This window comes from Pan troglodytes, chromosome 14, assembly GCF_028858775.2.
Source record: "Pan troglodytes isolate AG18354 chromosome 14, NHGRI_mPanTro3-v2.0_pri, whole genome shotgun sequence".
NCBI classification, from domain to species: Eukaryota; Metazoa; Chordata; class Mammalia; order Primates; family Hominidae; genus Pan; species Pan troglodytes.
Window position 1 is genome coordinate 36,242,987 of NC_072412.2, and position 288,358 is coordinate 36,531,344.

Consider the following 288,358-nt stretch of genomic DNA (forward strand, 5'->3'; position numbering starts at 1 on the left):
TTCAGCCTATATGCTACTACTGAATGTTTTCTTTTCTTATTTTTTTCTTTTTTTCTTTTTGGTTCAGCAAAGATGAATTCCTTTAGGCCCTGTGACTAACTTCTCTAGATCCAGAGATTATCTAATGAGTTCCTTAGAAAACGTTGGGACAAAATTAGTTAAAGACTTACTGAGTGACTAATGTAATCGTATCTCTAGGGAAATAAGCTGGCTCTTAATTTACTGGTTGTTTGCAAAAAGTTCTGGCAATGAACAGAAACTAGGATAAACAGCTATTATTAAGAAAAAAATTCATCAGGCACCTTGGATGTCCATATAAGACATAGAGAGGCCATCTTTAAATGTTTCTTTTTTTTTTTTTTCCAAAAGACATGACATTGCATCCTTGGCCATCGGTTGATAAAGTTCACCATTCGTATGCATGAAAATCTAATTTATAAAGTTTAAGATGTAGTCTGGACCTTTGTCCTGTAAAAGCTTTTAATGGATTTTTTATGGAAGAGTAACTGAGAAAAGAAATCTCAGAATGTTTATTTATACCATGAGTTGTGGAAACATATATAACCAGGAAGGATATTATTGGAGGAAAAAAAACATAACATCAGCAGATTCATCTGTTTCAAATTTTGATGCATCAGGATAAATTTAATCTTTGCTCCAGAAGCATTTTAAATAGTCTTAGGATATTTTTTCCATCAGACATTTTTATATTTGTGCTGAGATAATGCTTCAAATGTTTCAACACAACAGAGAAATGCTGTGGAAAAAATGAACTGCGTCTTACTCTATTTCTAAACTCTAAAATGATTTGAACTAATAGCCTTGACCAGAATTTTGTTTTCTTAAAATTTATCCCTTGCACTCATGTTGATTATTTGATACAATATTTCCCAGTATCATGAATATATGTGTTCTGTGTGTGTGTGTGTGCATCTGTGACTTAAGTGTGTGAATCAGGTCTTTTGCACCTTATGAGGTTTTTTTGTTTGTTTTTGAGATAGGCTCTCTGTCACCCAGAGCTGGAGTGCAGTGGCACAATCATAGCTCACTGAAGCCTCAGACTCTTGGCCTCAAGTGATCCTCCTGCTTTGACCACCCAACATAGGATTACAGGCATGAGCCACCACATCTGGCCTGTGAGTTTAATTTGGAACACAATTCCCATGTCTATCTTCAAGGCCTAGAATAATGGACATTGTGAATGTACCCATAGTTTACCTCAAGTGCTGGGACAGATTTGAAGTAGGTGAAGTTTATCTTCATTGAACCTTGTCTCTCTTGGAAGAAGTTTTGTCACATGGAAGTTCTGCCTCTGGCTTGGGAAGGCACCTTGGGCCACACAGAAGAGGACTGTCCTGGGACATTTGTATTTTGGAGAGTGGTTTCTGAATCCACTTTTATCTTTCTGTACTTCTCTCTGCTATTCTGAATTTCTCAATCTGTCTCTCTCTTTCTCTCCCTCCCTCTTATTGTGTGTATTTATTTTTTAGAGCATGTGACTTTTAATGCAAATACATACACAGAAAGAATATAAAATTCTCCCTTCATTCCTCCTCACCCTCCAATTCCTATTCCCCTCCCAGCACCACTGTTTACATTTTAGTGTGTGTCTTTTTAGTCCTTAACACATACATTAAATAAAGTACTTTGACTTCCAATTTCACTATTTTTCTCATTTCATAAATATTGTACTGTCTTATCTTCCCCCCAAAATTACCACTGCCAATATAAATATATTAATTTAATAACTGGAGGAGATACAGACCTTGGTATACAGAAGCATATTTTGAGTTTCAAATGTCTTCACTTGCTAGACTACTCATGTAAAGCTCTCGCTACATTTCGTGTTCTAGGGAACATGTGAAACACTTATAGTGGATTGAATGGTGTCCCCCCAGAAGGTATATCTATGTTCTAATTTCCGGAATCTGTCAGTGGCATCTTTTATGGAAAAAGAATCTTTGTAGATGGAACTGAGTTAAAGGTCTTGAGATGAGGAAATCACCCTGGGCTACCTGGGTGGGCTGTAAATCCAGTGACAAGTATCTCTGTAAGATAGTCACTCAGAGAAGAATGCAAGGTGAAGACAGGCAGAGAATGGAGTGGTGTGGCCACAAGCCAAAAAAAAAAAATCAGAGAATACTGGTGGCCACTAGGGGATGGAAGAGGCAAGGAAGAATTTTCCCCTGGAGTCTCCAGAGGGAGTGTGGCTCAGCTGACCTTTTGATTTTGAACTTCTGGCCTCCAGAACTGTGAGAGAATAAATTTATTGCTTTAAGCCACCTAGTTCATGGTATTTTGTAACAGCAGCTACAGGAAACTAATACAAACACCAAAAAAGCCAAAACACTATATTTCCACTATTTAGAAATAGAATAAAATAAAACAAAATTTGATTTAAAAAATTAATTCATAAAATTCACTCTTAAATAAGCACTACATAAGTTTTCTTCTTATAAAAAAAGTCCCAAGAATTGTAAGTCTACCAAGCTTCTATTTAAATGTCATATAATTACTTGACTAAAGCAGTAAAATGAAAAGATATGTTTCTGGATTACTAAGAAGGATTTATTAAATAGTAACAAGAAAATGCTGAATTAAACTTATCTAGGCCTTAAAGATAAACATTTGGAACTGAATTCCAATAAAACTCATAAAATGGGAGCAATTTATTATTAATAATAATATTTATATTTATACAATGTACATTTATAAAACACCACCTTAAGAATGACAATTCTGTCAAGTTTCTATTTGAGTCATTGCGTATTTACTTAACTAACAGCTGTAAGACAAAAAGAACAAAATCGAAATTACTTTAGAAGAGATACAAAAGAACATCTTCCTGTGGTCCTGAATTTCAGAAGGCTGGGTCAGTTTTGGAGATGACTCATTACTATTTTCAGTGTTGGGACAGAAGATGGGGGATGAAAATTACTTGGTGGAGAGGATTCTTGGGAAGGTCCATACTGGCTTCCCAGGGGAGGAAGAGAGACAGAAGATCTTCTTCTTAGCAGTTATCCCCTGGCATCCTCTGCAGCATCTGACCTCTGAATGGAGAATGAAATGGAGGTCCTGTGTCTGGGCCAGCTGTGTTTTGTTCAGGTGGGAGCATTGAATCAAGCATGTGTAAATGACCTAGATTATCTGTGATGCCATTTTTATTGGATTCCATTTCAGAAGATGAACAAACTTTGTGATATCAAAGGAAAGCATAATAAAACTTACAAGTTCTGCTGGTCCTGAGACTGGCAGTACATGCAGCACCAGGGCAAGCTCTGTATTGCATTTGTAGGGGAATTGCTGGATCAAGATACAGTTGGCTGGATGGAGGAATTCTTTTCCTGTGATTCTGCTCCTATGAGGGTGGTGTCCTTGGGTCATTGAGCCATCCCTGTTGTATTAGTTTGCTAGGACTGCCATAACAAAGTACCAAAAACTACGTGGCTTCAACAACAGAAATTTATTTTCTTACAGTTCTGGAGGCTACAAGTCCAGGGTCAGGGTGACAGCAGGTTTGGTTTCCCCTGAGGCCTCTCTCCTCGGCTTGTAGATGGCCACTGTCTTGCTGTGTCCTCACGTGGTCTCTCTTCTGCATGCATGCATCCTGATGTCTCTCTGTTGCAATTTCTTCTTGTAAAGAAGAGATTGGATTAGGGCTCACTCTAATGGCCTCCTTTTAACTTAATCCCCTCTTTAAGTTAAAGGCCCTGTCTCCAAATTTCGCCACATTCTGAAGTACTGGGGATTAGGGCTTCAACATACGGATTTTAGGGAAATAGAATTCAGGCTATAACACCAGCCTAATGCTCCATTTAATACTCCCTCTTCTTGAGAGATCTGGTAATCCAGAGAATTCCCTAGATTTAGATTCATAGAGAGATGATTATTCATTTCTGTTCAGCACTGAGGCTCAAGATAAACAATTTTCTTCCTGCTCTCAGAGATGGCAAGTGTAGTAGATGCTGTAGTGCCTGCCCAGATTCCTTAGGCCCTTTCACTTCTGTGTTTTCTGGTTGACTTCAACTACCGGTATTGGATGAGGGCTCTCCACACTGAAGAAGACTTTTTTCTTTTTTTTTTTTAAGATGAATATTTATTTCTTTTTTTTTTTTGTAATACTTTAAGTTCTAGGGTACATGTGCACAATGTGCAGGTTTGTTACATATGTATACATGTGCCATGTTGGTGTGCTGCACCCATTAACTCGTCATTTACATTAGGTATACCTCCTAATGCTATCCCTCCCTCCTTCCCCCACCCCACGACAGGCCCTGGTGTGTGATGTTCCTCACCCTGTGTCCAAGTGTTCTCATTGTTCAAGTCCCACCTCTGAGTGAGAACATGCAGTGTTTGGTTTTTTGTCCTTGCGATAGTTTGCTGAGAATGATGGTTTCCAGCTTCATCCATGTCCCTACAAAAGACATGAACTCATCATTTTTTATGGCTGCATAGTATTCCATGGTGTATATGTGCCACATTTTCTTAATCCAGTCTATCATTGATGGACATTTGGGTTGGTTCCAAGTCTTTGCTATTGTGAATAGTGCAGCAATGAACATACGTGTGCATGTGTCTTTATAGCAGCATGATTTATAATCCTTTTGTTTTATACCCAGTAATGGGATGGCTGGGTCAAATGGTATTTCTAGTTCTAGATCCTTGAGGAATCACTACACTGTCTTCCACAATAGTTGAACTAGTTTACAGTTCCACCAACAGTGCAAAAGTGTTCCTATTTCTCCACATCCTCTCCGGCACCTGTTGTTTCCTGACTTTTTAATGATCGCCATTCTAACTGGTGTGAGATGGTATCTCATTGTGGTTTTGATTTGCATTTCTCTGATGGCCAGTGATGATGAGCATTTTTTCATGTGTCTGTTGGCTGCATAAATGTCTGAAGAAGACTTTTTTCCTTGTGAGTATGGCAGGTTGGCCACGCTGGGGATTAATGACTCTTGGGAGTGTCTTTCAACCAATGACTGAGAGAAATTGGTGTCTAACTATCCCAGTTTCTTTGGCTTTCAGACAAGATGATTCTGAGTCATATACTTTATATCATTTCCCAGATATTCTCCAAGGGATTAAGCTCCAGTTATCCAACATGCTATTTTGTTTGATAATGTACCCTTCATTGACTATCTTCCCTCTTCTGCCTCAGATTCTCCCTCCTCTCCATTGTTTATTGTACCTCCCAAATAAATGTTTTTCATTTGAATTATTTTCTCTGGGTCTGCTTGTTTTAGGGAGGAGGATAATCTAAACTAAGGCAATTAATATTAGAAGTTGTTCTAGGAAGCAGATCTTCAAGATGGATTCTAGAATAGAAGCACTTGACATTCAGATTGCAACAAAGACCCATTGTTAGCACTAAGAGGGGTGGTGATTGGCTCTGGCGTATTGTAGCATTATAATCATTAAGAGTCTTATTGTGGTGAATTAGGTTGGGCTGAGGTGAAAGGGTGTGCACTATCTCATGCAATATCTCTAGAATCTGAGAGATGGGGTGATATGGTTAGGCTTTGTGCTGCCACCCAAATCTCATCTCCAATTGTAGTTCCCATAATTCCCACATATCATGGGGAAGGACCAGGTATGAGGTAATTGAATCATGGAGGCAGTTACCCGCTGTGCTGTTCTCGTGATAATGAGTGAGTTCTCATGAGATCTGATGGTTTTATAAGGGAGTTTTCCCTTCTTTGCTCTTCACTTCTCTCTCCTGTTGCCATGTGAAGAAGGACATGTTTGCTTCCCCTTCCACCATGATTGTAAGTTTCCTGAGGCTTCCCCAGCCATGCAAAACTGTGAGCCAATTAAATCTCTTTCCTTTATAAATTACCCAGTCTCAGGTATTTCTTCACAGCAGTGTGAGAACAGACTAATACATAGGATATTGGTAATTACAAAGACTATAGATTTGGTCAGTTGCTATTAAATGACATTGATGTGTTGAAGAAAGGAAACCACTCAAACTAACCAGCCAAGAACCCAGGAAATTATGTAAAAGTCACAAAATCTTTTTGGCAATATTTAAGGAAGCTCCTATCTTCTAAAGCTGGAGAATGGATTGCACTAAAATCAAGCCTGGCATCAGATTGTGAGAGTAGTAGAATTACCAAGAAGCCTAAGAGATAGTCCTGGCAAGTCTCTTTCTAAAATTACAGACCTGATAGGAAAAGAATGGGACTCTGATATCTAGAATGAATTGATTTGAGAATCTTAAAATCTTTCCAGATCTCCATGAACTTTTGGACTTGCATAAATGGCCTACTGAATTTCCCTGATTTCCTTGAACTCCTGGGCCTGCAGAAGTTACCAATCCCTCTTACCAGAGGATAGCAGTCACTTTCACTCCCAACCCTGCCTTGCCTGGATATGATGTAGAGGACTCACCTAAGGCAGATATTTTGCAAGATAATGTGCTTGCAGATATACTTACTTCAAGATTTGCTTCAACCTCCCCTCTTAGTATCTAGGCTTAATGTGAGCATGGCCCAACTGGGGAAGCTGATAGGTGCACTTGTGATTGGGAATGGGACACTTACATCTATTAGAGCATCTCCCTCACACAATACTCAGTAATTACATATTAGTTAACACAACATCCTGGCCCAACTAGGGAAGCACTGTCTCTGATTTGGGAGGAAAGAGACTATTCAGCAGATGAGTTGCAGGACCCGGCTAAAATACATATCAGGAAAACATGCTTAGAAATTGATCTTGAGAGTAACACACAAAGAGTCACAAAATAAGGCTGAATAAAGGAAAATTTATTGATATGAGTCTCTCATATGGATTTAATATCCTCGCAAGGACACCAGGAGTCAGCCATAATCTTGTGCTTGTATGATGGACATGCCAGAGCTGCCTTGACCAATTATTGAAGTAGGTGTCAAATGACTCAGAGAGTTCACTACATTAGAATAGATTTATTGTTTTTGCTTTGATTTTCTGATACCCATTTTCTGATATGAATTTCAGTTACTAAGTTTAGTTAACTAATACCAGTGTCCCAAGAGCACTGTCTACATTTCAGTTATGAAGATATATTAACTGTGAGTAATTGCATAAAATACAAACTTTGCTCTCTCTTCAGTGGATAAAGCACTATATAAATGACAGATGCACATCCTAACCAGTGACCAATTGTGTCACTTTTTAAAAAATCTTTAGGTAATTAGCCAATGCATATCTGTTATTAAGTTCACACACAGATGGCAAATGTATAGTTGTGTCATCTCCTTGTCTCCCAGTGATAAAGCCATATGACATTTTACAAAAATGGATACTTGAAAGAGGGAACTGCCTGCCAAATATGAAAGTACAGCAAGGAAACAAAAAGCATAATGTTTGAAGTGAAATTCTAATCAAATGTAAATGGGCTTATAGAATAAATAGTTGACTGTGGGAATGTTGACACCTCTGCTATTTATGAGAGTCCAGACGTGCAGTCAGAGAAACTTAGCAAAGGCAACTGTATCAGTCTAAATGAGAAAAGTGGTCATGATGGAAAGGTTAAAGAGCAAACGATGCCAGTGAGAAATTTCACATTTAAGAGAACTCTCAGAGATAATTCAATGCATTAAAAGTAGAAAGGATAAAATGCTGGAATCTGATTCAAACTTAGAAAGTACTATGAAAATGTGCCAAGGCATACAAAAGATGCTCACTTTATATTGTATGTGATAGGAGAGGAAGAAGGCCAGCACTGTTCAAACTACTCTTGATAAGTTTTTTTTCTTAACAAAGAAATAAAAAACTTCAATCATCAATGCTTTTACTAGATAGGCACTTAGTGAGAGTATTATTTTATCTGTTTAAGCAAAATAATCAAGAGCAGGTGATCCAAACGTTGATGTCAGCTGCCAACAACAACAAACAGATGAAGTCATGATCCTTTATTCACTTTCCAGAAATGAGGCAGTTCTCAGACTCAGCATTGATTGAAGAGAAAGATGGGCAGTCTTGAGGAAGCAGTTTGCAGTGCCTCAGCAAGCACAGACAGTAGTAATTTCCCCATTTTTTCCCAGAGCCACTTACCAGAGTAATAATACAGTGGTGAAAGGGGAATACTATGTATTTCCAGGGCTGTTGGATAAGGGTCTGAAATGCCATTGGTATGTTTTGAGAGAGGGAGTTTCTGGTGTTTGGTTCTGTTATAGGTTGAATTGTGTCTCCTATAAAAAGAAATGTTGGTGTCTTAACCCTAAATACCTTAGTGTGTGACCTTATTTGGAGACAGGGTCTCTACAGAGGTAATCAAGTTAAAATACAGTCATTTGTGGGGGCTTTAATCCTATATGACTTGTGTCGTTATAAAAAGGGGAAATTTGGACACAGAGACAGATACTTATAGAGGAAAAATGATGTAAAGAGACCCAGAAAGAAGATGCCATCTGCAAGCCAAGAAGAGAGGCCTGGAACAAATCCCTCATAGTCCTGGGAAGGAACCAACCCTGTCAATGCCTTGATTTCAGACTTCTAACTTCCAGAACCATGGGACAATGAGTTTGTAGTGTCATAGCCACCCAGTGTGTGGTGCTGTGTTATGGCAGCCATATCAAACTGATACAAAGCCATAAATGGAGTCCTGGCCTAAGTCCATCTCACAGTGAGTTCAAAGGCTGCTGTGGTCATGTACTCATTCCCTGAGTCCCTACTCATGATGAACATATTTAGCAGAGTCAGAACCTTCAGACTGGTTAATTGATCTGGAGAGTCAGAGCTGCTACTGGAGGAAAGACTGCATGGAAGCCCTTGAAATATCCTGCTGCCTTTCCAACAAAACAGAAAATCAGAAGCAAGACTGCATCTCAGGTGGAATGGCAGCAATAAGAGATACCCTCAAAGAAGGATTCAGGGGTGGTTGTCACTATCGTCATTACTCTTACTTCTGGAAAAAAGCTAGATGGATTGGAACAGAAAATGTAAACTTCTGAAAACTTAGCCAAGTTTCCAGCTGCTCTTTTGGATGTACATTTACCAGAACAGATCAACACAGTCTCTTGCACTTGGCATACAGAAAATGATCTGGAGAAAGTGTTCTTTTCATTCTTTGCCAGAAAAATTTATCAGAAGCAATCTTCATTCATTCAGAAGAGACAAAAGTATGCTGAGTTATATTAACTCTCTTGCCCTTCATCACTATATAGTAAAAAGGTAACTTGAATATCTAAACATTCTGCAGAAAATCCATACTGGTCTACCATTTAGATGACATCCACATTAAATGGACCAGGAGAAGGAAGTCTTGAGTCCTCTGGATGCCTTGGTAAGACACATACACCAAAGGGTGAGAGAGAAATGCTACAGAGATTCAGAGGCCTCCCACACTGGTGAAAGTTTTAGAAGTATTGTGGTCTTGGTCCCCACCAAGCTAGAAAAGCTATTGTGCCTTCTGTTTTCTACCACTGAGGAAAATGCAAGGTACTGGAAAGGCTGGTTGATTAGAGATCTGGAAGAAGTAAGATGAGAAGATCAATTACAAGAAATCTGTGAAAGAAAAATGTGGGTTGACTATTAGGAATGGACACAAAGTATGTGAGTCTTTGCATCCCACATCAGTACTTACGGTGATCATCCACATCAGAGAAGGAGTAGAAGACAAGACGGGTAGGATGATTTGTCCAGTGGAGTTTAGCAAGCTTTTCTTCTTGGCCATCCCAGTGTTTGCACAGTGGGCCCATGAGTGGAGTAGCCTTGTGCAAGGAGTGAAGGTGATGCATGAGCCTGGCAGCGGAGGCTCCCTCTCACCAGGGCTGATCTAGGCACTGCTACTGCAGAATGGTCAAACTGTCAGTGGTAAAAACTGATGCTGAGCCCTTGATAGGATGCTGTCCTCTGAAGACACCAACCTGGAGGTGACAGTCATTTGTCCTTACTGGATTGATACATATTTTGGTTATAAGTCTACCTTCCCTGGTTGAGTGTTGTGGCTCATGCCCGTAATCCCAACACTTTTGGGAGGCCAATTTGTGAGGATTGCTTGAGGCAAGGAATTCTAGAACAGTCTGGGAAACATAGTAAGACCCTGTCTCTACAAACAAACAAACAAACTGGGTGTGGTGGTGAGTAACTGCAGTCCCACTTGGGAGGCTGAGGTGGGAGGACTGCTTGGAGCCATGGCACTCTAGCCTGGGTGACAGAGCAAGACCCAGTCTTAAAAAAAAAAAAGAAACAAGAAAGTCTACCTTCCTTGCCATAGCACCTTGTTCTGTGCCATTATCTGAGGGATCAGCCCATGTCTGATTTGTGGTTGTATCTCACATAGCTTCACCTTGGATCAAGGGACCACATTTGTGCCAAGGAGTAAGCACATGTCCATGAAATCCTCTTGTCTTACTATATCACCCAGAAATTGCTGGCTTGAATGTTTAAAAGGCCACTGAGAGGTCAAGCAAAGGCATCAGCCTGGAGTTGCTGGGTGCTATCTTTAAAGATGTGGTATATACCTTGAATTAACATATACTGCTATGTCTTCCTTAGGTAGAACAAATGCATGTAGGATCCAACGCATGGTAGTGTAAGTTGCCTTTACATCATTACTCTGTAACCCACTCTGGGGGAAGGTGTGCTTTCCATTCCCACAACTTTAAGCTTTGGTCTCGAGGTCTAGGTTCCCAAGGGACAAATTAATTGTTTCTGTAAATATAAGATTATAGCAGTAGCCTGGTCATTTTGGACTTCTTACACTAATAGACTAGAAGGTAAAGAAGGATTAGTATATTGAAAAGAATAATTGGCTTTGATGATCATAAAGAGAAAGATTGCTGCTACATAATAATGACAGGAATAAGTATGTTTGAAACTCAGGAGATTCACTGGGTACCTCTTAATAACTTCAAGTCCAATGATTACCATAAGCGGAAACTGCTGGAACAACATCCTGACAAAGTTAAGGTAACTGGAGGGGCAGACCTCTTAGGCACGAAGGTCTGTGCTATCTTGTTGAACGACAGACCTGCACGAGCAGAAGTGCTATCCAAGAGGGAGAAGAATCTAGAATGTGTGTTAGATGTGGGAGAGGGTGAATATCAGTTGTGCGCTTGGGATCAACTGCAACAGCTAATAGAAACTGTAGCTTGTACCAGTATAAACCTCGTTGTAAGTTTTTCTTTTCTTAAATAAAAATTGTGTCTGCCTACCACTTTGAAGAAACAGTAACAAGATGCAGTGAAATTAACGTGGGGACAGGGAGCATCTGATTGGCACAAGGGATAGACAGTAGCAGATGGGGTCAGTTCCCCATCCACATCTCTGGAGAATTCACCTCATTTCCAATGGCAGCTATCTGCATTTGTGACTAAGGCTCTCTTTGCCTGCAGTGGTGGAGAGCTGCCTGTACTTATGACAATCTAGAAGCACCAGTGAATCAACAGTCCCTATGGGACAGCCTCCAGCCAGCAACCCTCCTATGCAGGTGTATGAAAACCTGAGCTTCCTTGCTGCCAGGCTTGGACAATTCTGAGGTGTATGTTTTGCATGCATTTCTCAGAGCTTCCTTGTGGGATTAAGCTTTAATTGCTCACTGTGGAATACTATGCAGCTATAAAAAGAACAAGGTAATGTCTTTTGCAGGAACATGGATGGAGACGGAGGCCGTTATCCTTAACAAACTAATGCAGGAACAGAAAACTAAATACTACATGTTCTCACTTAGAAGTGGGAGCTAAATAATGTTAACACATGGATACGTGGAGGGGATCAACACACACTGGGGCCTATTGGAGGGTGGAGAAGGGAGAGAATCAGGAAAAGTAACTAATGGGTATTAGGCTTAATACCTGGGTTGATGAAATAATCTGTATAACAAACCCCCATGACACAAGTTTACTTCCTATATAACAAACCTGCTCAAGTATGCCTGATCTTAAAATAAGAGTTAATTGAAAAAATGCTTTAATTTCTCACTATGATAACTAGTTTAATGGCACAGCCCTTATAGGCTACTTTCCCTTTCTTGTCTTACTGTCCCATTTTCTTACTAGTGTTACCTGCACTTCCCAACTAAACTATGCACATGATTCCTTGTTTAAGGGCCTGTTTCTGGGGGAACGCTAAATAAGACAGATCCTAACATTTTTACATATTATCGCTTTATCATTCAATGTACATTGTTACCAATAGTAATGCCAGTATTAATGCTAGCAGTAAACCTAATGTGAATGGTTTAAGATTTCTTTAATCTATTTTTATTCTTAAACCATATCACATGTATGATGTGTAATCAGAATATTATATTTAAAAAGTTACATGTAGTTTGAATTAAAACATTGTCTCAGTATTTCTAACTGCTGGAGATGACGATGACAGGGGGATTGTCTGTGTCCGTTTAGGCTACCATTTTGCCTGGAGGTTCAATGACATGATTTTTTGATCATCTGCAATGTTGTTTTCTAGTTGAGAGGATTACCAGAGGTCAAATAAGGATAGAGAGGGTGGGGAGGCAGGGAAACATGGATCACAGCACACTGAGTTGGGACTTATCAGCATTGCTGTGAGTCACATCAATCTTTTTAATGTCAAAAATTTAGAGTTAAGGAAATAAGCATACTTGGTTAGCAGAAAACCCAAATCAAAGCCTCTCTACTTTTTTTTTGTTTTCAGTAAATGGCTAACCACATTCAAGGATGAAAGATAATATAAAAAAGAACCAGCATAAAGACTTTCATAAAAAGGGAAAGGAACAAAAACAAAATGGAGATTTGTAAGAGGAATTATCTAGGGAAATAGAATAATTCACTCAGAAATAAGAATTCATTTCAGCTCATAAAAGTCAATAGATTCTTTCTATACCATCAAAAGCCAGAAAGAAAATACAACATAATATAAGAAGTCATTTGCAAAAGGAAAATAGCTCTATCTTTTCTAGGAATTAACCTAACGATGAACAAAAGAAAAATATTCAAACTCGATTGAAGGACATAAAAAAATCTGAATAAATGAAGACATATGATATACATGTCACACACACACACACACACACACACACACACACACACACACAGAAATAGAGTCTATAAATTTAGTGTTTCTCCAACAAATTGCCATGGGCCCTTCTGAAAGTGCAAGTCGAGGCAGCCGTTTGTATTGTGTGACTCCTGGTAAATAAGACACCCCCTTTCCTAAAGCCACTGTTAGAATAATTCTGAAAAAAAAAAAAGGGAATGTGAATCTTATCCAATCAACTTCTAATAGCATATTGTTTGTAATTAAGAATGAATCTTCACAGGGACAAAGCTATAATGACCTTGTGTGGTGCTGATTCCATACTCCCCTTGCCAGGAATGTCACCTCTAGTGCTAAGTGGGGTATGGCTGTATTCAAATGAGGCAATGTTGAGGGCACAAGACAGTTAGCAGTGGGAACTTAAGCTGCAAGGTTGCATATGAAGAGGCTAGAGCCTGAAAGCCAGAGGAGAGAGACAAACGTGCAACATGGAGAGAGTAATTGGTTCCTAGGGATTCATTAGTTTCTGACTGCTTACTAGTTAACAGTTTTAATTCTAGACCTTACGTATATCTTTATGATAAGCTCAATATTATTCTTAAGGTGGTCTGAGTGACTCTTAGTCCTTTCAAGACATAATTTTTTCTAGTATCTTGCTATCCTTGCACATTATTATTATTGATCCATGAAAGATATTTAAACATATCATTCTTTTGCACTCTTTTATTTATTTTTTCTTCATCTTTTTTTTTCTTTTTTTTATTATTATACTTTAAGTTTTAGGGTACATGTGCACATTGTGCAGGTTAGTTACATATGTATACATGTGCCATGCTGGTGCGCTGCACCCACTAATTCGTCATCTAGCATTAGGTATATCTCCCAATGCTATTCCCTCCCCACTCCCCCCACCCCACTACAGTCCCCAGAGTGTGATATTCCCCTTCCTGTGTCCATGTGATCTCATTGTTCAATTCCCACCTATGAGTGAGAATATGCAGTGTTTGTTTTTTTGTTCTTGAGATTGTTTACTGAGAATGATGATTTCCAATTTCATCCATGTCCCTACAAAGGACATGAACTCATCATTTTTTATGGCTGCATAGTATTCCATGGTGTATATGTGCCACATTTTCTTAATCCAGTCTATCATTGTTGGACATTTGGGTTGGTTGCAAGTCTTTGCTATTGTGAATAATGCCACAATAAACATACGTGTGCATGTGTCTTTATAGCAGCATGATTTATAGTCCTTTGGGTATATACCCAGTAATGGGATGGCTGGGTCAAATGGTATTTCTAGTTCTAGATCCCTGAGGAATCGCCACACTGACTTCCACAATGGTTGAACTAGTTTACAGTCCCACCAACAGTGTAAAAGTGTTCCTATTTCTCCACATCCTCTCCAGCACCTGTTGTTTCCTGACTTTCTAATGACTGCCATTCTAACTGGTGTGAGATGGTATCTCATTGTGGTTTTGATTTGCATTTCTCTGATGGCCAGTGATGATGAGCATTTTTTCATGTGTTTTTTGGCTGCATAAATGTCTTCTTTTGAGAAGTGTCTGTTCATGTCCTTCGCCCACTTTTTGATGGGGTTGTTTGTTTTTTTCTTGTAAATTTGTTTGAGTTCATTGTAGATTGTGGATATTAGCCCTTTGTCAGATGAGTAGGTTGCGAAAATTTTCTCCCATGTTGTAGGTTGCCTGTTCACTCTGATGGTAGTTTCTTTTGCTGTGCAGAAGCTCTTTAGTTTAATGAGATCCCATTTGTCAATTTTGTCTTTTGTTGCCATTGCTTTTGGTGTTTTGGACATGAAGTCCTTGCCCATGCCTATGTCCTGAATGGTAATGCCTAGGTTTTCTTCTAGGGTTTTTATGGTTTTAGGTCTAACGTTTAAGTCTTTAATCCATCTTGAATTGATTTTTGTATAAGGTGTAAGGAAGGGATCCAGTTTCAGCTTTCTACATATGGCTAGCCAGTTTTCCCAGCACCATTTATTAAATAGGGAATCCTTTCCCCATTGCTTGTTTTTCTCAGGTTTGTCAAAGATCAGATAGTTGTAGATATGTGGCGTTATTTCTGAGGGCTCTGTTCTGTTCCATTGATCTATATCTCTGTTTTGGTACCAGTACCATGCTGTTTTGGTTACTGTAGCCTTGTAGTATAGTTTGAAGTCAGGTAGTGTGATCCCTCCAGCTTTGTTCTTTTGCCTTGGCAATGTGGGCTCTTTTTTGGTTCCATATGAACTTTAAAGTAGTTTTTTCCAATTCTGTGAAGAAAGTCATTGGTAGCTTTATGGGGATGGCATTGAATCTGTAAATTACCTTGGGCACTATGGCCATTTTCATGATATTGATTCTTCCTACCCATGAGCATGGAATGTTCTTCCATTTGTTTGTATCCTCTTTTATTTCCTTGAGCAGTGGTTTGTAGTTCTCCTTGAAGAGGTCCTTCACATCCCTTGTAAGTTGGATTCCTAGGTATTTTATTCTCTTTGAAGCAATTGTGAATGGGAGTTCACTCATGATTTGGCTCTCTGTTTGTCTGTTGTTGGTGTATAAGAATGCTTGTGATTTTTGTACATTGATTTTGTATCCTGAGACTTTGCTGAAGTTGCTTATCAGCTTAAGGAGATTTTGGGCTGAGACAATGGGGTTTTCTAGATAAACAATCATGTCGTCTGCAAAGAGGGACAATTTGACTTCCTCTTTTCCTAATTGAATACCCTTTATTTCCTTCTCCTGCCTAATTGCCCTGGCCAGAACTTCCAACACTATGTTGAATAGGAGTGGTGAGAGACGGCACCCCTGTCTTGTGCCAGTTTTCAAAGGGAATGCTTCCAGTTTTTGCCCATTTAGTATGATATTGGCTGTGGGTTTGTCATAGATAGCTCTTATTATTTTGAAATACATCCCATCAATACCTAATTTATTGAGAGTTTTTAGCATGAAGGGTTGTTGAATTTTGTCAAAGGCCTTTTCTGCATCTATTGAGATAATCATGTGGTTTTTGTCTTTGGCTCTGTTTATATGCTGGATTACATTTATTGATTTGCGTATATTGAACCAGCCTTGCATCCCATGGATGAAGCCCACTTGATCATGGTGGATAAGCTTTTTGATGTGCTGCTGGATTCGTTTTGCCAGTATTTTATTGAGGATTTTTGCATCAATGTTCATCAAGGATATTGGTCTAAAATTCTCTTTTTTGGTTGTGTTTCTGCCCAGCTTTGGTATCAGAATGATGCTGGCCTCATAAAATGAGTTAGGGAGGATTCCCTCTTTTTCTATTGATTGGAATAGTTTCAGAAGGAATGGTACCAGTTCCTCCTTGTACCTCTGGTAGAATTCGGCTGTGAATCCATCTGGTCCTGGACTCTTTTTTGTTGGTAAACTATTGATTATTGCCACAATTTCAGCTCCTGTTATTGGTCTATTCAGAGATTCAACTTCTTCCTGGTTTAGTCTTGGGAGAGTGTATGTGTCGAGGAATTTATCCATTTCTTCTAGATTTTCTAGTTTATTTGCGTAGAGGTGTTTGTAGTATTCTCTGATAGTAGTTTGTATTTCTGTGGGATCGGTGGTGATATCCCCTTTATCATTTTTATTGTGTCTATTTGATTCTTCTCTCTTTTTTTCTTTATTAGTCTTGCTAGCGGTGTATCAATTTTGTTGATCCTTTCAAAAAACCAGCTCCTGGATTCATTAATTTTTTGAAGGGTTTTTTGTGTCTCTATTTCCTTGAGTTCTGCTCTGATTTTAGTTATTTCTTGCCTTCTGCTAGCTTTTGAATGTGTTTGCTCTTGCTTTTCTAGTTATTTTAATTGTGACGTTAGGGTGTCAATTTTGGATCTTTCCTGCTTTCTCTTGTGGGCATTTAGTGCTATAAATTTCCCTCTACACACTGCTTTGAATGCGTCCCAGAGATTCTGGTATGTTGTGTCTTTGTTCTCGTTGGTTTCAAAGAACATCTTTATTTCTGCCTTCATTTCCTTATGTATCCAGTAGTCATTCAGGAGCAGGTTGTTCAGTTTCCATGTGGTTGAGTGGTTTTGAGCGAGATTCTTAATTCTGAGTTCTAGTTTGATTTCACTGTGGTCTGAGAGATAGTTTGTTATAATTTCTGTTCTTTTACATTTGCTGAGGAGAGCTTTACCTCCAAGTATATGGTCAATTTTGGAATAGGTGTGGTGTGGTGCTGAAAAAAATGTATATTCTGTTGATTTGGGGTGGAGAGTTCTGTAGATGTCTATTAGGTCCGCTTGGTGCAGAGCTGAGTTCAATTCCTGGGTATCCTTGTTGACTTTCTGTCTCGTTGATCTGTCTAATGTTGACAGTGGGGTGTTAAAGTCTCCCATTATTAATGTGTGGGAGTCTAAGTCTCTTTGTAGGTCACTCAGGACTTGCTTTATGAATCTGGGTGCTCCTGTATTGGGTGCATATATATTTAGGATAGTTAGCTCTTCTTGTTGAATTGATCCCTTTACCATTATGTAATGGCCTTCTTTGTCTCTTTTGATCTTTGTTGGTTTAAAGTCTGTTTTATCAGAGACTAGCATTGCAACCCCTGTCTTTTTTTGTTTTCCATTTGCTTGGTAGATCTTCCTCCATCCTTTTATTTTGAGCCTATGTGTGTCTCTGCACGTGAGATGGGTTTCCTGAATACAGCACACTGATGGGTCTTGAATCTTTATCCAATTTGCCAGTCTGTGTCTTTTAATTGGAGCATTTAGTCCATTTACATTTAAAGTTAATATTGTTATGTGTGAATGTGATCCTGTCATTATGATGTTAGCTGGTGATTTTGCTAGTTAGTTGATGCAGTTTCTTCCTAATCTCGATGGTCTTTACATTTTGGCATGATTTTGCAGCGGCTGGTACCGGTTGTTCCTTTCCATGTTTAGCGTTTCCTTCAGGAGCTCTGTTAGGGGAGGCCTGGTGGTGATAAAATCTCTCAGCATTTGCTTGTCTGTGAAGTATTTTATTTCTCCTTCACTTATGAAGCTTTGGCTGGATGTGAAATTCTGGGTTGAAAATTCTTTTCTTTCAGAATGTTGAATATTGGCCCCCACTCTCTTCTGGCTTGTAGGGTTTCTGCCCAGAGATCCACTGTTAGTCTGATGGGCTTCCCTTTGAGGGTAACCCAACCTTTCTCTCTGGCTGCCCTTAACATTTTTTCCTTCATTTCAACTTTGGTGAATCTGACAATTATGTGTCTTGGAGTTGCTCTTCTCGAGGAGTATCTTTGTGGCGTTCTCTGTATTTCCTGAATCTGAACGTTGGCCTGCCTTGCTAGATTGGGGAAGTTCTCCTGGATAATATCCTGCAGAGTGTTTTCCAACTTGGTTCCATTCTCCCCATCACTTTCAGGTACACCAATCAGACGTAGATTTGGTCTTTTCACATAGTCCCATATTTCTTGGAGGCTTTGCTCATTTCTTTTGATTCTTTTTTCTCTAAACTTCCCTTCTCGCTTCATTTCATTCGTTTCATCTTCCATCGCTGATACCCTTTCTTCCAGTTGATCGCATCGGCTCCTGAGGCTTCTGCATTCTTTACGTAGTTCTCCAGCCTTGGTTTTCAGCTCCATCAGCTCCTTTAAGCACTTCTCTGTATTGGTTATTCTAGTTATACATTCTTCTAAATTTTTTTCAAACTTTTCAACTTCTTTGCCTTTGGTTTGAATGTCCTCCCGTAGCTCAGAGTAATTTGATCGTCTGAAGCCTTCTTCTCTCAGCTCCTCAAAGTCATTCTCCATCCAGCTTTGTTCCGTTGCTGGTGAGGAACTGCGTTCCTTTGGAGGAGGAGAGGCGCTCTGCGTTTTAGAGTTTCCCGTTTTTCTGTTCTGTTTTTTCCCCATCTTTGTGGTTTTATCTATTTTTGGTCTTTGATGATGGTGATGTACAGATGGGTTTTTGGTGTGGATGTCCTTTCTGTTTGTTAGTTTTCCTTCTAACAGACAGGACCCTCAGCTGCAAGTCTGTTGGAATACGCTGCCGTGTGAGGTGTCAGTGTGCCCCTGCTGGGGGGTGCCTCCCAGTTAGGCTGCTCGGGGGTCAGGGGTCAGGGACCCACTTGAGGAGGCATTCTGCCCGTTCTCAGATCTCCAGCTGCATACTGGGAGAACCACTGCTCTCTTCAAAGCTGTCAGACAGGGACATTTAAGTCTGCAGAGGTTACTGCTGTCTTTTTGTTTGTCTGTGCCCTGCCCCCAGAGGTGGAGCCTACAGAGGCAGGCAGGCCTCCTTGAGCTGTGGTGGGCTCCACCCAGTTGGAGCTTCCTGGCTGCTTTGTTTACCTAAGCAAGCCTGGGCAATGGCGGGCGCCCCTCCCCCAGCCTCGCTGCCGCCTTGCAGTTTGATCTCAGACTGCTGTGCTAGCAATCAGGGAGACTCCGTGGGCGTAGGACCCTCCGAGCCAGGTGCAGGATATAATCTCGTGGTGCACTGTTTTTTAAGCCGGTCCGAGAAGCGCAATATTCAGTGGGAGTGACCCGATTTTCCAGGTGAGTTCGTCACCCCTTTCTTTGACTCGGAAAGGGAACTCCCTGACCCCTTGCGCTTCCCAAGTGAGGCAATGCCTCCCCCTGCTTTGGCTCGCGCGCGGTGCGCACACCCACTGACCTGCGCCCACTGTCTGGCACTCCCTAGTGAGATGAACCCGGTACCTCAGATGGAAATGCAGAAATCACCCGTCTTGTGCGTCGCTCACGCTGGGAGCTGTAGACCGGAGCTGTTCCTATTCGGCCATCTTGGCTCCTCCCTTCATCTTTTTTTTGCTTTGCAAGTATCATTTGTTCTCTTCTCTTGTCTTTCCTTTCATTCTCTTCCTTTCTCTCAGATCTTCAATTCTATTTCATCCCTAAATGCACCCACTCTGAGACATTTTTTACATGTACTTAAGCTTCTTGTAAAGTATATGGTGTTATACATGTATGTGTTTTTATTTTTCTTAAATAGCATGGAGCTATGAATCTCATTCTACCTATATTTTTCCCCAATCAACATTATGTTTTAAAGATCTATTCACATTGTTGTATATATGTTCATTTTGTTGCTTCTGAGTATTATTTCATAGTATGCATTTATCATACTTATCCACCCACAAAATGGGTAAACAATGATTTGATAAACATTCTGTATTGTGCTCCTATACTGACTTTTTCTTATTTCTCTGGATATGTATATCACAAAATAAGATCAGTGGGTCTAGGGCCTATCCCTATACAATTTCATTGAGTAATTTTACAACATTCTGCCAGATTGTTCTTAAGAATGGCTGTGGAATATGAGTTTTAATTTCCTTTTGTTCTCAGTTGGTACCATCAATATTTTTTAACTTTAGCTATTCTAACAGAATAAAGTGCTGTCTCATAACTGAGTCACATGTAGCTGATTACTAAATTAGGGCATTCATTCATTAACTTTAGGTATTTAGCATTAAAGCTTCATATTCTGTAAATTGCTAATTCATATCCTCATTTTCTATTGGGCTTTCTTTTTCTTTTTGATTTGCAAAAATTTTTGTATGCTTTAAATATTAATCCCTTGTGGGTTTTAAAAATTGCATTTCTTTTCTTAGTTTGTCATGACCTTTCAGCTTTGTTTAAGCTGGTCACCATTGAACTGAAATCTTTAATTTTGATATAGACTGTTCTATGAAGTTTAAAAAGTATTTCAATTTTATATTATCATTTAAAGTTTTTTTTAGAGATGGGGTCTCAATCTCCCACCCAGGCTGGAGTATAGCCTTTCATATTTTTATAATAAGCTCCTTTTTTCTTAAGGTGGTCTGAGTGACTCTTAACACTTTTCTTTTTAAAGAATTAATTTTCCCCAGTATCTCTAACAATGGTGCTATGTGGTGCCATCATGGCTCATGGCAGTCTTGAACTACTGGGCAAAAGTGATCCTCCTGCCTCAGCTGCCTGAGTAGCTGGGATTATAGGCAATTTTGTTTTTAATTGTGGTTACTATCACATTACATAAAATTTACCAGCTTAAACATTTTTGAGTATACAGTTCACTAGTTGTAAGTATATTCATTGTTGTGTAACAGATTCCTACACTTTTTTATTTTGTAAAACTGAAACTCTGTGCCCATTAAACACCAATTTCTCCTCTCTAAGCCCTTGGCAGCCACCTTTCTACTTTCTGTTTCTTTGATATTGACTATTTAATTTATTTATTAAATTTTTAATAATTTCAACTTTAGATATAGGTGGTACATGTGCAGGTTTGTTATCTGGGTATATTGCATGATGCTGAAGTTCAGGGTATGGTTGATTCTGCCACCCAGGTACAGAGCACAGTACCGATAGTTAATTTTTCAACCCTTGTGCCCCTCCTTCCCCTCTCTAGTAGTCTGCAATGTCTAATGTTGTCATCTTTATGTCCATGAGTACCCAGTGTTTAGATCCCGCTTATAAGTGAGACCATGCAGTGTTTGGTTTCCTTTCCTGCGTTAATGGACTCCAGCTGCATTCATGTTTCTGCAGAGGACATGATTTCATTCTTTTTTATGAGTGCATGGTATTCCATACCATATACATATCACATTTTCTTTATCCAATCCGCTGTTGGACAACAAGGTTTATTCCATGTCTTTGCTATTATGAATAGTGCTGCAATGAACATTTGAGTGCATGTGTCTTTTGGGAAGAATGGTTTATTTTCTTTTGGATATATATACCCAGTAATGGGGTTGCTGGGTCAAATGGTAGTCCTAAGTTTTTTGCTTAGGATTGCTTCATCTATTTGGGCTCTTTTTTGGTTCCATGTGAATTTTAGAATAGTTTTTTTTTTTTCTAGTTCTGTGAAAAAGGACATTGATAGTTTGATAGGAATAGCATCAAATCTATAGATTGCTTAGGGCAGTATGGCCATTTTAATGATAGTGATTGTTGCAACATGTAAGCATGAAATATTTTACCATTTGTTTGAGTCATCTATGACATCTTTCAGCAGTGTTTCCTTGTAGAGATCTTTCATCTCCTTGATTAGATGTATTCCTAGGTAGTTTTTTTGTGTGTGTGGCTACTGTAAATAGGATTGCATTTTTAATTTGGTTCTCAGCTTGAATGTTGTTGGTGTATAGAACTGCTACTGATTTTTGTACATTTATTTTGTATCCTGAAACTATTGAAGTCATTTTTGAGTTCTAGGAGCCTTTTGGCAAAGTCTTTAGGGGTTTTTAGGTATAGAATTATATTGTCAGCAAAGAGAGATAGTTTGATTTCTTCTTTTCCTATCTGGATGCCTTTTATTTCTTTCTCAAGAAAAAGAAATAAAAGGCATCCAGATAGGAAAAGAAGAAATATACTATGTTGGTAGTACCTAGTATGTCTACCGCTATGTTGGTTGACATAGTACTATGTCCAGTAGTATGTTGAATAGGAGTGGTGAGACTGGGCATCCTTGTCTTGTTCCAGTTCTCAAGGGAAATGGTTTTAGTTTTTGCCCATTCAGTATGATGTTTGCTGTGGGTTTTTCACAGATGGTTCTTATTATTTTGAGATATGTTCCTTCAATGCCTAGTTTCTTGAGGGTTTTATAATGAAGGGATGTTGGATTTTAGCAGAAGCTTTGTCTGTGTCCTTTGAAATGATCACTTTTTTTGTTTTTAATTCCGTCTATGTGAAGAATCATATTTATTGATTTGCATATGTTGAACCAATCTTGAATCCCAGGGATAAAGACTGCTCGATTGTGGTGAGTTAACTTTTTTATGTGCTGATGGATTTAGTTTGCTAGCATTTTGTTGAGGATTTTTGCATCTATGTTCATCAGGGCTCTTGGCCTGTAGCTTTCTTTTTTTTATTGTGTCTTTGCCAGGTTTTGGTACCAGGATGATAAGGGTTTTGGTATCAAGATGATGAGGGCTTTGGTATCACAATGAGTGAGGGAGGCATCTCTCCTCCATGATTTTTTGGAATAGTTTCAGTAGAATTGGTGCTGGCTCTAGGTTGAACATCTGGTAGAATTTGGCTGTGAATACATCTGATCCAGGTTTTTTTTTAGGTGATTATGTTTTTTATTACTGATTTGGTTTTGGAACTCTATATTGGTCTGCTCAGGGTTTCAATTTTTTCCTGATTCAGTCTTGGAGATTGTGTGTTTACAGGAATTAATCAATTTCCTCTAGATTTTCTAGTTTTTGTGCATAGGGGTGTTCATAATAGTCTATGAGTGTCTCTTGTATTTTTGTGGAATCAGTTGTAATGTTGCCTTTGTTGTTTGTGATTGTGCTTATTTGAATCTTCTTTTTCTGTTAATCTAGCAAGTAGTCTATTGATCATGTTTAGCCTTTCAAATAACTTTTGGCTTCATTGATCCTTTGTATGAATTTTTGGGGCTCAGTTTTGTTCACTTCTACTCAGATTTCAGTTATTTCTTTTTTTCCTGTTAGTTTTGGACTTTGTTTCTTTTATTCCTAGTTCCTCTAGGTGTAATTTCAGATTGCTAATTTGAGATCATTCTAAATTTTGAGTTAGGAATTTAGTGCTATGAACTTCCCTCTTAATACTGCTTTTGCTGCATTCCATAGATGTTTGTATTTTGTAGTTCTGTTTTCATTTATTTCAAATAATTTTCCTGGTGTCTGCCTTAATTTCATTATTTACCCAAATGTTATTCAGGAGTAAGTTGTTTAATTTCCATATATTTGTGTGGTGTGAGAGATATTCTTGGTATTGATTTCTGTTTTTACTCCACTGTATTCTGAGAGTATGGTTGGTATGCTTTCAGTTTTTTGAATTTGTTGATACTTGCTTTATGGCTGAGCATGTGGTCAATCTTAGAGTATATTCTGTGTGCAAATGAGAAGAATGTATATTCTGTGTTTGTTGGATTGGATATTCTGTAGATGTCTATTAGGTCTAATTTGTCAGGTATTGAATTTAAGTCCAGAATTTCTTTGTTAGTTTTCTCCCTTAATGATTTATCTAATGCTGTGAGTAGGGTGTTAAAGTCCCCCACTGTTTTGTGTGGCTGTCTTTTCGAAGGCCTAGAAATACTTGTTTTATGAATCTGGGCACTCCAATGTTTGTTATGTTGGGCGTATATATATTTAGAATAGTTAAGTCCTTTTGTTGAATTGTACCCTTTATCATGTAATGCCCTTCTTTGTCTCTTTTTACTGTTGTTCATCTAAAGTCTGTTTTGTCTGATGTGAGAATAGTGACCCCTGTTCTTTTTTGTTTTCTGTTATTGTGGTAGGTCTTTCTTCCACCCTTTACCTTGAACCTATGTGTGTGATTACACATGATATGAGTCTCTTGAAGAAGGCAGATGGATGGGTCTTGTCTTTTTTTTAAATTGAACTTCCTACTCTGAGTTTTTTAGTAGAGTATTTAGAACATTTATGTTCAAGGTTAATATTGATATATAAGGTTTTGATTCTATCATGAAGTTGTTAGCTGGTTCCTTTTTTGTTTCTATCATGTAGTGGCCTCATAGGGTCTGTGAGCTATGTAGTTAAGTGTGTTTTTGTGGTGGCAGGCACTGTTATTTTGTTTTCATGTTTAAGGCTCTCTTAAGGATCTCTGGTAATATTGGCCTAGTGGTAATAAATTCCTTTAGTGTTTGCTTGTCTGGAAAATATTTTCTTTCTTCTTTGCTTACGAAACTTAGTTTGAAATTTTTGGTTCGAATTTCTTTCTTTAACAATGCTGAAAATAGGCCCCCAAGCTCTCGTGACTTGTAAGGTTTCTGCTGAGAAGTCTTCTGTTTGCCTGATGGGGTTCCCTTTGTATAGATCTGATCTTTTTTTCTAGCTGCCGTTAAGATTATTTCTTTAGAATTGATTTTGGACAGTTGACTATTTTAGATATCTCACGCAAGTGGAATCATACAGTATTTGTGCTCTTGTGACTGGCTTATTTCACTTAGTCTGTCCTTAAAGTTCAAACATACTGTAGCATTTGACAGTATCTCCTTTTTTAAGGCTGAATAATATTCCATTGTATGTATACTCAATATTTTCTTTATCCATTCATCTGTCACTTGAGCATTTGGATTGTTTCCACTTCTTTGCTCTTGTGAATAATGTTGCAGTGAACATAGACATGCAAAATATATTTTTAAGTTTCTGTTTTCAGTTCTTTTGGGCGTATACCAAAGGAACTGCTGGATCATATGGTAGTTCTAGTTTTAGTTTTTTGAAGAACTTCCATACTGTTTTCTGTAGTGGTTATACCATTTTACATTCCTACCTACAGTGCACAAGGGTTTCAATTTCTTCATATCCTCACACACATTTGCTATTTTTCTGTTTTTTTGATGATTTGAAAATTTTATTTTTATTCTTCTAGTAATTATGCCTAATATATTAAGATACATTTTAATTATATTTTTTTCTTATCAATGACTTAAGATTATCAATATCTATATAGCTGTCTTCCCATATAGATGAGTACTTTAGCATACCTGCATTTCCCAGTGTTTTTCCTCTGTACTTTATCCCATTCCACTCTTCTGTTAGTAGTATCGAGAATTTTTGTAGTAAATTGTTTTAGGTATACTTTTGTATACTTCTGTCACTTAAACAACCCTCTAAACTTGACTAAATTACTTACTTATCTATTTTTCATATATTTTATATATCTCATCCCTCATGATTTTTTTCTTTCCTTTTTTTTTTGGAGTACTTTTTCCAAGACAGGATCCAGAAGGTTTTGTGTAAAAAACCTCTTGAGGCCTTGTATGCATCAGAACATCATCATTGTAATCTTACATTAAAATGATAGTTTTACTAGATATAAAATTTTAGGTTCAACATTATTTTCTTTCAACACTTTGAAAAATCTACTCCATTATTATTATTCCCACAATGTAGCTGGTGAAAAGTCTGATGTCAAGTTGATTTCCTTTGTTGGTAATCTGATTTATTTCTCCAGATGGCCTGGGTTACTACTTTTTATAGGGAGTTTTTCTCCTTTGACTTCCATCACTATTCCTTAGAGTATGTAGTGGGAGAGGCAGAGGAGAGAATTTCATGTGGCTTTTAGTTCAACTGCAACTGTTGTTATCTGTTATTCTTCTTATCTGGTTTCAGAAAATTGTTTTAATGTTGCCCTTGTAGTGTTGGTCTGATGCTGTGGTTTTTCTGCCCCACTGTGACAATATGCAGATTAATGTGGCAGTGAGTAAAGAACAAAATAAAAAAAAATTTTTCTTAAACTTACCCATACATTGTGTTCCAGGCCTTCTGTGACAAGCAGCTGTCTGCCTCTACACCCCATTAAATTCTCAACTTCCTTCATCTTTGTATGGGTTTCTCATAGTCTTTGCTTTAGTTCTTCAGATTAACATACTTTCTTGAGCTGGTTCGGAAAAGCAGGCAACAGAAGTTTGTCATCTTGTAAGAAACAGAATTTCTTTTTTATAATTGAGATGGTCTGCTTAGGAAATACATGACAAAGGACTAAATCCAGTCTATTTAAATATTAAAGGCAAAGGTGACCTCAGAATTCTGAAGGTTTAGTGTTATATTTCTTTGGGAAAGTCATCCCTTTCAGTTATATGACTTTGGAGAAAAATAGTACATCGAACTATGTAGGAGGAAGGGGCACAAATCTCGTTAGCCTGAACAGGCAAATCAAGCACTGCAGTTGATCAACAGAGTGATAAATGTTGCAACCAAATTGCTCTCACGTTTCATACTTGGTGATCAGTTTAATGAACAAGATGAAGAGGAAGGTAAAAAAAAAAGATTTTTAATACAGAAAGAGGAGCTGATGATATATATGCAATCTACAAAAAAGGAAAAAGAGTGTTAATGTTGACTGCAGAATTCTCTAAGGCAAGCTTGTCCAACCTGTGGCCCATGGGCAGCATGTGGCCCAGGACGGCTTTAATGTGGCCCAACACAAATTTGTAAACTTTCTTAAAACATTGAGTATTTTTTTGATTTTTTTTTTCACTCATCAGCTATTGTTAATGTTAGTGTGTTTTATACGTGGCCCAAGACAGTTCTTCCAATGTGGCCCAGGGAAGCCAAAAGGCAACCTGTTCCAGAGCATTAAAAAAAAAATTAAGAAACACCGCATGTTCTCACTCATAAGTGAGAGTTGAACAATGAGAACACATGGACATAGGGAGGGGAACATCACACACCAGGGCCTGTCAGTGAGTGAGGGGCTAGGGGAGGAATAAGATTAGGAGAAATACCTGATGTAGGTGACGGGTTGATGGGTGCAGCAAACCACCATGGCACGTGTATACCTACGTAACAAAACTGCACGTTCTGCACATGGACCCCAGAACTTAAAGTATAATAAAAAAAATTAAGAGTGATATAGTAGAGACGCTTTTGTGCTAGTAAAATGGAACAATAAAAAAATTCAAGTAAAACTAATGACTGTCATGCCGAACTGTCTAATATACAATAGAAAACAATTTAGAAAATCTGGTACGTTTTGATTGACATTGCTATGCCTTTAGCTTAGATTTGTTGGTTTTAAAGGAAACTATAAACTCAGTTTCAGGGATTCATGTTAAGCAACTTCAGATTTAAACTGTTTACAACTGCTAGCTTTTGTGTATGGTTTTCATTTGACATTATAAATTTCCACTCTGCATGGGAATCACCTGGAATTCATTCCAGATGGGTGATTCTCAAAGACACTTTCAGTTAGTTAGAAGTCTAAAACTGTCTGACTTCTAGTCTCTGCTAGAGTGTTTTCTATTTTTTTAAGTTCTAGTAAGCATTTTCCTGAAGTAATAGTAGCCAACTCTTTATTTCTAGTGACTGAGAATTTCATTCAGAGGCGATGGGTGATTTAATTTTTAGGAATGGAAAGCTTTGCTAATGAATTAAGTTAAAATATTTTCACACAGTGGTCCAATTAAAATGTAAATATAATACACATAATATGTAACATTCTGTTCATGTCCCTAATAGCTGACACATGCTTTAGCTGGAAATAAATGAAAACATATGGGCATGAACATGTTGTCATCATGTCAAAACAATGCGTTCATTTCAAAATGTTTTATGAAACTATATTTGTTTCAAACATGGTATGTGCTGTATTGCCATAATGAGAAAAGTTTTCCTGTCAAAATGCTTTTTATGGAGTTTATCTGAAGGGCAGCTATGGAGGGCAGTTTCTAGACAAATCTGTATCAATATCCTTAGTCCATCCTTGGAGTGTTGCATATCTCTTGGTGTTCTTTCCTTCTTTTCTCCCACTTTTCTGTTGTCGACTTAAATTGTGATATAGCAAAAAAAATTGATTTCATGATTTTGTGAAAATATTACTAAACTATAGTCCAGGGATTCTTCTTTCTTTGCATCTATGATTTTTTTCTTTTCTTTTAAAAATTATTTATTATTTAAACATTTTATATATATTTAGAGGGTACAAGGGCAGATTTCTTACATGCGTCTGTTGCATTGTGATGATGTAACTGTCTGAGGGGTTCTTCCTACCCACTGCATAAAGAAAGACCATGGCCTTAGAGTAGAGAAAGAATTTAATAGACACTGAGCCAGCCATGCCACAGGGGAGCTGGAATTTGTACTCAGATGATCTAGGTTGAAGCTCATGGGTTAGGGGTTTTTCAAAGGCAGTTTGAGGGAACAGGTGGGTGTGGCCAGGTAACAGGTGCTTGTTGCTGATTGGTTGTGCTGGAGATGAAATCATAGGGGGTCAAAGCTGTCCTCCTGAGGGCTGAATCACTTCTGGTTAGGGCCACAGGAGCAGCGTTGGTGGTCTAGGTAGAGACATCAGGTTTAGTTGGAGCCATCAGTGTCAAACATGCAAAAAACCTGGAAAGATAACTAAAAAGGTCAATCTACAATAGTGGTGTTATTTGCAGGAGTAATTGGGGAAGTTGCTTGTCTTATAACCTCTGGAATAACGGCTGACAATCCTTTATGTCTGCACCTTAGCAGGACTCAGCTGCCTCTCCTCCCTGCAGCCTGGTGGCCTCCCATTAGCTTTTAAAAGTAGTTGAATTTTGGGCATTTACACTGTAGCCTAAATATCTTCCAAAGTTAGCTCAGCCCAACAGCCCACAATTAATTTAGGGAAACGCAAGATGGGGGGTTAGCTTAGCTTTCTGTTGTAATTTTTCTCACTGATATAATTTTTGCAAAGGTGGTTTCAGTGAAGTCTGGGTGATATTGTACCCAACAGGTAATTTTTCATCCCTCACTTCCCCCTCACCCTCTCATCTTTTGTAGTCTCCAGCATCTGTTATTTCACTCTGTATGTCCACGTGTACCCATGATTTGGCTCCCACCTATAAGCATGAACCTGTGGTATTTGACTTTCCATTTCTGCGTTATTTCACTTAGTATAATGGCCTCCAGCTCCATCTGCTTTAATACATCTATGATTATTCAAACTCATAGTCCTCAATGCCTAGGTCTAGTTGGTCCATTTTATTTTTCACTCGTATTCTATGCACATTTCTGCTGTGTGCCTTCATCATATCTACTACCTGCAATGCCAGCCTCCTTTCTCTTGATTAATTTACAGCTGATTAGTTCTATTCTAGGTGCCCCATTTTGTTTTTTTACAAAGATCCTCAGTAAATCCAGATAGCTTTGTTTCTCTTCATGTTCTGTTTGTTCATTTATAATGTGCTTTTGGCATTGTATTGTATAGAAACTTGTATGATTGAATTAATTATATGACCTGGAAGCCCCCACTTTGAGTTGTCCCACCTTTCCGAACTGAAGGAATATATACCTTACATGTAGTGATTGGTGTCTCAGGTCTCCCTGAAACATATAAAACCAAGCTGTTTTTGTAGGTTTTTACAGGTCATGTAGCCTGACCACCTTGGGCATATGTTCTCAGGATCTCCTGGGGCTGTGTCACGGATTGTGGTCCTCATATTTGTCTCATGATAAATCTCTTCAAATATTTTACAGAGCTTAACTGATTTTTGTCAACCAGATATATCTTTTTGACTGGAAGAGTATAAATTCCTTGAGGGCAAAAATATGTTTTATACATTTTTATTAATATGTGTTTTTCTTTTAACATTGTGAGGCACATAAGTAGTGCCACATCCATTGGCATTTTATTGGCCTGTTTGAATTTTATTAGTCTAATTTCAACTCTACCACCAACTGTGTTTTCTGAATGAAACTTTAAATTTATTTCCTATATTAATAGTCATTAATTAACTTATATATGGGTTTTGATTGAATTAATCTTTTCCAATTTTTATCTCTATGAATTCTAATTGATTTTTATGGGTGATGTGGTATGAATCTTGTGGTTTTTTATTTATTTATTTATTAATTTTTATGATGGACTCTTGCTCTGTCACCCAGGCTGGAGTGCAATGGCACATCTTGGCTCACTGCAACCTCCGCCTCCTGGGTTCAAGTGATTTTCCTGCCTCAGCCTCCCGAGTAGCTGGGATTACAGGTGTGTGCCACCACGCACAGCTAATTTTTGTATTTTTAGTAGAGACAGGGTTTCACCACGCTGCCCAGGCTGGTCTTGAACTCCTGATCTCAGGTGATCCACCTGCCTTGGCCTCCCAAAGTGCTGGGATTACAGGCATGAACCACCACGCCTGGCCTGAATCCTATCTGTTAAGATTCTCCTCAAACTTCCCCTTCCTGAGTCTTATGCATTCCTAACCCACCGTTCTAAGCTCCCTCTTCTGTGCTCCTTTTCCTTTGATTTACCCCCATTACTTCATTTATAGAAAATACTACATCACCTTATAGATTTTTGGTGGCTATTTCCCCTGCAAGACTGAATTCATGAGGACAATGACCAATGTTTAATTTTCTATTTTCAGTATTTATATAGTCAGTCCTTAGTATATAGTAGACTTTCAATAAGAGTTTGCTGCATAAAAACTATTCTTACAACAATCTTGTAGGATAGGTACTATTTTTATAGAAACTGAGACTCAGAGAGTCCAAGTGAGTTACGAAATTCACACAGCAGCGATTGCATGCATGCCGAAGGATTCTATTCATAGTTATGACTCCAAGTTCAAGGATTTCTTCTAAAGGCAGCCAATGCTAGAAATGTGCTTCCCGCTGAGACTCAGTGTTGTTTATAGTTTTTAATTGATTTGTGACTTTGAAATTAATGGAAATATTATTTATATTTTTCCCATTTGAGGTATAATTTTTTGACAGTTTTATTGAGATGTAATTCACATACTATGCATTTCACTCATTTATTACTTTTTAATATATTCACAGATATGTGCAACATCACCATACTCAATTTCAGGCCATTTGTATCAACTCAAAAAGAAACTTAGTATCCATTAACTAACGCCCACCCCCAGCTACTACTCCCCAGGTAAATTCTTAAGGCGTAAGGGTAATTCAAATATTTGTGTGCTGTAAGTTTAATGTCCCTTTCACAGCCTTTACTAGTAACTGTTTAAGTGTTGTCAGCAGGTTAATTATTCCTAGTTAAAAAACATTTAAAGGTAACTTTCCAATTAAATAATTTAGAAGGTGAAACTTCAAGACTGAGTTGAGTGTTGTCAATGTGTGTATAATGGTTATAATATTTTCATGCCACTTACTCAGGCATAAAGAAGTAATATTTTTTATGTTTGAAATAACTCATCTGAATTTCTATTTCAGTTCCTCATGGCAGAACACATAGTCTTGGTGCATTCTGGGTAAACACAGTAATTTTGCAATTAAACCCAGTAACATTAGTTGTAACTCTACAGGATAGCATTGGGAAGCAGTGACTGCTGGTTGTTGCCATCTGTCCAGTTTGTCATCTGTTTAGGTGCAACTTGCTCCATCTGTCAGCTGGGCATGCTTCTTCTCTACATCTGCACCCCCTGAATAGTAAGCCTTCTGATTAGGATTTGGTTTATGTTCTGCACTGTTCCTGTCTAAAGAGAAAGCCCTTAAGGCTTCTTGTTCCTAGTTAGAGGGAGGTAGGAAAATAAGGTTGCTTTCTTAAGTCACTTCAGACCTGTGGGGGACTGGGTGAGGTGGCAGCAGACACTCTCTGCCTCTATCCCACATGCTTCCAGCCAGCTTCTCATCTGCTGTAGGAAACTTTTAGGACTTGGCTTATTCCTCCAGGCCTCCGCCAAGAAGAGAGCCTCTCCTTTCTACCATCACACCCCCAAACTTCTCTGGAGCTTTGCATTTACTCGCTTGCTTTTGAAGCTTACTCTTGTTTTAGATGGTGGAAAGGTGGAAGAAGTGCAGGCCACTGAGATCATTTTCATAAGTGTCTGTTTTGCTTTTCCTTCAATTCTTTTTGAGAACATGAATAGCAATATTATGTGATGTGTAGGAATACATACGTCACAGTCATATTATAAAAACATGTCTGGAAAAGGCAAACCCAAATTCAAATGAAAGTAACCTCCTACAAGGGTTAAGGAAAAAGAGTTTATGAGATATTTGAATTTATTAAAATTTTAGTTCATAAAATCATTGTTACATCTTTATTTTGTTAAGAATAAAGAATCATTTCTAAATATTTGGACTCTCTGTGTGCTTAATCAGAGAGGATGAGACAGTTAGCAGGATATGCCATTTCAGCAATACCCACGTCAAAAACAGCCAAAACATCTTGATTAGCATTAGAAAGGTCTGATGACTATAAAGACATGGCATAATGTGACAAATCCAAGAATGGTTTCAGAGCATAATGATAAAGGTTCCCTAAATTTTCTTTCAGAAATAAAGTAATTATAATCATGTAATACATTCCAAGCCTGAGTATACGTGAAATTGCTGTCAAAATCTGCCTCAGGATATTTAAACTTTCAGTAATTGTAAGTTTAATTTCTAGTGAAGAGTACATGTATTCAGTTGGAAATAATTTTGCCTCCCATAAAATAGACCAAATTAAACCAAATTAGTATACTTCAAGAGAAACCGAATGCAATAATGTGATTTTTTTCAGTAAATTCTTCTGAAGTACAATGTTGTGTCACTGCTTAATTTCTTAAATGTCCAGAGTTGTCAGATAGGTTTTAACTTATATGGTACCTCCTGGCGAGCTGTGAGGAAAATGATTTTCAGGTTGGTTCCTGGCTTTAAGGAAACAGTACAGGAACTGAATGATTAATGCCCATTTTGTGTTGGGGGATGCCTTGTCTGGCCTCATTCCTAACAGTGGTGCCATATAGATTATATTGTACACACCACTTTGGATAACATATAAATTTTGATATGAATTTAATGTTTTTTGAGATGGGGGTCTCACTGTGTTGTCTAGGCTGCTCTTGAAGTCCTGGGCTCAAGCAATCCTCCCATTTCAGCCTCTCCAGTAGCTGGGACTACAGGCACACACCACCACGCCTCACTATTAATTCTAATACGATCTTGTAGATGAACTGTAACGAAACAATGAGAGCTAGGAGAATGATTTGAGGAATGAATAACTTCAATATTTTGCTAAATGAAATCATAAACAAAATATTGATCATTTTCTTTATTCATTACAGAACCCTTGTTAACCCACTGCTCTGGGCAGGGCACAAATCCTGTTTGCTTCATGGCATTCCTTCATGCTCTCACTGAACTGTGGTCTTTTGTGCAATAGACCACCATGGCAATGTGTTTGTATCTTTCACTGACACTTTTCACATTATATCTTTTATTACTTACTTATCCTTGTTCCTCATTATTTTGTTTTCTTATATTAATTAATTTTTAAGTTCATAAAAGTTGTATATATTTATGGCATATAACATGATGCTTTGAAATATGTATACATTATGGAATGGCTAAATTGAGCTAACTAACATAAGTATTACTTCATATATCATTTATTTGTGGTGAGAACACTTAAAATCTATTGTCTTACCAATTTCCAAGTATACATTACATTGTTATTAGCAATAGTTACCATGTTGTACAATAGATGTCTTGAACTTTTTACTCCTGTCTTCCTCATAACTTTGTGATAGTAACACTTTCTAGCATTTGCATTTTTGACAGCTTTAAAAATTATTAAAAGTTCATTTACATTGTCTTATTCAGATCTCACACAGACCATGTGATTCAGGTTAATTACTCCCATGTCAGTGAATCAAGGGATGTGAGATAGTGCAATGAGGCAGCTTCAGAAGACTTGGGTTGTAGTTTTCACTGTGTAACATATGAGTTTTGCAATTGTGAAGAGGCAATTTACACACTTGAAACTTCAGCTTTCCCTCCTGGAAAATATGTAAGGGGGACATAGTGCTGTGGGGTTCATTGCTATGAGGCATTAATCAGATATTTAATAACTTTCAAACACCATTAAAGTGGCATTAACATACTACTATTAAGAGAATGTAGTATCCCGGAGGGTAGTAATTATGTCCCTTTTTTATCTGTTTATTTTCCAGACACTTAGTGCAGCACCTAATGATGGTGCTCAGTGAATATTGGTTAAATGGATGAATGGGACAGAGGTTGCCAAACTTTTTCTGTAAAAGTCAAGATAGTAAATATTTTAGGCTTTGTGGGCCATACGATCTCTGTCACAACTACTCAGAGCTGCTTTTGTAATGCAAAAGCAGCCATAGACAATATATAAGTAATGAGCATGGATGTGTTTCAATTAAATTATTTATGGCCACTGAAATTTGAATTTTATATAATTTTCATATGTCATGAAATACTATCCTTTTGATTTTTTCCCAACTATTTAAAAACGTAAAAACAGTTCTTGGCTCATAGTGTTACAGGGGGTGGGGGGAGGGGGTCCTTGCTCCCAGAGCTCCCAAGATGGTGGGGGGCCACCTCCAAGATGGTGGCAAACCTTGTGTTCTCTGACCTGGGGTTCTTGGCGTCACGGATTCCAAAGAATGGAATCTTGAGCCATGCAGTGAGTGTTATAGCTCTATTAGAAGCCGTGGGTCACGGAAGACAACCGTGGAACCCAGTGACTAGTGTTCAGCTTGATTAGGACCAACCTGGGCACATAGCTATGCAGGAACAACGGTGAACCTTTAGCTCCAACGGGAGCAGCAATGGGCACCTCACTGGATCAGGAGCACAGCAGACACCCTGCCGGATCCGGAGGGATGGAAGTCAGCAGCGGGTCTGCCACAGCAGCAATCTGCGACAGCAGCAAACAGCAGTGGCGGAGGGCCAGCGAAAACTTAGCTCAAGTAACAAACACGGACCAGAAGAGTGTGCAGCTGCAAGATTTAATAGAGTGAAAACAGAGCTCCCATACAAAGGGAGGGGACCCAAAGAGGGTAGCCTTTGCCGGCTCCAATGCCTGGGTTTATATCCCTATCGTTGTCCCTCCTGCTGTGCTCTCAGGCAATAGATGATTGGCTATTTCTTTACCTCCTGTTTTTGCCTAATTAGCATTTTAGTGAGCTCTCTTTACTACCTGATTGGTTGGGTGTGAGTTAAGTTGCAAGCCCCGTGTTTAAAGGTGGATGCGGTCATCTTCCCAGCTAGGCTTAGGGATTCTTAGTCGGCCTAGGATATCCAGCTAGTCCTGTCTCTCAACAGGATGTACAAAAACGGAGGGGCCAGATTTATTTTGTCAATCCCTGGAATAAAATATGAATATCAGTTAAATTAAGCATGTATCTGAAATCTCAGCATCACACAACATACCCATGTAATAAACCTGCACATATAACCCTGAATTTAAAATTAAAGTTGAAACTTTTTTTAAAAAATAAAACTTATTATGGTCATTTTATGAGCACTTTTTTTATAATCTTATTTGAATAGACTAGAAAATTTGGTCATTCACTAATATGATATTGTGAGTATAAGAATCACAGAGGGAAAAATCAAACTTACTGTACTAGGTTAAATACAATTTTATCTTTCTTGTATTATGATATGCAGACTTTTATCAAATATTGCAGGCTTTTAATTCATTTCTGGATTCATTTAAATAGATTGAAAAAAGTTGAAAAGGAAAGTATGCATTGAGGAACACTTGATGAGGCGATAAGATGATGTAACCTGCTTGGTCTTATGGAAAGTCATGAAACTGCAGACTTGGTCCATTGCAAATTCATGCTATCTCACCTCATTTGGGTTCTTAATGCTACTTGTCAATTCTTTTCTTATTCATTGCTTGTTAAATTCTTATTGCATTCCTCATAGCAGCTGTTTTAGATTTTCTATGCTTTCAACTTCCACTCTCATGGTCTCTCACTCACTCTAAGCAGATGACTCTCCTCCTTCTGGACTTGCCGGCCGTTGCAAGCTCTTGCAGTTTTTCTCCCCTCATACTCAGACATATCTGCTGCCACTCATTCTCCATAACCTCATATTCCTCTTGATCTTTACTTGTTTGTTTTCTTTCATTGCAGGGGGATAATGTGTCACTTACACTTGTGCTCTTTCCACCACCATTTTTTTTTTTTTCTGCCCTGAGCTGGGGGTTTTGCTATGTTTCCCAGGCTAGACTTGAACTCTTGGGCTCAAGCTATCCTCCAAGCTCAGCCTTTTGAGTAGCTGGGATTACAGGTGCGATTCACTGTGCCCTGCATCTACCACTATTTTTAAACTTCTTCCATAAAATTATTCAATTGATGATTTTCCTTATCTCTTCTGTTAGCATCTCTCTGCCTTTTTACTGGCTCTTTCTCTTCTTTTTATAAACATTGTTAGATCTCCTAGTCTTTTAAAACAGGGCTTATTCAGCTTTTCTTCACTAATGTCTCCCACAAGCCAACCTCTGTTCTGTTTGGGCTTGCCTGCACTTCTGTTCTCACTGGTAAGTGCCTACACACATTACCCCTTCGCCCTTGCCTTAACAAAAACAGTGACGAAAATCCATATCAAACTTAATCATCTCTTAGACCTTCTGCTTATGTAAGACAATTGTTCAGTCTCCTTTAGGTTAATCATTTTATGTCCCCAAAATACAGTCTATATGTGTTGTCTTTGTCTCCCATTATGACTTATTCCTTTAGTCCTTGCAATCTGCATTCTCTTTTCACTGTTCTTTTGAACGCTATTCTCAAGAATCACCAATGACTTTCCAGGGTATAAACACAACACATTATTATTAATAATGATCTTCTTTTAATTCCCTAGCATTTATCCTTTGATAACTAATGCATACTTCTTAGAAACATTCATTCTTTGGCCTCTGGAAGAGTGCTCCCTTCTTATCCCAGATTGTTTTCTCTCTGAAAATGTTGATGACTCTTTTTTGTCCCTGCCCCAATGGTTGGTGTTCTCCAAAATCATCCTAGTCTCTCCCTTTTCATTCTCTCTCTATCTAAAACTAACCATTTATTTTCTATTTTACCACCTTCAAGGTGATGATGGTTCACGCACCCTTTCCAGGCTTCTCCTTCCTGGGCTCCAGTTCTGCATTATTAAGAGTCTGGTGAATGTCTCCCCTGAACGTCATAGGCACCTCAAACTCACCATGCTTAAAACTGAACTAATGACTTTTCACTTACACTGTCTCTTACTCTACTAATTTCATTCCTGGTTTTTCTAAAAGAAGCTCCATTTCCTTGGTAATGAAATCTTGGAGCCATCCTTGACTCACTGCTTTTTATTGTCTCCCTTAGACAATCAGTTCTCCAGTCCTAACAGTTTACCTTTGAAATATTTTTGGCATCTTTATCTTTCTGTATATTCCTCCTGCTGTGACCTTAGTTTAGTCTTTAATTACCACATACTTAATAAATTAGTAGTATTTTCTTTATTAGTCTCATTTCTTCTACAGTCACCCCTCTCTAACACATTTTAACACCTTCTCTAAATATTTTTAAAATACTTCACTTTGGTTTTAAATTACTTCACTTTGGTTATATTATTTCATTGCTCAATAATAACAGCTAGCAATTATGGAGGGCTTACAGTGTATCAGGCAAGGCTCTAAGCAGTCCTGAGTTCTAAATGGATAGACTTAATTAATCCTCACAATAATCCTATAAGGTAGCTAGTATTATCATTTAACTATGAAGAACACTGAGCCTGCTGGAGTTCAGCAGCTCATCCAAGATCACACAGCTTATGAGCTGTAAGTTCAGGAATCCAAGGTTGCTCTCTCCCACTCCTCAATGCAGGATGTGGGGTTGAGTGTGTGTGGGGAGTTGGGGGGCAGCACCTAGGCTCTTAACCGCTAAACTGCAATGTCTTTTGTGAGTGACTGAGTAACGTTCAGACTCACTAAGTTGGCTTTCAACTCCCTGGCCTCCAAATGGCTTTTAATTTTCAGAAATATCAAACACAAAACCAGTGTAATGGCTTATGCCCTATTCATAATTCTCATAAATACGCACTGGGTCTTTGGTCTGCGTAGTTCTGTTTATATTGTTCCCTTGACTCCCATCATGCTTTCCTTCTTCTTCAACCATGCTTTCCTTCTTCAACCAAGCCGAAAGTCTTCCGTATAAAACGCTTTCATCACCTCTCAACACTTACTTAAGCACTAGAGAGTCTATCTCACCCAAGGGTGACCCTTATCTCCTGGCTACCAATTGCATTTACCTTGTTTCACTTATATTTTACTTATTATATATTGGGTGATATTTAAAACATTGATGTTTATGTGTTATCTCTCCTACTAGGTTGTAATTTCTGCATGCATTAAAGCTGTAATAAACAGCAGTAAAATGATTGAAATGACTTCAAAATATTTTCTGTTTATCATTTTTAAAAATGTAAAAACTCAATTGAAGAAAGAGAAAGGAACAGTAACTTTCTCCCCAGACACCAGATAGTCTCAGATTATGCCACAGTTTCTGGGTTTTAATTACTATTCAAAGTTCAAGTACAGTTATCACAAGAATGGAGATTTTCCCAGTAGCTCTGACTCCGAATAAACAGGAAGTATAGTATCAGAAATCTGGCATGAGAACCTGGTCTTGTGAAACTTCTCATCCTAAGTACTTGAAACTTTTCATGCTTCTTGCTAAATCTTCACAAGTGTGCCCATAATTCTGTATTACCTAACTAGTTTGAACTCTAGAATATGAGTTCCAAAACCATATACAGAACAGATGAAAGCTAGATATTACAAGACTAAAAGCTGTTGCAACAAAATCTTCCTGACAAATGGAGCTGTCAGTTTGTGTGACTACAGGGAGAAACAGAGTGGGACTATGAAGTGCTAAAGTATTGTAGGACTGCATTTGCCTCTTTTAGTTACTCCAAATGCAAATCACTCTTGCCCTGGGAAAAGTGGTATAGTTGGAGGACATAGTTACAGTAAAACAAATTTGGACTCATTTTTTTCTATGAACCTCAAGTTTAACCACACTAAACCCCCTTTATCAGAGATTCCATGAAAGGTCATATTGTTTTATTTCTTTATTATGGCCATCAACTTCCTAATTAAATTCAGAATCATAGCAAGAGCTCCCTAGCTTGTGAAAGTCTAAATTTGCTGACATCTTAATGTCTTAAGTACCCAGCCAACTGTTAGTCTTGCATCCTATGAATGGTTTCGTGAGTTGGAGCTTCTTAGTCCTTCCCCTACTTCTGACTTTGAATCAGCAAAATGGGCAACTTTTACATTTTATGTTTTGGATGGCAATCCAGGCACATTGTAGGGGTCAGTAATTCTTGCTGGCTATGCCATTTTAGAAGTATACTGTCTAAAACTAGTAGTTTTAGTAGAAGAACATATTGTCAAGGGGAATAGGTGCACTCCCTCTTCCTTTACATGGGATTCAAGGGCTCCTGTTCTGACATTAGATGATTCAGGTGTTGTGCCCCATGCTAGTTGCTTTAATCTGTGATCAGAATTTTTCTGTGTGCTTGTGTTCCTGTTTTGATATTCTTCTAACCTAGAATTCTAAGTTAAAAGACATAAAGTGAAAGGAATGAAAAGGTACAAATAAAGGGCTTGGAAGGTTTCCGAGGAGGGAAAGATGAACTTGGGTGAAGATGGAAGTTAGAGAAGGATTTATAAAAGAATTAAGGTCAAGACCAAGAAAGACGTGAGCGGATAGTGTACTCTGAAGACACAAGCCAGTGTTTGATTTAATTTTAGGTATTTAGCGAACTGAAAGGATAATCAGCATAATACCTTCCAGGAAGATATTTCAGGCCAACTTTAAGCACACATAAATTCACACACCTCATAAAACTGCTTTAGGTATTAGCTATTAGCCAACAGAACATTTTCTTTGTCATCCACCAACATAAAAATAGCACTCATCTTTGGGGCGCACTCTGAACAGCATTGAAATTTTTTAAGCAAAACTTCCCCCAAACAACAACAACAACAACAACAACAACAAAAAACTGAAAAAACCCTCTACAAATCCTCCAGAACGATAATATAAGTGAACATTACATTACCTAAGAAAAATTTGCAAAGCACCTACATTTTTGCTACATCTTTCATTAACATTGATTTTTTTCTTAGACAGTTCAAAAGATTATAAAATACAGTCTATACTTAAAATTTTTAAACTATAATTGAACTCAGCTGAAATAAATGCCTTCTAAGTGAGATGTGTGTAGAACTTCCTTTGTATACTTAAAGACTCAACAGTTTACTAGATAGAATATAATGACCAATGAAAATAAAAACTCTGTTTCCAGTGATTTACATCATCAAATGTAGAAGGTTTTCTAGCTACAGTCACCTAGATGTCTAAACCTCCTTCAAGGTTATTGGATGCAGATCTTTTGGGGAAAGTGTTGACCAGAGGACACTGGAGTGACCTTGAGCTCTGACTGCTAGGAGTAAGAGAAGACAAAGTTTGAGGATGAACCTTGTTTGGGAGAGATGATTAACCACCTACATTCCTGATTAAAATAAAGAGACAGAACAGAAGACTGAACAAAAGGTTGAGAGTCTAGGAGAAATGGTATAGAAGGCAGAGTCAAGTTGAATTGTGCCATATAGGTTTGTGGACTGAGCCAGCGTGTCTGAAGATATTGCTGTTGGATACCTACGACATGGCTTTTTCTGGGTTTGGGCACATGGGGTAAAAAACCAGAGAAATCACTAATGGTAAGAAAAGCTGAGCAACTGACCCTGTCATCTCCAGGCCGTCTCTGGTCAGACCAATTCCTTTAAAAACGTCACCTTAATTAATTAATTTAAAACTCTCCATTATCTGACATTGACAGTCCTCATTGCTGCCACCTTGTGTCTTTTAATATACATTCACTTAACTATTTATACAGTTCTTACATTTTTTAGAATTTAACCCCCGTCTTTGCCATATTCCTTCTTCTTTAATCAGAACAAGCAGCTCTTCCTTTGAACTGGCCATCCTAGGTGGGCTTTGGTAATCCCTGGTGCTACCATAAAATCTTATGTCGTGGGTCTCAAGTTTTAGTGTCCATGAGAATCAGCTGGAAAATATTGAATATAGAATCCTCAGATTCCCACCCAGTCTGCACAAATCAGAATTTCTGAATGCAGAACAGAGAATTTCATTGTAGCGATTGCCTTGGTGATTCTAATGCACATAAATGACTGAAAACACGCCTCTGTGGTTATCATATTTATTGTAATTATCTTTGTCTCAAACACTCTTTTACAGAACAGTCAGTGTTTTGGTCAAATTTTTGTGTGTCTTTGGTATCTAATCCAAAGTCTGAAACATATCACACACTACCATGTGTTTATTTAACTAGCTCATGAATACTTCATGTAGTAACAGTGAACCAGAGTGGGGAAAAAGAATACCCAACTGGTTTAGGATTTGAGTTGCTACTCTCTAACGGAGTAGGCATCATTTTATTTTTGTTTTCTACAGATAGGATATTTTAAAAGGGTAGTTATTCTTGGTTATACTTCATCAATAACTAACAGGTGAATAATTTAAACATAGTCAATATTGGCATTAGACTACTTATTTGAAGGAAACTATTCAAAATGTATGAACTTAGGCCAAAAGGCAGAGGATTAAAGGGCAGAGAAAAGTGAGTTGCTTATACTACCACATGACTTTTACATTTATTTCTGCCATTCAGAGCCCCTGAGAATTAAGAAGCCTTTGTAAATCATACTACTTCTACCTCGTCTTTATGTACTTTCCTTCTATTTCTCCTCACAGATTATTTCATTTTCTCTTCTCCCCTATCCTCTAGTTCTTTCTTTATTCCTAATTCTCTCTTACAGAACTACAATCATAGCCAAAAATATTTTTTAATAAACTTGGAGGTATAATTTACATAAAGTTAAATGTATCCATTTAAAGTGTACAGTTCAATGAGTTTTGACAATTATCTGTGCCCATGTAACCATCACTGCAACCAAGGTACAGGACATTTCCATAACCCCCATCATTCTCTCATGATCCTTTGCAACATTCTTCTCCCTGACCCCGTCTGCCCCTGGCAAACACTGGTCTACTTTCCGTTGTCATAGATTAGTTTTGTCTTTTTTAGAATTTCATATAAATGGAATCACACAGTTTATACTTTTTTATATTTGCTGCTATCATTCAGCATCATGGTTTTAAGATTCATTTATGTTGTTCTACATTATTGGTAGTCCATTTTTATTTTTAAATTCCATTGTATGAATATATCACAAATTGTTTATTCATGCACCTATTGTTCGCATTTGGGTCGTTTCCAGTTTTTGGCTGTGACAAATAAAGCTGCTATGAACTTTTGTGTCTGAGTCTTTGTGTGGACATATGTTTTAATTTTTCTGAGGTAATCACCCAGGAGTTGATTTGCTGGGTAGATGATAAGTACTTGTTTAACTTTATAAGAAACTGGCAATTCATTTCCAAAGTAGTTGTGTCATTTGTACATTTCAATTAGTAAAGTAGGAGAGTTGTAGTTTTTCCACATTCCTGTCAATACTTGGTATTGTCAGTCTTTATAATTTTAGTCATTCTAGTGGATGTGCAGTGATATTTCATGGTGATTTTATTCTGCATTTCTTTGATGTCTAATGATATTGAGCATCTTTTCATGTGCTTGTTGGACAGTTGTATAACTTTTTAAGTGGTCTGTTTCAATCTTGTCCATTTAAATTATATTTAATTTAGTAATCTTATTATGAGGTACAAGAATTATTTATATATCAACAACATATAATTTGTTTCTAATTTAAAAGTGTTATTTTTCTGTTCAATTAAAGTAGACGAGTCCTTGATTTAATTCAACAGTTCCTGTATTTTGGCTTACATCTAACTCAAGCACAGTCACTAGCCAGCTGGAAAATCCATCATGAAGCCAGAAATTGCTATAAACTGCTACATGATAATTATCTAATACTTTTGTAAAAGACCTAAGCCTAGGGTAAATATTATATAGTAATATGATCAAGAGAAAAACAGCAGTCAATGGGTAGCTGAGTGATTCCATAAACAATCTCCTATAGCGAATAGAAATGGAATTTGATCAACTATAAAAGCTAGATTAATTTCTGCAGTTAAATTGGCAAACCATATGATAACATTGAAGCATATGTCAAAATAAGCACATATACACCTAGGGTGAGAATGATCTCCCTCAGTCTTCTCAGAGCGCAAAACTGAAGCCACTAAGATGTCTCAGATTCTCACCATCAATGTCGAGATACAGTAGATTCTTGATATTCATGGTAGTTATGTTCTATAAAGTTGCTGAAAACATTGAAATAGTGCAAACAGTGAATTAACTCTTAGAGAAAATATATATAAATCAAATTTCATATTTAATCTTAAAAACTCATCCTGGTGGATTCTATTCTCTTTATTTTACAAAAGAGATAAGGAGATTGAGAAGTGCCAAGTGACATGCCTGTGTTGCCACACTAACAGGTGCCAGAGTTGGGATTCAAACCCCATCCACCTGGCCCCAGGGCTGGAGCTTCTCGCACTACCCAGCACTGCCCTGACTGCCTTGTGTTTTCTGGTCATCTCTGTGTGGGAGCAGAAACATGAAGGCAGCACATTGCCTTGTTCTACCTCAGCTGCAAACCAGCGCTTTGGACAACTCAAATTTTTCACTGCTCTGTGCATGTCCACAAATTAACACAAAATCTCTGGGAATATTGATTTGGGGGCTACAAATAAAATTTAACAAGTAGGTGAATTCATGGTTACTGAATTTGTGAACAAGAATTGATTTTACATATGAGAACATAAAAGCACACATTCACACATATTCACTCACACAAGCACATGCAGTTTCTGCATGGGTGGAAGAGGAGCGGGCAGGATGGTAACGAGCAATGGCCTCTGATCTGTTTTCACTCTGATTCTGAATTGGAAACCAATGAGATTCTTTGATTATTTTCAGGTCTCTGATTTATGTCATGGTTGTGTCTATATGGCTAGTTGACTTTTTATGGTCAAAATGAAGTAACCTATTGGTTAACAGAGCTACAAAATCTGGGTCATGTAAATATCTAATCATTTTTACTCATTCATAATATAGCCTCACATCTCAAATTAAACAAATGTTGGTAGATTTTGTCAGTAATATTTATAAAGTCTGAATCACAAAACATAGAAGAGTTCCATCAGCTATTATATCTTTGCTTTTGCCATTTCTTCATTTGAGCTCATCAAAGTTCTGTGTAAGATGATTCCAGCTATTTCCAGGGCTCAGTTTGAGAGGTGAAGTAATGACATTTGGCAGAAACATTAAAGCTATGCTAACTTCATACAACTGTTAACAACCAGAATATTACTCCAGACAACTTAGACCTAGGAAGCAATTGGAAGGAGTCAGTAAATCACAAAATAGGAGCAGGTGGAAAATTTTTAAGGTGGAAAATCATTTAGGTACAAAGTCTATCATCTTAGGTTGTTCCCCTCAGCCTTAATACTTTTGGAACAGAGAATTATTTGGAGCAAACTTTTTTTCACCAAGTTTCAATTCTTTCTAGAATATGCTGGCTAATTCGTTTTACAATATAAATACTTTCATGTTTAGACCATAACTTAATAGCAAAAAACTTTTATGATTAATTTTTCTTTATCTTATTATAGTGTTTATGTTTTGAATAAGAATTAATTTTACTAATTGTATCTGCTAATGAACATGTATCTTAAAATACATTTATATTTGCAGTTTGTTCTGTATTAAGCTTACATATTTTTGGATTTGAGATGTGTAAAATATTTAATTTCAGGTTTGTTTATGAAATCTTTGGTAATTTAAAATAAGCTGTAAATATTTTAAAAACACCAGAGTTACCATTCCTACTGAAACTATTCCAAAAAATTGAAAAGGAGGGACTCCTCCCCCAACTCATACTATGAGGCCAGCATCATCTTGATACCAAAACCTGGCAGAGATATAACAAAAAAAAGAAACTTCAGGCCAATATCTTTGTTGAGCATTCATGCAAAAATCCTCAACAAAATACTGGCAAACCGAATCCAGCAGCACATCAAAAAGCTTGTCCACTACGATCAAGTAGGCTTCATCCCTGGGATGCAAGGTTGGTTTAACATATGCAAATCAATAAATGTGATTCATCACATAAGCAGAACTAAAGAAAAAAACTACTTGATTATCTCATTAGATACAAAAAAAGGCTTTTGATAAAATTCCACATCACTTCATGTTAAACACTCTCAGTAAACTAGGTATTGAAAGAACATACCTCAAAATAATAAGAGCCATAAATAACAAACCTATAACCAGTATACCAAATGGGCAAAAGCTGGAAGAATTCCTCTTGAAAACCAGCACAAGACAAGTTTGTACTCTCCCACTACTCCTACTTAACACAGTATGGGAAGGTCTGGCCAGGGAAATCAGGCAAGAGAAAGAAATAAAGTATATTAAAATAGGAAGAGAGGAAGTGAAACTATCTTTGTTTGCAGATGACATGATTTTATATCTAGAAAATCCCATTGTCTCAGCTCAAAAGTTTCTTAAGCTGATAAGCAACTTCAGCTAAGTCTCAGGATACAAAATCAATGCGCAAAAATCACTAGTATTCCTATACACCAACAGTCAAGCTGAGAGCCAAATCATGAATGAACTCCTATTCACAATTGCTACAAAGAAAATAAAAGACCTAGGAATACAGCTAACAAGGGAAGTGAAGGACCTCTTCTAGGAGAACTACAAACCACTGCTAAAAGAAATCAGAAATGACACACAAAAAATTGAAAAACATTCCATGCTCATGGATAGGAAGAATCAATTTTGGTAAAATGGCAATTCGGCCCAAAGCAGTTTATAGATTCAGTGCTATTCCCATTAAACTACCATTGACATCCTTCTCAGCACTAGAAAAAAACTACTTAAAAATTCATATGGAACAAAAAAAGAGCCTGAATAGCCAAGGCAATCCTAAGCAAAAAGAACAAAGCGAGAGGTATCACCCTACCCAACTTCAAACTACAGTACAGGGATACAGTTATCAAAACAGCATGGTACTGGTACAAGAACAGACATATAGACTAATGGAACAGAACAGGGAACCCAGAAATAAGATCACACACCTACAGCTAGGGAATCATTCACTATTTGATTGAAGGAATTGAGACTTTGCTGAAATTGCTTATCAGCTTAAGCTTTTGATCTTCCACAAACCTGACAAAAACAAGCACTGGGGAAATGATTACCTATTTAATAAATGGTGCTGGGAGACTTGGTTAGCCATATGCAGAAAATTGAAACTGGACCACTTCCTTACACTATATACAAAAATCAACTCAAGATGGATTAAAGACTTAAATGTAAAACCCCAAACTATAAAAACCCTAGAAGAAAACCTAGGCCATACCATTCAGGACATAGGCACAGGAAAATATTTCATGATGAAGATGCCAAAAGCATTTGCAACAAAAGCAAAAATTGACAAATGGAATCTAATTAAATTAAAATGTTTCCACACAACAAAAGAAACTATCAACAGAGTAAACAGACAACATACAGAATGGGAAAAAATTTTGCAAACTATGGATGTGACAAAGGTCTAATATCTAGCATCTATCAGGAACTTAAACAGATTTACAAAGGTCTAATATCCAGCATCTACAAGGAACTTAAACAGATTTACAAGAAAAAATCAAACAACCCCATTAACAAGTGGGCAAAGGACACAAACAAGCACTTCTCAAAAGGAGCCATGCATGCAGCCAGCAAACATATGAAAAAAGGCTCAACATCACTGATCATTAGATAAATGCAAATCAAAACCACAATGAGATACCACCTCACACCAGTCAGAATGGCTATTATTAAAAAGTAAAAAAATAATAGATGCTGGCAAGGTTGAGGAGAAAAAGAACACTTTTACACTGTTGGCGGGAGTGTAAATTACTTCAACCATTGCGGAAGACAGTGTGGCAATTCCTCAAAGACCTAGAACCAGAAATGCCATTTGACCCAGCAATTCCATTACTGGGTATATACCCAAAGGAATATAAATCATTCTATTACAAAGATAACGTGCATGTCTATGTTCATTGTAGCAATATTCACAGTAGCAAAGACATGGAATCAACCCAGATGCCCATCAATGATACACTGGACAAAGAAAATGTGGTGTGGTACAAAGAAAATATGTATCACACTATGGAATACCATGCAGCTATAAAAAAGAATGAGATCATGTCCTTTGCAGGGACATGGATGGAGCTGGAGGCCATTATCCTTAACAAACTAACACAGGAACAGAAAGCAAATACCGCATGTTCTCACTTATAAGTGGAAGCTAAGTGATGGGAACACAGGGACACATAGACCAGGAAAAATAACTGATGGTCACTAGGCTCAATACCTGCATGATGAAATAATCTGTGCAACATACCCCATGACACACAGCTGTGTATGTAACAAACCTGCACATCCTGCACATGTACCCCTGAACTTAAAATAAAAGTTAAAATAAAATAAAATATCAAATCAAAAAAATATCAGAGTTGTTATTTTATTTGGGTATTGCAGTCTCCGTTTGAGTGAAAATAATTAGCTGGGACTATTGACTACTGCCAACCCTGGAACTTTTGTTCACTATTTAAATAAAAATTATTATATTAAGGACTTTGAAACTACTGCTGCACAATTGACTTACGAAATAATATATGTTAGAAGAATAAAATGAACAATTATTAAAAGTAAGCGACGGTTGGCTTGTTGTTTTAAAAATAAAAACATTTCTATGTCAATGTATAAATCATAGGGAATAGAAATGCCATTTTAACCTGCAAGTTGACTAATAATTTAATTTAAATGAGTAAATATTTATTTAGTATTTTAAGGAACATCTCTAGGTGTTAAAGAGATAAACAATAATGTGTTTTTTTGGGCTTCCAGAGGTTTACACTTCAGCAGGAATATTTTGTAAACCATGCTATATAGTGTGGTGAATGCTCTATTAGCACAAGCAAATATATCTGTTACAAGCAATATCAGCAGCTAAAAATACAAGTAAAATTTCACAGAGAGGAATTATTAAAAATTCGTGAGACAGAATGGAGGGATGGTATGTATGGGGGAAAAGCATTTTAGGCAAAGGGAACAACAGAAAAAGCATAAAAACATAAAAAGTGGTGTGTTTGGGAATATGTCATTGTAATGTAGGGTATATGTCTTAGTCAGCTCAGGCTGTTATAACAAGAATACCATATACTGGGCGGCTTAAACAACAAACATTTATTTTTCACAATTCTGGAGGCTGGGAAGTCCAAGATGAAGACATTGGCAGGTCTGGCGTCTGGTGAGGGTTTGTTTCATGGCTTGCAGACAGTTGCTATATCCTCACATGGTTGAGACACAGACAGAAAGACAGACAGACAGAAAGACACACACACACACACACACACACACACACACACACACACACACACACAGAGAAAGAGAGAGAGAGACAGAGAGAGAACCTAAGCTTTCTTGTGTCTCCTCTTATAATAAGGGCACTTATCCCAACATGAGGGCTCCACTCATGACCTAGTTACCTCTTAGACCATCTCCAAATACCATCATGCTGGGGATTAAGGTTTCAACATACAAAGTTTGGAGAGACACAAACATTCAGTCCATAGCAGTGTAATACATAAGGATAGGTTTAAAATTCAAAAAAGTAAGTTGGGGGTAAGATTTAAGGTAGTATTGACAGCGAAATTATAGATTTTGTCTAAAGCAACATGAAGACTTACTTATGACAGTGAACCCAGTCATATTTATGTTTTAGAAAGATAGTTTTGGTAATATTATGCAGAATGGATTAGAAAGAGGAAAGGTTAGGACAGGGAGACCAGTTAGAAGACTATTTCACAGGTCTCAGTAAGAGAGGATGAGGGCCTGAGGTAGGGCTTGAGGAGGAAATATAGAGGAGGGAATAGATTGGAAAGGTATTATTTAGGTAGAATTATCTGGGGACAATGTCACGTGGTAATGAGAGAGACTGAGGAGCCAGGAAATGCTCATAAAAGCTGGATAGGAGGAAGACAATCATTTAACCAAGTAAGGGCAAGAGTGCAATTTATGTTCATTCAAGTTGTTTGGTTGAGAAAGGAGAAAATAAGATTTTTTTTTTTTTTTTAGAAAATTAAGTTTTTGCTTATTTGTTTTTTTAAAGATTGGGGCTAAACCACATACAGAGAGAATGTTTATAAGATACAGAGGAGAGAAATATAAAAAGTTCCTACTTGATCGTTGTTGCTGTAGGTTAGCCCAGGCCACACAGAAGGATTGTAACAGTGTATGAGTGACAGTCTGGAGTCCTTGGCACATATATTTCGACTTTACTTTGTCATGGGCGACCTTGCTATTGACCCCCATTTGTTACATTCTTCTACTGGTTCCCCTACCTAGTTCTTCTACTTTACTTCTCCCCTGTGACTGCTCTCCTTAAACTCTGATGAGCATCCTCTGATTATAGCTGAAAGAGAAAAAGGGAATTTATTAGGAAGGCACATGGGTGCCTTGCAGAAGTCAAGGGCAGGCAGGTACTGGACCCAGGCACTAAAAAGTCAGAAGGATCCTCACTTACTAGAACATGTGCATTTCTGACATTTTTCTTTCTTTGTCTTTGCAGAATGGATTCCTCTGCTTTGCTGGAGGAAGTATGGTAGGTGGAAGATGCCAAACCACAGTACCCAAGCTTCACATGTATCTAATAGGTCCAATTATATCAAAAAGACTAACTTACCTCAGGCCTAATCTTAACTAATTGTCTCAGCCTGGATCTAGTGCCCAAGTCTGTTCCAACCAACAGCGGTCAATGGAATGGGTCTCATTGTACAAGCATGACTCATCAGAGCTCAGTATGGGGACATGTTCATGGGGCAGAGGGAGAAGGAGTGCTATGTTTTGTGCATAGATGCTGGGCTGGCAACACAATGGCTTATGGTTATCATACACTGGTATACTCCTGATCTCCTATACCTAACTGTCAATTCTCATTTAGATGGGTTGCCAACCATTAAAACCTTACTAGTTATTTATCTGAGCATTTATGATATAATATATTTTTATTAGGAGAATTATATATTGTATAACATATAATAGGAGTATTATATATAACAAAGCAGAAATATTTTTAGTAATAAGAAAAAGGATACTTAGACTTTAACAACTGAGACAACATCTTAGTCTTCCCACTCCAGACTGTACAGGAAATTCCTCATCAAATTTCTGAAAACCATTCTCAGACATTATCCATTTTTTATAGTCCTGTCATCTCTTAGTCTTCAAACAGCAGGGATGTTCTTTTCTATAAAACCATATGCTTTTGTTGGAGTAATGAGCTAGAAATAGAAATTAATTCCAACTGGTGATTCTATGCTTTCCTGTAACTAAAACATTGAAAATAAGACTTATCTGACCACACAATCCTAAAGTAATATAGAAATTTCTTAGAGTTACTAGTGCACTATAGCTTGGCCATGCTGCAAAGTTCAGTAGAAATGACTGATGTATTGTTTTGTCACCTCAGAGTCAACAATTGCTGACATTTATAAAGTATCTTTTATTGCAAAATATGGCAACATACCAGAATCTCTGGGACACAGCTAAGGCAGTGTTTAGAGGGAAGTTTATAGCACTAAATGCCCACATCAAAAAGTTAGAAAGATCTAAAATTGACAACCTAAAGTCTCAACTAAAAGAACTACAGAAGCAAGAGCAAACCAACCCCAAAACCAGTAGAAGACAGGAAATAACCAAAATTAGAGCTCAACTGAAGGAGTTGAGCTCTAAAACACCATACAAAAGATCAACAAATTCAGGAGTTGATTATTTGAAAAAGATTAATAAGATAGATGGACTTCTAGCTAGAATATTGAAGAAAACAGAGAAAATCCAAATAAACGCAATTAGAAATGACAAAAGGGGACATTACAACTGACCCCACAGAAATACAAATACTCATCAGAGACTACTATGAACACCTCTATGCACACAAACTAGAACATCTAGAGGAAATTAATAAATTCCTGGACACATACATCCTCCCAAGATTGAACCAGGAAAAAGTGAATCCTTGAACAGACCAATAACAAGCTCTGAAATTGAATCAGTAATAAATAGCCTAGAAACCAAAAAGAAGCCTAGGACAAGACAAATTAACAGCTGAATTTTACCAGCTGTACAAAGAGAGCTGGTAGTATTCCTACAGATACAATTATAAAAAAATTGAGGAGAAGGGACACCTCCCAAACTCATTCTATGAGTTCTGCATCATTCTAATACCAAACCTGGCAGAGACACCACAACAACAAAAACAATAGCAACGAAAACTTCAGGCCAATAACCTTGATGAACATAGATGCAAAAATCCTCAACAAAATACTGGCAAACTGAATCCAGCAGCACATCAAAAAGCTAATCCACCATGATCAAGTAAGCTTTATCCTTTGGATGCAAGGTTGGTTCAACATATACAAATCAACAAATGTGATTCATCACATAAACAAAAGTAAAGACAAAAATCTCATGAGGGCTGGGTGCGGTGGCTCATGCCTACAATCCTAGCATTTTGGGAGGCCAAGGCTGGCAGATTACCTGAAGTCAGGAGTTCAAGACTAGCCTGGCCAACATGGAGAAACCCTGTCTCTACTAAAAAATACAAAAATTAGGTGGGTGTAGTGGGGCACACCTGTAATCCCAGCTACTTGGGAAGCTGAGGCACAAGAGTCGCTTGAACCTGGGAGGTAGAAGCTGCAGTGAGCTGAGATTGAGCCACTGCACTCCAGCCTGGGTGACAGAATGAGACTCTGTCTCAAAATAAAACAAAATAAAATAAAATAAAATAAAATCACACAATTATCTCAATAGATGCAGAAAAATTTTTCAATAAAATACAACATCCTTTCAGGTTAAAAACCCCCAATAAACTAAGCATTGAAAAAACACACTTCAAAATAATAAGAGCCATCTATGACAAACCCACAGCCAGCATCATACTGGATGAGCAAAACCTAGAAGCATTCCCCTTGAAAATCTGCTGCCTCTTTCACCACTCCTATTCAACATAGTATTGGAAGCTATGGCCAGATCAATCAGGAAAGAGGAATAAATAAATGACATCCAAATAGAAAGAGAGGAAGTCAAACTATTCCTGTTTGCAGATGACATGATTTTATATCTAGAAAACCTCATAGTCTCTGCTCCAAAGCTCCCTGAGCTGATAAACAACTTCAGCAAAGTTGTAGGATACAAAATAAATGTACAAAAACCAGTAGCATCCCTATACCCCAACAACATGCAAGCTGGGAGCCAAATCAGGAATTCAATCCCATTCACAATTGCCATGAAGAAATACCTAGGAATACAACTAACTGGGGGGATAAAACATCTCTTCAATGAAAATTACAAAACACTGCTGGAAGAAATCAGAGATACACAAACAAATGGAAAGACATAACTTGCTCGTAGATAGGAAGAATTAATACTGTGAAAATTGCCATACAGATTCAATGCTATTCTTATCATACTAACAATGACATTCTTCACAGGATTAGGAAAAAAAAAGATTCTCAAAGGAATATAAATCATTCTACCATAAAGACACACACACGTGAATGTTCATTGCAGCACTATTCACAATAGCAAAGACATAGAATCAACCTAAATGCCCATCAATTACAGATTGAATAAAGCAAATGTGATACATATACACCATGGAATACTATGCAGCCATGAAAAAGAATGATATCATGTCCTTTGCAGGAACATGGATGGAGCTAGAGTCCATTATCCTTAGCAAACTAGCACAAGAACAGAAAATGAAATACCTCATTTATAAGTGGGAGCTAAATAATGTGAACCAATGGGCACAAAGAGGGGAACAACAGACACTGCAGCATTTTTGAGGTAGGAGGTAGGGAGGAGGGTGAGGGTCAGGAAATATAACTACCAGGTACTATGCTTAGTACCGGGGAAACAAAATGGTCTTTACACCAAACCCCCATGACATGAGTTTGCCTATATTAACAGACCTGCACATGTACCCCTGAATCTAAAATAAAAATTTTAAAGAAATAATTAGTGGAGTATCACATTTAAGGCAGGGAGCATCAAACTATCATTCCCCAAAGGATTTTGAGAACAGAGAATGAAAGAAAAAAATATGTAGGTCAGGGGAGTGCAAAGAGGATGGGGTAAGTAGGTCTTATTGCTCTTATTCAGGCTAATATGTAAGATAGCCATTTCTTCTCTGCTGAAAGTAGCTACTAATTGGTAAGAAAAAAAGTCAACTTGTTTTTGCAGAAAATTTTGGGAGAAGACAAAAATGGCAATTTATTTTACTTCCTGACTTAGTCTAGTAATGAGTATTAATATCTTTCTTCTTTCCTTCTAGTTTCTCTCTCCAGGGAAACGACTTTATCAGGTGGCATCATTATAAACGATATCATTAGAAACCAGATATTTAAAATCTTTAATACATTTCTAAAGCATTGCTGTGGTATTGCCTCTGGCTTTGTTTGAGTCTGTGCCATTAGTCTTTCATTACACCTCAGGTAGGAGAAGGTTGTGTTGGAGAGAAATAATTATGCTTATTCCCAAGCCCAGGGGATGGGACATTTGGTGGTAGGAATAAAAACAGGTCACAAAACTAAGAAAGATGTCTAGGTAGAGTAGAGATTATTGTCCTACTTATTTCTTATTTCTGTTCATAAAAAAGAAATCAAGGGCCAAGTATGTCTTTGACTGAAGAAGGACTTCATCTTTGGAGAGCTGAAGAACTCCAGGTTGACTACCATGGGCAAAGGTTTAAGATGGGCCTGACATCCAATAGAGAATCTTCTACTTGGAAAATACTCCACAGATATTTGCTGTGTTGGATAAATATGTCTACTAGAGACCGGCTTTGGTGCAGGTTGAAAGAGAGTACAGAAGAGTTAGACATCAGACTACCACACAGTCCAGGCTATCTCACCAGAGTAGAAAGGCAGAGATTGGTAACTAGACACTGTACATTGAAATAAAGATTGCCTATTTGATTGGTTTGAACCCTGGTATCTCATAAAGATGTCAATATCATACTAGAGATTTGGCTAAGATACATTTCTAGTACAGTCAAGGGAGAAACTCTAACAGGATGTCTGATGCCAGCTCTCTGGTTTAGAATGAAACGCTTTAGTAATATACTAAATTGCTCCTAGGTTGAAAGAGCTAGTTTAACTTATTCACCTATTCTGAAACCATCTATTGTGTATTTACTATATGCTAAGCCTTGACAGTACTAAGATAAATAATATCTATTTCCTATCTTTTAAAGAATCATAGCATAGAAAGAGACAAAATCAGAGGTAGCCAGCCTCACTGGGATGTGATCAGTACCATAATGGAGACAAAAACCTGTGAGAACCTACATGAAGAAGGGAATAATATTGCATGGGGAGAAGAGGGAGCTGGGAAAGGTGAATTGATGCATATACTTAACTTTCTGCCAGCCTGTAAATAATGGACAAGACTAAAATAGATCTGTCTTTTATTGTACTCTTCTTTACTTAAGTTGGGTCTATTGCTAGATGTTTTGGGGTTAGTAGGGCAGGAGCAGAGTGTAAGTAAGGGCAGATACCTTTGGAATCTGATCACCTGACGCCTCCTAGGCCTGAACAGGAACCTTGAATTAATATTGAGACCCAAAGCTCAGGACTTACTATGGATTTTTTCTCCCAGTTTTGGCACACATATCAGATGGTTTTTGGGTATGATGTACTCCAGACTCTCATGTCTCTCACATATCGTCTCTCTCAACTCATAACAAGCAAAAAGACTGGGAGTGGGAGGATACTCCAGGGACAACTCAATCGGAGAAGGAGGCTCTGCTGCTTCACCAAGTTAGGGACACACTAGAAGATTGTCATAGGTCATTATGTCAATTATTACAGTTAACTTGTATTGATATGAAATATAAGTAAATAGTAGTATGATTTGATGTTTGGGAAATAACTTCACAGTCTCCCTAAAAACAGTTTGGTTGATATACTCTGCCTTTGTAGTGGGGAATTGGTGTTTATAGTTCTTCCTCCCTCTGAGACAAGTCAAGACTCATAATATAGAAAAAAGACAATATTATAAAATTAAAAGTCCATACATAAGTCAACAGACACTATCTAATGAAAGCACAGAAGAAAAATCTAGCCTCAGACATAGTTTATAGTTCTTTATATCTGATTTATTTATATCTTGTTATATTGACAGTATGATGTACTTCAGACTCTCATATCTGCCTCTTCCACCCTCCCATCTCAACACAAGGGTAGAGAGATACAAAAGGTGAAATAGTTGGGAGGAAGTGTGATCTGATTCATCAGCAGAATCACAGATGCTTTAGTCTTGAAAAGCCCTTTCAACATGGCAGAAATTTCTGTGCTGTGATTCTGTCTTTGCTTTTTTGTAAAATGTCAGAATGGATGTCTAGTGGTGCAGTTGATAATGTGTTAGAACTAACTTCATGTCCTGCAGAGGCAGGCTCCCTGTTGGGAACACAAATCATTTGGGAAGACCTCCCTTCCACCAGAAACCCTAGGGGATGACTGATTCTTACAGGCATGGAGACACGAATCTCACTGCTCTTGCCAACTTTTTTTTCCTCAAAGCAAAACACCCAATTTCTGAGGAACTGAGTGAAGATGAGAACCAGGCAGTGGAAATCTGGTTCTGCAGCTATGTGCTGTCCTCTGCATGTTTGGAGGCGTGAGTGAAGTTTCCCTTTGGCCATTTACAGAAAGACTTGAATTTAGGAGATAAAAGCATACTTCAAATCTTACATTTGGCTCAGCTGTATCAGTAACTTAAAAGCAGATGCCCTTGCATACTTTCCTTGATTTTCAAGAATACAACAACAAATCAGAACAATCAGAGCTGGAATTATGCAGCATTCATTCACTTAACTATTTATTCAACAAACATTAAAAGTTCTCTGTGTACCAAGCTGTGCTATTTCCTGGAGATATAGTAAGAGAAAATAGAATGAGGGACCCTGGCTTAGACAGAAATTGTCAGGGGACCCAGGCATGTGGTGGCTGAGAATTACCTAAAAAAGAGGTGAAGGACAGCAAAGGCAAAGAACCCCAGGCAGAGGACCTGGTGAGGGGTCCAAGATGGAAAAGGGCATGGGGGATGGAAGAATGAAAGACCAGGATTCACTGGGGGTGGCAAAAGCAAAAGCAAAAATGAGGCCATAGAGGGAGCTTAGCACACGACACTTCTATATACCTGGTTGATCATTTCAGTAGAAGAAAGTCATCTCCTCTAATCCACCTCTTTCACATCAGCTCTATCACTTGTATACACTTTTCCCCATACCCATTGACACTGCTCTGGTTTACCACTCCACTGTCTGCAGTGCAGTGAATTCTTGTTCTTTTCTTTTCTTTTTTTGGTTTTTAAAAATTTATTTATTTATTTACCAATACATAATGTTTGTATATATTGATGGGATACATGTGATATTTTGTTCTATGCATAGAATGTGTAATGATCAATCGGGATATTTAGGTTATCCATTACTTTTATCATTTGTTGTTTCTATGTGTTGGGAATGTCTCCAGTAGCTATTTTGAAATACACAATATATGGTTGTTAATTATAGTCACCCTACCCTGCTATTGAACATTAGAACTTACTCCTTTGATGGTTTTTAAAATTCTTTATTGAGATACAATTCACATCCCATTAAATTCACCCATTCAAAGTGCACAATTCAGTGGGTTTCAATATATTCACATCATTGTGCGACCATCACCAAGATCTAAGTTTAGAATATTTTCATCACCTTGAGAAGAAGCTCCTTATGCATTAACAGTCAATCCCCTCTTTCCATAGCTACATCCTCTCCCAGCTCTAGGCAACTTCTAATCTACTTTCTATTTTGTCTGTGTAGATTTGCCTATCCCGCTCATTCCATATAAATGGAATCATATAAAGTGCGGTCTTTCGTGACTGGCTTCTTTCACTTGGGATAACATTGTCAAGGGTCATCATGTTGTAGCTTGTATCAGTAATTCACTACTTTATATAGCTAAATAATATTCCATTGTAAGAATATAACACATTCTTTTTATCTGTGAATCACTTGGACATTTGGGATTGCTTCCACTTTTGAATCATGCTGCTATGAACATTTGTGACACATTATTGTGTACACATATTTTTATTTATCTTGGATATATACCAAGGAAGAAAATTGGTGGGTAATATGGTAATCTTTTTATGTTTAACCTTTCTGACAAGCTGCCAAACTCTGTTCAAAAGAGTCTTCACTGGCTTTCTCTTCCCAACAACAATGAATGAGCGTTCCAATTTCTTTACCTCTTTACTGGCACTTGTTGTTGTCTGTCTTTTTGAGTATATATCATTGAAGGGTAATGAAGATAAATCATGAAGATAAATTGTAAAACCTCTTATGGTTTGATTTGCACTTCCGTAATAACTAGTGATGTTGAACATCTTTTCATGTGCTTGTTTTATGTGCATTTGTGTATCTTCTTTGGAGAAGTGTCTGTTCAAATCCTTTGCTCATTTTAAATTGGATTATTAGTCTTATTATTTTAATAATTTCAACTTTTATTTTAGACTCAGGGGTATATGTACAGGTTTGTTACATGGGTATATTGTGTGATGCTGAGGTTTGAGGTATGAATGGTCCTGTCACCCAGGTAGTGAGCAAAGTACCTTATAGATAGGTTTTTAGCCCTTCCTCCCTTCGAACTCCATCCCCTCCAGGAATCCCCAACGTCTATTGTTGCCATCTTTATGTCCACATGTACCCAATGTTTGGATCCCACTTATAAATGAGAACATACAGTATTTGGTTTTCTGTTCCTGCATTAATTCACTCAGGATAATGGCCTCTAGGTGGATCCATGTTATTGCAATGGACATGATTTTGTTCCTTTTTGTGGCTCTGTAGTATTTCATGGTGTATATGTACCACGTTTTCTTTATCCAATCCACCATTGATGGGCACCTAGGTTGATTCCATGTCTTTGCCATTGTGTATAGTGTTGTGGTTACCATATGAGTATCTGTGTCTTTTTGGTAGAATGAATTATTTTTCTTTGGATATATGCTTAGTAATGGGATTTCTAGGTTGAATAGCAGTGCTGTTTTAAGTTCCTTGAGAAATCTTCAAACTGCTTTCTACAGTGGCCAAAATAATCTATTAATATATTCCCATCAACAATGTCTAAGCTTTCCCAGTCTCGTCAGCATATGTTATTTTTCGACTTTTTAGTAATCGCCATTCTGACTGGTGTGAGATGGTATGTAATTGTGGTTTTGATTTGCATTTCTCTGATGATTAGTGATGTAGAGTGTTTTTCATATGTTGGCTGCATGTATGTCTTCTTTTCTGAAGTGTCTGTTCATGTCCTTTGCCTCCTTTTTTTTTTTTTTTTTTTTTTGAGACAGAGTTTCACTCTTGTTGCCCAGGCTGGGGTGCAATGGCGCGATCTCGGCTCACCTCAACCTCCGCCTCCTGGGTTCAAGAGATTCTCCTACCTCAGCTCCTGAGTAGCTGGGATTACAGGCATGTGCCATCACACCCAGCTAATTTTTTGTATTTTTAGTAGAGACAGGGTTTCTCCATGTTGGTCAGGCTGGTCTTGAACTCCTGATCTCAGGTGATCCGCCTGCTTTGGCCTCCCAAAATGCTAGGATTACAGGTGTGAGCCACCACACCTGGCTGTCTTTTGCCTACTTTTCAATGAAGTTATTTGTTTTCTTTGCTTGTTGAATTGTTTGAATTCCCTATAGACTCTGGATATTAGACCTTTGTCAGATACATATTTTGCAAATACATTCTCCCATTCTGTAGGTTGTCTTTTTACTCTGTGTATAGTTTCTTTTTCTGTGTAGAAGCTCTTTAGTTTATTTAGGTCCTACTTACCTATTTTTATTTTTGTTGCAATTGCTTTTGAGGACTTAGTCATAAATCCTTTTCCAAGTTTGATGTTCAGAATGGCATTTCCTAGGTTTTCTAGGATTCTTATAGATTGAGGTCTTACATTTAAATTATTAATCCGCTTTGAGTTAATTTTTGTATATGGTGAAAGGTAGGAGTCCAGTTTCATTCTTTTTTTCTTTAAGAATGCTGAAAAATAGGCCCCCAGTCTCTCCTGGCTTATAAGGTTTCTGTTGAGAAGTCTGCTGTTAGCCTGATAAGGTTCCCTTTGTACATGAGCTGACCTTTTTCTCTAGCTGCCTTAAAAATTTTTTCTTTAGTTTTGACCTTGGAAAGTGTCATGACTATATGCCCTGATGATGTCTGTTTTGTATAGTATCTCACAGGTATTTTTTGGATTTCTTGTATCTGAATTTCTATATCTGTAGCAAGATTAGGAAAATTTTTGTGAATTATTCCTCAAATATATTTCCAAGTTGTTTACTTTTTCTTCTGTCTCAGGAATGCCAATAATTCATAGGTTTGGCCACTCTATATAATCACATATTTCTTGAAGACTTTGTTCATTTAAAAAAAAATTCTTTAAAAAAATTTTTGTCTGACTGCCTTAGTTTGAAAGATTGATCTTCACGCTCTGAAAATCTTCTTTCTGCTCTGTCTTGTCTATTGATAAAGATTTCAATTGTATTTTGAAATTCCTTAAGTGAAAATTTCAATTCTAGAAGCTCAGATTTGTTTTTAAGATGTTTATCTCTTCCTTCACTTCCTGGATTGCTTTGGAAGTTTCTTTGTTTTGATTTTAATCCTTGTCACAAATCTCATTGAGCTTCTTTGCAATCCATGTTTTGAATTTTTTATCTATCATTTCTGAGTTTCCATTTTGGTTAGGGACCATGTTGGAGAGCTACTGTGATCCTTTGGCGGTATCAACAATAGTCATATATATATATATATATATATATATATATATATATATATATTTTTTTTTTTAATGATGCCAGAATTCTTGCAGTGGCTCCCTCTCATCTGGAGATATGCCTCACACTTTGAATATTTGTAATTATTTTCTTGTATATAGGATATTTTTTCCTTCCTTTCTTTCTCTATAATATTATTATCATCATTTTTTCTTTCTCTTTTTCCCCCTCTAGAGGGTGTGATTGTAGAGAATGCCGGATAGGATCTTTTGACTTTGCTTCTATAGCCCTATGCACTTCTTTTGGCAGGTTTTGTATTGGGGTCCATGGTTTGACCTATAATCCAGTAGACGGCACCAGTAAGAGCCAGCTGTGGCAAATATGGCTGGGTATATACTTGATCCTTGTTTACTAGGGGAAGCTCTCTGTCCTCAGGCAATGGGCTGTTCTAAGGAGTGCACAGTGGTCTAAGCTACCTGCTCAGCCCCAGTGTAGGGTACCAAGATGGGTGGGGCCAGACGGGCCAAGCCTACCTACAGGACCCTCAATGGCAGGCAGAAGCACCAGTGCTGAGGAAAGTCCACATGGCCACCAAGTGCCCAGGGGTGTGCCTAGGCATGGAGTGGGGTAAACCTTTGCTGCAAGTTCTATGCATGGAAGTGGGGAGTGGCCTAAACTAATCCAAGAGAGTGGGCGCTCTGGATGACTGGAGACCTGCCTGGGCATGGAGTGTGGAGACTGCACTAGATCTCTGCATAGAAAGGGTGGGACATCTCAGGATAACAAGTGCTCCAAATGCCTGAAGATATGCCTGGGGGTGGAGTGGAGAGGGCCCTATTACACCAAGGTCTCTGCTCAGGAAAGGAGGACTCAGGCTGTTAATCCAGGTGAGTGGATGCTATGAAATTACTGGAGATATGCCTGGGGGTGAGCAAAGAGGGCCCCCTGCACCACTATCTCGGGAAAGCAGGCTGGGCATCCAGCTATGACACACAAAGATCCATTCCAGATTGACAAACTGGCCCTGGCTGCAAGTCTTATCACCCAGTAGAAACTGTAGCTGCAGTAGCTCTCCTCCCACTGCAGACCTATGACTGGGGAGAGCACAATTTCAGCACATACTTCTGGGGATGTTTTCCACACTCACTACTCAATTCTCACTGTGGAGACCCCTATCCCACTCCAAAGGAAATGCCCCAAATTTTGGCCCAAGACTAAAATGCCTGTGTGGCTAGGCTGCCAGGTCACCAAAGAATGACTTTGTAAGAACCTGGATTAAAAATGGCATCCTGCCCTTGGTCCTGGGTCTGAAAAAATGCCAGCAGCTTTTCCTGTCTTTCCCTCTCAGTGTCACCAAGCCTCTCCTCAAGTTAGCTCCAGGGATTGGGGGAAACAAAGTGCTCCTCCTTGGCCTGGGTTACAAGGATCCCCAGTGGAAAGGTGAGTCACAGAGACTCTGCACCTCCTGGGGTTTCATTCACTTTTATCAGCGGGATGTCGTCCCAAGGGCTGTTTGCTTGCATTCTCCTCCCTGGGATCTGGGGTGTCCTTTGTTCTTCTGATGGATTCCTGTTTTCTTTCTTCAATTGAAGCTCACAGAGCTGATGGTTTATGCACTATTTGGGTATTTCCAAGTAGCTGAGGCATGCTAAAAGCCTCTGATTCACTATCTTAGAAAAACAACAACAACAACAAACTCATCTTTTTATTACTGAGTTGTAAGAGTTCTTTGTAAATTCTGGATATAAGTCCCTTATTAGATATATAACTTGCAAATATTTTCTCCCATTCTGTTAGTTCTCTTTTTGCTCTCTTGATGGTTTTGTTTATTGTACAAAACTTTTAAAATTGTAATGTAGTTCAATTTATCTAATTTTTTTTTTGGTCATTTTGGCTCTTGGTGTCATGTCTAAAAATCATTGCCTAACCCAATGTCATGAATATATATTCTTATATTTTCCTGGAAAAGCTTTATTTTAGTGCTTACATTTAGGCTTATAATCAATTTTCAGTTAATTTTTGTTTTAATATAAAACTGGGTTTAACTTCCTTCTTCTGAATATGTACATTTGTCCCAGTACCATTTGTTGAATAGAGAGTTCTTTCTCCATTGCTTAATTTTTCCCTTGCTGAAATTGTAATGACACACTTTATTCCTGAACTTTGAATTTTTGTTTGGAACAAGAATATAAATTTCTGCAAAAAAAGCCAATTAAACCTCTTTTCTTTATAAATTACCCAGTTTTAGGTATTTCTTTATAGCAGTGCGAGAACAGACTAATACAATTAGTGATGCTGAGCATTTTTTTCATATGCTTGTTGGCTCCATGTATGTCTTCTTTTGAAAAGTGTCTGTGCATGTACTTTGCCCACTTTTTAATGGAATTGCTTGTTTTTTGCTTATAAATATGTTTAAGTTCCTTATAGATTCTGGATATTTGACCTTTGTCAGAGGCATAGTTTGTAAATATATTCTCCCATTCCGTAGGTTGTCTATTTACTCTGTTGATAGTTTCTTTTGCTGTGCAGAAGCTCTTTAGTTTAATCAGGTCCCATTTGTCAATTTTTGTTTTTGTTGCAATTGCTTTTGGAGTCTTCAACATAAAATATTTGCCAGGGCCTAGGTCCAGGATCATATTTCCTAGGTTATCTTCCAGGGGTTTTATAGTTTTAGGTTTTATATTTAAGTCTTTAATTCATCTTGATTTTTGTGTAAGGAAGGGATTCAGTTTCAGTCTTCTGTATATAGCTAGCCAGTTATCCCAGCACCATTTATGGAATAGAGAGTTCTTTCCCCATTGCTTATTTTTGTTGGTTTTGTCAATGATCTGATGGTTGTAGGTATGTGGCATTATTTCTGGGCTCTCTATTCTGTTCCATTGGTCCATGTGTCTATCTTGGTACCAGTACCATGCTGTTCTGGTTACTGAAGCCTTGTAGTATAGTTCGAAGTTGGGTAATGTGAGGCCTCCAGCTTTGTTCCTTTTGCTTACTATTGCTTTAGCTATTTGGGCTCTTTTTCAGTTCCATATGAATTTTAAAATATTTTTTTCTAATTCCTTGAAGAATGTCTTTGGTGGTTTGACAGGAATGGCATTGAATGTACAAATTGCTTTGCACAGTATGGTTATTTTAACAATATTGACTATTCTTATCCATGGGCATGGAATTTTTTAAAAATTTGTTTGTGTCATTTTTAATATTTTTGTGCAGTGTTTTGTAATTCTCTTTCACCTCCTTGGTTAACTGTATTCCGAGGTATTTTACTCTTTTGTAGCTATTGTGAATGGGGTTGTGTTCCTGATTTGGCTCTCAGCTTGGATGTTGTTGGTGTATAGGAATGCTACTGATTTTTGTACATTGATTTTGTATCCTGAAACTTTGCTGAAGTTATCAGTTAATTTTTCTTTAAATGGTAGAATTTAATAGTGAAGCCATTTGGATCTAGGCTTTACTTTGTTGGAAACTTTTAAATTATTAATTAACCTCTTTACTTGTTATAGCTTTATTCAGATTTGCTATTTCTTCTTGAGTTAGTTTTGGTAGTTTATGTTTTTCTAGAATTTATTCACTTCATTTAAGTTACTAATTTGTTAGAATATAATTCTTCATAGTATTCCCATATATTTTTAAATTCCTGTTAGATTTGTTGTAATGGCTCCTCTTTTATTTCTGAATTTAGGAATTTGAGTCTTCTCTTTTTTCTTGCAGTAGCATATTTACTTGTCTCTCAGTTTCTACTTTTATTGCTTTCCACCTATTCTTCATGCAGCACACAGAATGTTTTAAAAATGCAAATCAGATCATGCCATTTCCTGCTCACAAACTTTAATGATCATATATTTAATTAGGATAAAATAAAAGCTTCCTGTCTCAGCTTACAAGGTCATAGAAAATCTGACCCTTGATTTGCTTTCAAACTTTATCTTGTGCCAACTTTGTAACTGTAATAGGTCTGTTGCTCAATGCACATGGCAAGTCAGTACGTTGAGACACTGGGTTGCAGTACAGAAAGAGATGTAATCGTAGGGCTGTTCAGTGAGGAGATGGGAAGAAACCTGAAATCTATCTCCCTAAAAAGTTTGGGGAAAGGTTTTTAAGAGTTTTGAAATGGGCTGAAGTGTGGAGATCATTGATTGGCTAAAGAATGCAGGGTAGAGTCATGAGGCAGGGAGATGAACAGTCTGTGTTCTCATGTTAATTCTGTTCCTATGTGAGAGTCTTCAAGCTGGTTGGTGCCAGCTGTTTCACTGGAAAGCATTTTAAGTAATCTTAAACAGAAGTCATATAATTCTAAGGTGGAAATCCTATCTATAGAACAATGGGGATGCACATGGTCAGTATCTGGTACTATGTTTGGTTAAAAGCAAGTGGGTCGAAGTGCAGCCTGATTAATGCTTAATTATAACTACATTTCTGTCTGGAATTCTTGTGAGCCCTGTGAGGGTGGCTTCAATTTCGGTACATTCAATATGCTTCTGCCAATACTAGCTGCTTTTCTGGTTCTTAAATATGCTGAATTCTTTCTTCTCCTTGGGCCCTTGCATATATTGTTATTTCTATGTGAAATTCCCCCCATCCCTCAAACTGGGTAAATTATGCTAACAATTTTGGTCTAGTTTAACTATTACTTCACAAAGAGACTACCAAACCCTTTATGTTACTCTATTGCAATTCACTCACAACTTCTAATTATATATTGTGGGGTTATTTTGTTTAATATTTACTGAAATTATGAGAATATGGCTCATGCTATTATTATATAGCCAATTTCAGGATATTATCTATGTTAGGGAAATTTCAATGTATGAAAAATATTTGCTGATAGGTTTTTAATAATACAGATAATTTAATTGATCTTGTAAAATAACACCCTATTTCTGGTGCTTTAAGAAAATACCTGGATATGACCTATATCGCCCAATACATGTCTAAAAGAGAGAGTGTTAGAAACCAAGACAATTGTTCAGGTCCTTTAACTACTGCCCCTTGTTTCCTCGCTAGTGTAATTTACAAATGATATACCAGTACAAATAAAGGATGTGGCAAGTTTAGGAACTTTGGAATTTTGTTTACATACTTTCTTACTTTTGTTTTTTGAAAAATTCCTTTCCATTTTCCACTGACCAAGTGATTCATAATGTTATCCCAGAAAAAATACACTGTACTCTTGCTTCCTGATGCTTAAACTGAAAATTAGAGATAGTATTTTGGCATCTGAGTAAACATAATATAGTTATTTAAATTGATATGCCAATTTTCACACTTATGCTCCCATTTACAAATAATGACTTGCAGATGAAAGTCAATTCTTAAATATTTTGAGTTTTCTGCATATTTTAATCTCATAGCTGAGATTCAAGTATAACAGTCTTCAGTTGGAAGTACTTGGTGGAGTGGGCATATATATGGAAGCTGATTTTATATTTAAAATACTTACTCTTAAGTAGCCCACTTTTCTCCAAGAAAATATGGTTATGAGAGTAGATCCTGATGATTCTAGAACAGAGGTGAATAAATATTTGAAATAAAGCCCAAATATGTTTTATATGTTTATTTATGAGACTGAAAGAAATATTTAAAAAGTTCTAGTCTTTCTTATCTATCTATAAGAGATCAAGAAAGTCATTTATTTTCTTGTCTTAGTTTCTCTACCTAAAAACGGAATCCACAAGATTGTCACTTGGTTCCATATTGTCTGTGAAAACACTGAAAGCAGAGAATCCTCCCTATTTGTGTTTATTCCTAGGCCTCTTAATTCCATGGCAAAATTTATTAACCTTCTGTATTTTCCTGTATTCCCTAAGGAAAAAAATGTAGATTTCCAAACTTCACTGAAAATATTTCATCTCCCTAATGTTGACTACATTTAAAAAGTATTCTTACATAATAGGCATTTTAATATACGCAATCTTGAATCTTTAGAACAACATGCAAAATAAGTATTTATATTCCTATTTTAATATGAAAAACTGAAGACTGGAGAGATTAAGGAATTTTTCCAAGTTTAAAGCCAATAAAAATTAAAGCAAAAGTTAAATGTAGGTTTATATTTAACCAAAGCCTTTAAAAAAAAAAAAAAAAGATATTCTATTTTCTTTATTGGACTTTGTGAGTCTGAAAGGCAAAAATATGATTAGCAGGTGGTGAATTCTAAGAAGGAATCTATTAATGTGTTTTATTTGTAGAAAGGATGGGAACTATGTGCTTTGTTTTGTTCTCAGTGTACTTTGAGAAATTTACTTTGGTTATAAATTCATGAATAATCTGTAACTCATTTTGGTGGACTATGAAAGCTAACCTTATGTCTTTTCTTTGGAAGGTTCATTGTAACCGTAGATAAATTATTTCATTTACCTTTGTCTTAATTAAAGGAAAAATGATTCTAGGTCAAAAGGTACAAGAAAGCAGGGCTAGAAAGTTTATTTTTATTTTTATTTTTTGAGATGGAGTCTCCCTGTCATCCAGGCTGGAATGCAGTGGCATGATCTCTGCTCCCTGCAACCTCTGCTACCCAGGTTCAAGCGATTCTTGTGCCTCAGCCTCCCAAGTAGCTGGGATTAAAGGTGCACCTGCTACCATGCCCATCTAATTTTTATATTATTAGCAGAGATGGGGTTTCACCAGGTTGGCCAGGCTGGTCTTGAACTCCTGACCTCAAGTGATCCACCCACCTCGGCCTCCCAAAGTGCTGGGATTATACGCATGAGCCACCACGCCCGGCTTTAGAAACAGTTTTAAATTGCTTATGGATGCTTTTGAGTATTAATGCCAGTAAAGCAATGAGGAAGACATTTGTCATTTAGTCTACACAGCATTTGAACTATTTTCCGCTTGAAAGAGGTTTCTCTTTTTGAATGGTATAGAGACTATCTCTCTAATAAAAGCTGAGATTGTTAAACACTCACTTTCCCTTGTAGCTCTACTATCACAACCACTTGTGAAAGACTTTGAGATGAAAAGCCAAAAGAAGCAATAATGAATTCTTTCTCATCACAGTGACAGTAGAAGTGTTTGCAATGTCAAGTTCACAATACAGAATGGGCATCAAGTCTGGTGGCATTCACAGCTGGAATAAAATTGTATTCCTGGTAGAGAATTTGCCGCACTGAAAGTTGTAGTATTCAGTGTTTGGTGGTGAAGGTAAAGGTATCCTTACCAGTCCAGGCCTGGTAAGGATATCAAATTAAATAAATAATATGCTTTACCAGGGAGAAGATTTTTACAATACAGTTCTGACTTATGATGGTTTGACTCAAAAGTTCTCAACTTTATAATAAGTTTATCTTGACGTCGCCCCATTGTAAGTGGAGAAACATCTGTATAAATAAAAAACAATTGCTTTCTGGACTACATAAATAATTTCTACATATCGAGAGGAAAAAGACTAATAGTCCAACAGAAAAATGGGCAAAGAATGTATATCTGTAATTTTCAGAAGATAAAACCCAAATAACAAATAAACCTATTAAAATTATAACAATAATGAGAGTATCTTTCATATCCTTCATATTGGCAAATATATAGTGTCACGTATCTCTAAATTTTGTAACATCGTAGGAAATGAGTTCAGTGAAACATTACCATTGAGAGTATAAATTGTCACAACACAGTTGGAGAGCCATTAATGAATATCTAATAAAACTGAAGGTGGACACTTCCTACATTCATCGAGTGCATCTACCCCAATTATGTCTATCCTAGAGTGTCTTGGACATTGCAGAAGGAGACATGCACAAGAATGTTCATTGTAGGTGCTTTTGTAATAGTAATAAATGGAAAACATCTAACTATCCATTAGTCTATGAACTGATAAACTATGGTTCATCTTCACAATGGAAAACTTTATATAAAATAAAACAAATTCAATCAGTCTACATGCATTCAGCATGGATAAATACCCCAAAATATTGTTTTATTTTTAAGCAAGTTGCAAAAGGTTTGGTACAACACATTTTATACATATACATATATATATATGACATTTAAAAACATCCTAAAACCATAAAAACCCTAGAAGAAAACCTAGGCAATACCATTCAGGACATAGGCATGGGCAAGGACTTCATGTCTAAAACACCAAAAGCAATGGCAACAAAAACCAAAATTGACAAATGAGATCTAATTAAACTAAAGAGCTTCTGCACAGCAAAAGAAACTACCATCAGAGTGAACAGGCAACCTACAGAATTGGAGAAAATTTTTGCAATCTACTCATCTGACAAAGGGCTAATATCTAGAATCTACAAAGAACTCAAACAAATTTCCAAAAAAAACCCAAACAATCCCATCAAAAAGTGGGCAAAGGATATGAACAGACACTTCTCAAAAGAAGACATTTATGCAGCCAACAGACACATGAAAAAATGCTCATCATCACCGGCCATCAGAGAAATGCAAATCAAAACCACAATGAGATACCATCTCACACCAGTTAGAATGGCAATCATTAAAAAGTCAGGAAACAACAGGTGCTGGAGAGGATGTGGAGAAATAGGAACACTTTTACACTGTTGGTGGGACTGTAAACTGGTTCAACCATTGTGGAAGACAGTGTGGCGATTCCTCAAGGATCTAGAACTAGAAATACCATTTGATCCAGCCATCCCATTACGGGGTATATACCCAAAGGATTATAAATCATGCTGCTATAAAGACACATGCACACATATGTTTATTGCAGCACTATTCACAATAGCAAAGACTTGGAACCAACCCAAATGTCCATCAATGATAGACTGGATTAAGAAAATGTGGCACATATACACCATGGAATACTATGCAGTCTCAAAAAAGGATGAGTTCGTGTCCTTTGCAGGGACATGGATGAAGCTGGAAACCATCGTTCTCAGCAAACTATCTCAAGGGCTGAAAACCAAACACTGCATGTTCTCACTCATAGGTGGGAATTGAACAATGAGAACATTTGGACACTGGGAGGGGAACATCACACACCGGGACCTATCGTGGGGTAGGGGGAGTGGGGAGGGATAGCATTAGGAGATATACCTAATGTAAATGAGGAGTTAATGGGTGCAGCACACCAACATGGCACGTGTATACATATGTAACAAACCTGCCCGTTGTGCACATGTACCCTAGAACTTAAAGTATAATTAAAAAAAATTCGGAAGCAATAGTATAAGTTGTTCATAGATACATTTATATCCAGTTAGTTAACACTCGGATTTCAGAATAGTGGCTACTTTAGGGGAGGGAAGGAGGGGAATCATGCAGGAAATATGTATTTGTTTATTTATTTATTTTCGAGACGGAGTCTTGCTCTGTTGCCCAGGCTGGAGTGCAGTGGTACAATCTCGGCTCACTGCAAGCTCCGCCTCCCGGGTTCATGCCATTCTCCTGCCTCAGCCTCCGGAGTAGCTGGGACTACAGGCGCCCGCCACCATGCCCGGCTAATTTTTTGTACTTTTAGTAGAGACGGGGTTTCGCTGTGTTAGCCAGGATGGTCTCGATCTCCTGACCTTGTGATCCGCCCACCTCTGCCTCCCAAAGTGCTGTGATTACAGGCGTGAGCCACCGCGCCCGGCCGTATTTATTCTTTAAAAATAAACGGAGAATAAATTGAAGAAATACGAAAAATGTTCATATCTGCTTAAACTTGATTGTGGGAGCACAGATGTCTGTTACAGTACTTTTCATGTTGAAAACATTTCAAAGTTGAAAATTAAGGAAAAACTGTTTTAGGTACTTTAGCTAAAATGAATCTGTGATGTTAAGCTCATTATTAACATAACTCTAAAGGCCTTATATTACTAGACAGTTAGAAACTAATTCTGATGGTTTTATTTTTATCATTACTCTACTTGAAAGAGTACACTTATTAAGTATGTGGTGATTAAAATATATTTAAATTTATTATGTATAAAAATAAATATGTAGAGATAACATACATATGACATACACATACATATATATTTGTTATTTCTGATGTTTGCTTGTTTTAGATAGTAGACAGAGTTGAGAATTTTTTTTAAAGAAATCTGGGTTTGGATTTTGGTGCTTAATCTCTTTGAGACTTAGCTTTACTTTATTCCTCCCAAAATTTTCTCCAACCTGATTTAAGATACACTTCTTAACTCAATATGTTGCTTAAGTCACTGGAGACTCAGTGTTTTTATATATAAAATTTTAATACTATTAACAATTTATTTAGATGTTTATAAGCATTAAATAATATCGTGTATGTAAAAATTATTTGTAAACTCCAAAAAGCTGTATTTAAGATAGATATTGACATTTCTTTAATTTCTGCTTTCAACGCCCCAGACTAAAAACCAAGAGATTAATACATACTTCTGTATTATTCATTGAGTGCCTAATGCACAAAGTACAAAATTCATTGCGGTCATTTTATCAAAATGAAAAAGTAGACATTACTCAATATTTTTGTCTGTGGAAAGTCATGCCTGTGATCCCAAATGGGGAACTGGCTTGTGTGATTCTTTTTGTTTTTCTGCCCTCTAGAAAGAACCCATGGACTTTTTGAGAGCAAAATCAACCTCAGATCCTGCTTTGGTAACATACATTCCAAAAACGGAATGATTTCCTAGCAAACTCCAGGATTGAGAAAAAAAAAGTTCTTTGACCTTTCTGAGTCCCATAGTAATATCATAATAGTATTTCTTTTAGTGTGGGTCTTTTGGTGACATATTCTCTTAGCTTTATTTTGCTTTCATTTTTGAAGGATCATTCTGCTAAATAATAAGTTCTAGGTTAGCATGTTTTTCTTTCAGCATTAATGATGCCATTTCATTATCTTCGAGATTCATTAGTGGCATTGAAAAGTTAGCTGCTAGTCTTACTGTTGCTCTTCTGGAGATAGGGTGTCTTTTTTTTTTCTCTGATTGCTTTGTTTATCTGTCTTAGGTTTTCAGCAATTTGGCTATCATTGGCTTGGTTTGTTTTTCTTTGTACTTATAGTGCCAGAGGCTTGCTGAGCTTCTTGAATTTCTGTGTTGCTGTTATTTATTGGCTTTGGAAAAAGTCTTGGCTATTATCTCTTCAAATATAGCTTCCGCTTTCCACTCCTTCTTGTCTTTAGTTTACACGTATATTAGCTTTTGACCATGTTTCACGTGTCTTATGCTCTCTCTCTCTGTTTCTCTCCCTGTGTACCCCGTCATGCTTCAGGTTGCATATTTTCTATTAACCTGTCTGAATTTATTAATCCTTTTTCTGTGTTTAATTTTCTGTTACGCACTTCTGCTCAGTTCTTAACTTCAGATGGTATGTTTTTCAAATCCAGAAAGTCCATTTGATGATATTATTCTGCCGGAGATGGTTCTTCCTTCACTTTGTTAGGTGGATAATGAGAGGAACTGATTATCTCAATCCAATCCACTATTCATCTGGGTTGGTTTTGGGTTGCAATTTTAGGAAGACTCAGCCAACATGTGGTTTGACTGTGTTCCTTGGGATGTTTCCCTCCCAGGTTTGTGATTGATAGCCTGTGAAGTCTCCATCTTTTCGATCCTGAATACCTGGGAGATTCAGTTCTACCTTTCAGGTTTCCTGGGTGTAATTGATTCCTAATCGCTTCCAAATCAGGCAAAGGTATTGAGGGGAAAACCAATGGAGTGTTGGAAGCAGGCTCCTTCTTTCTAGTGGACTTGTCTTCTTGGTACCATGAGACTGTGGGAAGCTTTTTTCCAGCCTAGAACACCAGGCTCTTGTGCTACTCCAGAACTAAAAAATATCCCTTAGGGAAAATCATATCACGAGTTCTGAGTTATTCTAGTTTCTAACACATCATTCCAGTCCATGTGAACTTCAAAGGTTCCACTGATGTCCTTTCCTCAGTAGAATCCCTCTACCTAATTGAAACTGGATTCTCAGCCTGCTCTGATTGTCAGCAGACTCCTACCTGCTGCAGTGGGACCTACTGCAGTGGGACTGGTACCACCTACTCCATTCTCCTCAGAAGTGGACATCCTATGGCATAGTTTTGGATTATGTTTCTGGAAGCTTAGACTCAAGTCTGGTTCCACAGCCTTCTTGTTGTTTCTTCAAGCCACACACAAAATCTTGTTATAATTCTCAAACCCACCACCCCCACCTTATTTAGGTAGAATGAGCTTCTATCGCTTATAACAAAGAAACTTGACTATGCAGTAGAGGTTGAGGATGGGGAAAAAAACTGCTGAGAGAATCATTGGTTCATAAGAAGACTGAGCTTGGTATAAAGAGGCCATAGTGTGTGGAGGCATTTCAGGACTAGAGGCAAAGCATATTTCCATGATTATCAGCAGCACATATGAGCCTAACTCTAAACAGACCAAGTAGGAGAAGTCACATCTCTGTGGACACTACGTTAGGTTATGCAGTGACCAGGCAGATGTATCTGCTAAAGCATCAGCATCTGCAGATACAGTGAGAAAAGAGGTCAGTGCTCTAACCAAATGGGATGAGTCACCACAACCATAGGAAATAATTAGGGCCAGACACTTCCTGCCATTTGCTAATTGGAAATTTAGGTTTATCTTGTACCCAGAGCCCATGTTGGGAAGAAGGAGTTGGAGAGAAAGTGAAAATCTGGAAATGAGCGATTACTCTAAGTAGACTATTTCCAAATAAAGCCACTAGGATACATTTAGCTGGCGAACTTGAGAGCCAAGATGAGGTAAGTAATTTAAAACACAGAAAATCATATTTCTGCATGTCTGAGTATATAGACAGTAGATTTCAACCCCTTGACAATACATGGTGAGACATAGTCCAATGTTAATGTAGAAAATAATTTTTTCCTTTGGCTGTGGTAGATAAAAACTAAAAATTCAGTTCAAAGTTATAAAAAATATATGTAATCTTATTATACATAAATTTTATTGACACATTTTTTTTTGGTGGAGTTGCGTTTTCTTCTGGATAATAGTGAAAACAAAATATTTGTTTACTGTGAATTAAAGGATTATAAAAGACATTCTAAGGCCAATAGTTTGAATACTTGCTGCTTTCTGTTATTAAAAAAATGAGCTTGGAATTTCTTTTTCTGTCCCACCTCCAAATATAGCTGATGTAGAAGGGAGCAGATAATCTCAGTGCTTTAGACTTGAATTTGTATTTAAAAACAGAGAAGACAGATAAGAGAAAGCTATAACAAGATATTACTTACCTATTTATCTAAAAAGATATCTACATAATAGACTAAGTAAAAATATCAAAGATCTTTGATTTGCGCTCTTGAAGTTCCAGAGATGAGAGAAACTTAGTTTCCCTCAGTGAATGCAGGTTTATTCTAAATGTAACCTGTTTATTGAATGGCCTGGACCCAGTGTTGTACAGTAGGAAAGGACTCCCTCACTTCCCTCACCCTCTTCACCCTCAACTGACATCAAAAATGGTCTACCACTCTCTCTTCCTTCCCCTAGGATGGCAGCTTGGGAAGATCCCAGAACCTTTTGGTATCTTTCAGTTATAAGAATTTTATTTTCAGGTAATATACTGGAAGTCCAGCAGACTACAAGGAGCTTTTAATGTCATACCTAATTGAAAGATGCTTCTTCTCTGCACAAGGCTCCAGCTCCCACTCTTGCCCAGTCAGATCTGTGGCTCAAGAACAGGCAGTAAATGGTTTATTCATGTGCCTCTTCTTCCTCCCACTCCATCATCTGGTTTGTCCAGGGTGTAAGAAAAGAGAATGGAGATTAGGGGGAAAAGGATAACACCTGTTATTTTGCTGGAGCTCTTTCTTCTTTGGTTTGCACTGGCTGAACATCAAGCCTTTCTTTGTGGCAGTGAAATGGCGTAGCTGTCTGGCATAATACCTGAGGTTCATTGCCTCATGCCAAGGAAATCAAGGACAGTGACACATGTGGAGTGAGATTAAGACCGGAGGTTTAGGCAGGGCACGGTGGCTCAGGACGCCTGTAATCCCAGCTCTTTGGGAGGCCGTGGAGGATGGATCACGAAGTCAGGAGATTGAGACCATCTTGGCCAACATGGTAAAACCCTGTCTCTACTGAAAAAAAAAAAAAATTGCTGGGTGTGGGGGCACCTACCTGTAGTCCCAGCTCCTCGGGAGGCTGAGCAGGGGAATCACTTGAACCCGGGAGGTGGAAGTTGCAGTGAGCCGAGATTGCACCACTGCACTCCACCCTGACGACAGAGTGAGACTCCGTCACAAACAAACAAACAAACAAACAAACAAACAAACACAAAAAGAGCGGAGGTTTAATAGGCAAAAGAAAGAGAAAGGAGAACAGCTGCCTTTCCTGTGAGAGAGAGGGGCCTCCCAGTGGGACTTCCAGCCAGCGGTGGAGTGCACAGGGTTTTATAGACAGGCTTGAGGAGGCGGTGTCTGATTTACATAGGGCCCAAAGAAAGGTGTGACGTTTACATAGCAGGTGGGGAAGCTGACCACCCCACCCTCGTCTTATTATGAAATAGAGTCTTTGCCTGGCTGGAGGGCATGTTGTCTGCTCCCCACTGGAAACGTGGTTGGCAAGAAAAAGGGAATATGAAGCTGCCATTTTGAACATGCCTAGTCCCCAAGTAGCCCCTTTTCCTCTTGTCACAGATGCTGGCATTCACCTGTGCAAGCTTCCAGCTTGCTTATCTATGTTTGCAGCTCGATTTTGCAGGCAGTTTTTTGCTAGAAAAGAAATTATTTTGGGCTGCTTTTATTAAAAGGGAAACCTTACCAAGGACTTCCTTACTCTCACTCTCTGCCTAAATAATTTCTTTTTAACTCCTGTATCAGCAGGAGTCCAAACACTGTCTCCTTAGTGTGATACATTAGTAGGTTCTTCTTAGGCACCCGTTTCCACTCTGACCTCCACACTCTACCAAGTCCTTGGCATAGACAATGCCACTTATGACTAACATAATGTAATGTCTTTTCAGAACCTGTCACATTTGATATTTCTTCAGTCTGTTACAGTGGAATTCTGTCTGGACAGTTCACGTTTCTTCAACAAAGTCCTTCATCAAGACTCTTGGGCTACCTTAGGAGGTATCCACTTGCCCTTTAGTTTTGAGGAAGACGGAGCTACTTAGAAATCCGAGGAGGCACTTTAGCATAATAGGGTTTCTTGAAGTAGATTTAAATAAGGAGACACCAAGATTCCACATTAATTTTTGAGGGACTGAGAAACAAGCCCCCTTTAGGGCTTCCCACTTACTTTTCAGTTCTAAGATGAAATGATTTCTGTCATTTTATGCCTTTAGTTCACAAACGTATATAATCCTAAAGGGATACAGGAGAATAACACAAAATTTCTCTAAAATCTAAAAGTATGGCAGGTAGCCTGCATTTTTTTGGAGGTGTGGAAGGAGTAAGTTTCCTCAAATCTCAACGTAAGAAATTTTTGACATGTGTACATAAATTTAAAGTATTCCCTCTTAATAGTTTTCTTTCCCTGTTCACTTTTAGACACTGAAAAATGATAAGTAATAAGTAACACACGGGTTTTAAGTAAAGTCAAATTTACCAGACAGAGGGTTTCACTCCAGTCACTTTTGTTTCCTTTGGAGAATGTTTTCTTTTTACCATTTTTTTCCTTCATTCCATATATTTTGCCACAAAGCACTTTTGCACATTTCTTCCCTGAGAAAATGATGCTGTATAGGATAAATCGGAAAGAGTAGAGTCTATTATTCTCAGCTTTGAACAAATTCCATGCATCAGACTTTCCTGTGGTAAAGCCAGATACAAGTACAGAGCGATTAAATGACAGAAACGAGAAACACAGAACTTGACTGTGTGCATGGTGTTTCTTCTTCCTTGTAGGAATTTGTTTAAGTGGTTGATAACTGGGTTTTTGGAAAGAAAATCTTCTGCAGTATAAAATGGATTTATCATTCATATCTCATGGGGCATATTTACTGGGGCGAAAAATTCTTTTGGGAAAGTCTGACTTTCTAGACTGAAACAATTAAAAATGAAAATAAATCCATTTAAATCTCTCTTGACTTTAAAAACCTATGCTCAGTTTTGCAGGTCGTGGAAGCGTGTGTGTGTGTGTGTGTGTTTACAGATATATTTACATATGCACACACAAGGCATATTTTTATATATGCTATACTTCATCATTCAGTATTTTTGCATGTGAACACTTATGTTTGTAATAAACTCAAACTAGAAGGATATTTTGGTATCTGTGAAAAGAAATAGTAATTTACAATATTTTATAGCCTTATTTTCTTTAAATTAAATCTTTCTTTTTACTAAACCTAGTATATCCCCAACTTTGAATACCTAATCCAATGCTATAATGAAAATATTAATTATAACTCAGATTATTGAATGCTTTCTATATGCTAGGAATTGTTCATAGCAATTTATGTATATATTTAGTAATTTAATCGTGACAGTAACATTATAAAATAGATACTCATATTATCTGTTTTCTCAGTTGAGGAAAATGAGGCATAGAGAAAATTTCACAGTGTCACAGAGTTAATATGTGACTGAGCCTGGATTGGAACCAGGCCACTGGTCTCCTAAATCTATGTCCTTAACTACTACAATACACTGAAGTTGTAAAATGGGAAATGGGCAGCAAAAACATCTTGATCAATCAGAGTCAATAAAAATCGACAGAATCACATTAGGTTTCTACTTATTTTCATCGGAATTGGCATTTTGATTGCTTGTTATGGTGACTTTGAAAGAAGGCACAGAACATAAAATGAAAAACTGAAAGATCACTGTCTAGAGCAGGGATTGATGAAGGCTTGTTCTGGGACTACTAGCACCCTAGCACCACTTATCACTTATTAGAAACACTATTTTTTTTTTTTTTTTGAGATGGAGTCTCGCTGTGTTGCCCAGGCTGGAGTACAGTGATGTGATCTCAGCTCACTGCAACCTTCGCCTCCCAGGTTCAAGCGATTTTCCTGCCTCACCCTCCCTAGTAGCTGGGATTACAGGCATGTGGCACCATGCCCAGCTACTTTTTGTATTTTTAGTAGAGACAGGGCTTTAATATGTTGGCCAGGCTGGTCTCAAACTCCTGACCTCAAGTGATCCACCCGCCTTGGCCTCCCAAAGTGCTGGGATTATAGGCTTGAGCCACTGCGACTGGCCTAAAACTTACACTTCTTATCTGTACCCATAAAGGTTCTGTTTCAGTGGGTTTGCAATGGGATTTAGGAATCTATGTTTAAAATCTCCTTTGGAGGTCTGGGTGTGATTTAGATAGGAGGATTCCAATCCAACTCTTTTTAGAGGTGTTACGTTGTTATTGTTTTAGTTTACTGTACTCTATGTTATTACTTAAATTGTAATCTAAAATCTTTAATTTTAACCCACCTATTTACATGGATTTTAAAAGTTTAATTAAAGAGATTAATGCTTGAATATTTTCTATGAAGGGACCAATATAGGGTTGCCCTGGCCAAATCGATAGTTTAATGTGGGTGTACTACTGTATTTCCTTCATTCAATGCTGCCTTTGTTTTCTTTGCATTCTTATGTTTCTGAAAGTACATAGCTGAGGGAGTTGAAGGTTATACATAAATCTCCCTTGGTTTTCATTATTATTAGATTGATGGTGCTTTTGACCTGAGGAAAGGGAATGCTTCTACCTCCTTGAACCCTGCACTTTCTCCAGTGAAATATAGGAACTCTGCATGAGACTTGGGCTGTGGGGCAGAGTCACAGGAATTGCGGCTGGTGTGGTTACAGGGACTACGGGGACTCTTGAAGCAAGAACCATGGTCCAAGAGGCTGAATCTGCCAGGCGTGGTGGCTCATGCCTGTAATCCCAGCACTTTGGGAGACTGAGGTGGGTGGATCACCTGAGGTCAGGAGTTTGAGACCAGCCTGACCAATATGGTGAAACCCAGTCTCTACTAAAAATACAAAAATTAGGCTGGGCATAGTGGCTCATGCCTGTAATCCCAGCACTTTGGGAGGCTGAGGTGGGTGGATCACTTGAGGTCAGGAGTTCGAGACCAGCCCGGCCAAGATGGTGAAACCCCGTTTCCAATAGAAACACAAAAATTAGCTGGGTGTGGTGGCGGGTGCCTCTAATCCCAGCTACTCAGGTGTCTGAGGCAGGAAAATCACTTGAACCCGGGAGGAGGAGGTTGCAGTGAGCTGAGATAGTGGCACTGCACTCCAGCCCGGCCCACAGAGCAAGTCTCTGTCTCAAAAAAAAAAAAAAAAAAAAAATTAGTCTGGCATGGTGGCGTGGCCTGTAGTCCCAGCTACTGTGGAGGCTGAGACATAATTGCTTGAACCCAGGAGGTGGAGGTTGCAGTGTGCCGAGATTGCGCCACTGCACTCCAGCGTGGGTGACAGAGTAAGACTCTGTCTCAAAAAAAAAAAAAAAAAAAAAAAAAAGGAAGCTGAATCTAGGGGGCAGGAGTGAATCCCAAGCCAGGTCGATAACCAACTAAGTCATCACTCCAAATGGAAAATCTAGGTAAGAGGGAATAGGAAGGAAACAGGGGCAGGGAGTACCAAGTGCAGAGAAGGGGCTGAGATTACAGTGATTTAATAATTTGCTGAGTAGTTTACGATTGTTGAAGGTGTATTTTATCTGGTACCCACAACCTTGGCTCTGGATGAAAAGCGTCCTGATGTGCTTCAGTCCTCCATCTAGAAGGTTGTATTTACATAGATGGAAGATATGAATTGAGATGAACTGTACTGATAAGAATTACTCAACTCCTCTTTATTTGCTGTATGTAGAAATCACTTACTGCCCGGGCGTGGTGGCTCAAACCTGTAATCCCAGCACTTTGGGAGGCCTTGGTGGGTGGATCACGAGGTCAGGAGATCAAGACCATCCTGGCTAATGCGGTGAAACCCTGTCTCTGCTAAAAATACAAAACCAAAATTAGGGCGCCTGTAGTCCCAGCTACTGGGGAGGCTGAGGCAGGAGAATGGCGTGAACCCGGGAGGCGGAACTTGCAGTGAGCCGAGATTGCGCGCCACTGCACTCCAGCCTGGGCGACAGAGCGAGACTCTGTCTCAAAAAAAAAAAAAAAGAAATCACTTACTGTTAAAAGTGTAATTGAACATGATAGTGCTCAGCTTCAGGCATGCATACATATTTGTACATTGCTCCCGCCTCTCAGCAATAGAGGAGTCAAAAAGTAGATGATAATAAGTGAATTCTGAGCCACAGAAATGTGTTTTCTCTGTCTACTATTATTCTGTTGTTGCAAGTAATTTTCAAATTGCAAGTTGCTGGGCATGGCCCCTAGAATCCACAATAACTAGTGTTTCCAAGTTGAGAGAGGGGACAAATTCTCTCTCCATCATCTCATTTTCTATCTTTTTTTTGTAGAACTTGGCTACCCACATCAGTGCTGCCTGACCTTTTATAGAATATTTAGTAGATTACATAACATTTGAGAATTGTGCTTACTCTGAGAGAATAAAAGTGTTCTGGAACTAAGTCATTGATCTAAAATGAACACACATGGAGGAGGACCCAGCTGACATTTATGCCTGCAGTGGGAGAAACACATGATTTTTAAAAGCCTGGATAAAGAAATTGTAACAAGATTTTGATTTTTACAACAGGAGACTTAAGAAATAGGATAGACCTATTCTATTGAATCCTATATCAGGATTAAATTTTAGTGGTCTTTGACTGTAATTGACTAGTATTTTAGGGAAAAATACGAGAATGAAAAAAGTGATTAAAAGTCTTGAATTTCCTTAAGACTCTGTTAAAGAAAAATTAGTATTTTTTGTCCAATTTTTGTATTTTGTGTGTATGTGTGCTGATTCCTTATTCAGTACAGAAGGAAACGACACATTTTTGATCAGTTATGGTTATTGAAAGACCTGACATCTCTATGTACCATTTCAGTTATAATAATTGTCAGTTGACGTGACTCATGAACTTGAATATGATTTTTAAAACAACCACTTAAACCATGTGTATGTTTAGAAGTTTCCCAGACATATAAAACACATAGGAATGCATTGCTTTTTGTATCAACTTTTCGTAAATTTTGTTAACTCTATTGCTTTAGAATCTAAAGTGGCTCACTAAATGCATTTAAAATCAAATTTGTTATCACCTGGTGTGAACAGAGTAGACAAAGAGAGTTGCCAAATTTATTAACTATGTTAATCAATAAGACATTTGACTTTAACATACATGGGATTACAGAATACATTCTTTAGTGAAGTTATTCACATTCCAATAACTTACTTACCTGTTTTCTATGAAGAATATTTAAATATTGAGTAAAGGCTGTAACTGGTAGCTATAGCTCCTTAAAAACTAGGTATACTTACTTCTCTTTATTAGATTTATTGATTTTATTTTTAATAGACTTTTAAAAATGACTGTTTTTTAAAGAGTGGTTTTAGGTCCACAGCAAAACTGAGAGGAAGGCGCAAAGATTTTCCATGTACTCCCTTCCCCGATACGTGAAAAGCCTTCCCCATCATCATCATCCCCCACCAGACTGGCACGTTGTTACAACTAATGAACCTCTATTGAGGCATCATCACCCACAGTGCATAGCTTACATTAGGGTTCATTCTTAGTATTGTACTTTCTATGGATTTGGATAAATGTATAATGACATGTATCCACCATTATAGTATCACATAGAGTAGTTTCATTGCCCTAAAACTCCTCTGTGCTCTGCCTATTCATCTCTCTCTCTCTCCTAATCACTGGCTACCACTGATTTTTCACTGTTTTCATAGTTTTGCCTTTTCCATAATGTTATATATTTGGAATCACACAGTATATAGCCTTTTCAGATTGGCTTCTTTCACTTAGTAATATGCATTTAAGGTTCCCCCATGTTTTTTCATGGCTTGATAGCTAATTTCTTTTTAGTGCTCAGTACTATTCCATTGTCTAGATGTACCACAGTTTATTTATCCATTCACCTACTGAAAAATATCTCGGTTGCTTATAAGTTTTTGCAGTTATTAATAATGCTACTATAAACATCCATGTTCTGGTTTTTGTGCGGGTAAAAGTGTTTAACTTTTTTGGATAAACACCAAGAGGTTCAATTGCTGTTTTGTATAATTAAGAGTATGTTTAGTTTTATAAGAAAACACTGGCCAGGTGCGGTGGCTCACGCCTGTAATCCTAGCACTTTGAGAGGCTGAGGTAGGCGGATTGCCTGAGCTCAGGAGTTTGAGACCAGCCTGGGCAACACAGTGAAACCCTGTCTCTGCTAAAATACAAAAAAATTAGCTGGGCATGGCGGTGTGCCCCTGTAGTCCCAGCTACTTGGGAGGCTGAGGCAGGAGAATTGCTTAAACCCGGGAGGCAGAGGTTGCAGTGAGCCGAGATCGCGCTGCACTGTAGCCTGGGCGACAGAGTGAGACTCCGTCTCCAAAAAATTAAAAAGAAAGAAAGAAAGAAAGAAAACACCAAACTATCTTTCAAAGTGGCTGTATCATTTTGCATTCCCACTAGCAATGGATGAGATTTCCTGCTGATCCTCATCCTTGTCAGCATTTGATGTTGTCAGTATTCTGGATTTTGGTTATTCTAATAGGTGTGTATTGATATCCCACAGTTGTTTTAATTTGCATTTCCCTGATAGTATGGAGCATCTTTTTTTTAATATGCTGATTTGCCATCTGTATATCTTTTTTTTTTGGTGAGGTGTCAAAATATTTGGCCAATTTTTAAATTAGGTTTGTTTTCTAATTGTTAAGCTTTAAGAATTCTTTGCGTATTTTGGATAACAGTCCTTTATCAGATGCATCTTTTGCAAATATTTTCTCCCAATCTGTGGCTTGTCTTCTCATTCTGTTGACATTATCTTTTACAAAGCAGAAAATTTTAATTTTAATGAAGTCTAGTTTATCAATTCTTTCTTTCATGACCATGCCTTTGGTGTTGTATCTAGACCCAAGGTCATATAGACTTCTCCTGTTATTTTCTAGAAGTTTTATAGTTTTGTAATTTACAGTTAGGTCTATAATTGATTTTGAGTTAATTTTTGAAGGATGTAATATCTGTGCCTTTATTTATTTATTTATTTATTTATTTATTTTTTGCATGTGGCTATCCAGCTGTTTCAACATCATTTGTGGAAAAGACTATCTTTGTTGCATTTTATTGTCTTTGCTCCTTTGTAAAAGATCAGTCAACTGTATTTATGAGGTTCTATTTCTGGGCTATTGATTCTGTTCCATTGATTTATTTGTCTATTCTTCTGCCATTACCACACCATTTTGATTACTGTCGCTTTACAGTGAATCTTGAAGTTGGGTAGTGTCAGACCTTCAACTTTGTTCTTCTCCTTCAATAATGTGTTAGCTATTTGGGTCTTTACTTCTTCATATAGACTTTAGAATCATGTTGTCAATATCCACAAAATAACTTGCTGAGATTTTGATTGGGATTACCTGACATCTTGACAACAGTGAGTCTTCCTATCCATGAGCATGGAATATCTCTCTATTTCTTTGAATTTTTTCATCAGTTTTGTAGTTTTCCTCATATCGATCTTATACATATTTTGTTATATTTATGCATAAATATTTCATTTTTGGGATGCTAATATAAATGATATTGTGCTTTTAATTTCAAATTCCACTTGCTCATTGCTGGTATATAGAAAAGCAACGGACTCTTGTATATTAATTTTGTATCCTGCAAGTTTGTTATAATATGATATTAGTTCCAGGAGATTTTCATTGATTCATTCAGATTTTCTACATAGATCATATGTCATTTGTGAACAAAGACAGTTTTTTTCTTCCTTTTCCATCTGTATTCCTTTTATTTCCCTTTTATGTTTTATTGCATTAGCCAGGACTTCCAATACAATGTTGAGTAGCAGTGATGGGAAGGTACATTTTTGCCTTGTTCCTGATCTTTTGTGGAAAAGATTTTAATTTCTCACCATTAAGCATCATATTAGCTGTAGATTTTTGTAGATGTTCTTTATCAAGTTGAGAAAGTTTCCCTCTATACCTAGTTTACTGAAAATGCATATCGCGAATGGATGTTGGAGTTTTTTCAGATACTTCTTTTTGCATCTATTGATATAGGTATGTGATTTTTATTCTTTAGCTTGTGAAGTGAGGGATTACATTAATTTATTTTTGATTGTTGAACCAGCCTTGCATACCTGGGATAAATTCCACTTGGTTATAGTATATAATTATTTGTATGCATTGTTGGATACTATTTGCTAAAATTCTGCTGAGGACTTTTGCACCTAAGTTCATGTGAGATATTGGTCTATAGTTTTCTTTTCTTGTAATGTCTTTGGTTTTGGTATTATGATAATGCTGATCACATAGAATGAGTTAGGAAGAAATTCCTCTGCTTCTATCTTCTGAAAAGAGATTATATTTTCCTTAAATGTTTGGTAGATTTTAGCAGTGAGCCCATCTAGTCCTACTAGTTTCTGTTTAGAGAGGTTATTAATTATTGTTTCAATTTCTTTAATAGATATAGACTTATTCAGATTATCTATTTCTTTTTGTGTGAGTTTTGGAAGATCGTGTTTTTCAAGGAATTGCTGCATTTTATCTAAGTTATAAATTTTGTGGGCATAGAATTTTTCATAATATTTTTGTTAACTGTGAGCTAAAGCTTTCTTTGTTCATTTCTTGTATCTAAAGTACTCTTCAATGTCATCCTTGGCCTGAGCTTCTTTGCCATAGTCCTTAACTACTACAGAACTGCAACCAATCACTTTAAAAGGTTTTCTCTCTTTGTCAGTTATGCAGAGGACAACCCATATTCTTAGTTTCTTGTCGTCAACTTTAATTATGTTGATTTTGTGTTTAGCAGAAAGGACATCCACCAACTTGACATACATAGGCTCACTGCAGTTGGATGCAAGCACACAAAGACGGGCTTAGTGCTTGTTTAAGGCTTGGCAGCTCTGTGAATTCCATGTACTGGGCTCCTGTGGATGAGGATAGTCTTCAGCACTTTTTGTAAAGCAGTATTAATGTCCATTATACCTTTAGCAGCAATGCCTTCCTCGACCATGGTGGTGGGTTATGGATGAAGCCAAATATTGAATGCACCTGAGCCTCCACCTCTGCACAATTTAGCTGTGGCAGGTAAAGATCTATAGTATTTCTTGATCATCCTTTTAATGTCCATGGAATATGTAGTGATGTTCCTTCGTTCACTTAGGATATTAGTAATCTATCCTTTCTTTTTTCTTAGTTATGGTGGCTAGAACTTTATTGATTTTATTGATAATTTTAAAGAATCAGCTTTAGATTTTGTTGATTTTTTCTATTGATTTCTTGTTCTAAATTTCATTGATTTCTACTCGAATTTTTATTTCTTTTCTTGTGCATGATGTTTTAATTTAAATTTTCTAGTTTCCTAGGGTGAAAGCTTAGATGACTGCTTTTAGATTTTTCTTCTTTTCTAATATATGGATTCAGTGATACACATTTCTCTCTAAGCTCTGCTTTTGCAGCTTCTCACAAATTTTGACAAGTTGTTTTTTCATCTAGTGCCAAATATTTTAAAATTTGTTTTGAGATTTCTTTTTTGACTTATGTGTTATTTAGAAGTGTGTTGTTTAATCTACACATAATCTGGGACTTTTCAGCTATCTTACTGTTATTGATTTCTAGTTTAATTCCATTGTGGTCTGAGAGCAGACATTGTATTATTTATATTCTTTTAAATTTGCTAAAGCGTGTTTTGTGGACCAAAATTTGGTCTATCTTTGTGAATGTTTTATGTGAGCTTGAGAAGAATATATATTCTGCTGTTGCTTGAAGTAGTCTCTAAAAGTCCATTTTTATCCAGTTGATTGATGGTGGTGTTGAGTTCAACTATGACCTTACTAATATTCTGCCTGCTGGATCTGTCCATTTCTAAAATAAGGGTATTGAAGTCTCAACTATAATAGATTTATTAATTTTTCTTTTCAGCTCTATCAGTTTTTGACTCATTTATTTTGACACTTTATTGTTAGATGCACACATATTGAAGATTGCTATGTCTTCTTGGATAATTGACACCTTTACATTATGCAATGCCCCTCTTTAACCCTGATAACTTTCCTTGCTCTGCAGTTCTGTCTAAAATTAACAGAAGTACTCCTGCTTTCTTTTGATTAGTGTTTGCATGGTATACCTTTCCCCATCCATTTACTTTCAGTCTATATTTGTCTTTATATTTAAGGCAGTTTCTTGTAGACAACATATATTTTGGTCTTGTTTTTTGATCCACACTGACAATCTCCATCTTTTAATATGTACATTTAGAACAATGACATTCAAAGTGATTACTGATATAATTAGATTAATATCTACTATATCTGTTACTGTTTCTATTTATTGCTCTTGTTCTTTGTTCCTATTTTTGTCTTCCATTCTTTTTCTGCATCTTCAAGTTTTAATTGAGTATGTCATATGATCCTTTTTCTCTCCTTTTTTTAGTATATGAGTTTTACTACTTTAAAAAAAATATTTTTGGCCAGGTGCGGTGGCTCACACCTGTAATCCCAGCACTTTAAGATGCCGAGGTGGACAGATCTCCTGAGATCGGGAGTTTGAGACCAGCCTGACCAACATGGAGAAACCCTGTCTCTACTAAAAACACAAAATTAGCCGGGCATGGTGGCACATGCCTGTAATCCCAGCTACTCGAGAGACTGAGGCAGGAGAATTGCTTGAACCCGGGAGGCAGAGGTTGTGGTGAGCCAAGATCATGCCGTTGCACTCCAGCCTGGGCAACAAGAATGAAACTCCATCTCAAAAAAAAAAGAAAAAAAAAAAATATGTATATATATATATACATATATATATGTATTTGTATTGGTTCCCCTAGATTTTGCAATATAAATTTACAACTAATCGAAGTCTACTTTCAAATAACACTATACTATGAGCATATGAGTATTATACCTTATAATAGTGGTACTCAACATTCTCACAGGTAGTGCAAGTACCTAATAATAACAAAATAATTCTAATTCCTCTCTGTCTTTTTTCGTATTATTGTTGTTACTTGCTTTGCTTATATGTAAGCATATTAAAGCATATGTTGCACATAAGGGTTGTAGGAGTCATGGGAGAGCTTTCCCCTTAGCCCACTGAAAAATATACTCACAAAAGGCAGATAAATTGGAGAAAAGGCATATAAATTTATTTAACATGTATGCATGGGGAGAATGACAGAATGATTGCTTACCCCTCAACAAGACGAAAGAAGCATATATATCACCCTGGCAAAACAGGGGGGAGAACTGTCTGTTGAGGGACAATATTGTCTGTTGACGGAAAATAAAGGAATACTAGAGAGAATGAATGGATCCAGGAACAGATATTAACTTGTAAAGGGTCTATTCAGATGTGGCTACATTTTTGGTATTACAGGGAGGGGAAGAAGAAACAATTTTTTTGAGGTGGGTCTGGATCTCAGGCAGATAAAGGTTTTGGGAGAGACGGTACTAGGGAGAAGGTTAGAGAGACCTTGAGGCTTCTTCCGTTTTAGCATGTCAATGTGCCATATTTAGGAGTATCAGCTTCTGAGCCCCAGCAACATATATAAATGAATACATTGTTGCTATTGTTGTTTTGAACAAATTGTTATCTGTTAGACCAATTGAGTAAGAAAAAAGAGGAATTTTAATTTTACCTTCATTTATGTTTTTCTCTCCAATGCTCTTCTTTTCTTTACATAGGTTCAAGTTTCTGACCTATGTTATTTTCCTTCTCTCTGAAAGACTTCTTTTAGCATTTCTTGCAAGGCAAGTCTACTGGTGACAAATTTCCTCAATTTTTTGTTTGAGAAAGTTTTTGTTTCTCTTCCACTTTTGAAGGATATTTTTACAGGGTACAGAATTCTAGTTTGGTGTTCTATTTCTCTCAACACTGTAAACATGTCACTCCACTCTTTTCTTGCATGAGTACTAAGGGAGAAGTCAGATATAATTTTTTGTTCTTTGCTAGGAAAGATATATATATTTTTCTTCTGGATTCTTTCAAGGTTTTTTTTCTTTATCTTTGATTTTCTGTAGTTTAAAAATAATATTCCTAGGTGTACATTTTTTGCGGAGGTGGAGGTCATTTACTCTGCTTGGTGTTCTCTCAACTTCCTTGATCTGTGTTTTGATGTCTGACATTAATTTGGCAGGAATTCCCAGTCATTATTACTTCAAATATTTCTTGGGTCTCTTTCTGTATTTATTCTCCCTCTGATATTCCCATTACACATATGTTATGCCTTTTTTAGTTGTCCCAGCATCCTTGTATAGTCCATTGCTTTTCCCCTGTATTTAAAAAGATTTATTTTCTTTTCAGTTTTAAGATTTCTATTGATTTATCCTCAAGCTCAGAGATTCTCAACAATCACTAGTTTACTAATAAGCCCACCAAAAGCACTCTTCATTTCCTTTACAGTATTTTTTACTTCTAGCATTTTTGTACATTATTAGAACTTATATCTCTCTGCATACATTGCCCATCTTTTCTTGCATGCTGTGTACTTTATCCATTAGAGCTCTTAGCATACTAATAATAGTTGTTTCAAATTCTCCATTTGATAATTTCCACCATATCTGAGTTCTGATGCTTTTTCTGTTTCTTCATGCTGTGGTTTTTGCCTTTTAGTATGTCCCGTAATTTTTTTCTTCATAGCAGGACCTGGTATACTGGGTAAAAGTAACTGCTGTGAGTATGTCTTTAGTAATGTGGCAGTGAGGTGTTTGCGAGTTGGTGGACTGGAAGCATTCTATGGCTCTATGATTATGTCTCTGTCTTTCAGAGAGCATGTGCCTTTGGACTATGAAGTTCACATGTGCCTCTCAGTTACCCCTTCCCCCTTAGGTGGGACAGGATGGCTAAAATGAGCTGGAGTTGGCTATTTCCCTATGCCCAGGTCAGTCAGGCTCTGATAAAACCCCAGGAGGTTAGACTCTGGTTAAAAAGTTTCTCTTGAGGGTATACCTTGTTAGGAATAGCAGAATGCTGATGTTAAATGACGAGTTAATGGGTGCAGCACACCAACATGGCACACGTATACATATGTAACAAACCTGCACGTTGTGCACATGTACCCTAAAACTTAAAGTATATAAAAAAAAAAGAATAGCAGAATGCTCTGGTATATTTCAAAATGGTTTCTTTCCCTTCCTCTGGCTAGAAGCATGAAGGAACTTTTCTCCAATATTCACTGTGAGAACCAAGTGAAGCTCCTGGAGGTAAAAAGTCACAAAAATGTGGGGCCTCCCTCTCATTGGATCTCCTGGAGCTTTTTAACTCTCAGACTTGTCCATACTGTGCCTTTAACAATTTGTCAGTAACAGTTCAGATATTCCTACCCTGGGATCATTTCCCATGAAGGTTTCATCTTGTGGGTTTCTGTTCTGGCAAGTTGTGATTCGCTGAATTAAGTCTGTTGGTTTCTCCAGTTGAAGGGAAGCAGTTTGTTCTGTGACCTCAGTTGTCTTGTGGATCTAAGAAGAGTTGTTTTTCAGTTTATTCATCTTTTTGCTTGTTGAAAGAATGGAGTGGTGACATTCAAGCTTCTTACAAGCCTGACCAGAAGCTGGAAGTGAATTTATTTTCAAAATTTAGTCATCTTGCTGAAGTTTTCATTCTAATGTTTGGCATTTCAAATAATACTCTCTTAGTTTCTATAAATGTGGAGAGATAGTAGCCTATGACTCAGAGGTCTGTGAGAATTTGGAAGGAAAAAGCCAGTAAAGTTTTTTTTGGAATGGATTAACTGTGTCCACAGAAGTAGTGGCAGCTCTCTTAGCAGGCTAATTTTGTGATGTGATTCTGGGAGTTATTTCTAAGATGCAGGGCTGTAATGATTCTGCTTCTTGCATCATGGAAGAAGAGATCAAAAAGGCATTAGGATGTTGACTGTAGTGATTTATCCCGATTATCAGTATAAGACTGCTGCTTCTTAATGTGGATTGCTAGGGATGTGCCTAAAACCCAGAAGATCTGTAGAGTTACTAGTGTGTGCTGCTATGTCCAGTTATAAAAGCAAATGAGCAATTATTAGGCAGGATTACCAAAAATTAATAGCTCTCAGAAAAAAAAGTTCGCATCACCTCGTAAGTAAGGAATACTGGCTGACTACAGTTCCTCAGGTTTTAGAATGGCTTTTTATAATTAGATTTTTAAAAATATCGTGTGAGAGGGTATTCATATTAATAAATGGATCTAGTACATTAAATATTAATTATATTACATGACTTATTTGGTTTTGCTTTTTTGACCTTATTTCATTTTATAATCAATAACCTTATTTCATTTTCTTGTTCCTATTGTATTTTCCTTTCTTTTTCTCCTTTCGAAACGTCTATTTGCTTCATTAAGTGTTCTTTATTTTCCCTATATCTTTACTAAGTTTTGAAATTGCTAATTCCATTTCTTTTTTAAAGTGGTTGCCTAGAACATTTTAGTGTATGTAGTTGACTTTACATATTTTTATGGTTTTACCTAATAGGACAAGGACTTTAGCATGCCCTTAGTTTTTCCAGGCTTCACATTTTGTGGTATTTTTGTATAGTATTTTAGTTCCAAAATGTTAAAAGAAGTATCAGTTTTCTTGGGTTTTAATTTTAAAATCCAGTTTGTGATTCTTTTTTTTTTTTTTTTTTTTGAGACAGTCTTGCTCTGTGCCCAGACTGGAGTGCAGTGGCGTGATCTCAGTTCACTGCAACCTCCGCCTCCCAGGTTCAAGCAATTCTCCTGCCTTAGCCTCCTGAGTAGCTGGGATTACAGGTGTGTGCCACCGTACCCTGCTAATTTTTTGTATTTTTAGTAGAGACAGGGTTTACCATGTTGGCCAGGCTGGTCTCAAACTTCTGACCTCAGGTGATCCACCCACCTTGGCCTCCCAAAGTGCTGAGATTACACGCCTGAGCCACGGCACCCAGCCCAGTTTGTGATTCTTTACATTCCTCTTCTCTCTGTCATGGTGATCATAGAACTATATATTGAGATGAATTCTGCATCAGCCTGGGTTCCTATAAGATTATTATGAGCAGTTTCCCTTACTGACTCATACTGAAAGGATAATGTTGGTAAGAGACAAATTTTTATTTGGTTACCTCTTGAGATTTGGGGGCTGTTTATTATTGCGTATAACCTTGTCTGTCCATCTGATACTGAAATTAATTACAGAGAGTGTGCTGTTACTGAATCAAAAACTTAAATAAGGCGACATTGTCATAGTAGTTATTGGGTGGCAAAGAAACTGTTATTGGAGGCTGGAAAGACAGTAATCCATATTTTGATGATGTGGAACATTTGACAAAACTGTACTTTGGTAATTGTAGCTCTAGGAAAAGAGGGAGAAAAATGGAGTGTTGGTTCTTTGTGTTGATTGATATTGGCTGCTTTTTCAAGAAATGAGATGTGTTGAAAAATGAATCAGCTAATATATGAGCAGAAGTGAAGGGGGATTGAGAGTCCATACATTCATGGATTGTTTTTGAATTTTATATAAATGAAATTATACAATGTGTATTTTGTGTCTGGCTTCCTTTATTCAACATTATGTTTGAGATTCATTCATCTTGTTCTGTGTAACTGCATTTATTTAGTTTTACTAAAATACATTATTTAATTATATGAATATATCTCAATGTTTTATCCACTCTACTGTCAATGGACATTTATGTTGTTTTTTAGTTTTGACTACTGTAAATAATGTCATTAAGAACCTTTTTGTACATGTCCCATCTATGGGACAGTTATCTAGGAATAGAATTACTGGGTCATAGAATGTGTGCATTGTCAATGCCAATCTATTTTCCAAAATGTTTGTATCAGTTCATACTTCCATTAGCATTGTATGTAAGTTCTTCTTACTTCACATCTTTGTCAACATTTACCCTTATCAGCCTTTTAAATATTTTTCCATTTAGTGGATGTGTGATGGCTTAGTTTGAATTTTCTTGATTAATAATAAAGTTGAATACCTCTTCCCATGTTTATTGGCCTTGAATTATGTCTGCTGTGAAGTACCTGCTCAAGACTTTTGTTTTCTAGAGTCTTCTTGCATTCCTTGGCTTGTGGTCTCACATTATTTTGGCCTCTGCTTCTGTCATCGTATCTCTGAAACTGACCTTCCTATGTCCGTCTTATAAAGCCCCTTGTAATAACAACATTGGCCCACCTGGATAATTCAGGATAATCTACCCATCTCAAGATGTTTAACTTAATTACATTGGTGAAGTTTCTTTTGCTATAGAAGGTAGAATAGTCACAGATTCTGGGGATATGAACTCTTTGGGGGGCACTATTCAGCTATATCCTTTGTGGCTTATTCACCTTGCTATCTGCTCAAGAAAGCTAGACTCCTGCCAATAACAGTGAATAAAATTAAAAGTCCATTGTCAATAATTAAAAATTTTTTTTTCTGTATTATTGTTAAAACTAACATTTGCTTAAATTGTAGTGCCAAAATATTTTTAATATCTCTCTGAACAATGATGAGTGAGTGATCTTAATTTCTGGACCATCTAGGTCAATAATATTTAAATGGTAATAGAAATTTTAGTCTGTTTGGAATAATGTGTACTTTTATAGGCTTCTGTTCATTGTTCAAAATGTTCTTGGTGTGGTGCCATTATAATAGTCATTATAATTATTTCCTGGGACCTTTAGTACTTTTGTGTCTAAATGTAAAAGAAAGTGATTGATTGCAAATAAATGAGGCTCCACAGTATTATCAATCAATTTTGTCCTTTCATTCGAGCTTCAAAACACTACTGCATTTCACATGCTTCCTAATGGCAAAAAAGAGAACTCTCACCTTTTTGGATTAGGAGTATGTCTAATTCATTCGGGCTGCTGTAATAAAATACCTTGGATTGGGTAAATAAAAATGGAAATTTACTTCTCACAGTTCTTAAGGGTGTAAAGTCCAAGATGAAGATGCCAGCAGATTTGGTGTCTGGTGAAGGCTTGCTCTTTGCTTCAAAATGGCACCTTGTTGCTATGTCTTGACATGGCAGAAGGGAGGAACAGTCTCCCTCAAGCCTTTTTATTAGGGTACTAATGGGAACTCATGAATGTGGAACTTTCAGGATCTGATCACTTCCTAAAGCCCTCAGCTCTTAATACCATCCCTTTAGGGGTTAGATTTTAACATATGAATTTTGAAGGAACACAAACATTCAGACCATAGTAGGGGACAGTGATATTATACAGAACTATTTATAATTTATATTACTAACTTATGACCTTTCGCTTAGATATTTGAATATAATTGAAGCTCTAGGAGGATAAACTGCACGTAAATTATCTTTTTGTACCACTTGACATGCCACTGAGCCCCTCATGGTCCTTTTACTTGAGATTTGAAGAGGAGACCTGGAAAAAGCATGGGATTTGAATTCAGAAGACCTGAATGCTACTAAATACCAGCTGTATAATCTTGGGCAAGCCATTTAACCTCATCTGTTAAGTGGGAATGTAGTAACACTTACTTCACAGAGTTCTAGACAATGGATATGAAGAAGCTACTCTGTAACTGCAGTGGCTCTAGGTTTTGTTTACTCAATTTTGTTCCTGAGATTGGAGTCTGATTATGAAGAACCTTTCTAGAATCAATAGATAGATTGGCTTAACATAAAAGGGGAGTTTATTGGCTCATATGGCGTCACTAAAAATTCCAGAAGAGCATCTGCTTCAGGAACAGTTTGATCAAGGAGCTGACATGTTATCAGCAGCTGTCTATCTCTTCAGTCTATTTTTCTGCATAGTGTTTTCATTCTACCTTCAAATGGTGTCAGTATGACTTTCAGCAGCTTTAGACCTGTAGTCACCTATGTTTACTCCAAAGAAAAAGAGAGTATCTCTTTCAGGTAGTTTCTGTACACACCCTAGGATTTACTCTAAATTGGACCAATTTGGATGACATGTCCATGCCTGTCTTTGACATGTCCTGACCTGATCATGAGGCTAAAGGGTCTGCCCCAACTTGAATCACATGATTCATCCCCAGAGCCTGGGTGAGACCCTTGAACCACAAGTACCAGAAGTGGCAAAGGATTTGGGATATTATAAGCTAAAGAAGTGGGCTGGGCTCTGGATGATACATACTGTCCATTCTAGGGTCACTTATGTTTTTGAGAAGATGTCATTTTATCCTTAGTTTCCCCTACTCAATAGAGATAGCTTTTATGGAAGAAACTTTGTCCTTTTGTTTTAAAATATTCTTCTCCCTCCCTTTGTTTATCTGAAGCTCATAATTATAACATGATGTATGTCTTTCCTTTCTTTCTGGCAAATTTTTTTTCTCCATCTGTTTTTTATTGAATGATGTATGGGAAAGCCACATTTTCCTAGCTAGGAAAGCTTGGTAAGCTATTCTCAATGTCTCTATGCATTCTGTTTAACACATTCTTATTTTTAGCTTTCTGGGAAGATTTATACATGTGATTGTAGCCAGTATTAGCTTTTTAAACTCTTTCTTAGAAAATTTAAGGCTGCATTTATCCCTGAATACTTTTCCATGGCTACTTAGGATATTGTTCTAAATATGTAAAATTTTAGCTCATGTAGATGTGGTTTTAAACATTTTATGGACATTAACATGGGTGCATATGTATTTTTCTCTAGCTAAATTCATTTATATTTACTTATTTTGATACTAATATTAAATGCAGATAAAGAAAACTTAAATAACATGTTTTCTTTCCTGAATAAGGCTGAAAACCTATCACAGATAACCTCTTAGGTTTTGAAGTATCAGTACTACCAGAGAAAAAGAATAAACATTCACTTTTAAAGCTTGTACTTTAAAAGTATTATATGGCATACCATTATACTCTACAGTTTCAAGTGATAAAGCTGAATAATTCAATTTTAGAAGGAAGCACTGGAATCTTTAATCTTTATCACAGTTCATTGTTACTCTTTGTAAACTTCACTGGAAGAGAATAAGATAATCAGATTGTCACTGGTGTACAGTTTTTCTGTTACATTTTAAAATCCTTATAGAAGAAAGTTTTGGCATTTTGTTTTTGGATAGCTTTGTATTTTGATTTGGTAGTCTCAGTAATTAATGCTTTTGTGATTACATTAAGTATTTGTGAATAAATGCATGAATAGCTCAACTGACCAAAATCATTTCCTTTTTAATAAAAATGTAATCTTTTTTTCTTTTTTACTTTATTGAGTTGCTTTCACTCAGTTGTCTTTTCAAGATCCAAAGTTAATAAAGAAGATCCTTTGGTTCACTTTGCTTTTGCTACCCTATGCTTGAAAACAGTAATAATTGGGTGGCGTCTTCCTGGATAATTTATTATGTGGATGGGAGCTAACACCCCAGATAAAAACCCTCCTCAGTCCCTGCTTCCACTACTCTGTGAGATCCTTTGGCAGTTTGGTAGGAGAAAACAATTGGAAAGCTTCTCATGAATCCTCCTTACCTAAACCCACTATGTACAAAAATCAGGTGTTGAAAGGTACTTCTGTACTACTAGATTTTATATATTTTCTTTAAAGCCCAGATCCACCAATTACTATCATGTAGCCTTGTAGAATTATGTAATTTTTCTGTCCTAATTTTTCTTATCTCCAAAATTGAGATTAAAATAAAACTTTTAGGGCTATGATTGGGATTAAAGGAGTTACATGTATGATATTTAGAAGAGTCTTTGGTAGATAGTAAGCACTCTGTAAATGTTAATCATTATTGTGGAATGGAGTATACCTTGGCAGCTAAGAGCTAAGGCTCTGGAGTCAAACTTGCTTTATTTCATACTATTTCTGCCCTTAAGCAAGCTACTTAATTTCCCTAAGCCATAATTCTCTCAATTGTAAAATTGGTATAAAAATGGTATCAAAGTTGAAAGGTCGTTGTGAATTTAAATAAGGTAATATGCACAAGGCTCTTAGAATAATACCTGGCACATGCAATCACTGCACAAATATAACCTATTATTATCGTTAACAGCATCTGTGTTGTATTATAAACTCCAGAAGAGCACATAGAAGACATTTACTTAATTGAATTGGTGTAGATTCTAAAAGAGGAACTCCTGTGAATAAATACCTCCAAATAATTAGATTTAAAATTTGGATTAGTTATGCTTTTCTTTTTTACTTCACCACCCAGTATTATGGTAAGTGGTTGAATACCACTAACAAATATAAGTAAACACACATATACTAAATATGAAACAGTTACGTAACAAAGCCCTGTGTTAGACAGAAGTCTCAACTCCTAGAGAAAAGGGATCCAGAGACAGTAAATATTTGTTTCAAGAGATAGGAAATAACCATAAAAGAATGGAGGAAAGTGTCAGAGGATTCCCTCAGCACAGACAAGAGTTTATTCACTTAAGAATTACTCCTTCTGCAGTAGCATACCCCAGAAGATGTTCACAAACATTCAAAGAGTTTCTATTGGGCAGCCCCAACTACTATAGTTTCTGGGTTGTGCATATTGGTGCAAAAGTATCTAGAAAGAGAAAAATAAATGTTACTCTAAAAGTGGTAGAAATACATTGATAAACCATGTATAGATGAGGCACTAAACCCATACTCTGTTCATTAAACCTTGAGCAACTGCAGACAATAATATTTATTACATATTACTATTATTTTTTGCAATTGTTGTATCAGCACTGGCATCAGGAAAATGACCTGCATGGTGGGAATTAGCTTGAAGAAAACAAAACCCCCAAACACCAAAAAGTTAATGCAGGCTGGAACCTGCTGGAATTACCTAAGGAGAACAAGATCAGGACCAGGGGAGTAATACGACTCAAGTCATTCATGACCAAAAGCTTCATAATCTCTAGTGGGTACTTACTACATCCCAGGTACTGTGCCAAGTGCTTTAGATATATTATTTCATTTAATCTTCCCTGCAACCTTTTAGGCACTATTGCTGGCAGTCCCATTTTGTAGTTGAATAATTTTTTCAAGGCTAGGAATGGTAGAGCTGGGGTGGAAATCCAGGCATTCTGAATCCAGGGTCCATTTTATAACATTTGCTACATATTCCATATCATTCCATTATAGAACAGAACTTTACATTATTTTTTTAAAAAACATTCTGTAGTTATAGTCTTGTGCGATGGTTTGAATATTTGTCCCTTCCAAAACACATGCTGAAACTTAATCCCCAATGTGGCAGTATGGAAAAGCGGGGTCTTTAAGAGACTCGGAGTTCATGAAAAAATTAGTCTATTCATTAATTTAAGTATTAATGGATTAATGAACTAATGGATTAATGAGTTATTATGGGAGTGGGACTGGTGGCTTTATAAGAAGAGAAAGAGAGACCTGAGACAGCACACTCAGCCTCCTCACCATGTGATACCTTGCACCACCTTGGGACTACAGAGTCTCTACCATCAAGAAGGCCCTACAAGAAGTGACCTCTCAACCTTTGACTTCTCAGCCTCCATAACTGTAAGAAATAAATTCCTTTCTTTATAAATTACACAGTTTCAAATATTACATAATAAGCAACAGGCAACACACTAAGACACTTTGCTTAAGTTGTTAATGAACTACTTCGAATTAACTTTACAATGTAGGTTAAGTTCCCAGATAAATTCTTCTGTGGTTGTTATAAAGTCCTGAGTTAAAAACATTGATACCCAAGTGAAGGGGGAGGACCAGCAGCACTGTCAGCTTGAGGTTGTGGTCCTGTTTAGGGTAAACAATGGACTGATGAACTAGCTGGGGATTTAACAACGATTTGCCAGGAGTGAAACAGTCATAGGGTATGAGAAGCTCTCCATATATCCCAGATTGACTAAAGGCTCTGTGCATGTGCAGCAGAGACAGAAATGGGCTCAAGCCCCCCTCCCCACATTCCTGGATGACAGGCCTTAAGCACGTACATAGAGAGGACTCAAAAGATTTTGGTGGGAAGTAAAAGCTGAGGAAGTCTTGAAAATGGCATGCACTTTGAATCTGTTCTTCAGGCGACACACAGATCCATCAGCAGAGTGGAAGCCTTGCTGGCCTGAGGTTTCTGAGCACAACCTGTGAAAAATCTTTGCATGAACACTAAGCTATGTAAATATATCAGTGATTTCTGGAAAACCAGGCTTGGCCATAAAAGCAAGAAAAAAAAAAAAAAAAGAATGAGCAGAGACGTTATGACTGAGACACATTTTACAGATTTAGTCTAGACTAGTAATTAAACAATCAGCAACACAATAAGCCTCAGAGAGTAAATAAAAATCCAGAGTTTCTGCAGTATATTATCTAAAATGTCCATTATTCAACAAAAAATTACAAGATATGCAAGAAAACAAGTGCGACCTATGCCCAGGAAAAAAACAGTTAATTGAAAATCTCTGGATTTCTCCAGATTTTGCATTTAGCTGAGAAAGACTTTAAAGCAAGTATGATGACAATATTCAACTATGTAAACAAAATCATGCTTATAGAATGAAATTAATGTATGATGATAATGACTCAATAAACAAAAAATACGAGGACATAGAAATTATGTTAAAAAACAGAAATCCTGGAGATGAAAAGTACAATAAGTGAAATGAAAATTTTACTAAAGGCATTTAATAGGAGACTTAACAAGTCAGAAGGGAGTTAATTAAAGTTATCCAATCTGAAAAACAGAGACAGAAGTAATTGAAGAAAGTGAACAGAGCCTAAGAAAACAATGGAACAATATAAAGTATACATACAATGAGAATCCCAGAAAGAGAGGTGATAAAGAGACAGAAATAATATTTCAAAAAACAATAGCTGAAAAAGAAAATGAAAAATAAAAAAGGTGGAGAGAATTAATTGTCCACAGAAATGTCTTATAAAAAATACTAAAAAATTTTTTTTGATTTTTATTTTACTTTTCAGCTCCACAATTTCCTTTATGTAATTAAAGAAAATCTTTTAGTCTGAAAGAAAGTGGCACCAGAGAGTAACCACCAGAGAAATCCACCAGGGAAATGAGAAGTGAATGGTAATTATATGGATAAATATAAAAGCTTCTAATAATATTGTATTAATATTTTTACTCATTTCTTTTTTGAACTCCTTCAAAATACATAAGGTTGCACAAAACACTAATTATAACACTGTATTGTGGAGTTTACAACATATATAGAGATAATATATATAACAATATTAGCACAAAGGAGTGGAGAGGAAAAGGAGATATATTGGAGCAAAGATTCTATATTTTACCAGAATTAAGTCAGTATTATTTTGAAGGAAATTATGATAAGTTAAAATGCATTTTGTAATTGCTGGAGTCACCACTAAGAAAATAGCTAAAATATAGTAAAAAAAAAAAAAAAGCAGAGGAATTAAAATGGTTATACATACACAAGCACACACATATACATGTATATACATGTGTATATACATCTAGTGCCTAATTTTGTGAAAGTGTGTGTGTGTTTATATATATATGTATAGTGCCTATAAGCTAGGCACTAAATGAACAATGTTGAAAAAAGACACAAGACATATAGAAATCAAATCGAAAAATGTAGGCACAAATCCAAACACAGTAATAATTATATTAAATGTGAATGGACCAAACACATTACTTAAGAAACAAAGATTGTCAGATTGGATAAAAATACAAGAAACATGCTGTATGTAAGAGACATATCTTGGATTCAAGGACATGAATATGTTGGAAGTAAAAGGAGGAAAAAGATATATCATCCATAAAGTAACCATAAGAGAGATGGTTATATTAATGTCAGATAAAACAGAAGTTACAATAAGAAATTTTACTAAAGGCAAGGAAGGACATTGTGTAGTTATGAAAGGCAAAATACAATCATGAAGGTATAATAATTATAGATGTATATGTAACTAATAACACAGCCATACTTGAAAGAAAATGTGATAAAATTAAGATGAGGAAAAGGTAATTTAAGAATAATAATTGGAGATTTAATTGCTGTATTCTCAAAAACTAATGGACCAACTAGACAGAAAATCAGCAAGGTTAAAAAAAGCTAGAACAACATTATCAAACAGCTCAATCTGACTAATATACACACTGAGTAACTACAGAATACACATTCTTTTCAGGTGCACATATAAATTCTTCAGGATAGGCCGTATTCTGGGCCACAAAACAAGGCTCAATTTAAAAACTATTGAAATCATAAGTAGGTTCTCTGACCACTGCGGAATTTGATTACACCTCCGCAACAACAAAAATCAGAGAAACTTGTACACATATCTCAAAATTAAACTTCTATTTAACCCACGGGCGAAAGAAGAAATAAAAATGGAAATTTAAAAGTATTTTGAACTGAATGGAAACGAAAATACAACATATCAAAATTTAGTTAAAGCAATGTTTAGACCAAGAGGGCTTAGCAAGGTTTATAAAATCTGCAGTTGAAATCTGAAAGCTTGCAGCTTGTTCGTGAAGTGTGTGTGGTTTAAACATCAATGACAGGATTTTCTGTTTAAGTCATGACTTTATAATGCTATGAGTGGGTGCCTGCATTAGGTGTCGTAACATTTAAATAGATTGTCTATGCTAATATCATCCTTTAAAGATAAAAATTTAAGAAACATTTGTGCTTTCCCCAAAATATCCTTAAACTTCAGTGTTTAATCACAAGTTTCAACAGGCAAAGATTTTAAAAACTATGAGGTACTGAAATAAAACCAGAAATTCTGCAGTATTGATGAGTTATGATGAATGTAAGTTTGGCTGGTATATAAGAATTTATAAAATTTTATGTTTTGACAGTTCAATCTGAAGGTAACACACACTTGCAGATGTTGTTTTCAGAAAAAAATAAATAGAAGAGACTCCTGAATGTTTATTTGATATATTTATTTGGAATCTTTCATAATTCAAATGTTAAGTGCTTAGAAAAAAAATTTATAAATTAGGAAGTTATCTACAAATTAGACATTGGTCTTGGCCAAATGCCTAGCTTCTGCTTAAATATATTTCTTTTCAGTCAATTTCTTCTTCTATGCATAATTTCTTCTTTATATAATTGTAATCATGTTACATAAGTGTTAAATAGCTTTCTTCAATTAATTATGATTTTTTTAATGTTATTACATAGACTTCTTAAGCCGTTGTGTGGAATAGTGGGATAATTATTGAGAGCAGTTTCCATAGTTTACTTAACTATTCCTGTACTGCTGATCATTTAGACAATTTTCAGACTTCTACAGATATATAGATTAGCCTTTGCTGGTATTAACATTATTTCATCAAGTTAAACTTTAGTTAGTGGATACTTTATCATTTTGATACATATTGCCAAACTGTCCACAAGATACTATTTTACATTTTACATCAGCTTATTTTGTTGTTTGTTGTTTATGTCCTGTGACTGTTGAATGTTTCTTGTCTTTGCATTTCTCTCATTAATTTGTAGGTCACTTACATGAATAAACTGTGAAACACTTGGTACAAAAGTGTTTGACAGCCATTGTGTGGAATAGTGAGATAATTATTATCTCATCATTTCATAATCTGTTCTTTAACAGATAACTTGATTTTGCCAGATACATTTTCACTCTTTTATCAAGTCAAATCTTAAAATTATTTTTATTTTTCTAGGTTTTTTTTTTTTTTTTTTTTTTTTTGAGACGGAGTGTCACTCTGTCACCCAGGCTGGAGTGCAGTGGCCTAATCTCAGCTCACTGCAAACTTCGCCTCCTGAGTTTAAGTGATTCTCCTGCCTCAGCCTCCCGAGTATCTGAGACTACAGGCACCTGCCACCATGCCTGGCTAATTTTTGTATTTTTAGTAGAGATGGGTTTCACCATATTGGCCAGGCTGGTCTCCAACTCCTGACCCTGTGATCTGCCCACCTCAGCCTCCCAAAGTGCTGGGATTACAGGCATGAGCCCCACGCCGGGCCTTCTGGGTCTTTTTTTTTTTTTTTAATATATATTTTTAATCAACTTGGTGAAAACTCCTTATAAAGGGTTGATAACTATTGTATCCTCTTTTAAGTTTTCTATGTTTTGTTTTGGAGTTTACTCTATTTTACTGCATGGTGTTGAGTTGAAGAAATAACATTTTTTTCATAAAATTACTCATAAATTATTCCAAGGCCATTTGCTTCATAATTTTTTCATCTCTGTGAATTTCTGATAACGCTCTTATCATTTGCAAAATTTTTACATGTAATAAAATCTGTTTCTGAGCTATTTATAATTTTTTATTAACATGTTTGTCTATTCTTGCTCTAGTACAAAAATATTTCTGAAGTCCATTTGAGAAAACAAATGGGTAAAAACAGCAGGGGGACAAAAACCCCTAGGAATTGTGTTTACTTGACTTTCCACTGATTTTCAGTCTATGCCTAGAACAGTGCTCTGCACCTGATAGACACTGAGTAAAGATTAGTTGCTAATTGAATGAATAATAAATAAGTTCAGTAGCTGAGACCAACTTAGCATGCTTTTGAAACTTTTAGACTGAGTATTATTCTTCAGTGATACTTTCTTAATATTTCTCTCAGTTGATTTCTCAATAACCTATAACTAGAGATTGCATTTTGATGAGGACCTGGATGACGGCTGTATAAATCCATATTCATGCTGCTATAAAGAACTACCTGAGACTGGATAATTTATGAAGAAAAGAGGTTTAATTGACTCACAGTTCTGCAGGCTTAACAGGAAGCATGACTGGGAGGCCTCAGGAAACTTACAATCGTGGTAGAAGGCAAAGAGGAAGCAAGCACGTCTTACCATGGCAGAGGAGAAGAGAGAGAAAGAGAAGGGGGAGGTGCCACACAGTTTCAAATGGTGAGATCTTGTGAGAACTCACTCACTATTATGAGAACAGCAAGGGGAAAATCTGTTACCATGATCCAGTCACCTTCCACCACGCCCCTCCTCCAATTCTACAGGAGATTTGTGTGGGGACACAAATCCAAACCATATCAATGGCAATGGGATTACTGGCTGACAGTGGATTTCTGGTGGACAGGGATAAATTTGTCACCTTGTTGCATGACTTGAATTTAACCTGGATTCTCACCTAATGGAAGGCCTTTTGGTGAAACGCCATTTTAGCTTTACAAAGAGGTATAGGTGGTAGGAATAGCAGAAATCGTGGTATATTCATCTGCAAAAGTTTTTATGAATTTTCCCAAATAATGTTTTATAGAACACTGTAAGTGGTATATATTCCATTTTCCAGTAGCATTTGGGATATCTAAACATGGGACAAATGCATAGTTATATTAAGAAATTTAAGCAGCAGAAAATATGGGTCAAGGCCAGGCATGGTGGCTCACACCTGTAATCCCAGCACTTTGGGAGGCTCAGGAGGACGGATCACCTGAGGTCAAGAGTTCAAGACCAGCCTGGCTAACATGGGAAACCCTGTCTCTACTAAAAACATACAAAAATTAACCGGGCCTGGTGGCACGTGCCTGTAATCCCAGCTACTTGGGAGGGGGAAGCATGAGAATCACTTGATCCTGGGAGGCAGAGGTTGTAGGAAGCCGAGACTGCACCACTGCACTCCAGTCTGGGCAATAAAGCAAGACTCAGTCACCAAAAAAAAAAAAAAAAAAAAAAAAAAGAAAAAAAAAGAAAATATGGGTCAAATATAAATCTACGCTAAGAACCTTAGTTAAACGAAAATCACATATTACATAATTACCACACATTAAGTATATAGGCGAATTTATGGAGAGCCATTGGCAGCCATAAATAAATAATAGCAATTCCTTTTAGCAATATATAAAATTTGTAATTGTTTTTGGTTGTCACCATGACCTCACATTTTTCATTTTTGGGAATTTCTTTGTCTTTGTCTGTTTGTGTTGCTGTAAAAGAATGCTAGAGGCTGGGTAATTTATAAAGAAAAGAAGTTTATTTGGATCATGGTTTTGCAGGTTGTACAAGAAGCATGGTACTGGCATCTGTATCTCGTGAGGGCCCAGGAAGCTTCCACTCATGGCAGAAGCTGAAGGGGAGCCCGTGTATGCAGATCACATGGAGGGAGGGGAGGCATGAGAGAGAGAGGAGGAAGCACCAGGCTCTTTTCAGCAATCAGTTCTCAGGGGAGCTAAGAGTGAGAACTCACTCACTCCCTGGAGAATGGCACCAAGCCATTTATCAGGGACTTACTCCCATGATCCAAACACCTCTCACCAGGCCCCACCTCTAATGCTAGGGATCAAATTATAACATGTGACTTGGTAGGATCAAACAAACCTTATCCAAACCATAGCAGTACTCATTATGTTACTCCTCATAAAACTGGTAATTGTTTGCTTCTGCTGGTCTATCTAGAGCTTACACTGAAATCTACATTTCCTATCTTCTAAAGAAACTTCATATTATAGTAAGGTCATGAGATACCCATCTGGTGAAGCATTATGTCTTTAGGATCTGCTGCCAGCTGTACATACATTTGAAATGGGTAAAGGAAGGCCAGTGAGCAATAATACCATTGTGGATATAGGAACTGGCAAAGATTTTATGACAAAGACATCAAAAGGAATTGCAACAAAAGCAAAAATTGACAAATGATATCTAATTACACTTAAGAGCTTCTGCACAGCAAAGAAACTATTAACAGAGCAAACAGACAACGTATGGAAGGGGAGTAAATATTTACAAACTATGCATCTGACAAAGGTCTAATATCCAGCATCTTTAAGGAACTGAAACAAATTTACAAGAAAATAACCAAACAACCCCATTAAAAAGTGGGCAAAAGACATGAACAGACACTTCTCAAAAGAAGACATACATGCAGCCAACAAGCACATGAAAAAATGTTCAACATTACTGATCATTAGAGAAATGCAAATCAAAACTGCAAGAAGATACCATCTCAAACCAGTCAGAAAGGCTATTATTAGAAAGCCAATAATAATAATAATAATAATAACATGCTAGTGAGGTTGTGGAGAAAAGGGAACACTGTTGGTGGGAGTATAAATTAATTTAGCCATTATGAAAAGCAGTGTGATTATTTCTAAAAGAGCCAAAAACAGGCTACCATTTGACCCAGCAATCCCAGTACTGGCTGTATACCCAAAAGAATATAAATCATTCTACCATAAGGACGCATGCATGCATATGTTCACTGCAGCACTATTTACAATAGCCAAGACATTTAATCAACCTAAATGTCCATCAGTGGTAGACTGGGTAAAGAAAATGTGGTACATATACACCATGGCATACTATGCAGCCATAAAAAAGAACGAGATTATGTTCTTTGCAGGAATGGGACTGGAGGCCATTAACCTTAGCAAACTAATGCAGGAACAGAAAACCAAATACTACATGTTTTCACTTGTAAGTGGGAGCTAAAAGATGAGAACATATGGACACAAAGGGGAACAACAGACATTGGGGTCTGCCTGTGGATGGAAGGTGGGGTGAAGGAGACTGTCAGAAAAAATAACTAATTAGTACTAGGCTTAATATCTGGATGATGTAATAATCTGTACAACAACTCCCTGTGGCACAATTTACCTTATAACAAACCTGCAGATGTACCCGAACCTAAAATAAAAGTGTATAAAGAAAAGAAGGCCAATGAGTTTGAAGTTAAAGGTGTTGACTTTAGTAACTATAAAGAAGTCTCTTATAAGAAACTTATTTTAGTTTTAGAAGGTAATCATTTAGAAGGTAATTATTGTTCCTGTTATCTAATATCTATATTAGGAGATGAAGCAGTAACGTCCCAACTTGAAATGAACACAGAAGGGTAAATTAGAATAAATAGAGGAGGTTTTATTTATCAAGAGACTATTTCCAAAGGTTTGGGCAGAGCGTAGGGAAACCACATAGATAATAACCACATCGAGTGTAGGGAAACCACATAGATAATGAATAATTAGTCATGTCCAGCAAAGACTCCTGATTTCCAGGAGTAGAAATGGTAAAGGAGTTTTATCACTTTTCATGTGGAAGGAATTAGGGGAGGAATCCAGCAGGAGACTTATGTAGAGACGGCAGTCTTGAGCCATATTGTAACCTTGAGGGGCTACAGCCAGGGCAATAAGTAACCAGACTTACCATCTTCCCTCCTCCCCATTGGCTGAATTCAACAAGAAGCCAGAGGACATGGAAACCTGTTGACTTTGTCCATACCAGTCAGCCTCTTGGGGCCAGAGAGCTGTATGGAGAAGGATTTAAAGGAGGAAATGGAAGATATTCAGCACAGTGGAGGGGTGCGGTGGGAGTAAGGTGTAGAATTACCTGACTTGCATCATGTTATGCTGCCTGTTCCACTAAAAGGAACCTCAATTGTGATAATATTATAGCCTGAGAGATTCTTACAAGCTATGACCACCATTCTGTAAACAATTCCCATTATACATATGAATATTATAAATTACTTCATTTGAGAAATTTGTCATGAGCATCATGTTTCAGAAGGATCTGGACCAGTTTTTACATGGGTTTGGTTTTCCATTGATGGAAAAAAGAAGATACAAGGAGATACAAAGAAAAATGAGACAACACTGCTCATATTTTGCCTTTACGCTTCAGAAAAAAAAGCATGAAAAGAAAATAAGGCCACAAATATGTGTAGTGTGATAAAACAACTTTTCCTTGATTTTTTTAATAATTAAAAAATCTATGTTTTCTATAAAAAGAGGCAATTCAATAAAGAAGAGAAGCAAATTGATGATAGCTATTTGAAAAAGTTAACCTCACTAATAAATGCAAATTACAGACACGGTGAAATTTACATTTTGAACATTGGATAAAGATCAGTTTTCCCAGTGTTGATGAGTTTGTGGTGGAACAGGCCTTTACAGGGTCTGATGGGAATTTATATTGATACCATCTTTCTGGAAATAATTTTGGCAATACAAATTAGTAACATTGAAGCAGTTCATACACATAGACTGATTTCATTTAGTTTCACCAGAGAGAACCTAAATGTTTAACGTTATAGATATGCTTGAGGGTATTATATATTAACCATAAGATGGACTATTATGAAACATTTATTATGGTTTTTGAAAGTTCTTAATGCATGAAAAATATTTATAATATAATGGTAGTTTTAAAAAGGATATAAATAGATAAAAATGTCAGTGGTGACCATCTAGTAGTAATGAAAGAATGGGTGACTTCTATTATTTCTCTCTACTTTTATGTTTTATATATATATATATATATGTATTGCAGTGAGCATGTTTAACCTTTAAAACACAAAACTAATAATAAACATATTTTTAAAAAGTTGTTTCTGTTGCTGGTTCTCTGAGCAACTATAAAATGTTTGACAATCAGCTGGAGACATTGGTTTGCTTAATGCTCTGTAAAGAATAAAAAGAGTAAGTTTAAACTTCTTTGGGAGTCATGTGGAATTTGAAAGCTTCAGAAATATTTGTATTTATGCTCTGTTTATATACATACGGTTTGAAAAAAGTGATTTTAATGTTTTGTTTTTTGTGCTTTAATGTGTTTTCCAAAATGACTATAATGACATAGTTACTTAAAACTTTTTTAAAGAGTAGTTTTAGGTTCACAGCATATTACTTTTTACAATAAAAAAACTACTTTTATATACAAATTGGTCACGGTGGGAATTAAGCAATTAGGTACATGAAAGTTTATTTCTTTTGTGTAATTTGAAAGTAATTTTAAAATATAATTATACTTATTGTGCTTGGTTGTTTTAATAATAAAGCATTGTATGGAAGCAAACCCATGATTAGCTAACCTCAAGTTGGTGTATCACTCAGGCGAACACCACATGATTGAGATTTTCTTTTGCTTCCTGAAGGCCTAATGCAGGGAAGAGAGATGGAAAGTGATAGAAAAAGGCTTTTTTCCCTCGGCTGTTACTATCTTAACACAGAGCTCATATCACTATGTAGAGTAAATAGTCAACGCGTGCTTCAGAGAATTAAAATGGAGCAGAAGACCTTAGATGCATTAATAAAGTTTGTTAAGAAAACAAGTATTACCCATTTCTACTGAGAGGCATGAGAAGAGAAAAAGGGGAGAGGACAGCTGTTACTCCTTGTTTCCTCTGCTGATTGCTTCAAAGAGCTTCTGATAATGCCTAATGAACTCCTGATCCTCATTCCTTTTTCTTCCCTCTTCCCAATTCATTTCCATCTTCTTTGTTCTTTATCTAACACTGTGTCTCAATCTCTCTCTCTTTCTCATCTGTTTACCTCTAGTTCTATCTTCTCTGTTTCTGGAACTTTTCTTAATATAGGAGCTTTAGTTTCCTAGTGCTGCTGTAACAGATTACTACAAACTGGGTGGTTATAAAACAACAGAAATACATCCTCTCAGAGTTCTGGAGGTCAGAAGTTTGAAATTAAGGTATCTGCAGGGTTGGTTCCCTCTGGAGGCTCTGAAGGAGAATCCGTTCTGTGTTTCTCTCTTGGCTTCCGGTGGCTGCCAGCAATCCTTGGTGTTGCCTGGCTTATAAATGCATCCCTTCAATCTCCACCTCTGTCTTCAGGCTACCCTCTCCTCTATGAATTCTACCTTTCTCTTTTCTTATAAGGACACTTGTTATTGGATGTAGGGCCCACACTAATCTCGAATGACCTCATCTTGAGATCCTTAACTGAATCACATCCTGCAAAGACTCTGATTTCCAAGTAAGGTCACACTCGTAAGTTCTGGGTAGACATATTGTTGGAGAGGTTACCATACAGCCCACTACACTAGGACACTTTTCCTGGTAACGTTTCTCTCTACTTTATAACTATTTCCTTTCCCTAATTCCTATCTTCCTTCTTGCTGTCCTTCATTCTGGTGTATAGAACTTGGAATTTAGATTCTCTGCTGCAGAGTTTCCCAGAATGCTGTTCTGCTAGATGTACTGTCTAGTGGGTTCTGAGGCCCAACCAGTGTGGGATGTACTGTATTCTGTATCTTCCTATTGGATATTTATAACACATGTTACCATATTAATGGCCTGAGAAATCCTTCTGTCTCATTTCCTAAACCATTAAACCCTTTTCAGAAAAATGTCCAATATAATTTTGTGAAACTCTGCTTTGTGGCACTTCTTTAGGAACTACCATGGAACAGATTTTTTTTTCCCACTAACTGCAATGCTATGTTGGTAGTTTGTTTGTTTTTAAAAATTCATTTTCTGCCTATCTCTCAACAGGTCTCACTTTTTGTTTTTCAACTCCTTCTTTGCAAAAATTGTTATATTATCTTCAAAATTTCTACGCCATGTTTATGTAGGTAACTGCTAAATTCATTTCTTTAATTTTGACCTGTAATCAGCTTAAATTCTCAACATTTTCTATCTAGTATTAGTTGAGAATGAGCAATTTCTATATTTTCAGGTTTTTCTTGTGATGTTTAAAACTCCTGTTTTTTAAAAATTATATTTCAAAATAACAGCCTTGAAGCATATTAAAAGACTTTTTACTTCAAATGGGAGAGACAGTAGAAAGTAATTAGTGTAGAAACTTTAATATCTATTTACAAACCCATAACTCTTCACAATGTTTTAAAAAATGGCTCCAAGAACAAATTATACTATATCAGGTAAGCTGCAGAAAGAAAATGGGCTTATATTTTAATACTGGTTCAGGCATTTAGGCTACCCCCATTACTCAAGGGATTTTCTGCACATTTTGAGTTGATGTTGGAATTTTAAAAGGTATGAGGCAACAGCCACACTGATATTTCTAAGTCTCATTCATCTTTATAAATTTCATGTTTTATTGTTAGTTTTACATATAACTACGATAACTTTCCTATCTACAAGGCTACAGCAAATGGAAGTTTAACTTTTTGGAGTACTTTAAAATGAGATTTAAAATAAACTTTTAAAAACATAAACATATTTCTCTTTATGAAGTAATATGCTTCAGTTTGTCCTGAACTATTAACACTCAAGAACTACTTGGTGGCTGTCACTATTCTCTAGATAGTCTTAAAACTTTTAATATGGTGAAACCCTGACATGTTAATTAGAGTACCATATAACTCTCCACTCTTCAAGAGTTTCCATATTCATAGATGACACATATATTTGGTTTTCTTTACATAGACCATTACTCCATTTATTCCATTGTACTCGAATCTATCTAATGAGCTTCTGATTCTACCCATGAGCAGTGCTTTGAGTGGCTTGCCAAATTTTTACTGAAGGTTTAGGTGTTTGTTGAGCCCAGTCTGACAGCTGCTATTTTCATTTAATGATTTTGCAAGGAATTCAGCAACTTACTTGGCCACTGGCTTGAGTTTGCCAGTATTCTCACTTCTTACATTTGTAAGTATGGAAAAAAGGCCCTCTTCTCCCTGGTTAAACCAAATGAGGAGAAACTTTACCCTAGGGAAGTAAGAAAATAATGAACATAGAATTTTGCCAAAACTGTTGGTATGTCTGTGAAATATAAGGATCTTTAGAGATGGGAGTTAATAACAAAAAAAAAATTATCAAAATGGTATTTGAGTAGTGATAAAGCTTAGCTTGAATTTAATTTCCTTTTCTCTCTCATAATTTGATTATTTTACGGAAGTTGATTGAAAGATAGGTGGCTGGATCCCAAGACATTTCTTTATGGAGATAAGGCCTCTAAATTTTTCTTCTAAACAACCTGGGGATAGACTGAGTAGATTGTTCTGGACCCCTCCAAAGTAGGTATGGTAGACAATGAAATAATTATTTGCTTTTAAGACTGCTAAGAGATAGTTCCCTAAGGGTGTCTCTGGCATCTGCACCTGTCATGAGCAGAGGCATTAACTATACTTTTGTTCCACACTATATTTCAAAAGTGTTTGGATAGATAATATCTTTGGAAGATAGAGTAGTGCCCCCCCCTGCAACAGACAGAAGATTTACTTACTTTTCAGCATAATAAAGACAATTTCTTTCAGAGCAGAGATCAAGCAGATTTGATTAGTGTCCATTATAAAATATTTTGGTTACCTAAGCTGAAGTTTCCTCATCTGTGACACTAACCCACTGTGTGTGATGCATCCACCTGGCTCACTCCACATTGCCCTCGTGGGACCTGGGGGACAAGAGGAAGATACGCAACTTGCAAGCCTAGAAAGCTCAATTGCTGTGAGTAATTATGCTCATGTTTCTGATCCAGGGGTCTTTACTCAGATTTATTAAGTGTTAATTCTTTAGTATAATTTTCAGAGGCTATTTTATTTCTCCTATTTTCAAGGTTTTGGGGGCTGTTCATAATAGCCCTCTTGACTGTTTTATAGGACTTAATGCAGATGACTAATAGGGCTTTAAAATTGAAAGGTACCAATTTTTTTTTTCATTTTACTAGTCAGAATAGGCTATGTATGCTGCAATAACAAATTAAACCCCAAATCTTAGTAGATGAAAACAACCAAGGTTTATTTGGGGCTTACACAGTGTTCATTGAGAATTAGGTGACTCTATAGGGCAGTTTTATCTTTCATCCTCCTCATAATGATTGATTCAGGCTGTTCTTATTGTGGGTGTTGCCATCTGAATCTGTGTACCCTTAACGGTAGAGTGAGGGAAGAGAGTAAGTGCACAACTCACGCTCACCCTTGTATGCCTTGACTCTCATCACTTGGTAACATGGCCCTAGCAAGTTGCAAGGTGGCTGAGAGTTGTAGGGGAAACCACAGACATTAAGTAAACAATGAATGTCTGTCACTTTCATGGATATCTTTGCAAATATTTTTAAAAAGTACATTGACTTGCCGAAATATTCTCATGCTAGCAATGCATTTAAAAATATTTTAGTCTCATAATGAATTTAAGTAACTGCTATGTGCAAATTCCTCTCTCCTTTAAAAAAAAGTGTCTTTGCTATTTTTGTCTGATTATTCTTCCAGATAAAACTCAAAATCCTTTTTGGGTATTTAAAGTTATTTCAAAAAATTTTTTTGACATTCTTATTGGAATCAAATTAAAGCTATAAAGTAATGTAGGAAGAATTGATATTTTTATATTAGTGTTTCAATGCAGAAACAGGGCTAATTATAATTTCTATAGTAATAAAGATTTACATTTCCTTCATAAGATACAAATGCGTTTGTAAAATAATAATTCATAAGCATTTTAGATTTTGGATTGCTTTTTGTGAATGGAATTTCTTTTATCTAATTACCCCTTACATTTGATTATGAGAACTAACATGTTTCTTTGAAAAAAATTGATAAGATAGATAAACCTGTAGAAAAGCCTGAGAAAATGTAGAAGAAAGAAAAACAAAATGTGAAAAATGAAATGTAAGTAACTATACACATATATAAAAAGGATTTTAAAAATCATAAGCAAATACGAATAATCACATACTAATTTGAAAATCAAAATGACATGGTTACATTTCTGGAAAAAATTAAAATGCTGCAATTGGTTCTTAATGAAATAGAAATAGAAAAGAAACAAAATACTTGAAAAGATAATGAGCATGAAATAATTTGAAATAGCAATAAAACTATCCCTTCTGTAAATGTACTAGTTTAGATGATTTTTCAGGCTAGTTCTACTTTCAAGTGTGAAAGTTGATTATACAAATTGGGTCATTCTTGTCATACCCCACTAAATCAGAATCAAGGGGCCAAAGGAAAATGTTACATAGTACCTGCTCCAATAACTGAATTTTCTGCAAGCCCAGTGGCTGAAATGGCCTGCTGTAAACCTCAAATCAGTTTTACCTAGTAGCTGCTGAAACAACCTGCTGTGATGCCAGCATCACTCACCTATCAGAGCTTGCCAGCTCCCAAAAACCTCTCTAGTGTCAATGAGCCTGTTTTCAAAATAGTATGTAGCATTTTTCTAACAAAACCCCAACCTTTCCTTTCTTCTTTGGACACACTGAAGATCACCCTGCTCTGTGTGTATGCCCCTAATTGCAACTCAGCAATTCTCAAATAAAACTTTAAATTTAGAGATTTGTCTCTGTATTTTATTTTTATTTCAATGCTAATACTACCCTAAATTAGATTGTCCATGAAAAGAGTAAAAGAGGCCAAAAAACCTGATCAATTCCTGTGAGGTTTTTTTTTTTTTTTTTGAGACAATGTTTCACTGTCACCCAGGCTGGAGTGCAGTGGTGCAATCATAGGTCACTGAAGCCTTGAACTCCAGGGCTCAAACTATTCTCCTGCCTTAGCCTCCTGAGTAACTAGGACTACAGGTGCACACCACCATGCTGGGCTAAATTTTAAATTTTTGGTAGAGATGGGGTCTTGCTATGTTGCCCAGGCTGGTCTTGAACTCCTGGTTTTAGACTTCAGTCTCAGCATGCCAAAGTGCTGGGATTACAGGGATGAGCCACCATGCTAGGCCAAACTCAATTCTTTTTGAGGCTAGTATAATGTAGATATCAAAAATTCAAAGACAGAAAGAGAAAAGAAAGTTATAGACAAATTACATTTATGATTAGAGGTGAAAAATCTATAATAAAAACATGTAACAGTAATTAAAAGGCTAAACCTGCAGATTTGGTGTTTTGATAAATTATTTAAAGAATATATTACGGTTGTTAAAATAAGAAAAGTGCATTGGAATTCGTATTATCTTGATTCCTTAACTCTTTTTGCATATGTAGAGTTAAATAGGTGCTTCTAAATGAAAGAACAATGGGTATAACTAATATTAATGTGGCAGGTAATTTGCCAGGATTAACTTGACAAAGATATTTTGATATACCTCTCATAAAATGAGAATATGAATGACTCTATTAATTAATTGAGTTAATTGTGTAGCAAATTCTTTGCAATCAGTTGGTTTCCAATGCTTTGTTTTCAACAGTACTGGGGAAAGACCTAATTGAATTTTCAGCTGGTTGATCAGAAAAAGTAATTTTTGATTTTAAGTCACTGTAATTTTGGTGAAGAAGTACAGAAAACTGCATGACATTTGCTAAACAAACAAAATTTCTCCCATTATCGTCTGTCTTTTTATGTGACTAAGGTTTCTTTGTACTTAGGCCTATAAAAACGAAAAAATACAAGGAAAATCAGTGCTGTGCAGTATTTCATGCTAGCCATAGGTCATATTCTACTGTGGATACATTACTTAATGGAAAAACTAAAAAATACCTTTAATCAATGGATGCATTTCTAATAAGATTTACTTTTGTGTTTTAAAGTTACTTATGAAAATTTATAATGTTGTTTTGATGAACTGTGTGTTAATAATATTAACAAATCTATTCCAAAGAATGTTTTTAACCCAGCTTAGTTCCCCAGTAAGCTCCCACTTGATGACAATGCTGTTGGTCTAGGACCATGTTTTGAGAAGTGAGGTTCTAATACATGCTTGAGAAGCTTGTTAACTGTTCTGAAAACACCAACTCACTGACGGAAAGCAAAAAAGGTACCATGGCCTCTGTGTTCCAACTAGGTGAGGCACCAGAGAGCCATTCAGAAGAAGGTGAAACTGTGAAAACTAACAAAAGGCTAAGCCGGCCCCTGTTGTGCAGTTTGGATGACTTAAAGTTGACACGATCAGAAACAGAAGTCAGTGCTCTGGAATCAATAATACCTCATGAATGAAACCATGAAATGAGGGAAATTTTGCTACAGTTTGAACAGCCAAATAACTCTTCTTTTCTAAAGAAGTACAGTCTTACTGTCTGCTCTTAAGGGTGGATCAGAAACTTGCCTTATGCAATGATGCTCTTAATATAAGATTATTAAGTGGTTTGGCTCAAAATAATCAGTCTTTTCATGAGTGTAAAATTGAGGCAGAATGTGAGTATACCTGTACTACTTTGATTTGAGTCTGAATTGAGGGCTTTTAACTATGATGAGAGTCCGAGTACACATTTAATAACCTAATTACTCAGTAAAAAAATTCACTACATGCATGTCATATTGAATTATTAGGCTTATGATATTGAATTAGGGAAAAATTCATTTAAAAATGAACTAGTACTGTGGTTATTAAGAAGTAAAACATAATTGCTAAATTGTGTCAGTGATATTCTCCAGCTGCATGGGTATTTTGAGAATATTAAGTTGTGATGTCCCTAGACTTGAAGGCTATTCTTGCCTTTAGGCAATGGTATACTTTAACTAGCTCCCATGGGATATTTAGTATTTGTCAATTTCCCTGTGGGGCAATTTAAACTTTTGCTTTTTACTCCTGTGCTGGAACTGTGGCTAAATTACTATATCTTGCAGAAATTTGTTTTACCTGCTTTATGAAGATAGTCTCATCCTGAATTGTGCAATACCAATTTGAAAACTAATGACATTCATGATGTGGTTAAGAGAGCAGTTTTCAAGGTCAGACTGATTGTGTTTAAATCCTAACTCTATTATTAAATAGTTGCTTAATCTTAGTTAATTTTTAACTTCTCACAGCTTCTGTTTTTTTCCTCTGTAAATGGAAAATAATAATTAGATTAAATAAAATAACACATGAAAACACTTAGCATGGAGGGTGGCACAGAGAAATTATCAATAAATGTTAGCTATTATGGTTATTAAATTTAGTCATCTATTCATTTGTTCATTCAACTTATTTTATATTGCATGCCCACAGGTTAGGTGCGTGGAAATCAGAGATAGACTCTGCTCCAGTCATTGATGCACTAATGAACTCATTGTCCAGTTGGAGATAGAGACAAGTAAAGAAATGAATACTATTCAGTGTTATAAGTGGTAAGACAGAGGATCTAATGAGCCATCTATCATGAGTGGGAGTGGACGTCATAGAAGATTAGCTGGAGGAGGTGATATCTGGATTGAGGCTTAAAGGATGAGTGGGATTTTCGAGGGCAGTACGTAACAGTGTTCCAGGCAGAAGGAATAGGATTTAGGACTGATATTATATCTGAGTGTGACTCATCCATGTAATATCATCTTTTAAAGTTTATGATAGCAATTGTAAGATTGTTTGGTTTTTGATTCGTCAATTTTTATTTCTCACTCTCTATTTTTAATTTGAATCCTACTCAATCATGAGCTGGATCCTGCCGGATCATGGCACCTCGGTGACTAATAGAATGGCTGGCACACAGCAGGAGATAAAAAATGTTCATTGAATTGAATAAAATGAAATTAAATGTCAGGAGGACAAGTCTTTTAGGGTTAAACATATAAACCAGGATATCTACTCCAAGGAAGGTCTAGCAATGAAGAGATTGATTACAAATATATCATGGGTTGCAGTGGGGAGGTAAATCAAATTCAGGTTGAATGGGCCAGAAACTCTATTACTCTTTTTGAGGCAAGTCAATCAAAATACATTTTTGTAATATCAGATAACTTTAAATACAAGCATGAAGAGAATTCTAAAAATAATTCAAAATATTTTCATTATTTCACTTGCTCCTGTTTAGTAGTATAAACAATTGAGAAATATGTATAGTCTAATATATTTGAGATTAAAAATAAATATAAGATGAAAACATAGTTTAAAACATATAAAAGGATGTCTAATTTATTGAGCATTAAAAAGATGTTTAGGAATGACAACCTGAGAAGACTTGCAAACCCTTCGCTATAGAACAAAACTATTTTATCACTGAGGAACAATTTTCAATTGTTTGCATATTTTCTGAGCAGCATGTAGTCTAGACAGGTAGATCTCAAGTGAGAAAATGGGGACATTTGGCTGTATTGAAATAATGATCTGAAGCAGTAAATTGATTTTCAAAGGACATTTTTGGACTTTGGTGTTCTTGCTTCAGATAATTTGTTCTTATCATTCTCCCCAGCCTTTGGTGTTATCTACAAATGCTGTATAATTGTACCAACAACTGAAATTATTTTGTGACTACTTTATTATTTTCATGCCTTGAAGATTATTCAGTTGTGTATCAAATCATACAAATCAAACTAAGGAAGGAGAACAGGATAGGCAATTGGGGACTTGCATTTAATATACTTTTATAGTTAACACCAAATTAGATAATCATGTCAGCCTTAATATTCCCTTCAGATTGACTAGATTTTAGACAGGCTAATTCCCGAGTCTGGACTCCTGACACCCCTTTTCTTAAAGCATTTACTTAACTTGTAACTGTAAATTTTTTCTCCACTCCTTTGAGATGTATATAAATATTTTATAACACATCTTGCTAGTTTTACAACCCAGGAATGTCTTTCTTACGAACCTGGGATCCATCATCTATGGCCTGTTAAGATCAGAATAAATGACTTCTTATTTAAGATAGTAAAGAAGAGCCAGATTTTAAAATTCCCCCCAAATCTAAAAATATAAGTAAAAATTATTAGGAAAAAAGAGAATCTGGCAAAAAAAAAAAAAAAAAAATGCCAGCACACATTAAACAACCCAAAGGAAGAGCTTGTGGTCTATAAAAGAATAAGTGGGGTTTCCAAGAGTTAGCAAGGCATTGCTTGGGGCCACTCAGGGCATCTCCTAAGTTTTTCACAGAGAGACAATTTGGCATACAGGTCAGGGTGGAGATGGAAGTGTGGGGAGAGGGCTGCGAATAAACACAACTCTGAAACATCTAACTCCTCAGGAGGCAGATGGAGAGACAGAAGAGGAGGGCAGGCATGGGAGAAGTGAAAATTTGCTTGAAAGATAAAAATTATTTTTTGCCTTTTCCTTTACCCTTCAGTGTCAGAGAAAATAAGAGTTTTCCATATGATAGCCCTCTGGTTGGAATGAAAGAGGAGGAAAAAAAGACATGATGATCCCAAAAATAACAAATACTCATTAATACAGGAATAACCAGAAATCAGGTGAAACAAAAGGCAAAAGAGGGGATCTTAGATGAGATCTTCTGAGGGAGACAGAAAAGGAGGTGAGTGGGAGATTCTGGTAAAGTTTCCTCCAACGAGCTGTGGCCTCAACAAAGGGGTAAAACAAAACAAAAAACAAAACAAAAAGAAACAAAAAAACCACAAAGGCAAAATTTTTAACTTCTTTTGTAGAATAGAAGTGGCTGGTGAGAAAGGAAAGGTAAAATGTGATTAGGAAAAATCCAGGCTGACCTTCATAGAACTCTCTGTAGGGACTTATGTTTAATTGAGGAATTATTTAAATTTCAAATTATCTTGCACTGGATTAAGACAAACTCAAGATTAAGTAGAGAGAACTGGGAGACAGGCTATTTAACAAAATCCCTGAAGACAGAGAAGAGCTCAGTTTTGCTAATCAAGACTGCTCACAACCTCAACTGAAACTTACTTTTCTCCAAACCTAAGTAATAAGGCCTGAGGCTATTAAAATAGAACTATAAAACCACAGTGTGGAAAGGGAGTAAAGGGAAGTCTGTTCAGAGTCCATCAGATCAAATAGCAGATCCTGGCTCAGTCACTCAATCAGCCCCTTTGCATGAACAATATACAAATTAAACAAAAAACAGTACATAAGCCTGGAGTCTATGTAGCTAAATTGTAGTAAATATATTAGGGAAGAAGTAACAGGCAGGGGAAGAAAGAAAAAAATTGCTGCAGGAAAAATACAGATTTAAAAACTTTTTAGAAGTCAACTTGACCCAAGAAATAGAAGAAGCATCTCTGTAAAAGCATTTCATTATTTAAGAATTTACAAAAAGTATGAATTAAAAAGCCCCTCAAAGATAAAAACAGAAAAATCAGACTGAGAATGAAAAAGTAAAAGACTGCATGGAACTGGAAACAAATTGAAGACAAAGAATTACAATTGGAGAACTAATAAAAAATTACAAACAGAATAGATATAGCTGATGGTTTATTGTCATAATGAAAGACTTAAAGTAATTAAAGTAAAAGTAGAAAAGAAATACATGAAGATTAAAACAATTAAGGAGAGTTTAATAGAGACATAGAAGAGCTAAAGATGGTCCAACAAAAGGATAAATGATGTCCCTGGTGCAGAGAATTCAAGTTTTAGGAAAAAGTGAAACATTAGGAGATGTATGGACTCTAAATGAATAACCCCTTATAATGGTTAAATCTTATTTTGAACATGTATCTTCGTTCCTGCCATTTGATTGCTGATACATTGAACTTAAAACATAACAAAACAAGATCCCCCAAAACATGTTTATAATTGATATTTTAGGCTAGCTTTTTTTTTCTCAAAATGTTAGAATTTGAGCTTGTTAATTACTGAGGGAAGAAATGTTAAATGATCAGCTAATATTTAGTGACTATTTTCTGGACTCAAACTTGAGATGCATGGTCTGACAAATGTGTTTACTTTTTAAAAACTGTTCTTGCTGGTCTTTAAGCATTGTTAACAAAGCTTTTTATCTAGAAGTTGAGAAACCATGGGATTTGGAAAAGCAAAGACAGGTAAATTATTACAGACCCACTCATTCAAACATCCTTTGCTTGATGCTTACTACATACAAGAGTCTTCATCAGAATCTCTTCCACTAGGTATCTTATAATTCAATATAGGAGGCAAATCAGCAGAGGCAGCTACATTGCTGTGTGATTGGGTAGCATGGTGTGCTATGACAGCATAGCTATCAAGGACCAAGGTATGCTTTCTCCTAGAGAAGCTGTCTGCTAAGGAGGAACTTATTCAGGAGGCTCTTTCCATTATGCCATATAGACTCTTTTTAAAACTGGTTTTAAGAGGATATCTACTTGGTTGGAATTTAACTGAGGGGTTGACTTTTTAGAACCTTCTGTATACAGTATATAAAAAATAACAGAATTCAAGTTGTTTCACAAATAATCTTTAATTTAGACTTCTCTATATGTAAGGCAAGCCTTTCTTCTCCTTCATCCCAAGGGAGCATATTGTTGAATATAATGCAGTTATGGGGAGATTACTGAAGACCATCCCTACTAATCCCTGAGAATGAATTCCTCCTTCCTCAGTGCTCCTACAGCAAATGGTTGATTCTCCTGTAGCACTTAGAGATTGAACTTAATTATTTATGTACACACTTTGACACATCCTTCCAGTACCTTCATCTTCCAAAGACTGAGTAAAATTTTGTAAAATTTCGAGAAAAGGAAGGTACCATGTTTAATTTGATATCACTTAGTAGAGAGCTGGGCATATAGTTAGTTCTCAATAAATATTTGTTAAATTGACTATTGAAGATTGAATTAACATGTAACAGCATGTTAAAACAAGTTTCAGCTGAGGCAGACACCAAAGTGAATGTAAGTCGTATGACTGCAAAGGAATCTTCAAAGCCGATTATTGAAGAACTACGTTTGTGATGCTTAAATCCCTTTCTCACTTTGAAAATATAAAAGAGCAGAGTGAGAGGGTGGATCTAACTACACTACTACCAATGGCAGGGCAAAAAGACAGGCAGCCTACCCTAGATGATCGTTCCACGCTTGAGCATTGATGGGGCAAGTGGCCAGTGGAGGCGCAGCACAGCTCACGTCAGGGGAGCTGTGGTCAGAAGAACCCACAGAAAGGCCCACAAGAGTCCAAAGCAGAGCTTATGGTAGAGAGAGTAAATTTTTGACACATGATGGGGCCAAAGAGACCAGAGTTAATCCCAGGACCGCCCATTCACTAACTAAAACTTTTTCCATCTGGTTTCCCTGCCTTTCCTCCATCGCCTTGACTGGGTGGAAATGAATGCTACAGAATCAGGAGGAGGTGAGAGGAGAAGACAATCACATCATCCCCATCCCCCAATTCAGACACTCTGCCAATGCAAGCCTTAGGCAGCCAGGAGGTTGTCCTACATTTCAATAAACATTAAAGTGTCAGTTAATACCTTCGACTGAACAGATTACGTTTCTGTGATACATCCAAGGGACTGTAGAATTATTTTATATGCAAAGTGAAAAGAAAATCAGGAGTGATTTCTGGTGAGATTTTATCCAGTGACAGGGACATGCTTCTCCCATTGAAATGGAAGACCAAAAGAGCTGCGTTTTCATGATGCTTCTAGTTGTTCTTGTTCAAGGTAATATAATGATTGTCACGTGTCTCTTAGTACATTTTCTGTCTTTCAAATCTGGAAAATATCTCAGTGAATAGACTGTGTGGATCTGATCTTGTTTCTGTTGAGAAGGAAAATTATAACTTGTGTTCAGTTGTGTTGCTTTGAGTGTGTCGGAAACCCAGTGGGATATCTGGGTGATTACATTTGGTAATAGGAGGCCAACTCCCCTTCATGCAGGACAGGGGAAGGAGGCAGAGACTACTATGCACCTAGTGTCTATCTCTTAGAGCTCTCTGAGCCCTGGACAGACTCCCCAGCAAACACCCCATCTCAGGTTTGGAGCACAGCTTCAGCAATACTTTTGAAATTAAGATTAAAGACTAGGTGTGTGGGGTGCTGGCCAATCATGTTTTCCCTCAGGCCATTTTTTGCATGTTTAATTTGTAGACAAACTGCCTGTTCCAAAATTGAAATAGCAAAATCTCTGTGGAAAAGGCATGTATGTGCAAGCCCATGGGAAGGCAGAGCACGTGTTGCCCTGGGGAATGCCAGCAGTGTTATCTTGATGATTTTATCTCATGCCAACTTCTTCTGACTTTTATCTTTTGGAATTAGAAATATGATTTTGGCAGTGCCAAGATCAGATCCATTTCATGGGAGGAGATTCTCAGAAACCAGGTTAAAAATACTCATATATAAAACTAAAATGACAACATAATAATTCAATTATTAAAAGGGAAAAGGCCAGGCGCGGTGGCTCACGCCTGTAATCCCAGCACTTTGGGAGGCTGAAGCAGGCAGATCACTTGAGGTCAGGAGTTCAAGACCAACCTGGCCAACATGGCGAAACCCCATCTCTACTTAAAATACAAAAGTTAGCTTGGCATCGTGGTGCATGCCTGTAATCCCAGCTACTTGGGAGGCTGAGTTAGGGGAATCGTTTGAACCTGGAAGAGGTGAAGGTTGTAGTGAGCTGAGATCGTGCCACTGCACTCCAGGCCTGGATGACAGAGTGAGACTCCATCTCAAAAAAAAAAAAAGAGAGAAGAGAAAAAGAATCTTATGAAGGATGGAATACTTGTTCCAACATCAATGCTCTTTTCTTCTTGTGGTCAAGCAACCTAGGCAATAAAATGCCAAGCCAGAGTTGCTCTGTATGAGAGCCTCAACATGAAGGAATACTGACTGTGTGTGGGCTCCTGCAGCCCAGCAGTGCTTCAACAGAGTGGTGGTTGTGAGGGCTTTCCTTTTTATGTGTTAGCTGCAGTTGTTTTATGCAATCTTCTGTATGTCCAATAGACCATAAAAGCAGAGGTTTAAAAAAAGAAAAGAATATACAGTATCTCAAATTGTAAAAGATACTGCTTAGGTATTTTTTAAAAAGTAAAGACATATATTAACTTAGCAACACCAATTATCTCTACTGATATAACTTTATATTTATAAATTTATATATATATTTATATATAAATATAATTATATATATTTATATATATAATTATATATATATAATTATATATATATTTATATATATAATTATATATAAAATTATATATATAAATATATATATAAAATTATATATATAAATATATATAATTATATATATATAAAATTATATATATATAAATATATAATTTTATAAATATAAAATTATATTTTTATTATATATAATATATAAATATAAATTTATATTTTATATGTATAAAATTATAAAATATAAATTTATATTTTATAAATATAAAATATATTTATATATCTTTATAATTTTTGACAGTGTATTTAAAATTATTGGATGTGTGTTTTGTTACCTAGTTGAGCTCTGTTCAGTTCATTTGTTTCTATTTATAAAGTCCTTTTGAAAAGTTTTGAGGAAAGAAAGGGAATTTTATGTACGTTTATGTACATAAACGTACATAAAACATAAATAAGTGTACATATATATGTACATAATGTACATACATAAATGTACATAAACTTTACAGAACTCTCCCAAATGTGTAGAAGTTTCAATGGGAGTAGGAAGAAAGGAAAAGAATGTATGAAAGCTTTAGGCTATCCCTCATTGCATATCAACAGTGTGCCGGTGTTTACTGAAATCATTTGTTTACATTCATTAAATTTCTTATTAAAGGCTCACACTAGGTCCCAAATCATGAAACTATAATTAAATGAAAGAATATAATGGAATACAATGTAGCCTTGTAACATCCTTTAAAATGACAAGGCTTTTATTTTCAGCTGTTGCAAATTTCCTTAATATCTCAGCTCTAAGCGTGGAAGTGGAATTCACAAATGAAAACAAATGAAGCCTCCCAACTGGGAGCCAACCTCTTTGCCTGGTGTGCTTTCCATTTCTTCCTGGCTTATAGAACACCAATTTATGTACACTCATCCCTTCAAATAGCACAACACCAAACCTGCAGCTCTAAAAGTGGAAAGCACAAACAAAAGCTAGGAAAGAGATTCTTCCAAGCAGCCTTTGTGTTGGGTTGTGCTCCTGCCTCCTAGTTAACCTGTCACTCAGAGGTTGAAATGTTAAGAGTGTTTCTGAGCCCTGTGGGAACCTGCTTCTTTGTATCTCAGGTTATGCAGAAAGCAGACCCCCACCTGCTGTGACTACCCTGGACTGAGACAAGCAGTAGTGCCTGAAACTAACTCCAAATACAAAGAGTCTGGCCGTTTGGAGAAGCTTTTTCCTCCTCCTCAACTCAGTTTTCTCCACAGTGCCCTTGGTTCTGAGCAACCAGATCAGGACCAGTCCAGAGCAAAGAAAGGGGTGGGAAGTACAAAGGATGTAAGGGTGACAGGGAGAAGAAGAGAGGAGAAAGAAAAAGCGGGGACTTATGGGTGGTTTATCTCAGCCCTGGCTCTCTTTTGTTAAGCAATGATTCTTTCAATTATTTTGATTTTGGGGGACTGACAACCATCTTACATGAGCCAAAGATATGAATGCTAGCCACAGATACAGATTTTGCTCTTGAAAACAAGACTTCAATGACCTTTCAACAAAAATAGCCTAGCACATTGAATGACAAACATGATGGCATTAAATTGTACGATAATTTGAAATAAGTGACAAGTAATTCATACAAGTGACTATAATTTCTGTTAATTTTATAAGACCATAGTATTTTTATCCTATGTCTTTTTACTTTGTGACTTCTCTAGCCTCTGTTACCATTATCAATATTCAGTCTTCCCTGAATACTCTGTGCCATTTAATTGTCTTGTGTGCATGCACACACGCACTCACTCCACACCACATACCGCACACCACACGCAAGTATTCCTGGCCTCTACTTTGAATCCCACCACATTTCAGGGCATCATCCTTTATCCATGCATCCATAGCCTGTACTGGGGCCTCTGCTCCAGTGTTGGTAACCCTGGAGATGGCCAATGGTTTGCGGGAGCAGAAACACAGGTCATGAGACTGTGAACTCCCTGGCTGTAAAAGCATGATCACCTTACTTCAAGAATGGGGAGGGAAGACTCATGTGAATTGGTGGCACAGAAAAGGCACAGTTGAGGAGGACAGGCAGGGAAGATGGGCATTCAGGTCAGGAAAACAGCATGAATCATGACCAGCGGATTTAAGCGTTTGGCCTGTTAGGATGATGCCATGGGCTAAACTGGGTCTGCCTCCTTCCTCCCAAAAGCTACATTGGAGCTCTAACTCCCATTACATCAGAATGGGACCCGATATGGATTGGATTTGTGACCCTACCCAAATCTCATGTTGAATTGTAATCATCAGTGTTACATCTGGGGCCTGGTTGGAGGTGATTGGATCATGGGGGCAGATTCCCCCCTTGTTTTCGTAATAGTGAGTGAGTTCTCACGAGATCTGGTTGTTTAAAAGTGTGTCGCACCCCCTCCCCTTCCTTCTCTTCCTCCTGCTCCAGCTATGTAAGACGTGCCTGCTTCCCCTTTCCCTTCTGCTGTGATTGAAAGTTTCCCCAGCCATGCTCCCTCCACAGCCTGTGGAACTGTGAGCCAATGGAACCTCTTTTCTTTATAAATTACCCAGTTTTAGGTATTTCTTTATAACAGTGCAAGAATGGGCTAAGACAAGACCTTATTTAGATATAGGTTCTAATATGGCTTGGATGTATGTTCCTGGCCAAATCTTATGTCAGGATGTAATCCCTGGCGTTGGGGGCGGGGCCCTGTGGGAGGTGATTGGCTCATGTGGGCAGTTTCTCATGAATGATTTAGCACCATCCCTTTGCTGTTCTCACAAGATCTGGTCTTTTGAAAGTGTGCAGCACTGCCCCTCCCCCTTCTTGTTGCTCTGGTCACGTGAACTGCTTGCTCCCCCATTGCCTTCCGCCATGATTGTAAATTTTTCTGAAGCCTGCCCAGAATCCAAGAAGAAGCCACTATGCTTCCTGTATAGTCTGCAGAACCATGAGCCAATTAAACCTCTTGTCTTTATAAATTACTCAGTCTCAGGTATTACTTTATAGCAAAGTGAGAACTGACTAATACAGGTTCTTACAGAGGTAATCAAGTTAAAATGCAGTCATTAGGGTGGGCCCTAATCCAATAGGACTGATGTCCTTATAAAAAGGAGAAATTTGGACACAGAGACAAACAAGTTTAGTGGAAAAATGTTGTAAAGAGACAGGGAGAATATCATGTGAAGATAGAGACAGAGATTGGAATTATGCTACCACAGGCCAAGGAACATCTGGGGCTACCGGAAGCGAGAAGAAGCAAGAAAGGATCCTTCCCAAGCACCTTCACAGGGAACACGTCCTTGCTGACACTTCGGTTTTAGACTTCAGGTCTCCAAGACTGTGAGACAATACATGTCAGTTGCTTTAATGTGCCCAGTTTGGTGTACTGCAGCCCTGGAAAATGAATACAGATGGCTACAGGTAGTTTTCTGATACTGGAGGACAAGAAATGCAGGATCAAAGTCAGTCTTGATCCTTGAATACCATACTAAGGAAATTATATTTTATTCTCCAGGCAAAAAGTGGATGGAGAAAAAGCTAAAGCAAATATTGATCTATCAAATGTATTAAAGAGAGGATTAGCATGATCAGAAGTGTCCAGAGAGTGCTGGGCACGGTGGCTCATGCCTGTAATCCCAGCACTTTGGGAGGCCAAGGGGGGCAGATAATCTGAGGTCGGGAGTTTGAGACCAGCCTGACCAACATGGAGAGATCTCATCTCAACTAAAAATACAAAATTAGGTGGGCATGGTGGTGCGCGCCTGTAATCCTAGCTACTCGGGAGGCTGAGGCAGGAGAATTGCTTGAACCTGGAAGCCGAGATTGCACCATTGTACTCCAGCCTGGGCAACAAGAGCAAAACTCTGTCTCAGAAGAAAAAAAAAAAAAAAAAAAAAAAGAAGTGTCCAGAGAAGTATATCTAAAGATGCTCTGGAAACAGTAAGCTTCTATAAAATCAAAGTTATCATTAGTACAGACATTCTGAGTTCTGCAAACAGAGGGTGAGTTAGAAAAGGTTTATAATTGTGTAATAGAGCCTAGTTAGGAAGCTTTCATAGTAATCCAGGCAGTGAGGAAGTGGCTTTATACTAAGGCAGTGTTCCTTTGGGTGAGTAGAAAAATGCAGTTTTCAGAGACTTCAGATAGGATGATCTAGAGAATTTTGAGACTGATGGATGGTTGGTTTTGAAAGAGATCTGAGTTGAAAGTGCCTCAGTGATTCAAAATTTTTGGTTACGGGATTGTCGTTAGCCAGAAAAATGGTTACAGAAGAAAGAGTGTGTTTGGAGAGAAGAAGATGAATTCTATCTCAGCTGTGTTTCAGTTTGAGGTGCCTTTAGACATAGTGATATTTAGTCTGCCATTAAAAACCTGAATTTTGAAGAGACTGGTATCCAGACATTTTTGTTACTAGTCTAGGGCACTTTCAGTTGATCGCAGTAGCTGTGAGAGGAGCCACGGAAGTGACTGGACTTCTACTGTACGATGGCAAGCAGGGACGACTGGTGTCTAAAAGCAATTATGAAATAATAGGGGAATTTATTACACTGAAAATTTAAAAAACAACCTTTTCTATCCAACAAACATTTTCTTTTAGGCTCCAATATTATGATGATAGCATTAGTATATTTTGTAATCCTGTGGCTATTTAAAACACATGAAAGTTATCTGTCATGAGATTAGAGTAAAAGGAAAAAATTGCTCTTAAACATGAGTTGCTTTTGGATGTACATTGTGGGCTATATATGAGCATTTTAAAGTTCTTCATTAATTTTTTTTTCTATCGAATGTATCCCAGATATGTGATAAATAAGGGTGAGGAACTAGAAGTAACTGTTTTTGTGAAACCAGAACTAAAGCAAATAATAGGCCAAATAGAGGGGTTTTGAGGTAAAAGAAATTTTTGAAGATCTATGTAAGAACAAGAAAAAATATTTCTAGGCAAATTCCCAAGGACATTTAATTTATAGAACTTTTGGAATCACAAGAGGGCACCTATTGATATTGGATGCTTTGCTTAAATTCTCATCTATAAAATTATTTCATGTCATTTAACCTCGGTTATTCAGTTATAAACTAAATTATCAAGGCAGTTTAGCAAGTTGAAGTTGTCTGGGATGTAATATAGATTAATGGCATTCCTTAGAAAACTAGTAAAAGAATGATAATATTTTACTCTTCCTATAAATATAAATAAATAAGCAGGCTGGGCGCGATGGCTCACGCCTGTAATCCCAGCACTTAGGGAGGCCGAGGCAGGCAGATCACTTGAGGTCAGGAGTTTGAGACCACCCTGGCCAATATGGTGAAACCCCGTCTCTACTAAAAATACAAAAAATCAGCCAGGCATGGTGGTGCATGCTTGTAATTCCAGCTACTAGGGAGGCTGAGGCAGGAGAATCGCTTGAACCCAGAGGCAGAGATTGCAGTGAGCTGAGAGCACCACTGCACTCACTCCAGCCTGGGTGACAAGAGCAGAAACTCTGTCTCAAAAAAAAAAAAAAGCAAATAATATGATACAATTTATAACAACAACTTGTAACATGGTTTTCTCTCTTGCTTTTGTCCTTGTTGGCCTGAGGTACCCTTCTACCTGAAGGATGACTGGGGGAATAGGCAGCCTCTGACGTCCAAAACAGGACATTTCAATGAACATCCACCTTGCAAACCAGATTACTCTCTTTAGGCAGGTTTTAAAAAATTATATCTTCTGTCCCTTTAGATGGTTAGTAACAAGCCTGGAGAATTAGGCTCCCAGAGTTCCACTTGCATACAGAGATGATATCCCTTTGCCTATGACAGTAAGTTCATGAAGCCTCCTTTCAGGGAGGATGTGACCCAGGGGAAGTGAAACCAAAGGCAAACTTCTTTCCACCATGCGGGAACTGTGGGGTGGAGAAAGAGGGGGCACAAGGCAGGTATGTGTGTGTGTTCTGATTTTCTACTCCCCAAACTTTGGCCCCAAGTAACGTGCATTAGTTAAGTGGGGGTAACATGGAGAGTGTAGGGAGGTCTCCTCACCCTCCACTCTTTGACCCTTTCCTCTTCCCCTACCTTTCTCTACCCCTGCCATAATGTCTGTTTATTATTTTGGAAAGTGATCACCTTGCCATAGAGCCAAGCTGACTTGTTGGTACTGTAGGGAAGCAGAGGGAATCCCTGAGGTTGAGCTTTGCTCATCTGCCTGTGGTTCCCTTAAGGCGTGGATGGGTCTGGCTGCTGAGCTTGCTAGAGAGGGCCACCCTAGCTGGGGCAAGGTGTATGGCCACGCCAGAGAGAGTGGACTGCCTGGACAGGGACAGGAGAGAGTCCTAGGTGACTTTAGAAGGGTTGTTAGCATCCATGGGAGCTGATGTGAGGCTGAGTCAGCCAGGAAGTGGCCACAGACCTTACTAAGCAGATGAAGAGAAGATCAAGAGCAGCCCCACGAATGGACCTCTGACATGAATGTCAGCAAGGTAAGTGACACCAGGTCAAAAAGCACATTGCCCTGAGACCAGGGGTGCCAGAAGACCACTGTAGGTGACAGAAGCCACAGCCTTCCCTCATGCATCCCCACAGTATCTTAGAGAACCAAGCCGGGGGGAAGGAAAGCTGTCTGAGAGGCCAACTTGGCATTCATGAGATAGTGAGAGGAACAGTTTAAATGATCAGATTGGACTGAGGTTTAAACTACACTGAACACCATTATTTTTCCATCATTATTCCATCCTCCTGTGCCCCTTCTTTTCCCCTGTCTTTAACTTAAGGGTTCAAAGTAATCATGTGGGAGACCAGGTGATTAAAGGACAAATTTAAGAAGTTAAACTTTCTCTGCATATATGAGCTGCCCTTGGTAATACGTAATATACTAATTTTGCAAGTTGAGTTTGCATTTCCTCAGTTGCTAGTGAGGCTGATTATCTCTCTTGGGTGATTTTGTTTTCCCTTCTAGGAATTGCCTAGTTGTGTACTTTTTCCTTTTCTTCGTTAACTTTCCTGACATTTTCTTTTTGGATTGAAAAATTCCTCTATATTTTGGATACTGATCCCTTGTCAGTTTTATATGTCACAAATATTTTTTCCCAAGTGGTCTATTGAATTTTCTTTGATGACTTTTATTTAAAAGAACATTTTACGGTTGTCAAAATGATGTAATTTATATATATTGTTCTGTTGTTTAAGAAACCCCTTTACATCTTAAGATTGCAAAGGCATTCCTCTGTATTTATTTATTTATTTTTAATTGATCATTCTTGGGTGTTTCTCACAGAGGGGGATTTGGCAGGGTCATAGGACAATAGTGGAGGGAGGGTCAGCAGATAAACAAGTGAACAAAGGTCCCTGGTTTTCCTATGCAGAGGACCCTGCGGCCTTCCGCAGTGTTTGTGTCCCCGGGTACTTGAGATTAGGGAGTGGTGATGACTCTTCAAGCATCTGTTTAACAAAGCACATCTTGCACCACCCTTAATCCATTTAACCCTGAGTGGACACAGCACATGTTTCAGAGAGCACAGGGTTGGGGGTAGGGTCACCGATCAACAGGATCACAAGGCAGAAGAATTTCTCTTAGTACAGAACAAAATGAAAAGTCTCCCGTGTCTACCTCTTTCTACACAGACATGGCAACCTTCTGATTTCTCAATCCTTTCCCCGCCTTTCCCCCCTTTCTATTCCACAAAACCGCCATTGTCATCATGGCCCATTCTCAATGAGCTGTTGGGTACACCTCCCAGACGGGGTGGTGGCTGGGCAGAGGGGCTCCTCACTTCCCAGTAGGGGCGGCCGGGCAGAGGCGCCCCTCACCTCCCAGATGGGGCGGCTGGCCGGGCGGGGGGCTGACCCCCCCACCTCCCTCCCGGACGGGGCGGCTGGCCGGGCGTGGGGCTGAGCCCCCCACCTCCCTCCCGGACGGGGCGGCTGGCCGGGCAGAGGGCTGACCCCCCCACCTCCCTCCCAGACGGGGCGGCTGGCCGGGCAGAGGGGCTCCTCACTTCCCAGTAGGGGCGGCCGGGCAGAGGCGCCCCTCACCTCCCGGACGGGGCGGCTGGCCTGGCGGGGGGCTGACCCCCCCACCTCCCTCCCGGACGGGGCGGCTGGCCGGGCAGAGGGGCTCCTCACTTCCCAGTAGGGGCGGCTGGGCAGAGGCGCCCCTCACCTCCCGGACGGGGCGGCTGGCCGGGCAGGGGGCTGACCCCCCCACCTCCCTCTCGGACGGGGCGGCTGGCCGGGCGGGGGGCTGACCCCCCCCACCTCCCTCCCGGACGGGGCGGCTGGCCAGGCGGGGGGCTGACCCCCTCCACCTCCCTCCCGGACGGTGCGGCTGGCCAGGCGGGGGGCTGACCCCCCCACCTCCCTCCTGGACGGGGTGGCTGGCCGGGCGGGGGGCTGACCCCCCCACCTCTCTCCCGGATGGGGTGGCTGGCCGGGCGGGGGGCTGACCCCCCCACCTCCCTCCCGGACGGGGCGGCTGGCCTGGCGGGGGCTGACTCCCACCTCCCTCCCGGATGGGGTGGCTGCCGGGCAGAGATGCTCCTCACTTCCCAGATGGAGTGGCTGCTGGGCGGAGGGGCTCCTCACTTCTCATATGGGGCGGTTGCCAGGCGGAGGGTCTCCTCACTTCTCAGACGGGGCAGCTGGGCAGAGACGCTCCTCACCTCCCAGACGGGGTCGCGGCCGGGTAGAGGTGCTCCTCACATCCCCGACGGGGCGGCGGGGCAGAGGCGCTCCCCACATCTTAGACGATGGGCGGCCGGGCAGAGACGCTCCTCACTTCCTAGATGGGATGGCGGCCGGGAAGAGGCGCTCCTCACTTCCTAGATGGGATGGCGGCCGGGCAGAGACGCTCCTCACTTTCCAGACTGGGTAGCCAGGCAGAGGGGCTCCTCACGTCCCAGACGATGGGCGGCCAGGCAGAGATGCTCCTCACTTCCCAGACGGGGTGGCGGCCGGGCAGAGGCTGCAATCTTGGCACTTTGGGAGGCCAAGGCAGGCAGCTGGGAGGTGGAGGTTGTAGCGAGCCGAGATCACGCCACTGCACTCCAGCCTGGGCACCATTGAGCCCTGAGTGAACCAGACTCCGTCTGCAATCCCGGCACCTCGGGAGGCCGAGGCTGGCGGATCACTCGCAGTTAGGAGCTGGAGACCAGCCCGGCCAACACAGCGAAACCCCGTCTCCACCAAAAAAATACGAAAACCAGTCAGGCGTGGTGGCGCGCGCCTGCAATCGCAGGCACTCGGCAGGCTGAGGCAGGAGAATCAGGCAGGGAGGCTGCAGTGAGCCGAGATGGCAGCAGTACAGTCCAGCTTCGGCTCGGCATCAGTGGGAGACCGTGGAAAGAGAGGGAGAGGGAGACCGTGGGGAGAGGGAGAGGGGGGAGAGGGAGAGGGAGAGGGAGAGGGAGAGGGAGAGGGCCTCTGTATTTTCTTCTATTAGCTTTATAGCTTATATTTCACTTTTGGACCTGTGAGCATTACTGTGGGGAGGGCTCCCTTAAAGCCTGCTTTTTGCAATTTTCTTCCTTCTGTTCATTAACTTATGAATTATGCAGGGAACCACAGTCTGCTATAAATATGCTTATTTTACAGATGAGGAAACCAGCTAGTCATAAAATGATGAAGCATCTTCTCAAATACTTGCCAAGAGAATTCTTTTGCCCACAAACAGCTGTTTCGGCTCATGCAGATGTTTAAAATATAGACATGAGGTTGGGTTTTTCAAGACATTGCAGGTGTATATACTAATATGCTAGAAAAATTGGCAAGGATACAAGTAATTTATGAAGGGTAAACAAAAGAAAACACACTGAGGAGCTGTTAAAAATAAAAAGGTGCCTGAGAAAGCCCACGTACCTTTGGTCAGAGCAAATGAGTTTCCCATAGTGTATACATACTAAATGTATACATACTATACACACACTTCCCACAGGATATACATACTAAGCATATACATACATATGCTTCCCACAGCGTATACATACTTTAGACTTTGGACTAAAGCAGTGGTCCTCAAGTGGGGGGATTTTTTTCTCTTCCTCCACACTGCCACCCACTGGGGACATTTGATAATGTTTGAAGACATTTACGGTTGTCATAAATGTGGGGGAAAGGTGTGGGGAGTGTTGCTACTGGCATACAGTAGGTAGAGATGACTGATGCTGCTAAACATCCTAGAATGCGAGGACAGCCCCCCATAACAAAGGATTATCTGGCCCCAGTGTCAATAGTGCTGTGGCTAAGAAATTCTGAATTAGAGACCACTCAGAGCCTGAGGAAACAGTGACTCCAAGTAGATGAGGTCAAGTGGTGTGATGGGTAATTTTATGTGTCAACTTGATTGGGGTAAGGAGTGCCTAAGTAGCTGGTAAAATATGGTTTCTGGATGTGTCCCAGAAGGTGTTTCCAGTCCAGTTAGCATTTGAATCAGTACTGAGTAAAGAAGATCTGCCCTCACCAATGTAGATGGGCCACATCCCTGGAGGGCTTGAATAGAACAAAAAGGCAGAGGAAGGACAATTTCACCCTCTCTGCTTGACCTGGGACATCTGTCTTCTCCTGCTCTCCTTCTCTTGACATTGATGCTCCTAATTCTTGGACATTCAGACATAAACAATTGTCCCCTCTACACTCCCAGTTATTGGGCTTTTGGACTGAGACTTTCATCGTTGGTTCTTCTGGTCCTCAGGTCTGTGGGCTTGGACTGGAATTACTGCACTGGCTCTTCTTGGCCTTCAGTTTACAGATGGCAGATGGTGAGGCTTCTCTGCCTTTATAATCATGTGAGCCAATCTTTCATAATAAATCCATTTCTTTCTATCTCTGTATATCCTATTGGTTCTGTTTCTCTGGAGAACTCCCACTAATCTAAATGGTAATTGCAAGGATGAGGAAAATTGATTTGGAAATGTCCCGAAGTTGGAGGTTATGTAAGGTAATGGGGTGCCCTTTGTGCAGAGCATATCCTTATGAAGAGCAGAAATTTTAAGACTGAAAAGGCCTTATCCCACCAAAGCAGAAGCATGTATATATTTATTTATGTTAAATACATGCTTTTGGATGGTTAGAATGATCTGCAGTCATGCTGCCTCCTTCTGAGAGGCCTCCAAGTGCTTTTCATGCCCACAGACTCTTTCTGAGAGGTTCTTTGTGCACCTGGTAGCTCTATTCTTTTCCCTGAGATCTCCTCTATTCATCCTGCCAACACTGGCCACTGCTAATTTCCACCAGACATGGATATTGAATCCAATAAGGCTTTCATCTATAAGGTTTCCAAGAGCCAAATCATGATCTTTAGCTCTTGGTAAATGGCAGCTTCATCAAAACCATCACTGGGAGAGTTTGAATTCTGTACCTGCAGAGAGAGACTTGTTCAGTATCTAAGCAGGAAGAGGAAGCAGCATTCCTTCTTTCATGTCAAATTAAATGGAAGCAATTAGAAAATGGGTCAAAATCTAAGGTCATTCAGAGTCAGATCCCAAAGGCTCAGATCTGTAGGAGAGTAGAGGTAGGACTCTTGGGACAGCATCCCAAGAGCCAGGTTAGTAGGACTAAGATGGGGAGAAGCTCAGGATGGGAAGCACTGTATTTGGCTTCTCTTTAGGCCTTCTTCTTGGCATGGGTAGGTAAAAACAGGCTTAGTCCATAGATGGCAGCTGGCTCCCAGGCTGAGGCAGGATTCTACCCATGACAGTGACTTTGGCAAAAGATAGGCTGCTGGATCCTCTGGGTTGTCTGCCTGGCTCCAAGGGCTATGCGCTGTCTCCTGGACCACATTGTGGAAACATATTTCAGAAAGGAACTGTAATAATAGATGCTGAAGTTTCACAGACAACTGGTCCCTTACTCAATAGGTAAGATCAGTTCTTTTGTTTTTCCAAATATTATTGGACTTATTAGGTTATGGAATAGTGCTAACAATTCTGGAATACTGGTGATGATTCTCAACTTTAATCCAGATACTAGATGGCAGCAATATCATTTACTGAGTGTTTCTTATGTGTCAGGCATGGCTTTAAGTTCTTTATATATATTAACTTTTGAAATCCTGATATTGATCCTGTGGAGTTGGCATTGTTTTTTTATCCCCATTGTACAGGTTTAGAAACTGAGATATGAAGGGATTGTGCAACTGCTCATGGTCACACAGCTAGCAAGTGGCTGAGGTGGATAAGCACCCAGGCAAGTCTATTTTTAGAGCCTGGGCTCAAACTCTCAGCTCTGTTGCCTGCCTGACTGTAGCATCTTAGTATTCATGCCCATTTGGGCCCTCAGGTACTAGGGGTGTTAGTTTCATCTCATGGGGTGCCTAGGCATACTCATTTTGGCTTTCAAGTTCGGAGGACAGAACCTCTCTTCACCAATCCATTAGGTATTCATGGGTTGTCCTCAATGGGTTGCTGAAGCTTAGCTTGTGTGTGGTTCTCATTCCCACAATAATGGGGTAAGGTACTCTTTGAAGGTAAAGGGAAGTTCGTTTACTCAGATGCAGACAGTGTAGCAAGCTGGCTAAGACTGTTCAACAACAGAGCTTCTAGACTTGAGCAGAGGCCACAGCAGCAGTTCTTGCCTGGGTCACTTGCCAGAACCTCCCGAAGCAACACTCCACTTTTGTAACTCTCTTAGTTTGGTGGCCCATGGCAATTAGGTTCCTTTCTCCATCTGTCTTCCTTCCATTCCTTCCCAAGCTCCCCACTGTCTACTCTTCCCTGGTTTTATTTCCCTATGCAAGAAACTTATTCTTTTTCTTTTCTCTCATAACATTGACCTTGATATCTGATCTGGAAGGTCTGCAATCTCTCGTTTAAAATTGCTTCCAAAAACAAATGTAGAAAAACAGAAAACTCACCTTCCTCTCCCTTTAGGTAGAAAGGCTTCCTCTTTAGAAACACAGTATCTGGTTCTTATTCCTCACATCTGAGAGCAAAGATTCAAATTCCATTGAGGGGAAGGTTGTCCTCCTTCTTAGCCAAAACAATAAATTCGTGGAATACAATTGAGATTTCATATTAAAAATAGGTTAAATATTTGTGTCTTGTTACAACTGGTTGAGAGCTGGAAGGAATCTTAAAATCCCTTATGGCTCTTTGGAACAGTTCAAACAGTTTCATTCTATAATACTTTAAGAAAAAGATGAAACAATCCTGGGCAGTAGAAAAAAGTTTGGAGTCAGGTGGTTTGGATTTCAAATCTTGATTCTACCACTTGATATTTAAAGGTCTTGAATAAGTAACTTAAAAGTTTTTTGAGCCTTGCCTCAGGGAGCTAATTATGATCAAGTGGTGGTAAGTTTTGAAGGAGTTGGGGAGGACAGCACGTATTCCTTGCCCTGTAGATTCTTCCCAGTGAAAGAGGCTTTAGTTTCACTAGCAGATGGCCTCATTCTGCCATCAGCATCTCTCCAGGGAAGATGTGGCTTATTGATGGTAGATTAGGGAGAGAAACTAAGCATGCTTAGCTCAAGCCTTTATTCTCTCTTCTTTTTCTTGGACCCACTCCTGTCCTGTCTATACTTTGTGCTATGGTATGAGATTGTACAGATAAGGATCCTGGACTGATCACTGGTCCAGTTGGGGTAACCTGCCTAATTCCAGGACTCAACACACCTGGCCATGTTCTCTCCCATGACTTCATCAGTGATGAAGGTGATATTTCCATCTCTTTCTGGATAAACTGTTTTGCTTTTTAATTGGTTCTGATCTTTGGCTAGGAAAAGGGAAACTATTTATGGAGTCTCTTAAATTTTAAAGGAGAATCCGTATGTTTAGAGGTGATCAGCTCTTAAAAGTGCTTTACAAATTTAGTTCTCTTTCTCTCTTTGGTTCTCTCTCCCTTTCAGTTGACTGTTCTTCTCTTTAACAGGTCTTACTATCAGAGAGTCTAAACCAATCTTTTCTACCACAGCCTGTTTCTTTTTGTTCGCTTTTCAGAGAAAATAAATTGATGGTGGAAGAAGAACAGCTGGTTGCAATTTCTTTGGGTTTTTTAATCAGAAAATTCCCCAGTTTATTTCATTTGGCTGCTTTTTAGAGTACTATTGTTTAGATTGAACATTTAAATAGCTTTCTTGAAACTTCCACCAAAGATTTGGAACCCAAGGGGAATAAATGTATAAACTAGAAATGTTAGTGAAGATGAAAGGTAAAGCTTAAAAATAACTAAATTAAAGATCTTATTAAATATTTAGACTCAGCCTTTCTTTATATAGACTTAGAAAACTTTATATATTTGTCCTTGGGGACTACTGTACTGAAGATATATGCCTGCATTCCAATTCGTTACTCTGAATGGGGAAAGAAAGTGAACGACAATTATTACTGTATCGCTGGGGCCATTGTTTCTTGAGTCATTCCAATGCCATAGTTGAAAGTTTCTTTATTACTCACACTGCTGTGTTTCAAATTTCTGTCTTAGTTTTAATGTTTCTCACCTTTATAGTTTAATGCATGCACAGTCTGACTGTCTCTGTTTAGGTCAAGTGAAATAAAGAAGAGATGGGAAAAGCCCTATGATTGACAACAAAACAGATTTCTCATCTGGATTTATTGAGGTTATGCAATTGCTCACATTTATGCTGTAACTGCTAGTACTCAGTTGGCTTCCCACAGATACAAACTCAGTAAGAAAAGAGCAGAAAAAATAACATCACACAGGGACACCAGGCATTAAAATTCCTCTATTCTAGTGTTCTCTCCTTCTACCTATTTTTAGCCCCTCCAACCCAGTCTCTATATAGTTTGTAAAGTGATTTTTCTGAGGGTCCAGTTGTAGTTTGTTAGCTTTGTACAAAAACCTCTGCAAGCACTGACTGGCTGACATCACCACATCTTCCCACAAACTTTAGACTGCAACAATGTCAAAGGATTTGTGGTTCCCTATGTTAGTTGTAAGGAAGACAAACATCCTTGGTTTCTTTAGTTTGTAGGATTTTATGGTAAGAAGATGTGGGGAGGTATGTGAAACCATGGCAGTCCCTTAGACAGCCATGTGGGGAGCAGGAACTGTGTCATTCTAGATCAGCCCCATTCATTCAATGGCCACCCAAAATTGATCTCCTCGGACAAGGGCAACTGTGGCCCCTCTTCTAGGGTCTGCAGTCTGTTCTCAGCTTCCTGTTTTTGTTTTTATTTCTAGCTACTTCTTCCTGCTCTCTTCATGAGTCCTTTTCCATGGTCTCTGTCTTCCATGCAGGAGAAGGAGTACTGTAAGAGTAGTAACAGGGCATCCTCTCCTGCGTGACTTGGGGAAGGGCCTTCTCAAAAATATCTCTGATCTGGTCACTTGATAATGGGACTTAATGGAGAAGATTGAGTTTCCTACCGAGGAACTCAGGACCAGCTACTGGGCTGTTGTGGGTTCTGATGGTCAGCTTTGCTAGGTTCTGTGTGAAGACAGCCCCTGTGACAAGAGCTATCCTTTCCTTTCTTCCCAGTGAGTTGGAGGAACCAGAGACCACATCAATCCTTACCCAGACCTCTAAACTTTCAAAAAGAAAGAGGACTAGGGGGTCAAGCTGAGATTTCCCCATCCCTGGGGGGAGCAGAGTTTCCATGCCAAGGTCAGGGGTCAATGGGTGAGGGCCCATTGCACTTCTTGGACCTTTCAGATACCGGTGCACAGGTGACTGTGATCTCCACAACCCTTGGTACTACAGTGTGGGTGAAGCAGATGATGCTGTCTGGTTTTAGGTTCTGTTTAGGTTTTAGATGCTAAGGCTAGCATCACTGAGACTCTTGCTTGGGTACTTTCAGGCTCCTGCAACCCTCCATTGTTATGGCCTCCACTACCAAAAGTATTAATGGTATCGATGTATTGTCTGTGTGCATTCATGACTAAGTTTCTCCTCAAACTCTGATTGGAATTTCTGTAATTAAGATTGTGTTAATAGGGTATGTAGAAGACCATGAGCTACTTGACTACAGGTGCCTAGTACCATTGTCTTTCCCAAACGACATTGACAGCTTGGGGAAACAAAAGAAAGAACTGCCCTCACACTGCCAAGCTTAAGGAAGCCAAAATCCCCTGGAAACTATTTCTCCACTCAGTAGTTCCAGCTGGCCTGCGTGTAAGGGAAGGCACTGGGTAGCTGAAAAATCACCATGGAGGTGGCTCAACACAGTGCTGGCTTTGGCACTGGCAGAACCTAATGTGACTATCACAGATGCTGTTGCCCAATCTGAGAGAACTTGGTGTACAGCAATTGACATCTCAAATGGCTTCTTCAGCATAACTGATGAATTGATCCTAGTCATCCATCTAGGTGATCAGGATCAATTTGCCTTTATTTGGAAGTGGGAGCAACATGCCTCTAATGTCCATTCACAAAGGTACCTACCCTCCTTGTCTACCTGCTATCGGTGGGTATGCCATGCCCTAGTAAAAGTCCTGCTTCCCAGTGGAGCACTGGCCTTTCACTCTGTTGATCTCTTGGTTAGCCCAGACAAGGGAACTGCCTGGTAAAAAGTGCATATCCTGTTGACCCATGTGCAGTAACAGAGCTAGGCCATTAACACAGACAATGTAGAAGGACTTAGTACCCAAGTGAAATTGCTGGGCCTAATCTGGAAAGGGGAAGAATGTCTCATTCCAGAGATGATTGCCAAGTTTTGGCCTTGTCTGCCCCAACAGATTTTAAAAAAAACCTAGTGATTGGAGGACCTATGTGGCTACTGGCATTCTTCCAGTTTATTGAAGGTATGTGAGAATCTTGATAGTACCTTTCTATTGAATTACCAGACAGGCTGCTATCTTTGAGTGAGGCCATGACCCATAGGATGTTCTGGAAGTCCTCCAATGAGACATTCAGGCTGCCCTCCCCCTGGGCCCCACATATCCAAATTGCCCTTTGAGTTACAGGTTTTAGCAATCTCTGTTTGCCGACTAGAATCTGTGGCAGAAGGGCACCACCATAGGCCAGTAATTCTCACTGGACTTTTAGACCCATGAGCTCCCGGAATCACCTAAAAGCTATACACCCTTTGAGAGACAATTATTGGCTTCTTGTTGGGCCTTAGTGGATTTTGAATGCATGGCTCATGGCTTTGAAATACTCTCATTATCAGAAATCCCAATCAAGTTGAGGAGCCAAGCAGAAGCCTCAAGTGTAAGATAGGGGTGGCTCAGGAATTCTCTTTAGTGAAATGAAAATGACTCATCCAGGAGTGAGAAAAACTCTGGATGAGATTTCCCAATTCTATGAAAAGGTCTCAGGAATGTCCCTCTGTCTGCCAAAAGCTGCTACTTCCACTGACCCAATGGGGGAACATGAATGGCCCTAGTTGTATGATGGCTTCTTCTGGTTAACTTTATTTATTTATTTGACACATTTTAATCATACATATTTATGGGGTACAATTTGATATTTTGATACATATCTATGTTACATAATGATCAAATCAGTGTAGTTAGTATATCCATAATTTCATGCATTTACCATTTTTTTGTGGTGAGAATTTTCAAAGCCTCTCTTCTAGCTATTTTATAATATGCAATATTTTACTATTAACAATAGTCACCCTATTGTGCAAAAGAACACCAGAATTTATTCCTTATATCTAATTGGTAACTTTGTACCCGTTGACCAACCTCTCCCCATCATCCCCTCTTCCATCCCCTCCCAAGCAGTCTCTGGTAACCGCTATTCAACTCTCTGCTTCTATAACTTTTTTCTTTTTTAGATTCCACATAAAAATGAGATCATGCAGTATTTTTCTTTTCCTCTCTGGCTCATTTCACTTAACATGGTGTACTACAGATTCATCCATGCTGTCACAAATGATGTTATTCTTTTTCATGGCTGAATAGAATTCCCTTGTGTATATTTATCACACTTTATTTATCTATTCATCTGTTGTTGGACACTTAGGTTAATTTAATATCCTGGCTGCTGTAAATAGTGTGGCAATAAACATGGGAGTGCAGATATCTCTTCAAAACACTGATTTTATTTTCTTTTGGTATATACACAGGAGGGTAATTGCTGAATCATATGATAGTTTTATTTTTAATTTTTTGAGGAATCTCCATACTGTTTTTTTTAATAATGGCAGTATTAGTTTATAATCCTATCAACAGTATGTGTTTCCTTTTCTCCACATCCTTACTAACACTTGTTTTCTTTTGTCTTTTTCATAATGGCCATTATAATGAAGTAATATCTCACTGTACTTTTGATTTGCATTTTCCTGATGATTATTAATGAGCATTTTTAAATATACCTGTTGGCCACGTGTACGTCTTCTTTTGAGAAATGTCTATTAAGGTCTTTCACCCTTTTTTTTAAGTTGGTTACTTATTTTTTTGCTGTTAAGTTTCCTGTAAAGTTTGGATATTTACATCTTGTCAGATGTGTAGTTTGCAACTATTTTCTCCCATTTTGTAGGTTGTCTCTTTACACGCAGAAGCTTTTTACATTAATGTAATTCTATTTGTCTGTTTTTACTTTTGTTGCCTGTGCTTTTGAGGTCTTATTTTAAAAAATCTTTGCCCAGCCTGATGTTGTGAAGAGTTCCCCAACATTTTCTTTTAGTAGTTTCATAGTTTCAAGTTTTACATTTAAGTATTTGGTTTATTTTAAGTTGATTTTTGTATATGTTGAGAGGTAGGGATCTAGTCGCATTCTTCTGCATGTACATATCTAATTTTCCCAGCATCATTTACTACAGAGGCTGCCTTTCCCACAATGTGTGTTTTTGGTACCTTTCTCAAAAAATCAATTGGCTGTAAGGTGCATGAATTTATTTCTGGGCTCTATTCTATTCCATCAGCCTATGTGTCTGTTTTTATGTCAGTATCAAGCTGTTTTGGTTACTACTGCTTTGTAGTATACTTTGAAGTCAGGTAGTGAAATGCCTCTAGTTTGTTCTTTTTGTTTAGGATTGCTTTATATATTTAGGCCCTTTTGGAGTCTCATATGAATTTTAGGATTTTTTTTCTATTTCTGCAAAATATGCCTTTGGTATTTTGATAGAAATTGCATTAAAACTGTAGATCGCTTTGGGTGGTATGGGTATTTTAACAATAGTAATTCTTCCAATCCATGAGCATGAGATACCTTTTCATTTATATGTGCCAGTTCCTTTCATCAAAGTTTTATAGTTTTCAGTGTAGAGATTTTTTTAACCTAGTTGGTTACATTTATTTCTAGGTATATTATTACCTTTTATAACTATTGTAATTGAAATTGTTTTATTGATTTTTTCCAGATAGTTCACTATTAGCATATCGAAATGCTGCTGATTTTTTGTATGTTGACTTTGTATCCTGCAACTTTACTGAATTTGTTTGTTAGTTGTAACAGTATTTTCACGGGGTCTTTAGGGTTTTCTATATAATGTGATCATGTTTTCTGCAAAAAAGGACAATTTGGCTTTCTCTTTCCACTTTGGATGCCTATCATTTCTCTCTCTTACCTAGCTGCTCTGGCTAGGACTTCCAATACTATGTTGAATAGAAATGGTAAAAGTGGGCATCTTTGGCTTGTTCCTGATCTTAGAGGGAAAGTTTTCAGCTTTTACCTATTCAGTATGATGTTAGCTGTGGATTTGTCATATATGGCCTTTATTGTTTTGAGGTACATACCTCTATACCTAATTCATTTAGAGTTTTTATTATGAAGGGATGTTAAAGATTGTTAAATGCATTTTCTGTGTTTATTAAAATGATCGCATGATTTTTGTCTTTCTGTTAACATGGTGTATCACATTTATTGATTTGTGTATGTTAAATTATACTTGCATCCCTGGGATGAATTCCATTTGATAATAGTGAATGATATTTCTAATGTGCTATTGGATCCAGTTTGCTTGTATCTTGCTAAGAATTTTTGCATCTATATTCATCTAGGATATTGGCCTGTAGTTTTCTTTTTTTGTAGTGTCCTTGTATGATTTTGGAATCAGTGTAATGCTGCCTTCATAAAATGAGTTCAGAAGTATTCCTCTCTCTTTAATTTTCTAAAATAGTTTGAGGAGAATTAGCATTATTTCTTCTTTAAATGTTTGGTAGAATTCAACGATCAAGCCATTGAGTCTTGGGCTTTCCTTTAATGGAAGACTTCTTATTACTGATTTAATTTCCTTACTTGTTATTGGTCTGCTTAGATTTTCTATTACTTCATAATTCAATCTTGGTAGATTGTATGTATCCAATAATTTGTCATTTCTTCTATGTTATCAATTCATTGGCATAGCTGATCAGAGTAGTACATTATGACCCTTTGTATTTCTGTGATGTCAGTTGTAATGTCTTTTTTTCATTTCTGATTTTATTTATTTGAGTCTTTTTTTCCTTAGGCTAGCTAAATGTTTGTAGATTTTACCTTTTCACAAAATAATCTCTTCATTTTGTTAATCTTTTGAATTGCTTTTTCAGTCTCTGTGGTTTGTTTCTGCTCTGATCTTTATTATTTCTTTTCTTTTACCAAATTTTGGGTCAGTTTTTTCTTGTTTTTCTAGTTCCTTGAGATGCATCATTAGGTTATCCCATCTCTACTAAAAATACAAAAAATTAGCCCAGCATAGTGATGTATGCCTGTAATCCCAGCTACTCGGGAGGCTGAAGCAGGAGAATCATTTGAACCCGGGAGGTGGAGGTTGTGGTGAGCCGAGATCATGCCATTGTACTCTAGCCTGGACAACAAGAGCGAAACTCCATCTTAAAAAAAACAAAAAAAAACAAAAAAAAAACAAAACTTTCTTGTTTTTTCCATGCAGGTGTTTATTGCTATAAACTTTCCTCTTAAAACTACTTTTGCTGTGTCCCATAGGTTTTGATTTGATGTGTTTTTATTCTTATTTATCTAAAGGAAATTTTTTATGTTTCTTTTAATTTTTTGAGAGAGTCATTGCTAATTTAAGAGCACATTGTTTCATTTCCATGTATTTGTAAAGTTTCCAGAGTTTTCTTGTAGTGGGTTTCTAGTTTTATACCATGTAGTCAGAAAAGAGACTTGATACAATCTCTGTCTTCTTAAGTTTGTTAAGACTTGTTTTGTCACCTACCATCTAATTTAAACTGGAGGCTGTTCTATGTGCAGTTACAAAGAGTATTTATTCTGCAGTTATTTGATAGAATGTTATGTAAATTGTTTTGAATTATAATGTAATTGTTTTGAATTGTTCCTGAACTAAATGTCTGTTAGGTTGAGTTGGTCTATGGTGCAATTTAAGTCTATGATGTTTCTTTGTTAATTTTTGGTCTAGATGATCTGGCCATTGTTGAAAGTAGGGTTTTGGAGTCTTCTACTTTTATTTATTGTATTGCAGGCTATCTATTCTCTTAGGTCCAGTAATGTTTGTTTTATTTATTTGGGTGCTCTGGTGTTGGGTGCTTATATATTTACAATTGTTATATTTTCTTGTAAAATTGGTCCCTTTATCATTGTATAATGACTTTCTTTGTCTCTTTTCTTACAATTTTTAATGTTTATTTTATCTGGTTTCTGTTTGCATGAGATATCTTTCTCCATTTCTTCACTTTTATTCTGTTTGTTTTTAGCAGCGAGGTGAGTCTCTTCTTGGCAGCACATATTTGGGTCTTGAAAAAAATCCATTTGGCTACTATACATTTTTTAGTTGAAGAATTTAATCAATTTATGTTCAAGGTTATTACTGATAGATAAAGACTTGCTCTTGCCATTTTGTTAATTATTTCTAGTTTCTTTGCACAGGCTTTGATTTTTTCTTCCTATCTTATTGTTTACCTCTGTAGTTTGGTGGTTTTCTGTGGTGCTAAACTTTGTTTTCTTTCTCCTTCTTATTTGTGTATCTGCTGCAATTTCTTTCTTTGTGGTTACCATGGGGCTAGGATTAAAAGTGCTATAGTTTAATAGACTATTTTAAACTGATAGCAACTTAATTTTGATTGCATAAAAATACTCTAGACTTTTCCCCTCCACTCATAATTCATATTTTGTGGCTGTAATTTGCTTCTTTATCTATTATGTCTTCCTTAGCCACTAATTGTAGCTGTTGTTATTTTTGACTATTTTGATTTTAAACCCTTCATGCCAGAAAATTAAGTAATGCTCTGATTGCTGTGCCACAAATGGATGTTTCCCTAACCATAGACTTTTCTGATACCTCAAGTACCTAACTTTATTAATCTAGACTTGATGCATTTCTGCAATTGGACTCTGACACTGCAGGAGCAAAATGTCTTCCTAAATGCAAACTCCTCCTGTCAAAACTGGAACATCTGTAGGATAGGGTGCAGGATCCACCACTGGGGCTATTTAGGTTATAATGATAGTGGCCTTCTCCTCCTATACATGCACTCTTGATATTAATCAGAGAAGTTGCCAGATGGTATTACTGATGTTTTACTCACGTGTATATTCTGGGTGGTCATTCCTGCTATTGGGGCTATCCAATTAGAAAAGGTTATGCACAACTTGTATTTGGTTTCTCTGATTTTCTCTATTATTTTCTATTTTCTATTTAATTTATTTCTGTTGTTATTTAATTATTTTCTTCCTAGGCTTAGTTTGCCCTTTTGTTTCTACATTCTTTTTTTTTTTTTTTTATTATACTTTAAGTTTTAGGGTACATGTGCATATTGTGCAGGTTAGTTACATATGTATACATGTGCCATGCTGGTGCGCTGCACCCACTAACTCGTCATCTAGCATTAGGTATATCTCCCAATGCTACCCCTCCCCCCTCCCCCTACCCCACCACAGTCCCCAGAGTGTGATATTCCCCTTCCTGTGTCCATGTGATCTCATTGTTCAATTCCCACCTATGAGTGAGAATATGCGGTGTTTGGTTTTTTGTTCTTGCGATAGTTTACTGAGAATGATGGTTTCCAATTTCATCCATGTCCCTACAAAGGACATGAACTCATCATTTTTTATGGCTGCATAGTATTCCATGGTGTATATGTGCCACATTTTCTTAATCCAGTCTATCATTGTTGGACATTTGGGTTGGTTCCAAGTCTTTGCTATTGTGAATAATGCCGCAATAAACATACGTGTGCATGTGTCTTTATAGCAGCATGATTTATAGTCATTTGGGTATATACCCAGTAATGGGATGGCTGGGTCAAATGGTATTTCCAGTTCTAGATCCCTGAGGAATTGCCACACTGACTTCCACAATGGTTGAACTAGTTTACAGTCCCACCAACAGTGTAAAAGTGTTCCTATTTCTCCACATCCTCTCCAGCACCTGTTGTTTCCTGACTTTTTAATGATTGCCATTCTAACTGGTGTGAGATGATATCTCATTGTGGTTTTGATTTGTATTTCTCTGATGGCCAGTGATGATGAGCATTTTTTCATGTATTTTTTGGCTGCATAAATGTCTTCTTTTGAGAAGTGTCTGTTCATGTCCTTCGCCCACTTTTTGATGGGGTTGTTTGTTTTTTTCTTGTAAATTTGTTTGAGTTCATTGTAGATTCTGGATATTAGCCCTTTGTCAGATGAGTAGGTTGCGAAAATTTTCTCCCATGTTGTAGGTTGCCTGTTCACTCTGATGGTAGTTTCTTTTGCTGTGCAGAAGCTCTTTAGTTTAATGAGATCCCATTTGTCAATTTTGTCTTTTGTTGCCATTGCTTTTGGTGTTTTGGACATGAAGTCCTTGCCCACGCCTATGTCCTGAATGCTAATGCCTAGGTTTTCTTCTAGGGTTTTTATGGTTTTAGGTCTAACGTTTAAATCTTTAATCCATCTTGAATTGATTTTTGGATAAGGTGTAAGGAAGGGATCCAGTTTCAGCTTTCTACATATGGCTAGCCAGTTTTCCCAGCACCATTTATTAAGTAGGGAATCCTTTCCCCATTGCTTGTTTTTCTCAGGTTTGTCAAAGATCAGATAGTTGTAGGTATGCGGCGTTATTTCTGAGGGCTCTGTTCTGTTCCATTGATCTATATCTCTGTTTTGGTACCCGTACCATGCTGTTTTGGTTACTGTAGCCTTGTAGTATAGTTTGAAGTCAGGTAGTGTGATGCCTCCAGCTTTGTTCTTTTGGCTTAGGATTGATTTGGCGATGCGGGCTCTTTTTTGGTTCCATATGAACTTTAAAGTAGTTTTTTCCAATTCTGTGAAGAACGTCATTGGTAGCTTGATGGGGATGGCATTGAATCTGTAAATTACCTTGGGCAGTATGGCCATTTTCACGATATTGATTCTTCCTACCCATGAGCATGGAATGTTCTTCCATTTGTTTGTATCCTCTTTTATTTCCTTGAGCAGTGGTTTGTAGTTCTCCTTGAAGAGGTCCTTCACATCCCTTGTAAGTTGGATTCCTAGGTATTTTATTCTCTTTGAAGCAATTGTGAATGGGAGTTCACTCATGATTTGGCTCTCTGTTTGTCTGTTGTTGGTGTATAAGAATGCTTGTGATTTTTGTACATTGATTTTGTATCCTGAGACTTTGCTGAAGTTGCTTATCAGCTTAAGGAGATTTTGGGCTGAGACAATGGGGTTTTCTAGATAAACAATCATGTCGTCTGCAAAAAGGGACAATTTGACTTCCTCTTTTCCTAATTGAATACCCTTTATTTCCTTCTCCTGCCTGATTGCCCTGGCCAGAACTTCCAACACTATGTTGAATAGGAGCGGTGAGAGAGGGCTTCCCTGTCTTGTGCCAGTTTTCAAAGGGAATGCTTCCAGTTTTTGCCCATTCAGTATGATATTGGCTGTGTGTTTGTCATAGATAGCTCTTATTATTTTGAAATACGTCCCATCAATACCTAATTTATTGAGAGTTTTTAGCATGAAGGGTTGTTGAATTTTGTCAAAGGCTTTTTCTGCATCTATTGAGATAATCATGTGGTTTTTGTCTTTGGCTCTGTTTATATGCTGGATTACATTTATTGATTTGCGTATATTGAACCAGCCTTGCATCCCAGGGATGAAGCCCACTTGATGATGGTGGATAAGCTTTTTGATGTGCTGCTGGATTCGTTTTGCCAGTATTTTATTGAGGATTTTTGCATCAATGTTCATCAAGGATATTGGTCTAAAATTCTCTTTTTTGGTTGTGTCTCTGCCCGGCTTTGGTATCAGAATGATGCTGGCCTCATAAAATGAGTTAGGGAGGATTCCCTCTTTTTCTATTGATTGGAATAGTTTCAGAAGGAATGGTACCAGTTCCTCCTTGTACCTCTGGTAGAATTCGGCTGTGAATCCATCTGGTCCTGGACTCTTTTTTGTTGGTAAACTATTGATTATTGCCACATTTCAGATCCTGTTATTGGCCTATTCAGAGATTCAACTTCTTCCTGGTTTAGTCTTGGGAGAGTGTATGTGTCGAGGAATGTATCCATTTCTTCTAGATTTTCTAGTTTATTTGCGTAGAGGTGTTTGTAGTATTCTCTGATGGTAGTTTGTATTTCTGTGGGATCGGTGGTGATATCCCCTTTATCATTTTTTATTGTGTCTATTTGATTCTTCTGTCTTTTTTTCTTTATTAGTCTTGCTAGCGGTCTATCAATTTTGTTGATCCTTTCAAAAAACCAGCTCCTGGATTCATTGATTTTTTGAAGGGTTTTTTGTGTCTCTATTTCCTTGAGTTCTGCTCTGATTTTAGTTATTTCTTGCCTTCTGCTAGCTTTTGAATGTGTTTGCTCTTGCTTTTCTAGTTCTTTTAATTGTGATGTTAGGGTGTCAATTTTGGATCGTTCCTGCTTTCTCTTGTGGGCATTTAGTGCTATAAATTTCCCTCTACACACTGCTTTGAATGCGTCCCAGAGATTCTGGTATGTTGTGTCTTTATTCTCGTTGGTTTCAAAGAACATCTTTATTTCTGCCTTCATTTCGTTATGTACCCAGTAGTCATTCAGGAGCAGGTTGTTCAGTTTCCATGTAGTTGAGCGGCTTTGAGTGAGATTCTTAATCCTGAGTTCTAGTTTGATTGCACTGTGGTCTGAGAGATAGTTTGTTATAATTTCTGTTCTTTTACATTTGCTGAGGAGAGCTTTACTTCCAACTATGTGGTCAATTTTGGAATAGGTGTGGTGTGGTGCTGAAAAAAATGTATATGCTGTTGATTTGGGGTGGAGAGTTCTGTAGATGTCTATTAGGTCCACTTGGTGCAGAGCTGAGTTCAATTCCTGGGTATCCTTGTTGACTTTCTGTCTCGTTGATCTGTCTAATGTTGACAGTGGGGTGTTAAAGTCTCCCATTATTAATGTGTGGGAGTCTAAGTCTCTTTGTAGGTCACTCAGGACTTGCTTTATGAATCTGGGTGCTCCTGTATTGGGTGCATATATATTTAGGATAGTTAGCTCCTCTTGTTGAATTGATCCCTTTACCATTATGTAATGGCCTTCTTTGTCTCTTTTGATCTTTGTTGGTTTAAAGTCTGTTTTGTCAGAGACTAGGATTGCAACCCCTGCCTTTTTTTGTTTTCCATTTGCTTGGTAGATCTTCCTCCATCCTTTTATTTTGAGCCTATGTGTGTCTCTGCACGTGAGATGGGTTTCCTGAATACAGCACACTGATGGGTCTTGACTCTTTATCCAACTTGCCAGTCTGTGTCTTTTAATTGGAGAATTTAGTCCATTTACATTTAAAGTTAATATTGTTATGTGTGAATGTGATCCTGTCATTATGATGTTAGCTGGTGATTTTGCTCGTTAGTTGATGCAGTTTCTTCCTAGTCTCGATGGTCTTTACATTTTGGCATGATTTTGCAGCGGCTGGTACTGGTTGTTCCTTTCCATGTTTAGGGCTTCCTTCAGGAGCTCTTTTAGGGCAGGCCTGGTGGTGACAAAATCTCTCAGCATTTGCTTGTCTGTAAAGTATTTAATTTCTCCTTCACTTATGAAGCTTAGTTTGGCTGGATATGAAATTCTGGGTTGAAAATTCTTTTCTTTAAGAATGTTAAATATTGGCCCCCACTCTCTTCTGGCTTGTAGGGTTTCTGCCGAGAGATCCGCTGTTAGTCTGATGGGCTTCCCTTTGAGGGTAACCCAACCTTTCTCTCTGGCTGCCCTTAACATTTTTTCCTTCATTTCAACTTTGGTGAATCTGACAATTATGTGTCTTGGAGTTGCTCTTCTCGAGGAGTATCTTTGTGGCATTCTCTGTATTTCCTGAATCTGAACATTGGCCTGCCTTGCTAGATTGGGGAAGTTCTCCTGGATAATATACTGCAGAGTGTTTTCCAACTTGGTTCCATTCTCCCCATCACTTTCAGGTACACCAATCAGACGTAGATTTGGTCGTTTCACATAGTCCCATACTTCTTGGAGGCTTTGCTCATTTCTTTTGATTCTTTTTTCTCTAAACTTCCCTTCTCGCTTCATTTCATTCATTTCATCTTCCATCGCTGATACCCTTTCTTCCAGTTGATCGCATTGGCTCCTGAGGCTTCTGCATTCTTCACGTAGTTCTCCAGCCTTGGTTTTCAGCTCCATCAGCTCCTTTAAGCACTTCTCTGTCTTGGTTATTCTAGTTATACATTCTTCTAAATTTTTTTCAAAGTTTTCAACTTCTTTGCCTTTGTTTTGAATGTCCTCCCGTAGCTCAGAGTAATTTGATCGTCTGAAACCTTCTCTCAGCTCGTCAAAGTCATTCTCCATCCGGCTTTGTTCCGTTGCTGGTGAGGAACTGCGTTCCTTTGGAGGAGGAGAGGCGCTCTGCGTTTTAGAGTTTCCAGTTTTTCTGTTCTGTTTTTTTCCCATCTTTGTGGTTTTATCTACTTTTGGTCTTTGATGATGGTGATGTACAGATGGGTTTTCGGTGTGGATGTCCTTTCTGTTTGTTAGTTTTCCTTCTAACAGACAGGACCCTCAGCTGCAGGTCTGTTGGAATACCCTGCCATGTGAGGTGTCAGTGTGCCCCTGCTGGGGGATGCCTCCCAGTTAGGCTGCTCGGGGGTCAGGGGTCAGGGACCCACTTGAGGAGGCAGTGTGCCCGTTCTCAGATCTCCAGCTGCGTGCTGGGAGAACCACTGCTCTCTTCAAAGCTGTCAGACAGGGACATTTAAGTCTGCAGAGGTTACTGCTGTCTTTTTGTTTGTCTGTGCCCTGCCCCCAGAGGTGGAGCCTACAGAGGCAGGCAGGCCTCCTTGAGCTGTGGTGGGCTCCACCCAGTTCGAGCTTCCCGGCTGCTTTGTTTACCTAAGCAAGCCTGGGCAATGGCGGGCGCCCCTCCCCCAGCCTCGCTGCCGCCTTGCAGTTTGATCTCAGACTGCTGTGCTAGCAATCAGCTAGACTCCGTGGGCGTAGGACCCTCCGAGCCAGGTGTGGGATATAGTCTCATGGTGCGCCGTTTTTTAAGCCGGTCTGAAAAGCGCAATATTTGGGTGGGAGTGACCCGATTTTCCAGGTGCTTCCGTCACCCGTTTCTTTGACTCGGAAAGGGAACTCCCTGACCCCTTGCGCTTCCCAGGTGAGGCAATGCCTCGCCCTGCTTTGGCTCGCGCGCGGTGCGCACACCCACTGGCCTGCGCCCACTGTCTGGCACTCCCTAGTGAGATGAACCCGGTACCTCAGATGGAAATGCAGAAATCACCCGTCTTCTGCATCCCTCACGCTGGGAGCTGTAGACCGGAGCTGTTCCTATTCGGCCATCTTCTGTTTCTACGTTCTTAAGGTGAAAAGTTGGGTTATTTATCTTTTTTTTAATAATTAGATTTTTACTTTTAAAATAGCATAATATTCTTAAAGCTGTAATTTGTCTGTAATCAATGCTTTAGATGCATTCTATAGGTTTGGTATGTTTTATTTTCATTTATCTTAAAAAGTATTTTCTAATTTCAGACCAGATTTTTTATTTCCTCTTTGTGATTCATTTCCTGGCAATTTCTTCTTTAACTCCTTATTTATTTAGCAGTGTATTGTTTAATTTTTACATATTTGTGAATTTTCTAAAGTTATATTATTGATTTATAATTTAATTCTATTGTGGTTGGAAAACATACTTTGTGTAATTTAAATTATTTAAAATTAATCCTTTTAAATTATTTTAAATTTATTAAAGGTGTTCTATAGCCTAAAATAAGGCATATCCTGGGTAATGTTTTATGTGCACTTGAGAAAAATGTGTATTCTGGTGTTTTTGTGGAGTGTCCTGCAGATATCTGTTAGATCTAGACATACTTATTTTTACGGAATTTTCCTAGGGGTGACAATTAACAGTTTATTTATATCAATCTAGTTCAAAAATAACACCAACTAGTTTTAATAGTATACACAACTTTGTTCCCGTATAGAGCTCCATGTCCTCCCCACTTGTGCTATTGTCATAAAATACATCTTTAAACATTACAAGTCCATTCACACCGTTTTATAAATATTGCTTTATGCAATTTTCTTTTAAATTACTCAGAAAAAGAAAATAGTTGCAAAGGAAAAAGATATCTATACTGTATTTTATGTTTACCTACATAGTTAACATTACTGATGTTTTTTATTTCTTTGTATGGATTCAAGTTTCTGTCCAGTGTCCAGGGCTCCCTAGGAGCCCCTGGGAACAATCATTTCATTTCAGCCTGCGGGCTTCCTTATTGTTTCTTAGAGGGCTGCAAGTGCTCTCAGTGTTTTGTTTACCTGGAAATGTCTTAATTTAGTCTTTGTTTTTGAAGGGTTATTTTCCTGGATTCTTGGTTAGCTGTCTTTTTCTTTCATGACTTTGAATATGCAATTCCACTGCCATCTGGCCTCCATTGTTTCTGATGAACTGTTGCCTATACATCTTATTGATGATTATTTTTAAATGTTGAATCGCCTCTTTTACTGCTTTAAAGGTTCTCTGTCTGCCTTTTGACAGTTTGATTATTTTGTATCTAGGTAATCTCTTTCAGTTTATCCTACTTGTAGTTTGTTGAGCTATTTATATGTATGGGTTGATGTTTGTTATCCAAGTTGGGATGTTTTCAGTTATTATTTCCCTCAAATATTCTTTCTGTCAGTTTTCTCTTTTCTTTTCCCTTGAGACTCTTATTATGTGTTTGTTGCTATGTTTGATAGTGTACCATTGGTCTCTGGGGGCTTTCTTCATGCTTCTTGTTCTTTTTTTTTTTCTGCTACTCATGCAGGATAATCTCAATTTGCCTATATTCAAGTTCATTGATTATTTCTTCTGCCAGCTCAGATCTGCTGTTGAGCCCCTCTAGTGAATTTATAAATTAAATTATTATTCTTTTCAACTCTAGAATTTCTATTTGGCTCATTTAAAAATAATTTATATATTTTAATTTATGTTCTCTATTTGGTAAAATATCATTCTTATGCTTTCCTTTAGTTCTTTAGACATGGTTTCTGTTATTTCTTTATCATAAGGAGTTAAAAATCTTTGTCTAGTAAGTCTACAACATGGACTGCCTAAGAGACTGGTTTTCCCCTGCATATGAGTTGTACTTTCCTGTCTTTTGCATGTCTCATATTTTTGTTGTTGTTGTTGTTGAAAACTGAACATTTAAGATAATATAATGAGGCAACTCTGGAACTCATATCTCCTCTCTAAGGTGTTTTATTGCTGTTTTTATATTGTAGTTGTTGCTGTTGATTTTGTTTGTTTAGTGACTTTCCTGAACTAATTTTCTAAAGTCTCTATTCTTTCTCATGTGTGACCACTGAAGTCTCTACTTCGTTAAGCTTGTGGTAAGCCAAAGCTTGGACAGAGATGTTCTTATTACCTTACCCAACTTGTCTCTCAACCTTTTTTGAGTGTCTCTGTGTAAAAATTGGGACATACCTTCACTGTCCTGGTAGTTTACAACTCTGTTTAGTTTTTATTTTGCTTATACAGAGACTCATGGTCAGCATAAGCAGGAAGTTAGGAATTTCTCAAGTCATTCCCTGCTATGTCCATAGTCCTCCTGTTTTTTTTTTTTTTTTTTTTTTTTGTGATTATCACTAAGGTGTTTCCACAAGAGGGGACATAGGACAGATTCAAAATAACAAAGTTTAATGTACTCACAGGTCTTAGAAACAAGAGACATGATGTAACTACCACAACTATGTGAAAAACTTCTTTGGCAAACTTAACAAAGTAATAGGCTCGGATGTTTTCTCTAATTCGGTGCACTCTACATATGTTCTCCTCGATCTCTGCTCCTAAAGATGAAATATTTGTAGCCACATAAAGAAATTTACCATGATTTCTCAATGCAATATGGAATCTTCTTGTGTATAATCTTTCTCTATTTATTTCTTTCTATATAATGTGTGTTTTAATAGCTTTCAGAGGTAATTTGTTTTATTTTTCCAACTCAAATGAGAGACTCTAGCAATGAATATATATAAGATAAAGTGGATAAAAAGGGTGAGAAATGTCAAGGCAAAAAAAAATTTAGATAATTTAGACTTCCGTGGATGTCTCTCAAATAATACTCTTCAGATTATGGCTTATTCCATTTATGTTTAAGGCCAGCACAATGTAAAACCTCTGTCTCTTAACCCAAAGTATAACTTGCTCTTTCTAAATAGGAAACTAGAAATAATTTTGAAAACGAATCGATAAAAATTTCAAATTATTGCATGAATAGAACTCAAATTAAAATCTGTCTAGTAAGCTACATTATGCAGTTGCCAATGAAAGCAGCAGGAAGTGTCAACTGTTTGGGAGGATCTGCAGTGTACTTGGACTTGCCTGGCATTGTTATTTGCTTCTAATCACTCTGGGAAGTGTTGTGGTGGAAAATAAGGCTAAGAGGAAATGTGCAGAACAGCCAAGGGAGCTCCTGGGAACAATTAAAGCAGGCTATGCCGAAAGGTTCCTGATATTCCTTCTAGACGCTCTGTACTGCTTCTCTGCACTATCACTTCACAAAAGAGGGGCTCTGCTTTCTTCCACTTCAGATTTTATGTTGGTTTGCATCCGTAGATTATCTCCACCTGTGTTTAAAATGTCTCATGTGAAATGCCTGCAAGAGAGTGGGATCACTGGGTTATCCTGTATCTGAGCAGTGTAAAGGAAAATTTCTCTAATTTTGGTAACTATCCAAGGTTTGGGTTTGAAGAAGAACATATACAGCATGATTTAAAGAGAAACAAAGACTATTTATTGATATATTGGCCATATAGCTCTTGGTCTTTTAAACTGTTTTTTTAAAAACATGCATTGAGGATTTAAAAATCCTTTAAAACTAGTTTTAGAAGAACTGGTATAATATTAAGTAGATTATTTTAACTTACCTAATAGTATGATTCAAAGTAGCACAAGTTTTTTTGTTTTTGTTTTTTTTTTTTTGCTTTTCCCACAAAATCCATTTTAAAAAAGCTATAATTGTCTTTATATCTATATGCTGAAGTTGTGTGCAATATAGTGGAATGAAATGAGTCTGGGTCATACTTAATTCAAAATATTATTCTACCTCTTCTTTTTTATGACTCCTTGAATAAGTTACTTAACACTCTTGCATCTCAATTTTTCTTCCTGTGATGTGGTTAAGTATTTAATTGTAAAAAAATGCAATCATTTATGAAAGTATTAGCTTAGTTCTTGACACAGTGGGCACTTGATAAAAGTTACTTTGAATCTGAATATGGTCTCCATTGCTCCTCTGTCCTTACCTCCATGGATCATCCAACTGGGAGGTAGAAATCTTTTTCACATCACCTTTGTAATTGTAGAGTTGCTAAATAGCCTTATTTACTACGAATTGTTACTTTTAAGAAGCATATTTCTTCTAACCCTTTGAAAAAGGAGGAAGAGTAGAATTCAGCAAATATCCAGTATATACTGTGTTCTGGGAGTAAGGAAGACAAATATTTCTTGGTATCCAACTCCTGTTGTTAGCAAGTAAGTGCCTGGAGCACGGTAGGTTGTTTTGTAGTCTGTTACATGATAGGCCCTGTGCCAGGCTCTTTGCACATTGCTGGCGGTTTAGAAAGGTCCTATCCACAGAGTTTGTCTTTCCATGTGGAAGGAATTCCACAAGTATAAGACTCTTGGTGGCTTATCCAACTCTCTCCTTCAGTGCTCCCAAGATGACTCGTGAGTTTGGAAAGAGGAATTTTGCATAGGTAGCCTAATTCTTTTTATCTCAACAGGGTCAGCCTGCAGAGAGAGCGTATTCATCTATGACCTTCCTTCTATTCCAGTGGAGAGATCTACAGCCTTCAATATTGCCTGTGACTGGAGTAACTCTGTTTAATTTGAGGATCCAGTATTAGAAAGCTCGTGATTACTGAACACTGAAGCCACATTCATGAATACATCAGTAATAAAAGCTATCTTTGTTTTCCTTCTGCCTAACCCTGCTTTAATCTTGCAAACATTTCTAAAGTTAGGAGGGAAAAGGATGTTTTCACTTATTAGCTTTAAAAAATCCTATTATACATTTAACCCACATATCTGCTGACTTGTTAGCCTCTATCTGCATAACAGCAGGATCTCAATACCTCCCAGTTATTTCCATATATTTCCAGAATGATGTCTCAAAATGTCCACACTCTAGATGTGGTTGTCCTTTGGGCCCAGATTTTTTCTTCTTATGTTTTAGCTCCCAAGTGTATAGAACTGCTACCTGAGAAGGTTCATTATTGTCATTGCACATCATGGTTTACTAATTTACTTTAAGATAAATGTCTCCCCCCAAAATACTTTGCATCAAGCTATAGCCCTTGAGTTGCCAAAATGTTGTAGGGTTTCATGGATGGCCTTTTCCCAATACTATCCCTCAACTTAAAATAAAGTTAAAGGCCCAGAGAACCTCTTCTTGGGCTCAATGTCTTACAGAATCTTTCATGGAGAAGAGTTTAGTAATTTTTGACCTCATCCCACTAATTATACGGGCTGAAACATAGAACTGTAGTTCTGTTTGGAACAGACATGATAGCATCCCTACCATTTGTCTCTTCTCAGAGTATAAAACTCCAGTCACAAATTCCCTTTTCTTATTCTTTTTGCAAAACACAAGCTCCTATGTATATCACTTGCTGCGAATGGTTATCTTGGATATAGGTGTCAGAATGAGGGTTGATGGATGGTGGCCTGGTGATGAGCCCTGACTTAATCTGCCTTAGACCATAGATTGTGTACCTTTTGTTTTACTTCTTTTCAGTGTTACTCTAAACACCCTTGGGTGTTTACTACTATTATAGAAGACAGGTTGTATATGTATCTCCATAATCTGATATATATTTATCTTCATGAATAGAGAGGCATGGTATGTGAATAATTGGACTTTATGTATTCACCATTGCTTAGCCAAGTGCATTTCCATGAAAATTATCCTGTGGAAATGACAATATTCATTTCATTAAGAGGTGGTTGGTTAGAGAGTCACAAAACATATTTTTGTTCTCCTAGTTATGTGCAGGTGTTTGGAGGCAACTCAAACCTCAGACTTTGTGGACCAAAATGAATCAGAGACCTGAAATTGACTCCTCTTTTCCACTTTGGCTGACTTCCTTTAGTTCATGAAATTAATCTCTGAGTCTGAGAACTCATTTTAAGGTCGACTATGTGTACAGATGAGGATAAGAATAAGAGATGTAAGTAGAGCAATGAAGAGGTAACACGACATAAGCATTTAGAAAGCAGTGTTTAATCCTTGACTTTCCACTAAAATGGCCATTAAAAATTAATCCTACCCCAACTCCGGCTACATACAAATAAAGTAATTTTCAAGGAAAATAAAAAACACAGGAGAAAAATCTCATCCTAAAGTATGTTTACATTTTCCAAGAGATTTCAAAATGGCAACAATAATTCATTTTCAATTGTTTCCACATTTTGCATTGAAAATATGTTGGCTATGAAAATTACTAGAAAACAAATACAGAAATGTGTTCTTTACTATTGATATAGATGCATCGTCATGAATCTAATATCTATTTAGCCTGCTTTCTTTCATTTTGGCGGGGGCTGAAATTTCAGCAGGGACAGTGAAAAGCCCATGGAAATAAAAATTAGAATGTCTCCAGAAAGAAAGAGGAAGTAAAAGGCAAGTACTACCTGGTAAATATCATTCGAGGTGATTTCAGATAAGGCCATAACCCAGGTTAAAAATATATCAAAACACAATTGTCATTATTATAACATAAACTAATAAATATTAATTAGATCCCTATTTTGGGGGAAGTACTGTGTTGAGCACTATGGTAGATACAAAGATGTTAAAATGGACTCAATGTGTGTAAGAGGATTACAGTCTAGAACAGGTAGTTGTATATATGCTATTGAATACAGCTATGCATGTAAGATGTAGTCTATTATAGTACAGATGTATAAGTTATTTCAAAGTAGCACATTAATAATTGACAAATAAATAGTAAAACTAGTAAGTGCTTAAGAGGAGAAGTAAGGCAGAAAGACACCACTGCCTTCTGGGATGAGTTTAATTCTAGCATCAGCCAACATTTATTCAACCCTTACTATGGGCCAGGCAATGTTCTATGGACTTCACATGTATTAACTAATTTTATCCATATGATAACCCTACGAGGTAGAAACAATTATTATCATTCCATGTTGCGTATATGTATTTGTTTTCTAGTAATTTTGATAGCCAAGATATTTTCAATGTAAATGTGGAAACAATTGAAAATGAATACTTCTTGTTGCCATTTTGAAATCTCTTGGAAAATGTGAACATACTTTAGGATGAGATTTTTCTCTTGTGTTTTTTATTTTCCTTGAAAATTACTTTATTTGTATGTAGCTGGAGTTGAGGTAGGATTAATTTTTAATGGCCATTTTAGCTATATATGGAATGATATTATTATCATTCCATGTTGCAGAGAGGTTGAGTAACTTGCCTAAGAATTCTGGAGAGTCAGAATTTGCACCTCAGCTGTCATGCTTCGGATGCTGTGTTCTTAATTAGGGCTCAAGACTCTGCATGAGGAACTTTGGTTGCTGGTCCTTCAAATTGTTGTGATCCAGATATGTCCAAGCAATTTGCTTCTAAAACAACTATGAATACTAAATGCATAACACAAATCATACATTATCTAAATTAATTGTTAAATGTATGTTTTTTGGAAATTAATGGCCAGCCAGGGTCATTTGGTCATTTAAGACTCTGCCCCATTTCTTTTTCCCTTTACTATTGTTAAGAGCTATTGTTGGAGAAAAATGCTTGGGAAAGCTCATGGGTTGGATGGTGAGACCTTGTGAACATTTCAACAATGAAAAACAGTCACCAAATTGTTAAGCCATAGAGAAGAAAAAAACTTTCATTTCCTAAGATGGAGGGGGAAGAAAATAAGAAAAAAGGTCAGTGGGAAGTAAGAGCAGTTAGGAAGATGTGAGGTTGGGAGACCAGATGAGGTACAAGCTGGAGAAGGGGTAAAGAAAGAAATTCCAAAACCCATGTTTGTCAGGGAAATTTTGAGAAAAAAGGGTGTCTGAAAGATGGAATTTAAAATTTGAGCTATGCCACATCCTTCTCTTCTGAAATCTTGAATACAATCTCCATTGCTCATAAAGGTCGGTGTGAGTATAATTTTTTTTTTTGATATGTCTTCCAGGCTTTTTATTTTTTTTCTTTTTAATAGAAATGAAACCTTCACACACCCATCTCCCAGCGTCAACTATTAACGACATTTTGCTAATCCTATTTCATCTATTCACTCCACTTTTGTTTTTGCTGGAATATTTTAAAGAAAATCCCAGACATCATGTGATATAACCAGTAAATAAATGAGGCTGCTTCTCTAACTGATAAGGACACTTTAAAATTTTATTCTAAAAATAACAAAAAACTTTTCTATAAGCCACACTGATATATTCACACTGAAAAGTTACTACTTTTGTTAATATTTAGTACCTAGTCTATATTCAAACTTCCATGATTATCTCAAAATTTTTTTTGATTACCATTGGTTGCTTTAATTCTGGGTCTAAATGAGGTTTATTCATTGTATTTGACTGTTATGTCTCTTAAATCCCTTTTAATCTCTACCAGTCACTACCTCTCACCCCCTTTTTTTCATGCCATGTATTTGTTGAGGAAATTAGGCCATTTGCCTAGTAGATTGCCCCACATGCTGGATTTAGTTTTTTTTTTTTTTAATTGGTATAGGTGGATGTAGACTTTTGTTTAGATTCAGGTTCTTTTTTTTTGTCAAGCATAATTGATGCAGTATATATTTCCTATTGCATTGCATCATAAGGTATATTATGTCTGGTTATCTCACTTTTAGTTATGTTAGGATTAATTTTTAGGCTTGAGTTTCAGGTGTTAACCTGATCCCTCCATTATCAAGTTCCCCATCAAACTCTCTCCTGATGGTTTTAGCGGCTCTTGATGGCCACAACTGGATCTGTTATTAGGTTGGTGCCAATGTAATTGTGCTTTTTGCCTTTTAAAGTAACGGCAAAGACCGCAGTTACTTTTGCACCAAACCTAATACTACATTAGGAGTTACAAATGTTGATTTATCCAATTCTGTCATTTCTTCTGCATTTATTAGCTGGAATCCTATAAAGGAAAGCACTTCCTCATCCATCACTTACCTGGTTACTCTGAGATACATTATATACAATAATGGCAGGGGAAAATGTTTAATTCATTCCTTTCTCAATCTTCAGAGTAATGAACTGGTGACCTAGCAACCTCCAACGATGATTAAGTATCATGAAACCAAAAATTTTTACATATCTGTTTCAATACATGCATTTCAATTAATTGTCCATCTTAGTCCTGTGGATACCCACTAAGTTCCATTGAAAGTTTCCTTTCTTTTTTTTAAAAAAAGTACCAACAAATTATTAAATTATTTGAAATAATTTAAAATATTATCAAATATACAGAAAAGTTGTTAAAACTCTTGTATACTTTTTCCAAGATTAACCAATTTTGAGCATTTGGCTTCATTTGTTTTTATAATGTTTTCTCTTTTTTTCTTTTTTTTATTTTTTTATTTTTTTATTTCTTTATTTTATTTTATTTTTATTATTATACTTTAAGTTTTAGGGTACATGTGCACATTGTGCAGGTTAGTTACATATGTATACATGTGCCATGCTGGTGCACTGCACCCACTAACTCGTCATCTAGCATTAGGTATATCTCCCAGTGCTATCCCTCCCCCCTCCCCCCACCCAACCACAGTCCCCAGAGTTTGATATTCCCCTTCCTGTGTCCATGTGATCTCATTGTTCAATTCCCACCTATGAGTGAGAATATGTGGTGTTTGGTTTTTTGTTCTTGAGATAGTTTACTGAGAATGATGATTTCCAATTTCATCCATGTCCCTACAAAGGACATGAACTCATCATTTTTTATGGCTGCATAGTATTCCATGGTGTATATGTGCCACATTTTCTTAATCCAGTCTATCATTGTTGGACATTTGGGTTGGTTCCAAGTCTTTGCTATTGTGAATAATGCCACAATAAACATACGTGTGCATGTGTCTTTATAGCAGCATGATTTATAGTCATTTGGGTATATACCCAGTAATGGGATGGCTGGGTCAAATGGTATTTCCAGTTCTAGATCCCTGAGGAATCGCCACACTGACTTCCACAATGGTTGAACTAGTTTACAGTCCCACCAACAGTGTAAAAGTGTTCCTATTTCTCCACATCCTCTCCAGCACCTGTTGTTTCCTGACTTTTTAATGATCGCCATTCTAACTGGTGTGAGATGGTATCTCATTGTGGTTTTGATTTGCATTTCTCTGATGGCCAGTGATGATGAGCATTTTTTCATGTGTTTTTTGGCTGCATAAATGTCTTCTTTTGAGAAGTGTCTGTTCATGTCCTTTGCCCACTTTTTGATGGGGTTGTTTGTTTTTTTCTTGTAAATTTGTTTGAGTTCATTGTAGATTCTGGATATTAGCCCTTTGTCAGATGAGTAGGTTGTGAAAATTTTCTCCCATTTTGTAGGTTGCCTGTTCACTCTAATGGTAGTTTCTTTTGCTGTGCAGAAGCTCTTTAGTTTAATTAGATCCCATTTGTCAATTTTGTCTTTTGTTGCCATTGCTTTTGGTGTTTTGGACATGAAGTCCTTGCCCATGCCCATGTCCTGAATGGTAATGCCTAGGTTTTCTTCTAGGGTTTTTATGGTTTTAGGTCTAACGTTTAAATCTTTAATCCATCTTGAATTGATTTTTGTATAAGGTGTAAGGAAGGGATCCAGTTTCAGCTTTCTACATATGGCTAGCCAGTTTTCCCAGCACCATTTATTAAATAGGGAATCCTTTCCCCATTGCTTGTTTTTCTCAGGTTTGTCAAAGATCAGATAGTTGTAGATATGCAGCGTTATTTCTGAGGGCTCTGTTCTGTTCCATTGATCTATATCTCTGTTTTGGTACCCGTACCATGCTGTTTTGGTTACTGTAGCCTTGTAGTATAGTTTGAAGTCAGGTAGTGTGATGCCTCCAGCTTTGTTCTTTTGGCTTAGGATTGACTTGGCGATGCGGGCTCTTTTTTGGTTCCATATGAACTTTAAAGTAGTTTTTTCCAATTCTGTGAAGAACGTCATTGGTAGCTTGATGGGGACGGCATTGAATCTGTAAATTACCTTGGGCAGTATGGCCATTTTCACGATATTGATTCTTCCTACCCATGAGCATGGAATGTTCTTCCATTTGTTTGTATCCTCTTTTATTTCCTTGAGCAGTGGTTTGTAGTTCTCCTTGAAGAGGTCCTTCACACCCCTTGCAAGTTGGATTCCTAGGTATTTTATTTTCTTTGAAGCAATTGTGAATGGGAGTTCACTCATGATTTGGCTCTCTGTTTGTCTGTTGTTGGTGTATAAGAATGCTTGTGATTTTTGTACATTGATTTTGTATCCTGAGACTTTGCTGAAGTTGCTTATCAGCTTAAGGAGATTTTGGGCTGAGACAATGGGGTTTTCTAGATACACAATCATGTCGTCTGCAAAGAGGGACAATTTGACTTCCTCTTTTCCTAATTGAATACTCTTTATTTCCTTCTCCTGCCTAATTGCCCTGGCCAGAACTTCCAACACTATGTTGAATAGGAGTGGTGAGAGAGGGCATCCCTGTCTTGTGCCAGTTTTCAAAGGGAATGCTTCCAGTTTTTGCCCATTCAGTATGATATTGGCTGTGTGTTTGTCATAGATAGCTCTTATTATTTTGAAATACGTCCCATCAATACCTAATTTATTGAGAGTTTTTAGCATGAAGGGTTGTTGAATTTTGTCAAAGGCTTTTTCTGCATCTATTGAGATAATCATGTGGTTTTTGTCTTTGGCTCTGTTTATATGCTGGATTACATTTATTGATTTGCGTATATTGAACCAGCCTTGCATCCCAGGGATGAAGCCCACTTGATGATGGTGGATAAGCTTTTTGATGTGCTGCTGGATTCGTTTTGCCAGTATTTTATTGAGGATTTTTGCATCAATGTTCATCAAGGATATTGGTCTAAAATTCTCTTTTTTGGTTGTGTCTCTGCCCGGCTTTGGTATCAGAATGATGCTGGCCTCATAAAATGAGTTAGGGAGGATTCCCTCTTTTTCTATTGATTGGAATAGTTTCAGAAGGAATGGTACCAGTTCCTCCTTGTACCTCTGGTAGAATTCGGCTGTGAATCCATCTGGTCCTGGACTCTTTTTGGTTGGTAAGCTATTGATTATTGCCACAATTTCAGCTCCTGTTATTGGTCTATTCAGAGATTCAACTTCTTCCTGGTTTAGTCTTGGGAGAGTGTATGTGTCGAGGAATTTATCCATTTCTTCAAGATTTTCTAGTTTATTTGCATAGAGGTGTTTGTAGTATTCTCTGATGGTAGTTTGTATTTCTGTGGGATCGGTGGTGATATCCCCTTTATCATTTTTTATTGTGTCTATTTGATTCTTCTGTCTTTTTTTCTTTATTAGTCTTGCTAGTGGTCTATCAATTTTGTTGATCCTTTCAAAAAACCAGCTCCTGGATTCATTGATTTTTTGAAGGGTTTTTTGTGTCTCTATTTCCTTCAGTTCTGCTCTGATTTTAGTTATTTTTTGCCTTTTGCTAGCTTTTGAATGTGTTTGCTCTTGCTTTTCTAGTTCTTTTAATTGTGATGTTAGGGTGTCAATTTTGGATCTTTCCTGCTTTCTCTTGTGGGCATTTAGTGCTATAAATTTCCCTCTACACACTGCTTTGAATGCGTCCCAGAGATTCTGGTATGTTGTGTCTTTGTTCTCATTGGTTTCAAAGAACATCTTTATTTCTGCCTTCATTTCGTTATGTACCCAGTAGTCATTCAGGAGCAGGTTGTTCAGTTTCCATGTAGTTGAGCAGCTTTGAGTGAGATTCTTAATCCTGAGTTCTAGTTTGATTGCACTGTGGTCTGAGAGATAGTTTGTTATAATTTCTGTTCTTTTACATTTGCTGAGGAGAGCTTTACTTCCAACTATGTGGTCAATTTTGGAATAGGTGTGGTGTGGTGCTGAAAAAAATGTATATGCTGTTGATTTGGGGTGGAGAGTTCTGTAGATGTCTATTAGGTCCACTTGGTGCAGAGCTGAGTTCAATTCCTGGGTATCCTTGTTGACTTTCTGTCTCATTGATCTGTCTAATGTTGACAGTGGGGTGTTAAAGTCTCCCATTATTAATGTGTGGGAGTCTAAGTCTCTTTGTAGGTCACTCAGGACTTGCTTTATGAATCTGGGTGCTCCTGTATTGGGTGCATATATATTTAGGATAGTTAGCTCTTCTTGTTGAATTGATCCCTTTACCATTATGTAATGGCCTTCTTTGTCTCTTTCGATCTTTGTTGGTTTAAAGTCTGTTTTATCAGAGACTAGGATTGCAACCCCTGCCTTTTTTTGTTTTCCATTTGCTTGGTAGATCTTCCTCCATCCTTTTATTTTGAGCCTATGTGTGTCTCTGCACGTGAGATGGGTTTCCTGAATACAGCGCACTGATGGGTCTTGACTCTTTATCCAATTTGCCAGTCTGTGTCTTTTAATTGGATAATTTAGTCCATTTACATTTAAAGTTAATATTGTTATGTGTGAATTTGATCCCGTCATTATGATGTTAGCTGGTGATTTTGCTAGTTAGTTGATGCAGTTTCTTCCTAGTCTCGATGGTCTTTACATTTTGGCACGATTTTGCAGCGGCTGGTACCGGTTGCTCCTTTCCATGTTTAGCGCTTCCTTCAGGAGCTCTTTTAGGGCAGGCCTGGTGGTGACAAAATCTCTCAGCATTTACTTGTCTGTGTAGTATTTTATTTCTCCTTCACTTATGAAGCTTAGTTTGGCTGGATATGAAATTCTGGGTTGAAAATTCTTTTCTTTCAGAATGTTGAATATTGGCCCCCACTCTCTTCTGGCTTGTAGGGTTTCTGCCGAGAGATCCGCTGTTAGTCTGATGGGCTTCCCTTTGAGGGTAACCCAACCTTTCTCTCTGGCTGCCCTTAACATTTTTTCCTTCATTTCAACTTTGGTGAATCTGACAATTATGTGTCTTGGAGTTGCTCTTCTCGAGGAGTATCTTTGTGGCGTTCTCTGTATTTCCTGAATCTGAACGTTGGCCTGCCTTGCTAGATTGGGGAAGTTCTCCTGGATAATATACTGCAGAGTGTTTTCCAACTTGGTTTCATTCTCCCCATCACTTTCAGGTACACCAATCAGACGTAGATTTGGTCGTTTCACATAGTCCCATATTTCTTGGAGGCTTTGCTCATTTCTTTTGATTCTTTTTTCTCTAGACTTCCCTTCTCGCTTCATTTCATTCATTTCATCTTCCATCGTTGATACCCTTTCTTCCAGTTGATCGCATCGGCTCCTGAGGCTTCTGCATTCTTCACGTAGTTCTCCAGCCTTGGTTTTCAGCTCCATCAGCTCCTTTAAGCACTTCTCTGTATTGGTTATTCTAGTTATACATTCTTCTAAATTTTTTTCAAAGTTTTCAACTTCTTTGCCTTTGGTTTGAATGTCCTCCCGTAGCTCAGAGTAATTTGATTGTCTGAAGCCTTCTTCTCTCAGCTCCTCAAAGTCATTCTCCATCCAGCTTTGTTCCGTTGCTGGTGAGGAACTGCATTCCTTTGGAGGAGGAGAGGCGCTCTTCGTTTTAGAGTTTCCAGTTTTTCTGTTCTGTTTTTTCCCCATCTTTGTGGTTTTATCTACTTTTGGTCTTTGATGATGGTGATGTACAGATGGGTTTTCGGTGTGGATGTCCTTTCTGTTTGTTAGTTTTCCTTCTAACAGACAGGACCCTCAGCTGCAGGTCTGTTGGAATACCCTGCCATGTGAGGTGTCAGTGTGCCCCTGCTGGGGGATGCCTCCCAGTTAGGCTGCTCGGGGGTCAGGGGTCAGGGACCCACTTGAGGAGGCAGTGTGCCCGTTCTCAGATCTCCAGCTGCGTGCTGGGAGAACCACTGCTCTCTTCAAAGCTGTCAGACAGGGACATTTAAGTCTGCAGAGGTTACTGCTGTCTTTTTGTTTGTCTGTGCCCTGCCCCCAGCGGTGGAGCCTACAGAGGCAGGCAGGCCTCCTTGAGCTGTGGTGGGCTCCACCCAGTTCGAGCTTCCGGGCTGCTTTGTTTACCTAAGCAAGCCTGGGCAATGGCGGGCGCCCCTCCCCCAGCCTCGCTGCCGCCTTGCAGTTTGATCTCAGATGGCTGTGCTAGCAATCAGCGAGACTCCGTGGGCGTAGGACCCTCCGAGCCAGGTGCGTGATATAATCTCGTGGTGCGACGTTTTTTAAGCCGGTCTGAAAAGCGCAATATTCGGGTGGGAGTGACCCGATTTTCCAGGTGTGTCTGTCACCCCTTTCTTTGACTCGGAAAGGGAACTCCCTGACCCCTTGCGCGTCCCAAGTGAGGCAATGCCTCGCCCTGCTTTGGCTCGCGCGCGGTGCGCACACCCACTGGCCTGCGCCCACTGTCTGGCACTCCCTAGTGAGATGAACCCGGTACCTCAGATGGAAATGCAGAAATCACCTGTCTTCTGCGTCCCTCACGCTGGGAGCTGTAGACTGGAACTGTTCCTATTCGGCCGTCTTGGCTCCTTCTTCGAGTATAATTTTTTAAATAAGGTAATGTTTGTTTTAAGTTTTTGAAATCAGTGAAAGGTATGTTTTCACAATTCAGTTGCCACCATGAAACACTGAGACGGACCGTCCATGGGGAAGGAGAGGATGAGGCAGAAGGAGATCATGGGAAGGCTTAACACACTCCCACAGCTGTGGAATTGTGGGCTGAAGTCTCATTCAGATTTAGTGGGACGGGATATCCACCAGTAACTTCCACTGACACAGCTGGCATAGTTACAAGACCTGATCAGTTGAAGGTGGTTAACGATTTTCTTTTCAGTTACAATCAACTTCCAGACTGTGAGTTTTCCCTTTGCCTGATAATACTGTAATTTTCCTCACAAGCCTTTTTCAAATTGTCATGTCTTTTGGGAGTCTTACGATTACACTCAAATTCTATTAAACTCTTTTTACTTGACTATGGTGGAGATATTAATTACCGGTTACAAGCAACTTTCACCCACAGCTATCCTGCTATGGCTGAAATCATGGTGTTCTAATCCCAGATTCTTCTTCTTTTTTTTATAGCACCTGTCAGGACTTCTGCATTAGTGTCAGTCATACTAATGCTAAAGCTGTTCTCATTTTTTAGTGAATTCCTTAGAGGTTGAAATTATTACTTTTGATTTCAGTTCTCCTTCCTTTATTAAAAATTTTCTGTCAGAGACCTAGTCAGAATTGCTAAGGATCTTTTGAGGCTCCATTAGTCTCTCTTCCTTTTAGATCATATGTTTTCTTTTTGCATTTCACCCAATAGAAGGGAATTCTAAGCGGCCTCATCCCTTTCACATTTTCGGAGCAGTTGCAGAAAATGCTTTGTGCTGAGGGTCAGGGGCTTAGAATTAGGTTCTGGCTTTTATTTCTGCATCTACAAAACAGTGGTCAGAACATATGATTCTTAGTGTTCTGGTTGTGGGGCAGCACTTTGTAAACTATAAATGGCTGTAAACATTTTTGGATATTACTATAAAAGAAAAAGATATAAAAATGTCAGTCAAACTATTTTCTGGGTTGAAGAAAATAACCTGTTTTTCCTCTGAAACTCTTTGACGTTAGAAAATGGGTGCAGAGGAAATCTTAGCTGCTTTGGCAAGGGAACTCACCCAGGGTGAAGTCTTTCACTCTTGGTTGCCACTTGGGAGAAGAATCATAATTCTGAGTTTTTACTGAGACAATAATGAAAAATAGAGTTGCAAAGCACAGTGATGTGGACCCAGGAAGGCATGAAGAAACACAGCAGAAGGCGGAACTGACCTTTTTGTTAAAATTAACAGCTTATGATAATTTTCGGCTCTCCCTTATTCTTTGCATGATAAGACATAGATCAGATAGGATTTTATTTTATTTAATGTATTGTATAGAACCTCAATACATTTATTTGGAAAGAATATGTTGTTTCAGTAACAAGATTTTTTGTGTCAGAAAATATGTATCTTTTTGTAAATTGAATGTAAATAGCCATTGTAAGACAGAAATGTTAGTATGTGTGACATGAGTAATCGTATTTATATAGCTTCCCAAATCTTTGAAGTTCACAGAATTTTAATAATTAACCTTTCTTTCCACTTATAGGATCTTTTGGCATGCTCAGGTGCTCCATGAAGTCTACTGTAATATGCTATATGTAAAGTGATTTCCCGTCTGTTTTGGGAGAATATCTTGCTCTGCATTTGCCACGTACAGGCATGCTCATGTTTTCCAGTTTTAGACATAATGAGTAAATGCCACATAGTAGCATTTGAAATAAATTAACCAAAGAAGACTTAAAGATTGTGTGAATAAATATTCAATAATTGGCTATGAATCATGTACTTGTCACTATGCAAGGTGTATAGAAACTCGGTTTCTAACTACTGAATTTGCAATTGAAGAACAAAGGCAAGAATAGATGGTGGATCTGGTAGGGTACATTTTGTGAGTTAAGTTTTCTCTTTTTATTTTTTCTCCACTTTGTAGAGATGTGAAGACAAGGTGCCTTCTCTTCTGGCCTAAAAGGGAAAATATTTAGACATATGGGTCACAAAAGCCATTTATGCTTAAAATATTTCCTTAAAGCCATGATTAAATATCTCTGGCATTACGAGTTCCTGGAAAAACTCAGAGTGTACTCTTCTGATTAGGCCTGGGATGTTGTCCCAGCCGTCTTGTCTCCTTGCCTCCACCTGGCTGAGGCACATCCTCTGTACAGTATGTGCAGTACTGTTAGACTGCTGTTTCACTACTAATCAGAGTAGGTTGCACACGTGGGCTGGCCACAGGGGGCCTGCGCCCATGGTACACTGTTTGAGTGGAGTTTTCCACTCAGTGTTTGGTTTGGCCTGATCCACGTGATGTCTTGCCAAACCTGCAACTCCTGTCAGAAGTCAGTCATCCCTGGATGGGAAATATTCCTCACGCTGTTGTCAGCAAACTCTGATCTTTCACTATAAACCTGGCAGGATGTCTTTTTGGCCAGACAAAAGTATCGAGAAGACAGATTTTTACTCTGTGAAGAACGTGTCTGCAGTGGATAGTACTTGTACTAGTAAAAGTATTTAGGGCTGTGGTGTGGGTCAGCTTTATCCACTTAAAAAAACAAGAAACTCATAAATGTAGCACTGAGAAGCCCCCCAATTAAAAATAAGAGAGGCAATGACTATTCCAGTTCAGTTGCCAAAGTAAAGCATAAGGTATGGTACAGGATGTTATCTTAGAAACAGAATTTTGTGTTTGGGCCTGCAGCCTCAGAGAGCAATGTTTTCTTCTGCAAAGTGATTGTGAGTTCTTCTACAAAGTGGCACATGGGCATACACATAGCTGTGCCAAGGGTGTAGTGATTTTGGCACAGACGTTTGGGTCTGACTTTACACAGGTGTGAGAACAATGTTCTGGTTTTTATATTTTGTTCCTGTGCCCAGATCTCCCATTCTTTTGATACACTGTGGGTATGACAAGTGAAGTCCACAAATTAAATCAATAGATAAATGTTTCCTTTTATCTAGTATTGTACTAGGCATGCAACTTATTATTTTTTAAAAGTTAAGTACACAGATCGTATGTGTACTGCTCCATAAATGTTCACAGAGTAAACACCCTCATATTCCTACTACCCATGTCAAGAAATGGGACATATATCAGCACCCCAGGATTCTTTCTGTGCCCCTCATTGTCACTACCTGATGCTCCTTTTCCTGAACAATCTCCATGCATACTTTTGAAGTATATATAAATGAAATTATACAGTCTGTACTTTTTCAGGGTTTGGTTTTGTTCAAAGTTAAGGTTCTGAGATGCATCCATTTTATTGTAGGTAGCCATAACTTGTTATTTTTTGTCATAGTGTTCTGTTGCATGAGTATGGCAAAATTGTTGATCCGTTCTGTTGTGAATGGATAGCTGGGTTGTTTTCAGTTTTGAACTATTGTAACTCAGGCATCTGTGATCATGTGTGTATAGTTTTTGATGAAAATTTATATGTGCATTTTTGTTAGCTATAAAAGTAAAAGTAGAATTTTTGGGTCATGAGGTATGTTTATTTTAGCTATAGAAGATATTGCTGAAAGGTTTTCCAAAGCAATCATAACACATGCTCCAATCAGCAATATATGAGAGTTCCAGTTTCTCTAGATGCTTACCAACAGTTAGTATTGCTGATAGTTTCAGTTTTACCATTCATAATTGTAAAGTGCTTTTTCCTAATGACTAATGAAGTTGTACACTTTTTCGTATGTTTAATGGTCATTTATTTGCATATGAACCAATTCTTTTAAATAATTTGTCAAGTTTTTTGCCTAGCTTTGTATTGGGATTATCTATTTCTTATTGACTTATAGTTGTCCTTTGACTATATAGAATCAAATTCTTTGTTGATTCTCCCATTCTGTGTCTTTCTAATGTCATAATGGGGTCTTTTGATGAACAGGTGATTAGTCGTGTGTGTGTGTGTGTGTGTGTTTCCTGTTTAAGAGACCTTTTCCTATACCAAAGTTACAAATATACTTCTCTATATTATCTTCTAGAAGCTTTACTCTTTTATCTTTTATATTTATATCTACGGTCCACGTAGAATTGATTTTTGAGTATGAGATGAGGTAGGTAATAAGTTTCATTTTTTTCATATACAAATGAATTGATTCAAAACCTTATGTTGAGATGACCATTCTTCCCCTGTTGCTCTTCAGCATCACCTGGTCATAAGTCAAGCGTCAATCTGTGTGTTTCTGAACACTCTATTCTATTCCATTGTTCTATTTAGCCATCTTTTTGCCACTGCCACATTCTTTTCATGGCTGTGGTTCTATAAGTTACGATTTCCTATATTAAGTAGATTCCCCAAATTTGTTCTTCTTCAATTGAGGGAGGAGGTATTTACTTTCCATATAAATGTTAAAATCAGCATGATTTTTTTTTTTTTTTTTTTTTTTTTTTTTTTTTTTTCTGAGACGGAGTCTTGCTCTGTAGCCCAGATCTGGAGTGCAATGGTGCGATCTCAGCTCATTGCAACCTCCGCCTCCTGGGTTCAAGCAATTCTCCTGTCTCAGCCTCCCAAGTAGCTGGGATTACAGATGCGCAATATCATGCCTGGCTAATTTTTGTATTTTTAGTGGGGACGGGGTTTCACCATGTTGGCCAGGCTGGTCTCAAACTCCCGACCTCATGATCCACCCGCCTTGGCCTCCCAAAGTGCTGGGATTACAAATGCGCAATATCATGCCTGGCTAATTTTTGTATTTTTAGTGGGGACGGGGTTTCACCATGTTGGCCAGGCTGGTCTCAAACTCCCGACCTCATGATCCACCCGCCTTGGCCTCCCAAAGTGCTGGGATTACAGGTGTGAGCCAGTGCACCCAGCGAAATTTTTTTTCAAATAGAACTTGCTGAGGTATTTGTTGGGATTACATTTCATTTGTAGGTCAATTTGGGGAGAATACGAATCTGTGCAATATTGACTTTCAGTCCATGAACATGAATTATCCCTTCATTTACTTTATCTTCCTTAATTTTTCTTAATACAATTTTGCATTTTTTGAGACCTCATGCATCTTTTGTTAGATTTGTTCTTGGATATTTGGGGATTTTTTTTTTTTTTTTTGAGACAGGGTCTCGCTCTGTCGCCCAGGCTGGAGTGCAGTGGCACGATCTCAGCTCACTGAAACCTCTGCCTCCTGGGATCAAGCGATTCTCCTGCCTCTGCCTCCTGAGTAGCTGGGATTACAGGTGCCTCCCACCACACCCAGCTAATTTTTGTATTTTTAGTAGAAATGGGTTTTCACCATGCTGGCCAGGCTGTTCTCAAACTCCTGACCTCACGTGAACTGCCTGCCTTGGCCTCCCAAAGTGCTGAGGCGTGAGCCATCATGCCTGGCCATTCAGTGTTTTTCGATGATCATCATAGGTAGAGTACTTCAGAAGCCGCTAAGAAAAGGTTTGGTGAACAGGCTATTTATAAGGGGTCAACACCTGCGGAAGGAAGGAAAAGGAGGCAGGATTGGGAAGATGAAGAAGTCAAACTGCAATGTAAATGTGACAAAGACTCAGCCAACCCAATGAGGTGTTCTAGAGCAAATATAGCTCTTCAGAGAAGACCCTTGATGGGCTGAAATGGTCAGACCTTTATGCTCCTGCAGCAATCAGTCATTGGGCATGGACTGCCTTGGAAAAGTACACACTCGTGTGAGGTGGCTCTTTGCAGCTGACATCTTTAAGGAGCTCCCGGAGCTCCCAGCCCCTAGGACAATAAGACCTTCTTTGGAGTGGAATCTAGGTGGTGCATCTCTATGTCCACTATAGTCTACCCCCTGTGGTGTATCCATCACACAAGACCTTTTATGCTGCTCAAATCCACTTCTTCATGTAATTCAAGCAGTAGCTCCTTCAGGACTCTGGTGGACCTGAACTTAGAAGAGGAAGTTTAGTAGGAAGAACTGTATCCCCCAACAGTGCAGATGGTGTTGGGCTGGAATTGGTATTCATTGTCTGTGTTAGTCCATTTTTGCATTGCTGTAAAGAAATATCTGAGGGTGGGTAACTTATGAAGAAAAGAGGTTTAATTTGCTCACAGTTCTGCAGGTTAGACAGGATGTGTGGTACTGGCATCTGCTTCTGATGAGGCCTCATGAAGCTTACAATCATGGCAGAAGGCAAAGGGGGAGCAGGTGCATCAAATGGCAAGAGCAGAAGCAAGAGAAAGAGATGGGGGAGGTGTCACTTTTTTTAAACAACCAGATCTCACATGAACTATCAGAGTGAGAACTCACTCGTTACTGTAGGGGCAGCACCAAGACATTCACAAGGGATCCACCACCATGACCCAAACACCTCCTACTGAGCCTTATCTCCAGCACTGGGAATTACACTTCAACATGAGATTTGGAGGGGACACACATCCAAACCATATCATTGTCTCTTCAACCTCCACTTCCTACCCCTACTCTCTATTCCAGATTTCCTTCAGTCTCAGCTTATCTTTATAGCTAATCCTGATGGGTCTGAGATCCTAAATTCCTTGCTGTTTTCAAGCCCAGGTTTCCATGCCTGTCACAATGTGGTCACAAAACGTTGGTCAACCCCAGGGAAACTTCTAAGCAAATAAGTCTTGTCAGAGTTGCTGCAGTCAACTGATCAGAGTTGCTGCAGTCACTCTGAGGCACTGCTCAGAGCCGATTTACTGAGACAGAACAGCAGAACTGCAATAGTAAAAGAGTTTAATAAATGCAGGGCCAGCTGAAAAGAAGACCACAGTTTGTTATTCAAATCAATTCCCCCAGATTTGGAGATTGGGGCTTTTAAAGGATAATTTGGTGGGTGGGGACCTACAGAATGGAGAATGCTGATTGATTGGGTCAGGGATAAATCACAGGGGGTCAAAGTGGAATCTTCCTTCTGTCTTCAGTTCCTGGGTGGCATTACAGGACTGGTGGAGCCAGTTTATTGGTCTGGGTGGCACTGGCTGGTCCAACAGAATGCAGGGTCTTAAGAATGTCTTGAACACCAACCTTAGGTTTTATCATAGTGATGTTATCCACAGGAGCAATTGCGGAGGTTACAAATCTTGTGGCCTCTGGCTGGATGACTCCTGAGCCATAATTTCTAGTCTTGTGGTCAATTTATTGGTTTTACAAAGGCAGTTTTGGTCCCCAAACAAAGATGGGATTTGTTTTAGGAAGGGGCTGTTATTATCTTTGTTTAAAAGTTAAACTCTTAATTCTTCCTATAGTTAGTTCGGCCTATGCCTAGGAATGAGTAAGGGCCACTTGGAGGTTAGAAGCAAGATGAAATTGATTAGGTCAGATTTGTTTCACTGTCATAATTTTCCTATGTCAGATTTTTCTTACTGTCATAATTTTTGCAAAGGCAGTTTCATTGCCTTCCAGGATGATCAGTTATTGTATGTGAACTGCCTCAGGAAGGGCGTGCTCTTGAGCAAGATGGCTCTTTGATATTGAGGAAAATCACAAAGGGACTGAGAGAGAGGATGAGACCAGAGGACTACTTGAGCCCAGGAGTTCGAGACCAGTCTGGGCAACATAGTGAGACCTCATCTGTATAAGAAGTAAAAAAATTTGGCCAGGCGTGGTGGCACATGCCAGTAGTCTCATCTACTCAGGAAGCTGAGTGGGGAGGATCATTTGAGCTCAGAAGTTCAAGGCTGCAGTGAGCCGAGATCACTCCACTTCACTCCAGCCTGGATGACAGAGTGAGACCCTGTCTCAAAAAGAAAAATAAACTAATAATAAAAGAGAAAATAGGACATATTGAAACTTGTGGGAAACAGCTAAAGAGGCAAATGTATAGCTATAACTGCGTATACTAGAAAGGAAAAAAGAATAAAATTAATGATTTAAATATTCATCTCAACAAATTAGAAAAAAATTAGGAAAGTAAATCCAATTAAAATAGAAAAAATAGTAAATACAACAGAATTTCTACCCTAGTTGCTAAGAGATTATACATATGTTTTTGACATATTAGATCTACTCCAAAATAGTATTTTTATTACTTTCTAGATCATGTTAGGACAGTGTATTTCCATCCTTTTTGTGATTTTATGACACACATTTTAAATTCAAAGAAGTTAATATTATTTTTATATAATAAATAGTCATTTAGATTTACTCGTATATTTTTACTCTCTATTGTTGTTCATTTGTCTCTCAATTTCCATGCTTTCATCTAGGATATTTTTCCTTTTGCTCGAAGAAATCTCTTTAGTATACTTTTTTGGAGCAGTTCTCCTGGAGATAGATTTTCCTCAATGTTTGTTTGTCTAAAGACATCTTTATTTTATTTTCCTTTTTGAAAAATATTTTCTCCAGATGTAGAACTCTAAGTTAGCATTTGCTTTTCTGCACATCAGTCACATTCTTCTATCATCTCATGGCCTCCATTCTTTTTTTTTTTTTTTTTTTTTTTAGACAGTCTCACTCTATCACACAGGCTGGAGTACAGTGGCACGATCTTGGCTCACTGCAGCCTCTGCCTCCCAGGTTCAAGCTATTCTCCTGCTTCAGCCTCCCAAGTAGCTGGGACTGCAGGAGCCCGCCACCATGCCCGGCTAATTTTTGCATTTTTTAGTAGAGACGGCGCATCACCATGTTGGCCAGGCTGGTCTCAAACTCCTGACCTAAGGTGATCTGCCTGCCTCGGCCTCCCAAAGTGGTGAGATTACAAGCATGAGCCACCATGCCCGGCTGGCTTTCATTACTTCTGTTGAAAGTCAGCCTTATTCTTTGGAGCTACTAACTATTTTTTTCCCCTCTGGCTAGTTAAAAATGTTTCTTTTTGCCATTGGTTTTTGGCATTTTTACTATGATACAAAACTGGATATGTTGTTTTGTATTTATCCTTCTTGGATTTGATAGAGCTTTTTGAATTTGTGGATTGAAGTCTTTGTTGTTTTGGAATATTCTCAAGCAATGTCAACTAGGATACTTGTGCCCTACCAGCTCCTCTCCTTCTAGGGTTTCAGTAACTTGTCTGTTAGATCTTTGAATCATGTCCTGTAAGTTTCTTATCACCTTTTCTTTATTTTCCATCTTTTTTCTCCTTCTCTGTTATTTAGTTTGGATACTTCAAATTGACCTATTGACCTATTTTCCAGTTCCAATTCTCTCTTATTTAATCTGGAAATTCTCATCTATTTAATAAAGTTCTTAATTTTAATATTTGCCATTTTCATTATAGAATTTTTAAATGATTATAGTTTTTGGTCAGTTTATCTTGCCATCTATTTTTAAAAAATGTTAATGACGTTTATTTTAACATCCTTCTGTGAGAACTCAAAAGTCTACATTACCTGGAGTCTCTTCCCGTATTTTATTTTTACACTTTTTCTTGATTTCTGAACATTTAACTCTTTCTCTCCTGGTATACCTAATAATTTTGTAAATTAAATGCCAGGTAGGACTGAAAAAATACAGAGATAATTTGTAGAGTTTTGCCTTTTTCTCCAGGGAGGACTTAATGTTAATCTACCTGGCAGTTAGAGCGGGAGCAGATTACCTTTACCAAATCTAGGATTGAGCTCGTTCAACACTGGATTTTTATAAGAGCTTTGTTCTTAATCCTACAGTCTGGTCCTTTCAAAGTCTTTTCCAGAGGTCTGGGTTGTTTATCGGGGCTGTCTTTTTTGGGAGCCCCAGAACTCCAATGTTTTCCTCCTCAGGCTCATTAGGCTGAAAACGCAACTCAACTCATAGTTTCAGGGTTTTGGTCACTGTTTTCTGCTTTGCTTCTTGGCCTCTTTACCTGGCTCTTCTTATAGCCTGACAAATGCCTGGAAGGGAAAAGCACTATGCTCCACTTCCCTTCTCTTCATGATCTTGAATTCTCAAATTATTATCTTCAAACAAATACATGGTGTATTTTCTCCAACTTTTCTAATCGTTTCAGACTAAGCTTGTGGAAGAATTGTTCTGCAATTCTGCACTAACATCAGGAACAGGCAATCTTGTAGGCTTTCTTCAGTGAGAGAAAGGTACTCAGTTTCATGTTATACTCCCAGTGACTTTCACAACTCTTGATGCATGAAAGTGCTCAGAAATTTTTTCAACGAATAAAAATGTGCAAGAGAAGCATGACCTAACCCATATTCAGAGGCAGGTTTTGATCTGAAGAAACAGCCAAGGTTTAGTCAAGAATTCCTTAATGCTTAGTTTAATACCAAGATATTTCATAGAATCTTTCTTCACATCTTGAATTCTCTTATCCTTTTCTGCCCTGAAAAATATTTGAAATTCCTCAAATACAATTTATCCTTTAATCTTATGTTGTATTAATAGTGCATTTGATGTTAAAAGCTGGGAAATATATTGGGCATATTAGCATAAGGTGAGTTCTAGAAGACAGGCTCTGTCATATGTCTGCTACGTTCTTCAAGATATCTCAAGCAGTGCTAAACACATCGATGGTGTGTGACACTTCCTTTAAGATATAATACAGTCAATATTGAAATTTTATATTCTAAGAGTGAAGGGCTAAAAATATGTATTTTATGCATATTTTAATAAAAATCATTTTGGTGTATTTAAAAAGTTTTAGGAAATAGGCTGCATACAAAGCATTGTTTTTTATGTTCATAAGTAAGCATCCAAATACACCATCAGTGTCATTCATGGCTGCCACCATGGCCTGGTGAGAGGGTGGCAAAATCCTAGTGACAAAAAGCAAGAAGAGCTGTTTATTGCAAGCTTGATATGCACCCAATACCATGGTAATTATTTTATAGAGATGGTCTCATTAGTCCTTATAATAACTCAATTCAGAGGTGCTATGGTAGTCCCAATTTTTAGATGAGGACACTGAAGCAGAGAAAGATTAAGTCACTATCCAAGGTTATAGAGCTAGGAAGAGGAGGAACTAGGTCAGTGATTGTGGTAGGATGTGACCTAGGAAAATATGTTACTCTGTTCAACTCTCCATTTCAAATTCTCCAGTCAATCCCTGATCCTGGTAATGAAGGAGAAAGAGAGACATATGACTCACTTGACTGTTTCATTGCCATTAGCATAGAAACACTGAAAGGGGTGGAGTGCTTATTTGAAAGTTTCCTTTCGCCTTAGGTGTATATAATTAAGCAGCGGTTGGTTTTTCCTACAGTAAGCATCAGTTGGCTGAACAATTTGTTTCTTTCATAATATGGTTTCCCTTCTTTCTTCATTTTCCACTGGAAAATTCTGTTAAACTCAAGAAATATGTAACCTAATGTTGAAAGTGTCAGAGAAGCACACTTAAAGTATTAAATGAGATAAAAGTGTTGTTCTATAGAAACAGACCAAAACATTAGGCTGTCATTTTTCCAAACCTTTAGTGGGGAAGAATAAGTGCTAAGTGGATATCCTCAAAGTCTAGAAAGTGACAAAGATTATTTTTTGGAGGAACAAAGATATGTGAAAGTGCTAGAGAAGAGCAGTAAAAGTATTAAATGCAGAACACTAAAAGTATTAAAATATTGTATAAGGAGTTGCAGAGAAGTGCTGTGACATGGATGAACCAAACTACAGGATGAAAGGCCAGGAGAGAGGGTCTCCTGAATGGATCTTTTGCTAATGGTGAAAACGGACTAGCATGTGTGCCCCATGCCAAGGAGAGAGAAGAAAGAAAAAGTAATGGTGGGATAATGTAATTTTTCTCTCATTAATATCTCTTTTGATCTGTAAATAATACATTCCTCCACATTCTATATTAAACCCAGAAATAAAATCACAATGTTAATTATAGAGAAAGTGAGGAGAATAATTTCTAACATGTTGAAGGCACAGAATAAACTTTAGAGAATTATTAGTATGTCATGAATTTTTCTCTCTTTCTACCAGAAGGCATCCCAAGAATTATGTGTCCCAGACAAACGACCGTTTACGTTTCTGAGCCTTTATGTTAAAATCTGGTGATTGTGGAGCATAAAATATTTGAAATTGTTCAATCTGTGATGTTAAATATCTTAAGTATATAATTTATAAAATAAAATAAATCACTGAATCAAAAGAATCATTAAACATATAGAAAAATTATTTTAAAAATTTTGAATAAATAAAATAATGTGTATAACTATAATAAATACTAGATCATATCCTAAAGGTGGCAAAATACCAAAAAAATTTTATATTAATACCAAATTTTTTATTTGACATAATTGTTGCAATGATGAATACCAAAATGACAGTAACTTAAAAAAGTTAGAAAGTGAGATCCGTGTAAGGCAAAGGTTTGTAGGTATGTAGATCAGCCCTGTTGTGGTGGCTTTGCTTCACAAAGCAGTAAGGACTTAAGATTTCTTCTAGCTTACAGTTTTTCTGGGATGTCCTCCATTTCCAAAGACACCCCATGGCCCATAATGGCAGCTTTCTTTTTAGCCATCATATTCATATTCTAGCTAGCAAGTAAAAGCAAAGGAGAATGAAGAAAGGGAAGATCATGTATCAGCTGCCTTTTAAGGAAAGTTTTCTTTCTGTTTTTTTTTTTTTTTTTTGAGATTGGGTTTCACTCTGTCACTCAGGCCACTGGGTGGCGTGATCATGGCTCACTGCAGCCTTGTGACCTCCCCAGGCTCAGGTGATTCTCCCACCTCAGTTTTTATATTTTTAGTAGAGATGGGTTTCACCATGTTGCCCAGACTGTTCTCAAATTCCTGGGCTCAAGTGATCCGCCTGCCTCGGCCTCCCAAAGTGCTGGGATTACAGGCGTGAGCCACCATGCCTGGCCTACCTTTTAAGGAAAGTTTTCTGAAGCTACCTCAAGGAACATCTGCTTACATCTTATTGACCCGAAGAACCAGGTCACTTGGCCAAATCTACTTGTAAGGGAGTCTTTATTGTGGCTCGCTAGATGCCCAGCTGAAATGAGGTGTCCTGTCAACATGATAGACGAGCAGAATAATTTTTGGAGAACAACTAGCATTCTCAAATATGCAGCGTTTCTAGACTCGTATGTATTCTGGTTGCCCTTTCAGAGGTGAATTTTAGTTTTTAGTTGTTTTATCCTAATGAACACAGTACTCTGGGATGTGTAAAAATGTTACATGCTTTGATTTTCAACATCACCTAGGATAGCGGCTGTTTTAGAATTCACATCTTCACCATGGGTTATAGTTAAGAGTAGGTAAAAAGCTGTTCTGTGCCATTCTGGCCTCCTTATTTTGTGACAAACAAGAAGTACAGCATGCTTTTAGGTCACCTAACACATTTTTGAATAAAATCTGAAACGATTTGAGTTGATACTTCTAAGATTTAATAAAATTAAATATTTCATCAATATCATCATTGTAATTGCCTGCTATGTTATAGTCACTGTGCTAAGTGCTTTACACACATTATGTCTGTTAATACTCTCAATAATCCTGTAAGGTAGATATTTTTGTGTCCATGTTAGAGTGTGAATATTGATGCTGAGAGATTTAAGCAACTTACACCAAATCTCAAAAGTGGTAGCAGAGTTGAACTTTTAAGTTCAATTCAAAATCTGCTTTTAATTACTATGCTGTATTGATTCTAGCCCTCTGCTGCTGCTTCTAAAATTAACATTGATTAAAAAAGAGTATATATATATATATATACACACACACACACATATATACTGAATATATACATATGTTACTACTATACTGTTTATACACACACAGTATATATCATCACAGTATAAAAATTTTTTTCTGGGTATCTGAATTATTGTTAAAACTGTCTTTGAATATGTTTATAAGGCCATTTTGTAAGTTTCAGAGATAAAATCTTTTAGATTTTCAGTTATTACCCATGGATTTTTGGGCTTTGTGAAAATATATAGTACAGAAAATTTCTGCAGGTCCAGCAGAAATCAACTTTATGGGGATAGACTGGGTATAAAAATTAATGGAGAGTATAAAGCCACTGCAGACTTCTTGGATTACTAGTAGATTCGAAAATGAACAGGTATTTGCATGAGCAGTAGTTTGACTGCTTATTATACTTTGCTCTTTTCTCTGGTCACATTACATGATGTAACCCGATGAATCAGAAATTGGATCTGCATGGGGAGATGTGGATGACCACAATTTCCTACTAGTCATTGCTTCTACAGACATTCCCAAATCCCCTGAAGTCATTTTGGAAATCAACCAAAGCTCCAGATTTGTTAGGGACATTTGCTAAAATGCTTACAGGTAGAGCAGATAGTGCTGATCTGATGCCTGTTCCAGAAACATCTGTGCCTGACCTTCAAGTAATCTTTCTAGATTTAAGCCCTTTGTTTTATATAATCCTGCTCACTGTCTTCACCTCAAAAATGCACCATGTCCCCATTGTGTCAGTGTTTGTTTTCAGGAGTCTTTGTGTTCATCATAAATTCTGCTCTCTATGTCTCTAGTAACTGGTCTTCATGCACGTTTTCTGTTCTCTGCAGGCTTGTATTTATAAAACAGAACTGAACTAGCTGGTAGCGTTTACTCTGGAATGAAGGATGGAACTGGTAAGTCCACTCTCCCCTACTCTTACAATGCATTGTAGTTCTTCTTAAAATTTTGGGTTTATTAGTTAGACCAGTTTTTGATTTAGCCCTAAAGAAATTTGGGAGGCTGAGGCGAGTGGATCACGAGGTCAGGAGTTCAAGATCAGCTTGGCCAAAAAAGTGAAACCCTGTCTTCACTAAAAATAAAAAAATTAGCTGGGCATGGTGGCAGGTGCCTGTAATCCCAGCTACTCGGAAGACTGAGGCAGGGAATTGGTTGAACCTGGGAGGCAGAGGTTGCAGTGAGCCGAGATCGCACCACTGCACTCCAGCCTGGGCAACAGAATGAGACTCTGTCTCAAAAAAAAAAAAAAAAAAAAAAAAGATAGTATCTTAGCCTCCTTCCAAACATACAGAATCAGAATGTCTGGGAGTAGGGCTCAAAAATCTGCATTTTAAGTGTTTCCCTGGTGACCTGATGTACATGAATATTTATAAACTTCTACCTTGGAGGACTAAGCACCTTGTGTCAAGGTGTTTGACTTTCTTCTTTCTCCTTTTGTACGAATTTTTTTCCTTTTCCTTATCTCCTTCTTTCCTCTCCCCAAATGTAAAATGAACCTTGGGACAAATTGGTGATCCGTAGGGAATTTCAAGTTCTATTCTGCAGGTGTCTTTTGACATTCACTATGTCTGGGTTTTGGGGCTGATCATATATATTGGGGACCCTTAAATTATTTGACCGTCTGGGCACTGCCAGGTTTCTCTTATCACTAAGAATCTCCCATTATAGGCTTCCCAATCCTTTCTCTCAGATGGATATTAAAAAACAAATGTCATATCTTTGGGTTACATGGTGGCTTTTACAGTTGTCCAGTTATAGAGTGTGTGGCAGTCATAAGGTTCTAGAAATGTTTAATACTGTAACACATAACAAAATTATAGTTAAATAATACTTTATATTAAATACCATCTGCTATGGTGAAGAACCCGATTCTTGGATTATGGCATTTTGATAGTAGAATGCTTCATTTAGATTCTTGTGGTTTGAAGTGTAAAGGTGAAAAAAAGGGGAAAATACAGTAATTGTCAATACATTTCTGTTAAGATGAGTCCTTGTTACATAGGAAAGAAGAAATGGTCCAGGAAGTTATTCTCAAAGTAAGATGTTCATATTTTCTCACAACGCTTAGCAACAACATGCACACATTGATGTCTAAGTCTAGGCCTACACAAATAATTGTGAGTGTGTTGGCTGGATCTGACATAATGTGGTATCTGTTTCCATGAGACAATTGCCATAAATATTGGCTTATTAGTCAATCACATTCTCCAGACTATGATTGTTGGCTCAGAATGCATCTATTAATAAGACCAAAGCAGCTACAATCAGAGTGAATCTCAGGGCTCTTGAGGAACCTATTGGAAAAGTGGCTCTCTTTTGCTGTTCCTGAAATTTTGATGATATGAGGCTACAGCTACTATAGCTATCTTGTCTCTATGAGGTGAGAGCTAGTTGGATAATGCCATCATTTCAGAGAAGGAGAGCCAGAGGATGGAGACAAAGAAAAAAGTTTGGGGTGACATCATTTAAACTTGTCTATCAAACATCACTTGGCGTTAAATGTATGTTTAAATTTTTTCAGTTGTATGAGCCGTTACATGTCCCCCATATATATATATATTTTTGGCTTAAGCCAAACCTCTGTGTGTGTGTGTGTGTGTGTGTGTGTGTGTGTATGTTTAACTTACAACTAAAAAAGTGTCCTAACCAATATATCTTCTTACAATGCTGATCACCCTTTCTTATTTTTGCTTATGTAAGATCTGACCTGACTCCCTTGCTAGACTGTAATCTCCATGAGAGCCATGTCTGTCTTACCTGCTGTTGTGATAGATGAAGATCTACCACAATGTTAGCACAGAGTAGGTATGCAATAAACATTTTTGAACAAGAAATATATAATTTATTACACTTAATGAATTTAATGTTACAGCATTTTTGTTGTAAATTATTTATTTCCATATTTTTAAAGAAAAAACATCCTACATTCCAGATCCACTTTCCTTATTTCCTGGGCTGATCTTAAGATACATCTTGCCACGTACATTGTTTTCTCTTGTACCTCACTCTGGCATTAAAATGAATTAAAACAATTTTTTTTTGTCTGCTGATTTTTACCAGTTACTCCTGTTTTTTTAGCCATTCCTTTGTCTGTGTTCACACATTATTTTATTGGTACTCCAATTACAGCAGATTTTACAGCATATTATAACTAATAGTTCATTATTTTCTCTGTTCCTCAAACTGTATTCTTTGAAAACAACCAAGTCTCTTTTTACCTTTATATTGCCAGTGACTATTACAGTGCTTTATATTTGTGTTTTAAAAATGGAAAAGCTTGCAGACATTTTTCCTTAATTTTTTGTTTTACTCTTGCCAGTGTTTTATGCTATAATAAAAATAACTGAATATTCCAATATTTTTCGTATTCTCATTTGAGGGTTGTTATTTATACTTATATGCCACCAGTTGGCATATTTTGTATGCACTCCAAAAAGCACCTCAGGGATGGCCAAAATACTGTGAAGGGAGGCTTGAAAAAATTAGATTTTGGCAATAATCATCCATAAGCACTGATTTTGAAAATCATCTGGAAATGATAATTATCCCAGGTAAAAAATGAAAATAGAAAATTCAAGAACTGAACTGTGAAAGCAGAGACCCATGAAGAATGTTCACAGTGAGGAGAGAGCATTTGTGTTAAAGATGTTTTGGATTACTTGGACTTTCATAAAGAATTTATGGACAGCGAGGTGCTAGTGGCAGTCACTGTTGCCTATTGACCTATTGCCTATTGCCCCAATCCTTCTTTCTTGACAAAACCCACATTGGTTTAGGTATTGGGCAGATAGTAATGTTCTCAGGAAGGTAATTTCCTTTTTTATCAGTAGATGATATTATTTTTCTCTGTCAATGATGTTCTAATTGCCAATGACATTCTAATGATGAGCATTTGACCAATTCTTATTAATGAGATATAAGTCTATCTGAGTATCTAGGGATTATGGGAAACATTTTCTCTCTATATATTATAATACACACACATATGGAGAGTGCTATGAAAGGAGAGCACTCTGGCTACTTGTTGCCTTTTGTTTTTGGATGCAATCATAACATCTGGCTCTACAGCAGCCATCTTATGCTCATGAGGAGACAAATCTAAGGATAAGGAGTCAAAATATTCAGGATGGTGAAGCAAAGTACAGAAGGAGCCTAGGTTTACTGATGGCATTGTTCAATGGTTGAATCAACACTGATACTGCCTACTTCTGGACTTGTCAAATGTCTGATCTAAGTCATTAAGATTTCCGTCACTTGTAAACACACTCTAATAGATACACTGCCATAGTTAAGGCAAAGAGCAAAAAGGTGGGGATGTCTTCTTCAGATGTCTGCCTCACTTTGTGGTGTGCAATTGTGTGAGACTCTGGATTACAGAGATTTGTTACAACAGATACTATGCAATTCTAGAATTTTGTGGAAAAGTAACTTGGCATGTCACATTGGTTTTGATTGCTCCATTTCATCTTAAGCACTTCTACCAAGTTTAGTGTAATATGAGGCATTTAAAAGTTGTCTGTAGGTTAACAGAATTTGAATGAATACTCTTCTAGTAAAATATGATGGCTGCCTAAGCCCAGCCTTTTGATATGTATAAACTGAAAAAGGAAAAGAAACCCATACTTTATGGTAACCATACCTGCCTTGCCTGACACTATTTATTATCCCTGTGGTTCAAGAGATTAAAACTCCGTGGCCTCCAGTGATTTGTCATTGGGAGAATCCAGGCATAAGGGCATATGATCTCCCTGAATTAACACCATCCTGCTTAACATGGAGCCACCTATTCAGAATAATCAGTATTGTTTACATTTTGACTAATTTGCCTCCCTCATAGTACCTTTGTCAGCAAGATATCACACAATGACAACTGCAATGAATTCAGAAAATATAAACACTTCAGAGAAAGATTATGGTGACTATCTATGTATGTAAGAAAAATGAAATTGTGTTTGTACATTTGAAATGTGAAAACATGGAATATGTAAATGTCCAAAAATGTTGGAGTTTTATAAAGGCTATTTGAAGTTTAGTGATACAATAAATTTCTGATCAGCTTGGAGATTTCCCTGCTGCCTCTCTTTAGAATATAAAAATACTTGTCACCCGTTGTGCTCTGGAGCCCGTAATGGTTAATTATATGTGGCAAAATGGCTAGATTATGGTGACCAGTTGTTTGGTCAAATACCAGTATAGATATTACTGTGAAGGTATATATTTTAGCCATGATTAGCATTTAAATCAATAGGCTTTGACTAAAGCAGATTATTCTCCATAATGTGTGTGGGGGGGCTCATCCAATTAGTTGAAGGCCTTAAGAGCAAGCATGGTGATTTCCTGAAGAAAGAGGAATTCTTTTCAAGACTATCACAACATGGAAACCCTACCTATTTTTTCAGCCTCTTGCCCTGCTGAATTCAGACTCAAGACTGGAACAACAACTCTTATCTGAATTTTCAACATGCTTGAAATCTAGATTTCAGATTTGTCAGCTCCCCACATTGTCTGAACCAATTCTTTAAAATAAATCTCTCTCTATCTCTACCTAAGAGATATATGTACATATCTTATTGGTTCTGTTTCTCTGGAGAATCCTAATACAGGGGGCCTCAGTTCAAATTCCAAGACAATAGCATAAGTCCCTTTGAATTACCTATTACACAAATTAAGATAAAATTTGATTAATTCTGAAAATTTTTAATACCTCTCAGGAGATGTTTCTTGTAACATCTAGTCACACACACACATACACACACACATGTTTAAAGAGAGAGAACCCTCCAGTCCCCTGCAATAAGTCACAACAGATTACAAGATGAACATTAAATATTAGGGAAAAACAGAAATAGGCAAATATTAGAAGAGAAGCTAAAAAAAAGTATTTTTACAAATTTGGAAACCTTTCCCTGGTGACAATTGGCTGTAGCCATAGAAAATAATAGACTGTTGCTCTACACATTATCAGAAAGTCCTTACCCCGAAATGTTACCAATCTAAGAGGATTTATAAAGTTAAATGTTGGTAATAGCTGTACAAGATTACAGAAAAAGAGAGATGTTGTAATAGTAAGTATAAGCAGACGGAATATGACCCTTGTGTATAAAAAGAATGTAAAGTAAAAATATATCATTGTAACTTCAGTATTACACAAGGAGGAGATAACTTGACCCACTGACATGAGGATCCTGTTTGGGTTGATATTTATACTCTTTTGAGTGAGAAAAGGGAGAATCAAAAGATTACTATAGCTTGAGAAAAATATTCACTTGTTTGCCCTGAGTTGGTTATCATTAAGCAGAAGTCTGATTATGCATTAGATTTCCCAAATAACTTCATTTTAAGAAGAAGAAAGTTTGATTATCTGACTGACACATATGGCTAGTCCAGTGGCTATCAATATTGCTTAAGTTATCACGAACCCATTTCTTTGAGCCTAGTTTCCTTTATGTGAATTTGATATCTGGACCTGTGTGCCCTTGGAATATAGAGAAGGTAGCTAACCTGAAAGACCATGCCAGGCTTGCATGGAACGTTAACTCAGCCATCTTGGAGATGACCAGCCTTGCACCAAGAAGGACCAGACTGCAGCTATATCTTGAGGGGAGAGGCAACCCAGTCACCTAAAGACACCCCTTTGAACCAAGAGAGTTTCCTGATTGAATGGAGCTACAGAATGATGCTTTCCTGCTGGGCTGTCTGGTGCCTCCTTCAGTTCACTTCCACTGATCTCCGAAGGTACAGGACAAGCTGTGGGGAAGCACCCAGGTGCATGATTCTGGCTTTCAAAAAAGTTGGAACAAATCTAATTGCCTCTCAGCACAATTCAAATTCTAAGCCTGCAGGGCAGGCTCCTATCCATCTTTTTTGTTTGGCACATTGGGAGTATTCCACTAAGAATGCAATAGGAAGCACTTTATTCCACACACAGGTGTCTTGGTAGATGTAGGGGAAACATTAACATTTCTGTAGGACTAGTTAAAACTTGCTTTCCGAAATGAAATTCCACAGCAGCTTAGTCTCCTTTATGAACAAACCAACCACATGACTGCCAGAAATCAATGCACATTGATTCTATCCAAATGTTTTCAGTGAGTCAGTGCTAGAATTCTTGCCAGTAGGTTTGTTGTGTTTTTTGGATAGCTTCTTATGCATTACCAAGAGTTCCGGTGTGGGTAATATATTTTATTTAATATTTCTCCTCTCAATGAAAAAGAAAGCAAATATTTATACGGTTTTACCTAAATTTGACTTTCCACTAGCAAATCAGTGCTATAGCTTGTCTTTTATTGGTGAAAATTGACCTTTTAATTTTGCCAATACCACTATTATTTTTTATCTGTCGAGTTTCTTATCTATCCAAAAGCATCTTCGAAGAAAACGTATTCATGAGGTTGAAAATAAAAATTGGAATTTGTTGTCCACTTTACTGAGTTTTAGTAAAAGCTCAATTTCTCACATTGCCTGTTATAGCCTTTTATGGTAACAAACTCATGATGAAAACTTCCCCAGGAAAAACAACCTGGGAGAGGGAGCCAAGATGGCTGACTAGATGCAGCCAGAAAGAGACTCTCCCAGCAAGAGACCAGACCGTCAAAAAGACTGATACACTACTCTGAGCAGATCTTCAGGAGGAAGGCATTGAGAGTGGTCAAAGGGAGGATGCAGACCCTGGGCTGAAAGAGAGAGGAAACTAGCAACCCTGCATAGGACTGCTACGCATCAGGACTTGTACTTGACCCCCAGCGGCTCCAGGGGAAGGGGTGAGTTAAATAGGTGAGAAGTGGCCCACTTTTGTCATAGACCGCCGGAATCCTAGCATCAGGGAATGCCATGTCCCCCACAGACATTTGAGCTGACAGAGAGAGCTACTGGGAGAGGTGGCAGGGACAGGATTCCAGCCTGTACAGAGCCAAGAGGGTTTAGCACAAGAACGACTGTGGTAGGGCACAGTCAGGGATGCCCATCCCCCAAGGCTCACCCAGTTCCTCTAGGTGGCTTGGGCCCTTGTTGACTGTCAGACCTAGACACAGCATGGTGGTCTTGCCTGTGGAATGGGGCCAGTCTGATCTGAGTGCTTCCCTTTCTGTCGGCTTCTCTCAAGGTGGCTGCCTGGCTGCACCCACTAGCAGTGCAGCCTGGAATGGCCAACTATGGTACTTCTAGCAGCGGCCACCATAGCTCCTTTGGTGGCAGACTGCACCTGACCATTGTGGGGTTCCAGCAAACAAGCCCCCACTGACAGGCACCCACCCACCTGTGGCCTCCCCACCTACAGCCTTCCCCAACTGCTTTGCTGAGGTACACTCACCTGCAGCCCCTCTCCCCACTGCTTTACTGCCATACACTCATCCACTGTGCCCCCACCACTGCTTTGCCAGTGCTCATGAGTGAGTGGACTTCACTGCCTTCCTCTGCTGGCACACATATGTGCACCCCACCACCCAGCTGCTGTCAGCGTAAGTGTATGCACCTTGCCATGCACCGGCGATGCATGCACACCTACACTGCTATCCTGCCCCTGTGCAGATGCCACCAACCTGCCTTGCTGGCACCCTGCCCCTGATGTGAGTGTGCCCTGCTGCACAGCCTCTGCTGTCAACACATTTGGCTAGACACCGCCTTGCCTCCACAGGGATGTTACTACCCTATCCCCACCAGTGCTCTGCTTCCACCAATGCATGCCCCCACCACAAGCCACTGCTGCTGGCATGCACATGTGAGTGCAGGCCCTGCTGCCACCATCCCAATGAAACATTTTAGCTGGCATCCTCCACTGAGTGTTATTGTCAGCAGACCAGGAACGCATTCGCTCTTTCAGCACAGCAGGTGCTTACCCTCGAGGGGCCAGAGAACAAAGCCCTGTGTTTGGTACCTGCCCTGCAGGGTTAAAGCATGAAGCTCAGGAGTGCTAAACTGAGTCTCAGACCCCTAGAATCTTCCAGAAATGAAGTCAGTTGACAGAACCCACTTTATACCATAGTCAAACACTTAAGGACATCAAAGAATATAAAGACAAAAAAAAAAAAAAAACACCCCAAACCCCAAAACCCCAAAACACCCATCCAAAGGACAGCAACTTCAAACAATAAAGAAATATCAGCCCACACATATGAAAAAGAACCAGTGCAATTCAAAAAGCCAGAGTGTCTTCTTACCTCCGAATGACTACACTAACTCCCTGGCAATGGTTCTCAACTGGCTGAAATGGCTTAAATGACAGAAATAGAATACAGAATCTGGATAGGAATGAAGATTATCAAGATTCAGGAGAAAGTAAAAACCCAATCCAAAAAAAAATTTAAGGATTCCAATAAATGATACGAAAGCTGAAAGACAACAATTGTCATTTTAAGAAGGAACCAAACCAAACTGATAGAGATGAAAAATACAGTATAAGAATTTCATAGCACAATCAGAAGTATTAACAGCAAAATAGACCAAGATGAGGAAATAATCTCAGAGCTCAAAGACTTGTTCTTAGAATCAGTTCAGTCAGGCAAAACTAAAGAAAAGAGAATACAAAAGAATGAACAAAACCTCCGAGAAACAAGTCATTATGTATAGGGACTAAACCTATGGCTCATTGGCATCCCTGAAAGAGAGAGAGAAAGGGCAAGCAACTTGAAAAACATATTTGAGGATATTGTCCATGAAACTTTCCCTAACCTTGCTAGAGAGATTGAGATTCAAATTCAAGAAATGCAGAGAACCCCTGTGAGATACTATACAAGACAACCATCCCAAGACACATAGTTATCAGGTTCTCCAAGGTCAATGAGAAAGAAAAAAAAAATAAAGACACCTAATAGCGTACCTCTCAAGAGGAACCCTACAAGCCAGAAAAGATGAATAGGCCTATATTAAAAATTCTTAAGGAAAATAAATTCCAATTAATAATTTTATATCCAGCCAAACTAAGCTTCATAAGCAAAGGAGAAATAAGATCCTTTTCAGACAAGAAGATGCTAAGGGAATTCATTACCACCATACCCACCTTAAAAGAGGTCTTCAAGAGGGTGCTAAGCATGGAAATTAAATACTGTTACTGGTCACCACAAAAACATACTTAAGTGCACAGACCACTCACACTATAAAGCAACTACGCAATTAAGTCTGTATAATAACTAGCTAACAACACGATGACAGAACCAAATCTGTACATAGCAATATTAACAGTGAATGCAAATGGGCTAAATGTCCCACTTAAAAGGCACAGAGTGGTAAGTTGGATAGAGAAGCAAGACCCAATTGTATATTGTCTTCAAGAGAGCCATCTCACATGAAATGACGCCCATAGGATCAAAGTAAAGGGAAGGAGAAAAATCTAAGCCAAGAGAAAACAAAAAGGGCAGAGGTTGCTGTCTTAATTTCAGACAAAACAGACTTTAAAACAAGTATCAAAAAAGACAACACCATTACATGATAAAGGATTCAATTCAACAAGAAGACTTAACCATCCTAAATATATATACACCCAACACAGGAACACTCAGATTCATAAAACAAGTTGTGAGAGCCCTACAAAAGGGCTTAGGTAACCCCAAAATAATAGTGGGATTCTTCAACACACCATTGAGTGTGTACTAGACAGATCATTGAGACAGAAAATTAACAAAGATATTTGGGACCTAAAGTTGACATTTGACCAAATGGACTTAACAGACATCTATAGAACACTCCACCCAACAACAACAGAATATACATTCTTCTCATATGCACATGGCACATACTCTGAAATAGACCACACAACTGGTAATAAAACAATTCTCAACAAATTCAAAAAACAGAAATCATACCAACCACACTCTTGGACCATAGCACCAATAAAAATAGAAATCAATACTAAGAAGATTTCTCAAAACCACACGATTACATGGAAATTAAACAATCTGCTCTTGAATGACTTTTGGGCAAACAGTGTATTAAGGTAGAAATCAAGAAATTCTTTGGAACTACGAAAACAAAGACAGAACATGCCAGCATCTCTGGGACATGCTAAAACAGTTTTAAGAGGAAAGTTTATATTGCTAAATGCCCACATCAAAAAATACGACAGATCTCAAATTAACAACCTAACATCACACTGAGAGGAAGTAGAAAACGAAGAGCAAACAAATCCCAAAGCTAGCAGAAGAAAAGAGATAACCAAAATCAGAGCTGAACTGAAGGAAATTGAGATGCAGTAAACCATCCAAAAGACTGATGAAACTAAAACTTTGTTTTTTGAAAGAATAAATACGACTGATAGACTTCTAGCTAGAGTAATAAAGAAAAAAGGAGAAAAGATCCAAATAAATATAATTAGAAATGACAAAGGGAACGCTACCATTGGCACCCCACAGAAACACAAAAAACCCTTAGTGACTATTATGAACACCTCTATGCACACAAACTAGAAAACCTTAAAGAAATGAATTCCTGAAAACATATGAACTCCCAAGATTGAGCCAGGAAGAAATGAAAACCCTGAACAGACCAATAATGAGTTTTAAAATTGAATCAATAATAAAAAGTCTACAACCCAAAAAGATTCCTGGACCAGTTGGATTCACAGATGGATTCACCCAGACATGTAAAGAAGAGCTTAGTACCAATCCTATTGAAACTATTTTGAAAATTTGTGGAGGGGAGAACTCCTCCTTAACTTATTCTATAAGGCCAGCATCATTCTATTACCAAAACCTGGCAGAGATACAACAACCAAAAAAAAGTTTTAGGGCAATATCTCTGGTGAACATAGATGCAAAAATCCTCAACAAGATACTAGAAAACCAAATCTAGCAACACACTGACAAGCTAATCCACCATGATTAAGTAGTGTTTATTCCTGGAATGCAAGGTTGTTTCAATATACACGATTAAATCAGTGTGATTCATCACATAAACAAGAACCATATGATTACCTCAATAGATGCAGAAGGGGCTCTTGATAAAAGTCAACATACCTTCATGTTGAAAACTCTAGACAAAGTAGGAATTGGGGGAACATACTTCAAAATAATAAGAGCCATCTATGAAAAACCCACAGCTGATATCATAACAAATGGGCAAAAGCTGGAAGCATTTCCTTTGAGAACTGGAACAAGACAAGGAGTCCCACTGTCACCACTCCTAGTCAACACAGTACTGGGAGCACTTGCAGAGCAATCAGGCAAGAGAAAGAAATAAAAGGCATCCAAATAGGAAGTGAGGAAGTCAAGCTATCTCTGTAGACAATATGATCTTATGCCTAGAAAACTGCATTGTGTCTGCCCGAAAGCTCCTAGAGTTGATAAACAACTTCAATATCAATGTACAAAAATCAGAAGCATTTCTACACTAACAACATCCTAGCTGAGAGCCAAATCAAAAATCAATCCCATTCACAATTAGCTGGAAAAAGAATAAAATAGCTAGGAATAGAACTAATGAGAGAGGTGAAAGATCTCTACAACAAGGATTACAAAACTGCTGAAAGAAATCACAGACAATACAAAGAAATGGAAAAAAATTCCATGCTCATGGATAGGAATAATCATATTGTTAAAATGGTCATACTGCCCAAAGCAATGTATAGATTCAGTGCTATTCCTAGCAAATCATCAATGACATTTTTCACAGAATTAGAGAAAGCTATTTTAAAATTCATATTGAAATAAAAAAGAGCCTGAAGAACAAAGTCAATCCTAAGCAAAAAACAAAATTGGAGACATCACATTACTCAACTTCAAACCATACTACAAGACTGCAATAACCAAAACAGCATAGCTCTGCTACAAAAACAGACACATAAAACAATGGGATAAAAATAGAGATCCTAGAAATAAAAGCTCCATACTACATCCAACTGATACTTGACAAAGTCAACAAAACCAAGCAATGGGGAAAGGAATTTCTATTCAAGGAATGGTGCTGGGATAACTGGTTAGCATGCAGAAGGTTGAAACTGGACACCTTCTTTTTACCGTTCACAAAAATCCATTCAATATGGATTGAAGACTTAAATGTAAAGGCTAAAACTAGAAAAATCGTAAAAGAAAATGGAAATACTATTATGGACATAGTCCCTGTCAAAGATTTTATGGCGAAGACTATAAAAGCAATTGCAACAAAAACAAAAATTGTCAATGAGATCTAGTTAAACTGAAGAGCTTCTGCATAGCAAAAGAAACTGTCAGTAAAGAGACAACCTACGGAATGGAAGAAAATATTTGCAAACTATGCATCTGACAAAGTTCTAATATCCAGAGTCATAAGAAACTTAAATCAACAAGCAAAAAACAACCCCACTGAAAACAGGGCAAAGGACATGAACAGACACTTCTCAAAAGAAGACATACATACAACCAACAAGCATATGAAAAAATGTTCAACATGATTGATCATTAGAGAAATGCAAGTCAAAACTACCTGAGATACCATCTCACGCCAGTAAGAATGGCTATTAATAAAAAGTAAAAAAACAAAAGATGCTGGTAAGGTTGTGGAGAAGAGGGAATGCTTATACTTTGCTGGTGGGAATGTAAATTAATTCAGCTACTGTGGAAAGCTGTTTGAAGATTTCTTATAGAATTTAAAATGGAGCTGCCATTCGGCCCAGAGCTACCATTCAGCTCAGCAATCTCATACTGGGTATATACCCAAAGGAATGTAATTCATTCAATCATAAAGGCACATGCATGTACATATTCACTGCAGAACTATTCACAATAGCAAAGACATGGAATCAATCCAAATGCCCATCAATGGTGGACTGGATAAAGAAAACGTGGGTACATATACACCGTGGAATACTATACAGCAATAAAAAAGAATGAGATCATGTCTTGTGCAGCAACTTGGTTGGAGCTGGAGGCCATTATCCTAGGTGAATTAATGCAGTTATGGAAAACCAACTACTTCACGTTCTCACTTATAAGTGGGAGCTAATCATTGAGTACCCGAGGACACAAAGAAAGGAAGGATAGACACCAGAGCCTACTTGAGAGTGGAGAGAGGGAGAAGGGTGGAGATAAAAGAAGTACTTCTCAGGTACTATGCTTATTGCCTGGGTGATGAAATAATCTGTGCATTAAACCCCCGTGGCATGCAATTTACCCATATAACAAACAGACACATGTATCCCTGGAACCTAAAGTAAAAGTTGGAAGAAAAATAAAAAACGGCAGGGCACGGTGGCTCACACTTGTAATCCCAGCACTTTGGGAGGCCTAGGCGGGCAGATCATGAGGTCAGGAGATCGAGACCATCCTGGCTAACACGGTGAAACCCTGTCTCTACTAAAAATACAAAAAATTAGCCGGGAGTGGTGGTGGGCGCCTGCACTCCCAGCTACTCGGGAGGGTGAGGCAGGAGAATGGCGTGAACCCGGTAGGCGGAGCTTGCAGAGAGCCAAGATCGCGCCACTGCACTCCAGCTTGGGCGGCAGAGCTAGACTCCGCCTCAAAAAAAAGAAAAAGAAAAAGAAAAAACAAAATATTTCCCAAATATAATCTCTGAATCAAGTTTTTTTCTTACATATTTTTCTTTTGTTAGTAGAAGATAAATCTTTATTATTTTATTATGTGGCATAATTCTTTTTGTCATTACTTAACTTACATATTTGTAGGACAACTTCACCTTCTCTCCTCCACATCTCTGATATATCTTCTTTTCAATATCAGACATCATTTCCCTACTTTTTATGCACACTATCAGGTACTCAGACAATGGCTTTAAACCTTATTTTATTTCCTTTTGTTCCCAATCATATGGACAGTTAATTTTCCTTGATGTAGTATTTTGGTTACAAAAGAAATGTGATAATATGCCTTCTAGAAAGTGCATATTAGAAAGAAGCACTGTCATATTTTTCCAGTTGTACCAAGGAATGGGTTTTAAGGTTTCAGTAGAGAATCTTGTGATATTGTTTCTTTATAATAATGATCATAGCAATGGCAACTTATTGAGTATTTACTTGGTGTTAGATACAAAACAAAGTGTATTATTTAAATGATCGTATTCAATCTTTACTGCTGCTCATGAGTGAATATTGTTTCCAAGCTAAGATAAAGTAACTGGAGACCACGAATGGTCTGGCCAAGATGGCCTTAGCATTTCCCTTAATTGACTTAATTTAACAAGCTTCTTTGTAACTCAGGCCCCTGATCTCCTTTTTCCTTAGAACATTTTCTTGAGAAAACTTGTTATTGTCAATTCTTTCTTTGTCTATTTGAGATATACATCTTTTTAAAAGCTTCTTGCCAATTTTGCAACTCAGGAATGTCTCTCTCAAGGTCCTGGAAGCCATCTCTTTGAAATGTCATCAGCAGGAAAAATAGAGCCCCTCTGTGCCAGTCTCTGTGGGAGGGCAGGAGTCTAACTTGTTGGGCTTATGTATTTATTTTGAAAATAAATATTGGAATAATAAATATATAAATAAAGTTTTCCTTGCAATATAAATGGGTGTATAAATGAAGAATAGGGTAAAAGGACTGTAGCGTTAGGAATATATATTGACGTGTAGATTAAAACCATTCGCAACTACAAACTAAACACAAAATGCTTCCTGACCGGTGTGTGCATTTTCATCTTTTACTGTGGATTTTGATGATTAAATAGCCAACTTTTTAAGCACATACCCAGTATATAAATAAATGATGATAGAACTTTATAAAGGACTTTCTGTCTGAAACCTCCAATTAGTGTTAAACGAACTGAGTGAAGATCATCTTGCTTATGGCTTAGTAATCTTTGACTTTATGTTTCTTATTAAAGATAAACCCATACATTTATTGTGTGTGTGTGTGTGTGTGTGTGTGTGTGTGTGTGTTTTATTAAAGCAATGAGAGATAATAGGAGAGGCATCTGAGATGGAGTCTTGCTCTTGTCGCCCAGGCTGGAGTACAAGGGTATGATCTCCACTCACTGCAACCTCTGTCTCCAGGGTTCAAGCAATTCTCCTGCCTCAGCCTCCCAAGTAGCTGGGATTACAGGTGCCGGCCACCACGCTCAGCTAATTTTTGTATTTTTAGTAGAGACAGGGTTTCACCATGTTTGCCAGGCTGGTCTCGAACTCCTGACCTCAGGTGATCTGCCCGCCTCAGCCTCCCAAAGTGCTGGGATTACAGGAGTGAGCCACTGCATCCAGCAAGTTCAAAATATATTTCTGATCAATGATAAACTAGAATAAACTTGAGTGAACAGATAGGTATTTGAATAAAAAGATTCTGGCTATACGTCTTTTAAATAATACATTTATGGTTATGTTAATTCACAGGACCTGGTTTTATTAGGGAACTAAAATATGTCAAAAAAAGGAGAAAAGTTTTTGCCTTTATAATACTAATAGTATTATTAATACTCTTGTGAAAGACTTGAAAGAGAGCAGTTTTTCAATAAAACTTGAAGCAGAGCAAAAAGTTTACTGAGTGTCTTCAACGGAAAAACTAGGCCTTGTCTAAGTACATCCCCCGGGTTACTTGATTCTATGATGTCTCTGAACCTTTCACTGCAAATTATTCTTGCACATAGATATGCAAATGAATATCATCTGGGTGTGGTGCAATTGATTCCCTATTCTCATCTTTTGGAATAAGCTAATTTTTCAATTGTGTAAGTTAATTTCAGCAGTTATAACAACTTACTTGTTTCTTCATTAACTCACAAGTTAAATAAAATATTTGACATGTATTTATATTTGTATGAGTCATGATTATATCTGTTAAAAATTATTTAATACTATACTTAGCTATGTTGTTAGAATATCTTTTGTTTATTACCTAGAGGTGTTGAAGTATGTCTGAAAATTTATTCTTAAGATGGAGAAATAACACCTTGATGAATGACATGTGTGGTATAAAAATATTATTATGTTTATATGGCTATTTAAAGTTTTCCACAAATATTAAATATTTATAAGACTGATATTGAGAATTGCTAAGTAACTCAATGGCAATGTTGAAAGTGTGGTTCAGTTCTAATTTTTTTTTACCACTTGTGTCTCTATTAAACAATACAATTGGCCAGGCATGGTTGCTCACGCCTGTAATCCCAGCACTTTGGGAGGCTGAAGCAGGCAGATCACCTGAGGTCAGGAGTTCAAGACCAGCCTGACTAACATGGTGAAACCCTGTCTCTACTAAATACAAAAAAATTAGCTGGGCGTGGTGGCGCATGCCTGTAATCTGAGTTACTTGGGAGGCTGAAACAGGAGAATCGCTTGTACCTGGGAGGCGGAGGTTGCAGTGAGCCAAGCTTGCACCACTGCACTCCAGCCTGGGCAACAAGAGTGAAACTCTGTCTCAAAGACAAAAAAAATAGTAGTAATAATACAACCATTATGGCCCATTCTCCAAAAGTATAATAGATGTCTTTGAACTTAAAAATTGTGCCAAAATTCCACCTCAATAGAAGGCTTATTTCATAGTTTCTAATCAAAATAATTTTGTGATGATTGACTTTGAAAGGTTTATAATTGAATAAGTAGTTTTCATTTTCTTGATAATTTTGTTTTTGAGCCTCATATAGTAATGTAAAATACAGAAATGAGACTTAAGCCTTTTAATAAAAATGCTATTGTGTCAATTTGTCTTGACTCATTTTTTTAAGAAAGCAAAAATATGAATAAGAAAAATTTTACAATAAATAATAATATCTAGTTATTATATTGAAGTTGAAATGTGAAAAGACAAGTGACGCTGCTTCAAAGAATCACTTGTTTGTCATTAGATAGATGGATCTTTATATGCCAAATCTACCTACCTAGATAGAAACAACTTAATGCCTGTGGAAATAACAAATGCCATCTATCATTTGTCTACCCTTTGAAGGAATTCATTTTTATGCAGAATAATTTGTGTGGGCATTTTACAGAAGAGAAAATCCAAATGGCCAAGGAATAAAATGAAGCCACTCAACTTCACTGGTTGTCTTCAAAATGCAAATTGAACACATAATAAGCTGGTATTTCTTATCCATCAAATTGACAAAAGGATGATAACACCTAGTATCTATGAAGATACGGTATATTTTATACATTGCTGTAATAATTTTATTTTATTTTTATTTTTTTGAAATGGAGTTTCACTGTTGTTGCCTAGGCTGGAGTGCAATGGCACGATCTCGGCTCACTGCAACCTCTGCTTCCTGGGTTCAAGCTATTCTCCCACTTCAGCCTCCCGAGTAGCTGGGATTACAGGCACCTGCCACCATGCCTGGCTAATTTTTGTATTTTTAGTAGAAATGGGGTTTCACCATGTTGGCCAGGCTGGTCTGGAACTCCTGACTGCAGGTGATCCACCTGACTCGGCCTCCCAAAGTGCTGGGATTACAGGCATGAGCCACCATGCACGGCCTTGCTGTAATAATTTTAAATGTGTTTAGCAGTATCTAGTAAAATTAATGTATGCATATTCTTTGGCCAACATATGAAAATATTTCATCTACATATGAAAATCTATGTTACAGAATTTAAAACATCAGTATTTAAGAGGTTATTTTAAAAGCTGTTTATTGTGGCATTGTTAACGGTGTCAAAAATCTCCAAAAAACCTACAGATAATAAAATTCCATTAAAACACCCCAAATATCCTTCACTAGGGGAGCAGTTGGAGAAACTGTTTTACATTCAATCTATGGAATACTGTGCAACTATTGAAAAGAATCATTTAGATCTCTATTGGCTCACTTAGGAGATGTTCCTGGTGAACCAATGGAGATGATTATTTAAACTGAAGAACCATGTTGCTATATTAACTGAAGGAGCAAATTGATTTAAATAATGTTTACAATTAGATACTTTTTTAAATATAAAACAAAAACAGTATAGAAAGCTCTGAATGCAGATATTGATATGTTTGTGTATGTTTGAGGGTAGGAAAGTGGAAAAGGTAGGAGATGACTTACATTCTCTGTAAATGTCCTTCTAGAATTTCATTAGTCATAATGATTAAATGATACTTTGACAAATTAAATAATAATAATAATGAGTTTAAGAGAAGATTTATGTAGAAGTCATATGAAAAAGAATATATTTCCCTTTATGTTTATTTTTCTGTTTTTTTTCTCCTTTTCAGATTAGAGTTTTTTTTGTTCAAACCTTAGAGAATAATGCATATGTATTGTTAAACTTCTTGGGAAGAAAAACACTCATCAGCTCTGAGCACACTCCGTGAATTCACATAGCTCTGATTGGAAAGTTGGTGTAGCTACTAATTAGCTGTGTGACTGTGTGGATATCACTGGCCTTTTAAGAACCTATTTCATCATCTCTCAAAAGGGAAACAACTGCTTCTTGGAGTCTTTGTGAGAATTCTGGGCTAGTGGAAGCACAGCACTTAATACCATGACTGCTGTGTTATAAACATGCAGCAAATGCTCCTCATTGTCATCAGTAATGTGCCGGTTACACAGTGGGCACTAAAAGAGTGCTAGTTTCCTTATGTTTCAGCCCACAGAAGACTTTTCACATAATCCTTATTCATTTCCTAGTAAATTATTGATAGTTCTCAGATATTTGTAATCATGCATCATTCTAAGTGCTGGAGATACAGCAGTAAATAAAATTGACAAACTCCCTGCCTTCTTGTAATGTACACTCCAGTGTGGGACCATACACTGTATACAAAAGAAGTAAACATGTAATGTCACATAGAGATAAGGGCTATGACATAGAGCAAGGTGAAGGTCAAAAAGTGATAGGGGCTGCTGGATTAGATGGTCAGAGATGCCTCTGTTGTAGCTATTATTAAGCCTCAGTAGAGACTTAACTGAAGGAAAGGAATGAACCTTGTTATTAACTGAGAGGAGTGCATGTCAGCTGGAGGAAAAAGGAATTATAAAGGCTTCAAGCATTTTTGGTTTGTTGAACAGCAAAGAGGGCAGTGTGGATGAAACAGAATGAATGAATAGAGTAGTGAGATCAGATTGAAGAGGGCGCCAGGCGCTAAATTGAGTAAGGCTTTGAATTCTATTTTTAGTGGAATGGAAATTCACTGAAAGGTTTTGAGAAGGTATGGGGGCTGAGCGAACATATATTCAGGCCATTGGTAAACATATGAAGTGGCAATAGCCCAGGTGAGAGAAATGTGAGAGGATTTAGGCAAAGATCCTTGAGCAGGAGGGGTTGAAAAATGCTCACATCCTAGATACCCTTTAAAGTTATAACTGATTGATTGTGGGGTGTAAGAGGAGCTAAGGATGACTCCACACTTTTATGATTTATGGTTATTCTAAACAGAAAGAATGGTGTTGCATTTCTGGCATGTGGAATATGGGGGAAGATGGGTTTTATGGAAGGGAATAAAAAGTTATGTTTTGGTTATTTAGATTTCAGAGGTTTATTTAAAATTCAAATGCAGACATTATTAGTAAGTCAGATATAATAGGGTGACCAAATAATTGATCATTTTAAGCAAGGCACTTCTTAGAGTGAAAGGGACTACTAACTTGTGGGAAGCTAAGACAGGTATGAACTTGAACTGTCCTAGGGGTGAGTGGTCACCCTCAATGTAAAAATTTAGAATTTAATGAAAAGACTAATGGCTAGAGTTATATGTGGAAGTCATCAGTGCATAACAGTGTTTAGCCAGGGGATCAGATGAGGTCACCTAGGGAGTGAGTATAAAAAGACAAGAGGTTAGGAGATCAACAACTGAATTCTGACTGCAACATTTAGTAATAGAGAATAAATTTATAACAAAGAAATAAGGACCATTGTGTGAGAGATATAAGTACCATGTTATATAAGAGTAGCAAGTGGTAAATTAAACCTAGAATCAAGATCTGTCCTTTTACTTAGGTTATTTACATTACTGTAGGTGATAAACAAGGACAATATGCTTGGGAAAAGAGTTAGCAAGTTTAATTTTTTAGTTGATTTTTATTTTTATTTTATCAAAGTATGTATTTGGTGAAAAAAATCAAATATTATTATAAGATAACTTAATCAGAATCATCCTTTTCTAATACTTTATATGACATAGGTTGAAAATGAAAAGGCAATTGTTTTTACCTCTTCTTTTGGCCTTTAATTCATATTTCTAAATATTAAAGTAATGTGAATAATAATAGCACCTACCTTATAGGAATGTTGGGAAGATTAAATAAAGTAATATATATAAAATGTAAGGGCTAAATGTGTTAGTTGTTGTATTAGTCCGTTTTCATGCTGCTGATAAAGACATAACCAAGACTAGGAAGAAAAAGAGGTTTAATTGAACTTACAGTTCTATATGGCTGGGGAGACCTCAAAACCATGGTGGGAGGCAAAAGGCACTTCTTAAATGGTGGTGGCAACAGAAAAATGAGGAAGAAGCAAAAGCAGAAACCCCTGATAAACCCTTCAGATCTCGTGAGACTTATTCACTATCACGAGAATAGCACGGGAAAGACCAGCCCCCATGATTCAATTACCTCCCCCGGGTTCTTTCCACAACACGTGGGAATTCTGGGAGATACAATTCATCTTGAGATATGGGTGGGGACACAGGCAAACCTTATCAGTTGTTATTGTTACTTTTAAAATTCATTAATATTTTTAAATTTAATTTTTCTTTTTTACTTTTTATAGACAAGGTTTTGTTATGTCTCCCAGGTCTTGGGCCCAAGTGTTTCTCTCATCTTAGTCTCACAAGTAGTTGGACCTATAGGTGCACATCACTATACCTAGCTGTTACTTTTAATTTTTAATTACTGTTATGGGAGAAGAAAGATTGGTTCTTACATTTCCCTATATACTTCCCAATATTTGCTTCTATATTCTTCCCAATATTATTATATGATGATTTTGAAATAAATCAATATTTAGTGTTAAGATTAATAACACTGTAAATACATATTAGCGACTTACTATATAATGATCACTCTTTCTTATACAGCATTTAAATGGTTTTTCCTGAACTTAATAATTACCTTAGTTTTTGTTTGTTTAGTTTTCTGTATTTCTCTCTACCCTGCAGACTCCTCTCAATAGAACCAAAAACATCAGGAAATTTATTCTCTTTAAAGAATTTTTAGTAAACAGAAGTTTCAATTTTAGTGAGGTCAGACTTGTTAGTTTTCCCCTTCCAAAGGCACTTTTCAGGTGTTTTTGAAAGACATTCTTCCCTATCCCCATATTGTAAAGATATTGTTCTACATTTTCTTCCAAATTAAAAAAAATTAAAAACCCATCTGGAATCAACATTTTGGTTTAGTGTTAGAAAGGGATCAATTTCTTTTTTCACATATAAATAAGCAACTGCCCCGGCATTATTTGTTGCTTAATCCTACATTTCCCCACTGATTTAGAATCATGTATCAAGCTTTCAAATATGTGTTTCTGTTTCTCAGATCTCTAGATTCTAATCTGATAGAGTACATGAGGTAAAACCTCATTTTTATTTCTTTTTCTTTGTTATGTACCCTGCTTCCTCCCATTGTACCCTCAGAGTCTTCTCTCTCTTCCTCCAAGCTGCACTAACTGCTCTCCAGGCTTATTGCATGGCTGTTGTGCTGGGATATCTCTTCACCACCGAACTTGGAATTTTCTTTTTTTTCCTCCCCTATTCTGGTCTTCTAGTTCCTCCTAGACCCCATGTTTCTTTCTTTCTTTCTTGTTTTACTCCTTCCTTATGCTGAAGCATATTCTATAGTAGCTTTCTGAGAAAAGGTATATGCAGGGGTGCATTTCAGATTTTGCATGTCTGAAAATGCTTTTATGTCTATACTCTCGATTGATACTTTGGATGAATATGTAATTTGAGGGTGAATACTATTATCTCTTAAAATATTTTTTCCTAGTTTCTACTATTGGTCTTGAGATTTCAGATACCTTTCTGACTCTTGAACATTTCAATAACAAATACATTTCCTTCAATTATCTACCATTCTATGTTATCTCTATTTGCCTTTTCTGGAACTCTAATTAGTTGAATGTTTGATATACTTAGTGTTATAGCTATTTAAAAAAATCTTTCTTGTCCTATTTCATTTTCTTTTTTTTTTAAACTTCATTCCATTAAACTCAGATATATTTAGAAAATGTAATTTAAGGAAAAAACATTTTTTTAATCAATGATAAATACTGCATTCCAAAGATTTATTTGTTTTAATTTAGGCTAAAAGAAGATAAAACTTGATTTAGGATAATATTTGTGGAAAAGAAAAAGATTTCCATAAACTCTAAATTATTAAACAGATGATAAACTTCTGATTTTTCAAAAGAGCAATCACTCTTCTCTTTTTTCCTGCTCCAAAATATGTGCTAGGGTATCACAGAACTTTCTTATGTTTGTTCTCTGGATAGGAAAGAACATACATACAGAAAACCTGAACCTCCCATTCCCTTTCCAATTCCATCCATTTGAGGGTGGTGTGGTGAGGAAAATTCCAATTTTACTGTCTGTCCTGTTAAATAAAGTTGGGCAATAGTACTGACAGGTTGCTTGCAAAGGGATAAATGTAAAAGGACATAGAAAAAAAATCTTCACATCTTTCTGTTTCCAAGTCTAATATTCTACCAAGTAGCCTACACAGAATATTATTTCTGTAGACAACAGTTTAAATTATATAAGTTTATCTTGATATCTAGGGGAATCAGTTGGCTATGTAAAGAAAAGTCAATTAGTGATATAGATCAGTTTTTATTCATTCTTTCAGAAAATTTAAACTTTGCTAGGTGAAAATCACATTTCTTTACTTACTCCACAAAATTGTCACCAAAGTTCTACAAAGAGTAGAAAAATATGCCTAAGTGAGTTGTATAATTATCATTATCTATCTTAGCCTTTTAAAATTTCTATAGGTTTAGGCATTATTCAAAATACTGTATATTTCTAAAATCTGTTCATTTAAAACTCTATAAAGTATCAAACTTGCAAAGACTGAATTAGCTAATTATTGGATCTTATAAGGTTCTGTTCTATTTTCTGTCTCTGTGTTTTGCTAGTATCTGGGAGATTTCCCCTACCATATATTACAAAAGTAATGTTGAATTTTTACATTTATACCACCACATTTAAAAACTCTTGGTAGTTCTTTCTTATTTTGTGGATATTTTCAAATCTTTTTTTTTTATGGCATCCTACTCGTTTCCTAAAAGCAATATTTTCTCTCATCTGAGGATCTTAACATTTTGAAAAAATAGCTTTTCTCCTGTTTTCCGCAGCATCTTTGTTTTATTTTAGTGAATCTCTTTCAAGTTGGATGGCGTCCTTACATATCTAGCCATTGTAGGCTATTTATATTTAAGAACAAGACATTTAAAAGCTTATTGGGGCTGTATGGATTGTAGGGCTGCCAAGTGGATTTCCGATTTTTTCATTGGGGTTTTCAAACCCACCAAATGTTTGATTCTGTGAGTTTTTTCCCTTGAATTGATCTGTTTCTTTAGAATCTTTAAATCTCTCAACCTTAGAGGTATCAATGCATGCATGCTATTCTCTGTTCAGTATGTTAAATTCTCATTTCTAAGTTTGGCACTTCTTTTTTAGTTTTAGCTCAGACTGTTATCCTTTAGCTCAGAGCTTCTCTGGACTAAACTCTCCAGAGAGTAAATCTCACATTTTCAGCCAGGGTAGCAGAAGGAGAGTTTCCTGGTTGTGCAGGATAGTCAAAGTGTCTAGGGATCTGTCTAACTTTTTTTTTTTTTTTTGAGACGGAGTCTAGCTTTGTCACCCAGGCTGGAGTGCAGTGGCTCTATCTTGGCTCACTGCAAGCTCCGTCTCCCAGGTTCATGCCATTCTCCTGCCTCAGATTCCTGAGTAGCTGGGACTACAGACACCTGCCACCATGCCTGGCTAATTTTTTGTGTTTTTAGTAGAGTAGGGGTTTCACCGTGTTAGCCAGGAGGTCTCCATCTCCTGACCTCGTAATCCACCCACCTCAGCCTCCCTGTGCTGGGATTACAGGCGTGAGCCACCGCACCCGGCCAGCTCTATCTGATTTTTAAACCAGCCTTCCTGGGCTTAGTCACAACCCACACACTTCTGAAAGGTGAAGTCAGGTGGACTTCCTGGGTCAAGTAGGGACTTGGAGACCTTTTCTGTCTTACAAGAGGTTTGTAAAATGCACCAGTCAGTGCTCCATAAAACGCACGGATCAGCGCTCTGTAGCTAGCATGAGGTTTGTAAAGTGGACCAATCAGCACCCTGTAAAATGGACCAATCAGCACCCTGTAAAATGGACCAATCAGCAGGAGGAGGGTGGGGACAAATAAGGGAATAAAAGCTGGCCACCCCAGCCAGCAGAGGCAACTTGCTCTGGTCTGGTACCACGCTGTGGAAGCTTTGTTCTTTCACTCTTTTCAATAAATCTTGCTGCTGCTCACTCTTTGGGTCTCTGCCACCTTTGAGAGCTGTAACACTCAGGGTGAAGGTCCGCGGCATCATTCTTCAAGTCAGCAAGAACAGGAACCCACTGCAAAAACTCCAGACACGTCTGAAGGAACAAACTCCGGACACACCACCTTTAAGAGCTGTAACACTCACCACGAAGGTCCGCAGCTTCATTCTTGAAGTCAGCGAGACCATGAACCCACCCGAAGGAACAAACTCTGGACACACTTTCAGGATGCCAGTGTTTCCAGGAGTTGCAGCAACCTATAGTGGCATCCTCCTTCTTTGGGCTTGTTTAGATTAGGTGAATTAGGTAACACACATGTATTAGATTTCAACTTGTTTCCACCTCTTATTTTATGTTTTTTAACTGCCAGTCTTCTTTTTTTAGAGTTGTCTTATTCCTTTGAGAATTTATTAATTCTCTGTTCTGTGTGGTGTCAGTAGGAAAAACATGTATGCTTAATCTACCATGTTTACATAGTTTGTCTCCTTTCTTTTTTAAAAATTTCTTCCATAAAGTTTTGGTCTCAGGGATGCATTTCATCTTTGAGTTTTGCAGTCTTTTAATACATCAGCCTGAAAATTAGTATGACTTCTCTTGTCAATAAGCTGGAAGTATGATTGTGATTGTCTTCTATTGCTATCACTATTTCAGTGTGTGTTTGTGGTATTTAATTTCATTGGTACTGGAGAAAAATGCTTTTGACACGTATTTGCCATTATGGCAAAAACTGTCAGCACAATAAGAATTTGACCGCTTGGCAAGTGGACTTGGATAACAACTAGTTCTCAGTGAGACCTTAATAATAATGGTCAAATAATAATAACTGTTGGATATAAATCGATTTGGCTGAAGAAAATGTTGTAAGGCTGTTTCCAAGCATAAAATACGAACTTTTATTTGTTAGGTTTAAGGAAATGTACAGCTAGAAATCTTAACTGTTCTCACCAAGATAAATCAATGGAATTATATATTAAACCACTCTAAAAGCTGCATATTGAGAGCCTTGATCAGATTTAGCACGGAAAAATGCTAATTCTGGTGTTACTTGCTTTCATTATTTATCTGCATTTCTCTATACAAGTTTCTGAATTACAAAGAGCAAGTTTAAAAAGTAATCAGCCCAACAAACCAACACAGACTTTGCAATTCATTTGGATTTGCATTCATAGTTGTAGGATCAGATTTTACCAAGTGAAGCAAACTCGGCCAATTAAAAATACATTAACGTTGTATTAGTAAATATGCCTTTTTTAGAATTCCTTTTGGGAAAGTTAGTAATTCTCCTCTTTTAACTCTAAAATTTGAATATACCACAGGTCTTGGTAACTGATGGCATATTCAGCTCAGCAGAACTAGATTTACGTAGGGGGTGCATAGTGTTCCAAACTTTGGCCGGTCAAAGGATAAAAGACAGCGAAGGAGTAGAAATAATAGAAAAGTTTACTCTGAATGGTAATACAGATTCTGTCTCCAGTCGTTCTTCTCTGGAGGAGGTACTTTCCTCTTCTTTTCTAGTCACATCTGGGTGGGCATTTGTACTCATTGCACCTCTCAGACTTCAGTGCTCAGAAGCACAATAGTTCATCAGATAGGTTATTATATTTGGCTCTGGGAAATTAGGCATGTGAATTTTGAACTACTCAGTCCAGTAAGTAAATATCACCCCAGATGATCAAGAATTTAGTCTTTTGTATGTTTGACTGTGGAACAAAATTCTGAATATAAAATAAGCCAAAAAGACCACAGAAAGTCAAAATTATACTCACCAAGTCCCAGTAATAAAGCTCACATTTTTCGTTAAAAAAGCTTTCATCCGGGGGTTATATCAATGAACTAGACATGATCTTAGTATGTTTGTTATATAGTGTTTCAGCCTCCTGTTCTCCTGTTGATAAATAACATGTAGGTGGCCCGAGGTAGTAGAAAACTTTTAGAGGTAGAAGTGATGTGATGGCTGACTGTTAGAGAAGGGAGGAAAATATCATGTCAATGAAGAGAAGAACTACTTATAGTATAGTAGTTTGGGGGCATTAAGTGAAAGAGTAAGCATATTTATATATCTAAACATTTGATGCATCTCCTTTTAGAACAGAACAATAATTTTTAATTAGGATGGCTAATTATTAGGACATTGCTGTGAATTAGCTACAGTTTTTAGGGCCGAAAGATTGTTGTTATTTACCTCCAGTCACCATCCCTTCCTCCATAGAGAAACTGCATACTGGACAAGCTGGGCCCTTTTTATGGCCTAGCCATAGCAGATTCTTTCATGCATTCATGGATTTGCTCATTCTGAATTCTTTGTTAGGAAGCTGGTCTCTTTATTTGGTGAATTCCTGTGCATCTTGTAGAGACCAGCACAAATGTAATTTCCTCTGAGATTGCTGCATCCTTACTCTCCTCTGGTGGAATGTATACATAATATTGAAACAAAAGTACACACACACACACGTATATTGTGTTGAATCAATGAAATTGCCTTTTATATCGGTCTTTATAAATTCAAGTGTCGGCAGTTTCATATAGTTCTTTGTCTTTTGGCCGTTATGATTCTGGAAAATAAGTGCAAACACTTCATGAACAAATTCATAAAATAAATCTATTTTTCTAATTTTTATGTGATATATTTCATTAATACCTACACCGTATGGAATTTTCAGAATCAAAACAGAAACGTGATTATCACTGTTGAATCAAAACAGAAATGTGATTGTCACTGGTAGACACTTTCTCAGATGACATAGGCCCTAGCTTGAAAACCCACCACTCGGAAGGCAAATATTGTTATAGATAAAAAGATCTAAAAAATCATATATTTAAATAAGACAATGAAAAAGAGAGAAGGGAAAAATACATAAATATGTATGTTTATACAAATGTTATTAATTTATAACAAGATTATTATAAATTAATAATTCCATTATACCATTTACCCCAATGCTTATTATTTAGGTTTGATTATTTAGGTTTCTGTTTCTCATACTGTGTTATTAATTCCTTAAGGCAAAGTGCTATATCCTATTCATTTTTGCAGGATCTTTCAATTAAAATGGTGAATTTCCAAAGTAGGAAAACGGTGTTGAGACATTGTATTGGTTATGATATTTAAATGGATATAACCTATGTGGGCAATATTTACCAAGAGATGTAAACATTTTCTTTACATCTAATCAAATAATCACACTTCTTGGATGTTAATCTAATAAAGTCATCTGAAATATGGAGAAAATGCAAATGCTTGAATGTGTTTATGGCGCTGTTCCTTAAAGCAGTGAAATACTGGAAGCAATATAAAGGGTTAATATTAGGACAATATTTAAGTAAATAACAATTTATCTATTTAATAATATGCTCTATAATGACAAAAATGATAGCTATGAATATTGTGAATTAACAGTGGAAAAATGCTAAGTAAAGAAAAAATAAGGTATGAAATATTACGATGTTTTAAAATGACACATATGCATATTTATAAAAGCCTGAGGGACATACATAGTTTTTGTTGTGTTCTTTGAGTTGGAGGCAACTGTTTGTTATAAAGTATTATTATTATTGTGTAAAACAATTTGAAATTATTTCTATAATTTAAAAATATGTAATGACAAAATGCCTAAAATTTGGGGCCCAAATTCGGTGAATTTATAACTAATGTCAATAAAATATTGTTCATTGCATTTCCATTATTATTCTTTACATGCTGTTTATGAATATATAATAGGAACTTGTCGACATGTTAATCCTCATGAATTTCTATATGGAATAATCTTGTTTTCAATACTGTTTAATGCATAAATATTTATTTAAAAAGACTTTTTAGTTCCTTTGTTTGAAAGTTCTTACACTATAAAACAATTTGCTTTCAATTTACTTTAACCCTTTCTTTATTAAAAGTTATTTGTAATTTCTCTCTTACCATACTGAAATAAAATTCACAGGTAGTATAATATGCCTAGACACATAATTTAACTATAATTATTATAATTATCTGGGCTTAATTTTAATATGAAGAGAAGCAGAATAAAACTAATTTTAATAAAGTAATATGCATTTTAATTGAAAATAAGCATAAGTAGGCAAAAAGATATAATGAAATATAAAATATTTCTGATGTTTAAAATAGTATGTTTAACATAAATGAGCTCACAAGCCAGCCTATTTGTGTAAGTTCAGGAAAAAGACGGAACAAAAGTATGAGGATACACTACAGTAAAACTAGTGTTACAATAAGTGATATATACTTATTTGTATATGATGAAGGAATGAGGGAAATGACCTTAGCTAATGTATTGATATTGTGCCAAAACTAATTACAAACTATAGACTAGAGTAAATGAGGAAGTGTGATACAAGCTGAAAATAATCTGGGCCTTAGGTGTAGTGTCAAAAGTATTCTTTATATTGTGACATAGAAAAGAGTAGTGACTTTCTTAGATGATTTCTCCTAATGTGAACTCCCATTTGGGCAGCATACATTTAGTAACTGGTACTTAAAAGATCATGGTGGACATATCCTTTGATAGGCAACTATAAATAGATGATGGATTGGAAAAGTAAGCATCGATACATAACAGGTTATTAGAAATAATGTGATAGACCTTTTGTATAGTAACAGATATGAAAACAATGGGCAACCCAACAAGATTTCTAATGGTCAATTTTGTAAACAAATTTTAAAACAGTATAAAAATATAGGGTGGCTATAACATTATATATTTTAAAATTGCATTTGTTAGTGAAATGCAGATTCCTGTATTTCATCTGCTTTGGTAATTTTATAGTGTTGGTCTTATGTCTGTTAAAAGCAATCTCAAACCTCCACTTTATACACATATGCAATTATTTCATTATTTTTCAGTGCCTGCATCCTAACATTGAAACAATTCCCATATAGATAATTTCATTAGGGTGTGATTGTATGTGCATATGTGTGCATATGTGCATGCCTGGGCAAACACCATCAGCATTTTCAGTATAAACATTCCCTGAAATCGTTAGTTAAAATTTGCATTAGGTAATGAATAATGCTGCTTTTGATTGGAAATATAAGAAACAGTTTTGTGAAATGCTCCATTCAACAACTAATCCTCAATAAAGCCTTACAATTTGATTTTGATGGATAATGTGAAGAAAGACCCAAAATGTGGAAATAAGGAAAATGCTTTTTGCAAAACTTTATTACAGTCCACAAAAAGTGAGGAAAATAGGGTTTTGCGTATTAATGCATAACTTTCCAAATTCTAAGGAAAATAATTCTAGTTGTTGTATCCGAGTCTTCTTTTAGGAAGATGCAGTTTATAATTTTGCAGATAATATACTACATGACAAGGTTTAGGAAAACCTAATTTTTCGAAGCTGAGATATAGCATTGCTAGATAAGTCCTTATGTTCCTAGAACAAGTGGCCTAGGCAGGGCTCATTGCAAAAAGATATTATTTGTATACACAGTCATCTTTCTGGTATCCTGAGGAATAGGTTCCAGGACTTCTACAGATATCAAACTCCCCAGATGATCAAGTCCCTTATATAAAATGGCATAGTATTTGCATACTGTGTAACCTACACAATCCTCCCCTGTAGTTTAAATCATCTCAAAATTACTTATGATACCTAGTACCATGTAAATACTAGGTAAGTAGTAGTTATACTGTATTGTGTTTAAGCTTGTATTTTTAAAATTTTTGTTTTTTTTATTATTTTTTTCAAAATACTTTTAATCTGTTGGTTGAATCTGCAGCTGTGGAACCAGTAGATACATGAGGTTACTGTATTTTTGCATATGATATAAGATAATAAACATGTATCATATAATTATTGCTATTATTATTATTGTTGGGAAAAATAGAATTATGAATGACAATTAGCCCGAGTCTCTAAACCTTCAATAGGGGTGAGATGTGGGGAGAAACTACAATGTGAACCAAAGCACTGGGTAGGGCTCAAAGGATAGAAAAAGTACTTAACCGAGAGGATTTCTGGATCCATCATTTATTTATAAAGCAATTCTTATGTTCTTTCTTTAGCTAAAAAATTTTCCAATCTTCATACATATTTCTACATGTATTATACAAATTATGGTATAATTATTGTATTGTTTGTAGGTAATATGAGGTATAGACTAAAAATAAGTAGTTAAAGCCTACTATTCTGTGCCAAAGCAGGACAAAAAGTAATTTTTAGTGAAAGGTGGGTAGGGGATTTTAACATAGTTCATATATCAGCAACTTTCTCTGCAGTGCGTAATTTCCTATAGGTCTGGACAAATTATGTAAGTTTATAAAACCCTAGGACTAGGGAAGTTGGTGGTGGGGAAGTGGCTGGCTGCAGTTCAAACAGCATTGAATGTTAGTCTTGCCAAATTTCCATAGCTTGTAACTAAGGAAAGTACAGACTACAATCTGATTGATACAAATTCCTGTTTCCTTCCATATAGCAAACACATGCTTTCCACAGCAGCATAGTAACATGATTCATAATTCCTTCAGGTATTAAGTGGAAAAACATCTGTTCGCTTGATTACATCTATAGATATACACAGATATTATAATGGCTAATTTGGAATAGGTCATTTACTTGTCAGTTATAGGTAATGTTAATATACATAAATTCTGTATATGTGAAGAGTTGTGATCTCAAAAAGATCTAGAGGCAAAATCGACTCTAATTTTTTTCTTTACATGTGTTGTACACGTGAGCAACTCAGCTCTGATTCAACGGCTTTTTCCTTTGCTTGTAAACGAGCTAATATGATAGGTTATAAATAGTGGATGCCAAACTTGCATTTTAAGTTTTTACTGAGCCAGGAGAGAACCATTAATATTATTAAATGATTGGCCAGTATCCTCAAGGAACTTTGAATTTTTAAATACGAAGGAAGGCTTGAGGGAGGAAGATTAACTAACATTTGTTAAACCTATGGATTTATTCAATTTACGGTTAGCTCTTAGCAAAATTGTAAGAGAAATTTGCCTCTAGGGAGATAATCTATTGGCTTTCTTCTCCCTTTATGATCTCCTTTCTCTGCCTCCACCCATTTCAACATATCAACTCCTTATTTCCTGGGTAGCTTCCATCACCAATCTCTGCACTAACAACCTACTCTCTTAGCAATAATCAAATCTGTAATATATTAATATTAACTATAGTCACCATGTTGTACAAAAGATCTCTTACATTTCTTCCTCCTGTCTAAAATTTTGTGCCCTTTGACCAACATCTCCCCAACTGCCTCTCCCCAGCCTCTGGTAACCATCCTTCTCCTCTGTTTATATAAGTTTGATTTTTTTAGAGTCCACACATAAGTGAGTAGATTTTAAGTATTCTAAATGCAAATAGATAAGTATATGAGGCAATTATTATGTTAATTAGCTTGATTTAGCCATTCCACAATGTATACATGTTTTAAAACATCATACCCCATAAAATATGCATACTCTTTATTTGTCAACTAAAAAATAAGTCTGCCCTCAGTCACACATTAAGATATGACACACTCGTATCATTCTAAACATATTTCTTGGTATAATAACCCCACATTAAAAAGATTGGCCAAAATTGTAAAGCTCTTTTGAGGACTTTTAATAGGAGGTATGGACTAAAAATAAGTAGGTAAAGCCTACAATTCTGAAAGAATGTTCAGGGAACCCGAGTCTTAAGTAACTTTTTAAAAGAAGGTTCTATGGTCAAATGTTTAGTAAAGGGTATTTATCCCTATACTGGGATTTCAGTATTCACTTTAGGACAGTTAAGACTCAGTTTTTGAAAAAAAATTCTTTAATTCTGTTTAACGTGGCATTTGGCAATTGTATTTGACTAGGAAAAGCAATTACGGTTGGCCCCCTGTATCTGTGAGTTATGCATTGACAGATTCAATTAACCACAGATCAAAAAATATTGGATAAAAAGTTGTGCCTGGGCTGGGTGCAGTGGCTCATGCCTGTAATCCCAGCACTTTGGGAAGCCAAGACAGGTGGATCACTTGAGGTCAGGAGTTTGAAACCAGCCTGGCCAACAGGATTGAAACCCCATCTCTACTAAAAATATGAAAATTAGCGGGGCATGGTAGTGGGTGCCTGTACTCCCAGCTACTTGGGAGGCTGAGGCAGGAGAATCGTTTGAACCCCTGGAAGGTGGAGGTTGCACTGAGCCGAGATTGTGCCATTGCACTCCAGCCTGGGCAACAGAGTGAGACTCCATCTCAAAAAAAGAAAAAAAAGTTGTGTCTATACTAAACATGTACAGACTTTTTTCTTGTCATTATTCCCTAAACAATGCAGTATAACAACTATTTACACAGCATTGACATTGTATTAGGTATTGTAAGTAATCAAGCAATGATTCAATGTATAGGGGAGGGTGTGCATGGGTTATATACAAATAACCACTTTATATCAGGGGGCTTGAGCACCCTTACATTTTGGTATCCATGGAGATCCTGGTAGCAGCTGTCCAAAGATATCAAGGAATGATTATTGATGGCAGCAGTAGCTCATCTGGAGCAGCCGCTGCCATGACGCCAGCTGCAATGGGGGAGATGCAGCTGGGGTTGCATGCTCCATGGAGCCTGGCAGTAGCCAGGAACAGGCAGAAGCCCTGCCCCCTTCCAACTTGGAGGGGCAGGAGCTCCACCTTCTTGGGTGGCAGCCACCCAGCCATGGCTGTAGATCCGGGCATCTCAGCACTCTTGGGGGCTCAGGAAGCCCCTCTTCCCCTGCAGGCTTGGAAGTGCCTGCTCCCGCTGCCTAGCCTTTCCCTGCTCCCAGCACCTGCTTCGATTTTGGAGCAAAGTTGTGGCCAAGCCTAGGCACTGTCACCAACCAGCTGAGTGTGCACACACCTGGGGCAGTGCTGACATGCCAGGCCCCTGCTGCCTCAATCCTCTCCAAACTTTGGGCACTGACGAGCATGGGAGGGAGGCCAAGGGAGACTAAGGGCAGCTTGGTGCAGGCCTGCAGCCACCCCTCAGCACAAACAGCCTGGGTGTCATGAGCACCATGGATGGCAGGTTAATGGCAGTAGGAGGCAGACAGGCTCCTGGGTGGAAAGGGATGGGTCCCAGTGAAACCCCACCTTCAGGCCATGGACGGCCTGAGGGCTGGGCACTGGGCTGCCAATTCTGTGGATCAGAGTGAGAACTTATAGTGCTTTTCTGGGCCCACCCATGGCCACCCATGGACCAATCAGCACACACTTGCTCCCCTCTAAAGCCCATAAAAACCCTAGACTCAGCCACACTCTGAGAGACAAAAAGACAACCTGCCTGCAGAGAGAAGCTAACCACTGTGTGTTTCCTGTCTGCTGAGAGCTGAACAGACAATGGATGCCCTGCCTGCAGAGAGAAGCTATCCACTGAAGGTCTCCTCTGAGCTGTTGTTGCTCAGTAAAGTACCCTTCACCTTGCTCACCCTCTACTTGTTGGCATACCTTATTCTTTCTGGACACAGGACAAGAACTGGGGACCTGTCAAATGGTAGGGCTGAAAGAACTGTAACCAGGGTTTTTATGGGCTGCAGAGGGGAGGAAGTATGTGCTGATTGGTCCATGGGCAGCCATGGGTGGGCCTGGAAAAAAGGCTGAAACATGCCCCTTGTTCACTATGTTGTGGGTGATGACCTAGGAGCTCCCTGAGCCAGGGCTGTGACACCCTCTTTGGGGCTCTGCAGTTCTTGCTGTCTCCAAGCTTCTGGGTGCCACCACATTCCCCACTGCCAGCCATGGAAGCTGCTTGCAGTATGCCTGGTCTAGCCACAGCCTCAAAGGGAGCTGGCACCCATGCTGGCACCTGGAGCTGCCCTCCCCACCACAGCTAGTGTCCCTGCCTGTGTGCAGTGGCTTGACCTCATGCTGGCTTGCTCACACAACCCTTGCCAGTCTGCACCTGGCTCAACCTTTGCAGGTGTGGGATCCAGGCCACTAGCGAGAGCTGAGCACAGCCTGCCAGGCAGAGTGGCGGAATGAGCCCAGGGGGTCCAAGCAAAACTCGGGCAAAGGAGCCATCGGCCACAGAGCTTTCCAGGGAAAAGCAACACCCTGAGGATCCTGTGACAGTATTATTTGTTTCTATATCACCTATTAATATTTATCAGAGTAAGTGTTTCATGAAAAGCTTTACTGAAAATGCTGCTTTAGGGGGCTTGTCCATTGCCTCTGAACTTACACCACACTAGTGGTTTGGCATTATGACATTCTTGGGACAGAGGACTGTGCCCAATGGTCTTTTCCACAAAGTACAGAGGAAATAAACTAAAATTATTTACTGATAAGATTTCTGTGACACTGATCATACTTTATACTTCGCATTATCTCGAGAAGATCTAAGGACTTTAGAATGAAAGATGGTTTTTAATCTTTTTGGATTAATTTAAGATGTGAGATGTTGTATTGTCTTATTACATGAGGCCCAATAAATATACATGAAATTTCCAAAGTTTGTTGCAGAAAGATTTTATTTTGCTGGACTTTAAATTCCTATTGTTTAATGCTCAAATAAGTACTATCTTCTTCCTTCTGCATTATTTTCATCATAGCATTTACTACCATCTAATATGTATTTTGCTTATTTATTTTGCTTATTGTTGCTTTTCCCTTCCTCCACTAGAATGTAATCTCTAAGATGAAAGTAACTTAAATTTTTTTTAAATTGATGTATCATAGATGCACATATCTTTGGGATACATATAATAGTTTAATGCATTCATGTGATTTGTAAAGGTCAAATCCATTTAATTGAGATATCTATCACTTTAAATATTTGTTTTTATGCTAGCAACATTTAAATTATTCTTTTCTAGCTATTTTGAATATACAGAGTAGATCATATTTTAATATAAAATAGAAGTATAACCAATTATTATAAACTATAGTCACCTTACAGATCTATCAAACACTAGATCTTATTTCTTCCATCAAACTGTACATTTGTACTTGTTAATGAACCACAAATGAATTCCCCCTTTACTTTATTGTTGTACCTCCAGACTCCAGAATAGTGCTCAGCACATGAAAAGTATTCAAAATGCTGTATTTGTTAAATAAATGAAGTAGGCCCTAAAGTGAATATATATTAATATTTAGCAGTTTCATCGGCATATAGATAATAGATATATCCATGAAAATAGATGAACTCATCAAAAGAGGCTATGTAAAATGAGATTCTAAAAATTCTTGAGTTGAAACAATGAGCCTCACCAACATGTATAGGGAGGCAGGGGAAGACAAACCCCGGTGGGCACTGAGAAGGAGAAAGCGGGAGTCAATGGGAGAACCAAGAGAGAATAGTGTCTTAGAGATAATTGGAGAAGAAACCGCAGAGAGGAAAAATTTGCTAAGACTTCAGAAAGATTGGATATGATAAACATCTCTCCTCTGTAAAGGCCCACTTTTAATTATCATGCTATCTTTTGTAGGAGGTATTCTATACCTGATTTTATATAATTTGTACCAGGGAAATTTTTTAGTAGCTTTTACACCATGGTAGTTATAGAGAACTTTTAATGCTCATCTTATGCTGTATTTATTTATTTATTTAACGTGCCTTTGATTTGGAAAAAAACAACATGTAATCAGATTAACCTTTGGAAGTGACTTTGGAAGTGAAAGAGTTAATTTTTTAGCATCCTGTGTAGCTCTAGGGGAAGTGTGCAGAGTAAATGAAAAATGGAGCAGTAGTCCCAACTCTGTATAATCTCAAATCATGTGATATTCTCCTGGGGCTGATTCTAATCAAGTTTGCTGTATGAAAGGTCATTTCCATTGCCCTGTGAGGCAGATCCTAAATAGAATTATGACAGACATTAGCTTTTAATAATGCAATAGGAGTTGAATTCTCTTGACCATAGGCAGATGTCAAACCTCTTTGTGGTGGCTTTTATGCCCATTTATATGTAATTTGTAATATATTGGTGAATTGGTATAGTATGAATGTGCTATGGATATTTTTTCTTTCTAGCTAAGTCTGTTTATACATCCAGAGCTCCCTAGTTGTTGGAATAATGACAATGAAATTATTTATACTTGACATTATATTTAGATTCAGAGTGTGGTGGCCTTTTAAGTTTAATAAGGAGGATTCTAGGAATATATGTATTTCTGGTGATTTGTAAAAATATTAAATCACCATCTCTATAACCAATAGCAGTATGCATGTTTGGGAAGCTGACTTCTACTATTCTCTTAATGATTGAATTCAGTGAAGTTTTCATTTACTACTTTGTACTTCAGAATTATACATGAGAAAGAAAAGGTAAGAGTTTATGTGTATATTCTTTAACATCAACAGTTGTGGTCCCATTTACTATGTTTCTGTAGTGTATACATGTGCTACAGCAATTATAATGATTAATATTGATTGATAAGTGATTATTGTATTAGCCTATTTTAAAAAACATACCAGAATGGCATAAAAATCTAAGTTACCAACTACTGTTATACTTTTTAAAGAGTGGGCCACACTTTAATTCTAAAAAAAGAAAATGCTTTTGCCTAAAATAGGTGTTTTTATTAATAGTGAATATATTAATATGAAATTTGACACAATCAGCATCTTGATGTAGTGGAAAGAAAATTAGACTCTCAATTAGGAATCTTGGGTTCCAGCCCTACTTCTATCACTATGTGTTTGCCCTTTGATGATCTCTGGGCCTCTGTTTCCTTGTATGATTCCTTTCTTATCCCACTCTGTCTTTAGTATCTTATGATTATGAGTTATATTGATGAATGAAAAAAAACCCATGTACAAATTTGGATTATGTCCACATTTGGAAAATCTATTGAAATTGCATCAGGTTTTTAAGTACGATAAGATGAATGAGGGATTTTATTTTTCTTTTAATGCCAGAATCCTCATAGAATAAGAGATGTTCAAATCCTATGGTAGAGAGTGTTGTAAATTTTGTTCTATCAACAGCCCAATTCTCCTGACGTGTTTTATTTTTGCTGTTGAGGGGTCTTTGAAGTTTCTTGGAAGAAGCTCTCAGTGTTCGATGGAGAGACAAACCAGGATAGTCAAAGTTAATATGAGGAACGCGGCACATGAGCTTGAGGTTGCTGATGCTATTTGTCGTTTCTTGCCAAGGATGGGTGCAGCTTTAGTTGCTGGGAGTGGGAGCCTGGCGTTATCTTTTCACTAAAGCATTAAGCCTGGGCTAAAGAATTGCTGTCATCTTAGTTAGTACCTCACTTTGCATTCTTTAAAATATGAACTGTCATTTTCTTAACTTTTTTTGCAATAATTTTTTATGTTGGTGATCTGTGTTGAAAAACATCGGGGAAAATAAGAATAATCTGAACTCTAGGTCTCTGCTACAGTTGTAAATTTCTAGTTGTGTGTTTGACATGCTTTTTAAACTTAATTGGAAAGCAGAGCAGGAGAAAATATGCTTTAAAAACACTTGCAGTTCTTGATGTATGAGCCAGAAATGGGAACGGCTAGGAATAGGTTTGTTTGATGTGCAAAATTCCATTTAACATTACATAACCCACCCCCCAACAGCCCCATCCAACTCTTTGATGTGGGATATCAGGAGTCTCCTAAGTGTTTTCTGTTGAAATAGATAAGACAATCACAGGCTCTGGGCTGAAGTTCTTAGGGTATTATGTGTGTGGGTATAATCGTACCTTTTCATCTGAAACTTTTAGAGAACACTTTCCAGATGTGGTCTTTATTCATTTTGGACATTAAAAATATTGTGTCTTGAATATACCCAGAGCTTGTGAGAACAGGCTTGGAGAAGAAAAGAGAACTGCTGAGTAAGATTATATTGAAGGAACTCACAGTCTAATTTTGAGGAGACATTAACACAAATAAAGCAAAGAGAGTACTCTACAAGATGTTGTTAGATTATGGACTAAAGGAATTCTGAAATACAGTAATTCACTTAGGTCTCTATTACAATGTTTTTAAAAATTTATCTCTATTCTTGGAAAATAAAATATTCCATTTGGGAATTTTTTCAAATAATGGAAACGTACCACCTTGATATTTTTATGACATATAATCTCTTCCTGAATAAAAATCTTTTACTTTTATCATGTGATATATCAGGATCACATTATGGACATTACATTACAGATTCTTTGAGCTAGAAATAAATTTAGAAATGGTCTTGTCTAATCTTTTCATTAGATGGTTGCAGAAACTGAGCCTAGAGACTGTCCCAAGGGAGAACAGGGACTAGAATCTAAGCTTTGCTGACTGTTGGGATTTTATTGTGTTATCATATTGTGCTTTGGATATTATCTTCTGGATCTCTGATGTATGTAGGGCTATTTTTTTTTCACTGTGGTAAATGGTCCTAGGCTGTTACATTTTTATAATTTTTCTCTTTGTTATTTATGGTTTTCTCTACGTTTTTCTCCACTGTCAGCCTTACAGCAGTTTCTAGCACTGCCAAGGTACCTGGCTTAAACTGGGAAATGGGTTCTAATCGCTCCTCCCAAAAATTCAATAAGTACCGTGGAGAAAAGGGAAATGCTTATTTCATGGGTTTTGAGAAGACAAGCATGTGGTTTCCTGTCTTCCCTTCTTTTCCATAGTTTATCTTCATCCTGGTTGATTTCAATAGTTCTGATGATGATGGATCCAAATGCTGGATTCCCAGTTCTTTGAGGGCCTCATTTCCCTTGTTATTTACCTCTACTCCACTTCAGTCACTCATTTTTGTGACCATTCCCTTGGCCTTGTCATTACTCAGACACTTTACCACTGAAATTTTAAATTAAGACATTCTTTCTCATTTAGTGTCTTTCACTGCATCAGTGCTAAAATAAAGGACAGGTCTGGCATGGTGACTTATGCCTGTAATCTTAGCACTTTGGGAGGCCAAGGCAAGAGGAGCATTTGAGGCCAGGAGTTCAAGATCTGCCTGGGCAGCACAGTAAGTTCCCCGACTCTACAAAAAATAAATAAATAAATAAATAAATAAATAAATAAATAAATAAGCAAAGTGTAGTGGTGCATGCCTGTAGTCCTAGCTACTCAGAGGCTGAGGATTGTTCCATTGTATTCCAGCCTCAGTGACAGAGTGAGACCTTGTCTCCATTAAAATTAAATAAATAAAGAGACACCTAGGTCCTTGAACTGATTTATATTTATTCTTCTGTCTCCTCCTGTGTCTGTTTTCTTTCCTGACCAGCTTGTAGTTCATACTCAATCACTTTTATCACTCTCTTGGCATTATTCTTAACTCCTTTCAACCCATTTTAAAATTTCTTAGTCTGTGATCAGCAACTTATGCAAAATGTCTCCATTAAGTTTATACCAGAAAGCTGTTGGAAAGCTGAATAGCTTTGAGATGGGTGCCACCGTAAATTCAGTTTCCTATCTCTTATGGTATTTTAATACTGTCCAGAATTTCCTCTACCTTTGCCTGGAACAACTCTTTCTCCTATTCTCCACAACTTACAAAGCTCTTTGTTTTTTCAAACATGTTTTTCTCTTACTTTTGCTGTCACTCTCATTGGGCGTTCTTACCCCGCAAAAAAAGAAACCACCAGGTGAGAGCACCTCAACCTCCTGCCACCAACCCTAAAATACAGCAGCCTTTGAATCTTTTGTTTCCTTTTTGTTAAAGGGTAGATTGTGAGCTAGGGACCAATTTTATTTTACTTTTTCCATATGAATAATTAGTTGTCCCAAGGCCATGTATTGATTAAGTAATTTCCTCACAGGATTTTTTGAAAAGTTATTACCGTATTTTTTTCCTTTTATGCTTGCTCTGTTCATGAACTCTGTATCTGGTTAATAAGTCGATTTCTCTTTCATTTGTAAATTATCACATAGTTTAATGACTACAGCTTTTTTGTAGATCTTGATATCTGAAGGGCAATTCCTTCTACACATTCTTTTCTTCAAAATGATTTTATCTATTATTGGGGCTCTCTTCTATATGAATTTAGAACCATGTTTTTAAGTTACGTTTAAAAAGTCTTTTGGGGATTTTAATTGGAATAGCACTGAATTTATACATTAACTTGAGTGAGAACAGAAATCTTTATAACACTGAGTCTTCCAATCCATGAATATGGCATATCCCTTCATTTAATTATTCTTTTATCTCCTCTAATAATGCTTTATATTTTTCTCTATGAAAGTGTTTTCAATATTTTTAGAATTTTCTCTGAGTATCTTATAATTTTTGAGGCTATTTTGAATAAGAATTTTTCTACTAGAGTAATCTTTCAAATCACTCAATGATCTTTGAGCATTATTTGCTCAAAGCAAGAGAGCTGCCTAAAATCTTTTAAGATATTTTCATTACCCTTGGTATTAACATTTAGACTCTGACAGGAGATGTATATTTCTTACTAGCCTCATCATTCTCTTTAAATTCCAGCCAGGTAGAACTTGTGTTAACCTTGATTTATTTTTCCCCTTAGCTCCTCATGTCTATTGAATTCATGGATAAGTGCTGTTAACTCCAAAACTCTATATCCAAAATGCAACCACTTTTGTCATCTCCAGTGCTTATATTCTAGACTGAGCCAGCATTCTCTCTATCGTGGCTGACTATAGTAGACTCTGATTGATTTCCTTGCTTCCTTTGTCAGCTCTCCACAATGCATTTTCTACATAATAGTCAGAGTGATCTTTGAAAAATGTAAATCAGACTACTTACTTCCTCTGCCTAAAGCCGTCTGGTGGCAAATAAAATAAAAACCTCTTATTCTTTTTTTTTTGGAGACGGAGTCTCGCTCTGTGGCCCAGGCGGGAGTGCAGTGGCGCAATCTCGGCTCACTGCAAGCTCCGCCTCCCGGGTTCATGCCATTCTCCTGCCTCAGCCTCCCAAGTAGCTGGGACTACAGGCGCCCGCCATCACGCCCGGCTAATTTTTTTGTATTTTTAGTAGAGACGGGGTTTCACCGTGTTAGCCAGGATGGTCTCGATCTCCTGACCTCGTGATCCGCCCGCCTCGGCCTCCCAAAGTGCTGGGATTACAAGCGTGAGCCACCGCGCCCGGCCAAAAACCTCTTATTCTAAGAAAGCCATATAGGACTTGATTTCTGCCTAGATGCCCACTTTATTGCAGGCCACTCTTCTCCTTGGACAGTATATTGCAGCCACTTTGGTCCATTCTTTGTTTCTCAAACACATCAGGGCCTTGCAGTTTTTACTGTTTCCTCTGCCTTAAATGTATTTTGCCTAACCAAAATGTAAACAGTAATAGAGCAGAGGCTTTGTTTCTCTTTTTCATGGCTCTATTCCCAGCCACCTAATGGTTCAATAAATATTTGTTGAATAAATGTCTGAATGCATTTTCTTTTGTTTCCTCAGATGCACTGGGCTCTTGTCTTTAGTTCATCTCATATGTTTCTCTTTGCCTGAAACAACATCTTTCTTTGTTTCTCTCTCACAACCTTTCCCACCTTTGCCCAGAAATATTAGTTTGCTTTCAACCTTTGGACAGCTTTCCCTGATCCCTATCCTGTCATCTTCCTTATGGACTTATGGAGTGTTGGGGACAAGGGTTTCTGATATGTATCCTGTATACTATGTACCTCTGCTTTTTTTTTTGTGTGTGTGTGTGACAGAGTCTCACGCTGGTGTGCAGTGGCGTGATCTTGGCTCACTGCAACCTCCACCTCCTGAGTTCAAGCAATTCTCGTGCCTCAGCCTCCAGAGTAGCTGGGATTACAAGCATGTACCACCATACCTGGCTAATTTTTGTATTTTTACAGGTTTTCACCATGTTGGCCAGGCTAGTCTTGAACTCCTGACCTCAAGTGATCCACTCGCTTCGGCTTCCCAAAGTGTTGAAATTACAGGCATGAGCCACCACGCCCGGCCTACATCTGCTTTTATATCATTATATTTTCTACTAGACTATAAATCCCTTGGGGGCAGGGGTTATTTTCCCCACTGTGTTTGCAATGTCTAGCACTTTCCCTTGCTCATGGTATAATTACTCAACAAATGTCTGATGAATCGACAAAAGAGTGAATGAATGACTAAATCTGTTTTAAATTCCCAAAGCACCCATTCAATTTCATTTATCTCTCTTATCTATGTCCTAGAATACTGGTAGTATCTGAAAAATAAACTCTAGAGATCAAATTAATATAGTTCATTTGTGGTTCCTTTTATCCAAGAACCCCAGAGAAATTTAGAAATATTATTTGAACAAAGTCTATTTTTCTGGCTTTGTAGTGTATCCCTAATGAAGGTGGATAAAAGTTGTTGACAGGAAAAAAGGAATATTTTCAGGGTACTAACATACTAATCTCTACCATTATTATTATTGTTTTCTTAGACCACACATCAACCCTTTAAATGCCTCAAGAACATCCTGATCCAGGAGCAAGAAAACACTTTGGACCAGCAAGCAAATTTGTTGGAGTAAACGTTCTGCAATTTGGGATCTGCAAATCTCTGAATTTGGTGTCTTTTCTCTATTATCTGGAGGTTTTCTCTGGTTTTATCCTGGCTTCATTCCTTGTCTCTCTGGCTTCCTGGTTTATTCTGTCTTGGTTCTCTGAATATTTGTACTTGCTCATTTGTTGAGCTGCATTTTGGACCTGGGTGCAAGCCTTCTTTTGCAGGTTACCTTCCCTTTCTGACACTCAAGCACTGGACCCAGCCATTGCCATTTTCCAGTTCCTCAGGGAGCAACATATTTTCTAAAACAAAAAAGCAAAGTATTTAAAAACCTATATTTACAGAAATATGGCATCTTTATTTTTACATGACTGGTTAGAAGTTATAGTTTTAAAAATCTAAGTAGTAAATACTGCCTACTTAAAAGTAGTTCTACATTAGAAATCCTGTTTATCTTGGAGATTTTAAAAATTAAATATTTTAAAATTACTATACCATAGACCAAATTTTAGCAATTAAATAAGGATTATCAAAAAGGATGATTTAACCATCAGAAAGATACTAAAATCACACATAACTGTGTGAGAAAAAAAATCATCTTCAAGCTATGTATTAAATTAAAGCAAAATTTAATTTCAATGATGACAATGATGATGATGATAATGATGGTGATGATAAACTAATCTGGCATCTATTAATACAATGCTAAGTTTAGTTTAACTAATGTTCTGCTTACTTGACATTCTCAAATATGGCATGATGAGGTTATTTTTCACTTTGGCTTCAGCTAAAATGATTCTTTCCAGTTTTCAGGAGAAAACATTTGCCAGGAAACAGATTCTACTCTCCAACTTCTGATGAGTTACTATGATCAGTGAGCCAATTTTTCTTTAGCCTAGGTAATATTTTACCAGTAATATTTTAAAAAGCATAAAATATGATGAAAGTTACCTTTCCTCCACAACCATACCTAATAAATTCACCTCATGTTATATACCAGTTTGGCTTAAGAATAGTTTCAAAACAAGCGTTGCACTTTAAAAATTGCCTAGAGATCTAATTTGTAGTGGTATCTAATTTTCAGCTAGGGTGAGGTGAAGCATCAGAGCAGATACAGTTTACCTTGCCACAAAATATTGCTCAGTAAGAAGTAATTATCAATATTATTATTAATTACCATAATTCATTTCTCTCAGGGGATTTTCTTCCCATTGACTATAGGTAAGTGAAAAGCCCAGAACAATTAGTAATTGGAGATAAAAATCTTTCAAAACTGCATATGGTTGAAACACTGCAACAATTCTATGAGTCAGGGATTGGAAGGGAGGGAGAACAGAAATTTTCATTTGAATTTTTTTTTTTTTTTGCAGAGGCTAAGGGGAAAGAATAACTATTTCAAGAAATGAAATTGGGTAGCCTAGAGGTTTTTTTTTGAAATGTAGAAAACCCCAGAATTCTGGAGAGCCATTGACCCAGTTCTTCCCTTTCTACTGCCCCTATTTGTCTGTGATTGAGACAATTCTGGGAGTATTTAACTTTATCTTCCTTTGTTTCTACTCTGAATCCTGTTGCCTACTGGTTCTGAGGAGCATTGCTTTATGGATTATTGTCTCTGTTTTATACATCTTAAATATATTTGTTTTTATAACTTCTTTGTCCCAGGCATACTTCTTTGTCCCAGGCATATAACTTCTTATGTCATAGGCATACTCAAAGTGTTCCCTTCCAAAAACCAAAACTTATCACAAAATCCCACTCTGTTTCTCCTGCCCTTGTTACCTTCAACCTAGTTATATATCCCTTTCCTTCATTTCTTCAGGTCCATATGCCTTTTATTTGCTTTTATTATCTTATTGAATTACCTAGGAATTCCAGTACAATGTTGAATAAAAGTAGGATGAGAGGAGACATCCTTGCCTCATTCCTAATCATAGCAATAAAGTATCTAATTTTTCACCGTAAGTTTAATATTAGCTGTAGGTTTTTCATAAATATTCACCATTAAGTTGAGGAAATTCTCCAGTATTCCTGGTTTGGTGAGAGTTTTTATCATAAGCAGGTTTTGGATTGTCAAAATACTTTTTCTGCATCAGTTGATAAAAAAGTGTTATCTTTCATTAGCCTGTTGATGTAATGGATAAGACTGATATTCTAATGTTGAACCAGGCTTTCATATGTGAAATAAAATCCACTTGGTTATGATGTGTAGTTCTTTTTATGCATTGATTCTATTTGCTAATATTTTGTTGAAACTTTTTGTATCTGTGTTCATAAGAGATACTAGTCTGTAGTTTATCTTTCTTTTCGAAAAAATAGTTTTATTTTTTAATTATTGATTTAATTAATGAATAAAAAATTATACATGTGTATGGTGTATGACATGTTTTGAAACTTGTATACACTGTGGAATGACAAAATCAAACCAATTAACACATGCATTGTCTCATATGCTTGTGTTTTTGTGGTAGAGACCACTTAAAATCTACTCTCTTAGCAATTTTCAAGTATATAATATATTGTTATTAATTAGAGTAGACATGATACACAATAGATTTCTTGAACTTATTCTTCCTCTGTAACTGAAATTCTCTATCTTTTGGCAAACATTTCCCCTAACCCCTCCGGCTCCAGCCCCTGACAACTACCAACCAACTCTCTGGTTTCTGTGTATTTGATTACATTAGATACCTAGTATAAGTGGGGTCATACAGTATTTGTCCTTCTGTGATTGGCTTATTTTGCTTAATGTCCTCAAGGTTCATCCATGTTGTCACATATAACAGGTTTCCCTTCTTATTTAAGGCTAAATAACATTCCATCATGTGTAAATGCCACATTTTCCTTATCTATTCATCCACTGTTGGAAATTTAGGTTGTTTCTATATCTTGGATTGCAAATAACATTCCAGTGAACATGAAGTGCAAATATCTCTTTGCGATTCTGATTTAAATATTTTTTGGATAAGTACCCAAAATGGGATAACTAGATCATGTTTTTTAAAAATAGTTTTTACATTTTAAATTGTAGTCATTTTGAGGAACCTTCATATTGTTCTCCATAGTGGCTGCACCATTTTACATTTCCACCAACCGAGCAGAGGGGTTCTAATTTCTCCAATTCTTGCTAACACTTAAAATTATTATATACAGTATATTTTTAATAGCAAAACATTCTACCAGATGTCAGATAATATCTCATTGTGGTTTTGATTTGCATTTCCCTTATGATTAGTGATTTTGAACATATTTACTTAGGTATGTTGGCCATTTATTTTTCTTCTCTTGAGAAAATGTATATTCACATACTTTGCCACTTTCTAATTGGATTTTTTTTTTTTTTGCTATTGTGTTCTAGATCTCTTTCACTTTATAAAAATGATTTCTCTGGTCAGGGAATGCTTTTTTATTATTTCTTTCAACACTTTCTATCTCGTTTTAATCCACTATAATCATGTGCAATTAACACTTTAATGACTTTCCCCTCTAGTTGGAATAAAATCTAAATTCCTTATTATGACCAAGAATGCCCTAGTAATCTGGCCTCCACCCAAATCTCCAGCCTCTATCTGTTTCCTCCACTCCATCCACACTGACTATCTGTTCTTCTGGTCTCTCACATCATCACTGTATGCTCACTGGGGCAGTTCATGGCACGCGCATTCTCTAGCTCAGTGCTTCTCAACTTTTGGAACTCATGCTTCCTCCTCGTGAATGTAGAAGGTGCAAGCCCTACTTTGTGCTCCCATTTTCTAATATTTTTCCAAGAGGCCAAGAAGATTTCACTTTAATTTCTACAGTTATTATTATCAAAATCAAAGTGTTTCATTTATCTTCCAATTATAAGGTTATATTCTTTTTTTTTTTTTTTTTTTTTTTTTTTTTTTTTTTTTTTGAGACGGAGTCTCTCTCTGTCACCCAGGCTGGACTGCAGTGGCGCAATCTCGGCGCACTGCAAGCTCCGCCTCCCGGGTTCACGCCATTCTCCTGCCTCAGCCTCCTGAGTAGCTGGGACTACAGGCGCTCGCCACCACGCCAGGCTAATTTTTTGTATTTTTAGTAGAGACGGGGTTTCACCGTGTTAGCCAGGATGGTCTCTATTTCCTGACCTCGTGATCCGCCTGCCGGCGTGAGCCACCGCGCTCGGCCTATAAAATTATGTTCTGATATATGTCTCTTTGCGGTTAAGGTGTGGATTAGTGGGAAAAGGCCAACACACAATAGCTACTTTAAATATCTAGTATAGAGTGGCATGCCTGTAATCCCAGGACTTTGAGAGGCCGAGGTGGGCTGATCACCTGAGGTCAGGAGTTCGAGACCAGCCTGGCCAACATGGTGAAACCCTGTCTCTACTAAAAATACAAAAAATTAGCCGGGCCTGGTGGAAGGCGCCTGTAATCCCACCTGCTAGGGAGGCTGAGGCAGGAGACTGGCTTAAATCCAGGGGGCAGAGGTTTCAGTGAGCCAAGATGGTGCCACTGCACTCCAGCCTGGGCAACAAGAGCAAAACTCCATCTCAAAAACAAAAACAAAAACAAAAAACAAACCCCAAAAAACAAATATCCAGTATATCTCAGTCCAAAACAGAATTTAACAGAAATGAAATGGCTGCATTCAGCAGGAGCAAACAGCAAAATCTCTTGGTTTTTGGTTTCTAGCTGGTGCCAGTCTTCAAGATGGTAACATCCTGCTACCGTTGAGAAAGAAGTACAATTTTTGCACTGCCACTGCTTGACTTTACCTTACAAAACAAATCTAACTTACATGGTTGTTGCCTAGATACAAATATTTGTTTCCTGCCTATAATACAAACAAAAAATTAATTTTAACTTTATTTACCAATGTGTCAAAGGACTTGATTAGATTCAAAAGATACCCAAGAACTGATTTATAGCAACTTGTCAGCACATAATTATTTTAAAAGGGTAACTATGTAGTGGAGGGTGGGTATTTGGTATGTTTTGGAAATATTTATAATTGTTTCCTTATCAAAGTCATTGAATGACATGAAAAAGGACTTCCACAAGTTTCCTGGATATACAACTTACGCAACTAATTAAAGATCTAAAAATTTAACTATTTTTGGAATTGAATTAGACGATTTCATTTGGTAAATGGGTTTTAGAAAAGATAGAAAAAACAAGGATGGCATTTATTTATTATTCCTGCTGTCTGTAATTTTCAGGAATATAAAGGGCACATACATTTACAGAGTATAAAGTGGATGACTTTTATGTTCTAAAAGACAGATAGAGGCATGAAAACACCAATAAGAATGTAATGGGATTCATTTGACTTTCATTTTGCATGGCTGCACATGTCTAGAATTCAGTGTGGTGTCTTTAAAATAGTAAGAACTCCCTTCTCTATGAAAGTATAAATAAATACACACATATTAACCAAAAAATATTTGAATGTATATTTTAATTATATAAAAATATTTGTTGATGTGTTTTTTGATTGTTAATGAGAAATAATTCAGAAGAATTGAGAAAATAGATGGACTTACTGTTAAGTAAATCAATAGAATTGCTAAAAAGTTTCGAATTTTATACTTTAAAATGCCCAAATAATCATAAAAATTAAAAATAGTTGCTTTTTTTGAAATTTACTTTTTATTATTGCCTATCACAAGTATCTATCCCCCACATTCATTTGAAATAAAGTTAAATTCGTTAATGTCATAGAGGCTAGCAGGACTGGATTAATGAAATGTTTGTTTATATTAGATAATATTTGGGTTGTTTATGAATAGAAGTATTAGAGAAGTAATTTTTTTTTCAAATCTGGTTTTCATTCTTTACAAATTTTTATCTCTTTGAAATTGAAGATAAAAATATCACAGCACAGAATATTTTTGATGATTAAATAAAAACTGAGGGATATATAATTGTAAATGGAGTTACATTAAGGATTCAACAAACATTCATTGAGTCACTTACTTTTTGTTGGGGATACTGCAGAGAAAAAGATGATAAGGTTTGTGATCTTATGGAGTTTGTACTATCCCAGCGCAACCCAGACAATGAAATGTAAACAATACAGTTCATTTGAAATTGTACTGATTGCTGTGAAGAATTATCTGTAACTGGATGATAATAGAGAGGGTGCTGTTTTAGTAGTATGGTGGAGGAGGGCCTTTCTCCATTATATCTGAGCTGAGAATTAATGACAACAGTCAGCCCTACTATGATTTGGGGTCTGTGCTTCATAAGTGTAAAGGTCCTACCTGGTAGTTTAGTGATAAAAAGAGACGTTAGAACCCAATAAATAGTAGAGAAGAAAGATTATGATTATTTATACCTCTGATTAGGTATAATTAAGACATCATAAGCTGATTTTAGGGTGTAGTAAGTACCGGAACACAGGTAAAATACAGGGTGTAGTAAGTACCTGAACAAAAGTATCCAGTAACTTACTGCATTTACATGACATTTAAAATGGTAACAACCTATTTCCCTTTTCAGATGTGTTACCTGGACTTTAATGGTTGCAATGGACTGAATGTTTGTCTCCCTTCAAAATTCATATGTTGAAATCCATTCCCCAATGTGATGGTGTTTGGCGGTGGGCATTTTGGAGTTAATTAAGTCATGGGGTGGAACCCTCATGAATAGGATGAGTGCCCTTATGAGAAGAGGCCAGAGAGTTAGTTCACATGGGAACACAGTTAGAAGTTGGCCCATCTGCAACCTAGTCAAGAGTCCTTAGTAGAACCTGATCATGCTGGTCCTCTGCTCTTGAGCTTTCAGCCTCCAGAACTGCATTTCTGTGGTTTGTAAGTCACCCAGTTTATGGTACTTTGCTCTAGCAGCCCAAACTAAGACAACTGAACTTTATTAACTCATCCATATATTAATTTTCAAATGGTGTATTTTAAAATTTCCAATTTATTAGTCTTGGAAGACATAGCCATAATAAACATGAGAGGTAAGTACATTAGTTTTGGAAGGAGGTGGGCTTAGAGAACCATGATTTAGTAAGCATATTTAAAAAATGTAAATTTGATAATGTCATCTCTGTGCTAAAACTTTCCAGCAGTTGCCATTACTTTAGGATAATGTCCCCCATTTTTAACATGGCTTCTAAGTCACTGCATGATCTGGCCCTTGCTCATGTTTCCCCAACCCCTGCACCCCCACACTGAAGTGCACTCTCACCTCCTTGCTATGCTTCTGATTCAGGACTTAGCACACATGCTGGTCCACCTGCCTGCAGCACTTTCTCTGGCTGCCCTTGGGAGTCTGTCGCCTCAATAAGCCCTTCTAACTCTAGCTTATCCTTTAAAGTTCCAGGTTATGTCACTTTCTCAGGAAGTTCCTCCTTGATCCCCTGACCTAGCTTTAGTTTCTCTGTGAAATGCTCTTATGGCAGTCTTTCTTTACCTTTTCTGTATCATTTTTATTGTTTATTTTTCTTGCTATGTTATAACACAAAATGGGCCAGGGCTGGGTCTGCCCTGTTCTCTGTGATTTTCCAAGAGATTCAACAGTAGGGACTATGCTAGCAATTTGTACATATTTTATTTAATCTTTATTTCAATGGCATTAGCTAATTAATATTTCCATTTTATAAATGAAGAAACTGAGAGTCTGAAAGCCAGGAATTCGGAGCTATGAATAAAAGGTCCAGGTTGGTTTGGATACATGCTTGTCACTGCTTACTAATAGGTTAAAATAGAAGGGTAGGATATAAAGATAAATGGAGATTAAATAAATTTGCAGAGAAGTTAAAAGTGATTTCAAAAGAGCCTGGGGTTAAATCAGAGGCTTGAGGACAGTGGTAAAGGTTTGGGAGGGCATCTAGAGGAGCAGAGAAAAGAAGCTGACAAAGGATAAATAGAATTGTCTAGCAGTTTCAAAGGCCTCATTTGTGTTAGCAACTGTAACTTTGAAATGGTACCAACCAGGACAGCTGGGTGACTTTCTCCAGGAAGGCTCGGCTGTGTATGGGCAAGGGCAGCCAGAGCTTGATGCTGGTAAGACCCAGAGCTGGAAACAGGTGAGTCAGCTCAGTGAGAGTGAGCTGTTAGGGGGATTGGAGGTACTGGAGAAAATAGTTAAAAAAGAAAGCCATCAGATCCAAGTTAGATAAGGAAAGGAGTAAGAATACAGGGATGGATTGGGAAAGTGTACATCAGGTTGAAGATATACTGAACTTGAAAAATTGTTAATAGCCCCAAGCACGTCACTGCTTTTGTCAAAACACTTTAAATAGCTCCCCAAATTCAAAAGGACTATAATATCCTTATTTTCAACTTGGAAAATAGATCTACCCTACCTGTTTGGCCTCTCCTCTTCAGTCCTGTTTTTCATTATTGAGCCTGGGCTTCCCAGGTACTTTCCCACATCTGCACCTTTATTCCTGCCAGCCTGTTCTCCAGGGTTGATTTCCACTGTCTCAGCAGCTGTTTCCTCATTGCAGTTTAACTCATGGAAACACTAGTATGGAGTGGCTGAGAAGGGAGCAGTCTGACACCAACAGGGTAGGCCAGAAAGTAAAAGGTCAGGCCGGGCGCGGTGGCTCACATCTGTAATCCCAGCACTTTGGGAGGCTGAGGCGGACGGATCACAAGGTCAGGAGTTCGAGACCAGCCTGGCCAATATGGTGAAACCCATCTGTACTAAAAATACTAAAATTAGCCGGGAGTGGTGGCAGGTGCCTATAGTCCCAGCTACTCAGGAGGCTTAGGCAGGAGAACCGCTTGAACCTGGGAGGTGGAGGTTGCAGTGAGCTGAGATTGTGCCACTGCACTCCAGCCTGGGTGACAGAGTGAGACTCCATCTCAAAAAAAAAAAAAAAAAAAAAAAGTAAAAGGTCAAGTCTAACACTGGAGACTTCAAATAAGCCACAGATGAAAACAATATCAACATACTAAAGCTGGAGAAGATACTTAATCAGGTCCTTAAATTGCACATTGATGCGTCTTTTTGAAAGTGTTTTGGAAGGTTGAGCTTGTGTCTGGGCATCCACAATTAAACTGACCCTTCCCTAAGAGGAAAGAGGTAAGCATGACTTGATGATTTGATTGCTAATTAATCATGGAAGGCAAGTAGGTGACAGAACAGAAGCCAAAGTGGTGCGATATCAGATTGTCTGGCTATCCAGTGGCTCTTATTGGGGGTTGGAAGTGGAAGATACTGCAGATTGACCCTCCTCTGATGGTCATTTGCAGGAAATCTCTAGTAGTCAAGTGAGGACTTTCAGGAGAAATGGAATTTGTCTTGTTTATGTTCATGCTGCCAACACCCATGCGCATGGCTGACATATAGTGAGTAGCAAATAAATGTTTGTTAACTGAATCCATGAATATTTTGACTATTAGAAATAGACTTTCTTAGAAATAGGTTGTGAAATTGGGTTTTAATTGTGCTGTGAGTTTATTTAGAGGTACCACTGCCCCTGTTTCCTGTATATGCTACTGGATTTCTCTTCCACTATTAATCAATTGCTTCATCTTAATGATCAGGTTAATGGAATTTTTGTGTTCTTTATTATATGAAAACAACCTACAAATTTTCATGAGAGCCTTATAGGCACAGATTTAGAATTTAGTGTGCATTTTAAAATCATTAACTACAAACTGGAGAAACATCCCACTATGGGATTATATACTATAGTTTTGATCAACAATTCTGTTACACCCTTTTCTGCAGGTAGAAATCACAGAATTAAAAAAAGTTGTTTATTTTTTATTCTTTAGCTTTTTGTATTTTAAGAAATCATTGCTTTCATTTGAAGTTAAGAAGTATTCTGGATTTTATAAATGATATAATGTTTCCAAAATGTTTCCTTAGGCTATGTAATAGCAAAACTGAGGCACTATAAGACACAAGGTAAACTAAGGACAGGGTCATGTTTATGGGAATAAAACCTTCCTGACAATGTTTACATGCTTAAATAGAAGTGAGTGGTAAAATAATCAAAAAAAAAAAAAAAAAAAAAAGAGAGAGAGAAAGAAAATATGCTCCAATATGTGCCTTAAGTTTTACGTTGTTTTCATTTTGTTCATTGTTTCCTTGTGAATTGTCTTTGCTTTTTCATTCTGTAGCCTGTTTTCAGTGAACAGATCACATTCCATGAGAAAGCGGAGCTGCTACAAGGGATAATTCATCCTTAAAACCTTGTTTTTTTTTTAAGTTCTTATAAATGGAAAAATGAACTAGCATATCCTCTTCAGCTATCAGGGAAATTGTCAGAGAGGTAGATTTTAAGCATGGAAATATGTTTAAGATACTTGTTGTAAAATACACTTCCTGGTCCCTAAATTCCTAAGAATTTATCAACACGTTTCATTTCCTCTTCTTTGGAAAAAAGCTGTTTCGCAACCTCTAATCCTTACTTTTATAAGGAAAACCAAAAACCAAACCCTAAAACCCTACTGCATCACTTAACCTCATTTTGGATTTTCTTGAGGTTATTCAAGGTTAAGTAAATAATAAACAATATGTAATATGTACACAAGTGTTAACTTGTTTGTTTATGTTGGGCTAATTGTGAAGGAAAAGAATCTGTCTGACTGAGGACTGGTCACTGTGATGCTCTCACTCATTCACTGATGTCCGACAAGGAGCAAGTAACTATTGATTAAATAGTTGTCAGGAATTTCTGATTTTCTGTGCTAGCATTTATTCATATTTGTGCTGTTGATTAGGGCATAAATAAAAGCTTATTTTGATACTAAATTGTCAGAGTAATCATTAATACAAAATATTTAATAACCCATGTCTCCTCAGCTGTATGATCACTTACATATTTTCCTGAGAAAAAAATAAGTTGTTTACTGAATGCTAGCTTTTAAGTCCTTTGAGAATTTGGAGTAGAGGGAAAAACAGCACAGTTATCAGGACAAAAAAAAAAAAAAACTAAAACAAAATCATCCTCAGACAGATTTGGAAAAGTTATCCTAGAATACTTTAAAAGCAGAAGGAAAGCATTGCAGAATAAAAGAGCTCCTGGGGATGAAAAATACTAGAGCAGGAATAAAAACGTTAGTCAAGTTTGGAAGATATTAATGCAATTTCCTTATAACTAAACAAGTAAATAAAGAGATACAATATAAGCAAAAGGATAAAGGATACAAGAGGTAGACAGTCAAGCTCGAAGATCTGACATCTAGCTAATCTTAGTTTCGAAAGGAGGACAGTGACTATGGAGAGAAGAAAAATAGCAACACAATGCTAGAAAATGTTCTATAACTGAAGTTATCAGTTTCTAGACTGAAAGGTTTGGCCAGGTATCCAGCACATAAATGAGAAATGAGTCACGCTAAGCCTCATAATTGCAAGAGTCCAGAATACCAAGAAGAAGACGACCCTAAAATCTTCCAAAGAGAACCAAAGCAGACTATATACACAAAGGGACAGAGATCAGGATGACAGATTTTTCAAGGGCAATAATACTAACTGGTGGACAAAGGAGCAAATTGACCATGGAAATTAACTTTTCAACCTAGAATTATACATCCAGCCAAATTATACATCATACATTGCAGCTATAATAAGACAATTTGAGACATGGGAATTCTAAAAAATGTATGTCTCTTAAAAGCACTCTTATCTCATGAAGTGAACAGTTGATCTGCTACAACAGAAAGAGGGAGAAGCCATGAATGAGGATGACCTGGGGTCCAGAAAATAGAGTCCAGCAGGAGAGAAGAAATCTCCAGGATGTGGATAGAGAGAAATACCATGGGCCAGCTGAGCAGCAGGTATAGCTGACAACAGGCTGGAGCGGGATAGGGAGTGCTCCTGGAGCCCTGCAGCAAAGAAAGAGAAGTTGGAACTGTTTGATTAGGACGTTTGATTGTATTAAAGGAGCTTTTTTTTTTTTTACTAGTCCTTTAAAATAACTTGGGTAAGAATTAGTGTTAGGTGTATAGAAAACAAGAAAAATGCAAAAATTGGCAATTCCAAGAGGAGCAAAATTTTAGTACATGATCTGAATCAGTTGTGGATAATATTTAAGTCCTATTAATGTGAGCTATGACCATTGCTTAACATTTGTGATATTGAGAGGAGTGATATTGAGAGGGGGGTGGTAGAAGAGGAGTGAGAGAGCAAGTTTGTGGGAATACAAAACAGGTAAATCTCCATCCTTCATAGGAGGAAACTGATCAATAATGTTTGAAACGGTCAAGTCAAAAATAGATATGTATGTCTGTCATTTAGAAATATAGAGACAGATACCAGAAGAAACATCTAAAAGGAGTTGAAATTGGTTTCCTCTGGAGAGAGCCCTGGGAGGTCTAAAAGGGTGGGTATGGTAGAAAGGACTCTTTTTTTTTTACATTATAAGTTTTGTAGTACTATCTTTTAAAGCTAAGCACATGAATTCTTATTCTTATTATTATTTTGAGACAAAGTCCACTCTCTTGCCCAGTCTAGAGTCCAGTGTCATGATCATAGCTCACTGCAGTCCTGGAACTCCTGGTTCAAGGGATCTTCCTGCCATTTGTGTGTGTTTGTAGAAAAGGGGTCTTACTATGTTGCCCATGCTGGCATCCAACTCCTGGCCTCAAGCAGTTCTCCAGCCTCGGCCTCCTAAAGTGTTGGGATTACAGGCGTGAGCCATCTCACCGGGCACACATGAATTATCTTGATATTTAAAAAGGAAGTAAGAGAGGCTGAGGGAAACCTCTGGTTTCTTGTTCTGGTGGGTGTTCATTTCTGGTCATGAAGCCCTAGAACTTGTGTGGTGGTTGATTATTGGCTGGAATGAATTTAGTGCTCAGCCAATTAAATGGAAGAAGGAGACCTGAAGTAAGTACACTCCCAGGTTAATTCCAGCTCCACCATCTTCCTTATGACCTTGTTCGTTGGACATTCAGGAACGCAGGACTCACTCCGGAAGCTACTGCCCATAGAGAGTCGTCAGCTGTCAGTCCCCAGTGGGGATGGTCATGGCTGAAGAGAGTGAACCTGGGACGTCTTGCCAAGTTGCTTCATTTTCCTGGGCCTCAGCTTCTCTCATTACTCTTTCACAGAGATGATAGGGAAATCCCACCTCAGACTCACATCCACAGAGAAGGGTGGTTGTCTGCGTGGAAATAAAGATGTACTGGAAAATATAAACTTGTTACCTACATGGCTAGCTTCATCCAGCTGTGGAAAGAGTAGTTAGACAGAGTTGGAAGACTTTCCTTGGAATAACACAGGCCTAACTACTTTGATTAGTTATTGGATATTATAAGGGGATAGGAGAGGAGAAGAAAGGAGCAAAAGGAAACTGATCTTGCTTCAACATCCTGGTGTCGACAGTGAGGGAACCATTAAACTCAACACATGAAAACTGTTTGAAATTACTAATTAAGAAAATAATGTCGTACTTTTATAAGCATGAAAGCTGACAAAATTACCACCATGAACTATAATCCGGAGTTTATCCCTGAAGTCCCTTCTAGGTTACATGCAGGAGCACATTCAATCAAATTGTCAAATTGCTGTTTTCTTCTGCAGATGGGATTTTCCAAAAGGAGCAGAAAGTCAGTAGGAGAAAAGTTGGAGCTGTACATCCTCAATGAGTTGCTCCTTCTGTTATACACAGAAAATTAAAAGTTGAATGAAACCCACAGCTAAGAAATACCAAGTTCAACTAAATTAATAAAATGTGGTAAGTGACTATGATTCACGTAGTTGAGCTTCACCATTGATCTGTAGGGAGTAAAGAGGCAGCTGAGCTATCAAAATGAACAAAAGCAGTTGCTAAAGTTGGCAGTAAATGAGGGACTGACAGGAATTTCCAGAGTTCAGACTTCTTGTAGTAGACACACGAGTAAGCAGCCATAAGCCTTTTTTTTTTGGAAGTTAAAAGGAAAGTGAATCTAATTTTTTATCTTCAATTAGCAAGTGATTACCATATATCATGAACATGAATATAATTTTTTTAATTGTGTATTATAAAAATAAATTTGAATGATGCAGATAAACAAAAAAGATATCACTTCTAATCCAAGTACACAGGCATAATCACTATCAAAACTTAGTAGATGTCTTTTAAGAAACTATCAAAACTTAGTAGATGTCTTTTAAGAACTTTGTCCTACTTACTAACCAACTATTAGCAAGATACACACATGATGATACAATATTTATTAATTTTATCTACATGTTTTACGTTTCAATGTCAATTCCATTCTTTAATGATAAATTTAAACCATTGCAAATGTGATTCAGGCAACCAGAATATTATTGATGACTTATTTATGAGATTATTTGCCTGTTTGTGGTTATTTGCCTTATTAATGAGATTATTTGTACTGTTCGAGGAATTTTTTTTTTTTTTTGGATGGAACACTGTGTTAACCAAGCCTAGTGCAGGATTTCTTTTGAGTTGTAGTACAGCTAAGAGCAAGTATAGCCTTTTTAGTCTACCATTCCAAATGTGAGAAATTTTCTGAAGCATCTATGATGTCGAACTTCTGTAAATTTGATACAAGTAGCTTACTATTTATCCAAATTATAAACCTGGTAGTCTCTGTTTCTTAGTGGAGTCAATTGGGTTAGAGTATTATTAATGTGAAAGTAAATTTTCCATATGAATATATTATTAGGAATTTAGAAAATGTGTGTTTTCCAGATTCCCAACTTATGTTTTACTCTGAGAAGCTTGAGTGTGTTCTACAAACACTGCTTTCCTGAATACCAAGGACTCTTGATTGACAATTATTTTTCTTTGAAATAAAGAGCGATAACTAGGATAATGTATTGTGGAATGGAAAAAAAGTGCTGATAAAAATTTCCTGCTCTTTATGCTTCCAGAGTTTTCCTTATGACCCACCTTTAGCTTTATCTGAGGGGTGATATAGACGGGGTAGCCTCTGTTTGTGTGTGTGTGTGGGCAGGGCAGGGGGTGGGTGGGTTGTGGTGGAGTGTAGCCAAATTAAAAAATAGCTCTTGAGTGATACTCTTTTATGGTTTTCTACTTTTCACTTTCCCTTTTTAAATAGTAGGATTTTTGTTCATTAAAAATAAATTTTATTTTACCTTTTTTGCCTAAACTGCCTCTCTTCCTCTCTGTATCGATGAATCAGGATCACATGTGATCATCATTCATTCATTCATTTATTCAACAAATATTGTTTGAGGGCTGTGTATCAAGTGAGCCAATGCTCCTTTGAAAAAAAAAAAAAGAAATACTGCCAAGTGGAAACACATCACTCTTTATGCCTACTCTCCTGGGAAAGACAAAACAAAGTGTTCATTTATGTAAAAAATAGACTATGTAAAAAATTTCTTTATATTCATAGTAGCAAGAACTAATTTGAATAAGTTCTTCTTAAATTATTGATATTCCAGGCTATAAAACAGTAGGATGTAACATGTTAATGTCTTTCAGTCAATATTGCAATCAAATTTTTGCGTGGTACTGTTTATTAATATTTAATATATTAAAGACATGAATTTGTTTTTACTCAGTTCTTCAAGCATTAATTTTTTAAAAAGCTTGATCCCTGAGGATGTATGAGGATAACATGAAATTCCATACTCTACCAAAATGCTATATTGATTTCAGTTCATATATTACAACATCTGTTCTAATTCTCAATGTTATTATACACCAAAAAATAATGAAGTGGCAAGTTATCTGAGAAATTTGTCAATCCACAGCACACATTTTCTTTGGATAGTTTTAGATTTCACAACATGAGAAAACAGGCCTAGAAGGAGCTGGAAAATATGTTACTCAATGGATGATGGAGTATTGGATTTTGGCTCTGCTTAGATTTCAAATCCTAACGTCGAGAAAGGAAAAATAGAATGCATTACACATAGAGGCATAATGTGAGATGTCAGTGACACTTATTTAATTTTACCTTAAATAACAAATTTGTTTTGAATGTCACTTAATGTCTTACAGCACTTTTCTCAGAAGTGTGAATCACTGCTGGTCGAGTCCCTAATTTGAGGTCCCAGGTCTCAGCCTACCTGCAAGGAAGGCAGTAACTATGTGGTGTTAATAAAACTGTTTCCCCTCTGCTTGCCTCCTCTTAGTGCTGTGGGCTGAAGATGTATATTCTGGCATTCCTCCTTTCCTCGAATGTCCTGCCAAGGCATTTCTGCCTGAATACACTGAGACCAAGGATGGCATATTAGAGAAAAATTTCTTTTCCAAGCTAGATGAATCACTGCTTCTTCTCTGAATTTCAGCTCTCCGTGACTATGGTGGAGAAGCTGTTGACAAAGTGTTGTATGCAAGGGCCACCTTTGACTCTCTTATCCTTTTCTTTATCTCCACCTTATACTCATCTATAGTTCTATGAACTCTATCTTCCTCTCCCTATTGTTGGAAATTCTGATTCTGAATACTAAACCAGAATTAGACGTGGAAGTCTGATAAAGATTATTACCTTTATTATTGCTAAAACTGGTTTGGAAAATGAAGCCTGAATTGATGGTCAAAATGAGGCTTCCCATTGCTTTACCCAGGTTTGAATCTCAGGATTCATCTGGGGAAAACACGGTACAGCCTACACTATGTAGCAGACAGCACAGGGAACAGAAACTCAACTTACACACCTGAGGAGAAACCCTGAAAACAGGGATCTCTAAGTAGACATGGGCCTGCTGACTTGCCTCTGAAAGGCAGTCCCTGGACTCTGACACGGGTTTGTTAGTGTGTGGTGGACTCCAGTGGAGAAGGGCAATGACCCCTCCTTCATGCGGGTCTGTTCTCAAAGGCAACTAGAGGCAAAGCCTGCACAGTGGAGCCGTTTCCTTTCCCCCGTGCTGTCCGTTGGGTCAATCAGTTCTCCTCCTGGGAGCAGAGTGAGCAGGTGGGTTGGTGAAGTGGTGGAGAGGAGGTCTGAAGCCACCTTCCATACTTTTTTGGTGGTGTTTGTATTTTATGTGTTGTTGATGGGAAATGTGGAGAGAAGGAAAAAGAAGTGCTTTTCCATGTTATTCTCCTCAATCATCAACTTAATCAGGCCTTCGAGATATCTACATTGAATTGATGACTGTCTGACTGCACTTAAAATCCACTGGAATAAATGTTCTCTTAAAAAAAAGATTATGTCACCCCCTCAGTTAAAATTTCCCTATTGGTTTTCCATAGTTGTTTGGATGTAATCCAAAATCCATGCTGTCTTGCCATGGCATTCTAGCCTTTTTATACCCAAGTCCGTGATCAACTATTCAGTCTGATTTGTCATTACACTCGCTGTCAACTTTTGCTCCAGGCTTATCGAACTCCTTGCAGTTTTCCAAGCATGCATGTCTTTGCCTACCCCGTTGCCTTCATTTTTGCTGCTCCCTTCCCGGGAAATACATTCTCTTGCTTTCTTTATCTGGATAGATTTCACTGAGCCTTCAGAACTCAGCTTAGGCATAATTAGCTCCTATTGGATGCCTTCACTGAATTATTGAAGCGTGCCACCTCAAGTGAGGTGAGGTTTCTTCCAATGTTCCTTATAGTATTTCCTGCTTGCATACTGTGATAGGGTCTTCTTATCTGCATATTCATATTGAATGTAGTCCCTAGCATATAATAAACCATTGATAACTATTGCCAGCATCTCTCACATTGCTTCCTTCCTTAAACAGAGCCATAGTTTCAATATTTGTTTTGCTCTCAAATGTGGATTACAATAACAATTGCCTAGATTTGTATAGAAATAGGCTTACCAGTTGTTTATTAAAATCTTGATAGCTTTGCGGATATTGGAAGAATGTTTTTCTCACTAAATAATATTTTTTTCTGTTATCATTCCTTCAAAATATAAATAAGATGATTTTAATAAACTTTTTCTAGTGTTTATAGTGATCAAATTGTAATAAAAATTACTGTACATCATTATTCAAATTCTCAGATATTCATTTTTAACAACTTATAAACCTTCATGAAGACAGATTTTTACTCTGACCCAGGTGGTCTGGATGGTGTAATTGTGAAATGGATTTCTTACAAATTTAGTGACATACTGCATCAAGCAGTAAAAATGACGGATGGATCATATGGGAAACAGAAAATATGTTATGTCATCCTGTTCTGAAAGGCATCCCGAAACCTTATCAAATAGATGTTCAATATTTTACACAAAAGAAAAGTTGCACGCTCCATGAGAGTTAAAGAGTTGAGAGCTAATTTGTTATGTACAGGTTGAAGTAGAAAGTGACTGCATGGTTAGCCTTTTAACCTATCTTTAAATCCACTGGGAAGAAAAGCCAAAATGATTTTGGGGATAAATTGACTTCTTGTTTATCTTTGTGCTCGAATTTGTCCAATCAAGTAAAAATATTTGCATGGTGTGTATTGTGATATGATTATCTGGGGACTGAAAAATGTGGTATGAATTATAAAGATTGGATCTCGAATTCTTAATAAAACCTTTACTGTTTCATAGTTTTTTCCTAACTTACAAAGAGCTTTTATATTTGTAAGAAGACAGTTTTATTCATTCAACCTTTAATAAATATATATTGAGCACCTTTTTTGTGGTAAGTATTTTTCTGTGCATAAGAAACTTCATACTCATTTAAAAATATTCTGCAGGCTTTTTTTTGGTAGTTTAGAGTTTTTATTTGATTTGTTTTTAGTTTTATATGTAAACTTAAGGAAAAGTTGCTAGAACAGCAAAAGTACCCTGGATATTCTTTAATCTATGTTTGCCAATTGTTTACATTTATTTCATTTGCTTTATCATTTATATTTATATGTATTTGTAAAATTCATATGAATATATATAATTTAAATTTGTAATTATGAATTTATAAATTCATAAGTTATGTTTATACATGTATAATTTATTTGTATTTTTAATATTTATATTTACACATATATTTATATATGTGATCATAGTTTATTTTCCTAATCATTTTAGGATAAGCTGGAGATATGGTACCCTTTTACAATAATTCTTCTTGTATACTTGCTAAAATTAGAGGATTTTCTTACCTTACCATTGTATAATTATTGAAACCATGTGCTTTTTCATTGGTGCATTAGTATTATCTAGTACACAGCCCATATTTAAATTCTATCAGTTGTCCCAATAATTTCCTTTATAGCTATTTTTTTTCCCTGATCCGGGATCCATCTAATAGTAAATTAGTAATGAAGCAATTCAATCATGCATTGCCTTCGGTTTTTAGCCAGCTTTAAGCTAGAACAGTTTGTGAGTCGTTTTTGACTGTTTTGATTGGTATTTTTTAAAGATTATGGACTAGCTGTTTTGTAGTATGACCTTCAATTTGGATTTGTGGGACAGATTTTCATGATTATATTAAAGCTATCCATTTTCAGCAGAAATACCACAGCAATGATTCATGTCCTTCTGAGTGCATCATGTCAGGAATCATGTGATGTTGGCTTGGTCCAAAACTGCTTATCATTAAGATTATGTCAGCCAGGTCTCTCCATTGTAAAATAATTTTCCTTTTGATTTAACAAGTAACTTGTGGGGAGATACACTGATAACATGTAAATGATGCTCCTTAAAATTTTCATTCACTGATTTTAGCATTCATGGATGTGTTTCTCCTTGTTACTTCTACATGTATTAGAGTAGCATTCCACTACTCAAAGGATGTTTTCTTCTCCTCCATTTATTTATTCATTGTTCCAGAATTTTTTCATTGTTTGGTAGGGGCCTCTTCACACTGGTCTCTGTGTCCTTTTGTTGTCTACATAACTTTTTGAGTACTTTCTTGTACTGTAAGTCAGATATTCTAGGCTCATTTATGCCCTCCTTGTCCCAGACCTAGAATCAGCCTTTTCTCCAGGGAGCCTCGATGCCATTTAGTGTAAAATGGTATTTAGAAACTAAAATCTCCGTGCTAGGTATGGTTACTACTACTGGCCTGTCCTTGTTCCTAGGCTTTGTCAGCAAACAGAGGTAGGAAATGTGTGTGCGTGAATGTGGGTGTACATGCAGCTGTATCTATTCAGTAGAAACCATGCATTCATACTGATACCTCCAATTCCAATTCAGTGTCACAGGATATATTTTAAACTTCTTCATTTTTATAGTTGTAAATCCCTTTGTGATGGTTAGTTTTATATGTCAACTTGGCCAGAGTATGGTAACCAGTTATATGGTCAACAGTCTAGATGTTGCTGTGAAGATATTTTAGGTGTGATTAACATTTAAATCAGTAGACTTTGAGTAAAGCAGATTACTCTGCATGTGGTGGGTGGGACTCATCTGACTGAGATCCCTCATGGAAAAGGGAATTCCACTTTCAGACTGCCTTTGTATTCTGGACTGCAGCATCAGTGGTTCCCTGGGTCTCCAGCTTGCCAGCCTGCTCTGTAGATTTTAGACTTGCCAGCCCCCATCAACATGTGAGCCAACTCCTTAAAATAAATCGCTCTTTTTTCTGTATTCATGTCTACATCTATATCTTTATATCTATGTCTATGTCTATATCTATATCCATCTATTGTCTGTATATCTACATACATCCTATTGGTTCTGTTTATCTTGGGAGCCCTAATACACCCTTCTAGACTAGAATGCCTAGAAAATAGTTTCAGAATTGCTAACCCACACTACCGTGAAAAGCCAGTCTCCAAACAAGAGTTCAATATTTGTTTGCAACATTTTTTGAAGGCAAAATTATATACCAAAATTTTGTATGCACAAAATTCAGTGGAAAATACAACAAATTTAGGCAAATGCATTCACTGATGTGAAGCACACACATCTGCAAGATAGAGAGTAGTTTCATCATCTCAGAAAGTTGCCTGAAGCCCCTTCTGAGTCAATACCCTTGCCTTTCCTTTAATTATTGTTTTCCTGATTTTATTGGCCATAGATTAATTTTTCCTGTTCTGGAACTTCATCTATATGTACTCTACCATATTCAAATCCTTTGGCACAGCACAATGTCTGTAAGATTTATTCATGTTTTATTATAATAGTTCTGTTTTGTTGCTGAATAGTATTCCATTTGTGAATATATTATAATTTATTTGTTTTCCTGTTAATGGACATTTGAGTTTTTTTCATTTGGAGGCTATAATGAAGGAAACTTTGTAAATATTTGTGTACCAGTCTTTGTGTGAACAGATGTTTTTAAATTTCTGTTTAATAAATACCCAGAAATGAAGTGCTGAGTTGTAGTAGGGGTGAATATTTAACTTTACAGGAAACCGAGGAACACTTGTCCAAAGGGGTTGTACCATTTACATTCTCATCAGCAATGAATGAGAGTTCAAATTGTATCTGCATCATATGCATCACTTGATATTTTCAGTCTGTTTAATTTTAGTTATTCTAGTGGCTATAAATGGTATTTTATTGTAACTTTAGTTGTAATATTCTGATGATGAATTAATGATGTTGAGCACTTTTGTGAGCTTAATGACTATTGTACATCTTTCCTTGTAAAGTGTTCACATTTTTGCTCATTTAAAAAAAGTGAGTTGTCTTTTAAAACTTTGGATTCTAAGAATTCTTAACATATTCTGGATATGGGTCCGTGATCAGATATATGTTTTGTGAATATTTTCTCCCAGTGGTGGTTGCTTGTTCATTTTCTTAACAATTTCCTTTGATGAGCAGATATTTAATTTTGATGAAGTCCAATATGTCAATATTTTCCTTTTTTCTTATTATTTTCTGTGTCTAATCTAGATCTTTTCCTACTGATAGGTAGTAATGCTATTATCCTATCTTCTCTTCTAAAAGCTTTATGTTTTTGAATTTTCAGTTAGGTCTATGATCTATCTCAAATTGATTTTTATGTATGGTGTAAGTAAGAGTTGAGGGTTTTTTTTTCCGTATGATATAGACTTCTTTATATTTCATCAGTTAGAAGATTTTCCTTTCTCCATTAAATTGCTTTAGTCCCTTTGTCAAAAATCAATTGGCTAAGTGTGGGTCTCTTTCTGGACTTTATTCTCCATTTGCCTATCCTTGTACCAATATCAAAGTATTTTCATTGCTATAGATTTGTAATAAATCTCCAAGTGAGGACCCATAAGTCCTCCAGATTTGTTCTTTTACAAGATTGTTTTGGCTATGCATTTCCATATAAATTTTAGGAGCATCTTATCAAAGTATATTAAAAAATTGTGTTAGTATTGAGATTGTGTTAAATCTATAAATCAATTTAAGAAGAATTAACATCCTAACAATATTGTGTCTTTCAATCAATAAACATGTATATATTTCTCCTTTTATTTAGATCTTTAATTTCTTTCAGAAATAGTTTTTGTGGAGGTTTTGTGTGTATTTTGTTAAATTTATTCTCAAATATTTAATGTTTTTTTACCATGTGTTAAAAAATTGTTTTAAATTTTATTTTCCAAACCTTTGCTGTTGGTATAAAGGACTGTAATTATATTTTGTATGTTAACCTTGTATCTTACAATGTTATTAATTCACTTGTTAGTTTTAGCAGTTTCTGTTTTAACTTCTGAGAGTTTTATATCATCTTCAAAATGAGTCAGTTTTCTTTCTTTTATTCTGATCTCAATGCCTTCAAATTTGCTGCCATAATATTGCAAATAATACTCATTATATTTGTAATATCTATAGGAGCGCTGGGGAAAAACTCTCTTTCATTGTATTATTGGTAAGTTGTGTTTTCTCTCTCTTTTCTTCCTCATTAATCTTTCAAAGGTCTTAGATTCAAAGAGCTAACATTTAGCTTCGTGAATTTTCTCCATAGTTTGTTTCCTGTTTCATTGAGTCCTCCCTTATTTTCTTTCTGCTTAATTCAGGTTTAATTTGCTTACTGTTTTCTAATTTCTGTAGGGAGACACATAGATAATTGATTTTGAACCTCTCCTCTTTAGAAAATAAACAAATCTATCAGTTTTTTTCTAAACCCTGATTTAGTAGTATTCACAAGTTTACAAACACACACAATTGTCATTCAATTAAAAATATTTTCTTATTCCATCTGTGATTTGTTTTTTATTTATGGGTTATTTATAAGTTGTTTTTTAAAATTCTAAATGGGGGATTCCCCAGGTGCGTGTGTACGTGTGTATATATTTTTAAAAATTGACATAAAATATATGTATTTGTCATGTACAACATGATGTTCTGAAATATATACACATTTTGGAATGACTAAATCTAGCTAATTAACATATGCTTTACCTCATATAGTTATCACTTTTGTGGTGGGAATACCTAATATGCACTATCTTGGCATTTTTAAGAATACAATATATTGTTATTAACTATGGTCACCCTGTTGCATAACAGATATTTTGAACTTATTCCTCCTAACTAATTGAAATTTTGTGTCCTTTGACCAACCTCCCAAATCCCCTCCCCAAGTGTTCCAGCCATTCTGTAACAAATGGCAAGATTTCCTTCTTTTTATGGCTGAATAGTATTCCATTGTGAATATATATCACCTTTTCCTTATCAATTTATTCACTGATGGACACTTGGGTTGAGTCCATATGCTGGCTATTCTGAACAATGCTGCAATAAACATGAAAATGCAGATATCTCTTCACATACTATTTCATTTCCTGTGGATATCTTTTCATTCACAATTTCTGGTTAAATCTTGTGATCAGAGAGCATGCTCTATAAATTTCAATCTTTTAAAACTTATTAGGAATTATTTTGTAGCCAAACAGATTTCTAACTTGGTGAACATTCTATGTGTACTTGATAAAAATGTGCATTTTGTAGTTGTTGAATGAATAAAAAGGTTGTTATGTAAAACTGATAGATTCGGATCTTTTATATTCTTATCTTTTTTGTCTCATTCAATAAATTACTAGGAGAGTATTTTTAAAGACTTCACCTATTATTGTGGATTTGTCTATTCTCTGACTTACAGCTTTTTTTGTATGACAGTTTAAATAAGTACCTTGTGAAAATGTATGGTAACTTTTAACATCTTTCATACAATAAAGACAGCAGACAGCAATTATAAGTATTAAACAGAAATAAAATACTCCATGGATATGCCATTTAAACTCACTATATTCATATCTCAAAGCTTTTTAGAACCTACTTTGTGCCAGGCCACATGGTAGATACAGATAAACATGTTTTCTATCCTGAGAGTCTCCTTCTCCAGATAGATACGTAAATGATGTAAACTCTTAAAAATATAATGCTATGTACTCTACAATACAGCAAGTCATAATTACAAAATATAAGACTTCTTTGTCAGTAAGTAAACTATCTTTGTTAAAATAAATCTCTATCTTAAAGTCTCAAATTATATTTAGACATTACATGTCTGGCATATTGAGAAATATTTTAGTGTTATAAAAATACTATTCGACTTGGTGTCAGTGCTGAGTTTGAGTTCAGACTCTATCACTGGTTGTTTAATCCTGGGCAATCACCTGAGTCTCAGTTTTCTGAATTGTAAAATGAGACAAATATTAACATGCATATAAACTAGCTTTTAAGATAAAGTAAGAGAAGAATATATAAAAGATTGCTATAAAGTGCTACCAAATGTAAGATATTGTTAATAAAACTAATGCAGGTTGCTTCGCGGTAGCTCCAATTCACAGCATTCATTTAACTCTTTTTACTTTGGCTTTAAAAAATAGACAATTGAATAATATACTCAGATAACATGTGTATGATATTAGAGTGATTAGAATTTGACCAAATTGGTGATGAATTTGGCAGTTTGTCTGCGGACAGCTGAGGCTTCTTGGGCTGGAAGAAACATTAGAAGTAGTACATTCCCTATCCCTCAGTATCAAACAATAAAACAGACACTCAGATCACTTGAGTGACTCACCCAAGTTTGCACAGTCAGGTGCTGTAAGGGCTAGGTAAGGCTGTGATCCAGACGTTTGAACTCCAAGACCAATAGAATTTTCAATACACAGTTCTGCATTTCTTGTTTGTCTGTAGAGTATCTTAATAATACTGTAACAAGAAGTCTGAAACTCTGGTTTCAAGAAAGTCTACTTTCCTATTAAATGTGTAATAAAAGGGATATAGATGAATTTGGAGAGCTGCTTGGAAATATATTAATGGAAATGGAATAATGAGAATTCTTACAATATTTTCCCATTTACCCATGAAATAAAATGGTAGTGATCTTGGTTGTTTTGAATAAGATTTCTAATTTAATTAGAAATGTGTAGATGAGGGATATTTAGAAAAATTTTATGACTTGACAGCTCAATTTGGGTATACACTATCATCACTTTATCTCAAATTTAATGAACCTGAAATTGAACCAATCTATCCTTCCAAAATAATTTTCATTCTCAACTCCCTATAGATACTATTATTTCAGCGTTTTAAGTTAGAAAACTTATGATTGATTTTTCTTTCTCCTTGAATCCTATTTTTAGTACCAAGACCTTTATTTAGTTTTTTGTCTTTGCTGCTTCCTTTCAATTCTTGGGTCTATACTTTGAGTCATAGCATTTCATCATCTTACCTCTGGATTATTAGAGCATTATTTGTATTGGGCTCTCAGTATTCTCCTGTGAGATAAATCTCCCTAAAATACTGCTTTCATCACCTCTCTTAAAAACTCACGTTTCCCTAGCATCAATTATTTGGCTTTTGGGGCACTGCATCATCTGTGCCAGTCTTATCTGTTCAATACTATTCCTATGGTTTCCCCACACATACTCCCTATTTAACCTCTGTTTGCATCGTGGCTACCAGGTACAGTGGTGCCCTGCCCTTGGAACAATTTCTGACCACTGGCAGCATCCCGTCCCTGGTGCCTTCTTCTCTGCCTGCGACTATCTCCTACATCTGTGAATTTGCTCAGCTGTATGCAGGTACAGCCCAGGGCAACCTGCAACCAGTCGTCCGGGCTAGAAATTAGAGTCGTGTGCCCCAAGTTTCCCATCCTTGTAGTGGTGGGAGAATGGTTCTGAAGTGTTTTCCACATGGTATCTAAGCGGGCAGAACAATGGTCACCCAAAGATACCCACGTGCTAACCCGCAGACCTGTGACTAAGTTACCTTACAGATCAAAAGGGACTTTGATGACTGATGTGATTGAATTAAGAATTTTGAGATGGGGAGAATTATGTTGGTGGTCTCAATGTAATCACAGGGGGACTTATAAGAAAGAGATGTAATGATGGAAGTGGAGCGAGGCTGTTAAGGAAGGGGCAGCAAGTCAAGGAATGTGGGCAATGCCTAGAAGTTGGAAAAGGCCAAGAAACAGCTTTTCCCATAGAAGTTCCTGAAGGAACACAACTTTGTTGATGCCTTGATTTTAGCCTTGTTGGACCCATTTTTGCACTTCTGACTTCCAAAACTATAGGATAATAAATTTCTGTTGAATTACACTGCTAAGTTTGTAGTAACTTGTTATAGCAGCTATAGAAAGCTAATAGAATGTGTTAGATTCTCCAGGAAAATTGAGCTACAGTGCCCATAGTGGTTACCCAGTCATTGTCATACACTTGATTAGTTTCTGTCCCTTTTCTGTGTCATTTTCCCTTCTTCCCGACTTGTGCTTCCTGGAATTACATGTAAAGAAGTTGTCCTCCCCCCAGGTCAGCTTGAGGGATAATCCAAACTAAGATACCGTCATCATTTCTGTTCCTGCTTTGCCAACTTTTCCTCCCTGCTCAGAAATTTCTTCCTCCTCCTCATTCCTTCCAGTTCCATTTTCTTCAAGGCCAAGCTTAAGAGCCATTTCCCTCTCTATGAGGCTTCTCTCCTACGCCAGCCCCCAAGGTTCTCTTTTGATTTTCTCACCTTCCTTTTTTCCTGTCATGAGTAAGTATATCCTTATCCCTTGAGTGTTTTCCTTGCTCTTTCTATTTACCTAACCAGTCCACATTCCAGATGCTGAAAGTCTTGTTTCTTGTGAGATGGACCATATTGGAGAAGTGAGGCTTCTTGAACTGAATAACTTTGGTCACCCTCGGTCAGACTTAAAGGTAAATGTCTATTGAGGGAGCTCCTTTCCCAAATCCCTGCCTATAGGGAGTGTATATATTTGAGTGCCTACGTTGGAACACAGATAATAACAAAATGAATAAAATGAATAAGTAAAATATATAGCCTGTTAGATAGTAATAATGGCCAAAGAGAAAAATAAAGCTGGAGAAGGATACAGATTAGCTGTGTGGTAGTTTTAGATAGCGGATCAAGGGGACACCTGACTTCACTGAGGAAGGTAAGGACTCAAAGGTGAGGAAGCAGACTGACAGAGTATCTTGGAGAAGAATGTTTAAGGCAAAGAGAATAGTGGTGAAAAGGGCCTAGGCTGAAGCATGCCTAGGTGTATTCAAGAAACAGTGAGAAGCACCATGCAGCTGTAGTAGGGTAAGCAAGGGAAAACTAGTAGGTCATAAGATCCAAATCCACATAGGTGAAATTCACTTCTCACTTTGCCCAAATTTCCAACTAATGTGTATTGTTCTGATGTAGTTATCAATGGTGCTCCTTTTTTATTCTACTCTTAGGCCATTGTAGGGCATAACTTTTCTGCTGAGCATGATGGAAAGTCATTAGGGGTGGCGGAATTGGGGGGGTTCTAACAAGATAAATGACACAATCTGATTAACATTTTAATTAGACCAATGTGGCTGCTGTATTGAGAAGAAGATCAAGGGCTGCTTCTAGTTTTTAGGGAAATAGGAAGTAAGATTATCAGTTCAGTGTGTGGATAGGTGACAAGATGTTGGAGATTGAGAAGAAAGGAGAGAGATGGCTAGAAATTGAGATATGGTAGGTCTGCAAACATTGGTAATGACAAGTTTGAGGCTATGGCCATGTGAGTGAGTGGTTGAAGTGGAGTAGAGGAGAAGGCCATTGGTGGAGAAGGTGGTCAAGGCACTGAGAGCCAGAGTGTTGGAAACACATCTATAGCCACACAAATAAAATTAGAATCACATTTGAAGATCTGTATAGTAAAAGTTATGGCCATCAATAATAAGCACTCCACATGGAATGTAATTTCAAATGTGATTTTCCGATGTGTTTTTCAAATGCTATCTGCAGATAAATAGAAGAGTATTAAAGAGTTTTGAGTTACAAACGAGTGGTCAAGGGAGGCAGTGTAGTGCAATATCAATTTGTATGTCAGCACGATAGATTCACTTAATAAAATATTTCTTCCATAATTAAAATTCAGCTGTACTGGTTCATTGTAGTTCTCATGTTTTAAAAAATTTCTGGCAGCAAAAACAAAAGGGGGATTGGATTTAGTTTTCCAGGGTAATTGCACGCTATGATTTCATTTCCAGGCAGACTGTTCTGACAACTTGGAAAAATAAGTGGAGCATTACATGTGGTGGGACCTGGGAAATCATGATCATGTTAAGGATCAACATTATCTTTTACTATTTATTGAATTGCCATGTGCAGGGTTTATGTTATTGTAAACAACCTTATGAAGTAGGTATGTTTATTGTCATTTTTAGTGACATGTCAAATTTCAGAGTGTTTATGTAACTTGCCCACAGTCCTCCACCACTCTTGGTGTCTTGATCCTGCAATTGGCAGTGGTGGCATTGGAGGCCATTGCCTTTTGTTTTGAAAACATAGTGGAAGAGATGTGAAGAAATGTTCCCAGGGCCTTGAGAGTGTTAGTCTCAGAGTAGATGTTTAAGGATATGGGTTGCAGTGTGTCTGGCTAGGCGCCTATTCTACTGATAAAAGCTCCAGGTGCTTTTTAACATAGTTTCTATGTGCATGCATGCACATGTGTGTGCTTGTAGATGTGTGTGTTTGTGATATGTGGAAACTTCTAAAATGAGCACCCTACCAGATGTCCTTGTGGCCTGGGTTTAAGGGAAGCACTTTAAGAAATATGTATGGAGAGGGACAGAGGACCAGAGCATGTTGTAATCATATCCAAATTTTTGGTTTTCATCATAAAATCAATAAGAAGCCATTGGCATTTGTTATTATGACTCTTGCATTATTGTGGAGAAGAGACAAGGAGGAATAAAAGTGATTTGTGGGGAAACTAACCAGTGGGCAATTTCAAGAGAAAATGGTGACTTGGACCAGAACAAAGGGATGGGGATGCAGAAGAGTCTATTGATACAATACTTACAAGGCAAATAGACAGCCTCACTGACAGACTATATGATAAGGGGAGAGGGGTAGTCCAGAATGACTTTTAGGCGTGTGGCTCATGTAACTGGATGGACGGGGGTACTATTTCTGAGATGAGAAACACTGGAAGAGGAACAGGCTACTGTTCAGGTTAGGGGTGTGTTAAACTTTGGAGGAGATTATAACTTCAACTTTTGAACTGTTGATTTTGAGATGTTTTTGAGAAAATTAAATGGAGATGCCAAGTAGACAATTGATTATAAGGGACTGAATATCAAATGAGAGGCATCAGTGGAGAACATAAATGAAATGTGAGCCATCCATGTGTATGTATGTGGTAATTGAAGTCATGGACTTCGATGAGCTTGCTTAAGGAGGAGACACAGAGATCAAAGAAAACTCTAAGTCTTCAAGAGTACCAGTATCCCAAATATCTCAAGGCTAAGCACTTCTCACTATCTTCAATGCCACACATTCCATTCTCAGTTGCCATCAGCTCTCATCTGGCTTACTGCATCACCCTTCTTATTGGTCTGTAAGTGGCAGTGGGGAAAGAGTAGGATACAAACTGTCTTAGTCAGCTCTAGCTACTATAGCAAAAAAACCCATAGACTGGGTGGCTTAAACAATAGAAATTTAATCCTTACAGTTCTGAAGGCTGAGAAGCCCAATATCAAGGTGCTGGTGACTTAAGTTCCTGGCGAGGTTTCTCTTCCTGGTTACAGACGCACACCTTGCTGTATCCTCACATGTTGAAGAGAGACACCATCTCTATCCTGTCCCTTCTTATAAGGGCACGAATTCCATTTATAAGTGTTCCGCCCTTATGACCCAATTACCTTCTAAAGGCTACATCTCCAACTACCATCACCTTGGGGTTTAGAGTTCAACATATGAATTTTGGGCAGGACACAACCTTCAGTCCACAGCACCAACATTCCTCTGCATGCTGAGGTACTTAGTGTGAGCACTCACTTGTAAGGCTTGCAGGGGAAATGAGTATCATCAGACAAGTTAAGGATATGAGGGACAGGGGGAAGCTAAGAAAAGATACAGAGAATTCCAAAAAAAATTCTGATTATACAAAGGCGGTTCCAGAGGGCCTAGTGCCAGGGTTTGGGATGTGGGGCAGATGTGATTTGAAGTTTTGATATTAACCAGTAAAAGCAAGAATGAAAAGCCTGGTGACAGCATTATCAGTCTCTTTGAGGGGGGAGACTGGGCTTAGTGCCCAGACACCATTTTTCCAATAGAAAGTTTGACTGTGGTTCTTCAAGATTCTATACATTGGTGTTCCAAAATTATCAAACACTTACTGAGTAACTTTTCTGTTAGTGGTTATTAAACTTCAGTGTCCATAAGAAATACTTGGAGAACGTATTAAAAGTGCAGGTTTCTGTGATCTACTCAAAAGTTTCTGTTTTAAGATATAAGAGGTGAGGCCTACAAATTTGCACTTGAACTCCCTGTGTGATAGGGGCAGGTGGTTTGCATTATCCTGGGAGGCAGGCACTGTGCTAGGTCCTCTGGTGGCAGCCACGTAAATAAGAAATATTCCTCACTCTCAAAGGATTTACATTATTTCAACATGATGTGGTAACAAAATCTTTCTAGTTTTTCATGAGGCCCCAAGCAGAATATTTATTTTAAATAAAATATAATTAAGATGGACTATACATATTGCAAATGCTTTTTTTTTTTTTCGCACCTGTGTAAACTTTTCTACCAGACTTTTATTTTAAATGAGTCTATCATTTTTGGTTGTTATGGTAGTACGTGGATGTGGGATTATATCACCATCTGACATTTGGAGTTTTGAATGTTAGTACTAAATGTGTTTGGCATTCAATTTTGGGTGGCTGTTCCATTATTGTGTCTTTTGGAAAAGAGTAATTTGTGATCTGTATTTGCTTTCTGGTAGCTTTCTAATTCATTATTATCTGAAATTTTCAAATGTTTTGAAAAGTCTAATTCAGACCTATGTCACAAAGACAGATGACACAAAGTAGTTTAACAATTGTATATTTGACTTTCTTCTCCAATATATTGATTAGTTACTTTACCTCCTAGTTACTTGACCTCCTGAAATCTAGGTCATGCTTATTCTGAAGAAATTGTCTGCATAAGTTGGTGAAGGACATATTTTTTTTCTGTCATGACTCACCCAGATTGGAAGATGACCGAATGAAAAATTTCAGACTAAATGTGGCTTTAAGTGTTATTCATTTAAAATTCCTTAGGGGAAAAACTCCATTACATAGAAATGATTTTCTCGTCATCAAAAAACCAATTTCCTTACTAGGAAGAAAAATATCTAAAAATATCTATTTCTAGTTCTGGAGAATTTTTCATTCAAGTGTCTCATAGGAGGACCCAGTAAACTGATGCAAGTCGGACAAACTGGAGGTTGGTTGGGGAGCAAGGGTGGGTGATGGAGAAGAATGTCCAAACATCTGGATAAATGTATCTGGGCAATGGGAGAACCTGTAAATGTTAATAATTCTACCAGTTTAATAGAGGAGAGTCAACACTACTTAATGTGTAAAGATTCTGATCAGCAAAGCAGCAAGTTAATAACACAGTGTCTTAAATTTCAGGAAACAAGAAGTTTAAATTATTCTTTAAGTTGCCTGTATCAATGCCCACAAATTGCAGCTATACAGTACTTCTTCCTCCTTTAGATGTGTAAAGTTTAGATGTGTAACTCACAAACTATTCAAACCTTATAGAAAACAAAATCAGGGAAGTAGCTACATTTTTTTCCATCTGGGAATGTTAGCATTCTCAGAGTCTGTGAGGCTTACCCGTGGTTTTGCCAGGGCTACATTTTTGACAAATACTAAACCACTATTCTCAAATGTCAGCATTTATTTTTGATGCAAATCTTTGTGTACCATACAGACTGTTTGTGGATGGTGAAAAACCCTTTAAGCTTTTTGATTTCTCTTTCCAAACTTTTGATGTCCCTTTGGGTATTTGGTGGCGTGGTTTACTGTCCTTGAAAGGGAGTTCAGTGGTTTGGGACTGCAACTAAAGCAAGAATAGCAGAGTTTGATATCAATCTGAGTTCTAGGACTGTGAATAAACTGTCTTTATCTTATCCAAACATTGAATATATGGTAATTTTATGAAAGAAGAGGAAACCAGAAGCCACGTCAATCTCTGAACCTCATGAATGTATCAGATAAAATTTTAGATATGATCTTTTTGAGAAAAGTACTTATTTTAACTGGACACTTTTTTGCATAACGTATTTTTTAAAAAACATATTTGCTATATTTTCAGAACATTTTTCCATGTATTTTTACAAATGTTCTACTGAAGAACCTGAATATATATCACACATATTCCCATTTTGTGATGGGAAGGCTCTTAATGGGTTTGAAAGTCAAGACCAGTGGACACAATTGTGAAACCATGCTCTGGGTCAGACGAATGCAGGCTTACTTAGGAAACTTGTGTTTTTGCTGAAAGATTTGTTTACCAGAACTTACTATAGTTTTGTTTACTGAGTTAAATAATTTCTGGGTAGTCCAACCTGATACTCTTCAAGATTTTAAACTTACAGAGAGCTCCCAGGGGAAGTCGTAGAATCCCCTTGTCTCCCTAATTAGAATCAAGTGCTCCATCTTGCCTGAGTTTTGTTTTGTGATTAGTGGAATCTTAGAAATGTTATGACAGAGGCAGTGTATCTATGGTATAAGGGCTTTAGAATGAGGCAGCCTAAGACTGAATCTCAGTTCAGGCTTTTACAAGCTGTGTCACCGTGGGCAAGTTATTTGATCTTATTGAGCTTAAGTTTGCTCCACTGCAAAATGTAGATAATGACATTTCTTTTATTTTTTCTTCCTCCCCTCAGGGTTTTCGTGAGAATTGAGATATTGCATGGAAAGCATGTAGTGACTGGTGCATGTTAATTCAGTAAATGATTATAATGATTATTTAAATTAATGTTAACACTGTAAACTGACAGTTTTCATGTCTGTGGGAACCATTGATCATTTCATTTCCCTATCTTCCAAGACATAAAATTGGTTTAGAGTGGTAACAGTAGTCAATGGCTTGCAAATAAAAGGTGACACATATGTCATATAAGGTATACACATATACTATTATACTTTTTTTTTCATATTTTTGGATTTACAACAAATAGCTAGATTGAAAGTTTTATTTATAAATTTCTAATATTGAGGCTTCTGAAAATCCAGAACTTAGTAAGTAGTATACCTCATTTTCTCTGTCAGTATAGCAGCTAAAAATGTAAAGAAATTATCTGAAGGCTTAAATGAATAATTATCTTTTCAAGGTATTAAACTTATTGACTTAACAGATGCAATTTAAAGAGGTAAAGAGAAGAACAGTGAAGTAATTACTTTTGAAAACAGAGAATCAGCTTAGCTTGTTCAAGTTCCCAAATTGCCTTAGTAGCTCTAAAGAAACAAAGAATACTGTATGCCCTGCAAATCACGAAAGCCCTTGTTATCCCCACGTTACTTTCTTTATGTTGAAGAGCCTTTATTAAATAACTAAGTTGTTGTTTAAGATTTGAATGAATCAGAGACTCTTAGAAAGCAGAGGTCGTGTCCACGCAACATGGACTGCTACCTCCCACTAAGTGCCTGACATTTGATGTTGGTTGAATGAATTACAAAGCGGGGTCTGGATTTTCTTGAAAAATGAATTAAAGCACTAGTGATTGAGATAACTTGGGGCAAACAGAGATTAGGATGAGTACTTTCCATCTGTCTGGCTTGTGTCAGGGCCAATCTCTCCAGCTTTTCTCAAGAAATTGGAATATTAAATCTGTGATGAATAAATGGTTGCAAAATCTTTGTATTATGGTAGATGGTACTTATTTATACAAACTGTTGTGCTGCTTGAAACATCTGTACTTTTGGGTGTAATTCATAATTCTTTCAAAAATCCAAATTCTTTGTTTGGATTGTAATAAAAGGAAAATTATTTCCTTGACGTAGTTACAGTTAATATTTTGGGTATGTCAGAGACATTTGAACCAGAGCAACTCCATCTTGAATAGGGGCTGGGACTTTCTTCAGCCTTAAAATAAGGCTGAGAACTGCTGAGCTGCATTCCTATTAAATTAGGCATTCTAAGTCAGAAGATGAGAAAGGAGGTTGGTGCAAGATACAGGTCATAAAGATCTTGCTGATAAAACAGTGTGCAATAAAGAAGCCAGCCAACACCCACCAAAACCAAGATGGCAATGAAACTAACCTTTGGTTGTTCTCACTGCTCATTACAGGCTAATTATAATGCCAAGAGACACTCTCACTAGTGCCATGACAGTTTACAGGTGCCATGGCAATGTCAGGAAATTACCCAATATGGTCTAAAAATGGGAGGAACCCTCAGTTCCGGGAACTGGCTACCCCTTTTCCAGAAAACTCAGTAATAATCCACCCCTTGTTTAGTGTATAATAAAGAAAGAACCATAAGAATTGACAACCATCAGCCCTTGGGGCTGCTCTGTCTATGGAGTAGCCATTCTTCATTCCCTTACTTTCCTAATAAACTTGCTTTCACTTATCAACATGGACTTTCCCAAATTCTTTCTTGTGCAAGATCCAAGAACTTGGCTGGGCGCGGTGGCTCACGCCTGTAATCCCAGCACTTTGGGAGGCCGAGGCGGGCGGATCACGAGGTCAGGAGATCGAGACCATCCTGGCTAACACGGTGAAACCCCGTCTCTACTAAAAATACAAAAAATTAGCCGGGCGTGGTAGCGGGCGCCTGTAGTCCCAGCTACTCGGGAGGCTGAGGCAGGAGAATGGCGTGAACGCGGGAGGCGGAGCTTGCGGTGAGCCGAGATCGCGCCACTGCACTCCAGCCTGGGCGACAGAGCGAGACTCCGTCTCAAAAAAAAAAAAAAAAAAAAGATCCAAGAACTCTCTCTTGGGGTCTGGACCTGGACTGCTTTTTGGTAACAGGTAGCTCTGACTTGCTTAGGCTGAATTTTTATTCTTTCTTGAAACTGTGAAAGGAAAAGTAAATCTTGGGACCTCCCAAATCACTAAGCCAAGAGAAAAGTGAAGCTGGGCACTATGTCAGGCAAACCTGCCCCTCATTTCACTCCTAAATAAGAGAGCTACAAGGTAAGATACATACCTCCTTCACAATTTGCCCACTGAAAATTCCTTGTGGACAAAGAACAGGCAGAACTCAAAGTCATCCCTCTGAGGCTCACCTGAGACAAAGGTTATCTAATTGCTTCCTTTGACCTGTTGTTTACGTAAAAATGCAGGTTCGCTGAGCCAGACTAAATTGTGTATTCAGTGGAAGGCTGATCAAGGACTCAAAAGAATGAAACCTTTTTGTCTCTTATCTACATCTAACCTGGAAGCCTCCACTTCTAGTTGTCTCACCTTACCAGACTGAACCAATGTATATCTTACCCATATTGATTGATGTCTCACATCTCTCTAAAATGTATAAAAGCAAATTGTACTCCCAATCACCTTGAGCACATGTCATCAGGCCTTCCTGAGGCTGTTTCATGGATGCATCTTTAACTTTGGCAAAATAAACTTTCTAAATCGACTGATACCTGTCTCAGATATTTTGGGTTAAAACCAAGAAATATGTATTTTTATAATTATAATTATTAGCTAGTATCTTGCTTGGTGCAGATACTGGAAGCCTGCTCTGTTAGACAAATGATAAATCCAGCATTCTGAATTTACAAGTCTTTGGGACAGATACAGAAAATTCTTATTTTCTGTCTCAAAGAAATGTTCAGATCTCTGAAAATCTTCACTTCTCCTATTTACCTGCCTGTACTTCATCCAGACCGAAGACGATGGAATGATGTTTTCATTTTACTTCTCCTCCCTCTCCCCTCATACCCAGTAGCTTGACCCTGCTGAGAGATGATGCACCTTATTCCTGTGGTTCTTTTCCACTCCACAATGTGAAAAGTGTCTCATCACCTCAAGCAGTCTCCTCCTGCCAATCTTGCCTCCACTTTGTGCCCATGGCCAGCAAGCACCCATGTACACCCATCTCTGCTCAGGGATTCTGGGGACTTCCTATTTCCTGAAGAAAACTTTCAAATTTCCAACTCACTAATGTTATTATGGTGCCTACCTTCTCCTTTAACCAATTCTTACCCAGCTCCCTGTTCCCACCAAAGTGGCCACCCTTGTGCCCATTCCTGCTGTGAGGCTTTGCTCCTGGGACACCATTCCTCCCTACCCCCACCGCCCTGATGCTGACATCCTTCCAGCATTTGTGATTCATTTCCAAGTTAGCTTTTCCAAGAAATCTTCCCAGACTTCTTCAGCCTGGTATCATTCAGATTTCTTGAATTCCTTCTTTTCTAAATACCAGAAACTTTAGTGTCTCTGCTCTTCAATTGGTAACTAGTGTTTGAGGTAGCAGAGAGAGAACAAATATCAATTAAGCATCTACAATGAAACATTGTTCTGGACACTTATTGTCACAACCTGTGGAAAGATAGGCTCAAGAGGCCACGTTATTTTCATATGGGTATAAGAGCTGTTGATTCAAGGTTTAAATTCAAGTCCATCTGATACCAAAGTTCATGTTCTTTTTATATAGCACCTTAGCCAGTCACTACAAAATGACAAATGGAGAACAAGAGCTGTGTCTTTGATTTGAAATTTCCATTCATCATTCATTTAGCCAACACATATTTTATGAACAATTGTTATGTGATAGACATGGTTGTATATGCTTTGGGAGGACTCAAATAATAATGATGATAGCAATGAAAATGATAGTGGTAGCAGTAGTTAACAATTATGTAGCAGTTTGTGTGTGGCAGACACTGTTCTAAGTAATTTACATGTTTTATCTAATTTATTCTTTATAATGACACTGTGAGAAGGCTCTAGAATGATCCTCTTTATACCTGAGGAAACTGAGGCACATGAGGAACCTGCATGAGATCACAAAGCTAATAATGGCACACTGGATTGGAACCCAGGAGTCTGGAGCCTAACCACAGTGCTGCACTGTTCCTCAGAGAAGACCCCATCCCTGTCCTCAAGGTGATAAACCAAATATGCTGGATAAGTTTGGTTCTTAATTCTATCCATGAATACCTAGGACAATCAGTAATATGGGTAAATATTTTATTACTTATTCTATAAAGTTTGAATTTATAATTTTCTTCTCTCTGCTGTGTATTTTAAATAAGTGATAATTTGAAACAGGTGCCTTTTCTCTCAACCTAGAAAAGGCCAAGCTCTGATCTGAATTTCAGATGCCAACTTTCTCTAGGACATCATTGTCCCATGGCCCTAGCTAGGCTTGAGTAACCATTTATTCATTGGTTAACATCAACTTCCCTCAAGCTGGCAAAACCAACAAATAATGTCAGAAGCAAGCAATTTTGTCATCTAATTTAGATTAGATCTGTGATGTTAAGGAAGACCTTTTTGAGATTATATATATTATATATATAATGCAAATTATCTGCTTGTATTATTTGATGCCAATAAAAACAAATGTTGAGTAAATAAGGACTTGGTAAAACACTGTAAAATAATGGATAGCACTATTTAGCAAAGTTTTCAGGACATATATACCTGGTGAGTTCTTTCTTTCATGGATTAAAAGCTATTGTTAAAAGAAGAACAGAAAGATTCCATCGTGGCTGGGGGGAAGGCTGCCCACATGTGGATAACACAGCAGCCAGTGTGTGGACTTTCATGGTGTTGCTGGCTTCACCCAGATATTGTAAAAATGTGAAAAAGGTATTCTTATCTCTCCCAGTGGCTTCCTAACCCCTTTCCCACTTCAAACAGCATTGGTACCTATTTGGAGTCTCCAAGTTAAATGTTTGGATGTGTCTTTTTTGGTGCTCATCCATATGATAATAAGAAATTCCAGGAGAAAATGAAAATTTTTGTGAGCGCATTGTTTTGTATTAGGAGGCCATTTTATTGTCTCTGTTCTAGAGTTCTGGAAATGTTTTGACCCAGGATAGCCTGGCTGGGATTTGGTCAGATTTGGGCAGTTGCACACCATCTAGCATAGCCTTCCCATCCTTTTTTTGTTGTTTTTGAGACGGAGTCTTTCTTGTCACCCAAGCTGGAGTGCAGTGACACGATCTTGGCTCACTGCAACCTCCACCTCCTGGGTTCAAGCCATTGTCTTGCCTCGGCCTCCCCAGTAGCTGAGATCACAGGTGCGCACCACCATGTCCAGCTAATTTTTGTATTTTTAGTGGAGACAGGGTTTCACCATGTTGGCAAGGCTAGTCTCGAACTCCTGACCTCATGATCCACCTGCCTCGGCCTCCCAAAGTACTGGGATTACAGGTGTGAGCCACTGTGCCCAGCCACCATCCATTTTTTCTAGAAATAACAACCTTATAAGAACTGCCAGTTTGGGCTGAGTGCGGTGGCTCAGCACTTTGGGAGGCCGAGGTGGGCAGATCACCTGAGATCAGGAGTTCCAGACCAGCCTGGCCAACATAGTGAAATCCCGTCTCTACTAAAAATACAAAAAAAAAAAAAAAAAAAAAAAAAAATAAAATAAGCCTGGCGTGGTGGCACGTGCCTGTAGTCCCAGATACTTAGGAGGCTGAGGCAGGAGAATCACTTGAACCTGGGAGGTGGAGGTTGCACTGAGCCGAGATCACGCCATTTCACTCCTGCCTGGGTGATGAGAGCGAAACTCCTTCTAAAAGAAAAAAAAGAACTACCAGTTTCATTTCCATGTCTACCTACCATTCTGCCATCAGGCTCAGTAAACGAAATGGGCAAGTAACATTTATCCAGCATAGACTACTGGCCATAACTCAAACTAGCTGTTGATGAATATCACTTTATTGAACTATTCATAAGACTTTCTGAGTTAGGGTTCTTAATGTATTCATTTTATAGAGAAACAAACAAGCTCAGAGACTTAAAGTTGTCCAAGATCAGTGTATTTGGTGGCAACACAGACCTAACCCAACTTACTATGGGGGCATCTGTACCCAAGAAGAATGGAGATGGAACTGAGAACAAGCACATATTAATTCAGGATCACGAATGTTTATCCCACTCTCATTCTGCCTCTCTCCATTTTCCTTCAGTTCTATATCTCAGGTGCATTTTCCTTTGAGTAGCCCTCATTCTTTTCAACCAAACAGGGCTTCCCCTGTACATACTGGGCAGGTAGTTCTTCCCAGCTTAGCCACCTCAGGGGAGAGCGTTTCTCTTTTAATGTCTGAAACAAATCTCTTCAAGACAAGGACTCTGATTGCTCTGCTTGAGAACATGCCCATTTCTGAACCATCACTGCATTGAGGGGCATAGGATCCTGTCCCTGAGAAGACCAGGTCAGGTGAGGGACTCCTTCTGCTGGGATGTATATGTGTGTATGTGAGTGTGTGAGCCTGTGTGAGTGTGATTGTGTGACTGTGTGTGTGTATGGCTTTATAGCACACTAAAGGGTATTAGGAAAAGAATATATAAAATTGGAGCTGAAGATACATTTTTTGCCCTCCACTAACTCTTAAAAATGGTTTTTGACATCTAGTGGTAATGGGTAGATATCATAAATTATCTACAGATAATTATTAATGTGCTTTAAAAAATACTTTTTTTCCAGTCATATAACTTATGGTTCAAGGGAATTTGTAGACAAAATAAGATACTACTCCAGCTTTGCAACATGGCATGCTTTGTGATAAGGCACATGCTTTGCGATATGGCACAGGTCACTATAGGAAAAGTTAAGACTCAAAAATTCTCCTGAGAGGCCATCTTACTTCAATTTATAGGAAGAAAATGTCACTGTGTAGATCATTACTTATAACAAAGACTCTATATACATTTTATAGAGGGTCATTATGCATATCTTTTCACAGAAATTTATTTTTTCATTGACATTTAATTTTCAGATAGCAGGAGATCCTTGAACTTCTTTTTGGGCAGGGAAAGAATAATTTCAGAGGATAATTGTTACTATTGTTGATACTCGTTGTATACAAACTCTTTCTAAAGATGAAAGCCTTTTCCTGAGAATAGCTGCTTAGAATATGTAACTGAGCATGAAAAGAGAAGGTAGAAAGTGGTTGGCGTCCTAGACATTCATGTGTAGCCTGAAAGTAGGATTTGGCTAGTTTTTTTTTTTTTTTTTGACGGAATCTTGCTCTGTCACCCAGCCTGGAGTGCAGTGGCGCGATCTCGGCTCACTGCAAGCTCCACCTCCCGGGTTCACGCCATTCTCCTGCCTCAGCCTCCTGAGTAGCTGGGACTACAGGCGCCCGCCACCATGCCTGTCTAATTTTTTGTTTTTTAGTAGAGATGGGGTTTCACCATGTTAGCCAGGATGGTCTCAATCTCCTGACCTTGTGTTCCACTCGCCTTGGCCTCCCAAAGTGCTGGGATTACAGGCGTGAGCCACCGCGCCTGGCCTTGGCTACTCTTTAAGTTGTCTTTTTAATACAATGCTTGTTTCAAACGGATGTCATAAATAACCAATTTGGTGTGTTTTGAGGTGATCACAGTAAGATGAAGGCAGCATGACCTTCAGAGACAAGGAAGTAGTAGATAATGTAAAGTGACTAAAACATTCCACCACTTTTTGTCAAGGCAGGTTATTTTTCCATGAGAAATGACTCTTCAGCTATGGTCAGGAGGATGCTAACAAACCAGACCCTAAAAAGTCAGACTGTTCTGCAGAAATCATTAACCCACTGTAATTTTGGTCCATTTCAAGATGAACTGAGAGCATAGCTTTGTCCAAGACATACATCGGGGCTGTCTGCCATATACTGGCAAGGAAGGAAGTTGCTCTTTTGGAGGTAAGATTCAGATAGACTTGGACTCTATGCTGTGTACCTGCACAAGCAAGCTGGACTCGACCTGGCTCGGTGGGATCTCATCTGGTCCTATTGCTTTAACTGCACCTTAGTGGATTTATTTCTAAAATGAATTTACGGCTTCATTTAACATGTCTCTCTCTTTTTTTTCTTTCTTTCTTTCTTGAGACGGAGTTTTGCTCTTGTCCCCCAGGCTGCAATACAATGGCGTGATCTCAGCTCACTGTAACCTCTGCCTCCCAGGTTCAAGCTATTCTTCTGCCTCAACCCCTCTGAGCTGCTGGAATTACAGGCACGCGCCACCATGCCCAGCTAATTTTTGTATTTTTAGGAGAGACGGGATTTCACCACATTGGCCAGGCTGGTCTTGAACTCCTGACCTCAATTGATCCACCCACCTTGGCCTCCCAAAGTGCTAGGATTACAAGCATGAGCCACTGTGCCTGGCCATTTAACAGATCTTTATTGAGCAACGATTTGTGTCAAATTTAAGCGTGAGATATTCAGGATGAATAAGAAAGAGTGCCATGGATCTTGTTCAATTAACAGCGTCCTATCAGGCATTGTTCTAGAAAAAGTACTTGTGAACACAGAGTTCATGTCCACAGCAAAGCAGCAGAAAACAAACAAATGATGCACATACAAATGTTATTATGTGAAGTGGTGATCAGCGATGAGAATTTAAATCAAGCAGTGTCAAAAGACTGAGAGTGACTTGAGCCAGTGCTGTGATCTGATGAGGTGAGACATGAATTTAGTGAGAAGAGCTATGTTAACACCTGGACGAACAACGTGCCAGCCAGAAAAGAGAGCAAGTACAGTGGCCATGAGGGGGACCATTTTTGGTGGCTTTGAAAAGCAGCAAGGTGGCCAGTGTTACTGTGATAGAATAATAAGGGGCAGAGAAGGAGTAGGGGACATCTGAGCAGTAGCCGGAGAGCAGATCATGTAGGGCTTTGCAGGATATGGTAAGGAATCCTGGCTTTATTCAGAGTAAGATGGAAAGGAATGGGAGAAAACAGTATGATCAGAACATGATCTGAGTTAGTTTCTGCAAGGATCCCTGTCATGTGGGATGGGGGTAGGGAAAGTGGAAGTCAGATGAACATCTGGCAGCCCTTGCAATGGTCCAAACCAGAAGATAATTGCTTCAATAAATGCTGTGTGTGTTAAAGGATTAGTGATTAGCTGGAGTGGGAAGAAGCTGTTGGATTCTGGATATAGTTTAGGACTGAGCAACAAAATTTGCTGCTAAGTTGGATATAGGATGTGAGGGAAGGAGAGAGGAGTCATGGTTGACACCAAGATTTTTGTCTGTGATGTGCAGTTATCATTTGCTGATATGAATAAGACAGAAGAGAGATGGGCTGAGGGGGATAATTAGAAACCAAGAGTTCAGTTTTGGATACATTAAGTGTATACACAAATGTGCACACACAAGTGCACACACATATACACACACTTAAGTAGAAGTGTTTGAGTGCGTAGTTATATAAGTCTGCAAGTTCAGGAAAGAGGCCCAGTTGGAGTGGGAGTTGTCAGCAGATAGGTGCTATTTAAGGCCATGCTATTAGATGAGGCCACTCAGGGATGCAGAAAGCATGACCTTCAGATAACACAGTCTCTGAGTAAAGAATGTGGCGAGAACACTTTATCTCATACTGCTTATACATTATTTATATCAAATCAAGGATTCATTCATTCTCATTTACTCATTCCTTTATTTATTCACTCACATTTTATTTAACCGATATCTGTTAGTGCCCTGCCAGGCACTAAACCAGGTACTAAGGACATAGTGAAGAACAACAGAGGCATGCTCGTTGGACAGTTCTATAAATCCCAGCTACAGGCATACCTCATTGTATCACATTTCATTTTACTGCACTTTGCAGATATTGCATTTTTCACAAATTGAAGGTTTGTGGCAACCTTGCATTTAGCAAATCAATCAGTGCTGTTTTTCCAACAGCGTTTGCTTACTACGTGTCTTTGTATCATATTTGATAACTCTCACAATCTTTCAAATATTTTCATTATTATATCTGTTATGGTTATCTGTGATCGGTGCTCTTTGATGTTACTATTTTAGTTGTTTTGGTGCATGATGAAGTATGCTCATATAGGACGGTGAACGTAATCGATAAATACTGTGTGTGTTCTGACTGCTCCTCTGACTGGTCATTCCCCTGTTTTTCTCCCATACCCTGAGATACAATATTGAAATTAGACCAGTTAATAACCCTACGCTAGCTTCCATTCAAGTGAATGGAAGAGTCACCCATCTCTTACTTTAAGTCAAAAGCTAGAAATGATTAAGCTTAGCAAGGAAGGCATGTCAAAAGTGAAAAAGGCTGAAAGCTTGGCCTATTGTGCCAAATAGCCAAGTTCTGAATGCTAAGAAATAGTTCCTGATGGAAATTAAAAGTGCTCCTCCTCTAGTGAACACATAAATGATAAGAAAGCTAAACAGCCTATTGTGTGGTGTTTTGTTTGTTTGTTTGTTAGTTTGTTTTTACAGAGTCTCACTCTGTGGCCCAGGCTGAAGTGCAGTGGTGTAATCACAGCTCACTGCAGCCTTGACCTCCCAGGCTTAAGTGTTCCTCCCTCCTCAGCCCCTTAAGTAGCTGCGACTACAGGCAGGCAACACCACACCCGGCTAATTTTTGTATTTTTTGTACAGATGGGGTTTCACCATGTTACCCAGGCTGGTCTCAAACTCCTGGACTCAGCTGATCGGTCTGCCTTGGCCTCCCAAAGTGCTGGGATTACAGGCATGAGCCACCGTGCCTGGCCAAGTCAGCCTTTCTTATCAAATTTTAGTGGGCTGGATAGAAGATTAAAGCAGCCGCAATATTCCCTTAAACCAAGTCTAATCCAGAGCAGGCCCTAACTCTCTTCAATGCTATGAAGGCTGAGAGAGGTGAAGAAACTGCAGAAAAAAGTTTGAAAGAAGAGTCAGCTGACTGGAAGCAGCTGGTGGGTGCCGCTCACAGGGAGAGAAGAAAGAGTGGTGAGTGGACACTAGCTCTTCAACTGGAACATCCAGGTGGACACATTGGGATTCATCAAGGAAACAACTTGACCCCCACGCAATGAAGAGGAAGGAGACTGGATGACTGCCTGCCATGGAATGGCATGGAGCCGGGGCAGTCCCCCTCACCATGGAGAAATGGGTGAGTGAGAGTCCTTGCCACGACCTTTGCAACCCTGTACCCAGTACATGCCTCTGGGGGTGGGGGAGATCCTCTATGTGGTGCCTTCAGACTGACACAGAGAGCTACATGGAGTCTGGGCAGACCCTCCGCTCAGGCACACATGGAATCCTGGGAGCCTTGGATCCCACGGCATCCTGGCAGTAGTGGCTGCAGCTCCCGCAGTGGAGTAGGTCAGTCTTCCTCACATGCCTGCATGAAAGGGGCTGAGCACTGAGGAACTGTAGGCCTCCCCACCCCTTATGCTCACAGGATAAGGCCTACTAGCCTCTGACCCTAGCCTGGCCATACCAGCCCTGCCTGGGCCCTCAGGCTGGTACCAGCTCTTCACTTCTCTGGGATAGAGCTCCCAGAGGAAGAGGCTGGCTGCCATTTTTGCTGCTCTGCGGCCATCACCCCTGTTGCCCTCAGGCTCTTGGGGGTGGGCAGTGACTAGGGTCTGGTGCAGACCCCCAGCAAAATGCAGCCACGCTATGGAAAAGTGGCCAGATTGTTCTCCATATGTGTCTTCACCCCTGCTTCTCACAGGGCAGGGCCTCCCAACCCAGGACTTCAGCACAACTGTCCCCATCAGAACACTTCAGTCAGTGGTGGCTTTGCATTTCTCTGAGGAGGAATTCCCAGGGACAACCCACAGCCTCTCTCCCACTGCAGCTGCAGTGGTAAGGCCCTTGGTGCTCTCCAGCTGGGGAAGGAACAAAGAGCCTGGTTGCTACACTAGCACCTCCAGCACACCACAGCCACCATGTGGAGAGGATCCCAGTCTCTCTTCCCTGTGCTACCCGACTCTTCACCAGGCAGGCCCCTAGCTCAGGACCACAGAATAGCTGCTTACCCCTGCTGAGCATACCCACTGCTAGTGGCTCTTTGTTTCCCTGGGGAGTGGCTCCCAGAGACAACCGATGGCCTCTCTTTCACTGCCATGGCTGCAGCAGCCTGCTTTTGCTGCCCTTGGACTGGAGAAGGAACAGAGCCTGAGGGCTTTACTCATGCTTCTAGCACACCACAATCACCATACAGAGAGGAGCCTAATTTTCTCCTTACTGTGAGCCCCTGTCCCCCACCACCCATCACCAACCAGAGCCCCCAGACCGGGCCAGCAGTGTAGCCACCCCAACCCCTGGCTGAATGTTCCCAGTAACAGCGGCTCTGGGAGTGGTGCTGCCCTGGCTGCCCTAAGACCAGGGAAGAAGCAAAGACCCTGCATGGTTTAAACACATATCCAGCAAGCCACAGCCACCCTAAGGAGAAGAGGCCAGATTGTCTCTCCTGCATCCCACCCACCACGCCTGCTCATCACTAGGCAGAGGCCCCCCAGCTTGGGCCCATAGCACTACTGCCCCATCCTTGGCCGATCACACTGATTGACAGCAGCTCTGCATGTCTCTGTTGTGGAGCCCCAAGAGACAAATGAAAGACCCTCTGCTGCTTTCTCCTGCTGCCTCCAGGATGGGAAGAGAACATAAAGCCTGGCTGAGATCACCCTAGACTGTGGTATGCAGCTCAGGAATGCCCAGCCAAGATCTGCAGCCAGCACTCAAGTGGGAGAGGAGTCCTCACTTTCAGAACACTGAGAGGGAGCACAGCTCCAATCCTGAGGAAATACAGAGGAGCCGCGTGACTGAACAAGTGCCTACCTACTGGCCATTACACTTAAGTGCCACCTACTGGATCTCAGCCCAAAACATCAACACCAAAAATACTTTATAATATATCCCCATGAAACCAAGGACAAGAATCAGCTACGAATGAACAACTGGCACAAAAGCCTGGGCCCTCTGAAAACATCCAGAAAAGAAGTCAACTGTACTCAAATTACACCACAGTTAAAGGAACAGTTACCCACAAAGATGAGAAAGAATGAGCGCAAGGACTCCGGCAACTCAAAAAGCCAGTGTGTTTTCTTTTCTCCAAATGACTGCGCTAGTTCCAGCAAGGGTTCTTAACCAGGCTGAAATGACAGAAATAGAATTCAGAACATAGATAGGAATGAAGATTATCAATATGCAAGAGGAAGTTAAAACTCAATTCAAGGAATCTAAGGATTCCAGTAAAATGCTATCGGACCTGATAGACAAATGGCCATTAGAAGAAAGAATCAAACTAATCTGATACAACTCAAAAACATACTACAAGAATTTCATGATGCAATCACACATATTAACAGGAGAATAGGCCAAGCAAAGGAAAGAATCTCAGTGCTCAAAGACTAGTTCTCTGAACTTAGACAAAAATAAAGAAAAAAGAATTAGAAAAGAATGAACAATACCTCTGAGAAATATGGGTTTGTGTAAAGAGACCAAATTTACAACTCATTGGCAACTCTGAAAGAGAAAGGGAGAAAGCAAACAACTTGGAAAACATATTCAGGGTATCGTCCATGAAAAAACTTCCCCAACCTTGCTGGAGAGGCCAACGTTCAAATTCAGGAAATGCAGAGAACTCCTGTGAGATGCTACACCAGAATACCATCCCCAAGACATGTAACCATCAGATTCTCCAAGGTCAAAATGAAATTCAAAAGTGTTAAAGGTAGCTAGAGAGAAGGGGCAGGTCAGGGAACCCCATCAGGCTAAACCCTACAAGCAGAAACCTACAAGCCAGAAGAGATTGGGGGGGCCTATATTCAGCATTCTTAAAGAAAAGAATTTCCAACCAATAATTTTATATCCAGCCAATTTAAACTTCATAAGTGAAAGAGAAATAAGGTCATTTTCAGACAAGCAAATGCTGAGGGAATTCATTACCACCAGACCTACCTTACAAGAGATCTTGAAAGTAGTGCTAAGTATGGAAAGGAAAGACCATTGCCAGTCATTACAAAAACACATTTAAGTACCAAACCATTGACACTATAAAGCAACCACACAAAAAAGTCTGCATAATAACCAGCTAACAACATGAGGGCAAGATCAAATCAGCATCATATCATATTAGCTTTAAATGTAAATGTGCTAAACGCCCCAGTTAAAAGACACAGAGTGATAAGCTGGATAAAGAAACAAGACACAGTGATACGCTGTCTCTTGGGCAGCATAGGCTCAAAATAAAGGAATGCAGAAAAATCTACCAAGCAAGTGGAAAACAGAAAAAAAACTGGGGTTGCTATCCTAATCTCATATAAAACAAACTTTAAACAAACAAAAATAAACACACAGACACACAGACACACACACACACAAAGAAGGGCATTACATAATGGTAAAAGGTTCAATTCAACAAGAAGACCTAACTCTCTCTTAAATATGTAAGCACCCAACACAGGAGCACCCCGATTCATAAAGCAAGTTCTCAGAGACCTATAAAGACACTTAGATTTCCACATAATAATAGTGGAAGACTTCAACATCCCTCTGACAGTATTAGACAAATCATCGAGGAAGAAAATTAACCAAGATATTTAGGACTTAATCTCTGTACTTGACCAAATGAACCTAATAGACATCTGTAGAACTTTCCACCCCACAACAACCGAATGTATATTTTTCTCATTACCAGATGACACATACTCTAAAATTGACCACACAATTGAACATAAAACAATCCTCAGTAAGTTAAAAAAAACAAATCATACCAACCATCCTTTCAGACCATAGCACAATAAAAATAGAAATCAATACAAAAAAAAAACCTCTCAAAACCATACAATTACATGGAATTTCAATAAACTCCTCCTTAAGGAGTTTTGGGTAAATGAAATTAAGGCAGAAATCAAGAAATTCTTTGACACTAATGAAAACAAAGAAGCAACACACCAGAATCTTTGGGACACAACTAAGGCAGTGTTATAAGGAAGTTTACAGTGCTAAACATCAACGCCCAAAAGTTAGAAAGATCTCAAATTAACAACCTAGCATCATAACTAGAGGAACTAAAGAACCAAGAGCAAACCAATCCCAAAGATAGCAGAAGACAAGAAATAACCCAAATCAGAGCTAGCTGAAGTCAATTAAAATGTGAAAACCACACAAAACATCAACAAAACCAAGAATCTGTTCTTTTGAAAAATTAATCAGATAGACTGCTAGCTAAACTAACAAAGAAAAAAGAGAGAACATCAAAATGAAGACAATCAGGAATGACAAAGGGAATGTTACCACTAATCTCAAAGAAATACAAAAAATGCCCTCAGAGACTACTGTGAACACCTCTATGCACACAAACTAGAAAGCCTAGAATAAATGGATAAATTACTGGACACATGCAACCTCCCAAGACTGAACCAAGAAGAAATTGAACTTCTGAACAGACCAATTATGAGTTCTGAAATTGAATCAGTAATAACAAGCCTACCAAGAAAAAGCCCAGGACCAGACAGATTCACAGCTGAATTTTTACCAGTTATACAAAGAAGAGCTGATACCATTTTTATCAGAACTCTGCCCCCAAATTGAGCAAAACACGTTCCTCCCTAACTCAATCTATGAGGCCAGCATCATTCTGATACCAAAACCTGGCAGAGATACAACAAAAAAAGAAAACTTCAGGCCAATATCCTTGATGAACATCAGTGCAAAAACCCTCAACAAAATACTAGCAAACTGAATCCAGCAGCACATCAAAAACCTAATCCACCATCATCAAGTAGACTTTATCCCTGGGATGCAAGGTTGGTTCACCATACATGAATAAATAAATGTAATTCATCACATAAACACAACTACAAACTAAACCACTGATTATGTCAATAGATGCAGAAATGTTTTCAATAAAATTCAGCATTTCTTCATGTTAGAAACTTTCAACAAACTAGGTATTGCAGGAACATACTTCAAAATAATAAGAGCCATCTACGAAAAACCCATGACTAACATCATACTGAATGGGCAAAAGCTGGAAGCATTCCCACAGAAAACCAAAACAAGACAAGGAAGCCCTCTCTTACCATTCCTATTCAACATAGTACTGGAAATCCTGGCCAGAGCAATCAGGCAAGAGAAAGAAATGAAAGGCGTTCAAATAGTAACAGAGAAAGTCAAACTATTCCTGTTTGCAGACAAGATGATTCTATGCCTAAGAAAACTCATAGTGTCTGCCCAAAAGTTTATTGACCTGATAAACAACTTTAGCAAAATTTCAGGATATAAAATTAATGTACAAAAATTAGTAGCATTCCTATATGTCAACAATATCCAAGCTGATAGCCAAATCAATTATGTAATACCATTTACAATAACCACAAAAAGTATAAAATATCTAGGTATTTCAACCAGAGAGGTGAAAGATCTCTACAAAGAGAACTACAAAACACTGCTGAAAGAAATCAGAGATGACACAAACAAATGGAAAAACATTCCAGGCTCATGGGGAATAGGAAGAATCAATATTGTTAAAATGGACATACTACCCAAAGCAATTTATAGATTCAGTGCTGTTCTTATCAAACTACTAATAACATTCATCACAGAATTAGAAAAAAACTGTTTTGAAATTCATATGGAACTAAAAAGAGCCCAAATAGTCAAGGCAGTACTAAGCAAAAAGAACAAAGCTGGAGGCATCGCATTACCCAACTTCAAATTTTACTACAAGGCTACAGTTATCAAAACAGCATGGTACTGGTATAAAAATAGACAGATAGACTGGTAGAACAGAATAGAGATCCCAGAAATAACATCGCACATCTACATCGATCTGATCTTTGACAAAGTGGACAAAAACAAGCAATGGGGAAAAGGTTCCCTATTCAATAAATGGCACTGGGATATGGCTAGCCATATGCAGAATATTGAAAGTAGATCCCTTCCTTACATCATATACAAAAATCAACTCAAGATGGATTAAAAACTTAAATGTAAAACCTAAAACTATAAAAATCCCAGAAATAACCTAGGAAAAACTATTATGGACATACGACCTGGCAAAGATTTCATGAGGAAGACACCAAAAGCAATTGCTGCAAGAACAAAAGTTGACAAATGGGACCTAATTAAATAGCTACTTCACAGCAAAAGAAAAATATTGACAGAGTAAACAAACAGCCTACAGAATGGGATAATGTATCTGCAAACTATTCAACTGACAAAGGTTGAATATCCAGAATCTATGAGTATCTTAAATTTATATGCAAAAAACAATCAGGCCTATTAAAAAATGAGCAAAGGTCATGAACAGACACTTTTGAAAAGAAGGCATACATGTGGCCAACATGCATACAAAAATGCTCAATATTTTACTATTATGCTCAACTAGTTATTAGAGACATGCAAATCGAAAACATAATGAAATACCATCTCACACTGGTCAAAATGGCTATTATTAAAAAGTCAAAAAATAACAGATGCTAGTGAGATTGCTGAGAAAAGGGAATGCTTATACACTGCTAGTGGAAACTTAAATTAGTGTAGCTATTGTGGAAAGCAATGTGGCGATTCCTCAAATAACTTGGAATTATCATTTGACTCAGCAATTCCATCACTGGGCATATATCCCAAGGAATATAAATCATTCTGCTACGTGTATGTTTTTTGGAACACTATGCACAATAGCAAAAGCAGAAATCAAACTAAATGCTCATCAATAGTAGACTGGATAAAGAAAATCTGGTACATATACACTATGGAATATTATGCAGTCATTAAAGAGAATGAGATCATGTCTTTTGCAGCAACATGGGTGGAGCTGGAGACCATTATCCTAAGTAAACTAACAGAGGAACAGAAAACCATATACTACATGTTCTCACTTATAAGTGGGAGCTAAACACTGAGTATGTATGGACACAAAGAAGGGAACAACAGACACTAGGGCCTACTTGAGAGTGGAGGGTGGGAGGAGAGAGAGGATCAAAAAACTACCCATCAGGTACTGTGCTTATTACCTGGATGATGAAATAATCTGTACACTAAACCCCATGACATGCAGTTTACCTATATAACAAACTTACACATGTACCCCTGAATGTAAAATAAAAGTTTGAAAAAAATAGAAAATAGAGAGAAAGGTTTGAAGGTAGCAGAAATTAGTTCATAGGGTTAAAGGAAACTAAACTATCTATATAATATAAACCAACATAAAAATGCAAGGTGAAATTGCAAATGCTGATGTAGACGCTGCAACAAATTATCTAGAAAATCTAGCTAAGATCATTGATGAAGGTGGCTATGCTAAACCATAGATTTTTAATGTAGACAAACAGCCGTATATTGGAAGAAGATGCCATCTAGGACTTTGGTAGCTAGAGAGGAGAAATCAATGCCAAGTTTCAAAGGACAGGCTGACTCTCTTGTTAGAGACAAATGCAATCAGTGACTATAAGTGGAAGCCGGTGCTCATTGTTTATTTTGAAAATCCTAGAACTCTTAAGAATTTTGCTAAACTACTCTGCCTGGAGTAACAAAGCCTGGATGACAGTATATCTGATTATTTTATGGTTTACTGAATATTTTAAGCCTGCTATTGAGACCTACTGTTCAGCAAAAAAGATTCCTTTAAAAATATTATTGCTCGTTGACAATGCACCTGGTCACCCAAGAGCTCTGATGGAGATGTACAAGGAGATTAATGTTGTTTTTCTGCCTGCCAACACAGCACTCATTCTGTAAGCCATGGATCAAGGACTAATTTTGACTTTCAAATCTTATTATTTGTGGAACATATTTTGTAAGACTAGCTGTCAGAAATAGTGATTCCTTTGATGGATCTGGGCAAACTAAGTTGAAAACATCTGGAAAGAATTTATCATTCTAGATGTTATTAAGAACATCCATGATTCATGGGAGAAGGTCAAAATAATAATGTTAACAGGAATGTGGAGAAAGTTGATTCCAACCCTTATAGATGACTTTGAGGGGTTCAAGACTTCAGTGAAGGAAGTAATTGTATGTCTGGGGGAAGTATCAGGAGAATCAGAAGTGGAGCCTGAAGATGTGACTGCATTGCTGCAATTTTATGGATAATAAAACTTGAATGGATGAGGAGTTGCTTCTTATGGATGATCAAAGAAAATGTTTTTTGGAGATGGAATCTACCCCCTGGTAAAAATATTATGAACATTGTTGAAATGACAATAAAAAATTTAGGCTATTACATAAATTTAGTTGATAAAGCTGTGGAAGGTTTAGAGAAGACTGACTCCAATTTTGAAAGAAGTTCTACTGTGGGTAAAATGCTATCAAATGCTTGCTACAGAGAAATATTTCATGAAAGGAAGAGTCAATTGATACAGCAAACTTCATTGTTGTCTTATTTTAGGAAATTGTCATAACCACCACAGCCTTCAGCAACCACTACTTTGATCAGTCAATAGCTATCAAGACTGAGATAAGACACTCCACCAACAAAAACAGGGTAACCCACTGAAGGCTCAGATGATCATTAGCAATTTTTAGCAAAAAAGTATTTTTTCCAGTCAACAAATATTTATTGAGTAGTGATGCTCTGGGTGGTCTATATATCCCCTTGGACTTCATCTTTCCTATACATATCAATAGGTTCTTTTTAAAAATTATAAAACAAAATTTAAAAAATATTTTTTGACATAGTAATTTATTGTTACATAATTATACATATTTATGGGTTTCATGTGATATTTTGGTACATATATACAATGTGTAATGATTGAATCAGGACAATTAGATACCCATCACCTTGAACATTGATCATTTCTTTGTGTTGGGAGCATTTCAAATCTTCTAGATATTGTATATTGATATATACAATAAATTATTGTTAACTATAATTATAGTCACCCTACTGTATTATCAAACACTAGACTTTATTCTTCCATCTGACTGTATGTCTGCATCCATTAACCAACTCTCTGTAGTCCCCTTGTATCTTCCCAGCCTCTGGTAACCATTATTTTACTCTCTACCTCCATGAAAGCAACATTTTTAGCTCCTACATATGAGTAAGAATAAATGATATTTGTACCAATAAAGTATTTTTAATTAAGGTATATACATTGTTTAGATATAATGCTATTGCACACTTAATAGACTACAGTATGATGTTAACATAACTTTTGTGTGTACTGGGTCACCAAAAAATTTGTGGTTTATTTTGATATTTGCTTTATCCTGGTGGTTCAGAATATCTGCAGTATCTCCAAGGTATGCCCATATAGTGTACACCAAAGCACCAAGACCAGTGTAATATTAACGACTAGCTTTTAATATATATTTTCACCTATAATTCCTATCTCTTGTTATTAACCTAGTTATCTTTAAAGAATACTCATAAATATTGAGTGGTTAGGGTTATCTGATGTTTGACTCTAAATGTTTGCTTTGGTTATATAATAGATGTTGTCCTAATAACTTGTGTGGAAATCATATTTTGAAAATTCTTATTTTAAGACTTTGAGAGGAGGTTAGTTCTTAAAAAATAATCCTAGTACTTTCAAGTATTAGAATATAGAATATACTTCATTTGGTATTTCAGATATAGAATGCTGAATTTGGAGTCCTTGGCTAACCAACTTTATTGAAATAAAATTTAGGGGAAAAATAGAACAGTTCATTGAGTTATATTGGTAGGAATGACTGAAAATAAGTCAACTGCACTTTTCCATGTAGTTTATAAAATATGGTTTCATGACTCGTGAGATGAGGTAAGCTTCAGTAAATCCACTGGATTGACTACATGTGAGTTTCTAAAAGTTACGGGGTTACAGAAATGGAGCAGGAGATCCCATGAAACAATGATGATAATGTTTATTCGTGGTATAAAAGTATGCCATAGTCTGATTGAGATGGACCCACAGCGTGATCTTTTTCTTGTGTAACTGAGGTTGTTTCGTGAGGGATAGCCAAGCTTGAGGTCAGAGTCTTGCCAGCCAGACCATTTTTTTTCCTGGCTTGGAGAGGCTGCCATACATTCCAGTCCAGAGAGTGAAACATTAGCAACTTTTCACTTGAAGGATTATAAAATTACTGGAAAGAGAAACTGGACAGTTGCTCTGGCCCTTTTTAGACATTTACAAAGCTAAAGTCCAGTTAAGACTTCCTCAGCAATAGGTCCTACTGGATAGGTCAGAAACTACTTCCACTGATTTCAGCTTCAGGCCATGTATTTCTAACTATCTGTGATTTTAATCAATTCCAGCAGCTAACCAGTCGCTTCAGGGAGTGGGGTAGCAGCATAGTACACACATAAATACACAAAACAAACAAAAATGGTCAAGCTAGTTTCTGATTTATTTGAGCACTTATTGACATTCACTTGTGTGCTACTGGGGCCCACATGTCTGCTGCTGTGGGCTCTGTTTGTAGGGAATAGATCTCTGGACTTTCTCCCATCCAGGTGATTCTGTACCACTCAACCAGAACAACTATCCTAGCATTTGTCAAACTTAAGAGGCACAAGCTAAGAAATCTTCAATGTTTCCCCACTTCCTAATAAAGTATATATCCAAGTTTGGCACTAAAATTTTTTACAAGGTAGCTCCTAAATACCTTTTATTTATTTAATAATTTAGTTTTCAAGCATCTTTTTAGTTTTTTTTTAGATGAAGTCTTGCTCTGTCATTCAGGCTGGAGTGCAGTGGTGCTATTTTGGCTCACTACAACCTCTGCCTCCTGGGTTCAAGCAAGTCTCCTGTCTCAGCATCCCAAGTAACTGGGATTAAAGGTACCCATCACCACACCCAGCTAATTTTTGTATTTTGAGCAGAGACGAGGTTTTAACCATGTTGGCCAGGCTGGTCTTGAACTCCTGACCTCAGGTGATCTGCCCACCTTATCCTCCCAAAGTGCTGGAATTACAGGCATGAGCCACCATGCCTGGCCACATCTGCTTAGTTTTTAAGCAGCATATATTGTGTTTGGTGCTGCCTATAGAGTAATGAGCTAGAGTGATATGTCCTTATGAAACCACCTATTTTCCTGTGGGAAGGCAGGCATTTAACAAATAGACACAAAATGATTAATTATAATGTGAAAACAAGAACATGCAAAGAAAACTGAAAAGGCCCTTAGCTCTGGCAATTAAGTCATTGACTTTAGTCTGTAAAGATTGTGGTTTCAGAAGTGGGAGACCAGTTTCAGGAGTGTAAGGGGTAATCCAGAAAACACACAGACTTTAGAAGAAAAGGAGTATGACTACTGGATGCATCAATGCCTGGCTGATCTATGGCTCCATTCTGATAATTCATTTGCTTTTGCCATAGTGTGTGCCTCACAGTCACTCTTTAGTAGTTACATTGGCAGGTGTAACTATTGTGCAAAATGGTCGCAACATGGGACAAAAGTAAATCTAAAATCCTGCTGTTCATGATGATGTGGAGTGAGGGCTGGGATCTCCGCAGCAACCTCCAGTTCCTGGAACACTTGATCCTCAGCACTTTCCCATGTTTTAATTTGCCTGGTGTCAGAACAACGGATGTATACTTTCTTTATTTAACACATCAAATATTTTTGCTCCTGAGTAAAGATGACTCTTGAATTACTCTAATATAACCAATGTTGTAGTCACTTTGGGCTGCTATAACAAAGAATTATAGAACAGGCGATTCTAAGAACAGGTCTGGAGGCTGAGTGAGGCCCTCTTCCTCTTTGCAGGCTGCTGATGTCTCATGTCTTCACACGGCGGAAAGAAAAAAAGGCAGCTCTCTTGGGCCTCTTTTATAAGGGCACTAATCTTATTCATGAGGGCGCTACTCTTATGATTTAATTACCTCCCAAAGGCCCCACATCCTACTATCATCATCTTGGACATTAGGATTTCAACATATAGATTTTGAGAGCTACAAACATTTATCCATAACAACTGACCAGCTATAAGATGTATCCTTTCATGTGTTTTAATAATATCTTTGAGAATTTTCCTGGCTCCCTAACATAATAATCAATATCATATTTCCAGTTTTGTAACAAAGGAAAGAGCTATGCATCTATAGTGGGGCAGTGGGACCTCATAGTTCCTATTCTTATTCCACTGTGATGAATCTCCTGGAGGCTATTAATGCCATCACTGACCTAGTGGACGTGAGTTCTTACTCCTTTAAGGCTCTGACTAACTAGACACTACCAGGTAGTACCAGGCTGGAACATTGTAATAAGACATTACTAAATGCTTAGTGCAAACACAAGGGAAATAACTAGAAAGCAACATACACCTACAGGAAATGACAAGGCAGATTCTGTTTATCCTCATTTGTAGTTTGCTAAAGTGATGACCTTCTGTCAGCTAAATCTCCTGATTTCATAGGACAAAGAGTGTCTGTGATCCTTAATGCTGTCAGTTTATTGAACAAGTTGGTGGCTAGGCACAAGAAGATCTATTATTTCTCACCACATTTCATTAAGCTCCATAAAATAGCACCTGCATCTTGGCCATGTGACATGATATTTCTGGTTACTCTTAAACAATAAAAAGTCTACTTCGGGCCAGGCGTAGTGGCTCACGCCTGTAATCCCAGCACTTTGGGAAGGTGAGGTGGGCGGATCACAAGTTCAGGAGTTCGAGACCAGCCTGACCAACATGGTGAAACCCTGTCTCTACTAAAAATACAAAAATTAGCCGGGCATGGTGGCACATGCCTGTAATCCCAACCACTCAGGAGGCTGAGGCAGGAGAATCGCTTGAACCCAGGAGGTGGAGGTTACAGTGAGCCGAGATTGTGCCACTGCACTCCAGCCTGGGTGACAGAGTGAGACTCTGTCTCGAAAAAAAAAAAAATTCCGTAATCACGTTATCTCGCATTGTGTGCAGTTTCAAATTTATCTCTTCCCCTAGTTCAGGTATATTTCACGTTTGGAAGGCTCAGACCCCCTGCAGTAAGGGAGTCACTATAGTCAGTGTCTTTTCTGTCTGTCCATCTTCTTCAGCTCTACTCATTCTCTTATTCTGCTGGGCACGTGACTCTTCCAGGTTCAGAGCAGGAGGGGCAGGAGACCTAAGGTGTAGAAAGGTCTTACTAGGTGAGGTGTTTCTGGTGTTGATGTCCTCTGGAAGGTGCTGACTCAAAACGATATTTTGTTGCTGTTTTTAGGGACTCTTGTGATTCTTTTGAGGACTCCCCTTTCAGTTCCTTTGACATGGTAGATGCTTCCTGTTGTTAATTGCTTACAATCTTCCTCCAAGGCCCTTGGATTCCTAGTGATGGATCTGATTGTTCCTGCTTGATCCTCTCACACCCCTAGGCCTTCCTCTTTAGCAGAGGCCCACTCAGGATGACTCAGTCCAGCTCCTTTCTGTGGCGTTCCCATCCAACTCTAGAGAAACTCACACAGCCCAGAATGTACAGGACATTCTAACCTAGCTGTCGTTTGTTGCTCTAATGCCCCAGGACAATTGGCTAACACAATGCCTTTCTTTTGTACTCCAGGTGGGAGACCAAACCAGCCCCCTTATCCCTCAACTTTCAGGGAAAGCCATCATTTTTTATAACAGTCTCTCTTAAAAGCTTGCTGTTTTGCAAACTAACACGGGAACAGAAAACGCAACACCGCATGCTCTCACTTGTAAGTGGGAGTTGAACGATGAGAACGCAGGGACACAGGGAGGGGAACGTCACACACAGGGGCCTGTCAGGAGATGGGAGGGCTAGGGGAGGGATAGCATTAGGAGAAATACCTAATGTAGATGATGGGCTGATGGGTGCAGCAAACCACCAAGATAAGTGTATACCTATGTAACAAACCTGCACGTTCTGCACAAGTATCCCAGAACTTAAAGTATATTTTTTTTAAAAAAGAAAGAAATGTGCAGAATAGGCAACTCTATAGAGGTCGAAGGTAGATTAGTGATTGCTTAGGAATGGTGGGTAGTGGTGGGACAGCGGATTGGTATCTAAGGGATATGGAGTTTCTTTGTGAAGTGATGAAATGTTTTAAAAATAACTGTGGCGGGATGGTTGCACATATATTGAAATATGTTAAAACTGCTGAATTGTATATTTTAAATTTGTGATTTATATGGCATGTGAGTTGTATCTTATGAAGGCATTTTTAAACAAAACAACATTGCTGTAACTTAGACCAAACCAAAGTTTGTGTCAAATCCTGCTGTGTAATATTGGCTAAATTTTATTGTCTAAAATCTAAGCTTTATTTATGAGGATACTCACTTAATTGCTGAGGTGTGACGACAAAACATATTAGTAAATTTATAGGAACAAAATATTAGACCTATTACTGAGAAAATACAAAACCTGGAAATATGATTATATCTTTAAAAAGAATCTTATTTAGAATCAAGGGAAGTTATGAAACATATCAAAGAAATTAGTAGCTGCTAAATACTGAGTTAATACATTAGACATTCCTTATCAGTGATTACAGAATACTTATATCAAATGAAATTAGATTATATATATTTGAATGGTAAACATCCAAAGTAGAATACATTTATCATTTTGTATCCTAGAAAAAAAAAGGTTGCTGTTTCTAGAGACGCTTTGCAAGAAAATGAACATGGAAAGCATCTCTGTGGAGCGAATTGTTTCGTATTCTGCAGTATTTCACCAGTATCCCACATTCCAGATGAATGAAGAAACTAATTCTTCTACTTGTTTGTATACAAATTTCTCAAGATATGAGCTTTCCATTGGCAAACAACAATTACTCAAACATTGAATAATTACCATGCTGTGACAATATTTTTGGAAAATTTATCCTTTAGTCTTGAAACTTCTGAAATCATCTGAAAGTTATCTTTCTATTAATCGATCTACATGCCTCTGAATTCTGAAGAGAGAAAATTATGTATTGTCCCAATGTCCACAAGTATGGATTTAAACTGGGAACATTTATGTGGCAATGCATTAATGATTATTTGTGTCTGTGTCTATGTTGCCAATAGGTGTTCATTTGTCTGGCTTGGACTTAAAAAGAAAACAGGCAGATTCCATTGTTATTGTAAGGCTTAGGTTTACCTGTTGCCTTTGTCTTCTCAGTGACCCCAAATACAGTCACCAATGCTCTCCACCTTCAAACTCAGCTTTAGTTGAATTTCCAAATCAGTCCAACCTTGGAATGGAGCCCGGATCTAGAATTCAGAGTTCCAGGAATGGACCCTGGGCATCTCTTTAGTTGCTTAGCATTTCTCCTTCTTCCTGCATTATTGTCCAATCTGGGAATAGGTGGCTTATTGCTCCTCAGGGCCTTGAAATCCTGCCTAACTTCTGAGCACTGCCTTATACCACTATTGTTGTTGGACCAGAGTCCTTCATAAACTTACTAATTGCTTGGAACCAAGGCCCTCCCTGCTGCCTTCATTAGGGCTTGCCTCCTAAACCTCTAATACCTTCTAGGCTGGATTAAATTCTACTGATATTAATGATTTGCAAACCATATCTAATGCAAATTTTCCCAAACAGCTATTCTTGAAAACTCCACTCTCTACTCTCTCCCTTTTTTCCCTGCTCCACATTTCTGAGATTCTAGAACACCTTGTACTTGTGCTCTAGCAATTGAGGGAGGGTCTGTAGAAATGAACATTCATAGCATACCTGGAATTTCTAAGAATTTGGCAGATGTGGACAAGAAAATCTCATTGATGAAAGGCAATAAATGGGTGGAAAAAAGTCCTGTTGAATGAATTATAGGTGTTTGATGATCAGTGTGTATTGGTAGAAAGCAAAGCTTTGCTAATAGATTTGGGTGTGAAGTTCAACACTTCCAATTTCTAAGTTTGTGACTTTTGGCAAGTTACTTTGCTACCCTGAGCCCCAATTTCCTCATCTGTCAAAAGAAAGCTTCTAATAGCCAGCTCCTATGACTCATATGAGAATTAAATAACACATGCCACAAGCTCTAGGCACTCATTGATCTTGCATGAGGTGTCTAATCCATATTTGTCTGGGTGCTAACCCGGAGAGCTGTCTTTAGTGGTATCCTGTTGACTCAGAATATGTTTAATACATTAATCTTTCTGGTTTGTTGAAGGTTTTTATTATACACTTTGGGTACATAAGCATGAATTGAGTTTATTTCTTCTAATACTGGCCCCCAACTCTGTTACTCAACCTTTTTTTCCTCCTCTACTGAATAGTAAGTTCCCTAAGAGTGTTTTGGGCAACAGTGCAGATGTATAAAAGTGAATTACTCATTTGGAAAAAGTCACATCGTTTGAGTAAGCAAATCAAGAAGATTTTCTGTCAGGAAGAGGTGTGAGTATTTTATAAATGAGGCAAAGATGGCCTCTGTGTATTGACCCCAAGTTGTTAATTTCTTCCCCAGAGGCTGAGAACTGTTAGCACAAAAGCCCACCAAGTGCCAAACTCAAATTTCCTCCATATTCAGTTATTTCAAAAATAGCACAAACAAGCAGATTTTTAGCTACTTAGAACTACGCTGCTTCTGCCCTTGGGACGGATCCAGAGACTCCCCACAGTGCTGCCAAGTGGATATCGGCAGACACCTAAGCCCCTGGTCCAGACTGCCTCGCCCCCAGAGGCTTCTTTGCCCTCTACCGCCTCCGTGTTGGGACATCTGTGCCATTCATTGGGACAGACTGCTACTGTTGGGGACTTCACCCACATGCACACCCATCCAGCCATCACTCAGTAAAGCTTGTGTGTGCTATTGCTTCTTGGCATATCTTTTCTTTTATCAGTTCCCCAAACCTCTCCCTACAAGAGTTTAATGGGTTCACAGATATAGTTAGATAAAACAAATAATATGTTGTATTTGATAACACAACAGGGTGACTACAATCAATAATCATTTATTGTATATTTTAAAATAACTAAAAAAAATGGGATCAGTGTGTTCATAACAGAAAGAAAGGATAAATGCTTGAGGTGATGGATACTCCAATTATCCTGATCTTATTTTAACACATCGTATGCCTGTATCAAAACATCACATGTGTCAGGCTTGGTGGCTCACCCCTGTAATCCTAGCACTTTCGGAGGCCAAGGTGGGCGGATCACTTGAGGTCAGGAGTTCGAAACCAGCCTGGTCATCATGTGAAACCCCGTCTCTACTAAAAATACAAAACAAACTAGCCAGGCATAGTGGTGGGCATCTGTAATTCCAGCTACTTGGGAGGCTGAGGCAGGAAAATCGCTTGCACCTGGTTGGTGGAGGTTACAGTGAGCCGAGATCACGCCATTGCACACCAGCCTGGACAACACAGCGAGACTCTGTCTCAAAAAAAAAAAAAATCACACAGACCCCATAAATATACACATCTCATAAATACCCATAATAATTAAGAATACAAAATAATAGGTAAGGTTGAAGAAGCAGCAGAAGATAGTTTGTGAAGGAACTTGCATATTATGCTAAGATGTTGGGATATTATCTTTAAGGACAGTAAGCAGGGGAGGGACATGCTTCCCTTTATGTTTTAGGAGGTTCACTCTGGCTGCAGTGTGGAGAATGAGTTGAAAGGAGCAACGATGGAGGTAGAGGTGCTGTTGTCATAATGAAGAAAAGTAGTGCTGAAGACTAGGGGGAAGGAGATGCAGGGTATAGAGCTTGGTGGTCAGTTGGAGTTTGGCAGGTGGGTGGGTAAAAAATGAAGAGTCAAAGTGACTCCAAGACTTTTGGTTTGGGTATCTAAAAATTATTGTTGTCATTATCCTTGGCAGAGAAAATAAAGGGAAAGAGCTGATGAGGTGAGAAGGATGAGAGTTTCAGCTTAGGGTAAAGTGGTTTTCATAGGAACAAGGTGGTGAGGCTTTTGGAGTGAATTAATCCTCTTAGAAGAGTAGGCAAAGTAGCCAGGTATGGTGGTTCACACCTGTAATCCCAGCGAGACAAGAGGGTCACTTGAGGCCAGGCGTTGGAGACCAACCTGGGAAACATAGAGACCTTCATCTCTACCAAAAGTTTAAAAATTACCCTGTTAGGGTGGCACCCAAGTAATCCCAGCTACTTGGGAAGCTGAGGTGGAAGAATTCCTTGAGCCCAGTTTGACGGTGCAGTGAACTATGATCTTATCACTGCACACCACTCCAGCCTGGGCAACAGAGCAAGGCCCTGACTCTAAAAAAAAAAAAAAAAAAAGGAGCAGAAGATTGTAGAAAGTAAGATGTTAAGAAGACTGAGGACTGAAGATAGAAACTTCAGCAACACTGGGATCTAAGAAACCTGCAGAAGACGGCCAAGAATCCACAAATGAGGCTGGGAAGAAAGAATGTGAGAAGTTGGGGAAAACTCAGAATAGAGTGCTGCTGTGTGAGCCAAAGGTAGAATATTTCAAAAAAAAAGAGCAATGATCAGCAACAAGTCAAATGCCACAGAGTTCACATCACAGAAGGACTGGGAGTTGTCCTGGAATTTTAGCAGCCTTGAGAGCATCTGGACTTCTTTGAAAGAGATAGAATTCATTTCTCTGATTACATTACCTAGTAATAGACATTACATGATTAACATTCATGAGCAATGATGAGGCATATGAATAATTATTAGAAAATTGTGCAATTTAAATGGTTATGTCAACTAAGTGATACAAATATGATGATAAATTTATAGATGCATTGCCTCTGAGAAAACAGCACTAAACATATCTGAACTTTGCATTTGACCTGGTGAATTTAAAACCCCATGGAGATCCCAGATAATATGGAAAATATGTATAACTTTAGTTCATATTAATTCCTATGTGCCTAATGATGATTTGTGTTTGAAAGAAAAAATGTGTTGGAAAGAAAAAAAGACTTTTCCACCAGAATTCGTAAGGTTTTATGTCAGTATACATAATAGTTGTTGCTATAGAAATTTTATTTGTTTTACTAAAGTGATTTTCAACATTTTACATTTACGCAATAAAAGCTGCTATAATGGGTTTTCTTCCTAATACTTTTACTGCATTAAAGTATTTACATATAGTCATATTGTATGTTTTTCTTCCTAAAGAACAGTATGTAGATACCATCCCAAAATAATACCTTATTATTAGTTTCTAATTGTTTTATTTCTCACTCAGAATTTGGCTATCATAAATATTGTCTTTGCACTTGAGAAAGTTAACTGGATTGTATCTATATGTCAGTTAAAAACTACTTTTGAGTTCTTGTTTTTTCTTCAGGGAGAAAAAATGTAATCATATAATCTAGAAAGAACAAACCAGATGGGATTGATAGACAATTACTAGGGCAAATATTTCTAATGTCTGACTGGAATATCCTTCCTCTTCACTCTCCAGCTCAATTCCTCATTCTTTAACTGGCAAATCTTTATTCTTTAAAACAACAGTACCATCCTGTTTGTTCTGTAGCGTCAGCCCTGTTTTGCCCAGGCAGTATCCGTTGCCCTGTTCTTATCTCCGGTATAGGACATTCACCCCATTGTTTGTTGATGTCTATTTGAGTTCCTCTAAGTTGTGATCACTTTGAGGGTGAAAAGTGACATCTTTATATTTGCAAAGGGTAGAAAATGTTATCATATGTTTGTTGTACATAATATTTTTAAGTTACTAGTGATTAATTTCACTTTTCTAATCCTAATCATACAATTAGGTAGGCAGGCTAGATTATCTCCGTTTTACAGATCAAGAAACTGATGACCAGAATACACCTCTGGCAGATGTGGAAAACCATGCTCTGATTCTATTTCTACCACAGGATACAAACAATCTTTTAGTAGTTGTCTGATTACATTGTGATATCAATGTTATTCTTATGAACTATTCTTTATACTTCTTTTATTGGAAATTCTCATTAGAATTTCTTGACCACTGTGATTTTCTTTTTATTTTCGCTTCCCATTTCCACCAAGGATTTTATCTTTGGTAAATTGTTTCTATATCAACTTGAGGTTTAGAATCTTGGATGGGAAAAAATGTCTTTATTTTTATTTATCTCTAACCATAATTTAGCATCTGTGACTGGTTACTGGTATAAACCACAGATTTCATTTAACATCACTGCTGTTGAAGCTAGCTTGAAAAATGATTTATATTCATCAGTGCTTTGAAATTATGCTATTTATTAGACCTGCTAGATCCCTTTATTTAATGTATTAATAAAGGAGACTGTATTTTATTGTATCACAAATGTAATTGTTAAAAATATTGATAGCTTTATCATAAATGCTTCTCATTTTAATCTTATGTATTTTATTTTTTAATTTGAAAACATTATTCTGGGAAGGGGACTAAGTTTCAAGGGGTCTATGATGCAAAGCATTTTATTATTATTATTATTATTATTATTGAGTCGGAGTTTTGCTCTTGTTGCCCAGGCTGGAGTGCAATAGCACAATCTTAGCTCACTGCAACCTCTGCCTTACTGCAACCTCTGCCTCCCAGGTCCAAGTGATTCTCCTGCCTCAGCCTCCCGAGTAGCTGGAATTATAGGTGCTTGCCACCAAGCCCGGATAATTTTTTGTATTTTTAGTAGAGAAGGGGTTTCACTATGTTGGCCAGGATGGTCTCGAACTCCTAACCTCAAGTGATCCACCCGCCTCAGCCTCCCAAAGTGCTGGGATTACAGGCATGAGACACCACGCCTGGCCTAAAGCATTTTAAAGAATGACTGCTACAATGGAAAACCAGTTTCACAAAATCCTTCTCTTTGAAGCTTCGTGTCCAGACATTCCATCATCGAATCTACTTTTTTTTTTTCTTTTTTTTAGTGAGTGGATGAGACTGGGTAACTGTAGTGAAGGCTGCGATGTGCCAGTTAGGTTCCCTCCTTCCCCTGAATAGGACAACTGCTCTCAACTGATTCTGGCGGAGAGTTTCCTTGGCTGAAAAGAGCCACCTGGATGAGGTCATGCCCCCTTCTGGGACAAACTGCATTCAATGACTGTTGTGAAGGGGTCCAAAGGCCTGGCTCCTCCCTTCCCAAATAGGGGATGATTCTGAAGGGTCATGTATCTCCAGAGCTCCCTCTAGAATGGGCCTAGTGAGACCTTTGCTGTAATTGCAACTTCCTTTTCTGTGGAGTGTTTCTTCACTTCCCATGGTAGTTGATCCTGAAAGTACTTCCAAGTAGAGTGCCACATAAAACACAGAGCACACAATTAAATTAGAATTTCAAACAAATAATTTTTAGTAGAAGCATGTCCCAAATATGGCATGCGACATAAAATATACTAAAAACATTTATTGTTTATCTGAAATTCAAATTTAACCAGGCATCCTGAATTTTTGTTTGCTAAATGTGGCAAACCTCCCCAGCACACAAATATCTGTCTCAGAGTTTACTTCCCAGGTAACCCAACCTACAATAGCAGGTCCTTATGATAGTTAATGACAGCCAGGACTACAGCTAGGGTGGGCTGAATCATACATAACCCTTTCTCAGTCCTCTACACACTGCCTTCTGTGATGTCAGGTAGGAAAACAACAAAGGACAATGGGGTGATAATGAGTAGACAAATATTCACTAGTTTGAGGATACCTGAGATTGGGGAAATCTGTCATGTTAGGTATGAAAGTGACACTATCACTCATTTCAAAAACATCCTTGGAGCTGCATGAGGCATATGTGGAGAGCGTTAAACATAAGAGTGTACAGAGCATTTAATATAACTTGCCCAAACTTCATAGCTTTAGAGCAGGGCAGAATGTTGTAATTGCTTTTACTGTCACTATCTACACTAGTTATACCAAGAAACAGTAGAGCTTGGTGATCATTTAATTTTTAGCATGCAACAATAAAAGCATTATTATGTTTTAAAATTGTTTTAGAGATGAGGTCTTGCTATGTTTCCCAGGCTAGACTCAAACTCTTGAGCTCAAGTAATCCTCCCACTTCAGCTTCCTGAGTTGACTACAGGCTCACACCACTATACCCAGCCCAGAAGCATTATTTTATCTGTATGAAATAGAACACAAAAAGTTTAGGGATTCTAGTTCTACTTTTGCTTACCTTTTAAGTGCTCTGGCACTTCGAGAAACATAAAATATGGCAGCATGCTACTGGAGGTTACACCAATGATTAAAGCCCTTGCTAAGAGGTCATAGACTGAATATATATTAAGGAACATCTCACCTTTCCAGGAAGGCTTTTTGCTGGTGGTTTCTGTTACTCTGAAGAATGGGGATGGGACAAGGGTAGGAAAGGGATATTGAAGTATGATGGGAGTAATAATACTTTCTGATTTCCAACATGTAAAAACTGAATTACTGTTTTAATATTTTACAAGAAGAGCCAGGACATATATTCAATAAAATACATGTACTCCATTTTTTTTTCCTGAAGCTAGATTTAAAAAAAACTGTGGAATCAAATGTCTCTGGTATGCTGTCTTTTACACATCTTCATGTCACAGAGTTCAATAAATTGCCCATAATGACAGCCTTTATGATTTTAATGTCTGTGTAAACATTCCTTTGGAAGCTTTCTCAAGAGTATCTTTCAACATATGTTAATGTTTGCCAACAGAAAAAAAGAACAAATTATTTAAAATAACGTATTTGGATCTTAATTCCCCTTGTTATCTTTGACAATGACACTTGTAAACAAAAAGAAATCCCAGTGTAACAAATGACTTGAGTTGTGTATGAGTTAAGGGCCCAGTTATGAGCTTCATTCTAAATCTAAATAATAATAAATAATGTTTTATTTAATTACGTCGTTGGTAATACTTATTTCTAGAAGTAGTTTTCTATGAGT

General features: G+C 37.7%; 2 long non-coding RNA genes and 1 pseudogene across 4 annotated transcripts; 1 reads left to right on the forward strand and 2 right to left on the reverse strand.

Annotated features, from left to right (window-relative positions):
• Nucleotides 1–19,373: 19,373 nt before the first annotated feature.
• LOC134808122 (uncharacterized) lies at nucleotides 19,374–224,319 on the forward strand. Of its 2 annotated transcripts, none has more exons than XR_010150437.1 (3): nucleotides 19,374–19,455; nucleotides 179,197–179,262; nucleotides 221,890–224,319. It is a non-coding gene; the product is annotated as an uncharacterized LOC134808122 (long non-coding RNA). The 2 variants fall into 2 exon arrangements; XR_010150438.1 differs by lacking the exon at nucleotides 19,374–19,455 and adding an exon at nucleotides 149,471–149,552.
• Nucleotides 49,461–74,109, reverse strand: LOC107967886 (uncharacterized). 2 transcript variants are annotated; one of them, XR_001708660.3, is made up of 3 exons: nucleotides 74,027–74,109; nucleotides 73,511–73,636; nucleotides 49,461–49,614 (listed from the first exon to the last, which is right to left on the reverse strand). It is a non-coding gene; the product is annotated as an uncharacterized LOC107967886 (long non-coding RNA). The 2 variants fall into 2 exon arrangements; XR_001708662.2 differs by lacking the exon at nucleotides 49,461–49,614 and adding an exon at nucleotides 63,716–65,507.
• Nucleotides 83,532–83,926, reverse strand: LOC100611986 (small ribosomal subunit protein eS12-like; annotated as a pseudogene).
• Nucleotides 224,320–288,358: the final 64,039 nt, after the last annotated feature.